Source organism: Macrosteles quadrilineatus, unplaced genomic scaffold, assembly GCF_028750875.1.
Source record: "Macrosteles quadrilineatus isolate MER2022 unplaced genomic scaffold, UCM_ALF_1.0 Scaffold_4__1_contigs__length_99947679, whole genome shotgun sequence".
In the NCBI taxonomy this organism is placed as follows: Eukaryota; Metazoa; Arthropoda; class Insecta; order Hemiptera; family Cicadellidae; genus Macrosteles; species Macrosteles quadrilineatus.
The window spans coordinates 19,686,069-19,929,861 of record NW_026542597.1 but is presented as its reverse complement, the minus strand read 5'-3'; the positions used below and the strand labels follow the sequence as shown (position 1 = coordinate 19,929,861).

The 243,793-nt window shown below is 36.0% G+C and overlaps 9 protein-coding genes across 12 annotated transcripts in view; 4 read left to right on the top strand and 5 right to left on the bottom strand.

The window, feature by feature from the left end:
- Positions 1–335: 335 nt before the first annotated feature.
- LOC128993241 (protein MMS22-like) lies at positions 336–37,582 on the top strand. 2 transcript variants are annotated; one of them, XM_054417010.1, is made up of 22 exons: positions 336–581; positions 862–1,028; positions 2,485–2,728; positions 5,615–5,761; positions 6,740–6,887; positions 7,307–7,531; positions 8,606–8,719; positions 11,887–12,084; positions 13,292–13,521; positions 15,377–15,471; positions 16,668–16,840; positions 18,261–18,522; positions 19,286–19,408; positions 19,997–20,159; positions 22,086–22,194; positions 23,857–24,024; positions 26,700–26,861; positions 31,327–31,468; positions 32,518–32,717; positions 33,219–33,409; positions 35,520–35,711; positions 36,560–37,582. In XM_054417010.1, exons 2-22 carry the CDS (start codon positions 950–952, stop codon positions 36,603–36,605), a joined length of 3,411 nt encoding a protein of 1,136 aa, XP_054272985.1. In that variant the 5' UTR covers positions 336–581; positions 862–949; the 3' UTR covers positions 36,606–37,582. The 2 variants fall into 2 exon arrangements, with proteins under 2 accessions (XP_054272985.1, XP_054272986.1); XM_054417011.1 differs by lacking the exon at positions 336–581 and having other exon boundaries at positions 641–1,028.
- A 4,517-nt stretch (positions 37,583–42,099) lies between these two features.
- Positions 42,100–69,249, bottom strand: LOC128992423 (kelch-like protein 5). Its single transcript, XM_054415991.1, has 14 exons — positions 69,137–69,249; positions 68,134–68,198; positions 65,785–65,942; positions 64,866–65,027; positions 63,949–64,145; positions 62,639–62,755; positions 61,694–61,789; positions 60,083–60,272; positions 58,765–58,992; positions 45,185–45,347; positions 44,518–44,630; positions 44,037–44,136; positions 42,816–42,987; positions 42,100–42,342 (listed from the first exon to the last, which is right to left on the bottom strand). The coding sequence occupies exons 2-14, from the start codon at positions 68,184–68,186 to the stop codon at positions 42,280–42,282; spliced, it is 1,812 nt and encodes a 603-aa protein (XP_054271966.1). The 5' UTR covers positions 68,187–68,198; positions 69,137–69,249; the 3' UTR covers positions 42,100–42,279.
- On the top strand, positions 52,212–54,509 carry LOC128992422 (uncharacterized). Its single transcript, XM_054415990.1, has 2 exons — positions 52,212–52,785; positions 54,403–54,509. The coding sequence occupies exons 1-2, from the start codon at positions 52,312–52,314 to the stop codon at positions 54,406–54,408; spliced, it is 480 nt and encodes a 159-aa protein (XP_054271965.1). The 5' UTR covers positions 52,212–52,311; the 3' UTR covers positions 54,409–54,509.
- A 2,005-nt stretch (positions 69,250–71,254) lies between the features above and the next one.
- LOC128992421 (NAD(P) transhydrogenase, mitochondrial-like) lies at positions 71,255–117,695 on the bottom strand. The gene is made up of 20 exons (XM_054415989.1): positions 117,419–117,695; positions 114,265–114,436; positions 106,897–107,051; positions 105,615–105,755; positions 104,968–105,090; positions 104,307–104,494; positions 103,229–103,384; positions 94,556–94,976; positions 92,031–92,120; positions 90,638–90,774; positions 89,498–89,586; positions 88,797–88,995; positions 88,383–88,549; positions 86,331–86,468; positions 81,565–81,785; positions 80,819–80,970; positions 75,997–76,156; positions 75,049–75,153; positions 74,256–74,467; positions 71,255–73,510 (listed from the first exon to the last, which is right to left on the bottom strand). The coding sequence occupies exons 2-20, from the start codon at positions 114,426–114,428 to the stop codon at positions 73,349–73,351; spliced, it is 3,180 nt and encodes a 1,059-aa protein (XP_054271964.1). The 5' UTR covers positions 114,429–114,436; positions 117,419–117,695; the 3' UTR covers positions 71,255–73,348.
- A 2,289-nt stretch (positions 117,696–119,984) lies between these two features.
- On the top strand, positions 119,985–125,353 carry LOC128991403 (charged multivesicular body protein 5-like). The gene is made up of 2 exons (XM_054414246.1): positions 119,985–120,785; positions 125,107–125,353. The coding sequence occupies exon 1, from the start codon at positions 120,094–120,096 to the stop codon at positions 120,754–120,756; it is 663 nt and encodes a 220-aa protein (XP_054270221.1). The 5' UTR covers positions 119,985–120,093; the 3' UTR covers positions 120,757–120,785; positions 125,107–125,353.
- LOC128992788 (calcineurin-binding protein cabin-1-like) lies at positions 125,339–183,400 on the bottom strand. Its single transcript, XM_054416528.1, has 36 exons — positions 183,216–183,400; positions 181,418–181,531; positions 179,169–179,306; positions 178,745–178,846; positions 177,971–178,185; positions 177,227–177,443; positions 176,452–176,605; positions 175,654–175,804; positions 175,227–175,388; positions 174,189–174,380; positions 173,506–173,652; positions 172,823–172,982; positions 171,431–171,616; positions 170,596–170,703; positions 169,665–169,811; positions 169,260–169,406; positions 168,975–169,137; positions 167,851–168,019; positions 166,834–166,932; positions 163,970–164,138; positions 160,427–160,616; positions 152,387–152,523; positions 151,461–151,574; positions 150,646–150,810; positions 149,411–149,506; positions 148,607–148,729; positions 147,666–147,755; positions 138,645–138,784; positions 137,677–137,734; positions 137,167–137,439; positions 135,799–135,871; positions 133,556–133,755; positions 132,621–132,784; positions 129,405–129,630; positions 127,901–128,026; positions 125,339–127,410 (listed from the first exon to the last, which is right to left on the bottom strand). Exons 1-36 carry the CDS (start codon positions 183,297–183,299, stop codon positions 126,130–126,132), a joined length of 6,480 nt encoding a protein of 2,159 aa, XP_054272503.1. The 5' UTR covers positions 183,300–183,400; the 3' UTR covers positions 125,339–126,129.
- A 4,460-nt stretch (positions 183,401–187,860) lies between these two features.
- On the top strand, positions 187,861–212,101 carry LOC128991882 (facilitated trehalose transporter Tret1-2 homolog). Its single transcript, XM_054415138.1, has 8 exons — positions 187,861–188,006; positions 207,212–207,341; positions 208,060–208,195; positions 208,657–208,836; positions 209,305–209,510; positions 210,210–210,746; positions 211,166–211,428; positions 211,787–212,101. The coding sequence occupies exons 1-8, from the start codon at positions 188,002–188,004 to the stop codon at positions 212,016–212,018; spliced, it is 1,689 nt and encodes a 562-aa protein (XP_054271113.1). The 5' UTR covers positions 187,861–188,001; the 3' UTR covers positions 212,019–212,101.
- A 1,466-nt stretch (positions 212,102–213,567) lies between these two features.
- Positions 213,568–237,263, bottom strand: LOC128991471 (cytochrome P450 4C1-like). 3 transcript variants are annotated; one of them, XM_054414375.1, is made up of 13 exons: positions 236,975–237,263; positions 226,521–226,728; positions 225,500–225,606; positions 224,136–224,226; positions 222,761–222,946; positions 220,821–220,890; positions 219,983–220,109; positions 219,217–219,310; positions 218,865–218,977; positions 218,309–218,377; positions 217,538–217,709; positions 215,763–215,942; positions 213,568–215,090 (listed from the first exon to the last, which is right to left on the bottom strand). In XM_054414375.1, the coding sequence occupies exons 2-13, from the start codon at positions 226,681–226,683 to the stop codon at positions 214,936–214,938; spliced, it is 1,527 nt and encodes a 508-aa protein (XP_054270350.1). In that variant the 5' UTR covers positions 226,684–226,728; positions 236,975–237,263; the 3' UTR covers positions 213,568–214,935. The 3 variants fall into 3 exon arrangements, with proteins under 3 accessions (XP_054270350.1, XP_054270349.1, XP_054270351.1); XM_054414374.1 differs by having other exon boundaries at positions 236,979–237,263; XM_054414376.1 differs by having other exon boundaries at positions 237,212–237,229.
- Positions 237,264–240,937: 3,674 nt separating this feature from the next.
- The window catches only part of LOC128992607 (NADH dehydrogenase [ubiquinone] 1 beta subcomplex subunit 4), a 4,539-nt gene continuing 1,683 nt past the window's right edge, over positions 240,938–243,793 (bottom strand). Inside the window, exons 3-4 of the mRNA XM_054416268.1 lie at positions 242,635–242,778; positions 240,938–241,139 (exon numbers count right to left, since the gene is read on the bottom strand). Coding sequence (XP_054272243.1) covers positions 241,071–241,139; positions 242,635–242,778 — 213 coding nt within the window. The 3' untranslated portion in view covers positions 240,938–241,070. The remainder of the gene's footprint in view (positions 241,140–242,634; positions 242,779–243,793) is intronic.

The following is a 243,793-nucleotide window of genomic DNA, read 5'->3' as shown; positions in this document are numbered from 1 at the left end:
GAACCAGTGCCGTGGTGCGGGACCAATAACCAGTCCTGTTTAAAACGGCACTGCTTTCGGTCCCGGGTCCCACATTTAGACGGGACTGTGAACCAGTGCCGTGGTGCGGGACCAATAACCAGTCCTGCTTAAAACGGCACTGCTTTCGGTCCCGGGTCCCACATTTAGACGGGACTGTGAACCAGTGCCGTGGTGCGGGACCAATAACCAGTGCCATTATAATTAGGTACTACGATAAAAAAGTCAGCCGACCAAAATTAGACAAAAACTTATCTTTGGCGCTCGAAGGACAGACACATACCAGTCCAGCCCTGCTTCAAATCAAAATAAACAAACAGTCGGTGATTCGGGAATTAGTACGATAGTGTTTTGTTAAGTAGTGATTAGTGTTTTATATTGATGGGCTTAGCAGTTTAGTACAAGATTCCGTTTCTTTTGTAGTAATGTTCATTAATGCTTAGCAGAGGCTATTAGTTATGAGGAAAGTTTGCTGTTTGATCACTGCCAGTTTTGGCACTTTTATTTAACAGTGCCGTGGTGCGGGAGCGGGACGAATAACCAGTGCCGAGTGCCGATTTTTGGTAGTTTTTGGTAGTAATTAGTAAATTTAAAACAATAATGTAACTTAGTAGTAGTTGTAGCCGATGTTTACTATAGAACAGTTCTTACATTCTTCTTTGCACGTGATAGGTTAGGCCTAGGCCTTTTTGTCCGTCTTCAGTACCAGTCCTTAATATAAAGGGCCTTAACTAAAATTATTAAGGACTTAAAACGGACAAAAAGGTACGTAACCTATCATATCATTCTTACATCAATCTTGGTGGCAAAAATGTTTGAACTTAACTTACTTTGCTTGTTTAGATACACCTTAGTTCAGGATATCAATAAAACATTACGTCTTAGGCCTATGGTAAACTTGGGAGGAGTAGGTATAATTGGGAATTGAGCCATGTCTGAGGAAACACTATGCAACTTTACACCCCCAAATTCTCCAAATTTAGCTCAAAACAATATGGCTACTAATCAGGGTAAGTGCATTCTAGATCCACACCAAATAAGTATTTAATGCTATTTCTCAGATTAGTTTAAGCAGTTTATCTGTGTCCAAAAAGAAAGTCAAATGTAGACACCATAATTTATTTATTTATTTCATTTTATAATGCTATAAAACAACACTTTTATGCCAGTACAGTTAGGCTACATCGTGGTAGCATTGGGCCCTAAGCATGCACAGTAAGTAGGCCTAGGTAATAATTATTCTAAGTTAAGTTACAAAATAAAGAATTTACTAGTGCCCTTCTTCTATTAGTGTGGCAGTATTGAAACAATAATGCAAGCTAGGTCTATACAATGTAATATCATGAATTGACATGATAGCCTACAATATTTTACTTTCTAAATTGTTAAAACATAACCTAAGAGTTCATCTTTCCTCCAATGAGGATGTAAATGCTTTATTTTTCCGTGAACATGACACATGTAGGCTAGACTTGTAATTCTTATAAGCTTATCAAAAGATGTCTCCTAGAAATAAATGCTTATCTTGCTATTTTAGATTCAACTACAATAAGCAGGCTATTGGGTGAAGCTTCCTCGAAAGCGATGTAGCCTACTAACTTAAAATCTAATCATTTACGGACTAGGGTAGGCCCTACCGGTAGGTAGATATTTAAATTGTTGGACGTTTGGAAGTGAACAGACACATGAATAATTTAGTCTTGGTGCAACAAAATTTCAAACTTCATTTCAAACTACCGAAAAGAGCACATAGGCCTAGTCAATGAGTACTAGTCAATTGCTTTTCCTGGAGAATTTGATGGTAACTTATAGACCTCATACTACAAGAGCGGTAGGGTTTCAATGGCTTACCTCCTAGCTAGGCCTATATTCAGTCTCAGCTTGCTGCCTATCTGATATAAATACATCCAAGCTAGCTAGTTTGAATTTGAGACCAACTTGAACGTAATTGAGCTCCTTACTTCACCCAAGCTACTATTCAAGTGGATTCTCAACAATTTGGATTCTCAACCACTAGTCATATTAACCTATTCAAAAACATTTTGAAGGAAAATTGAAGCTTCCGCCAATCAAGAGTCATGTTTTAATTTTAAGTTTCTGTAAGGAGGGGTTACTCCTTGTTGATTACTGTTGCCTATTGACTGATGTGTTTGTATAGGCCTATGCAGAAAAGTGTTTTGACATAAAAAATGTGCATAGGGGGCTTAGGGAGTTCATATGCCGTACACATTTGTACGACAGGGCAGTCAGTGGATGTTCATAAGTTTTTATCGAGACAGTGTTGGAATTTAAGGAATTTTTACTTGCTGATCGGCATGTTTCAGACTCGGGCTGATTGTAGTCCTTGATAGTCTTATAGAGACACCCCTATTAGTTCAGCAAACTCTCTCGTCACCACGATTTGCATGCAAAATTTCCTTTCATATTTAAGTACATCATGGTAACATTATTTGTATTATGTTTAAGATGAAAGTCCTGCACTGGTGTATGAACAAGCTTTCTCACCAAGATGGTTTGTTTGTCTCGGGGAGGCCAAATTGGAAAAACTCCTACTGACATCGAAGAGTTACATCAAAAATGGTGAAATCCATCTCTTTGAGGAATTCCCAATAAGTAATATGGAATGCAAAACTGCTAACATTTTTAACAACAATTTTAATTTAGGGACGATGTTCTTATATGGCTGTGATGACGTGTTTCGAGCGTTAAGGTGAGTTTTTAGCTAAAATTGGCTTTGTATTTGATAGCCAACAAACAACATTTTTATCAATAACCAATAAATCTTAACTGTAGCAGATTAAAAGAAAACAAAAAGAGGTCTAATTTTTAATACCTACATTTTGGAATTAAAAGCTAAAACAAACACAGAATATAACCAGGCAATCGCAAAGTAGTTTTTAAAAATATGTCTATTTTAAGTGTGACCTAAAAAAACCTGGAAAAGAAGGTTTATCAACCTATTTTTAAAATATCACTGTCCGTTTTAAGGCTGAAACTCAGCTGTATAGTTAATGTTTTCCATTTACAACTAAGGTGGGTAAATGAGGTCGGTGGGCTTGACCTAATGATCGGTTGAAGCAGTGCTAACTTGAACTAGAGAGGTAGATTTGGACTTTTAACGTTATTACATCATCGCTTGTTTCTGGAAATTGCTTGGACCCACTTTTTATCTATTAAATTTGTACAAGACATTTTTGATAACAAACAGTATTGAATCGTGTCAATTAGATCCAAACAAGAACTTTTTTTTCATCAACGTTGCTTTTATTAATCCCTCCAACTGTCTCAACAATTACGAGGCATGTTTTTTAAGTAAGTACCGTTTTTAAACCTCTCCGTTCCAGCGCTGCGATTGGCATTTTGGACATTTGCACTGTATATGTGCATCTATTGGCAAGCCCTAGCCGGAAATTTGACAACAATCGGCCGCGTTTACATCCGGTATCGAGCATTCAAAATGGTGCCGCCAATTAAGACTGCCGCCGACTGTGAAGTGCGCGCTGTAATTAGATTTTTATGTTCTCAAGGTGTGAAAGCCATTGAAATTTGTCAACAGATTAGTGAGGTGTATGGCGAGAACATTTATGAGTGACGGAATGGTACACAAGTGGGTAAGGGCATCTAAAGACGGCCTCCACCAACGTTCATGATGAGCAACGCACTGAGTACTGGGGACAGTGACGCTGCCCAGTGCGTTGCTCATGATCGACGTTGGTGGGGCCGTCTTTAGATCCCCTTACCCACTTGTGTACCATTCCGTCACTCATAAATGTTCTCGCCATACACCTCACTAATCTGTTGACAAATTTCAATGGCTTTCACACCTTTAGAACATAAAAATCTAATTACAGCGCGCACTTCACAGTCGGCGGCAGTCTCAATTGGCGGCACCATTTTGAATGCTCGATACCGGTTGTAAATACGGCCGATTGTTGTCGAATTTCCGGCTAGGGCTTGCCAATAGATGCAGATATACAGCGAAAGTGTCCAAAATGCCAATCGCAGTGCTGCAACGGAGAAATTTAAAAACGGTACTTACTTAAAAAACATGCCTCATAATTAGGTATTAATTGCTGTTGCGATTTAAGCTAGTGTAGTGACTCAGTATTGTTAGAAACCTCATCCCTCCATACACTTTATTCTAATTGACGACATACCATACGCTACTCTCTATTCCTATATGTATGACCAACTTCTGATAAGAACTGTTTTCACATTTCAGTGCAGTGCAATAAAGTAAAAATAAAATATTATCAACTAGCTGTACCCGCGGGCTTTGCCCCGTTTAACTTCATAAGTATTCGCATGGCTCATTCACGTCCTGGTTGAAGTTCGTTCGCTACGCTCACTCACCTTTAGGTTGGAGCTCGTTCGCTGCGCTCACTTGCCTTCAGGTTAGCTCGTCTGCTACGCTAAATCGCCTCCAGGTTGAAGTTCGTTCGCTACGCTCACTCACCTTTTCGTTGGAAATTAGCTGTTGTCATAAATTAAAAAAAAAAATAGTGCTGCACCCTGTTGGTAATCCTTGTAACTTTGATGCTATTGAACATCATAGAACAGAACCAACTTGTTTAATTGAAACAGCTGTTAAGTAGGGATGGACGAGATTGGATTTTTAGTTCCGAGACGAGATTTTTTATTTCTCATAAAATTTCGAGACGAGATCGAGACGGGATTTCCCTTCTCATACACAACGGGAAATGCACATTCGGAATTTTTAACTGATTTTGTAACATTGTTACTCTGGCTGTTTAAATACAAAAATAATGATAATAGGCAAGAATATTTACAATCTTTTATTAAAAAACATCAGCATAACATTTATTTATTAATCACGCCTAACTTATTAAAAATGCCTACGATTAGGAAACATAGTGATATCAGTTAGGATAGAGTTCAACTTATCCTAAAATAAAATAAATCATAAAATAAAATATTAATTTTTATAAAATAGTTACTTGTTTTGACTTTTTTTATAGTAATAAAACATTCCTCACACTGCTAACACTTAACAAAACTTCTTAAATATTATTAAAATAATTAAAGTAATATTTACATTTGAAGAATTAATTAAATAAGAACGCCTTCGCAAAGGAAACGCAACTACAACACGCTCCTGAATTGCGGGTATTGCATTGACTTTCTGCAGGCGTTTTTAATTTTTTTTTTTTTTTTTTTTTTTTTTTAATTCTCGTCTCGGTAAAAATCTCGGCCAAAAAGAAATCTCGTCTCGTGTAACGAGATTTAAAATTTCCCGAAATTTCGAGACTTGACCATCCCTACTGTTAAGATTCATTAATTCCTTTTAAATATGAAAAATCATAAGGTTAACATGGGGAACTACAGAGCCACTGGGGCGGAGCCCGAAAGGATTTTTGAGATAAGAATATGCTTTAATGTTAATCGGGAATGTGAGCTATCATCATGCAACAAACACACACAAACTCACAAACTTTCAGATTTATAATATTAGTAAGAAGATAAATAAACAGTCTTGTAAACTAACCTCACATTTACATCTGACACACTGATAAAATCTTTGTTGGATTTCAAATGTTTCCTCTCGGTTTGTAATGTCATTTATAAATCTTTTCAGGAGTGACATTCTGTATCTACACGAAGCCAGCAAGTTGAAGCAAACAGATTTTCACACGTTGATGGATTTTAATTCAACTAACGACCATCTTAAGGCTCGACAGAATTGTGTCAGATTTTTCATGTGCCTGAGGGAATACCTCAGCAGGTGAGCATTTTTATGCCTTTTTAATATCTTTTGTAGCTTATTGAACTAAGTTACATAAAAAAAACAAAAAACAAATCGCCATTGCTCTTAAAATAAGTTAGCACTCTTAAAACAAGAGTGGGCATTGTAAACATTTGTAAAGTTTAAAACTTCAATTTTTTTTTAGCAGTAGTAATCAAAATTAAACAAGGTGCGGCCAAAAGGCTTAAACATTTTTGCCATACTACTGTTCCTTTCAATATAGGCCTAGACTAGATGTTTTGCAGGGATGTTCTCAATGCAGTACAGAGAGCCTATAACCCACACGGAAGAATTCCACTTAGTCGAACTCCGATCATCCAAATCACCAAGGAGAATTCAACCTGAAAATTTACGTTCATAAGAGTTATTTGCAGTTAGCGGTTAACTTATCCATTAAATATTTTCACGAGAGCCAATTTTGTCCATCACGTAGCATTAATAGTCTGTTGTTGTGACGTATCAAACAGAGTGCAATGAGTGGTCTTCCAAGTTCTTGTTTTTGAAAAAAAATTGAAAAAACCAATTAGGCCTAAGTTGTATTTTTCCATGGGTTCAAAGTCTTAATTAATCCAGGTTGTTGGGGTTTATTGTGTTTTGAAATGACAGTTTAGCAATATGTACTACCTATAAAAAACCTCAGAACTTGACAAGTATAGTATACAAATAGAATAATTCTTTATTGAAATATGCCTAGAGAAAACTAATGCCTTTGATAGAATTACAATTATAAAATTTACTTTAAAAGGTTTTTTATTTATTAAATACATCAATAAGTAACACTTTTTTGTCTTCATGAGAGGCTTGAGGTCAGTTGACACAACTTTTGTGGCAATAAACACAATGTTTTCAGTAGGCCTAATGTTGATACCCAGCACCAATATGACTTGTAGTATAGGAAACAATTATGGGATCAATTTTAACTTGTAAAGATGAATATACAAAACTTTTCTTTTTCAGTCTCTGCAACCCAAAGTACAGTTGGCTTATCTCCAATGCTCTGCCAAACATTGAAAGACAACTGAATGGATTTAGGTTCTTCCTCAAAAGGTTGTCTGACCTGCCCGATTACGTTCTGTGCAACGCTGCGGTTACTAACGGAGACAAGGTTATTATTTTCAGGTTATAGTTTTAGAAATAGTCAATTGTTCACTCAAAGTGTAAATATTATGCTCTCCTTGTAATTTAGTTCTGCATAGAGCTGAGAGTTGAAACTTCAGTAGCTACCAAACAATTTTTCCATACTTAAACATACTAGTATTTAAAACACCAAAGTTTTTGCCATAATTTTTTATCCAAATTAAAAATTTAATTGAGGATGTTGGATAGGCAGTGGATAAAGCTACTTGTGTGAGCGATTGGATTCGAACCATCCGATGTTTGAACCAAACTGAACAAAAGGGGGTTTCTGTATATAGCCTAAAGAAACAAGCATAGGCTCAATGCAATTTAAATAATTTGTCATGCTAGGCCTAGTGCTAAACTACAGTGTCTCTTCATACTAATAAATCAAACCGTTTTCCACAGTGTACGGAAGCTTCGTACCACCTGTACCACGGCTTGTTGGACGTCTTGTGGCTCCAGCTGACCTCTCTGTATCTTGTGGAACGATGTCGAAAAACAGCGGCGGATGATTTGCCATCGTCACAAGAGTCTGATGCGAGCTCCGTCACCCAAAGTGACAGCATTGACCGACATGTGACTGCGATAATTGCTGACTTAGTGCAATTGTCCGTACTTCGCTATGAAAAGGTTAGATTGTTAAGTTACATTATATTGGATCAGAATACAACTGCAAAGAAGGATGGTTTTTAAATTAACTTGCTTGATTCTGATTTTTATCACGTTTGTGTGCGATATATACCTATCACAGTTATGACGATTTCACGGTCAAGCTTTTAAGTTGAAATGATTATTGGCAGAATGAAAAATGTTTCGTTGGTGTATCACCTTTGATTATTTATTCAAGTAGACTAAGCATTATGTCTATGTTAAACCACAAAATGTGACTAATTTTTCATCATAACATAAAACATGGAAAAAAGTGGATTGAAGAGATCTCTTAAATTTACTCCCTAAAAAATTCCTTTGTTATATGACAAAATTATCAGTTTTATGGTTGTGTATCTATTTGCTTTGAAATCCTAACTTATGTTCTTTAGTCATTTTCTTCTTAAAGTATTTTTATTAGCCTGTAGACTCCCTTAGTTAAGCTCTCTGAACTTTGATATAATTAAATCAGTCATTTAGTTTTACATTTAAATATTACTTAAGTTATAGCATCTTTTACATAACATGTCATCATATGTAGCATCAATCATAGCATCATAGCATGTCATGTTTACATAGCATCATGGTATATTTAAATTGTTACGGTACACATTCTGTCAGAGGCTCGTTCAAGTATGTTCTATGTTGAAAAAGATGGCTACAGCTGGTCCATGTAGTTGGAGATGTCCAGAGGACCTCAGACATCAAAAACATGATTGGGCACTTACTTTACTTCAAATCTTTTAACATCATAAAAAAAGAGTCCGAAAGATTTAAAACTGTTTGAAGCTTTTGAATCTTGAAAAAATGTTTAAAGTTTTGATAATAGAGATTTGGTTTTGACACATAATTATACCTAGCATATTCTCAATCACATGCTTTATGGACAGTTGAATTTTTAAGTGTCAAATAATGTCCAGTCCTTTTTTTAAGAATAATATCCGAGTGGGATGGACTTTTAAGGTAAATTAAGTTAGTGTTAACGTAATTAACATTTGGAAATTGGAAGTAATGGTTAAAGGCATAAAACAACATTTGTCGTGTGTTGTGTTACAGACGGATGTTCGAAGTCTGTTGATAAGATCTCCGTTCAACTGTAGCTGTGTCGCAGAATTGTGGGTTCTAGTTACAATATTCGCCAACAAGCTACACACCAGAGGAATGTGCGAGGTAAGTTCGGTGAAACGGTTGACATGTGCTGCAACCTGAGAATAAATCAAGAACAATTAATATTGGGTAAAACACATAGAGACATAGACTTCTGAAGACCCCAAAGTCTCAAGTGTTTAATGCTGCTTTGGCTTTTGGTTGAACTATGCTGTTCGCCGTGGTAGACCGTTGAATCTGATTGATAGCCGAGCAGTTATTGGATATCTCATCAACCAGGAAACAAGAATTGTAGATTGAAGGTTCAAATTCTGTATCATTGAGAATGAGGAATTGCATTTAGTGTAAAGCAAACCCACTTTAACTCTTGGAAATTCTAAGGGGTTAGGTCCTCGGTCAATCAGTGACTGTGAAACTTAATCTCGGTGTTGTCGATGTAGTGAACGATTGTGTTTTCTTTAGCCGGGGGGTTAGCTCGACTCCGTAGCTCAGAGTAGCACCGTTAAATTAGATCAGAGTGTCTTCGTGATAAAAAGACCAGTAGGTACTAGGTAGTAGTTCTGCAAATTGATTTTAAGTAATTTTTTAAAATAATTTATATTAGTCACTTTGCCATCAGATATGTAAAAAAAACACATGGTAACTGGTACCACATGATAGATACATAGCAAACACACCCTCTAGAAGGCCCCCGTATTCCTTCAGCAACCCTTATGAAAAAGTTTATATATGGCCATATAAAATTTTTTTTATCCGGTTATATTTGGTTTTGGACCAAATATAACCAGATATGATCATATATGGAATCCCCCATGTATGGAAATTTTTATATGATTATATATGGAATCCCCCATATATGGAAATTTTTAAATAAAAAATATATAAATAAATAAAAAAATAACAATTCAACATATTTTCACATTAAATAGTATAAACTATGAATTAAAACTATAATAAAAATTTTAAATTCAAAAATTTCAAAACAAAATTCTCATGCATCCGACTGGGATTTGAACCCGGGACTCCAGCGTGAGAGTCCGCCCCGTTAGCCACTACACCACAACCGCTTCATATCAGATTTCTTAACAAAACCCATTAAGAATATGAGAAGCTGTATTTGGTCTCCTAAAACAAGTCTTAGACATTTTATGTCATTTGAAGAATGTTATTATTAATATAGCCAAACTACGTGACATTGATATTTGCGGCTAATTGATATTAAAGGTACAATTAATTAATTATTAATATAATATTCTCCTTATTTAGGCCTACTACACTTACAATTTTAAAATTATACGTCAGTTTTAAGATTATGTTGCGTTATTATAAAATTGTACAATAGATGTATGTACAGGATTTTGTCATCTGGGTTCAAATCTGGATACTTTATTACTTTACTACTAATTACTTTAAGGAGAAATGCCTATATATTATCTGCCCCCCTACTGTACCACATTTCAACTCAATCAGTTCAGTAGTTTGTGCTTACGAGAGCAACAATAAAATACACAAACTCACAAACTTTAACATTTATAATATTATAAGAAGTGTTTGGAAGTCCAGTTACATAATCCAAATGTGGCAACAATTCCTTATAATAATTCCAGTTATTGTCAAAAACTCATTTATAGGCTACATGAGCATAAATGGAAAATTATTATTCCATATATGAGTAATTTGATTCCATACCTGGGCATATATGACCATATATAGACCAAAATTCCATATATGGAGGATATTTATGGCCATATATGGGCAATAATTTTATATATAGAAAACATGTATGGCCATATATGGACAATAATTTCATATATAGAAAACATGTAAGGCCATATACCTATGGCCAATAATTCCATATATAGACTACATATATGACCATATATGGACACCACCATATATGGATACAACCATATCTGGCCATATATGCTTCCATATATGGTCATCAAAAACCATATATGGCTTTATAAAAACATATATGGAATTTTGATATGGCCATATATGGCCAGAAATTACTTTTTTATAGGGGAATGCAGTCAGAAACATAGTCTATTATTTAATTATGTCAATGAAATTGATTCTGTTTATAAAAAAAAATCATACATCAAAACTCCTACACTTTTTTTAGAAATTTTTAAACACACACACATAAATCTTACCAACACATCATCTCACTCTGTTCTACGCCTTTCATTCACATTAAGCTTATATGCATCAAAGTGTTCTGCTGTCATAAAGAATTGAATTGAATTCCTTTGCATGATTAACAAGATAAATAAAGCTCCTTAAATTATGAAAAATGTGCATTTTAGCAAATTTACCATATAGGGAATAAGCTATTACCGTAGGTCTCATGGTAAGACCTAGATCCGAGACCGATTTACTTTTTGTTTTGAAGTCCCCAAAGGTATAAAACCTCTGTTCAAATTCATTAATATGTGTCTGTTAGCACGATAACTCAAGCAAAAATGGTCCGATTTTGGTGAAATTTGGTACAAACGGTACAAATGTGTAAACCTACATTTATTTGAACAAGTTTGCAAACCAGCATGATTGGACTGTGGAAACATGGGTTTATGGGGTAAAAGTGGGTTTTTCCAATTTTTGACTGTAAAACATTAAATTTTACAATTTATTTCCAAACCATTTTGTAGAGCTTAAAAAAGAAATAATTTTTTGTACTGAAGCGTTGTTGTACATGCCTAACGGTTACGGAGATAATTCAAAAACTTTTAAATTTAAAATTCCCATGTTATTCTTATGGAGAATGAATAAACTGCTGCAGTTTGCTTGTTTATAGATATATATTTTAATCAAATTTAGGAATTTTGTTTATTTCATACTAAGCTATAAACATTTCAATAAAAAACACATCACACCTTCCCTGTAGCAGCAAACCTAATTGCTCATTAAAATTAATGTTATTTCAATATGAAATAAATTTGACAGTTAAGGGAATATTTTAGTAGAAATTCAGACAGCTTAATGGAAATTCGCTTAGTCTGCAGGTTTGCAGTGGAGGGGGTATTATAATTACATTGTTGCTAACCTTGCTTGGTAATTAATTCTATAGAAAATTAATCAACATCAATTACTAGGAACATATGCATTCAGAGGAGCGCAAAAATTGTTAATGAGTTATCTGAACTTGTTTTAACTGCAAAAAAGTTATGTTGGGATCATTGTACACTTTTGAAGCCTACGCCTAAAAATAATTAGTTTTGTTTTTTCAGAATTTTTCTACCAGCTTTACCAAAGTGATGGATCAATTTTTGAAATCTGGTGGGAAAAGAGAACCTTGTGGGCAGAATTGTAGAACTTTGGCTCAAGCAGTAACTCACCCATCAACCAGCAACCCCCACGGGTTTGCTTTATGGCTATTTAAGCACATAGGGACAATCCTGTCTGCAAAAGAGGACCTAAAACCATTAGTAAGTTTTTTTTTGTGGTGTTCTGGATATACTTGTTCTGTCAGACTGATTTTAGAGGTGTGCGAGCTTAAGATTTCCGATCAAGCCAAGCTTTTTTCGTATCATGATTTTTTTATAAAATGTTAATTCATCATAAACTTTCTTTTCAAAATGCATTTATGATTTATTTAGATTAAATATATTTTTAAGTACAAATGTTTTTTATCTGTATTTGCAACAAAACCGTTACTTTTTGAACTATCATGAGTTTTAAAGCATGTCTAACGTAGTTATCAGTTTAAAATTAACATTAAATTTAGTGCCCAATAATACATGCATTTATCACTACGTTATCATGACTGTAATCTGTGTTTGGAATAAAATAGTGATCATGCTATGGTGCTTGACCGGGGGCATTCAAAAAATGTTTAGCGATTGCGGGAGACGATCACAATCGCTACACATTTTTTTATGTTTCCCTTGGTCAAGGATGCATTATAATTGTCTTGTGCTTCCTTGGCAAATTCCTGACTATCTCTGGTGGTCACAGAAAAATTCATTATGGTCTTCTACGATGGTGGAAAAAACATAAAAATGTCCCACAGTCATAGAAACATGATGATCCTTCTGATAGCTGCAACCTCCTGTCTATCTCCCCCAGTAACAGAAATATTATCATATGCTCTCCGACTTCTGGTAAAAATCTTTATTATCTCCTGCGTTGGTATTGACATTAGCATCGTCTTTCGTGATGGTGGCAAAGTCATGAAAATCTCCCACGATCTCGGCAACATCCTCAATATCTCCAGCGACCCAGAGACTTTCTTCATCTCAAACAATCAAGGAAACTTTAACATTGTCATCTACTTTAGCAGCAAAAGTGAATTTTTCAATCATTCAATCTTCGCAGAAGGACCACGATAACATTGCGATCATAAAAGCTTGGCTTAAGCGTGGATCGGCTAAAAAATGGAGCCGTTCGCACACCTCTAGTTTTTTTTCGCACAAAAAGAAAATAACTCTGCATTTCATAGTTGCTGAAGAAACTTAAGGATTATATAAGAACTAGTAAGGACTTTTTGAAAAGCTGTGTCTTTTAATGTTAACCGTTGTGACCATAGTTTGGTGTTTTTTTCATCGGCATTGTTTTATCTATTGTATGAGTGTTTTCGTTTTCTCTTCATAATCCATTGTAAATGTTTTATAGTTATACATTATTGTTTTCAAGGCAATGATGAGTAATTACTCTCTGCTAGAGACAATTGTGAGAGGTCTTCTCTCTTCTAATGTTTCTGAAGCCCATCTGAGAGTCTATCTTGTGTTCCTGGAGAAGATTCTCATCAAGTACTTTGATCCGGATCCAAAAACCATTATAATACTGTGGGAGTTTTTTCTGAAAAAGTTGAACTCCACATTCTACGTACCCGGGTCTTCAATTGACACCATCGCAGTGATGAGGTAAGGAAATGTACTTGAGATACTTGATAATTTATGTAAATATAATGATAAATCTTCCAATGAGAAGCAAAACGTCACAAGATATACTTTGTTTATTAATTTAACTGCTTACAGTAAAACCTCAATTAGCCGGGGTAGTTGGGGAAAGAAGACAGATTTTGCCCAATTATGATATTTTTAAAGGGTTCAGTATAACAACTTTTAGCAAATAAAACATTTTCAAAACACTGTACAGCGATAAATCTTTTAAAGAATAAAGCAGGTATAAAGTAAGCTACTGCTAATGATAGGCTACTGTTACATGCTCATGCTGTTTTAGAACAGAGGAATATTCATAATAATAATCAACTAACATTGAAGTCCCGTTATTGAAAACAATCATTAAAAACTACAAAAATATTAGATAACTCACAAACATGTAGAAAACCCAAGTAGTACTTAAAGATACCCAAAACTCGTAAAATGAAGTTAACGATAACAATGGCAAAAAACACCAATATTCTATAACTTTGTTTTTGGGTTTCTCTTCATCCACGCTTTCAACAAGCTGCCATGGATTTTCACCACCCAATAAAGCTAGATAAGTTGGCATGGTTACTAATTACCTAATCACACTTACCAAGCGTTATGTTGGCATGGTTACTAATTACCTAATCACAGTTACCGTTACCAAGCGTTATGTTGGCATCAATGCCTAGCTAATGAAATCTTTTCTGACACAGAATACTGCAGACAGATTTGTAAGAAACAGACGATTATCAGTGCAAGCGTGACGTCACCACAAAGCTATTAGTTGATGTTCCTTTGTTTTGCTGTATTTAAAGTTTTCTCAAAAGCCCCGTTCACACGGGGCGAGTTTACAAGCTACACGCCCGCTTTTTTACACGCAGCTAGTAAAATAGCTCAGTGTGAACGACGTACTCGCTCAAAAGCTGCTTGTAAAAAAGCTCTGGAAAAAGTTGATGCTGCCGCTACTTTACACGCCAACTCGCCAGCTTTTGAGCGAGTAGGCGTGTAAAGTAGCCCAGTGTGAACACAGTTGCTTGTGCTTGTGCGCTCGTTACTCAAAGATGTTGGAGGATTTGGTTCAAGCCAGCGACTGAGCGAGTGGAAAAAGCATCGTGTAAGTCGTTCACACAATGCTTTTTCCACTCGCTCATGCGCACTTGCCGACTCGCCGGCGTCTTTCTACACGTCTGCGAGTTGGCGAGTGGACAAGCTCCGTGTGAACGAATACAAGCACACTCGCCAACTCGCCGGCTTCTTACACGCTGGCGTGTAGCTTGTAAACTCGCCCCGTGTGAACGGGCCTAAACAAACTGTTTAAAAATATATAATGTGGGGACATACTGCCTAGGGCCTATAAATAATAGGTATAATTAAACATACAATGCATTTTAACATCCTAGGCTTAAGAAATACAATTTCTAAAATTGTCTTTAGTATTTTTCTTAGGATAGTGAGGTTATTTATTAATTCTAGAGGTTCTACTAAATACTTCTAACTTCTTGAGGTTTTATTCTTCTAAGTAGGCCTACTTAATTTATTAAAGTAATAATAGCCACAGTATATGGTATCCTCAGTTGAATGCAAAAACTAGACAACTAATACCGGCTTCAAATGCTCATCAATGCTTCAAATGTAATTTAAAGTCAGATGGTGACTCAGTCAGTAGCGTGATGAACTGTGAGATTAAGGCCGAGAGTTTGTTAGGTTCGCACCCGGTTGCTGCCACATAAAATGTATCAGTGCAGTTCACTCTCGTTTTGTACGGAATCACCCCTCGCTTAAGATAAGTTCCACTCACAAGTCTGAAGCCTATATGAATATAAACTAATGTTTTTGTTATTTCTAGTCTAAGTGTCGCAGGCATGGTGAAGCAAGTCAAGGCTCGCTTGTTGTCTGCTAGCAGCTGTGACAATAGCTTCCAGATGTTCTTGAGGATAATAGGTAAGCCTTTTCTGGTGAAGTAAGAATGACAGTACTTGAACCTGAACACTTTATTAGATATTATCTACTTACTGATCTTAGGCTTATGCCTATATGTTGTTGAGCCATCATGCTGCACTCTACAGTTCATCCCCAAAGCAGAACGTTTTTAAAGTTTCTGCTCCGGACTTGGAAAAATCTACAAATTTTCTTCAGGCTTATGCGATCCAAGCTGCATGTAAATGAACCGTGTGTGTGTGGTATTTTTAATGAATATTTGGGAATAATAAAGTTTTCAAATGCTCGTATCGGTTAGAATACGCCTACTGTTATTACATTGAATCGTTTTGTTGGTTCGATTCGAATATTTTATACGGTATTCCTCACGATCAATGCAACAAATATTGACGTCGCAGCTTTCGTTTATGTAATGCATGACGTTTTGTAGAGTTACTGCTTGCAGAACGTTGAGTTTTTCTGTAGAAAATATAGTTGTCAACTTTTCTACAGAAATAGTTTTTGCAAAAAAAAACTATTTTATTTACGTATTAATTTATGTAGCATTTTCTTATACAGAGGCCGTGTGACCCTAACTTTGCCTGTGAAAATAAGTAATAAAAAATATATAAAAACAACCAGCTGGACAGGCTGAGCCTTCTGAAACTCTCGCCGTCTTTCTGCGGCAATGTAGCACTTTCGTCTTGTTGTTCTGCTATGGGCAGTTCATTATCAGCAGTAGCGTTGATGAATTAAAACGGTATGTTGTTCAATGTTTGTCACAATTACATGGAGACACAAAGGCACAAATAACACACAATATTTACTTTGAAATCAAAATTTTGGTCGTACCTGTTAATATTGCACAAGTTCAACATACTGTCAGCGGATTAAACGATTAAAGCAAAGCCCCAAATATTTCTCATATCATCTAGCTAGATAACAGCGATAAGAGCAACCACCAGGTGTATTAGGTGATAAGTAAACATATTTATTTTATTTGTACTTATATCAAGTTTTTGTTTACATGTCCTTAAAAAGTTTACATTGCTTGTCATTTTTACGTAACCTAGAAGGGTTTTTATTCTTACTGTGCATGTGTGTCCACTGAAAACGTAAAATGATTTTAATATAGTTTTGATGAGTGAAAAAAATGATGAATAACTTAAACAATTTGTATTTCCTGGAACTCAAAGGATTAATGTTTTGCTGATTTCCAGGATTGTACTTGCAACGAGTGTCAGCCTTGGGCCAGAGTCATTGGAACCAGATCCGAGGAAGGATTTACTCAAAATTGTCCCCGGTGAAAGTAAACAGTCTGAATGAGACAGGCCTTAACAATCTCGTGGCCCTCTTTCTCACCATGGCAGTGACAGCAGATCTCAGTGATGTGGTATGTTAGTCTGTTGGTCTACAAAGTTAAGACTCGAAAACTGAAGCTGGTAGTTTCCAAAATTCTATATGTCAAGTGTTTATTTGTGTACTTTTAACCAAGTGTGTCAATACCAAATATATATATATAAAATTTTAAAAAATTAAACTACAAATTTGTTTCTGGTTTTTAGATTCCAAACTCGAAAACAAAACTGCCAAAGTAATGAATGACCCATAATGACCACTTAATAAATGTTGCTAATTGATCTAATATTCATGTTTTACGTTAGTGTCGGACATTGATTTACAGTACTTTCCCAACTAACGGAGGTTGTTGGGACCGAACATCTCTGATAACACGGAGGTCGCAGAGTGTTTTAGGTTAGGAGTTACGTTATCACATTGGGAAGTCAAATACAAACTACTTACTGCATACAAAATTATCAAATGGAATTTTATTTTAAACTTTTTTTTAAATAAGGTAGTGTTATTTATTATAAAAAAATATTATACAAACATGCTTAAAACTTCTTCAATTGTCATGAACAATTTTAAACAAAGTATTGTTAGAATTATGCTAAAACAAAACAATAAGGTAGTTTTTGGAGTTTGAAAAGCATAGAATTACTTTTTTTTAGTTTAACCTCAACTATCTATAACTTAACAAATTATTATTATTTCAAGATATTTAGAGTGTATTTATTTTTATGAAAAGTAACAAATTATTTAAAACAAAAACATACTGCATCAAATTAATTATTGTTTTCCTACTGAAAATATTTATGCCTACGGTATAACAACTTTGAGTTAACCAAGGGCTCGGATAACTGGGCTTCAAATAATGAGGAGTAGGCTGTATTTCAATGTTTGTTGTTGATCAAAATTGATGTTTTTAGGTTCAAATGTATTAGTTTTATATATATGTTATGTCGTGCTCACGATCTCATTTTATAAAGTTAATTTCATAATAAACATTCTTATAGCAGTAAAACCTAACTAACTCGACAGTCAACAGCTGACGAACGCAATAAAAGCATTTTTTTCAGAACATTTAGTTTTTGTCGTTGAATTTTTGACATTTCTTTGAAGATTGTTTACTCCATATGAAAAATACTCTTGTAGCCTAACTTAAGTAATTAATTTTTAGGTAAAATTAGTCTGAAATAAAACCCATGAAAAATGTGAATGTTCGGGATAATTCGACTATCCCCAAACTTGACAACATCTGGGTCCACAAATTGTCGAGTTAGTCATGTTTTATTGTAACTGTAATTTGTTGTACTCTTAACCAGACAAGTAAAAAGGTTTTGCATTTAAGTTTTGTGATTCAAGATTAGAGATTCAATTTTGTACATTTCAGTTTGGGTTTTGAGTTTAGACATTTCTGGTTTCAACCATCACTATCTAAAACCGTATTTACAAATAATTTTTCCCCGCAGACCAAGAAGCTGCAGTCACTACTGGTTAGCCTTCCGGAGAGTGAAATGGAGAGCAGCACACGTCGGTTGGTGTGGATGTCGCATCTGTCTGTGGGTGTGTTATTGGCCGAGAGAGGACTAGAGATCACCCCGGCACTGGAGCCTATCACTAAGTGTTTAGGACAGACGACGGAAGTTTGCTTGCATCGCACCTTCATAGACGGGATTAAGGACATCATGGAGTCAACCAACAGCTTGAAAGTCGACTACACTGCGCTAGTGGGTAAGTTGAGCGTAGTTTGATCATGGGTAAAGAAAGGATGAGATAGAGTTGGAAGACTACAATAGAAAATTCTGAAACATTGTTAGAGCATCCTTACAAAACATCAGTTAACTATAACTTCATTAATTAATTACTTGATGACAAATAACATCTACATAAGGTCTAGATTTGAATCATGATCTTCACATTTGAAGGTGAGCAATATAAGCAGCCTAGACGATTGACTTATGATAATTTTTGTAGGTTTCAGTTTCAAAATGACATACACACCAACGTCAATGTTCTTATTCAACTCGTTAACTTATTAAAACTAATTGGCACCCTTGAAGTTTCTTAATCGTATTAATGAGCTAAAAATTCGGTAAAATTGTGTGAATAAATTAAACAACGTCTCTATAAAGACTTCTGATCCAAGCAGTGACAACATAAATACACTGAAGCACTGTTACGGTATAAACCACATTAGGCAAAATGTGGTTACAGAAGTGGTAAGATAATACTTACAACTGGCTCGAACCAGCAACATTTGGCTTACCAGCCAAAAATACTACCTCTGAACCACCTATGTGTATCTAAGGCATAAATATATCTAATATTTACATATTGATCTAAACTATGGCCACCACATAGGCCTTAGAGTAGGCTATTATGGATGAAAAACGGGTAAGTTGTGATGTTAATTAATTCGTGACACGTTTTTACCCCCCCTTAAAATTTGGTACCTCACAAATAAACTGTCGTTTTTTGTTTGTTGTTCTTTTAGGACCCTGGATATCAAAGTATCTCAGTGAGTGCTCATCTAACGACTCATTCCGGCTGCTGGAGACGCTAAGTTTGTTGATATCAAGAGTAAAAAATCAACCGGGGGACAATGCATTGTTCCAACGTAAGTTAAATTACCTGTCTCCTTAAAAATAGGTATTCGGTCCTCAAGAAATCTCAAATTACACTTGATAATCTGGCACCACAATTGAGCCCTCAACTCATATCTGTACGATACTTGGATTTGATTTGCTGTGAGACAGGAGCCTCATGACTGTCCGGTTAAATTCTGTAATCCGTCAAAAATGAGAAAATATTTTATTTTTGGAAAATTTTGATCATGAAATAAAAGCTTTGTTTGGGTCAATCACTCAAAATTGTAGTGGTAAGTATCACAACTTAGTCAGGAATTAGAATCATTTCTTGTATGGCTGAAGTTTTATTTCAACTAGGTACAGGTCCAGGAGACAACATCAGGAACATTTCTGATTCCCTACACTGCTCTGTTTGTCTCTACGGTCTGCTGCGATTCCATCTCGATTCAGCCCTTATCAACGTCACAAAAAGTATATAACTGAAAAACTGTAATTTTCATTTTCAAGATAGAGTGAGGACTCTCAGCTCTGTATATAGTTAACCAAAAATACAATTAAAAATTCAGATGTGAATCATTAGGCTAGCCTAATTTCACATTCGTTAATAATATCCACAGGTAGTCTATGGCAACATCTGAGCTTGTATTTACGGAGGAGAGTTGTAGAGGATAACAGTCCCCAACAGTTGGCAGACCTCTGTCTTCAGCTGTGCCTACCTGAGTGGGAGACAGCTCAGGAGGTGGTGCAACTTATGTTGTACCACAACAACACTCATATCAGGTATAAATTTTATTTTCCATCCCAATTTCAAGAACTTGAATTATTAGATTAGCTTTTTAGTTTTAGCCTTTTTCGATTTCTCAGTGACAATGTTAGATGTTTAAGTTTTGGCTGTGATTGTAAAAGATGTTCACGATTTTGCAATGACTGCAGAAGACAGTCACAATTTTACAACGATTGCAGGAGATAATAAAATAAATTTTATAAAACGAGTTCCTTTCTGATTTCTTGCTTAAGATCCAATTTTCTGAACCATACAGGAAAACTGGTCTGATGATTGTCTTATAAATCCTGAGTTTGGTGGTGTGGGATATTATTTTTGAAGTTAGTAACTTGTGACAGGCCGAAAAACTTTTTTGTGCTAGGTTTAATCTATTTTGTATTTCTAGCTCTTCATCATTATCGCTGGTGAGGATGACTCCCAAATACTTTAGTTGTTATTTTGGTATCTTGGTTGGTCATCATCTTGTTTTCTTCCACACTTCATAAACTTGGATTTCTCTTCATTTCTGTATAGCCCCATTTTTCTTGTATGTTCAATAAGAATTTTTGTTTTTTATTTCTTCTATATTATGTGTAATTAATACTATGTCATCTGCAAAAGCTAGCAAGTTTATGTTTGTTCCTATCTTAATCCCTACTTCTGTCTTTCTTATTTCCTGAAGGACTGTTTCTATGGCTAAATTGAACAGCAATGGAGATATCCCGTCTCCCTGCCTCACACCCGTGTTCACCTCAAAGTCTTCCGATACGTCTCCATTTACTCTAACTTTGCACTTAAAACCTAAAACACTCAATTTTGCTAGTTCTATCAGTTGTCTTAGTATACCTAGATGCTCCATGTTTATCCACAACTTCTTTCTATTTATGGAGTCATAAGCCTTTGAAAATCAATGAAGAGGCAGCAGAATGATTTGTTGAACTCATAATACTTTGCTATTGACTCTTTAAGAATGTAGATTTGATCCGTCGTTGATCTGCCTCTGCTGAATCCTGCTTGATGCTCTCCAACAATATCTGTTGTGTATTCCTCTAGTCTTCTCTGAACTATTTTGGAAAGTATTTTGTAGGTGACATTTAGGAGAGATATGCCTCTGTAGTTATTGCAGTCTTTTTTTCTCCTTTTTTGTGAATTGGTACAACTAGGGCTTCCTTCCATTCCTTGGGTATTGTTTCTTCTCTCCAAACCTTGAGTATTAGTTTGTGGATTCTTTCTGCTAGACAAAAGCCACAGCTGCTTTTAAAATCCCTGCAATTATACCATCCTCTCCTGGGGCTTTATTATTTTTTAAGCTCTTGATTGCTTCTTCTATTTCTTGTATGGGTGGTTCTGGAATCCAGGGGTGTACGGTCTGATAGACTTCTTCCTGTTCTTCCTCTTCCTGCTGCAGATCGCCATTTAGTAGCTCTTTAAAATATTCTCGCCAAACTCTCAGTCCGTCTTCCTTTTGGATTACAACTTGTCCCATTTTATTTTTGATCCCCACAGGTGAAGGTGTGTATCCTTTTTTGAAAAATCTGAATGAACGATAAAATTTTCTTGAGTTGTTTGCTGTTTGATCTTGTTCTGCTTTTTCCATTGTAGTATAACAAGTAATATTATTTTTAATGAACACTTTCCAAACCAATATTTGGCCGACCCGATCTTGGCCCGAAACCCAAAAGCAAAAACTTTTAATCCAATCCGACTTGACCCGAAGTAAAAAAGTCTGATCTGCAGAACCTTGTTTCTGTCTTATGATCTAGGTTACTAACCTCCTCTATCTTCACAGTTCAAACACATACAAATACTTTTAGAAGTGGTTTTTTAATGGCATATGGCAGACATTTCCCACAACTATTAGCTAAATAACCATTTTTAATGTACTAGCTCTGAACTTATAATCACTTGACATATTAATGTTAATAATTTTGATCTTTTTCTAGTCTCGTGAAGAGATTCCTTACAAAACTGGTCCAGAATAATGAAGTCTTGGAATTGTTGAGGGTATTCCAGCAAAACCACCTTCTTGCAAGGGAAACTCTGTTGATCAAGGTGAGAAAATTGTTATGTTAATTATTTTTTTTGTGTGGGTTTAACGAACTTTCAAGTAATATTATACCATCTTTTACTTAACTTTATATCAGTTTTATAAATTTGGCATGTATATTAAATATCATGTCATATGTTTTGACATAGACATCAGATCTTTGTCATGAATAGCCTATAAAAATAATCATATATGTATGAGTGTAAATTTATTTGTAGAAGATACTTAGATCCAACCTATTAGTTGTACTAGTTTTCATTTGTGACGCAAATTTCCTGCCGGCAAAAACTCGTATGGTAACTCAGGAAATTGTTTTTTGACCATACGTCAACAGTATAGGATGAAATAAATAAATTTGCCAAATTGTATCAATATATATCCATAAACAAGTAAACTACAATAATTTTCATTTTCTCCATAAGAATAACATGGAATTTTAAATTACACTATTTTTTAATTTTCTCCGTGACCGTTAGGCATACAACAGCGCTTCAATATACTAAATTATTTCTTTTTTTAAGCTCTATAAAACAGTTTAGAAAGAAATTGCAAAATTTTTTGTTTTTAGGGGCAAAAATGGGAAAAACCCATTTTTACCCCAAGACCCCCCATAAACCCCCGTTCCCATTGTCCGATTATGCTGGATCGCGAACTCATTAGAATAAACGTAGGTTTACACGTTTGTACCAAATTTCATCAAAATCGGATAATTTTTGCTCGAGTTATCGTGCTAATGGACACATATATATATAAATATATATATTATTAAATGAAATAAATAATTAAACATTTAGTACCCTTTAAGTTATCAATTTATTGAATAAACTTACATGTTTCGGCTCTTAGGCCATGATCACAGTTGAACAAATAGTAAATAAATAGAAATGTAAATAATAAATAAGTAAATTATCATATATATATGAATTTGAACGGATGGTGTTTTTGGTCTCTAGAGACCTCAAAATAAAAAATTAAATCGGTCCCGAGTCCAGGTCTTACCATGAGTACTACGGTAATAGATATTCCCTATATGGGAAATTCGCTAAAAAGGCCGAGACTGTATGCATAAGTAAAGTCAGAAGAAGAACAACAGAAGAGACTAAGAAGTAAAACCGAAAAAAAACTTAGTTTTACTTCTTCACCATCCAGGAATTGTCTGTATATGCATCTGTCAACCAGGTTACAATACCTTCTGAAATACCCCCTAACCATTTAGGCTGGTTACACATTTACCTTACCTTACCTTACCTCCTTGGCCACTCAAACCTAAGAAGGTTTTTGGCCTCGCCAACAAGTTGCCTCCACTGCTGTCGATCTGCCGCCATGTCAAGAGATGCCCCCACTCTGCGTAGGTCCTTCTGGACTTGGTCTCTCCATCTCAACTTCGGTCTTCCTAGCTTACACATTTACACATTATAAAAAAAATTTGTAGGCAAAATCTTTCGGGATGTTCTTAGCACGTCCTTTGTCATTTTGCATCATCAAAGCAAATCCTGTCTCAAAAATATAATAATAGCCAACGTAAAAGAATTCCTGTCTGAAAGAAATTTGTCTCTGGGCCCAAAAAATCCAGAGTGTTCAGGTATTGATAAACTCAGCTCATTACATTTATGATGATTCATACACATTTGATGGATTAGTCTCAACCTGTATACGTGTTCCTACAGAGTTGGGTGAGGTGCAGTTTGTTAAGTCAAGACGTCAGTGAGTTGAGCCGAGTGACCGAGCACATCACTAGCTTGCCGTTCGTCTCTGAAATGTGCACAGAACTGCCTGCTGCGACGGACCCAGTCGTTCACTTCATAGTGAACATATCAAACAAATATCAATCACAGGTAAACGTCAAAATACAGTAAAACTCGCTTGACTTAGTTTCCTTAGTAAAACATTCATTAATTCGAATATTATGTCAGTCCTTAGAACTAACATGTAATCAGTAGAGTAGATCTCTAATTCCGAATCCATTGGAGCCGTACAACATTCAAATGGTTAAAAATTCAGATAGTTGGATTTTTACTGAAAATAGGACGAGTTCAGTCAAGCTCTGTGAAGATTTTGTGATTGAAAAATAGTTGCTTTTCCCGCGATCATGGAAAACGGTGATTATGTTTCCATGACCATGGGAGATGATGATGATGTATATACAACCGTGGAAAATATGCAAGATTTTGCACGAGTGCGGTAGAGGTTTTGGATTTAGCCCCGATCATGGCTTCTGCCTTCTTCAATAAAGATTCTCATTAATTTTGGTTTTAAGTTTTTGTAAATTTTTTCTGTAAGCGATTTAGATAATCAGTGATGCAAATAGCTGGAGTTTGGATAATTATTGGAGTCTACTGTATTTAAATAAAGCAGATAATTCGTTCAAATATAAACTACTTCTAATTTGTTCTACTTCTAATTTAAAGTTACATGATGTTGTACATTATACTCGTTAAGTTACGCTAAATAAAAATTTTCTTATTTAGTGAAAGGACATAGTTTTAGTTTATTTACACAATATAGTATCACTTATATTCGTTCACTTATATTGTGCATTGCTACAGCTCAATATCTATTATGTAAATTAGATAAAAAAAGGTACTTGAAAGTCTTGTGTTGCAAGGGTGCAAAAATGTTTAGGTCGCCTTCTCACTAGGTTGCTGCCACTGTCCCCAAGTCACAGACATGTTTGTCCTTCACACATGATGACTGCTACCAAGTGGTTGTGACCTTATCGCTAAACTCCGTTTCGTATCATATGATTCATTTGACAAGATGGAATCGAGTTTCTTGCTTTTTTCCTGGTCTGATACATATCCTGTCTTCTTTGGCTTAACTGATTCAGTAGGCTATCTTCTGCTAATAACAAACTATCACTACTATCCAAACATGTATTGCCCTCTTCATCTATATTGTTAACGAGCAAGAAAATGTAAACCAAACAAAGTTTCTGTTAAGCTCAACAAGATCACTGAATGTATGCATATTATTACGAGAAAGTTTTCTTAGCTGAATTTTGAGGAATTGAAAATCTATGCTATGACAACTGAAAACGTGATTAGTGGACTATAGAATCATATTTTATTGTTTTAAACCAAGAAGCTTAGGTTTTTTGCATTATGATGAAAAGTATCGTTCACTACTCGTCACAAAAGATCTATTCCCGGGCACAATAGTCGTTTCCGCACTCATAAACCACTATCTTGCCCTGAAATAGGTTACTTTCAAGATTAGCAGGGTAATATACTATTTTTGTCAAGAAAAAAGCTCATTTTATCACGAATTAACTTGCTCCTACAAACATGTAATAGGTACTAATAAGTATTTTTTTTCTGTTTAGCAGTGCATGGAATCAAAATAACAATGATAAAGTTGTAAGTTAATGATAATTTTTGTGGTTCAGTAGTTAAAATAGAATCATTATGGAACATTTTTATTGCTATGCTTGTTAGTAAGTAGAATGTATTGGACTTATTGTGTTTTTAAAAAAGAATTTTTTTCCCTTAACAACAAACAGTATTCAATATTATTTATTTTCTTGAACAATTAGTAGAGATACAATTTTTTTAAGCATAGATATTATTCGGTGTGGCTTATAGCATAATAATAAGTAGGTATGTTTGGTTTATATTTAAAAAAAATTTTTACAAAAATTATAAATTTAATTTTATAATTTTTTTAGTCTTTTTTTTATAAATAGAAGGTTTTAAGAACTATTAAGATTTTTTAAGATTTGTCATTCTAAGAGATTAGGCCTACACTTTTAACTGTCATTTGTGCCTTGCACCATTAACAAAACCTACAATGTATTGAAAATATTATTTCATTGTAACAAAACACAAATCAACATACAATACACAGTAACATTATACCATTATACTGCCAATTAAATTCTTGTATGTATATATTCCTATTTCCCTATTATTGAATTTTTTTAATTAAGACGCTCCTAAGGCTGAAATAGTAGGCCTAACATGAATATGATAAGCTTTAAATTTTCCCACCACAGCAAACCTGCAGACTAAGCAAATTTCATTTTGTGTGATTCATGAGCAAGTGAAGACATGTTTATTCACTATTTAGGTAACATTATATTTTATGAGTTCTTAGGTTTGCCGCCTTGGAGAAGGGGAAAAGAGTATTTTTGACCATATCGCTAAAACATAATTTTTTATGAATACCAAACATTAAAGTAAATTAAAATCTGAAAACTGACCTAATAACATGAATAGGTGATCAATAAAACATTTAGTGGTTAATTAATATTTTATTTGTATTCAATAAATCAATATGAAACCGTATTGTACCTACATCGTTGTTGTATCAGTGCTGATTGAATCTCAAAGTCAAAACCAAAACTTTTCTATAGTTGTGAAGGTTTTGAGATTTGATTTTTAAACATCACTACTGTATATGTTCGGTAGCTCATCTGAATCGTCTAGCAATACTTGTAGGTTGAAAGAAATTAGTTTTGCCAACGTTTAACAGATGATTTCTGATGTCACTCACACACTGGTGTTTTCCGCAGGATATTATTGTAAAGTCCAGCATGAGACAGTTTATGTCCCGAGTTCTAATTGGACTAGACCAGTGGATTCAGCCTTACCTCAAGTGTCCTGAGCTTGTCAGCCGCATATACCATGTGGTTGGCCTGATTGTGCAGCTGTTGCCGACATTCATCTATATGAAGGTAAGTTTAGATCAATTAGATTGGATTTATACAATGATAACACATCAGGGTGTGATTTTAAGGTGAAAGTGAGTGGAGAATGAGTTACAGCATTGTTACTAAGGTCAGCTGGTTCTTTGGCTGGACTAATTTTTAAAAGCCCAATGATCAAGGACAGCCGGGTACAGTAACAAATTTAATTATCATGTTTTTTTGGATCAAATTGTGTCTTCTGATTTCGAGAAAAGCACTATATCTGCTAAGTCAGCTAATTATGTGAGGTCACCTTTGCATCTTTTCGATGCTCAACATTCTATACAATTGAATCTCAACAACCTGTTTTATTTTTATTTTTTAAGAGGTTGGTGGCCTCTTAACCTTGCATTTGCTCGTGCAAATAGACTAACTGCCATTGCGTGGAACGTATCCAGCTAAGCAAGGGATGAGCCGGTACAGTACAAAGGTGAACTGTACTGATAAATGTTTATGGCAGTGACCAGGATCGAACCCACGATATCGCTGCCTTGAGCCCGATGCTCTGATTGGGCCACCGACTCACCACTTAATAGGCTGTTTGAAAGTTCAAGCTAATCCCATGACATGAAATAGCTCTTCTCCAATATGGATTGTTTTCATTCTTGGAACTATAGTCCGTCCGTTTGGCCTTGATACCCAGCGGATTAGAAACCTTCTCGGAACTCGACTCACCCTTCAGACCCGCTCGCCAGGCTGGCCGTTGATAACAAGTTTACCTACCTACTGTCACAGTCCTACAGATCTGCAACTTCTTTTATTTTAAGTTAAAACAAACTGTTCTGTGTATATTTGAGTTCTACATGAAATTCCAAAAATAAGGAGTCCAAACACGATGTGGATACTCAAATATCTACAATCTGAAAGTCGGACAAAGCTCGTGACGATACTGAGTAATTGTAATACTTTCAGATTGTAGATAAAAAGTATCCACATCGTGTTTGGGCTCATTATTTTTGAAATTTCATGTAGAACTCAAATTTATAAAGACAGATTTATTTTGAATTAAAACAAAAAAAGTTACAGATCTGTGGGACTGTGACAGTAGGTGAGTCACAGTTTGTCTCCCGCCAGCCTGGCGAGCGGGTCGAGAGGGTGAGTTGAGTTCCGAAAAGGTCCCTAATCCGCTGGGTATCATAGCCAAACGGACGGACTATAACTAACTCTGGAACTCGCTAACCCACGTTAAAACGAATGTAGGTTGGATCATGAACAAAAGTCCAAAAAAGAGATTTTTCACTTTTAAAAAGTTTTATCTTTCTACTTTCAGGGATTGGTAATTTAAATTTTGAATTACTTTTTGCAATTGTTGGCACTGCTTATGTACATGTACCATTGTTTTTTATTTATACTAGCTGTGTACCCGTTCTACGCACGGGGATCTTATAATATTCAGTTGAAACCTTCTTATATAACGAACAGCAGTTGGTTTGCATATTTTAAGATATGCTGGCCAAACTATTATACATAGCTTCATTTTATGTTGTTTTTTGTTGTTCCGGATCGGTATGACAATCAATAAAAGGTTAAATTACCTCTGTGTCTGCCGGTCGATCCTATAACGGTAGGCTTACTTTTATTTTTACTATCTGATCTCGTTTGCATGGCTCAATCACGTCCTGGTTGAAGTTCGTTCGCTACGCTCACTCACCTGTATGTTGGAGCTCGTTCGCTGCGCTCACTTTCCTTCAGGTTAGCTCGTTCGCTACGCTCACTTGCCTTCAGGTTAGCTCGTTCGCTACGCTCACTCGCCTCCAGGTTGCAAATTAGCTGTTGTCATAAATGTAAAAGAAATAATAGTGCTAGTGCTGCACCCTGTTGGTAATCCTTGTAACTTTAATGCTATTGAACATCACAGAACAGAACCAACTTGTTTAATTGAAACAGCTGTTAAGATTCAATAATTTCATTTCTCATAAGGTTAACATGGGCTTCCAGAAATTCCACGTCAAAAATCGACAAAAACTTGATTTTCAAGGGTTTACTGTTAAATATCTAACTGTCTCATATTCGATGAAATACGTCTAAAACCATCTCATATATGTATAGTATTTGGAAAATAAGTTTCAGGCGGGACAGTGCTATAGTTATTGAGGAGTAGTTGTAATAAAGTGCGTATTTTAGCGTTACCAAGAGAATGACAGATAGACAGACAGACAGACAGACAGACAGACAGACAGAAATTGAGATAAGGTTTGATTCGGTTTCTCTGACCTATGAAATGTAAAAATAACCAAAAAGTTCATTATTCTAAGCAATGTACAGACAAAACTCTAATTTTATTTATATAGATGTCCTATTTTCTAATTTTAATTGCACTTTTAGTTCAAAGACTGTTATCCATATCCACATTTTCCATTTTCCCTCCTCCTCCCTCTCCAATAGTAACATTTTCTTTTCTTTCAAACTCCGAAAAATGTTAATTCTACTATTAGGAGAGGTCCCGGGCTGGGGACCGGCGTAGCGGAGTTAAAAATGTGTTGGCCCTGAGAAGGGCCGTTTGGCCAAGAGCTCGTACGTCACTTGGCGGAAGGGGGTCCACAACCCATAGCCCAAATCTACTCAATAAAAGTGGTATGATAATACCGTTTAGCGTAAGACGCTGACAATTTAAATCGAACAAACTTGAGCGTATAGGTTGAGCCCGGTTCGGTCAACTCTCGAAGTCTTGGCTGTGGTGTTTCTTGAGCCTCCTCCGCGTCCTCCACCGAGGGGTCAAGAACGTCACAACAGTCAAGCGCTTCCAGAGCGACCTCATCAGGTAAAGGCAACCCTTCCCTTACGTTTACAGCGAACGGGTTCCTCAACATACTGCCACAAAGTAAGTTACGTGTTTACAGTGCGAAAGTTATTGAGAAACAGAATTTTTGGTTTCCATGGTTAAATATTTATTTTTCTCTGTTGAAATAGTGTTGCTATAACAATGCAATGATAAATAAAATTTGCAAATTAGGTTTAAATAAAATGAATTCATTGGCATCACATGACCTTGTCTCATTCGAGCAATCAAAATATTGACAGGTGTTTTTTTTTAGGATTTAAGTTAGAATATATATAATTTTAAATTAATTCAGTTTTAATGATTAAGCATTATTGCTCAGCCCTAGCTTACTCGTTGTGTTTTGCTAGTTTGTTTTAGGATGTTTGAGTAGTTTGAAAATAGGTTTGTACTTTAAATTGAATATTCTGAGAGTATTCTGGAAAAAATAAATTTTACTAAAAAAAGATTGATCCAACACTTTAGTTTAGGTCATAAAAATATTCACTTCAGTTAACTAAAAAAGAACTGCTGGTTACACTACTAGATCAAGTACCCAGTTTTTTCTCTATACACTTTGGGACTTTGGGATATGAATCCTCTTACTAAAGGAAAGTAAAAAAAGTGTATGTCCGAAAATGCATATTTACCTAGATATCCGCCATATTGTTTTTATACATAACTATTTTTATCTTTGAAGTTTTTCAATCGATGATTATGAAACTTGGTATGCATGTTAAGGTAGAAGAGACCTATTATGGAAAAAAATAAAGTTTGTCCGATTAGAAATTTCAATATGGCGGCCGTTTGAATTTAAATAGCTCAGAAATGGATAATTTTATCAAAAAATGTAAAGAAAATTTTGTAGCATTTTTAACTCCTTATCAAACACGCAAGTAACTGAAATACAGTAGAACGTTTTTAGTTGTAAGATAAGACTATATAAAGTGCACCCTGAATAAGTTATAAAAATTTAAATTGCCTCCATTTCAAAGTTTTTAATCACACCAACTTTTTGGTTAGGTTCCTTCCACAATGCTACAGTACATTCATTATCGGTATTCTATTGCATGCTATTAGATCCAAGCCTAAGCCCCACACTACAATAAATTTGTAACACTCCTTACCATCTATAAAATAGTCGGATCTGAAAACGAACTATACCATATTGAAGTATTACACTGGCACAATAAGCAGCACGCGAGAAATCTCACGGCTAACCTCGCATTTTTTTTTTTTTTTTTTTTAAAAAAGAGGTTGGCGGCCTCTTTTAACCTTGCATTTGCCCGTCCACATAGACTAAGCGCCCGTGCGTGGATCGTTAACAGCAAAGCAAGGAGTGAGCCGGTACAGTACAAAGGTGAACTGTACTGATAAAATGTTATCGGCAGTGACCAGGATCCGAACCCACGACATCGCTGCCTTGGGCCCGAAGTCCGCGACGCTACCGACTGAGCCACCGACTCACTAACATTTGAACAATAGTTTGTAAACAGTGCCGCTGGAAATTGCTAGTGGTGACGAGATTACTCATCATGCGCAGTGAACGAGTTAAAGACTTGATTGTTCCCTTGAATGGAGTTTGTGTATAATACGCATGTGGCTGAATATAAAGTGGTGTGAATGAGACATATTTGACTGTGTTGAGTTTCACAGTATATACTTTAAAGGGATTTAAACTAATGTTTTCTACAGGCCAGACCCAATACTGTATTGAAAGGATTGTTGGACGTCATGCTTCTCCCTCAGTCTGCGTACAAGCACGGATACGATCCTCCACTGAAGGCTACCATCGCCGCAGAGATCCACCTCTACATCAACGGACTAGCAGATCTGTGTAAGTGATGTCAATTAATATGCATGGTATATGTTGCTATTGTAATACAGGCGGAGCCAGCTGGTCTAGTGGTTAGAGCGCGGTACTTCGGTCCTTGAGATCCCGGGTTCAAATCCTGCCAAATCACCAATGGATTTTATCTAAGTGATAATGCTGCAACCCCTAGGTCCTGAAGTACTGTAATGTGAAAATGGAACTTTGATAACAAACCACCCACGATAACAAAGGTCGTTTTCAAATCCCTTTGAATTTATTTTACCCCTAATGGCATGTTATTGCAAACCTCGATGAGAAGTCAACCTTAATAACAAGTCTTATTTAATAGTCCCCATGAGAGTTCTACCATTGCTTCTTACTATATAAGTAAAGTAGTAAGAAGTACAGTGTGTAGTGTGTGAAACTTTGGACTCTGCCATTGCAATGACGTCATGGTACTTGCAGCACTGTTCGGTCTTTCTACCATATATATTGTGGTGGTGCCAAGAGTCCTTATTTGCTAGTTACACCTGACTTAGGGCATGTTACAATACAGTTAACTCCAATTATCCAAACTCCAACTATCCGAATCGCGAATTATCCAAATTGCTTACAGAAAGAAAAAAAAACATAAAACCATAGTAATAAGACTTGTTGTTAAGGAAGGCTAATGCCTTGATTGTGGTAAAATCTAAAAACATCCTTTCGGGGTTTTTACGCGATCATGGCAAAATGTTCACACCTTCTGCGGTTTTGCTGAAATCATCATTGTCTCCCTTAAATACGGAAACATATCAATGTCACTGTAATCACGGCAAAATATAATATATATCCTACTGTCGGCGTAATTGTGATCTCCTGGGGTCATGGAAAATCATATCATCTTCCGTAATCGGGGCAAAAGCTTGAATTTTTGTTGCGCAAAATCTTTGCAGATGCATTCTGCGATGGCAATAGTAACACTCAGCCTATTTCCTGTAAAATACCCCGAATTTCAGTAAAAATCCAATCCCAACTTTTGACTATCTGAATGTGTTACGGTCCCAATTGATTTGAATAACTATATTTTGCAGGTGTGATGCAGGATGGATACATCAACCGCTGTATCCAGGACCTGATCAGGATATATTTACCTCTGGTCACCAGCTACGGCCAGTGCAAATTGGCTGAGTGTGTGCAGAGGTGCGATAATGCTGTGAAGCTAATACTGGACACGGTCTGCCAAGTGTTCATAAAGAGAAAAACATCAAATCCCGAACCTCATTGTTCAGCGGTAAGATGCCTACATCAATCCTCTGTGAATTGTATGTTTCACCAAAGGTTGCATTTTCTTCATGCTACAAAAAGTATAGTAGTTATTTGCAAAAGCTTTTAATTGTGCTGCAGTGTTATACAGGAAGATATTGAACCTTTCCGTACTTGAAAAAATCTACCACTCTTTGTAAATGTCCAAAAATCCAAGGAGGAGTTTTTTTTAACTAAATTTGTCGTCGGTAATAAAAAGAAAACCCACAATGTTTATGTTTGCATTCATTACATTCATGTTGTTTATATTTTTACAAGGTCATTAATTTCACTCTACCACACAACTGATTGAATTCAACATTAAACTTAAAGGAACTTATCAAAACTAAGCTATTCAATTGAGTTTTGCTTCCATAATCGATGGTGGATCTGTAACTTGTTCCTGCAGTAGATTAATAAAACCACATTATTCTCATTGTGTTTTTGCGGGTGAAGGAGTAGTAAATTTAAATTTACATTTAATTTCCAGGCTCTAAAGTTCCTGAGGTCGGTGTTGAATTTGTACACTCTCAACAATAATGTGATGAGGTTGGTGATCAACCATTGTTTTGAACCAATCTGTGACGTCGTCATGTTCTGTGAAGAGTGCCACACAGCCAAAGACCTGGCCAGAGAGGTCATGGTGTTGTGTGTAGAATCACACAGCTTCAGTGAAATCAGGTAACTTTATGAAATAATATGACTGCTGAATTGTTAAAAAAAAGGTTTTCGAAGGAACTCGTGTGCAAACTGCACAGTTTAATAAGGTGCAAAACTTATTTCTGAGTGGAAACGAATCCAGTGCAATAACCATTTACCTTTTCAAGATTGTGTCTGTTTAGAACAGTTACAGTAGTATCAGGTGAATAGAACTACAATAAATTTGTGGATTTTAGAACTACACTATGATTTAGTGATATATTATTTTGTTATTTACCTACCTCAATCAGGTCACAGTTGTCAAAAAAGTAGCATAATTATTTGAAATGACTGTTGACATGATTGTTTGACTTTCTCCCTCCCCCTTCCTCTAATCCATGCATTTTATTTTGTCAACTGTATTCTGTGTCACTTGTTTGGTCTAAATTAATTACTTACTTTACACACTAGGCCTAATATATTATTGATCCCTTCAGCCTAAACTGACATACAACAATTATTTCTTCAATGCAGCTTTTGTTATGTTTATCAAGTTTAATTGTTTACAGGTCAGCCTGCTCTGCCGATTGCAAAAATTAGAGGTGGGTCGATACCGACCGATACTCGATACCAAAATACTCTCGATACCAGCGGTATCGAGGTATCGTCGATACTCGATACTTGCCTGTTTTGGGTTCGATACCGATACTGACACTGAACGAATCGGTGCGGATTTAGTCAGTTCAGAGCAGGCAAATTGCTGTTACGAATCCTAGCTGTTTGCCTACTTTGTAGAGACAACCTTATTGGCTAGTTTTCAACTCCAGGGATGATATTTGGTTTGGTTGATCACCACTGCGAGCGCTAGTGGCCTTGCCACTTTGATAGACACGACCTCATTGGCTAGTTTTCCATCGAGAGACGATGTACGGCCAATCACGTGCTATGTTTTAGCGACATTGAAACGTGGATTGTTGTTGAACGCCGCACCGAGTGCTAGTGTCTTTACTAACTTACTAGATTAGAACCTCTCACCTTCTCATTGGCTGGTTTTGGATCGGAGGACGATGATAAACCAATCACGGTTAGCGTTTTAGAGATGCAGTAGTCCTGTTATATGCACGATCGCGGTGTTGCAGTTACAGTGTATATCGTATGATCCATCCGTATGTTGACTGTTGAGGTTATGTTATTTCACATTGGTTCTAATTGAATTTCTTTTGATTGTAGTTAATGAATGATATAGTTTTTTATTTAATATGAGTAAGCGTAAAAGTGATGTGTGGGCCTTTTTGAATATTATTAGTGAAAGTAGTGATGTGGCAAAATGTAAACTGTGCAAAAAGATAGCCTAGGTCTCGTACGTCTTCTAACCTCAATAAACATCTGAAACTTCACCATCAACGTGAATTTTTCCAGAGGAAATTGAACAAATCAACAGTTGGGGAAGAATATAGGCCTAGGTCAAGATGAAAGTGTAGACAATCCCATGGATGTTACAAATCCAAATCTAAAATTAAATGAGTTTAGCCCACTCTCTATTAACATAACACACTAATATGGATACAAAAATGTGTATGTATAAACAAAGATAGGCCTATTCTGCTTATTTATCGTTGACAATAAATGTGTTCATATTAAATTACAGTAGAACCTCTTTAATCCGAACTAATTGGGACCAGGGGTAGTTCGGACTATTGAATAGTTCGGATTACAGGACATATTGTTGTTTTTACATAACAATAGCTAAAATATGGCTAAAATTGATCAACATTATTTTGGGAAAAGTGAAAAAATGTTTTATAAAGTAAAATACAGTGTTTATTTAATACAGTAGTAAACATGATGAATAAACAGTACTGTAAATTAAATACAGTATACAATAAAGACCTGCTGTACTGTGTGTAGAGTACAGCAATGAGGGGTTCGGATTAGTGGACGTTCGGATTACAGGGGTTCGGATTAAAGAGGTTCTACTGTAATGTTTTATTTGATTCCAGCTGTTATTTTGATAGCTATCGGAAGTATCGGTATCGATAGGTATCGACAATTTTTGGTATCGGCCCATCTCTAGCAAAAATAAAACCTTTTCTGGTCCAAATCAAACCATTTACCAAGAATATCCTTCCTTATGCTTTGTTTTCTTTTACAGTGAGCTCCCAATAGAGAAGCTGCACAATCTTTGCACCACGTATTTGCCGTTTTCCCCGAAGCAGCTGTTCGGTCTCCTCAAGGAGTTGGTGCGATGCAGACCCGAACTCGTTAGAACATTCTTTCCCAAGTTGCTAGAACATGTGAGAATTGTAGAAGAAAAGCGGAGAGTAGCTTACGACCCATCCCTCAGGTTGGTGGACCTGTTAAATTATCTTTTAAATTATATTTGAAAAGGAAGCCATTTGTCTGGTGAACATTTTTTTAAGGACAGAGTTGGTTAACCTTAAAAAATTAGAGTCCAATGGCTAATAATAGATACACAATAAAATTAACTAAAAAAATAACACAGATATTATTGTCCAAGGACTTCTACAGAAAGTAGGTTGAAGCAGGAAAAAGGTAGCCCTACGTCCACTGGTTTGAGAAAATAATATTGGCTACAGAATACAGAAGTAAAAACTTCATTTGCATAGACTACATTTACTTAGTTTTTAGCCAATTTCCCTAAAGGGACACAGTTAGTAATAACACAGTTGTTATTTGTTATATATTATTATATCTGTTAGTCTGGACTGTTTTTTCCATTTTTGACCCTACAAAAACGTAAAATTTCTCAATTTATTTCCAAAACATTTAGTAGAACTAAAAAAAACAAATAATTTAGTATATTGAAGTGTTTTTGTGTAATTATTGGTTTTGGAGAAATTCTAAAAATTTTAAATTATAGTTCTCATGTTAATCTTATGTAGAACAAGTCAACTGATGTAGTTTGCTTGTTTACGGATATGTTTTGATCAAACTTGGGAAATTTATTTTATACTAAGCTATTAATATTTTACTAAAAACACTTTATCACCCTCCCTGTAGCAGAAAACCTAGGCACTCGTTATTCCTACTAATGTTATTTAAATAGATTTAATCAAAAATCAAATGGAAATTCTCTTAGTTGGCAGGTTTGCTGTGGCGGGGGTATTTATGATCTTAGTAGATGTACAGATTTTAAAGCAAATATTTCAATGTGAAAATTATTTGTTTCAGGGTACATGTGGAAGAATTGAAGAATACATTGCAAAACATCCGGTAGGAATAAAACTACCTAGGGTTTACGATTCTGCTCTTTTTACATTCATGATTTGGCCTGTATGACCATCATTGACTGACCAGCATTGAGCATTTCTTAAGTTTGTTCATAAGGTGTGGAAGTGGAAGGTCCTTATAGGATGACTTCTTTTTTGTATAGGATTAGTCTAGTAAAGGTCAAACTAATTAACCTCAAACACACAAAAAACATAATTTTTTATCAACAACAAACATTAAAATGATACTCCCTACATGAGCATGAAAATTAGAACATTTAGCGGTCAATATTTATTTGTGTTAAGTAAATACCGGTGTAAAACTTTATTGTAAGTTCAAGCTGTTCTAGTAATTAGTATTTATTTAAGATACCATTTTTTCAGACAGAATGTAATTTAGTGATTGTTAATGGTGATTTTTTGTCCCATTGCTGCCAGCTTGTGTGTTTAAACATTGTTGTATATAAACAACAATAATGACACCAACAAATTTCAGAGTTTCAAAATCGAAGCTATTGAAATGTTCAATTTGGAATCTCAAAACCGAAACTTTTCCAAAGTTTTGACACATCACTAGTTGTTTGAAAGGTGATGAAGGTCCCTGTATGATGATCTCTTTTGGTATAGGCTTAGTCGGTGTATTGTTACTATGACTATTTTCAGTTCTTGAAATGCATCACTTTAGCTTTTTCATACCATCTTAGTACTGCTAGACATCGTCTCTAGGACTAATTAGTGGTACCTAAAATCTTTCATAAGGCTAAAGCTTTTACTAAAGCTAAAAATCTAAAAAAAATCATTGTTTATGACACAAACTTTGAAACTAGACTTAACAGACAAAAAATGCATGGAAGGAAAAAAATTGTGTTTGTATAATTTGTGTTTGTATATAGGAATGTGGGTCTGTTATTATGTATATTTATTTGTAAAAAAATATTTGTAATTAATAATCTTTTGTTTTCATTATATATATTGATGTTTTCTATTTTGAATGTTTTTATTTGTGTCTTTCCTTTTGGACACCCTATCACTTAGCTAAGACAGTAACATTATTTGTGTTCATGTTAACCCATTGGCTTTGTATCACGAGTGTAGCTCTTAACCATATTTCACGGTAAGGTACTGCTAACCAATAGGTGCTTAAGTAGTTTGTCAATTCTAATCTGCTTGTACTAGTCTCGGCGATAGTTTGACTCATTCCAGCCGCTAAGGTGTTGCACTGACGAGCGTATACGTTTTTGTTAATCACATACTCAATCAACTTGCTTAACAATGTGTGATTTAGTTAGTGGCTTGGGAGGAAGTTTACGCCACCAGTGTTAAATAGGGATGCATAGCACCTGTTTTGCTTCTTTTTACATTAGTATAGAGGACACAGATTTCATATTTTTTTGCCTTAATTTGGGTTAATTATGGTCATATCATGTTGAAATACATGTGTTAGATATAAAAACAAAAGGACATAACCTTAAAAGATAATAGAGGAATAAAAAATATCCCCGAGTAAGAGGGTTAGTGTAAAATAAAGTGAGATGATCTATGTAGCTTTGTTACCAACAAGATTAACTGTTTCTTTAGGCAGGATCCCATTATAAAAAACAGGGTGTCTACTACATTCTGGATAAAAAATTCATGGACAATTCCCGTACATTTAAGGACACTTTGTCGTAACCGTTGTCGCACCGATTACCGAATATATTTTCCTGATTTGTCAAACTGTATTAATATTGTTCTTCACTGTAGTTGTACCAGAAAGAAAAGTAAGTAATAATAGACAAGAGTTAAATTTCAAAATAGAAATTTATTGAAATGAGCAAACATTTACTTTGGGTAAAGCTTTAGTGTAAAAGAGAAACCCAATCATCGTCTACCGCAATAGCGACAAAATCCTAAACATCTCGATCAGTCATGGAAACATTATCATATCATATCGGATCTATGTGGATTAGTTAGGCATGATTCGCCCTAGCACAACGTTAAGTTCTCGACTACTTTTGAAACAAATCTTTAATACATATATTGTACCTCGGTTCTCAATACAAAATCGGTATGGTAAGCGGCTGCCAGTAAGCACAGAGAAAGATTATTGTCTTTTTCATTTGCAAAGTTATTGGGATCAATTACATCTTTTTAGTATATTCAACAGCTCTTTCAAAGAATAAAAATACCCAGACCTAGACCTAATTATTTAGGGGGGGGCTATATCAACTGAGTAACTAAAACAATGAGGTTATAATAGCAGCAAAGTCACCATCATCATTCTAGTTCATAAGATTTAGATTGCTTAAAGCATATAACACAATAAATAAATATGGGAAACAAAAACATTGAAACCTGAACAGCCAACAATATAAGACAAAGATACAGAAAATGCAATGCGTTACAATTAATGCAAACAACAATGCTTGTGGTTTTGTCAATTGACAGTAATATCCATAAAAAAATGTTTTAACTTACAAAAAAATACTGTAGATTAATTACAAGTTTAGTATGAAACCATAAACAGTTTTATGACAGTAGGCAATGGCCAGCGGCAAATTGAATGTTCAAGAAGATAAAAGTACAAGTAAGAAGTGAAATTTAACAGGTTACCTCCCGCTATCTCCGCGTCCCGCCCCCTCCAAATTTCAGAGTGACCCCTATAATCCTCGGTTACTACCTGCGTTAATACTTTCTGTCCTAACCTAACCTAACCTAACCCACGGGTTAAATTTTCATTAAATCATCCACGGGGCTTTAATAAAAAAATATATGGAATAAGATTAAAAATGTATTAATCTCGGTAAAATTATTAACTCACTAACAAAATTCAATCTGCAATGACAGCTACCAACGCAGGCAGTGACGGGATTAAGGGTCACTCAAGAATTCGGAGGTGGCGGGACAGATTTGGGTTCGGAGATGGCGGAACGCGGAGATAGCGGGAGCACACGATTTAACAGCCATTATAATAAAACTATTATTTCCATGATTAAATAGGTTTGGGATCTCATAATTACCCAAGTAATAAATAATGGAAGTTGTAAAGGAATAAAATTTATAAAACTTTTATGACCTAAGCTACTTTCACAATGGTTCTTGGAAGTACTTGAATTGACACTTGATTGTGGTGATAAAATGTTAATGGGGTTGAGCTTCTAATAGTTTTTTATTGCACAATTATCCTAGTAATAAACTTATGAACATTTCAACTAAACAACATCTGATAAACCTTATATGTGCTCCTAACCAACTAGCGATCGATAAAATTACTGCCCATTAAAAATTTAAGGACATAGTCTGGCATTTAAGGACAATTCCCGTACATTTCATGGCCAGTAAAAAATTAAGTACAATTCCCGGTTTTCCCGGATTTCCCGGTTGGTAGACACCCTGAAAAAAGGATTAAAAGCTTATTGTAAACGATGCTGGGTCCAATTTTGGACGGTCAGTTACTGAATTTTAACCGTCTCCATGGTTACCGTACCGATCTTCAGAAGAATCCATTGCTGTTGATTTGTTTTCATCTTTTATTGGTTAACAGATTCAAACAAAATGGGTGCTATAAATAACCAAACACATTCAAAAATTTCTTTTATTACAAATAGTATTTGTGATAAAGCAGTCCTTATCTGAAATCTTATAGAAGAGTATATTACATAAAAAAATCACAATGGAAAATGAGAGATCTTTTAGTCAAGTCCCCCAGGTACATTCAACGCTATATAGAGATGGACATTTTAACTTTTATATATTGGTCGTACTGGATAGCTGAACATACATATCAATGTAAGAACAGAGGAAATAAATTCTGAACATTTGGGCATAAAATTACAAAAGATATTTTTAATTTTATTGCACAAAACTGAGTCATTGTTTGCACTACTGTTGTACAAAAGCTCAGTACTCAAGGGGCACAGCAGTTGCTGCAAAAACTAAGCTATCGTTAACGATATACGTTACATAACACAATCATTGGAATGTTTTACAGGGGATTCTTACCAACATATTTTACAATACCAATTTTGCCATATATATAATATAACCAAATATATTAAAGTTGAAAAGTCTTCATAATATTTCAGGATATTTTTCCTAGCAAGCTTGTACAACAAGTTTAGCGAATTTCCCATATAGGGATTAAGCTATTACCGTAGGTCTCACATTAAGACCTGGACCCGGGACCGATTTACTTTTTTATTTTGATGTCCTCAGAGGCGAAAAACACCATCCATTCACATTCATATATGTGTGTGTGTCCATTAGCATGATAACTTGAGTAAAGCATCATGTTCATCCGATTTTGATGAATTTTTTTACAAACGTGTAGAACTATGTTAATAATGCAAACAAGTTTGCAATCCAGCAAGCATATGATTGGATTATGGGAACTGTTTTTGAGGTTTCAGGCGTAAAACTGATTCTCCTCATTTTTGACCCTCTCCATCAAATTTTGCATTTTCTTTCCTAAGTATCTACTAGAACTAAAAAAAAATTAATAATTTAGTATATTGAAGCGTTGTTGTATGCATAATGGCTACGTGACAAATTTCAAAAAACCGTCAATTTAAAATTTCCATTATAACCTTCCCTGCAGCAGCAAACCTAAGTAGTCATTAAAATACAGCAAAACTTCGATAGTTCAACACTCCTTGTAGTTCGACACGGGCTGAGCTATTTTGTCAAGCTATATTTAATGACTACTACTTTTATTTATTTGACTTTATTCTAAATCTATTTCATTTATCATGAAACAGATTTTTATTCTCGTTGTGAAGCACGGGTACAGCAGCTAGGAAATAACAATTTTATTTCAGGGATTTTTTTGTAGAAATCCAGCCAGGTAAATGGAAATTCGCTGAGTCTGCAGGCTTGCTGTGGCGGGGGTATTTTAAGTCAACTAACTTTAAACTCATTTTAACGTATTATTTAGATAATTGTTTATGCATTTAAAATAGAGAATTGAAAATTACTAAAGACCCTAAACTACATTGAACCACTTTGAGGGAAAAGATTTAATCTATTTCGATAACTACATAATCCACCTACAGTAAATTTTTCATTTATTATTTGATATATGAAAATTTTAACTGTGGAATAACCTACAGACTAAAACGCTACTGAGGCAGTGACGCTTATTTAAAAAAAATATATATAGTCAACAAAATCCTTTTATCTAATCTTTACTACAATGTTTTGAGCAATATCTTGCCGAGATCCCTAAGAATCAATCAATGTTAGACTTAGGAATGTGGTTTAATGCAGTTTCACTTTCTATAGACTACATTGTGACACTATACATGCCTACGTTCTCTTTAACATTAAACTGTCTAAGACCAGTTCTTGCAATAATGAAAGCTTTTGTCGATTTTATCATGTGACTTACTAATTCCATACACTTAAAAGAACTTGAATTTTTCAAAATTTGCGACCCTACTGAAGTACCTTGATAGTGGTACCATAGTTCCTATATATAGCAGTAAACATAATAATTAATAACACAGTATAATAAATGAACATACAAATGATCACATTGGGATGTAATAATAAGTAATATGAACAAAAACTTAAGCCTTGATACATGTCATGGCGAAATTTACGAACTAAATAAAACGAGATGTAAAAACCTATGGCCATAACCATACATACTGAAAAGGAATGTTAATAAACGATGAAAGACAAAGGGTGAAAGAATGAACAGTTTTACGAGGAGTTTTGGACGACGACGACTGAAGCCCCAGCGCGGCCAGTGTTGAGAGGAGCGACCTGCAATCAAATATTCGTAATTAGAAATTCACAAATACTTTTTCCTCCCAAGTCCAAAACTTAGATAAACGATGTTTATATTTCTGACCAACAAACATTTTGTGTTAATGTGAAAAGTTACAAAATTTTTATAACTAACTAAATTACTCTCACTTTAAACAATTATCATCTTGAACAGACATATCCATTGTGTTCGCCTTTTTGTTTATAGTTATTATGTTGTTTTTTCACTATTATAAAGTTGTTTGTACTATTTTTCTTTTGTGCTTTTCCAGCTTTGGTTGAGTTTGTGCAATAATCTTGAGATATTTAAGGTACTTCGTCTCCTGCGAGGTCATATTTCTACACACAACACTTTCTAGAAACACCTATTTTCTACTAGTTATGAATTACCTACCTTCATAATACTTTTAACATTAACTCACAAAAAAAAATTGCTTCAAACAAAAACAACACATTTGCACTAGTATTACCTGTTGCCACTCATTGGTCTGCGAGTCGTAAGCTTCTACCAGTCGCAGGTAGGATTGTCCATCGTAACCTCCGACCGCTAGCAGACGATCTCCCAGACGACACACTCCCAGTGAGTCTCTCCCTACACTCATACTGGCCACCGTGGTCCATGTGTCTGTCTTGGGGTCATACCTGAACAGGGCGATACTACATGTCACCTTGCAAAAACACTCAAAAATATTTCATCAAAGTAAGAATTCCAATAATTATCTAGATAATGATTAGTAATTTTTTTCAGAAACACCTTAATTTAAGGCTTTTGTGGTGGACAGGGTTATCAGACGCGTTCTTGATGGATATATTTTGCTGACCAATTGGTTGAAAAAAACTACAAGAATTTCTGTCAAAAATTTGTTGTTATTTATTACAAAAACATAAATTATAATCAATTCTACGCTCACCATGTGGTATCTAGTGTCCTACTACTTTAGTATATTTTTAAGTAGGATGGGGAGAGGCCGCCTCTGTTTACAAGACCTGTACTTCTTGGTGAACGTGGAATTTAATCTGATATAACTTATTGTTTAAATTCTGCTGCCTCGCAACTGTCCTCACCTTCAATTCCCAAAATCTGCAAAGCTTATTTTTATGGCAAAATCTGCAGGGTGTCCACAAAAAATTTGTCATTAATTTCCATGACTTTCCATGACTATCCATGACCATTTAAAATTGATTTCCATGACTCGCGAACTTTACACGCAAATTATAATATAACACACACACACAAATATAACTGCCTGGACATGTTATTTTGCAGAAAATACTGAAATATGTAATAACAGATAACACTGGAGTACAATAGAGGTACAACAATGAACTAAAACAAACCGAAAACTCATAAAATAATACAACTGTAATAAATTGAATTGTCGAACATTTGTGAAAAATCCTGAAAAATGCTACAACAGTCCGGGTTACAGCTGACTAGAGCATTGAATGGTCCCCTCAAATCCATCCATAATTGGAAATTTCCATGACTTTCCATGACTTCTTGCCTATTTCCCTGACTTTCAATGACCAACATTTTTTCCATGACTTTCCATGACTATCCCTGACTTTCCAGAATGTGGACACCCTGCAAAATCTATCAGTTCATGTGAATACAGATAAACTCTAACTTCAACTATGATTAACCGTTATAGCTTTTAAATAATTATTGATTACCAAAATATATATTTTACCTTTCGACACAGTCAAAGCGAGCGGCAGAAGGGTTTGAGGCAGGAACGTCGTGTCCTCCCAGAGCATACAAGTACCCGTTCATTACCCCCACTCCAACACCTGCGGCAGAAAGTCAAAAGTCAGTTACCAAGTTACGGAGGAATGAACAAGGATAACCAGTAAATAGTGCGTTTTTGAGTAAGATCAGTACTTACTAGACGATCATTTCATCTTTAATTAATGGTTCAATATGGTATTTTTAACTCTAGCATCTGTTAGATAACATCGTTAATTAATTGATGGACTAATGAGAAATGGAATCACAGTCCAGAACCAATCCCATTTATTGATCAAGCCAGAGACCTTCAAATTGAAGGAGTACACTATAACCACTTACAACAACCTCAATAACCTTAGTATTTCACACCTCTACAATGAATTTGGTGGTTTACCTTAGCAAACAAAGTTATTAATGATTCTGAAAACAAATAAATATAGTACCTCCTCGCCGCTTGGCCATTGGAGCACAAGGAGCCCATCTGTTGGTGTGAGGGTCGTAGCACTCTACGGAACGCAGACAGGAGCTGCCATCTCGCCCTCCTACTGCGTACAGCCTGATGGGAAATAAAACACTTGTAGTACACCTAGTAGTATAAATATTACTCCTCATACAAAAATAAGTTTTTCAAATTAAACTCTTGAAAAATTAAAAACAATACAAAACGAACATTTGGTTTAAGAAACAATGACATTAGATAACGGTATTAGATGAAATCAGAAAAGCAATACTAGGGTAGAGGAGCACTATCTACAAAGATAGTAGGTGATGGAAAGAGTAAGGTGGTAAAATATGAGAAATAGAAGAAAGAGGTGAGGGGTGGAAGGGGGGTGGTACAATGAGGGGAGGTGGAAGAATGAGGGGAGGGTAATAGGGGGGTAGAATGAGGTGACCTTGTAGAAGGAGATGAGGGTAAAGGCGGGGGGTAGAATGAGGGGAGGTCGTAGAAAGAGAGGAGCGTAAAGGGGGGGAATGAGGGGAGGTGGTAGAAAGGATGGAAGTTGTAGAAAAAGAAAGAGGGAAGGGCAGTGGTAGAAAGAAGTTATTAGAAAGAGGGGAGGAGGTAGAGGGTGGACGAGGCATATCAGCACATCTGGGAGGTTCACTTACTTGCCGTTGAGCACAGCCACACCCACAGTCGACCGCTGAGTAGACATTGGGGCGACATACGACCACTGTCTAGTGTGAGGGTCCCACCTCTCTACTGTGTTGAGGTAGCTCCAGCCGTCATGACCACCTACAGCATACAGCGGTCCTTCCAGCACTCCCACACCTGTACAACACATCCTTACAGTGAAGATTATACAGATATTGGGGCAACATACGACCACTGTCTAGTGTGGGGGTCCCACCTCTCTACTGTGTTGAGGTAGCTCCAGCCATCATGACCGCCTACAGCATACAGCGGTCCTTCCAGCACTCCTACACCTGTACAACACATCCTTACAGTGAAGATTATACAGATATTGGGGCAACATACGACCACTGTCTAGTGTGGGGGTCCCACCTCTCTACTGTGTTGAGGTAGCTCCAGCCATCATGACCACCTACAGCATACAGCGGTCCTTCCAGCACTCCCACACCTGTACAACACATCCTTACAGTGAAGATTATACAGACATTGGGGCGACATACGACCACTGTCTAGTGTGAGGGTCCCACCTCTCTACTGTGTTGAGGTAGCTCCAGCCGTCATGACCACCTACAGCATACAGCGGTCCTTCCAGCACTCCCACACCTGTACAACACATCCTTACAGTGAAGATTATACAGATATTGGGGCAACATACGACCACTGTCTAGTGTGGGGGTCCCACCTCTCTACTGTGTTGAGGTAGCTCCAGCCGTCATGACCACCTACAGCATACAGCGGTCCTTCCAGCACTCCCACACCTGTACAACACATCCTTACAGTGAAGATTATACAGACATTGGGGCGACATACGACCACTGTCTAGTGTGAGGGTCCCACCTCTCTACTGTGTTGAGGTAGCTCCAGCCATCATGACCACCTACAGCATACAGCGGTCCTTCCAGCACTCCCACACCTGTACAACACATCCTTACAGTGAAGATTATACAGATATTGGGGCAACATACGACCACTGTCTAGTGTGGGGGTCCCACCTCTCTACTGTGTTGAGGTAGCTCCAGCCATCATGACCGCCTACAGCATACAGCGGTCCTTCCAGCACTCCTACACCTGTACAACACATCCTTACAGTGAAGATTATACAGATATTGGGGCAACATACGACCACTGTCTAGTGTGGGGGTCCCACCTCTCTACTGTGTTGAGGTAGCTCCAGCCATCATGACCACCTACAGCATAAAGCGGTTTTTCCAGCACTCCTACACCTGTACAACACATCCTTACAGTGAAGATTATACAGACATTGGGGCAACATACGACCACTGTCTAGTGTGAGGGTCCCACCTCTCTACTGTGTTGAGGTAGCTCCAGCCATCATGACCACCTACAGCATACACCGGTCCTTCCAGCACTCCCACACCTGTACAACACATCTTTACAGTGAAGATTATACAGACATTGGGGCAACATACGCCCACTGTCTAGTGTGAGGGTCCCACCTCTCTACTGTGTTGAGGTAGCTCCAGCCATCATGACCACCTACAGCATACACCGGTCCTTCCAGCACTCCCACACCTGTACAACACATCCTTACAGTGAAGATTATACAGAAATTGGGGCAACATACGCCCACTGTCTAGTATGAGGGTCCCACCTCTCTACTGTGTTGAGGTAGCTCCAGCCGTCATGACCACCTACAGCATACAGCGGTCCTTCCAGCACTCCCACACCTGTACAACAAATCCTTACAGTGAAGATTATACAGACATTGGGGCAACATACGACCACTGTCTAGTGTGAGGGTCCCACCTCTCTACTGTGTTGAGGTAGCTCCAGCCGTCATGACCACCTACAGCATACAGCGGTCCTTCCAGCACTCCCACACCTGTACAACAAATCCTTACAGTGAAGATTATACAGACATTGGGGCAACATACGACCACTGTCTAGTGTGAGGGTCCCACCTCTCTACTGTGTTGAGGTAGCTCCAGCCATCATGACCACCTACAGCATACACCGGTCCTTTCAGCACTCCCACACCTGTACAACAAATCCTTACAGTGAAAATTATACAGACATTGGGGCAACATACGACCACTGTCTAGTGTGAGGGTCCCACCTCTCTACTGTGTTGAGGTAGCTCCAGCCGTCATGACCACCTACAGCATACAGCGGTCCTTCCAGCACTCCCACACCTGTACAACACATCCTTACAGTGAAGATTATACAGACATTGGGGCAACATACGCCCACTGTCTAGTGTGAGGGTCCCACCTCTCTACTGTGTTGAGGTAGCTCCAGCCATCATGACCACCTACAGCATACACCGGTCCTTCCAGCACTCCCACACCTGTACAACACATCCTTACAGTGAAGATTATACAGACATTGGGGCAACATACGCCCACTGTCTAGTGTGAGGGTCCCACCTCTCTACTGTGTTGAGGTAGCTCCAGCCATCATGACCACCTACAGCATACACCGGTCCTTCCAGCACTCCCACACCTGTACAACACATCCTTACAGTGAAGTTTACACAGAAATTGGGGCAACATATGACCACTGTCTAGTGTGAGGGTCCCACCTGTGACGCATAGCGGCACGCTATATTTTATATAGTGTAAGCATTTCGCGAAGCCGGGCTGCATGACCATCTCGTTGCCTGCTGCGACTGCATTAAGGCGCTATCCCCACCTCCCTAGACTCTTGTCTCTTCCTTGCTCTACCAACCGTCAGATGAAAAGGAAGCTGTAATTCGCTGACCGGGACTCTCATGTTACTGATAAGCTATTTACCATCATTATTTAGGACCCAATTAGGAATAATGTCTGGCTAAGTCAGGAAACAATCGGGGAGCCCTTCTGGCTCACCCGACTATTGAAATGAGGTAAATTAACTCTTAGCTTCAGTCAAATGTTCCCAGAATGTAGGTTATTAGTTATCAATCAAATTCTTACATATTTCACATTCAGTATTCAATTTACGTACTATTCCATTCACCTTGCAATATTTCTAAGTAATTATCCATGTTCAGTCCATAGTTTGGAAGGATAGGTCTACAGTTAAATATTTAGTTAAGTTAGTGTAAATCAAAGCTGGCTAGGCAGGTGTTCTGATTTGGGTAAAAATCTCCGTCCCTCTGGTCCCCAGCAATCTTCCTAATTTTATTGGTAGCAGATTCAGCACGCTTAAGTTAAGTTTGGTCCAGACGTAGCAATTCCAACCCTATTAGCATTACCCTGTTATTTCCTCCGATTTCCTGAATTCCCGCCAATATCCCATAACCGCCATATATCGCCCCCGAACCCTCAATAGCAAACAATAGTCTCCCTCCTTCCTTCTCCCCTTACAGCTACATATGGTAGCAGACTTAGGCCTAAATCAGAGTACTTAACCTAGTCAGTTTCTTTTAACAGTTTCAGTTTTAGGAAATTTTTTTTAAGTGTACATTCTGGGGATATTTTTTTTCTGCCAAAAAGTAAGAGCTTTTTCCTGACTTAACCGACACCGGATAGGTAGCCTAAAGCTAAAGTGTATTAGAATTAGTAAATTGGTAGGGTAGTTTAAATTGGGTAGGCTAGGGTGACCATCCAACATTAGTGTGACAAATGGGTAGGACTGTATATGTTTGTTCTGATTTTAAGTTACAGGAGATCTTCCCACCTTTCAGGCCTAGGCAGCAGTCTCCCTAGGGATTAGTGTTGTGAATTTTTTTTTAAATTAAGCCTAGGCAAGAGGCATTAGCTGGTCTGTAATATTTAGTGGGTGTAAGGTCTCAGGTATGGTATTAATTGACCTGCAACCCAATTTTGTCAAATTATAAAACGGCGCTTTGCCAAACACAAGGTGTTTTTTGTTTGCATATTGGCCAGATTACTTTTTAAATAAAAATCTGCACCTTGTGAATCAGTGTAGAGTCAGTGTTGTATGTATATGTCCTATTAAATAAATTAATTGTCCTGCAATAGCCTATTTTTCACCAATTTCTTCTAGTGTTATTTACTGTTGTCATTTGTCATCTGTGCCTTATTTATTCTTGTCTAATGTATTGTGTCTTATGAATTATCTTTGTTACTTGTTTTGTCACACTATTGGTCATCCCTAGAGAATTATAGTTAGTCATTTTATCCAAATTTTCATTAAAACAAATCTGTTAGTGAAAATTCCTAGGCTAGGCCTACTTGGTTTTTTACAGTAGACAGTTTTTTGGTTATTAAAATGCAGTAACGCTTATTAGGCTAGTTTTTTAAGTTCTGTAATAGTAGTTTAAGTTACCAGGAAGCTTATAGTTACCATTGCATTTATGTAAGGTATTTCTAATATTGCAAAAACTAAGTTTTTGTCCGGGCGGACACTCGAATTATGTCGGAATCCTCGCCATTTACAGTAAGCATTGCCAAGTGGAGCAAGCAGCAATATCTGGTTTTCTGGTAGCAATTCAATAATTTTAATTAGTTTGTGTAGGTACTCATAACAATTTTGTTACTCAGTTTAGCTGGAAATTTGTGACTTAGCCTACAACAAATATCTTTTACTTCGAAGCAAATAAATTAGATTTTTAAATGCATTTTGCAATTTCATTGAATATTTTTGTTTTGTGTCTAGTACAACATTTTGGGTAGGCCTACATTTAGGAAGGCTTGTGTCAGTTTATGTAGATTTGTATTTTGTTAAGGAATTTTTCTTAAACAAATTGCCTTGTTAATTCGACGAATCTACACTTCTGTTCGTGGTCGGTTAAGCATGTTTTGGTTTCATAGCATTGCAATAATTTAGTTAAGTGATTTTAAGAAGTTAGTTATGATCCAAGTGGAATCTTCGTTTAATGTTCAGGTAATCGGCGACTCTTATGCCACCCGATTCGATTTTACAATTTTTGTCAAGCCAATCGTCACTCAACTGGAATTTTACGGCCAATCCTAGTCAAGGGTATTTCTGGAGCAAAAATATATCCGAACTCAAGAGTTTTGTTAAGTTAAATAGTACTGCCATACAGCCTCACATACCACTGTTGTTTTTGTTAGGGAACAATTATTTTTTAACAAATGTTGGAATTACAGTTTTTAAGAACTCTTTTTTGTCTTTTCTGAGATTATTGCGTCGGAATTATCCTACGATGGTAGTTGTGTTTACGACGTTACCGCATTATCCAAGGATAAGAAATTCATTACCTGCAGTTAACCGTCTACATCAAACAAACAGTTTTTTGCGTACTTTACGTTCAGAGTTCACCAAAGTAATTGACATCCCCGACGAATTGAATCACATGCAATATTTTCATGCCTATTATGGAAGGTCAATGCGTCGTGACGACATACATTTTAATAACGACGCATTTGCGACATTCACTCCATCTTAGAAAACGCTCTCTCACCAGTTCACACGCCAGAATAATTCATCCCTCGCCTCAAATACTCCAAATCAACCTCTTTAACCCAGATCAGAACACTCTGCTAAATTTATATTAGATTAAGCCTTCTCAATCTGTCGCTGTCCCCGCCAACGCCCGGAGGACTGTGAGTCTCAGGGTATCCTTCCCTAGGATGGGCTGCCCTACACGTCCTCCTCCGTGCGTTTTCGGCCAAATCTTTCACCCCTCCTTTTTCGTCTCCGACACCCTCGCTGAGTTCAGTAAAGAATTTTTTTTTTTTTTTAATATGACTTTCCACCTTTATTTACCTTTTATTTTTATTTTTGTTATTTTTACCCCGTTGGAAAGGGCTAAGTGGCTGGCATGCAGTCATTTGTCTAGAGGCAAACTCTCTTTCTATTCTTTCCTATCCATCCTTATCTTATTTTCATACTTCTTAGCTTACTTAGTCACTAAGGTTGGTCAAGTGAGGTTAGGTCTGAATCTGAATCCTAGGTCTGTCGACACTTCAAAAATTGACAGTGTTAGCGCTGTAATTGAGACTGATGAAACTGTAATACATCTTCCTTCAGAAGACCATTCTACTTTAATTGACCATTCTAACAGTTCAGTGAACCTTGTGACTCCTGCTGTTGGTGATCTGAATATAGGCCTAGACAAACATTTTCCACCATTGCCGACAAAGACAAAGGTCAGTGCTCGGGCTTCTCCTTCTACTGATAACTGGCAGACACATGTATCCCGAAGGAACAGACGCAAGTCCCATAGGCTTGTACCAATTATAGGCACCAAGTCTGTGGATGTAGGTTCTGTCGCTAAAACTAAGGTTAAAGCCGTTGAAAAAAAGACGTGGATCTTCCTATCTCGTATAGCCAATGATGTAACCAAGGAAGATATTGATAATTACATCTCTGATGATAGAATTTCAGGTGAGTCTATTCTTCTAAAGTCGAAGTTTGATAGGCCTTATCGGTCTTTTAAAATAGGTGTCCAACCTGCGGATGCAAATAGACTTTTACAGGCTGACTACTGGCCTAAGGGTTCATTGGTCAAGGAGTTTGAACAAAAATTTGTCCCGAGACTCAAGCCTCAATTCGTACAATCACGCACTTTTTTAGGGAAGATGCAGCCCCGTCAACTCAATCCTAGGTTATGGGCCTGAAATCTTGCCTAGTACGGGAAAATCTGCTAGTAGCCTGCTTGTGTGTGCTATAAATGTGCAATCTATACGTAATAAAATTGCTGAACTTGAAATACTTTGCTGTCAACTGGACATTGATGTGCTTTGTGTGTCTGAACATTGGTTGTTAGAGGCAGAAACTGCATACTACTCTAGAATCAATAGCCTAGACCTTGTATCTTGTTTTTGTCGAAAAACCCCTTGGGGGGGGTGTGTCAATTTATATTAATACTAAATGGAACTACTCTTTGTTAGACTTAAGTGAGTACTGTGAAGAACTGCATGTAGAATTTACAGGTATAATCATCTCTAACTTGAATCTCATTGTTGTCGCCATGTATCACTCGCCTAGTGGTAGTTTTGAACGCTTTTTTTATCTACTTGACATGTGTCTAGTTTATTTAACTTCGCTGGGGTTAGATATTATAATCGGCACTGACCACAATGTGAATATTATACTCAACCATCCAAGTGAGGCCAGTGATTTCAGGAACATTCTCCGCAGCCATGATATATTCTTCAGTGTCAATGAACCAACCCGTGGTCTATCTCCTTTAGACACTGTTCTTACCAATCTTGATAGCTGGAGATACATGGCCCATGTAAGTGTAGATCAGATATCTGACCACAAACATGTTTTTTTTAAACTAGATCTACCTGAAGGTGTATCCAAACATGGTCTGCAGGAACCTGACTACTTAAATAATCCTGTCAAAACTGTAACTTACAGACAATTTAATGAAAGTAACTACTGTTACTTTCAATGTGTATTGACTGATCTGGCAGTAAAGTGGCTCTCTGAAATAGAATCATTTAATGCTGAACAATCCTTTGACTATTTCTTTGATAAGTTCAGAAAAGTTTTTGACTATTGTTTTCCCTTAAGAAATAAAACCTGCAGGACTGTGCCTCCAGCCAAGGCAAATGCTGGGTGCAGTGTAAACAACTGGTACACACCTGAACTCTCTGCCTTTAAGAACTTTATCCTAGGTATCAGTGACTTATGCAAGAGTAACCCACAATTGCTGCCCTACCTCCGTGATCTCAGGAAGCATTATCGTTTGAAGGTAAGGGAGGCGAAGCAATTTGCTACTGCTACTGCCATTGCTACATCTCCAAATGCATGCAAGGCTGCCTGGAACTACATCAATAGGCATAAAACCCCCACTACTGTTCCTGCTAAAGACTTTTGCACTGCTGATGAGTTTAATTCATATTTTCTTGATTCTGTTGATGAATTAATCCTCTCTTGTAAACCTGATCCATCTGTTCCTTATGATTGCCTTAATTCTGTTCCATTTGTTCCCACTAATTTTTCATGGACACCTGTTACTGTTGATAAGCTGCTTAGAGTAGTCAGTAGCTTTAAATCCTCTAAGAGTCAAGATTTTTATAACATGTCTGTTGAGCTTTTAAAAAGATGTATCTATGTAGTTGCGCCAATCATTGTAGATATTGTAAATAAATCTCTGAGAGAAGGAGTCTTTCCTGAGGCTCTGAAGATTAGTAGGACTGTACCTGTGTACAAAAAGGGACCAAAGGACAGCACTGTAAGTTACAGACCAATATCTATCATCCCCATCTTTGGTAAGGTGCTTGAAGCAGTCATGTTAGAGCAGCTGTACAGCTACTTTGAGAGGCATCGCCTTATTGTGCCCGCTCAATTTGGCTTCCAAAAAGGAAAGTCCACCGTTCAGGCTGTGGACTGTCTTGTTCAAGAAATCTTAAATGGTCTAGAGATTAGAAATTCTACTTCTGTTATAATGTGTGACCTATCCCGCGCTTTTGACTGTGTGTCACATAGTCTCCTGTTGTCAAAGCTCGAAAGGTACGGGGTACGAGGCGATGCTCTCTCATTGATTAAATCTTATCTTGAAGGGAGGTCTCAAGTTGTGACTTGGAATGGTAACTCTTCCAGTCCTCTGATGGTGAACAATGGAGTCCCGCAAGGGTCTATTATGGGTCCCTTCCTTTTTGTAATCTCAATCAATGACTTGTATCACAGTGTTGCAGGCAATGTCCTGCTATATGCAGATGATACAAGACAACTCTCTTTTCTAGTCACTCAGATTTTTCTGTATCTAAAGTTGCTGTGCAGGAATTATTAGATGTAGCTTCTATCTGGTTTCGCAACAATAAATTATGCCTGAACCAAGCCAAAACTCAAAACATCACTTTCAGTCTTTCTAGGGAACTGAGGAAAGAAAACACTGTAAAGCTGCTGGGCTTCACCCTTGACCCTCAGCTTGATTGGAACGATCATATTGAAATCCTGTGTGGTAAGCTAAGTCGTGTAATCCATTTGCTCAGACGGTTGAAGGCTGACATGCCATTTGAATTTGTTCGACTTGCGTACTTTGCTTTTTTCCATGCTCATATTCTGTATGGCACTAGGCTCTGGGGTCACTCCCCTGGAGTGCAAAAAGTCCTCAAACTACAGAAGAAAGCTGTCAGGGTCTTGTGTGGAGTCCATCAGCTTGAGCATTGTAAACCTCTGTTTGTTCAGCATGGTATAATGCCTGTACACAATGTATTTATTTACCAATGCCTGTTAGAGATTAAGAACAATGAATCAGCTTTTCCATTGGTTAATAATGTTCATCATTATAGCACTAGGAACAATGAAAATATTTTTAGAGATAGAGTTAGACTAGATTTAACTCTCAACTGCTTTCCTGTTGCAGGAATAAGGTTCTACAATGCCTTACCCATAACTGTAAGACAACTCTTACCGAACAAGTTTGCGACCACACTAAAAGCTTGGATGCTTGCCAATCCATTCTATTCCATAAAAGAGTTTTGGAATGCACAGCTTGTTACTATTGGGTTGAACCCACAGTAGTCCAGTAGAGGTATTACAAAAATATAAATTTATTTATTTTTCTCTGCCTTGCATGGCTTGCAGCATGTAGTTTTCATTTTTTTTTATTTTTAGTTGCATGCATTGCTTTGCATGTTTTGTATTGATTGAGATCCTGCATGTTTTTTTTCAGCTTTTAATTTAATTTTGTTAGTCAAGAATGCTAGAAGAAGCTTGGCATGTGATTTATTATTTATTGTATCGTTGACGTAGCCTATTGTCCTGTATGCACTGAATGGCCTAATAAATCATTTGAATCATTTGATTTGAATTTGTAGAGGTAGTTAGATTTAGGGAGAAATAGTTACCAGTAATTTAAGAAACTCAAGTACCTTTATTTTTGCAAACAAAAAAACCAAATGAACCGGAAACTTCGCCTTTCAAGTTAAATACTTGACTCAAAAAATCTCCAAAATTCCCAAAAAAACCTATCCACACCTTTTTCAAGCGCTTGCCGACGTGCAATTTTCTGCATGCGTAGTTTTCTGCATGCGAATTGTTCTTCTAAAAAAAAAAAGTTTCAACAAGAACAGTTTTACTATCCTTCCAACCCCACCAACACACAGACCCCAAAACGGTATCCGCGAGTTCCACCAGTCTGGTTCTGAGTAGCTCGGCCCCAACGAACCCATGGTTCACCTTTTGAGTCCGAACTAACCTGTCAGTGATCGGACCTCCGCCTTGCGACCAACCCTTCTTCATTTCCACAACGACAGTCACCTTGAACAACAATTTTTTAACGATCATCAGCGATCAAATTCAAATTAAATACTCACTTCCCCCAGCATGACTTATTAGAAACCAGACAACTGCTCAATAAAAAAAAAAATGAACAACCAAAACTCAATTAACAACTCTACAATTTCCCTGCATACCAACTAATTATGAAATATCGTGCACATATGGGACCCTGTTTTTGACCGCAATAGACATTCTGCACCTTCCGTCATCAGCCAGCGATGCTCCCGCTCTCTGCCGTGGTTGGTTCAGGAAGATCCGGTTGTCCGAGGTACCAATTACAACTAGGCTGGTCAGAACTTTCCACATCTGGAAGCAAATCAAGCAACAAAACTTCACAATCAAAAAAAAAAAAAAAAAAAAAAAACCTTTTCACCAACCTTTAACAAAACTGTTCTGTTTTCTTTTCTTTCGTTGTAAGGGGGGTGGTGAGTCGTTCCAGATCCAGCCTAACACCGGTCCTTCCAGCACTCCCACACCTGTACAACACATCCTTACAGTGAAGTTTACACAGACATTGGGGCAACATATGACCACTGTCTAGTATGAGGGTCCCACCTCTCTACTGTGTTGAGGTAGCTCCAGCCGTCATGACCACCTACAGCATACAGCGGTCCTTCCAGCACTCCCACACCTGTACAACACATCCTTACAGTGAAGTTTACACAGAAATTGGGGCAACATACGACCACTGTCTAGTGTGAGGGTCCCATCTCTCTACTGTGTTGAGGTAGCTCCAGCCGTCATGACCGCCTACAGCATACAGCGGTCCTTCCAGCACTCGCACACCTGTACAACACATCCTTACAGTGAAGATTACACAGACATTGGGGCAACATATGACCACTGTCTAGTGTGAGGGTCCCACCTCTCTACTGTGTTGAGGTAGCTCCAGCCGTCATGACCACCTACAGCATACAGCGGTCCTTCCAGCACTCCCACACCTGTACAACACATCCTTACAGTGAAGATTACACAGACATTGGGGCAACATATGACCACTGTCTAGTGTGAGGGTCCCACCTCTCTACTGTGTTGAGGTAGCTCCAGCCGTCATGACCACCTACAGCATACAGCGGTCCTTCCAGCACTCCCACACCTGTACAACACATCCTTACAGTGAAGATTACACAGACATTGGGGCAACATATGACCACTGTCTAGTGTGAGGGTCCCACCTCTCTACTGTGTTGGGGTAGCTCCAGCCGTCATGACCACCTACAGCATACAGCGGTCCTTCCAGCACTCCCACACCTGTACAACACATCCTTACAGTGAAGATTATACAGACATTGGGGCAACATACGACCACTGTCTAGTGTGGGGGTCCCACCTCTCTACTGTGTTGAGGTAGCTCCAGCCGTCATGACCACCTACAGCATACAGCGGTCCTTCCAGCACTCCCACACCTGTACAACAAATCTTTACAGTGAAGTTTACACAGACATTGGGGCAACATACGCCCACTGTCTAGTATGAGGGTCCCACCTCTCTACTGTGTTGAGGTAGCTCCAGCCGTCATGACCACCTACAGCATACAGCGGTCCTTCCAGCACTCCCACACCTGTACAACACATCCTTACAGTGAAGATTATACAGACATTGGGGCAACATATGACCACTGTCTAGTGTGAGGGTCCCACCTCTCTACTGTGTTGAGGTAGCTCCAGCCGTCATGACCACCTACAGCATACAGCGGTCCTTCCAGCACTCCCACACCTGTACAACACATCCTTACAGTGAAGTTTACACAGACATTGGGGCAACATACGCCCACTGTCTAGTATGAGGGTCCCACCTCTCTACTGTGTTGAGGTAGCTCCAGCCGTCATGACCACCTACAGCATACAGCGGTCCTTCCAGCACTCCCACACCTGTACAACAAATCTTTACAGTGAAGTTTACACAGACATTGGGGCAACATACGACCACTGTCTAGTGTGAGGGTCCCACCTCTCTACTGTGTTGAGGTAGCTCCAGCCGTCATGACCACCTACAGCATACAGCGGGTTTTCCAGCACTCCTACACCTGTACAACACATCCTTACAGTGAAGATTACACAGACATTGGGGCAACATATGACCACTGTCTAGTGTGAGGGTCCCACCTCTCTACTGTGTTGAGGTAGCTCCAGCCGTCATGACCACCTACAGCATACAGCGGTCCTTCCAGCACTCCCACACCTGTACAACACATCCTTACAGTGAAGATTACACAGACATTGGGGCAACATATGACCACTGTCTAGTGTGAGGGTCCCACCTCTCTACTGTGTTGAGGTAGCTCCAGCCGTCATGACCACCTACAGCATACAGCGGTCCTTCCAGCACTCCCACACCTGTACAACACATCCTTACAGTGAAGATTACACAGACATTGGGGCAACATATGACCACTGTCTAGTGTGAGGGTCCCACCTCTCTACTGTGTTGAGGTAGCTCCAGCCGTCATGACCACCTACAGCATACAGCGGTCCTTCCAGCACTCCCACACCTGTACAACACATCCTTACAGTGAAGATTATACAGACATTGGGGCAACATACGACCACTGTCTAGTGTGGGGGTCCCACCTCTCTACTGTGTTGAGGTAGCTCCAGCCGTCATGACCACCTACAGCATACAGCGGTCCTTCCAGCACTCCCACACCTGTACAACAAATCTTTACAGTGAAGTTTACACAGACATTGGGGCAACATACGCCCACTGTCTAGTATGAGGGTCCCACCTCTCTACTGTGTTGAGGTAGCTCCAGCCGTCATGACCACCTACAGCATACAGCGGTCCTTCCAGCACTCCCACACCTGTACAACACATCCTTACAGTTAAGTTTACACAGACATTGGGGCGACAGACAACTACTTCTGTGTAGGGTCTGCAGGGCTCTGTTACTTTCGGGGCAACAATCAGCATGATGGATCCGTTCAGGTTGAAAAAAAAACGTTTGGGTCAAGCCAGGTCTAGTAATTTATGTTAGATGTGTCTGTGCTTTTTGTGATCGCAGAAAGTAACTTCAAAGTTGGCAATCGAAAATTGATGATTTTGCCACAGTTGCAGGTGATGTTACCTGACATTTGCGAATGAACTCTGAAGATTTTCTAGATAGTACTATGACTTTGAAAGATGTTCTCAATTTCGTTGTGACCACAGAAAACGTGAATGACTTTGCCGTGACCGCATAAAAATATTTACAACCAGGCTGAGACCTCAGATTTTTTCGGTTTTATCATGACCGTGGAAGACCTTTATGATTTTGCCATGACACATTTTAAGATTTTCCATTACCTGTTTTGGCAAACAGAGATGTCATTGCTGAATTCCTTCATTAAAATAAGATTTGTAATATTACGCACATGCTTGTAAGTTTTTAAAACACATCCACCCACTCTTAACATTTGATGGTATTAAGGTGCCCATACGAGAGTGTGAGTACTTTGTGCAGTCTTACCCAGTCCGTGGCGGTGAGTGGACATAGGAGGCAGGTTGCTCCAGGTTTTCGTCTTGATGTCAAAACACTCTACAGAGTTGAGTGTCTTCAGTCCGTCGCGACCACCCACTATGTAGAGTTTACCCTCGACTACGGCCACGCCGAACTGCAATCTCCGTCCTGACATGTGGGCTACATGGCTCCACTTGTCGGCTCTCAGGTCGTACTGCTCTATACTGGTGGCTCCAGCTGGACAAGGTTAAACAGGATCAACTTTCAATTCAAGGCAAAATAATTCTATATGTGAACACATGGTGCAAGTGCGACTTTAAATATTTACCTTATTGAGAAAGTCTTACGGGTTTGTACAATATAGGATTTCTATTTTTGATAGCTCAAAAGCTTCATATTATATACATACATGTGAGTATGTCCTCTAAGAGGTTTCAACAGGGCGTCCTAAACTCTCAACCAACCTTTTTAAAGTATTTTTTCTGAACCAAAGGCTAACTATAATATAATATTTTTCCTTTGTCCAAAACTCAATAACTACCTGTTTAGCTGCTATTTTGTTTTTGTTTTTACAAATTTATTTTTTATTTGGTAACGGGTTTTTTGTAAGTAGGCCTACTAGTGAATTGGAATTTGATACATAGAGATTAACAATGCAAAGACCTATTTTGAGGGAAAATAAAACTTTTTCATCCTGTTTGGTTTCAAAATGGTGACCATTTACAACTTTACATAAACATAACATAAAAACATAACATAACATAAAAACTACATCGGTAAACAAAAGTACGGTATTCTTGTTTGTAAGTTTCATTTAGACAATTTCATTCTAGGCTAATTCTAACGATACCAAATTTAAGAAAATCGGTTCATAAATAAGGGAGGAATCTAATTTTTTTAATTCTGTGTACATCAATAATTGTGCTCAATGGACAACTATCAATTAATTAAAACAGGATTGTTTTATCTTTCTAGTAGTAATGTTACCCAATGACCACAAATATTGTTTGATACACAGTCATAAAAATGGGTATTCTTCCTTACTTACGAACCGATTTTCTTAAATTTTTTATTGTTAGAAAATTGTGTACATAAAACATCGTAACCGTTTTCCAATGCAGTTTTCATATTATTTAAGTTAAATGGCCGCTGTTTTGAAACTAAAGATGATAAATAATATTTTTTCTACACCCCATGATGGATCATATGTCAATTGACATTTTAGTTTCCCATATAGCTCCATCTACCCTCCTTATTGGGAATACAACAGAAATTTGTCCATTGCTCACATATGTATGGTTAACATATATTTATTAAAACCTCTTACATTTATTAGCATCCATGCCTCCAACAGCAAACAGCACGCCGACAGTAGACTTGCGAGGTCGTGTCCTCGCCGACTGAAGGTTCGGCCGCCGTTCTGGCAGCAAGTGATACTTCATGGCCTCCATGATCAACTCTTGACATGCTCGGTCCTCACGAAACAACAACTCCGTCTCAATGTGGTCAGCGATGAACTGGACAATCACAACGGGTAACCATTACAAAAGATACCGATGCGTTAAAAGGTCATACACATTTCATGACTAAATTGGATTTGATTACCGTACTACGATTCTGACTAAGGCAAAGATGTCTGGAGTAGTGATGTGTCAAAACCGAATCTCAAATCTCAAAACCATCAAAACTGAGGAAAAGTTTCGGTTTCGAGATTCGATCACCAAGTTTCGAGATTCAAAAGTTTCAAAATTGAAGATTTTGGCAGTTTTATTTTTTGAACTGATGACATTTTTTTGTGCCATTCTTATTGTTTTCAATGGCTGTTTCCAAACAAGCTGGTAGAAACAGAGCAAACATCACCATTAACAGTAATGAAACAAGTACATTTTATTCTGAACTTCAAAAGGTATCTTAAATAGTATAACTGGTACAATTCAGTTTCACATCAATATTTACTAAACACAAAGAAATATTGACCGCTAAATGTTCTAATTAATCTAATATTCGTGTTTATGTTGGTGTTAGATAGTAAAATTTTTTTGTTGGTTGTTTATGAAAAATTTGTTGTTTTGGGTTTTAAGATTGTCAGTCACATTCACATAATTATGTTATGTCATGGTCAGAAGTCGATCTCTTTCAGTTTTGATTGCATACTTAACATTTTATGATTATGTGTATTTTTTTGTAACCTTGATCTTTGAAACCAGCTAAGTAAAAAAGTTTTGCGTTAAAGTTTTGAGATTCGAGATTCGGGATTCGATTTTTTAAAGTTTCGGTTTTGGTTTTGAGATTCGAAATTTCTGGTTTTGACCATCACTAGTCTGGAGGATGATTGGTAAATGAATGAGATGACATCTTTGTTACTGACTAAGATCAGCTGATTCTTTTGTCAGGACCATTTATTAAAAGCACAATGATCAAGGACAGTTGGGTTCAGTGATTTGATTTATCGAAAAGTACTAACCTAACTCCTGATAGAATCAGTACTCTTTTGATCAGAAGGCAAGCACTATTATCACCCAGCTAGATTTCATTGTGGTTTTGTGTCCTGATCTTAGGGCTTGTGTATGTGTTTTGGTAATTTTTTTTGTAAAACCTCCTCTTTAGGGACGTATTTTCTAAACATGATGCAACCATTCAAAATCTTTGTTCAACATTAACAAAATATTGTAGGCTAGCTAGTTTTACAATAGAATACTATACGTTACATTAAACCAAGGCCACACTAAAAAAACAGGCCGTAATGCTCGTCAAGCATGACGTCACGATAGAAGACGGCTATGACGTATAAGTATTTATTTATTTATTTTCCAATGAAAGATTAAAACAAGCAGCTGATCACAAACGGCAAAATTACGTCATTGCCATCTTCTATCGTGACGTCATGCTTGATGAGCATTACAGCCTGTTTTTTTAGTGTGGCCTTGATTAAACTCACCGAAGGAGTCAATAGAGGAAGTTTGACGAGGCTCAGTAGTTTGCTGATCCCTTTCTTGCGAGCCGTAACATCATGGTTCAGCCAAGACATTAGGGCCTGAAACATTGGTAAGTATTGTATTAAGCTTACAATAACCTTTCTTGTACAGTTGATCATGTCAACATCATGATTACAATAATGGCACCATCTGTGATATAATCTCCTGATTGCGGGACATGTCTATAGTCGATTTTCTAAGGTGGCAGAAACCAAGACCGTCCCACCAAGATTGCAGCCAACCATGATAATTTCCTGTAATCGAGCAAACATCCGTGATGATTACTTAAAATTGCGGATAAACCAGTGAACACTACCTGTTACCATTTTAACATTTGTTATCATCTCTAAGGGCCATAGTAATGACTGAGGATTATTCGCAAATGGTGTAACGTCTTGTACGATTTACTGTATCCGTAGCAACGTCTGTCATAATTTCGGCGACTTTTGCGAGCACCGCAACATTGGGATCATTTTTGGATATCACCTTTTAACCCAACGACGAATAAAGAGAATAAACGGCAATTGTTGGTGAATTTTACTGGCTATTATTTAAAAAAGATTCCCATTCCCATGAAAAAAAAACAATTCAAAATTTTTTAACAGTCATCAAAATAAAGTAGCCTACAATTTCCAGTTCCAAGTTGGCTGGACACCCTATCAGACCTAATGGTCTGCTGCACTGGTCAATCAAAAGCCCAAGAGTAGTAGTTATAAACAACTACCAGGTTGCGGCTCATGTCAAAGTATAGCTTTCAGCCATTTTTTTTAGGTATCCTCACATAGGTGTAAGGGCAGTTACCTAGTTTATATTACTCAGCCATTGGAATCAATCAGCTGTATTTCAAATTTAGAAATTCCTGTAGAAATTACAAAATTATTCTATTAAGTTCCAAATAGGTTTCTTACATGAAATATCATTTCTTCAGATGGAACATTTAGGTCATCGGAGGCCAGCAGTTTACTGACTTCTTCGGCTGGCAACAAAAGGAACTCTTGGTTACGAATCACCTCCATAAAGTGTTCCTGTAAAAAACCAATGATTAAGTCACCTTTCATTGCACATATCTCTAAATAAAGTCTAAAAAGTATAGGTACCTTACAAGATAAAAGATTTAAAAATAGCCTACTTGTAGATGTTTTATTACTGGTAACAGTGAGTTTTCGTGTGTGAAGCCCATAGAGTCGAGTTTTCAATCACCTGTTACTTACCAAAGTGACCAAGCAGATGTTGGAAACAGACATGACAGTGACGCTCCATTAACAGTGAAGTAAGAAACAAACAAACAGTACCATGGCACTAAACTGTAATTGGCAGCAATTTCAACCAAGGAAGAGGTTCAAGCAAGAAGAGAGAAGTATTCAGAATACAAATCCTATCAATAAGTGACAGTGAACTAATCTAATTAGATATACAATACATTTTGAATTTTTTATGTCAGGATGGAATCTTTTCCATAACTCAAAGACAATCGTTAAATCCTTGTTCCTACCCATGTTTCATCCTTGACTATAGATACAGCTGGGCATTCCATTTCCCATGTTAAATTTGTAGCCAGTTTAAGAATGAAAACTATCGTAGTTGCAAAGAGCCACTGACATGCCCCCCAATGTAAATTACTGTTCTATCGGTTATGTCTACTTATAACCAAGTCAAACTGATACAACAACATATTGTAAGCTATAGAATCTATTATGTCACATCAACTGTCTCAGTATCAAAAACAAGAGTAGAAAATGAAAATTTTTCACTGTAGCACACTTTGTGAGCTGCACTCATTCACATAAGGTAATTTTTTTATAAAAAGTAAACTACAGCTTATCCATATTGATTAAATTTCTACTTCAGTATTTAAAAGTTAAGGATTACATCTTCCAGATTTGTTGTGCTTATCCACAGAAGAGTAAGGTACAGAGGAAACACCCTTATGGAACCAAAGTGCATTTTTGGCTTTAGTTGTGCCGAGCAAGGAAGAGCCCGAGCGGGGAGCATTGTGCAGATATTCATATTGCACAGGGAACGCACCGTGAGCCTTGTAGTACATGAGGGCGAGGGGGCAATGTTGGACTTTGCTCTAGACACTAGCACAAGAGAGAAAAACTAGACAAAAACAGAGACAAACCAAAACAAAAGAGAGTTTATTGAACTTTAGTGCTAGACACTTAAGTGTACCATTGAATGTTTCCTCTGTTTCTCTGTGGCTTATCTAATCACTCACAGTTGTATAGTTGTGCGCCGCGTCTCTAAGAGACACGCAGCCCTGGGTGTCAGCGAACAGACAGATGCCGATACAGTTGGACGGATGAAGCTGCTTCTTGAGGAATGCGCAGCAAGCCTCGACCACCTCACTGAGCTGCAGAAGACAAGCAGTTCCTAGCAGAGTCTCTACCGTCTCCTCACGTAGCTCTATCCTACCTGAAAACGGAAACAAATTCACAGCTTAGATTAGATTGCGAAGAAACTTTATTTCAATTTATTACAGCGTTCAAGCTTATTTCACAGGGCTCTAAGGCTTTTCAAAGCAATAAAATGCCACCAATAATATAGAATATTACAGTGGAACCTTAAAATAACGAATCCCAAAGGGCCAAGTCAACAAATTTTTAGAGCAAGTATTTTATTTCATTGAGGTTCGTTACAAGGTTAGCGGAGGTAAAATATTTTTGAAGGTTCACAGACCATCTAAGCTACATTTGACCTCGTTAAGACATTGATAAATCGTAAAAACAGGTACTGCATTTAAAATGATGTAATATAATAACAAAGATCAAAACATTGATGGCAGAGACAAACAAAGTAGGCCTATAGAAAGTTTAAAAAAACATTAGGTAGGTAAAACTAGAAAAAACTGTAAAATCACAAGTCATAAGAATTAAATAGCCTACTTAACAACAAAATAGTCAAAGCTTTGTTTATATAAAAACTCACTAAACCAAGGATGATTTTTTTATTATTAACAATTTTTTACATTTGGATTGTGAAAACAGTTTTTTTTAGTGAAATGTTTATCGATCATTTGCAGGGTTCTAGAATAGTCGTATTACGGCTAATACAATACAGTTGTATTGCACATTCAATACATTTCTTATTTACTCTTTTAACTAAAAATATCATTCCATTAACGTTAGGACCAACCTGTATAACAGAAGTGTACCAAGTCCCAGAGTGCCTCCCCATCAACATCCTGCAGTACGATCTCGCTCTGACAAGACTCGCGCAGGTTGCTGGTGAACATTGCGGAGAAATACTCCGACCCGGCGCTCAGCACTAGCCGGTGAGCAGGGATCTGGCGGCTGCCTGGTTAAATCATCATCACAAATCGGTTGGGCAACATGGCAAAACTTTTGTAGCAAATTCCATTGTTACAAAATATATTAAACCAAAACTCTTTAAATTTTCAAGGTACCTATCAATATATGACTACTATGATTTTAATAACCATTTAGCACATTTTTCAATAATGTTATAGCATTGAAAAATTATTGAATTTACCAAAATCTCAAGCAGGTCTATAGGTTTATTACTTTTGATCTTGGTTTTCAGCATCATGACAGTCCAGCATGTTTTATGTTCTAACGACTTGGTAACTACATTAGATAGGCCTATATATAGGCCTATTCAATTTTAAAGATCCTAAGTATTAATCTTGTTGATACTATAGATAGTTAATGGGTTGATTGGTTTGTTATTGTATCTAGGTTCAATCTATGGTTAAGTGAACTTTGAGGTTTTGATACACATTTTCACAAGAAAAATACCAGATAGGCTATAATTTTTTATTTTGTATGAAAGTTTTTTTACGCTAATTGGCATTTTTTTTTTAATTTTTAAGGGAACGATCCAATCTATGGTCTTATACTACACAACATTGACCTTTTGTTAGATGGGATTTTCAATTATTGGCCCATTGACAAATGGCATCTGGGTCCAGGAACAATCAAACAAATCAAACCAGCGACTTTCAGATTTGAAGGCGAGCACTAACCAATTGGTTACCACAACAATTCACATTGATTGATATTGTAATATCTACAGATTAAAAGTTAAAGATTACCTGCGATTAATGTAACATCTGTCAGCTGATTCTTTAACAGGTAAGTTTCCATTCTGCCAAGACTTTTTTCAGCATGTTGGCCAGACCGGAAGCATTCATCGTGGGATGCAATGCTGGACAAACTGTGCTCTGAATAGCTGGCGCTGGGTTGTTCTGGCCTAGACATCACCATTGTGTTAGTATTTCAGTTAATCTGACTATTATTGATATTCTAGGTGTTAACAAATCTGAAAAAAACTCTTCTATCAATACTGTCATGGAACTTTAGAGAGGTAAGCCTAAGTTACTTAAAACTATTGTGGAATGTATTGACTGATGTTTTTGGTTTGAGTTTTAATTTGGACGTACAGTTTCTTAACTGGGCTACGCTAATATCGATTGAAACAATCGATTCGATTAGTAAACCTTCATTCGATTTTTTCTTGTCAGCAAGTTTGGTTAGTTAGGTTAGGTTATGACAGTTTCATTTTACAATTAAAATAGTTAAAAATAGCGATTATTGATCAATATTTTCTATCGATAGTTTCAACCGATGTTAGCGTAGCCCAGTTAAGAGACTGTACCCTTTAATTTTTCAAGAATAACATAGCATTGATGTAATAAAACTAACCAAATAACTGACAAGTCATCTTAATTTTGCAAAACACAAGAAGCAAATTTGCCTAGGTTCAAGTTAGGGGTATTTTTTATTTTTTTAAGGAAGAGGGGTGGCACTATTTGAAATGTGAAAAAACTTTGGGTTAGGTTCGTATATTGCTTTACTTACACAATGTTACCGCACAAAAGTAATGACCAGCGTCACCTGAATTTCCGACATAAAATAGGCCAATGCTGCGGGGTTCCGGCTGCTACAGGTCGTGGCAACACAGGATTAGATTACAGTTGATAAGATAACACCGGACAACTGAACCCGACTTTCAATATACACGCTGCAGATAGTTTTCATTCATCTAAGTTAATGACTCTTTCAAAACCAGGTACTCACTTTAACCCTCCGAGTGTTATGTGTCGTAAAAGCGACTCATAACACATCCACTGTAGTGTTATGTGTCGCTTTTGCGACTCACAAACGGCGACGGCTCTGGGACTGACTGAATCAGATTGAACTGGATCGAGTTAGGTATAGTTTTTTTTCAGCAGATTCAGAGCTTTCTCCTGATGTCTGTTTCTATACGCTTTTCATTTTAGTTCCGAAAATATTGTAGCAGACAGCTGACGTGCGCAAACAGCTTGGTTAACCTCGCACCGATGACTGATGTGTTTTATTACATTTATCATTGTTTTAGTGTTAAAAATCAAAAGTAGTATATACGTGGAGCATTATAAGAAGATTTAAGTGATTTTGAAGGGCTGGTTGATGATCCTGAAGAAGTAGGTAGTGATATTGATGTAAATTATCAGCCAGATTCCTACCTATGGTTAGGCTATGCATTCTTAGCTAAACGCTATGTACCGAAATCTGTTTTTTGCCCATAACTTATTTATTTGCAAACCTACATCCTTATATTATTATATTTTTGGAATCCTCATAAAATTGTGAACAAAGTGGCTATTTTAAAATATTTGTACTGTAGACCTATAAACTATAACAATTTATTGAGCGCAAACATAATTTTTTTCATTTATTTTATAATTTTTGAGAAATGTTAACCCCACAAAAATTGTTGAACATTTTTTTGTAATGTTTTATATGTTACATTGAAGCCCATAATTTTCCAAACAAAATGATATATAAAACAGTATACTTTACATTGTTTTTAAGTTTCTAAGATACATTTTAATAAAACCCTGCGGTTGCGAAATAAATGGGCGAACATTAAGACCAAAACTAGAGACACTTGGAGGGTTAAATAGCTTAGTGTGGCCCGGCCAACTTATTGTTCAACTTTGTAGAAGGAAATTGATGCTTTGCTAAGTTCTACCCTGTATGAAAACTAACAACATCATAGAGTTTATTTTGAACCATTAACTTAAAAAGTTAAAGAAATTTTCCAATCCAACCAAGATTGACTTAACCTAGGATAATTAACTTATACCCAGTTAACTTAGATTTGTTAGGCTAAGTTACTCTTGTAGAATTACCTGAGGACAATAAGTTATTTTTAATGTATGCTTTTCTCCGGTATACTTACGTAGGCTATAGTTTTAAATTTGTTCTTAAAAAAAACAATTAGCCTAACTTAGTAATCATGTAAAACCTGTCGGAAATCCCAAACCCAACAAACTTTGTTTCAGATTTTACCCATTTTTAATGTTGAGGAATTTAAGTTAAGTTACTTCCAGTTTCCAAAGTTTATGACAGCAACTTGTTGAAACAAATAGGCCTAGGCCTAAATATTTTATACCTACTTGATATTATCGTCAAAGATTGACTCTCTCTTCTCTCGCTGAGGACTTGACATGATGCAACCAACCTTGAACCAATAAACAAATATTTTAAGTTTTTGTATTAAGTCAAGTACCGTAACTTAGCATAAATTAAAACTTAATCATATTAGAGTATAGGAAAATAGGCTGCAAACTATTTCCTACTTAAGACTGAGCAAAAGTAGCCTATATGTTTGAATTATATTTAAACGTTAACTTAAATGCCTGCTTAAAAATATTTGTTTTAACTTCCTTAATCCCGTAAGATACCGTATCTTAAAGGCTTACAATATAATACTGCAAGTAAATTTGCGGCTTGAAAAAACTTTTACATTTTTATTTCAAATTACCTATGCTACAGTTAATTTGTTTTACATGGTAAGGCTCTTTAAAAAACATTATTTTGCTACAGGAGAGTCAGACCTTGGCTAGCCTACAACTTATTTAGTACTTCAATCAAGTTCCAATCCCCTACTTTAAAACATATCATGTTCTCTATAAAGACCTTACTGATACAATGGCTTTTATGACAAAAATATATGCAAGTAATTAGTTAAGGATATATTTTTCTAAGCATCTCTGTCACAACCACAATATAACAAATTACCTTCTTCAATTAGGGACACTGATTCATTCCCTAAATTCAAAAAGAAGTTAAAAAACTATTCTTTTGGAGAAGGCCTTCTTCTCATTGGAGGAATATATGGAAGCTATGTAGATGTTTAAGGCTCAGCATATGAAATTTATTTTAGTATAATAGAGACTATAAAATATTGTAACAATGACGAATCACCTGTCTGAATATGATGTTATGTGATTATTGGAAAATAAATAAATAAATAAATGCAAAGACAATTCGCCTTTGTACTGTGTGTTGTGTATCCTTTGTTTGAACCTAGGTGGTAGCGACTATTGGACTTCACTTATAAGACTAAATTTCCCCAAAAAACAATGAATATTTGGGCTCCAGTGGAACATTACTTACCTTAAAGTTCACAAATCTAGTTAAGATAAGTCTATGTCAAATAAACCAAACCACTCAACTCAATTGTTTACTTTATTAGTTTGTTTGATCCATCATCAGTTATTTGTTTTTGTTTCCAGGTTATGTTGTTATGTATTTTCATCCTTCTTCCTGTTCCTGGTTTTACAGCTGATTACCAAAGGCTTACAGAATAGCAAACTTAATTCAACTACTCAAATCGATCATTGATTATAGAGGCTTAAGATTATCACAAAGTACTATAGTTAATACCAGTTTTTTTGTTAAAGGTTTGTTTAGCTTATAGGATAACTGTATATTAGCATAGATAAAACATACTCCCTTAGTAGATTTCCCATCCTTATGGAACAGCTGAAGCCAATTTTATTGTTAGTTCTGTACGGTTTTCTGTAGAGGTCGTGTTTTGTTTACAATTTGTTTCCCGTTATTACAGCCATTTAAAACCTCGTTTAACCAAATAATACGGTCTAATCATAAACAATAACTTGTCCCTTAGTTATATAACCAAACAGTAAAGCACAAATCAAGAAATTAACCCTAAAATAATAGAAACAAAGTTTCGTCGACACTAGCGCCTTTGTGTCACGTACATGAACTAGACACGAAAAACGTGCTTCAAAATTTACAATGGGATGAGAAGTCTACTTGTGTTGGTTAGTCTATGATATTAGCATATACAAAAAGAATTAAATATAGACCGTCAGCTGTGCTGCGGTTATTATAGGTTCAGGCGCACACTGCTGGGAGCGCCATGTAGTTACGGCCAACGCGCCACGTAACTACAACTACACAGCGCTCCCAGCGGTGTGCGCCAGATCGTATGGTAACCATTGCATGGCTGACAGTCTATATTTAATTATTTAACTATGATATTAGCCCTAAACAACGTTTTTAAGTGCGTTTTAGGTAAGTTCTGGAAACTGAACTATAACCGTTTTGTTTGTGTTGAGGAATGTCTGACAGTTGCACGAGTTAACTTTCACACTTGGAGCAAGTAAAAAATTCGAAAAATATTCTAAGTCTAACTAATTGCATGTTGTGAAATTACATTAATGTTTTATGTTGTCAATTAATGTTGTCAATACTGAATATGTTATTTGATATGAGATTTGATTGTTTTATTTCATGGTTTTATTTTGTTGAGGGAAGTTGTACAGAGACCATTGGGGTGACAATCTGGCAGTGGCAGATACACAGTGACTCTCTTAAAGGCTTTGTTTTCTGAAATGTCTTTCTTGTTTCTTACAGCAAATAAAAATTTAAGAGGGAGTTAGGGCTTTTGTCAGGGGTACTTACAAATTTCAAGAAGGGTAAGTAAACTAAATCCAAAACTATAGCTGTGTCTGCAGAAAAAAAATGACTATCATTAGGTTGCACACCTCTTTAAAAAGATGTCAACCAAGTCATCAAGGTGGAAGCATTGACAATTAATTGTAAAAGTTAGATAAAACTGATTTCATTCACAGTAAACATTGCTGTGTTGAAGCAAACACTGAAAATGCATTATATGAGTATGTGTGTATCCTATGTATGAACATATAACAATCAATTTTAGTCAGTTTTTGATTGAATTTGGCATGAATGTGTAGGGCTGGATAAACTTTAATAAGTTTGTGAACCTGCAAGATCAGTAATGAGAACAGGGTATTAATAAATTTTAAACTATTTCAAACTTTTATTCCATTTTTAGTCTTACAACATGAAATAGATATTGTTATTATAACATTTGTTTAGAGCTAAAAAACAAATGATTTTGTAAAAATTGAAGATTTGTTGAAGAAGACCCTCAATAACAAGTGACCCTTGATAACAAGTGTCATTTTCCAATATCCTTGATTTTATATTACCCTTAAATGCATGTTATTGCAAACGCAAACCTCTATAACGAGTCAAACTTTATAACAAAACAAGATTTGATCATCCCCACAGGGTCTTCTTATCAAGGCTCTACAGTATTTTATTAGGGATATGTTATGTTATGATAATCAGTCAATCTAATGATTCAAGTGTGTTAATAATAAAAATGTAATTGTAATGCAAAGCTGTATGATATATTTGAACCAAAACAGGATACTGTTATGGACAACATCAAAGCCAATGTTTTTACAGACACAAAAATTTATTTCACAAAAATACACATTTACAATAACGATAAACAGTACGCTAAAAAGACACTATAAGGGTATATTTTTATATGGACCACAGTTAAAACACATAAATGTACATAATGTTGACACATTTGATTACCGGTACCTACAAAAAGAACTGAAGAATAATTATAACTACTAAATAATAAATATGCATCTTAAAGGAATGTCTAAAAAATTACAAAACTAATCTAATTAAAAGAGACATTTAAAAATTGTTAGTTGCCCTTTAATATAGGTATTTAAAAATAAAATATAGAATGCATAAAATATTTAAAAAAATAAACTGATTCAAATAAAATCTTTGAAATCTGTTAAGAAAATACATAGTAATTATTTCAATAACATAAGTATACACTCTAAACAAATTAACTAAAATAAGTAACCAATCTATTTACCACAGTATTAAGTATAAATTTGAGGTAAAAATCAATATTAACATAAGAGGAAAGAAACAACGTATAAAATAAATGCCAAACATGATAAAGTAAAAACATTTTAAAACTGAAAATAAAATATAGACGGACTAGTCTATTTTGACTTGGGCGGAAAAAAAGGGTTTAAAGACAGGCAGTCAGATACACTAGACCACCTAAGTTCAAAGCATAGTGGGGATAAATTTTCCCAAAGAATAATTTAAGAATGTATGCACAAATTACTTTGTTCACAAATAGGTGTAAAAATAAAAATCTTAAATAACGTAACAAAAAAAAGAAAACCCCAAGGTTGGCATTAAAAATTAATTATATCAAGTATGGATTTACAAATCTTCTAACTCTTAAATTACAGTTGACACTTTTTCATTCATAAAATAAGGACACAACAAAATATACACATCAACTCTTTTAACACTAAAAATAACATTCCAAAATAAACGTTTAATTGTGCATACACAGTACAAAAGTTATGGGAATAGTTATAAAATTTACAATAAGTGAAATAAAATGAAAAATTTCATTGTATCTCCTATTTATTGAGTTAAGTTTAAGAGGAATTAAAAGTTGTATCGTTGTGATTAATTTACTCTGTTTCCTCTACAAGAAAGCATAGTAAGTTCCTTCTTTGGCTTTTCTTTAAATTTTGTAGAAAATATTTTCTTTGTAAGCTTCTCACAAAATTAGCAAGTCAGTCTTCCAAGTAAGTCATATTAGGTGTAATAATCACAGCTCAAGTTAAATATGGCACACAAGTTGTATAAAAAGGTATAATAATTAGTAAACACATTTCCTTGCCTCAAAATTGTCTTGATTGAAGGCTAAAGACATGTGCACTTCAAATTACCGATAAAAAATAAGGCACTTTAATTGCTTGGAAAAACGATTTCCAGTTGGTGATTTTTTTATGAATACAACAAAAAATCTTCAACAAATACAACTACAAGTTCTCTAACCCCATAAAAAGGGATTAATGGGTAATGTTTGTACAATTAATTCAGCAGTTCTCTTTAAATATTAGTTCAGCTGGGACAGAAACAGTCCTTCATTAAATATAAACATTATCTGATTTAGAAATTAATTTATTTAGAACGGTAAAATAAAACTAACTACTAAAAGCTAAAACTAGCCATCGTGACAAACGAACATGGTGATGTATAAATGTATTTACATGACAAAAGCACCCAAAAATTTTGGGTATAGTAAACGGGATATAGTATAAATGCACCGAATTCACTAAATTCTCGACAATCCAATCTGGACATTTCTGATTAGTAAAATCACTAAAAAATTACCAGTTAGATTTTAATTGATTAAAATTATACAAGTAAAAGACTAGTAAAGTACTAAGATTTTGAGACTAAGTTCAGACTTTTTTTCACAGGTATACAGAAAAACTTCTTCCTTTTGAATATATCAACATTCAAAGTGAGAAAAGCATCAGTATCACAATATTTAAAATTACCCTTACTGGATAACGCCACTCGCTTATAATATTTGCCTTGCATTGAAATTAATTAATTATATTTAAAAGTTAAAATTAATTTCTGGCTTGATCTTCCACCAACTACTGGTGGAAAACCAATTCATTAGGAACCCATAAAATTTAGTAACTACGCAGCAGGGGCTTCACCATACGCAGCCTTAACTTTATTCAGCAGCTGGTCGCATGTCTTCTTAGCATCTCCGAGCAACATCGCAGAGTTGGGCTTGTAGAAGATGGGATTGTCTACGGCAGCATAACCAACTCCGAGCGAACGTTTCATAACAACAACCTGTGCAGATTACGCAAAATAAATGTAAATCAGGACGATAACACATTAAAATTGAGTCTCAGTCAGAAAATAATCTCAAAATATCTTAAATATTTAAATATATATTATTAATTAAAATTTAGAAATTCTAGAGGAAAATTATTAAGAAAAAAAATTATGATAAGTAAAATTGTCATCACTTGGTTAAAATTAAATGATTTATTTCACTCAATATTAACAATGTTTCAAACAATATGTTACTATTGAAACACATTACTTTAACCGTATACAAGCAGTAAAACAAATTTGTGAACAGGAAATTTGGAATAGTCACCAATACCCTACTCTATTGCTTAGGGTCCAATCTTTACCAGCATACTACTGTTCTCTTTGAAGGCCATCGTATCCTATCATAAGGCCATGATCACTGGAGATGATCGCTTTGGTAGTGCTGCGATCACAGTAATTTTTTTAATCCTGGGAGACGTTCATGGTATCATTGTAATCTGGGGAAATAATCATTGCAAGATACTACCACAGTCAAACCACTATCTTTGACAATCTCACTGTTTTTGCTTAAACAATATGGTAATTTACAGTCATAAAAATACATTGTTTTGTAACGTAGTCACTGCATTCCAGCTGACTCGAACAGGGTCCAGATCCAATTGGTTGGGATAAGCACCTGGTGTACCTACACTAACACAATGTTGACCTCAATCAGACACTAATGTGTACAGCTATAACCAAAGCTCTGCAGCTTTACCTGTTCAGCATTCCACACCCTGAGTACAGGCATGCCAGCGATGATGGAGTTAGGGTCGTCCTCAGCAGCGGAGTTTACCGTGTCATTAGCTCCGATGACCAACACAAGGTCCGTCTCCTTGAAGTCATCATTGATCTCTTCCATCTCCAGCACATCATCGTACGGGACTCCCGCCTCGGCCAGCAGCACATTCAGCTGTCCTGGCATACGACCTGTGGAATGCAAAACGTAGGATCTCTACAACCTGTCTTACATTTGTGTTAATTATTTTTCAAGTGAAAAAAACATTTGATGTTATGTAGAAACATGTATTTACACACATCGGTTAACTTCAAAAATTAAGTCGACTGCAACCAATCTACAGTAGACTCCCTCTTATCCGGACACCTTTTAACCGGACATCGGTTTATCCGCACTAGATCGGCAGTAAGTTGGCGATACTGAAACGACTGTTCTCGTGGGAAAGTTTTGAGACCAGTGATTACGTGTCTAAATACAATGCTCTCCTAATCTTAAGTCAAATACTGTATAGAGTATGCATTAAAACGGTCCGTTTTAACGAGATTTTGGGGACGTCGGTTTAACCGGAAAAACCGTTATCCGGACTGGCCTTGGTCCCGAGGAGTACGGATAAGAGGGAGTCTACTGTATTTGTTGAATCTTTGAATATATTTTTAATATCGAGTAAGGCTGAAATACTAAAACATTCTTCCAACAGTTCCAACTATTGAATTTTCGAATATTTGCACACCCTGAGGTGTTTTACGTAAAAATACTATAATTAAACACTAACCTGCCACCGGATGGATGCCAAATCTCACATTCTTGCCTTTCTTCTTCAGCAGCGACACCATCTCGGCCAGCGGGTACTGAGCCTTAGCCACACACAGACCGTAACCTGTAAATGTAATATAACTGATCAGCTGATTACAATGTTAAAATACAAAATCAAACTATGGTTGCATTGCAACAGAAATATATCCATCAAGACTGATCTTGGGTTTACAATTAGATGATAATATGCAGTATGTATCTGCTCTGCACTTCTCTAATCTGAAAAACAAAATCTCGCAAACGTACCATCATTAATTTGCTACCAACTTCCATTGTCATATTTTTTTAAACAGAGAGTAGCAATTTTTTATAACAGCTGATATAAAAAAAGTAGTCCAAATTGTTTTGCAATTTAGAGCAAGGGAAAACATCAGCTAATTTTCCCTTGATCTCAATCAGTTCTCTATATTCCACTACGTGTGCTAGTGTTTGTTTACAATTTATTTCTACTAGAACCTGGTATCCGAGCTTTGCTCAGGGGAAATCATTAGTATACTCAGAGAGTATTTATGGTATGTCATTCATCCAATTATTCTTTTTCAGTCTCCTGTCTGTTAAAATAGTAATATCATTACTATCATGGTAATAAGAAATATTATTTCTGGCTACTTGCTAGAGATAAGTCTGGATTATTGACAACCGAATTATCAACCTACTACTGTATTTAGTCAGTAAGTTGTTGTATATTTCCATTGAAAATAACAAAACATACAACATAAATTTATATATTGACACTTTCACTTATAAAAATTTAAAAGGTTTTTCTTATGGAAAGCAAATTAAGCTTCTTGGTAAATCACGTAAAATATCATTACTGTTTGAAATCATAAGTAACAAGATTATTCCTGATATTATGCAGTTAAAAATTCAAATCATATATGAGATTCTGTCTTCTCATGTTCCGCACCTGGTGTGATGATGATGTTCTTGGCGTTCTGAATCATCTCGGTCACATTGTCGACTGATACTTCAGTGTGTGTGCCGGTGATCTCCATGGGTTTGCCTCCACCTGTAGACGACGTACCATAACCTCCCAAGATGACGTTGGGCAGAGATCGGTTCATTGCCTGATAACAGAGTTAACTCAGTAACTAAAAGTTGAGGTTTGACATTGTGCGTCAGCAATTGTATGTATATATTTTTTTGTTCTAGGACACTAGGCACTAGCCTGGGATCATTTTTCACATTACTTCAGACTAGACCTAGGGATTGCGGCATTAGGTAAAATCCATTGGTGATTTGGTGGGATTTGAACCCAGGACCTCAGGGACCAAAGATCAACGCTCTACCACCAGATCAGCTTCCTCCCAATTGTCAGCAATTGTATTGGACTGTAGCTGTACTAATCACACAAAACCTATGATTTTTTTCGGTACTTTCCTGTTAAAGGGAACATTCATTATTATCGATGATTTTTTCTCGATGTATCGATATTTAATGTTTCGATATATCGGTCTGGGTTCCTAGAATGGCCGGGTCGCGTTCCGGAGAGGCTCACGGGAGCCATCCTAAACGTAATGATGGTCAGTAGATCCATGACGTCATGAGTATGTTTTATCTATGGTCATACTTAATTATGAAATTACGAAAAACGATAAAATTAATTATAATTTAAATTATAAAATTTAACTGTCAAAATCTAACCAAACTTGCTGATAATGAATAAATCGAATGAAGGTTTATCAATCTAAATAATTGTTCTGTTCATAAAAGCTTACTAATAATATACTAATATTTATAAATGTGAAAGTTGGTGTGTTTGTTGATTTGTTTGAAATTCAATCACGCATAAACTACTGGATGGATTGGGCTAAAATTTGGCATGATGATAGCTCAAATTCTAAAATACCTACTTTGTATGGTCGCCATTTCATTGAAAAGTATTAAAAGTATTAAAGTATTCCCGATTAACATAGGCATACTCTTATCCCAAAAATTATTTCGGACTCCGCCCCAGTAGCTCTGTAGTTCCCCATATTAACCTTATGCGTATTCATGTTTAAAGGGAATTAAATAATTTATTCAGTTGTTTCAACTAAAAAGTTGGTTCTATGATATGCTATTAATATTAGATCCGATGGATATTAATGGAGATACTGCCGGAAAAGCGTTGGAAAATCAGGTTAGCGCAACAATGACCAAAATTAGGTTGGGTTAGGTTAGGTTACATTAGGTTGGGTTAGGTTAGGTTACATTAGGTTGGGTTAGGTTGGGTTAGGTTAGGTTAGGTTAGGTTAGGTTAGTTTAGGTTAGGTTAGGTTACATTAGGTTTGGTTAGGTTGGGTTAGGTTAGGTTAGGTTAGGTTAGATTAGGTTAGGTTTAGTTATGTTAGTTTCAGTTAGATTAAGTGGGGTTAGGTGTGGCTAGGTTGAGTTAGATTAGTTAGGTTTAGTTATGTGATATAAGGTTAGGCTATGATAGATTATGCTAGGTTGGATTGGGCTAGGTTATCAATGAAATGGTTATTTATAGTACCTAACCTAACATAACTTAACCTAACCTAACCCAACCTAATCTAATCTAACCTAACCTAACCTAACCTAACCTAACCTAACCCAACCTAATGTAATGTAACCTAACCTAACCTAACCCAACCTAATGTAACCTAACTAGGGATGGTCAAGTCTCGAAATTTCGGGAAATTTTCGGGAAATTTTAAATCTCGTTACACGAGACGAGATTTCTTTTTGGCCGAGATTTTTATCGAGACGAGAATAAAAAAATAAAAATTAAAAACGCCTGCAGAAAGTCAATGCAATACCCGCAATACAGGAGCGTGTTGTAGTTGCGTTTCCTTTGCGAAGGCATTCTTATTTAATTAATTCTTTAAATGTAAATATTACTTTAATTATTTTAATAATATTACTTTAATAACATTTGAGAAGTTTTGTTAAGTGTAAGCAGTGTGAGGAATGTTTTATTACTGTACTATAAAAAGTCAAAACAAGTAACTATTTTATAAAAATTAATATTGCTTTTATTTTATGATTTTTATTTTATTTTAGGATAAGTTGAACTCTATCCTAACTGATATCACTATGTTTTCTAATCGTAGGCATTTTTAATAAGTTAGGCGTGATTAATAAAAAAAATGTTATGCTGATGTTTTTTAATAAAAGATTGTAAATATTCTTGCCTATTATCATTATTTTTGTATTTAAACAGTCATCTAACAATGTTACAAAATCAGGTAAAAATTTTGAACGTGCATTTCCCGTTGTGTATGAGAAGGGAAATCCCGTCTCGATCTCGTCTCGAAATTTTATGAGAAATAAAAAATCTCGTCTCGTCTCGTCTCGAACTAAAAATCCAATCTCGTCCATCCCTAAACCTAACCTAACCTAATCTCACCTAACCTAATCTAACCTATCCTAACCTAGCCTAACCTAACCCAACCTAACCCAATCTAATGTAACCTAACCTAACCCAACCTAATGTAACCTAGAACCCAACCTAATGTAACCTAACCTAACCCAACCTAACCTAGTTTTCGTCATCTTGGCACTAACTCGATTTTCCGATGCTTTTCCGGCCGTATCTCCATTAAAATCCATCGGATCTTGAAAATCATTGCACATCCGAAGTAGATCCGTATCAATTCTTGTTCCTTGGTGTGCGATGTGCTCCGCGCCTTATATGTTTTAATAAAAAAACATAGGTACGTTAATGAACCAAACTTTATATTAAAAAAACACATATAACAAACAATAACAGGAAACAAAATAAGGATGAAAAAACTAATACAAATCTAAGACAAGGGCATAAATGCCGAAATGTCTGATAGTATAGTGTCAAAACTATCTAGATTTTCTGATTTTACATACTCCCGCCACATGTACTCAGCAAGATAAGAATCCAAATGGTGGCGTGATGTGCCTCGTTGTCGCTTGTTTCTACATTTTGCTGACCCCCACATACGTTCCACACGTTGTGTATTGGCTCCAGTATCTGGATCAACAAAATTGTACCTGTGGTTAACTTTAAAGTGGGTAAACCCAGACTGTTCAAGTTCCTCGGTTTTATACCCTTTCCAACAATCAGACATAATAAAAGAACCTACTTCTACATGATCTTTGATTGCGTCCATTAAGGTTTTCGCTTTCCTATCTGGCACCTTTACTAAAAAACGTCCATTAGTCTCGCGACAAAGCCCACCAAACACCCACTGTTCCGGTAACACTCTTCCAGCATTGTTCTTTCTTCTTGTAAATAAACTTTCGTCTATTTCAACTGTCAAACCATCCCCACCAATTTTTCCAACATTTTTCTTTTCCACAGCATCTACGCATACTTCCCTTATGCAATTGTTCCACTCTACTACGGTGTTCTTGTTCATTTCTAATTGCCTTGCACAAAAGTCTACTGATGTTAGTTCTTCACACCAACAATATATAAATCTAACTGCAGTAGTAAACGGTAATCTGCTTCCCTCAAACCAACTTCCAATTTGTAGACCTACCTTGTTTTTGCATACGTTGCATTTCCAGAATGGTTTTTCTTCATAGTAATAATATATCATATCATGACCATTAGTGCATTGACGTTCACTATGTAATAAACCTCTACATTTTAAAAATTCAATTGCTCTATTTTCGTTTGATGGTAAATCCCAAAGCAACATTTTGTTACCGTACTGAAATTATTAAATTGTTTGTTTATTTATTAAATTGTTTGTTTATATACTGAACAGCTGATATGTTTAAATTCGTAATAAACAATATATCGGACCGAAATATTAAATATCGATATATCGAAAAAAAATCATCGATAATAATGAATGTTCCCCTTAACAGGAAAGTACCTTTTTTTCTTATCCTTATATATAATACGTGAAGGTGATTTCTACGAAACACTACTCCTCCATTAATAATGGACGGATTTTAACAAACGATGTATCAAAATTAAGTATTTTTTGTATAGACACCAATTCACCCTTCACCAATTCCTGTAATAAAAGTCCTCGGGCTTTGCCCCACAGGCCATCAAAATCCCAATGTATTTCTTATGAAGAAAGGATTTTGTTTACTTAAACAGACGAATAATTTGTATTAATTACAGCTGTTCACAGTAAACACATGACACACACAAGTGTTCGTTTTCAGTTTCGATAACTGGAGTGGAGTGATTGATGACATTATCTTTGAGTCGACTCTTTTAAGTCATCAGAAATTATTACTGTTGTTCGTCTTGAAATAACGCCTGTAATACTTTCTAATTGCTCGAATTCGAGCAACAGGTGCACTAGTTTATTTAAATATTTGTGTAGTATCATTATTTTGAAATGAAGACTCAGTGATTACTTTATTTACCTTTAGAAAGACTTACGTATGGTAAAGCTTAGCGATAAAAAAATCATGTAGGTTGCTGATTATGGGACCAAATATAGGTTGTTTAATTATAAAATACCACCCATTTTCAATCCCAGAAAAGATGTTGATCTCAAATTGGATACAGTTTTGCAATATGGATACTTTACATAAATGTACTTGGAAACTTAAAGGAACCAGGAATCATATGAAGGAAGGAATCAGGTGAGTAGAACAAATTAACTCTGTACATAAAATATCCCTGTACTAAGAGTCATACAATACTTGATATGACTAAGAAAATGAAAGCTAATTTTAGTTGTCGCCACATTATTTGAAGCTCTACATCAAGGATCTTCCGATTTGTACAGCAGTATGTGCTACAATTATAGTAAAGTTCTACAGAAAGCCGTTGGTCTTACCTTGCACATGATGTATGATAGAATGGCACCAGAGGAGCCGATAAGAGCTCCGACGATGGTCATCACGTTGTTGTTAAGCATGAAGCCTTCCGCACACAACGCCCAGCCACTGTAGCTGTTGAGCACGGTAATTACCACCGGCATGTCAGCACCTGACAAACACACACACAACCTAGTAATCTCCTTCATCTCCATGTTAAAAATCCCGCCTACAATGTCCCCAATGTTGTAGAAGGTGCCCAAGATGGTCATATGTTGTTAGGCAAAAAAAAAAAAAAAAATTCTACTTCTCTTATAAAATACTCTTCCCCTTTACAGATCCTGAAATGCAGACAATATTCTTATACACTGGTATCCAAACATTTTAGATTATAATTTTTTATAAATCATGAAAAAATGTAAACAGTCTATTAAAATAATGATTGTTTCCATTTACAAAATCTTAAAACTTTTTTTTTAGTTTGTTTTGGCTAGTTATCTCTAATATTAATTCTGTTCTTGGTTAATTCCCTCATTTTAGGATCACCAGGTATATTTAGGATATTTTTAGGAATTTATGCGATAGCAGACTTTAACAAAATATTAGAACAAAGTCCATTAGAAATAAAGTTTTATGTTTTTTTTATTGGACTCTATCGCATTCAGGTAAGCCTGTTATCCAACCAAAAATCCTTAAAACCTATGCCCTTATATTAGATCCTTAATCTCAGATTAGACGTATATTGTTACACTTTACACTGCAGTACCTCCGATGGCAGCTGTGAGGGTGAGACCCATGGTGGCGGACAGTCCGGACGCAGCGCCCAGCGTCGCTAGCCCAGCAGTCAACGAGGGGTCGTAGAAGAAGTAGCCCATGGCGGCCATGTTGCCCAACAGGAGGGAGGCGTTGATAGCGTGACGTCCGGGTAGCAACAGAGGGTTGGAGCTGAGAACACCTTGCAACTTTCCGTAAGCCACCAACGAGCCACTGGTAATGCACAATTAGGTTATTCACAATATAACAAGACATGACTTTTCTCTGTGAATTTTTAATCCAGTTTGATTCGTACACATTTCCAATAGTAATCTAGAATCTAGTAGGTCCTTTTCAATCAATCAATCAATTTATTTATTGAACTATAATGAATACATGCATATTATACAATAGGTGCAAAAACCATACAAGGCTTGTCTGCACCAACATATTATGAAAAACATTTTTAGTTAATTAATATATAAAGTTTAGTTCAATCAGCAATCAACACAGTTCTATGAGTGTCCTAACGTGTTCCATTGAGAGTTACATGCATAAATATATTACCAAAAACCACTGATATTTAAATCCAAATATCATGAAAATAACAATAAATAAATAACAATAAATAAATAGTATTACTAAGAAACAATGAGAAACAGCACAATAGACTATAACAAATAAATAACAATATCTTATAAAATTTATAAATCTAACAAAACAGAAACAAATATAGCCAACACCTGAAACAAGCATATAAATAGATAATAATTTAAACATTCAGATAACATTCACTGACAGAAAGACCAGTATCTATATTAAACCACTCCACATTCTTTCTTTCAGACTAGTTTTAAAAGCTCGATAAGTGGTCAAATTAAAAAAGTAATTTGGCAAGTTGTTGAACATTTTTGGTACAAGGACTTCTAGAGACCTGCAACCATATTTATTTTTAAATCTGGGAACATTGTAATAGTTTCTTCTCACCCTGTAATTATGATTATTTACCTGTTTTAGCTCGTTTTGAAATAAATAATCTGTATAAATTAAGATCATGAAGAGTTTACTTACAGGCAAAGTATCGGTGTATCGAAAAATTTCCAATGGTGGCAGTTGACTTGCATTTAAAGGTACAATACTCCTGATTGTTTGTTCCTGAATATTTTCTATTTTTTTTAGATGGGTCATTGAGGCATTACCCCAAGCCCGTAAACCATAACGTATCACAGATTCACACAAGGACCTGTATATTAACAATAAGACATCGTATGGCAAGACACATTTTAAATGAAACAGCTTAAAAGTACATGATCTTATCTTTTTGCAAACATAATCTATTTGTATGTCCCACTTAAATTTGTGATCAACATGTACACCTAAATATTTAAAATTATTAACATTTTCCAAAGTTTTACAACTACAATTATCAACTAATGAGTAAGTGTTGCAATGTAAACAGTCAAAACTGTGGTATTTAATATTTACTTTGGAACACTGAAAAGCAGGTGAATGAATATGAATAACCTTTGACTTGCTACCGTTAATTATAAGGCCATTATCATGACACCATTCTAACAAGTTATTTACTGCACTCTGCATATCTGCTTCAGCCTCTTTAATGTCTTTCTTAGCAACCACAATAGCAGTATCATCTGCATACATGTATGTATTAGCCTTTTTAATATATTTGGGAAGGGTATTTGTATATATAATGTATAATATAGGTCCAAGAATACTTCCTTGAGGCACACCTGACTTAAGTTCTACTTCTTCACTTGTAATGTCTTCTATTTTAACTATCAATTTTCTACGTGTCAGATAATCTGAAAACCAATTAAGAAATCTACCTCTTATTCCTATACTCCTTAACGATCCTATTATCTTTTCAAATTGCAGCGTGTCAAAGGCTTTTGTAAAATCTACAAATGTAACCAATATTTGATTTCCTTTATCTATCTCTTTATTTACGTTATTAGCAAATGCTTGCAGTAATAACTCTGTGCTTTTGTTTTTCTGAAACCCATATTGACACTTATCTATAATGTTATTCTCTGTCAGATATCTGTTCAGGTTTAGGGATATGTATCGTTCCATTATTTTATCTATTGCACATAATATTGATATAGGGCGGTAATTTTGATATAAATTGTGGCATCCTGATTTATAAATTGGTCTTACAATAGCTGTTTTAAGTCTGGTGGGAATTCTACCCTCTGAAAGTGAATTATTTATAATATTGACTATAATTTCTGAGACATCGGCACTACATTTTTTTAAGTCATCAACTCTAATTCCATCAATACCTGGACTTTTTTTCTTTAATTTCATTTCTATGTCTTGCTTTTTAGCTTTTGGGATATATAGAGAGGTGTTTTGTATTATTTCCTCAGTTTGTTCAACATCAATTAATTTAACATGGCATTTATGAACAATACTATTTATTTCAGTTGTAAAAGTGTTTGAAAAATTATCACATATCTGTTTTAAAGTACTTCCTTTATTTACCATATATTTTTGTACCATCTCATCAATGCTCTGCTTTTTCTTCCTTCCCAAAACTATATTAATCTCTTCCCATGTCTTTTTTATATCTTTTTTATTTTCCTCAAAAATCTCGCCATAATATTTTACCTTTGCTCTAAATATATCTTTATTTATAAGATTCCTTAGATTTCTATATTCATTTATTAAGGTTGTATTCTCTGGATGTTTCTTAATCCACTTAAATAATTTATCTCGTCTCTTAATCTTATTAACTATATCCCAGTTCATCCAGGCTTTTCTTGGCTTTTTTTATGTTCTGTACGTGTGATTTTAGCCTTTTCATAAATAGAATTAAACCTATTGTACAATTGTTGATAACTGTCATTTGAGGAAAGACCTGAATTTTTTAGTGTTGTCCAATCTATTTTTTTATGCCCAGATTGATCAATTTTTTATCTAGTTGTATTTTATTAGAAATAATATTATTCAGGTTTAAGTTTCCCTCTCCTACTTGAAGATTCAACAGGCAAGGGTAGTGATCAGATATCTTTATCTTGACCACAGCTGACTTTGGCCTGCTGTTGTTTCCTCTAATGTAGATATGGTCGATAAGAGATCTAACCAGTTTTCCTTGTCTTACTTCCTCCCTAGTATACTGGTCAATACATGATTTTAAACCATTGGCTGCCATTAGGTTTTTATATTCATTCACATTGTTACAAAGTTTATCTTTTAAGTTAATATTAAAATCTCCAAGTGAAATAACATTTTTACTTTTAATATCTATTAATACTTCTTTTAATTCATTTATGAAAACTTTCTCATTAGTTTTAGGTGGTTTATAAACAGCTAACATGCAAATAGACATATCTATCCTCCTAAAATAAATTTCAAATAACATATGCTCGAAACTTGTCTTTTGTACATATGGCATTTTTTTAATGGTGTGTTCTTTTTTTATGAAAGCACAAATGCCTCCACCCTTACTGTGTTATCTTAAATTATACACAACATCAAAATTATCCAAATTGAAAAGATCAGTGAGGCTTTGTTTTATATTAACTTCTGTAAAAACAATTACATCCAGGTACTTAATGTAGTTATTAAATAGTAATACAAATTCATTCCAGTGCTTTTTTAAAGATGCTATATTTAAATGTAAAAAAGTAGCACCATTTTCAAACTTACTGTTTCTACTAAGAGATGTCAGTTCTAATATATCCTGACAACAGATAGATTTAATTTCTTCTTCCTCTACAATACAATCTACCATGGAAAAAATTTAATAAAAATATATCTACTAGGACTTACATTTTTAAAACACTACTTTATCTTCTCTAAGTCTGCTTCATTTTCAATATGGATAACACTGCTGTCGTCTTCCTTTCTCACTCGAACCATCCCGTTTTTGAACCAGGTGTACTTATAATTCAGTCCTTTTGCCTTCTTCTTCGCCTTTTTTAGTAGGTTACGGTAGAAAAAGGAGAGATTTTCACTTATGTAGATTCTTCCCCCATTCTCCCCGGTGACCTCCGCATTAGTGACAACAGTCTTCTTCGCTGCCAACACTTTATTCCGCACTTTCCTACTGACAAATTGTGCTATAATTGTTGCTGGTCGGTCCTCGGTTTTAGTTTTAGGTAGGCGATGGGCAATTTCGATATCTTCCTCCCTCAAATTCACACCTACTTTTTCAGCAATCTTCATCACCAGAAATTCGACATTTTCATTTTGTACTTCCATTACCTCATTAAATTCCAAATTTTTATTTCTACCATATTGTTCAAGTTGGTTCACTCGCATCGAAAGTTCCACAATCTGCTTGTCCTTTTCAACAATAGTTTCTCTCAATTGTTTCAATTCATTTTCCAGCTTTGGCAAACACTTTAATGCTGCATTGAATTCATCATATTGATTTGATAAAAATTCTTGACTAGCCTTAATATCATTAGTAATTTGACGAAGAATTTGACGACCAGAAAGCCTGGTATAAATCGATAGCCAATATAACATTTTTATGAATATTTTTCATCTTGTAAATATTTACAGTATAAGTTTAATAAAGTGAAATTGGAAGAGGTATAATTTCATAATGCATGTCATTTGAATTTGAATATCACTGTAATTAAATTAAAAATATTGAAGGTATATTTATTTGGCCAGGAAACTTTCCTATTTATTCATATAACGTTAGGGATTGCCTTACAAGAATTTAAAGGTATTTCAAAAACGTAAATCTACAATAGAGTTATACCCTCTAATGTAACAAATTTGACTCGCTATTATAAAATTTACCTGAAAGTAACTCCTCCAATGACAGTTCCGAGGAAGAGAGAAGTTTTGATGACATTTGTGGCTGGATTTGTGGCGAAATTGGGGAAATCGTGCATGTATGTTGCCAAACATGTCAATACAGCTGCCAAACCAACAAGGCTGCAAAATTACGAGAGGATTGTTAAAATTATAGATACACTTACTTGTAAGCCATTAAATATTGTGATTCAGCTTTACAGATACATTTATCCACAGCAGATCAATATCACTCCATAGATTTGATGAAAATGAACTAAAATATTAATTATTTAAAGAATCATCTTAAATATTAATTCCATTAAAACTTTTAAAATAACCGGATATTTTTGGAGTATAGATTTCGACAAAGCAGTCTAATATAAATTATACATCAAATCAACAAAACAAATGTCAATAAATATCTTTTGTTTTGAGTATACCTTATTGTTATTCTTATAATTATTGCATATAGTTGCTGTTCTATCAAAACAAACTTTATTTGATAACCTTACCCATGTTCAGCCTGAACTAATTTTTAGCATTTTTACTCCACAATTACTTTAACTTTTCTTCTCACTAAGTTTGCGTAGTTTCTTCTATATTTCAGTGTACTCGGGGGAATAATTCCTTTTACTTACAATGTATTGTAATATTGTTTTTATTTTTATGGAATAAATAATTTTGACTTGACTTGACTCCATTTTTTAGTGAAAAAATTGAATAAGGAAGATCTACCCTGACCCAGGTTAAGCTGGGGTAGTCTACCAGACCACCAGGTGGAAAAGAACAATGGCTGCCAAACTTATGGGTAAATCCCAATAGCAGCACCCTATTGAATACACCACTTAAAGTGGTAATGGATACTAGGGAACCCGTGCGGCTCAATGAGCCGCCTAGTATGAAACATAACGCCGAGGAAAACCTTATGCTTAAATTCTAGTAACTTTAGTTACATCTTAGAGTTATTTGAAAACTGTTAGAAACTAATTTTAAATATCTCTAATGGCGTCACCAAGGTTCACCTACATCATTTCTGCTCTCGATTTTAACTGATAACTTCTAATGAATGCTAAACGATCTGCCTCAATTCGAGTTAATATGTTGCAACAAAGTTTTTCCAGCATTGAGAATTATTGAAGAACACTGTTACCGTACTGATAACCTTTCTTAAGTAATTAAAGTTGGGCCATTTTATTCCTTTGATTTGAGACATCCCCCGATCAAACGAATTTTCTCCGTAGAGTAACCTGAAAAGTGGGGTGATGTCAACCATTTCATGTGCTCCGTTTTTTACCCACAAACTCGGGGTTACCAACTGGACAGCCATAACCTGCTTTGAATAGGCTAAAGCAGCAACACCATTGAAAGTTGGTTAACGTAATTTTAACAAAATGTTTTGAAATATCTCGATCTGTCAGTGTCTGAAGTAAACATTTCTTGCATGCATTCATTTGATCTGACATTTAGGCAAGTTTACTTTCCCACCGTGACAACACTATGAGCTTTGTATATTTTTTCACTTCCAAAGTAAGTTGCATAGCAGAACTGGCAGTGAATGTGTATCTGGATTGGTATCTCTTAGACCAGGTCTCTCTTTTTCTACTCTCCTCATACGCACAAAATATCTTATTATTAATTGTGTCCTACTACCTTGTTCAATATTTCTTCTTTGAACTTGAGGCATTTTCTGTTCTTCCAACAAAACTGATTTGAACTGTTTAACTTGGTCTTAACCTACTAAATATTACAAACATCAATATTTACTCCCAAAAAGCTACAGCTTCTTATAAACAGCTGTTTTTTGGTTTTAAATTTGTTCTATGTATTTCTTATGGGGAAAACCCGACCTTTGAGTGGGCCTCACGCTCTTAAGGGCAGGAATTTTAGAATTCTAAAACCTTATTGCAAAACTACATATTAAGACGAATCTTTTGACACCTCAAACGTTGAAATTGGTCCACAAATAAGGGAGGAGTTGCGTTAACAAAAAACGGCTTCACGTATTATATATATAGATAATGCGGAAACATAAACAATTCAATATCAACAACTGACCTGTGGAAAGCAGCTACAAGCTGAGGCAGGTCGGTGATTTCTATCTTCTTAGCAATCACAGTTCCCAAAGCTCCTCCAATAGCCATGCAGCCGGCCATCTGAGCTAACACCTCGTTGTTTGGTGCCATGTAGCCTAGTGTGGAGGCGATGCCACCACTGACTCCAATCTGTCAACACAGGCCAACACACTTCAACTCATAAGTGGAATATGTCTGGTTACGATGAAAAAATTCCAGAAAAAAATCCAACTGATCTTTAAAGACAAATCTTTAAGAGTACATTAAATCTATGGTTATTAGTCTTACTCTATGGAATTAATTGCAATATAATAGCTCTATTGGTGTAGCACAACGTGAATCACACATCATTTATGTTTGGACAGAGCCTTGCCCTTTTACACAACATATAACTGACCATGCCCAGGTTGTTTCCGAGACGAGAGGTTTGTTGTGAGCTGAGTCCTGCTAGCGCTCCGACACAACACAAGGATGACGCTAGTGACGCCATCTGGTGAATCTCCGGGTAACCTTGCATCACACCGTAGCCGTAACTGCCCAGGAAGGCGGCCGCTGGGATGCCGTACAGGTAGTTGTGTTCTGGAGGATCAGTAGGCCTACACACGAGAGAAAAACCTTGTTGAGGGATGGTTGAGTACGGTTAGGTTAGTTGAGTTACATAAGATTAGGTCATATAATTTGAAAAGTAATGTAATGTAACTTGACTAAAAATTAATAAATTAGTAAAAGAAACAGTTGGATGCTTCCTTCGCTGGGTTGTAGATGACAATGCTAATGTTCCATGATGGTAGAAGAAGATGATGATGAGGTGACGGGAAATTTGCAATATTTTTCGAGATTGATTATTTTCCCTAAAGCGTGGGAGACGTTAAAGATTTTGACAGGACAGCAGAAGAATATGATGATGTTTTCCTTAACGCGGAAAATATTCAGGATTTTCCTGCCATTACGGGAGGTGAATATGATGTTTCCTTGACTGAGGGATTTTGCCGTGATCACAGAAGACTATGATGATGATTCCGTGTCTTACGGAGATCAACAGGATTTTGCTTAAATTAAATTGCGACTAAAAAAAGACATCTAGTGTTAAACTCATACCTCTTAAACATGTCCAACATCCTCTTGGTGACCAGGAACCCTCCGTAGACGTTAATGAAGGAAATGAAGGCAGCTGACGCGGCCAATGCCTTGAAAACAATTTAAAAATAAAAACTGAGGTACAAATTGTAGTATTAAATGAGATTAGAATATTAGGATCGGCAATGTTACAGATCAGAAGAATTGTTTAAATAACAAAATAAAATTTTTTCATGGATAGGATCTAGAATCATATACTGTAGATTAATATCTTATCCCCCTTGCCCTCTTATCCGGACATCGAGTTAACCGGACTACAATCGGCGGAAATGACATCTCTTTAACTGGACCTTTTTTATCAGCACATCGGTTTAACCGGACTAGATCGGCAGGAAGTGGGCGGTACTGAAAAGACTGTTCTCGAGGGAAAGATTTGATACCAATGAGCACGTGTCTAAATATGTAATAATCATTATTGGCTTATACAGTATGGATCTAAGCAGTCCGTTTTAACGAGTTTTTGGGGACGTAGGTTTAACCGGAAAACCCGTTATCCGAATTGGCCTCGGTCCCGGGGAGCCTGGATAAGAGGGAGTCTACTGTATTTAACACTGTTTCCGCCTTCAAGTAGATTACTCTCTCCAGGATGATTTGACTTCTCTACAGTCAACGTCACCCAAACAAGTGAATAAACAAAAAATAGCACTGTGCGGAAGTCAATTCACCCTAAAGAGGACACTCTACACCAAAGCGTAAGCATTGGTGAAATGGGTTTCATCAAAATTAGATTTTTATCAATTTTGTAGAATCTAATTAATTTAAATTATACCTCTCCTAATAGTGTAATCAATTATGCAGGCTTGGCAAGATTATTTATTTTCTTTATGATTTCTATAAGGCAGTTTGTGTAAAAAAAAAATGGTTTAGGTACATTTTTTTAAACTATTGGCAATACATCTACGATTTTTCTAAAGAAGTCTAAACTCTGGTCTTGGTAATATCTAACGCTATCATTTTGTGGGATAACATTAATTGATAGACCTATGACAAATGTTTGTATATTTGTATATTTGAAGTACCTATAGATAACAATGTGTTCAAAGCAGTCTAATTATTTTAGCAACTGAAATACTTAGAATGAAAAATTGTCACATAAGTTACCTGTACAGTGTTGGTGGGGTAGTAACCTCCCCCCATGAGTAGCAGACCTCCCACGGCTGTGATGCCAGAGATGGCGTTGGTGACTGACATGAGCGGAGAGTGTAGCGCTGGGGTCACGCCCCATACAGTGTGGTACCCTGATTACAAACACAGGGTGAGTACAAAATCGACTAAGATAACATGCTTGCTTTATTAAGTCCAGCTGTTTTTTAAGTCGGGGTCTTTTAATAAATGATCAATGATATCTGGGTTCTGGTTGAACCACTGAGCTAAAATTATAACTGGAGGTAGCACTGCCATGGCAGAAGTCTGTCAAAAGCGTGTCGCTGATTTTGTTAGGTTGGTATAGCAGCGAGTTTTTTCATCCAATGACATGGCTTCTATAACTAGGTTTGTATAACAGTGAGTTTTTTCATCCAATAACATGGCTTCTTTATAACTCACACCTCACGCAAACATGGCGGCTGGCGACACGCATCTTTGTCATTCAGTGCTACCTCCAGTTAGAATTATAGCTCAGTGGGTTGAACCATCAAAATGCTACTATTTTCCACAGGATATAACAGTTAACATAAAGTTAACCACAAGTTTAGGCAGAGATCCTCAAGAAAATCTAATAGTAAATGTCACTACACTTTTGACTTTTGAGGTTAAGTTTTTTTATGTGCGGGTGAAAAAAATTTACCTTTTTACTTACAAAATTTAACAGGTTTAGGTCAAATTTTCTTTGGATGGATATAGAAATGTACTTTCATGGTTGGCAAATCTCTAAACTCTAAAGACTTAGGGCCTACTTTGAGGACGTTATACTAACTAGACTTGCCTTGCTAGTTTTATCTCTTAATTGTTTTACTTTTAATTATTACATTTTTATGTGCAAATTATGGTGATATTAAAATATATCATGAATGAATAATCATACATAGGATAAAATAAAAATTGAACAGAGTATTATTTAGATATGATGCAAAAATAGGGTACGTTTATGTGAACCATTCAAACATAAAATCATGCAAACCAGAACCGCATATAGCGTTAACTAAGTGTACTCACTTCCAATTTATATAGATAGATAAAAACCAATTAGGAAAGCATATTTTAACTTACAAATTAGACAAACAGTACAAGGTAAAAATCTAAAATCTAAAATACTTTCAACCTCTAATACGATTTTAGATGTCATTACGTAACATTAATAAAAAATATAAATCTTCATCTGTCGTAACTAAATATTCAGCTAATTGAAATTAATAAACCAATATCACATAACCGATTACAAGCAAGTACATTACGTTCTTTGAAACAAAAATGTTGTTTGGACATAAATGTTTCTAGATAAACTACGGAGCATAAAAATTTACATAAATTGTGACACTTTTAACATTTAACTTACCAGCGATAGTAGAGAGAGCGAAAGTAGCAGCCATCTGTGAAAAAGCAGGATTTGGAGCAATAGTTCCGAGTGCTAACAGCCCACCCAGGCCTGCAACCAAAGAGTAACATTGATACACTAATATGTTGACCAGGAACAGAAAGTCAATGTAAATCCAATTTGTGACTAATCAATCGCCCTCCATTTTGCCACTTAACTGGGTAGATTTTATTGGTGATTATTCAAAATATAAAATTTCCCAGCCTCATAAACTTATAATTTATAGATTATTTCTAGCTGTCGAAAAAATTTTGTCTAGATTTCCAAGTCATCTTAAAACCATGTATAATCTTTGACTAAATTACTGTGATGGGAAATACCTTTCCCGTATAAAAGTTTTGGTCAGTTTCAGAATAAAATAGTTGGGGTTATAAAGAGTAGGCCTATTCTGGAAAATACTGTTTCCATTTTTATAAGTAAAAAATTTTTAACATCGAACTGAAATAGTAATTATTTTACTAGTATAAAATATATTCAAAATAACTCGCATAGTATATGGAAAGCATTTTTAGGCTTATTGTTAGCCTAGTGGTTAGTGTCTCGGACTTCTGAGCGCGAGGGACAGGTTCAATTCCCAGCACATTCACTGAACATTTATTTCTCTCGTTGACCTCTAGTAAAATGCCAATGGCGTTGAAAAAAAAGTTAAACAGAATGTAGAACTTCAACAGTAGCAAAATCTATAACAGTCTCGTTAAACTTTGTCCTGTTTTTATTTATTTACCATCAATGCATCCACCATTTATAAAGGAATTTACAAACAAAGAATAGATAGCAATACTCAAGTGATACCTAAGTTGGATTGAGCAGTTAAACAGCTTTATAGCAGTAAATAAGTAAAGCATGTCAATACTTAATCCTAACACAGTATATTTTTTTTGAGAAAATAACTTTTGAAAAAATTCCAATTTTTCATACAACAAATACTTCAGAATCCAAAGTCAAATATGCATGTACTTCTTTGAAGGATTTCCTTCAATACTGTTTTCCAAATCATCTGTTCAGAAAAATAAAACCAATTAATTTAAACCATAAAATAACATAACATCAAAATCAAAACTTACTCAACAGCTCACTAAAAATAATCCTAGTATTCCTAGTACATATATACAAAAATAAATAATTTGCTAATTTGACCAGTGGAAGTACAGAATTAACAACATAGAGTACAAGACAACAAATATAGTGTCCACAGTTATGTATATAAAAAAGTTAATAGGTTTGTTGTCTGGAGTGCTAAATGGCAAAGCGGTATGTAACTCTTACAAGTTAACAGATACTGAAAAAGATTTGATTCCAGACAAGCAAGGAAAAAAAGACACTCTCCAAGGGAATAAAGACTCCCTACAAGGGAATAAAGACTCCCTCCCTCCATTCTTAGTCTTTGTTGCACTAATGGGACCAAAGTGAGAACTAAATTGTGATACCAATTTTCCGATGATTTTCAGTTTATAACAGTTATAAAATGTAAATTTTTGATAAATAACCACTTCAAATACGCAATTCTCTCTAAAATATTTTCAAGTGTGTAATTAATCTTTTAAAATAAATTCAAACTATGTTTTTTCCTCCCTAAATTATGACACAAGTGCAGATTTACAAAGCCTTGTCAAGTTTTAAATAACAAGTTGTACATACAATTAACTTTAATGAGTGTTTTTTATATGTTTAACCTATGCACATCCTTTCTATGGTGTTGCATCCCTCTGCTTGCTGTTATAAATGCAAGAGAATTTGAATTTAAAAAAGTTTCAATCACTAAAACAGGACTCCGTACAAAAATATGGATCAAATGTTTGAATTATACGGGCCTTGTGACCAACCAAAGACTCTATAGCCTATGGTGGACCTAGGGTTGAATCCATGTCCTGAGAGGTATTCAGGGGAGGGTTGTTCACCACTCCTTTATTACTGCCCCTCGACTAAGTTCTCACTGAAGGGGGACTAGGGAGCACAATTTTTCCTTAATTAAAAGTATGTGGTATCGTGGTTACTCTTAAAAGTTCTGCTAATTTCATGCTAAATTGCTCGCAAATCAGTCAACGTTTTATTTACGTCAACACATTTATTCACGTTTATATATTCGATTGTTACGGATAAAAATATTTAAACATTGACTAATTTGTTTTGGTATCAAATTAATATGAATTTAAAAACAAAAAAAGGTTGCGTTGTTTTATTTCTATTTATAATATAAACATACTCACTCCCACATGATGATAGACCGTACATACTGAGGAGTGTGAAGACTGGGAGTGAACAAGTTTAAGAAACTTGTCGTTATTGGGCTCTCTAGTCCCCTTAAGTGCGAGCTCAGCTGGAAGTGATAAAAGACCGGCAGATGCACCAGTGAACAATAACTGGCTTAAGAGACGGACCAAACCCTTGGTTAACCATAACTATAAATTTTTTATCAAGGGTTATTTTTGTCCCTTATAGGACCCTTGGTACACTTTGATCAAACAGTTTTACCAACATAAAATTACCTCCAGTGTACATCATTGCATCCTTGAAGGTGTTTTTGAAGTGGTCCTCTGGTACGAGAGCAGCTTCCTTCGCTTTGTCAACCTTAGGCGGAGGTGGGGCCGGGGCGACAACAACCACAGGCTTCTTGGGCGGCCAAACCAACTGGCCCTTCTCCAACACCAGGCTGCCTCTCACCACGTCGTCTTCCGTGTTGATGTAGAAGTGGTCGTTTGAACCAATAGAGAGTAGGAACTTGGAGATGTTGTTGGCGTACAGGGTGGAGCTCTGCGTAGGCAGTCTACTGGCCAAGTCTGTCAGACCCACATGAGTGACATCATTGTAGATGTACACCTCCCCAGGTCTGGTAGTAGCTACGTTACCACCAGTCTCTGCTGCCAGGTCCACTATCACACTGCCAGGCTTCATACTGTCCACATGTTCCTACACATTCGAAGAATTAGACTACCAGCCAGGTTTAAGCTTAAAAACCAATAGCCGTGATCTATTTTATAGCATAGTTTTATAGCATTACCAACAAAACGGAAATCATAATTCCTGCCAGATTTACAATTCTTAACTTATCCTAACATTTTATTTATTGAGAGGAGCCTATGGCTTTATTCCACAGTACAGTAGATAGTCGATTATCTGAAACCCTATCATTGGTTAACCGAGAGAAAGAAAGAATGCAAAATATCTAAATTAAATCAAGGCCCAATTACTATTTAAATGGACAACGTGGAACCATTACTAATTGAAATCACAGGTGTTCCGCGATGGCGAGAAACAATCAGTATTTTTATTGAGACCTCAAGATATGCTAGTAAGTGTTGCTACAACCGTGGGAGACATTCAACAACTTTTTTTTTTAATACATGTAAATACGTAAAATATGTATGTTTTAATTAAAAATTTTGTATCATGTAATAAATTTTTTACCTCAATGACCAATCATCCAAAAAGTCAGTAGTTATCCAAACAACCAATTATTTACATTAATAGAATCTTCACTGTATATCAAATTCGTTTTCAAACTCTGATCATAATTATGCATATAAATTTTGCTAGTTTTCAAACACAAATTTCTAGACAATCAGGCCCAGGCTGTCATCATTTACGAGGACAGACACATAGACTGGTGCATCATGAAGATAACCAAGTCACAGATCAATACCCAGGTAATTCAGATGACACGCAAAAATACTCATCACTTTGTCTAGATCCATTGAAATAAATGTATTTAGTTTTCTAGCAAACTGGAAGGATTGCTTACTAACATTGGAAAATAATTGGCCAAAGAATGATTTTGTTTGCATAGAAGAAAAATTTAGTCATATTTTAATTACTCAGGTAAATTTCTTGTTAAAAAATATTTATGGTTTTTGTATTCAAACTCGGATTGAAAATATGTATTAACAAATTTATTTGATTTATGGTGTCAACTAAACCAGGTTTCAAACATTGATTCATCAAAGGTAGTGCAGACGGTTATTGTCTTTTAATTCAGTAGATTTCGCTCCGATTTGCACTGGATTTACGTCACTGCAAACTCCTGAGGTCTGTCTCTATATCCTCACTTGTTTGTATATCTCCAGATGTTTTTAGAAAAAGTCTATGTTTTGGCTGCTGTGTTATGTGATGTTGTTTATTAATTGTTAGTAGTAAAGCTGCTAAAATTATACTATATTTTCTCTATTGAAAATTTATTTTTTTCTTATTAGACAACTTATTTGATGTACAAAATAACAAACAATGGTTTTGTACGTGTCTGCAGTTGTTCTGAAGCTCATCTGCAAAGACAGTTACACACTAGTCGTGATTTTGCGACTGTTCTTCTGTCGTATTTATGACTTGAGGCAACCCTAAAAATTATCTACATCCTAAAAGTGCATATATTATTTCTCTATAATATTTATGAAATATTGCATTTAGTTACATTGATTTATAAAAAGAGGAACATCTTAATCTTACTTTTATTTTATAATTTTTATTTTTCAGTACTGGAAATGAAACCAAAATATTTATGCTAAATTATGACGTGTTGTATTTAGTTGGAAAACAAATTATAACAAGGTACATTTTAAGTGTAATTGTTAAAATTTTTAATAATCAATGCTGAAATTTTTTTAAATCAATGGTCACCATACAAAAAATTTCTGATGGTTAAAATAAATAAATAGTTTAAATACAAATTTTTAACAATTTTCTCTTGTTTTAAAATTTAAATTTCTAGACAATCAGGCCCCAGGTTGTCATCATTTACGAGGACAAACACAAAGACAGGTACATCATAAAGATAACCAAGTCACAGATGAATACCCAAGTAATTCAGATGACACGCAAAAATACTCATCACTTTGTCAGATCAATTGAAATAAATGTTATTATTCTTTGTTTGAAGGTTACTCATCACCAAATAATACACAATTACTAAAAAAGTGGTATATTTCGGCGGTTGTCAGAGGCTGAGGACGGGTTTTGATAAATACCCGAAATATACCACTTTTTTAATTGTGTACTATTATTAAGTTATGAGTAGGGATGGTCAAGTCTCGAAATTTCGGAAAATTTTTGGGAAATTTTAAATCTCGTTACACGAGACGAGATTTCTTTTTGGCCGAGATTTTTATCAAGACGAGAATAAAAAAAAAATTCAAAACGCCTGCAGAAAGTCAATGCAGTACCCGCAATACAGGAGCGTGTTGTAGTTGCGTTTCCTTTGCGAAGGGGTTCTTATTTAATTAATTCTTTAAATGTAAATATTACTTTAATTATTTTAATAATATTACTGTAATAACATTTGAGAAGTTTTGTTAAGTGTAAGCAGTGTGAGGAATGTTTTATTACTATAAAAAGTCAAAACAAGTAACTATTTTATAAAAATTAATATTGCTTTTATTTTATGATTTATTTTATTTTAGGATAAGTTTAACTCTATCCTAACTGATATCACTATGTTTCCTAATCGTAGGCATTTTTAATAAGTTAGGCGTGATTAATAAAAAAATGTTATGCTGATGTTTTTTAATTAAAGATTGTAAATATTCTTGCCTATTATCATTATTTTTGTATTTAAACAGTCATCTAACAATGTTACAAAATCAGGTAAAAATTTTGAACGTGCATTTCCCGTTGTGTATGAGAAGGGAAATCCCGTCTCGATCTCGTCTCGAAATTTTATGAGAAATAAAAAGTCTCGTCTCGAACTAAAAATCCAATCTCGTCCATCCCTAGTTATGAGTAACTGTCAAACAAAGATAAATAATGATAATTCCATCATAATTAAAATATACCGGAATGAATTGAATAAATTAATTTAATTTTCTAGTAACTGGAAGAATAGCTTATTATTGGAAAATAATAGGCCAAAGAATGATTTTGCTTGTATATATAGAAGAAAAATCTAGTCATAAAAATATGTAGCTTATTGATCTATTTATTTGAATCATGATGTCCAAACTTAAGTTTTGTACTTAAAAAAAATAACTAATATAAAAATATATAAATTAATTTCTCTTGTTTTTTTTATTTAAATTTCTAAACAATCAGGCCCCAGGTTATCATAATTTACTTGGACAGATATTTAAGACAGGTCCATCACGAAGATAACCAAGTCTCAGATCAATCAATGCCCAAGTAGTAGGTGTGCAGAATCCCTTTATAAATTTAAATAGGCTCAAAGATAAGCACAAAAAATGAGTTTGAAAATTGGAAAAAATTAACATGGATTTTATGCGTTGCCATGCTGGTGACGAAATAACAACGAAATATAAACAGAAAATCAAAACAAATGGAAGAAACTCCAATCACATGTTTTATTTACAGTGTGGGGTGAAAATAGAGAAGTGAGTACATTACATATTTTTGGTCGAGTTTCAACCACTGGACGACCTCTCGTATTAAATTAATATGGATTTGTATTCAAACTCAAATTTAAAAGATGTATTAACATGTTTATTTGAATGATGTCCAAGCTTAATTATTGTACTTTAACCTTTCCGGTGTTAAACGTCGATTAACAACCTGCTCAAGTGTCAAGCGTTGATGCAACAACGGTAGTGCAGACAGTTTACTTATTGTCATTCAGTAGATTTTGCTCCGATTTAGACTGGATTCACATCACTGTAAATTCCTGAGCTCTGCCTCGCCTAGACCAAATTATTGATGCCCATCATACAAAACAGTCTTCCTATCAGCGAACTTCGCTTGGAATCATCAGCATCTGTTCGCAATGGATCGACACTGGACAAAAGAACTTCACCTAAGCCGACCCACAAAGCCCAACCTCCACTAGTAACCTTGCCAGTCCACAAGTCACTCCTGGTGATCTTCAGTTTAGTGAAAAGCGTCCGGGAAGTGTTAAAAAGCACAGTAGTGACGCAATAGAGTGTAAATATTCAAGTTCCACCATGTCAAATCTCTTTAAATAATAATAGTTTTTTATGGACTCTAATTTGTCATCAAAAACGAGAGGGATGAATTTTAAAGATAAAAGTATGTCATGTTTTAAAAATTATTCAGAGTTTCCAAGAGAATCTAATCCAATCAATACCAAGAGAATCTAATCCAATCAATACATTAACAACATAAAGATAAATTGATGGAAATTTATCTTGGGATGGAGAAATAATTAATACAACACATCATAATTCACCATATATATATATTGGTTTCATTTAAATTTGATTTTTAAAAAGTACTTTGAAAAATAAAAAGTACAAAATAAAAATAAGATAAATATATGTCCCTCTTATTATCAATTAATATAACTAAATGCAACATCAAAATAGTCATTATTTCTAAATATTATAGGGAAAATATATGCACCTTTATTATGGTGAACAATAAACATAGTTTATAAAGTATATAGCCATAAGTCATGAATATGATACAAAAAACTATGACAGTGTTTTACTGCCTTTGCAGATGAGTTTCTAAACATTACTGCAAAATGCATATCTATATTTTAATAGGCAAGCATGTTTCTTTAAAACTTTTTCTCAGCTTGTGTCCATTGCAGGGAAAATCTACGCATACGCAATTTCTAAATTTAAAAAACTCAAAAATAAACACAAAAAATTAACTTAAAATATAAAAAAATTAACATAGGTCTTATGGGTTGCCATGCTGGTGACGAAATACAAACAGATAATCAAAACAGAAGAACAAGAAACTCCAATCACATATTTTATTTACAGCGTGGGGTGAAAATAGAGAAGTCCGTACATTACGTATTTTGGTTGAGTTTTTGACCACTGGACAAAAAGTATTGTACAGGGTGTCTAGTTTATTTCCATTATAAAATTCAAGACTAATTCCAGACTTTTCAAGACTAATTCCAGATTTTTCAAGACTAGTTTTCTCAACAATTAGTGCGTGTTGATACTAAAATGTATCGATTCTCGATTCTTGATACCGATACCAATTTGTATAGCTTAACCAAATTTTCTGAATAATACTACACCAACCTCTGTCTTTGTCATAAAGTAGTATTATGATAATGTGGTGTTTTCAAGTAAAGAAATAATGCAGCAATAAAAAATTCTAACTAGCAAATTTGTTTTTTTTTATCATGAAATCTTCCACGTTTAGAAATCATCTACGTTTAGACATCATCATTGACTGCAGCGGTTACAGAAACGTGATCGTCGTCGTCCGCGATCACGGCAAAATCATGAACATTTCCCGCGGCCTTGTAGACATCAATGACATTATCGTCGTCTCCCGCTGTCTCAGAAACATCATCGTCATCGTCCGCGATCGCGGCAAAATCATGAACATTTCCCGCGGCCGTGTAGACATCATCGTCGTCTCCCGCGGTGACGGAAACGTCATCGTCGTCTCCCGCGGTCACAGAAACGTCATCGTCATCTCCCGCGGTCACGGAAACGTCATCGTCATCTCCCGCGGTCACGGAAACGTCGTCGTCGTCGTCGTCCGCGATCGCGACAAACTCATGAACATTTCCCGCGGCCGAGCAGATATCATCGTCGTCTCCCGCGGTCACGGAATCGTCATCTTCGTCTCCCGCGGTCACGGAAACGTCATCGTTATCTCCCGCGGTCACGGAAACGTCATCGTCATCTCCCGCGATCGCGACAAAATCTTGAACATTTCTCGCGGCCGAGCAGATATCATCGTCGTCTCTCGCGGTCACGGAAACATCATCGTCATCTCCCGCGGTCACGGAAACGTCATCGTCGTCGTCCGCGATCGCGGCAAAATCATGAACATTTCCCGCGGCCGTGTAGACATCATCGTCGTCTCCCGCGGTCACGGAAACGTCATCGTTATCTCCCGCGGTCACGGAAACGGCATCGTCGTCGTCCGCGATCGTGACAAAATCAGAACATTTCCCGCGGCCGAGCAAATATCATCGTCGTCTCCCGCGGTCACGGAAACGTCATCGTTGTCGTCCGCGATCGCGGGAAAATCATGAACATTTCCCGCGGCTGTTTAGACATCACCGTCATCTCCCGCGGTCACGGAAATGTTATCGTCATCGTCCGCGATCACTGCAAAATCATGAACATTTCCCGCGGCCGTGTAGACATCATCGTCGTCTCCCGCGGTCACGGAAACGTCATCGTCATCTCCCGCGGTCACGGAAACGTCATCGTCGTCGTCCGCGATCGTGACAAAATCATGAACATTTCCCGCGGCCGAGCAGATATCATCGTCGTCTCCCGCGGTCACGGAAACGTCATCGTCGTCTCCCGCGCTCACGGAAACGTCATCGTCGTCGTCCGCTAACGTGACAAAATCATGAACATTTCCCGCGGCCGAGCAGATATCATCGTCGTCTCCCGCGGTCACGGAAACGTCATCGTAGTCTCCCGCTGTCACGGAAACGTCATCGTAGTCTCCCGCTGTCACGAAACGTCATCGTCATCTCCCGCTGTCACGGAAACGTCATCGTCGTCTCCCGCTGTCACGGAAACGTCATCGTAGTCTCCCGCTGTCACGAAACGTCATCGTCGTCTCCCGCTGTCACGGAAACGTCATCGTCGTCTCCCGCTGTCACGGAAACGTCATCGTCGTCTCCCGCTAAACGTCATCGTCGTCTCCCGCGGTCACGGAAACGTCATCGTAGTCTCCCGCTGTCATGAAACGTCATCGTCGTCTCTCGTGGTTTCAGAAACGTCATCGTCGTCGTCCACTATCGCGGCAAAATCGCAAGACGACGATCGCGGCAAAATCATGAAAATTCCCGACTTTGAAATCAAATTTAAGACTAAATCCCGACTTTCAAGACCATTTTGAAATTCAATACTATTTCCCGACTTTCCCGATTTTCCCGACTACTAGACACCCTGATTGTAGTAAATTGTAAAAAGTAAATTGTTTTAGTACATACAAAAACAACAATTTACTCATTTCTAGACTATCAGGCCCCAGATTGTCATCATTTACGAGGACAGACACATAGACAGGTGCATCATAAAGATAACCAAGTCACAGATCAATACCCAGGTAATTCAGATGACACGCAAAAATACTCATCACTTTGTCAGATCAATTGAAATAAATGTTATTATTCTTTGTTTGAAGGTTACTCATCACCAAATAATACACAATTACTAAAAAAGTGGTATATTTAGGCGGTTGTCAGAGGCTGAGGACGGGTTTTGATAAATACCCGAAATATACCACTTTTTCAATTGTGTACTATTATTTATATGAGTAACTGTCAAACAAAGATAAATAATGATAATTCCATCACGACTAAAACATACCGGAATGAATTAAATAAATGAATTTAATTTTCTAGTAACTGGAAGAATAGCTTATTATTGGAAAATAATTGGCCAAAGAATGATTTTGCTTGTATATATAGAAAACAAATCTAGTCATAAAAATATGTAGCTTATTGATCTATTTATTTGAATCATGATGTCCAAACTTAAGTTTTGTACTTAAAAAAAATAACTAATATAAAAATATATAAATAAATTTCTCTCCTTTTTTTAATTTAAATTTCTAAACAATCAGGCCCCAGATTATCATCATTTACTTGGGCAGATATTCAAGACAGGTCCATCACGAAGATAACCAAGTCTCAGATCAATCAATACCCAGGTAATTCAGATGACACGCAAAAATACTCATCACTTTGTCTAGATCAATTGAATAACATGAGATAAATGTATTTAATTTTCTAGTAACTGGAAGAATAGCTTATTAACATTGGAAAATAATTAGCCAAAGAATGATTTATATAGAAGAAAAATCTAGTCATATTAAAAATACTCGTATGTATTGATCTATTTATTTGAATCATAATGTCTAAACTCAAGTTTTGTAATTAAAAACAAATAATTAATTTTAAAATACATAAATTAGTTTGTTTTTAAATTTAAATTTCTAAACAATCAAGCCCCAAGTTATCATAATTTACTTGGGCAGATATTTAGACAGATTCATCACAAAGAAGAACCCAAATGTCTGATCAACACCCAAGAGATACAGATGACACGCAAAAGTAATCATCACTTTGTCTAGATAACGGATCTAAAACTGATCATACTTCATTGGGTAAAAAATTTCTAGTTATTTACATTGTTGAATGAGAGTGGACAGTTACGGAAATAGGGTGCAAAACTAATCATTTATAGCTACCACACATTCAGCGCTGAGTGTTTTAACGAAATTAAAACAAATCTTGCGCTAACAAGTCTTGTTGATCCACTTACTTTGAGTATGAGTATTGGAGCTTTTCTGCCAGGAATGAGTGCAGTGGTAATGATGATGTCTACGTCCTTGGCTTGTTTAGCGAACAGAGCCATCTCCGCAGCGATGAACTCCTTGGACATCTCCTTACTGTAGCCGCCAGCTGTTGTGCCTTCCTCCTAACAAAACAATGCACAAGTTCTTTGTTAGTAATGGTAAGTTTACGTTGTTTCAACAATTGATTGTTTCCCGCTATTGTGGTTCTTGTCAACTTGTTAGTGTACTAATCTTGTCGTGTTCTGCGTTCATTTTCACCTGAAGTCAGGATTATATTGCAGATTCGGATAGGTAGTGAAACTTGTGTTTATTGAGTGCACATGTTCATGGTAATCCAAATGTTAAGTGTTAAGGGTTCCACTGTTAAATACTTTAAAAAAACAAGTTTCAGTGTTGTAGCATCATTACCTAGACTAAGACCTCCAATGAATATTTCATTCGTTGCACCCACCACTTGACATTTAAATTATTTTGATATTTAATTATTTTGAAATACTCTGAAAACTCGTTTTAGTCCTTGTTGTGGCTGGGAAGCCAAATATTTAGTGATTTATTGTGGTTGTGGCATATTCACGACAATCACATAGATGACATTGTTCAAATCAAAATCTCCTTTATTCATAAATGTACAAGTACAATGAATATAGTCAGTGAGTCACTTATTGTCTATTCCTATTCTATTGTTGAGTATTCTCAATCCGGCTTCCGCGACAGTACAGTAAAATAAAAGACAGGACAGTTGAAGTCCACGAGAACATGACTTCTTATGTTGTAATTTATATATATAAAATGTGCATGTAGGTGTGTTTGTGTACAGAAATCTCTCCAAGCGACTGTCGGCATCTACATGATTATGACTCAACCAACGGTTATAGTAACAAATCATTTTGGACTAGGAAAAAATTTAAGGTAAATAGACCGATAAATAATTCGTCAAGTTTTTATACAACATTTTTCTGTAAGAGATTCCAATACTAGCTTCCTTGTTGCTACAAAGAATTTGAAAAAAATTATGAAACAAAGCAAAACAAATAATAATTTTACCTTGATATCTACTTCGAGGAACTCAGCACCCAAACTTTCGACCTGTTCTTTGACAGCAGAACGAGTGTCAAAAGCCCTCACGATGGCACCCATGTTGCGAGCCTGGCCAATAGCAGCCAACCCTGCCACACCTCCGCCTATCACCAATACCTTGGCGGGGGGAACCTTGCCTGCCGCTGTGATCTGACCTATACACATTAAATGATAGTAACAAGACCAGGGTTTGACCCGTTTCCTCACAAAACACTTAAAAAATGCCAATATAAAAATAGAATATGAGAACTAATGAAAAAAGGTTAGTAGTATGCCTAATGGACACTAAATGTAAAGAAATGTTCTTTATCTTTCAATACAGGCAAGTTTTCCTTAGAATATTGTGTAACCTTAGATCGTTTTTTTTTTTTTTGCGGCCATACATAGGTAGCTATTTTAAGCCAAGTATGAATGGAGATGAGTGTAGGATAAGTGGTGCGATCTTTTAGTCTTGTTAGTGACTAAGGCCGACATGTTCCTTAGACAGGACTGTTAATTGGCCCATACAGCCAATTGCAACTGAGGGAGTTTATAGTGGAATCCGAACTACATTTTTGCCTTTTAATTTACGAACTGGTCTAATTATTAGGATAGTACTGCGTTTGTACAAATGTCTTTTTTTACCAACCTGCAAAAAACCGAGTGAAGTGGTTGGCGGCTTCTACGACGGCTCTGTAGCCTGAAATGTTCGCCATGGAACTGAGAGCATCAAACACCTGAGCTCTGGAGATACGAGGAATGCAGTCCATTGCTGCAAAAAAACCAACACAACACTGAGTACAGTTGTTACAAACATAGCTGGATTACAAACCTGTGGTTTAAAACCTGGTTAAAAACATCTGCTGTGCACTGCTTGTACTGAAATGTAAAAAAAACTCTAATGCACATAGAAGTTTCAATTTGTTACTAATGTTATCTCATCATCCATTGGACACTCAAAATAATATATTATGTTAGTCCACAAAATGGGTGTTTCCCGGACGTGTGTGGTTGTTTACAACTACGCTAAACACATTTTGGACGAGTGACTAACGATATTTTTAACCATACTACTAGATTCGTTTGACAACCAAAGTCCATAAAACAGAGTAGTGTAACAAAATTTTTTCGTCTATTGTTGAATCTGTCAGTAACATGGATTGCAACCAAAACTGACATAATAAATCTAAACTTTATGACACTATTTATGTATATATTCTGTTTGTTGAAAGATTTAATGCTTGTTAACAAATTTTTAGTCACGAAATATGTTGTACTCATTAAACGTTTAATTACCAAAAGCGTTGATTTTCTTCTTGCCCAACAAATCAACTAGGGCCTGGTTCTGTCCGGGGTACAGAAATGAGATGAGCGTGCTGTCTGGCTGAAACAATTCTACTTCTGACTCCTTGGGTGGTCGCACTTTCAATACCAAATCTGCAACAGACACAATTGTATATAGTCTATCTGCAAAATCAAAAATGCTGACAAAGTTATAGGTTGAATTCAAAACTCCAAATCATATTTTTATGATTAGTAGGCATTTTGTTGGAACAACAAACACACACCAAATGTGCAAAAACGTATAGCATCGTCGTACAAAATGTGAGTTTCTAACCTAATTTATCTTTATCCGAGAAGTGTATTGTAAAAAAGTCTAATAGGCTACTTATCTGATTTTATTTTTCTTATTTCCCCCCTTTACGCCCCAAGATGGATGGCTCTAGACCAGAAGCAATTACACATTACTTAAGACTAGGCCTAGAGGGTCCCTATCACTTAGATTAAATCCATTGGTGAATTTGAACCTGTGACTTCAGGGATCAAAATCCTGCGCTTAACCGAATCCATCATCGTGACAAACGGAGAAAAGAGGATTGATACTTTTCTACTTCATAAAACAAGAGAAAAATTAAACAAAAGGTCAACAAACTTTGAACTTATTCATCTCATTGCAACCCATTGTTTCACTAGGAATGTCAGAGCTGAGCATTGTTGTGAAACTATTTGGATTTACAAATGGAACTCGAGCAATGTTTTTTACAAATTGTTTTTAATAATAGAAAATATTGAGTCAACAAATTTATCTGACTAACAAGGTTTCTTTGTTCAATGTAGGCTTGAATTTATTTCACTTTGAACATGAATTTACTTATAAACATCTGAAATCTAAATTTTAAGCCCCACCTTTATATCCTAGGGTGTAGGCTATTAGCCCGGAACTGTTTTATACATTACTTTAGGCTAGGCCTTTAAGGTCGCTGCATTATCACTTACATGAAACCATTAGTGATTGCTACAAGGTCCCAGGTTCAAATCCTAAAAATCACTAATGGATTTTTAATAAGTGATAAGTTAATGCCGACCCCTCTAGGCCTATCCTAAAGTCATGTGAAACCGGTTTGGGATAGAGAAAAAAAATTAAAGTGGTACATAAAAATATTTTTAAATTGATGATTGGCTGGATTTGAACTTGGTACCTCCGATATTAAAATCCCATTCCGAAGGCCAGCTCGTTCCCTGAAAATCTTAATTGAAGAGAAAATTTGTTACAGCTGAGTTTTAAAATATTACTTACCGGAGCTAAAAGCAGCTTTGTTGTCAACAATCTTAGCACCGGAACCCATGTAGGCCACGTCGGGAAACTTGGCCTCTTTGCCTGCCCCAGCCTCCACCTTTACTGTGAAACCCTTCTTGGCCAGGGTGGCCACCACGGCTGGGGTGATTGCAACTCTGCCAACATTACAACATGATGATCATCAACACTTACACAATATTAACAGTACCGGTACTGCACTGTAAGTTATAGTTGAAAACAATAGATGTTCTAGAGCAAGTGTTACTCTGTAACAAATAACCTAGATAACATGAATGGTAGCTGAATTTAGCTTGATTAACACAAACCTCAAAGAAAATAGCACCTCGATAACAAGACTTAGGTGTGTTGCAACCTAGTGGTTAGCATCTCAGACTTTGGTGTGGAAGGGTTGGTTCGATTTCCAGCATATCCACATAACATATAATGCGGTTGAACTACTTTCCCACAGCATTTCTATTACCTTCTTTTAAAAAAAGCCAACGGCGTAAATACTATAACGTTTCACTAATTCCCTTGAGACACTTCTTATCAAGGTTTGACTGTATTACAGCTTCAGATATTGTATTTTTATTAGGGGAAGACTAGGGCGGTGGATATAAGAGACAAAGAGGGAAGTGGGGAGAGAGGGGTAAGGAGGCAGATGTTGGAGGAAGAAAAACTAAGAAGATATAGATAAGATGGAGAGAGGCCTAGTCAATGCCCAAGCCCCAAAATAACTGGAATAGAAGAGGGTGTGTAAGTAGATTTTGAGCTATTGGTGTAGGCCTATAGGAATTAATTACACTTTCTGTCTATATTCAATATTCATTTGAATAAGCAGTGCCAGCCTATAATCAATTGCATTTCGGCTCAATAAGCTTGTTGAGCTACACTGAAACTCTGTATTTGGAAGCCTGGCCCTCTAGAACTACAATAGACTTTTTTATGTGATTGAATTAGATTGATTATAATTAAGTACAACATTAAAAAAAATTGTTTCTACCATATACTCTATGTTTTTTGGGGTCCCTCTAACAATTTTAGATCAAACACATTTGAGTATTCTGTTCTTTCAATCTATTATTTAACCCTCCGAGTGTTTTGTGTAGATTTTTCGACTCACAAACACTGTTTACGGCGAAGGCTCTATGACTGACAAAATCGGATTGAACTGGATCGAGTTAGGTATCGTTTTATTTGGCAGATTCTAAGCTTTCTCTCGAGGTCTGTCTCTAAGCGCTTTTTTTTCTCGAGCCGATCATAATTGTAGCAGACAGCTGACGTGCGCATTTGTAAACAGCTTGGTTAACCTCGCACCGATGACTGATGTGTTTTATTACGTTTATCATTGTTTTAGTGTTAAAAATCAAAAGCAGTGATATACGTGGTGCATTATAAGAAGATTTAAGTGATTTTGAAGGTCTGGTTGATGATCCTGAAGAAGTAGGTAGTGATATTGATGTAAATTATCAGCCAGATTCCTAGCTATGGTTAGGCTATGCATTCTTAGCTAAACGCAATGTACTGAAATCTGTTTTTTGCCCATAACTTATTTATTTGCAAATCTACTTCCTTATATTATTATATATTTGTAATCCTCATAAAATTTAGAACAAAGTGGCTATTTTCAATTATTTATAGGCCTATAATTTATACAATTTCATTGAGCGCAAACTTTATTTATTTTATTTTTTTCAAAATATTTTTTTTACCAAAAAAATTTTTTTGAAACAAATGTTTCTTATGTATGTATAATATTGAAGCCCATGATTTTCCAAACAAAATGGTGTATAGAACAGTATAATTAACATTGATTTTAAGCTTCTCAGATCCGTTTTAATAAAACCTTGCAAATGCGCAAAAAATAGGCAAACATTAAGGCCAAAACTAGGGACACTCGGGGGGTAAAAAAAAAAAACAATTTTTCCTATGCTGTAGTTAGTATCTGTGCACACTGGCCTACACTAATTTTACCCACAATCTTGCTTTGTTTGTGTTAATTCTAAAAGATAAGACGACCCTGAGCCAAAGCAAGATTTCGTGTGAAAACTAAGACTTAAAGTAGTATTTCGCCTCATTGCTTTAGTAAAAATTGGTATAATTAAAAAATTCACAAATTGAAAAAATTTAAATAAATACTGTTTATCTAATTGCTTATTAAATTGTCTATAGGTATTTTTTTCCTTGAAAGCTCTTTGATAATTAGATAAGAAGTGCTGATGAATTAGTATTGTATCAACTGCAATGTAACATCAAACCTAAATCTTAAAAGATTATCTTCCATTTGAAATAAAGATACCAAAATATCCTTAGTCAGTTTTTTCTTCTATCATGTCTGAATTTGGACCATTGATAATTATTTACGTACTAGAGATAACCTTTATATTCAATGTCAAGTTGAAACGAGTTGTACTTAAAATATGAAAAATCAAATTTTGCAAATAGCCTAGATTAAAATAATTTTTAAAATGGTTATCAAAATCTGTTTTTTATAATAAAAAAATAAATAAAAAAATATGAGACACAAGAAGTCAAACCTGTAGTACTTGCTTAAGTTGGCCTTTGATTCAAACTTAAAAATTTGAGTGATTATTTCTTATTGAAATCAAGAAACTGTATGTTTTGTTAAATGACTTGACCAATGCATGTAATATGTTATTTTGGTTAAATAAATGACTTATTGACTTATTAAGAGAATTTATTCCATAAAAAAAAAAAAAAAAAACGCTAAAAAAAATTATGAGCATTCTCGACTCATATAATTCAAGTTTGGGTCAGCCAAATACATCTTGCTGTGTTGATTGTGTGTGACCAGTTATAGACTAAAAAAATTAAGATGGATCTAGTTACAAAAATATTAGGCTTCTGTCAAGTACTGTTTTCTTTCTCGTTAAAAATACAATAATCTTTTACACCTATTGAATATGGCATTGATATCAAAATATAACAAGATCAACAACTCAACATAGCTTTTTTTTTTTTATTTTTAAAAAAGAGGTTGGCGGCCTCTTTTAACCTTGCATTTGCCCGTCCACATAGACTACAGATCTGTGCGTGGAACGTATCCAGCAAAGCAAGGGGTGAGCCGGTACAGTACAAAGGTGAACCGTACTGATAAAAGTTTGTGGCAGTGACCAGGATCCGAACCCACGACACTGCTGCCTTGGGCCCAAAGTCCGTGACGCTACCAACTGAGCCACCGACTCACATGATAATTTGATATAAAATAAATAATATTAAAAAAACTCCACCAACAAACTTATAAAGGTTTTAAACTCGAATCAAAAAGAATTTTGGAATAAAAATATAACATTACCTATCTAAAATAAGTCTTAATACATCCTATCTGGTTTTCGAGTTTTTAAGGTTACGTGATTCTTGGTATGTTGATTTCTTGACTGTTTTTTTAAAATTGATATGTTGTAGGGAAACAGTAAGTTTTTAGCCCTCTTCATGTTATACTGGAGTTACTCTCCAAGCCAATAGTTTATATATTTTTTTTATATTTTTCGCTGTGGGATCAGTCAAGCCTTGCTTTCTAATATGTATTTGTGTTGTGTCAAAATCTTGAACTCCTTTAAAATTATTATAATTATTTTGAACCACTCCATTATCATCCAATAATCCCTATTCTGTGTCAATGTTGTTAAGAGTGTCAAGTTCAAAGTCAGGATTGGTGTCAATATATCCTCACTATTGTTGTACAATGTAGTGATAGGTAGCCATTTCTACAGTCGTCACGACAAATTACCACTTTACTTACCAGGCAATATATTGAATGATTGAATTTCTGATTAACTGATAAAAAGATTATTAGGCTAGGAATTATTAGGCTAAATAAATTGACAGGAAAGCAGACTTACCTTTAAATAAGTCCATAACTTAGAGACAAATAAAATATATAACACAAAAGTAGAGATTTTTGTGGTGACTGACCACTTATTCAAACACATTTCTCCAGTGGTTGAAGAAAATTTATACATTTTGTTATATATTTTATGTGCCTCTATGGACTTATTTAAAGGTAAGCCTGCTTTCCTGTCAATTTCCCGAATTTCTGATTAATTCATTGTCTGTATTAAAACCAGTAAAACCCTAGTAAAAATACTATAAAATAAAGTTCCACTAAAAATATCGCTAGTCTGTTAGACTGCAATAGAAACTACATCAACAATCACGACAACTACCACCTAAAACAGACAAAACTGGCGCTACTGAAATTTGGCTGAATGGGAGGGGGGGGGGTATTCAGGGCTGCCAACAGTGCCAACATAAACCTACATTTACAATCACAAAAGTTTTGCACAGTGTATTAGATGACGGAAAGAATTAAGGTTCAAAACCAATAATTCTACATGTTTAAGCGATTCCTTTTTGAAGAGTCTCATTTAGGCTAAAATTGACAAGGCTAATTACTGTAAATTAATCCTAATCTTTATTAAATTATAATTTGTAAGAACAAATATAAATTATCATAATGCACAAAGTACCAAGTTCATTGTTCTAATTGGGGTTTTAATTATATTGTTCTAATTAACCATTGAAGGTCACTTTTAATTCTCAATCTAAGGGATATTGTTAACCAAACACTATTTCACCACATTATGCTAATGAAATTTTCAGATAACATTCTTCAAAAAAGTTTAGCAGATTTGAGTTATTTAATTAACTTAAAAAACTAATTGACACTAAACAACCTATCACTAGGTTTGTACTTAACGAAGAACTAGAAATTACGAAACACAGCTAATTTCTAATATTAATTAGCTGATTACCATTAATTAGTTAAGGAGGTTTAAATTATTCCCTTATTAAAATTTGATTGAGAAACTTATCCTGTGTTTAGTAACGTTGATTCAAATATAAACTGTAGAACTAGGACATGTTCTAAAATTTGCATGCTTAAAGAAAAACGTGATGTTTGTTGGGCCAAAACCAAATTGTATGGTTTTAAACAGGTGTACATCATTTAAGATAATTTATTACAGAGTAACATGAACAAATTACATTTTCTGTACACTTTGGGAATAATTTTTACGCTATTGAATTATTATTTTTAAATTAATTAAGTTTATAACTTTATTTTATGTAATGCATTTGAGCCCTGAAAAGTAGTATAATAATAATAGTATAATATTATAAAAACATTTATCAGATAATACACACTATTTCAAAATACTTTATGAATACAATATGTGTAAATATAAGTTATTCATTTACGTATAGCCTACTTAGTTGTAAAAAAAATAGGTTAAAATATGCACCAAGGTGGTGTCTCTATCTAAAAAAATGTAGCCTATTGATAATTGATAAAATATAAATAATGTGGTTCTTTTAATCAACTGGAAAAACAGTTACAAACCCAACAGTGCTTCCAAACACAACTAACTATTCCAATTAAAACCGGTGAGTGAGGGAATGAAATAATTATAAATAAAAATGCTTTTTAAAAATGCCACATTTTTAAATGCACTAAAAAGTATAGAATCTTCTATACTTATAAAAGGCAAAGCCCTCACTGACTCACTCACTCACTCACTCATCACTAATTCTCCCACTTCCCATTTACCTAGGAGGCTGGAATTCGGTACACCGATTCTTTGGGCATTAAATACGAAAACTAAGTAGTTTTTATTCTGATCGGGCTTTCGGGCTCCGCCCCAGTGGCTCTGGAGTTTCCCATGTTAACCTTATGAGTACTCATATTTAAATGGAATTAAAGAGTCTAAACAGCTGGTTCAACTAAAAAAGTTGATTCTCTGATGTTCAATAGCATTAAAGAGTTAATAGGTTTACCAACAGGGTGCAGCACTATTATTTTTTTACATTCATGACAACAGCTTGCAACCAAAAGGTGAGTGAGCGTAGTGAAATAACTTCAACCTGGAGGCGAGTTAGCGTAGCGAACGAGCTAACCTGAAGGCAAGTGAGCGCAGCGACCTAAAGGTGAGTAAGCGTAGCAAACGAACTTCAATCAGGACGTGATTGAGCCATGCGAATGAGCTCATCTTGAAAATTAACGAGCATTGACATAAAACCACATTAGGAAAGGAAGACGACTTGACCAATTGAGCAGATTTTTTTCATGAATAGAGCCAATATAACCAAAGGCTTAGTGGAGATACTCATTTTTAATTTATTATTAATACTTACGAAGTTAAACGGGGCAAAGCCCGTGGGTACAGCTAGTAATTTATAAATATGTGAAGGGATTAAATACTTGTAAGATTTAAAACAAAAACGTGGGACATATGCTAATTTACAATTATCTTCACCTATTGAACTATTATTATCGATTGCATGCGCCCCACGTTTTTCGTTTTAAATCTTACAAGTATTTATTCCCTCCACATATTTATAAATTATTTTCTACTTTTTAGTGTTTAAAAACGTGGCATTTTTAAAAAGCATTTTATTTATAATTATTTTCTACTTTTTAGTCTTTAATGTGTGGGCCTAAATACCACAAAATACTAGAAAAATACTGGTATGGATCATAAACATAAACAAATGACGTTTTTGGCCCGAAAATAAACATTATTTAACATTGCTTAAATTGAACTGCCAAAACAATGTTTAATGCTACCGGTATTAGTACCGTAGCATATATGATTCGGGGCAACAACGTCATTTGTTTATTTTTATGATCCATACCGGTATTTTTCTAGTATTCGTGGTAAATACCTTAAATCTATTTTATATGGCCTTATTTTACAAAACCTAGATTTTACATAACCAAACCCTTATTATCTGTAATCAGATGTTTTATCTTTACTTTGAAATGCTTGTTTTATATTTATAATCTCTCAAGAGCACAACCTGTACCTCTTAACCTCTGCTCTTCGAACTGTTAAATTTAAGTATTTACAGCAGACTTCAATTGATATATTTACATGGAAAATTCGGAAGCCCATAGGGCGTAGCCTGAGGGAAATATGAAAATTAAATGATATAATATTGCATTGTCATACATTTGTGAGCTATGTTTCAAGTCTCTAACTCATCGGGAAGTTAGTTTAAAATTGATTGCAAAATTTGTACCAGACATGAACGTGAGCTAATAAAAACGTTTTAATAAGTGAATTTAACAAAATATAAACTTTAAGCTATAACTAAATTACTGGACAAATTCCATAACAAACTTTATAACAAATATAAAGTTATACCTACAAGTTATAACTTGTAACTTTTGGAACAAACATGCAGTTAAAACCTATTTATCCCAGACAATATAGGAAAATTATTAACAATTTGGTTTACCAACAATATTTGAAATTTTAAGTTACAATGCTCATCATCACAAAATGGTTCAAAGATTTTTAGCTGTCTTTAGGCACTATCATATTAACAAATTGTTTAGCAACTGACCTCTTCTCATTCTGCCAGATCTCTTTGGGCACTCCTATGGACAGTTCCTTGTAAGGACGTCCCTGCACTGGTGCTGCCTCCTTGCGACTAACGTGTGAGACTGACAACCTCCGTCTCAGCTGGCGCAACACCCCACACTGACTGAGAAGCGCACTTCGCGCCATCTTTCCCCCTAAAATATTGACATTAATTTTGTGACAAATCAAATCTTTAAAGGGAAAGAGTGTAAATAAATTAGCCTTATTTAAAAACTCATACATTGGAATGCAATTTTTTATAAATAGGCCTAGCACAACTATAAAAAAATAAATTAATAATAAATTTTAAAATATTCTATAATTAGGGCTAAGCAATAACAAGATTGAGTTGAAATATTTATTGCTGCTTCACTGATAAGTTATAATAGGTTACCTGTATTTTTGTTTATCCTTTTGAGCAATGCCTGTATTATTTTAATATTTTGTTTTGTGCATGTGTATGTATTATATTTGTCTTTTATAAGTGTTAATATTTTAGGTACCGGTACCGGTAATCATGCCATTGAAATCATTCTTCTATTTGTATAAAATCAATAAAGATGTTTTGAATTGAATTTAAAACTACCTATACCATCTGACTGTAATATTCTTTGTCAACTCAGCTCTGCTTCCTGCTGTGTTCAAGTTCCTCGTTTGGAGTTACTAACTTGTCGCTAGCAATAGTGTTACCTATATGCAATTGTGACCATAATATAACCATTTGTATTTCCATAGGGATTAGTCCACAAGAGGATTTGAGTGGTGAGCCTGAAGAATTCTGCATCCTAATTCAAAACAAATACTATCGTTTAAGCCTTATCTTCTCTTATCAATCATCTTACGACAAGATAACATGATAGCTGCTCTTATAATCTGATAAGATGGGATATAAGTACTTCACCCAAATCACTGTTGTAAACAAAATCATAACTTTGTAATAGGCCTAATTCTTAATTTAGTATAACTTAATTTTAAAAAAAGGATAGACTCTTAGTTGCATACCAGTAACTAAAATATAATTAATTGTTAGTAGGTAATAAGATAATAGTAATTCATTAGATAGGCTAATACAGAAGTAAGCATTGTAACTTACATAGGCCTACCTAATTAATAAAAAATTATAAGTTAGAGAAACTTAAGTAAAATAACTTGACAGTCTTTTTAAAAGGTGATAACTTAGGCCTAATGCTATAAAATATGCCTTAGGTCTGTTTTATGCATCGCGACAGACGCTACATGTGTTGCGGCTGACCGATCGGTCACGTGACAGCGACACTTTTTTGTTGCGTAAACCCACATCCGGTGGTGGGGGAATTAAAGAACTCAGTCAATTCTCAATCCAATGTTGTGTGTTGTGGTTGTGATGTAGGAGTGATAATTAAGTTGTTAATATACGACTCTGTAGTGTTGTACACGTTGAAGAAAAAAACCCGTTTATTTATCCCTCCCAGTGTTACTTGACGAAAATTCGACAAGCAGCACACTTTGTGTAGTGTTACTTGTCGATTTTTCGACACGCAGACATCGTTTACGGCGAAGGCTCTATGACTGACTGAATCGGATTGAACTGGATCGAGTTAGGTATCGTTCTTTCCGTAATATTCTAAGCTTTCTCCAGAGGTCTGTCTCTAAGCGCTATTCATTTTAGTTCCGAAAATATTGTAGCAGACAGCTGACGTGCGTATATTTGTAAACAGCTAGGTTCCCCCGGACCGATGACTGATGTGTTTTATTACGTTTATCATTGTTTTAGTGTTAAAAATCAAAAGTAGTGATATACGTGGTGCATTATAAGAAGATTTAAGTGGTTTTGAAGTGCTGGTTGATGATCCTGAAGAAGTAGGTAGTGATATTGATGTAAATTATCAGCCAGATTCCTAGCTATGGTTAGGCTATGCATTCTTAGCTAAACGCTATGTACTGAAATCAGTTTTTTGCCCATAACTTATTTATTTGCAAATATACTTCCTTATATTATTATATATTTGTAATCCTCATAAAATTTAGAACAAAGTGGCTATTTTCAAATATTTATAGGCCTATAATTTATACAATTTCATTGAGCGCGAACTTTTTTTTTTTTTTAAATTTTCGAAATTATATTTTTTTTACCTAAATTTTTTTTTTTTTTTTTAAATGTTCCTTATGTTTTATATATAATATTGAAGCCCATGATTTTCCAAACAAAATGGTATATAGAACATTAGAATTAACATTGTGTTAAGCTTCTCAGATCCGTTTTAATAAAACCTTGCAAATGCGCCAAAAATAGGTGGACATTAAGGCCTAAACTATGGACACTTGGAGGGTTAAACAACACATAACATTTACAGCTTGAATTAGTAGGTACTGCCTTGTGTTTCTTGTTAATGTCATTACATAAGAAAAATGGTGTAATTTATATAAAAAATAAAGGGTAAAAAACCTTTTTATATATTAATTAGTAACATTAATCAATTTATGTGAAGTGTAAATGTATGGATAATATACCTCGTGGAGTATAAAAATACTACTGTCGCAGTGCAAAAACGTACCCATTTGATCCAATAGAACTTGAATCGCACGGGCTAGAATTTGAAGCTGCGATTCTAAAACCTGTCGCAGGTAAGTAAGTATTTAGAGATCGCCGATTCACTCACGCGACAGTTTGTCGCTGTCGCGGTGCATAAATGCTCCCATATTTAACTCAATAAAACTTGAGTCGCGCCACTACTTGCGACTGCCAATGTGCATAAAACCGGCCTTAGGGCCTGTAGACCTATACGGTACAAACTTAACCTAACATAGTCATAGACCCTCTGGCCTTCCATTACAATTTAAAAAAATAATAAGAGATCGTAATGAATCTGTCAACATATTGCAAATAACCAAATGGTCTGTGAAAATGAATTACTTACAAAGTTATATAAGAGTATACTACTAAACTAACATGGTACACACTTTAAAATCCCATAGGTAACCAAAAATAGAGCGGTATTTTAAATAATAAACTGAACTCTTTTCTGCAAATATTCACGTAAAAATAATAATTATAATTTTTAAAAACATTAGGAATTAGTCGAGAAGGTAGACCCCGTCCAATCTAAAATTAAAATAAATTAAATCAAAATAAATAAACAATGTAAATTAAAACTAACCTAACAAGAAGACAGAGCAGCCGAAAGCCGCCGCCAATCTACTCAGTCCACAGACTCACAGAGGAATAGTGTGTTTCTTCAACTTGGATTTGCGCTTGGCGGCACGACAGCTTGCTTACCTACCCACGATTTATTGTGAACTGAAACCTGTGAAACTGATGTTAAGTACAGTAATCATGACAACTTTTGATTGGAAATCTATAGGCCAATTTGATAGACGAAGACGACGCAGCCAACAATTCGGGGTTTATTTATGTGTCGCGGACTCGCGGCGCGGGCAGCCGCTTGGTTTGGTTTTGGTTTCGATTGCGACTGCGAAGTGCGAACTGCGAGTACTGCGACTGGACTGACTGAGACTGAGTAGTGAGTACTTAGAGTACTGCGAGCGAGTCGCGAAGCCGAAGCGAGATCAAATCGAGATGCGATGCGTATACACGGCCGCCTTTTAACTCCAGGGGCCCATTTCATAATAAAGTACAAACCAATATTAATAGTAAATCAGCTGATCGCCCAATGCAAATCTAATGGAAATTACAAGTTACAAGTTGTAACTTGTAACTTGTAGTTTATTATGAAATGGGCCCCAGGCCGCGGCCTTCGAACTGGCAACGTTGCAAGTGGTGTTGTAACAGCTGTTTTTGTTTGGAAGCAGCTAATAGTATTTGTACATATACGAAAGATTGGTTACTGGACTATGACATTATTTACTCCGCTTAAAAATGTACAGATATAGATATTAATTCATATTGTTTCGGTTTTCAATTCTGTATGTTTTATTTTCAATATTTTAATAAATTTATGTTCATAAATTTTAATTTTAATCAATAAAGTGCGAATTAATGAGCTGATGTCACCTGTCTGCCATGTTATCTTATGGGACGTCTGTCACTGAACAACACCACTTGCGACGTTGCCAATTCTACCAGGCCGCGGCCTGTGGTTAAAGGCGGCCGTGTGCGTATAGCGTTACATAGCATATAAGTTATATGCTATATATTTGAGGAACGTATTTGGAATATCGCGATACGACACTAAGCACGGTACAATGTTTTAATACACTGTTTTTAATAGTATGATACCATATCAAATAATACAATTACAATACTTTAAAGGATTGCGGAGTTAAAGGCGGCCGTGATTGCATTATCAATCTGTTTTGAGTATGAGTACACCTACACAACATACGTCCAACTACTCACGGCCGCCTTTGTAGTTAAAGGCGATAAACTACTCCAGTTAACTACTTACACAGAAAGCTACAAATGTCGTAATCTGCTGCTAGATTTGGAACTTTCTTCATTTCCAGTACATGAAAAGAGTACTATATTTTGAATGGCATTTATCTAGAGTAGACCCATATTTTTAAAGTGGGAGAAAAATTACCTAATTTAAAACACCAGCTTAGCTCCCGCTATCTCACCAGGATTCAGGATTAGTAATAGCGATAAACCGGAGCTAGTACAATATCCTTGATTATACAGGGTGTTTTTTTTTAAACTTGCATCTTTATTTATGTAAAAACCGCAATAGATAGAAATATGCAGTTGGCGGGAATCATCTATTGACGTAGGGGGCACAATTTTTTTAATTCAACGTTACATTTACATTCCCCCCCCTTTCCCCCTGCCCCTAACTTAATTTTTTTAAATAGCAAGGTACCCCTTGTGACATATCAAATAAAAGAGCATGAAAAAAGAAAACGTTTGATGAAAAAAATTGAAAATCGGTTCATAAATTTGTGAGATATTCCCCCCCTCCCCCCCGGAACTTAATTTTTTTTTAAGCAAGATACCCCTTGTGCCATATCAAATGAAAGAGCATGAAAAAAGAAAATTTTTGGTCAAAAAAAATTAAAATCGGCTAATGAATTTGTGAGATAATCCCCCCCCTTTTCCCCCTACCCATAACTTGTTTTTTAATAGCAAGGTACCCGCCCTTGTGACATTTCAAATGAAAAATAAATTTCACCAAAAATTTTCTTTTTTCATGCTCTTTCATTTGATATGTCACAAGGGGTACTTTGCTATTTAAAAATATCAAGTTCCGGGGAAGGGGAGGGGGAAATATATCGTAAATTTATGAACCGATTTTTAATTTGTTTTTCATCAAACATTTTCTTTTTTCATGCTCTTTCATTTGATATGTCACAAGGGGTACCTTGCTATTTAAAAAAAATAAGTTGGGAGCAGGGGCGGAAAGGGGGGGGATGTGAATGTAACGTTGAATTCAAAACAATTGGGCCCCCTACGCCAATAGATGATTCCCGCAAACCGCATATTTCTATCTATTGCGGTTTTTACATAAATAAAGATGCAAGTTTAAAAAAAAAAAACACCCTGTATATCACCTCTTGTGGAGTCAATGTCTATCGTTTTGATTTCGAGAAAGACGATTACGTCTTAATGCTATAATAAACAAAGGTGGTACAGTATTGTGAACTTGAACATTACTCTATGTTTTCTGAGATTCTGTCTGCTTTAGTAATGTCAAATTACGCTTACTCCCAGGTTATGTTCATGTTATTGTTTCTTTTCATTCTGTCTCTGTCAATATCTGACTGTATGTTCACTGTTTAGTTGCATAAATCATTTAAATCATAGGTCAGCTTTTAAATAAAACAAGAAAAACGCCCATTTTACGTTGAGTTATTGTCGGTGCAGCAACATTTTGCGAAAATGAATCGAATATTTGGAAGAGGAAAGCCCAAAGAACCTCCCCCAAATCTCAATGATGTTATACAAGGAGTTGACAGTCGAGCTGAAAGTATAGAAGGTAAGATAGCAAAATTAGATGCAGAACTGAAAAAGTACAAGGATCAAATGGCAAAAATGAGAGAAGGGCCTGCTAAAAACAATGTCAAACAAAAAGCTATCCGGGTTCTTAAACAAAAGAAACAGTATGAATCACAGCTTGACAACCTAAGGCAACAGTCATTTAATATGGAACAAGCCAATTATGCTACACAATCTTTAAAGGATACTCAAGCAACTGTCGTCGCAATGAAAGCTGGTGTGAAATCAATGCAGAAAGAGTTCAAGAAAATAAACATTGATCAAATTGAAGATCTACAAGATGAAATGGCAGACATGCTAGACATGCATGAAGAAGTTCAGGAGGCTTTGGGTCGATCATATGGGATGCCGGAAATAGATGATGATGAACTTCAAGCCGAGTTAGATGCCCTAGGGGACGAAATTGCCCTGGATGATGACACAAGCTATTTGGATGAAGTAAAATCACCTGCTGCTCCCAACAAAGAACCTGGAGCCGATAGTATTAAAAACAAAGATGGTGTGCCAGTCGATGAATTCGGTCTACCCCAAATACCAGCATCATAAAATCGCCGAGCTGCTAATTTACCTCCAAGGTACCTGTACTTACCTAGACCTCTAAAGCTACCTAAGATTATATTTTTAAAGATGCTCTAAGTAGTTGACTTTATAAAATGGAAGTTTTCTTTTCTTTTCTTGATTACTTTAAACATGCGAACTAGGATTCCTTTGATGTTCCTCAGATAAATTTAGTTCTCTATAGCCTATTTAACCAATAAGGTAAACTTACCTCAGAACTTAACATTTAAGAAAAATCCAGGGAATTATAGCCGAGCTACTGCATTCCTGTTTGTTGAATTATTGAGTATTAGAAACAAGTATCGAGATAAAATTACCAACATAACCACAGAAAACATACTACTATAACCCAGAATGCCAACCGCATGGTAAAAAGCATTAAGTGTTTTGAGAGAGCTTTGCCTGTCAATTCGTAGGCAGCGCCACCAGCGTTGCCATGCACTCAGCATATTAACGCTGGTGGCGCTGCCTATGAATTGACAGGCAAAGCTCTCTCAAAACACTAATGCTTTTTACCATGCGGTTGGCATTCTGGGTTATAGTAGGCCTAGTATGTTTTCTGTGACATAACTTACAATCCTAGGTTCAGTAATAGTAAGGTCTAGTAAAGTTTAGGGTGTGTTGCTAGCCTAGTGGTTAGTATCTCAGACTTCTGTGTGGGAGGTACGGGTTCAATTCCTGCCATATCGATAAAGACTTAAATGGATTTGGACCACTTTTCTTTAAAATGGTTAGAATTACTTCATAAAATTCTACTAACGTAAACACAAGAACAAAAAAAATTGAAAGGAAAAAAGGTCCAAATGTTAACTAATTTCTTGATCAGCATTGTACGTGTTATTAAATTTACAGAAAGTAAATAAAATAATTACTTATAACACAACATATATTTACCTTACTGTTACTCACAAGAAGGTAAATATACAAAAAAGATGGTAAGTGGTGATCGATTTCCAAGCGTAAATATATGTTTTAAGTGTTTTAAGACGTTTCTTTTATTTACTTTCCAAAAATGTTAACCTAAACTTCTAGTTTATATGTATAATGTTTACAATTAATTGGTGTGGTAAAAAATACGAAATTACAAATTAACCTAATAAAATAGTATTATTTAAATTCCTCCAATAACAAAAAAGGCTGACTTCAACCACCTTGAAAGAAACAGTACAGTAAATGTATCCATTTAAATAATACATATTGTAAGATCAAAATTATACATTTTAATAAAAACAAACTTTACATATTTACTGGAAATCAAATACATTAACGGAAGAATAATTAATGCACTTAACTGTACAAAGTTCTATCATGTCTGAGGGTCCTATGAATAATTAGAGGTTTTATGAGGGCCTCAGAAACGAAGAACCAACTGTTGAAGTCCACCATTGTTTGGTCAGTTTGTTGATCACATCATGATGAATCTGATCCACCACGTCTTCAGAGACCTCTGACGGTTTCCACTTTACGATCGTTTTCAAACACTCCACATGGTTGAGTCTAGTTAGGAGACAGATGTTCTTTACAATCACCTCTTGCATCCACATTGGCGTAGATTCATCAAGCAAGATATCTTCCAGGAGACTGAGGGTATTTCTCAATTCAGTTTGAACCTTAGGGCAACAAATGTCTTGTGGTCTTAACACTGAACAGAGTATGGATGGCATTAACTGCTTCAACGTCAGTGCACTCTTCTCCTCCCTTCCACCAGCTCCTGACCTTGTCCAACAGCTCCTTACAAGGCCTGCTCAGGAACCATTCAGGTGGCTGGCGCTTGATCATAAACACAGCAGCTTCGTACACACCATGTTGTTCAAGACGTTCCATGCACAAATCAAACAGGTTTTCTAGGTCGACAGTGTAATTCTTATATCCGCACTGAGCCCTCGTAAAACTTTGTAGTTATTTAATATGATTTTTGACATTCGTCGTGACAAGTCAACTGCCGGATGATGTAAAGCGTCAAAGGATCATCAGAATAACACTTAATGGGTTTCTCCAACAACACAGAAGGCCATATATTGCATGAGCTACAACTAGAGAGCGTTGGGTGAAAAAGTAGAACATGTCGTACATCAACTGTCGCACCCTCGCTAAGAAACTGTAGTGTCGAGCAAGTAAAGTGTAGATCAAACCAACGGTCCGCCAAAATATTTGTTTGGATTGTTTGAATTCCATCATATTACCTAATAATGTTGTTTCGATTAAGTGAAGTCCCACTTCCAAAAATTTTCTCTTCTCTTCAGCACTTTTTTCATTGGTAAATTTATCAATGATCATGCACAAGAGAAGGTGAAGGGCTTGAATTCTTGGGTGTACAGAAGGACCTCTTTTATTTGGTAAGGGGACATTGTACACAAGTTTTTGCATCCAAGCCGCAGTTGGATTCTCTTCAGTATGCTCCCATGAAAATTTATGTAACAACACCAACACAGCTTTTAATATCACCCGGAGACTGAAGCACTCTAGTTCCTTGGCGATTTTAACTACCTATGTCATTCATGTTCCTTAACTCTGTGGTAAACAAAGGTTGAATTATATCTGTTGCTTTTTCAGTTTTTTTAGGTTGAACATAAATTTGAACAGGTATATTTCTTTCTTCTGTTTGATTTCTTTCCTTGTAAATAGACCATTCATGGTAAATTTTTTTTACCACCGTTCGTAAAACAGTTCCTATTATTCTTATTTTACTTCCTTTTGGAACTATTTCGTCCAATGTCATATGAGATGTGTAATTACTTGAACCTTTTTTGTTATATACTTTATCATCTTTCTGTGTAACTGTTTTAAATTTTGTAGCTTTTTGATTATTTTCAATCACATCTTTGTTTTCTGTGTAGAAGTTTCTCAAACAAACTGTAGAATTTGAGTTTTGGTTTTCTGCTGCTTGACTTTTAAAGGAAACTTCGGCACCACTTTTTATTGAAGTCAAGCTAGTGTTTGGTTTTACCCAATACCCAGCCTCATGAACTGTACTTGTTTTAGCACATTCTGTTGTCGTACTTCCTCTTTTTGAATCATTCGTCCATTTTGATCCACGAACACCTTCAAATGCTTTCTCCTTTTTAAATTCAACATTTTTTCCTTGTGGAATTATCTCCCCATCAAGTGAGTGGCTAGAACACTCTGTATCTAATGACAGACTCCACAAATTTTCATCCACATCCATCAAAAGGCAATCTTCATCAGACTCTTCATCAATTTCAGCATCTAGCAGCAAATCAGGATTCCTTAACATTTGTGAGTCAAAACTTTGGATTTCTTTTACTTCTGTAATGTGAGGTTCTTTAGTCGATCTTACATCACTTGGGCTCTTTGTACTTGCTGGCAATGATTTGTTAAAAACTTGCACAGGACAAGGGTTTAGGTTTACCCTTTGTAATAGTTCTGGAGTAGGTAAGGAATTACAGTTATCATTGTTCTTCAAGATTTGGACTTCTTTTGTTATGACATGCCTATGAACCACAGACTTTTCATCACCTAAATCAGTCTACTTATTATCGATCAACCGAATGATAAGATCAACAAATTGTTGGTAAGGTAATATTTGATTGAACTTATTTTTGGGAAATTTCTGGCATTAGTAATGGCAGTAAAAATACTCATGGTTTTCAATTATGTTTCCATTTCGGCCTTCAGTCCTTACTCTTCAGGTCAAAATGCCTCAGTGGTTAGCGTCTCGCACTACGTTGAGGAAGGGACAGGTTCAATTCCCGACACAAAACTTTATTCTCACGTTGACCTCTTGTAAGATGCCACTTTACTTACGCAAGGGGAAAAATAGGTATATTATGTACCCAGTAAAAAATATTGAAATAGATGGTCAGTGAAAGTGCTATAATTATAATAGACCTCTCAATCATTTTGCTTGTGTTTTTACTAATATTCACAACCTATATAACAAAAAATCAAGGGTTGATGAACATAGAATTGAGTAAGCAAAGTGCCAGTTAAAAGCTAGTAAATAACTAGTTATTATTACTTTAGTTACATAGAGGATTATATGATCGATGGTGTAATATTAATATCATTATGTTATATTTTACCTACGATAAAAGTGTACAATTTCATGATATTGTTATCAATTATTTAGTTACATTCATGAACATAATATCTCATCACGCCACTATTATCATAGGAAGGTGCTTTTTAAAAGTTGATTTTAACAACCTTTCAACTATAGACGTAGGCCTATTTGTTTTTTCCTTACTATTCCAAGTGGTATGATCTCCAAACAAATTATATTTTTGATTAAAGCACCAATTAATAATCTGTTTTGAGAGTTTTAGAGTTTAAGTTTTCAGAGATAGTAATTACTAATACATATTACATTTTTCACAGGACACATTGGCAAGCTTTCCTTCACATGACCAAAATTCAGCAATCTCACACTGATGGTGGTAGTGTGTTATGCGTAATAAGCTTTTGTTATTTGATACACAACAAAAGAAGATGATATGTGCAATTTAAGCTAGTTTAATATTTTGTATGCTCACTGTATCAAATTAGATAAATTAATCTGTTATACATGGTAATATATTTGTATATAATCTTATGATTTGTAATAAAAAATAGATTGTTAAGTATCTAGGTGCATGTTTTTATTTCCAACCTTTATCTGGCTGATGAATCCTGTGTTGTAAATTTTATTGTTTACCTTGAATGATAAATATAAACATTGTGGTAAGTTTCCACCAGTAAAGTATACAGAACAATAACTAATAAACTTTCTAAACCAAGGTAGTTATAAACAAGTGCATAACTTTAAAATGTCCACAAGGTAAACATATTTTATTATTACAATTTATATCACAGAAACAAATAATGGCAGTTTATCACTAAAATAAATTAAAAACATAAAGATTCTGAACACAATAATTAAGAGTTAGGCCTAATCATTTATAATAGGTATTTGAAATTATGTTTTACAATGTAAGGCAATTAATGGAGATTTATCATGTTAGTGAATGTACTCATAAAGCACATCCACCGATCACAACCTGTGCAAGCTGGTTGAATTCTGGAACAGTGGATGGGGAATGCTCTTAAAATTATCTCGCCTATGGAACAAAAATTTGCTATCGAGTCTTAAAAACTCTCTCTCTAACCCAAATATTCTAAATTTGTGTATGGATGGAGTAAAGTTGTGCGATTGTCTTGTCAGAATAGAATCAAAATTCAGTTAAGCCTTCTATCGATCTTCACAAAAAATACTCAAATCATTGTCCCTTCTGCTCTATTTCACAACCTTGGCCTTAAACTGTTAAAAACTTCAGTCTTTTTAAGCAGAAGCAAACATTATGTTTTAGTCCTGCTAAATATTTATTATAGTTTTGATTCAGTCATCCACAGACTTTCCTCACATCAGTCAAGTATGATGACATCATTCCCGTCCTTCTTTTTACTAGCAGGTTTAGAAAGTGTTATTGAGAAGTCTGCTTTAGGGATAGGTTTAGCTTGCTGCACAGGTTTAGGTTGGGATTTTGCAGGAACTATTGTCACTCCACTGCCCATTCTCAGGGTGGCCGTAGGTGAATTTCTTCCTGCAGGACTTAATTGAGGCTTCTTGTTGTCAATGTAAGAAACACTTACAGAACTTCCGGGCTTTGACACTTTTGCGTCTTGTGATTTTAATACAGTGACAGTTACTTCCTTAGAAGTGGACGGGCTGAGAGCAGATTTCGTCCTAGAACTACCAACCGGAGATATGCTCAAGCCAGATCCTAAAGTAATATCCTTCGGAATTTTAATTTCTGGTGGCTTGGCAGGTGTTATAGACACTCCCCTAGAACTCAAAGCTGCAGCAGGCAAGGTTTTGGAGAACTGATTCACTCTGTCTGCGACGGAGGTTGGGTTAGCAACAGGTCTGGTAGAAGTGCTTGAAGGAACTTGAGTCTTGGACATTTTAGCAGATAACAGCTTATGCTGCAAGCTGACAAGTGGTTCAGCCATTTTCTGTTGGAACGGAGACTGTTTGGCAGGAGTCTGTTTATGCACTTGAGGTCTAGGTGTGTATCTATTCTGCATTCCTTGATAGTTTGCAGCAGCACCAGCATTACTTGCCACAGGGCTTTGATGTTTCACAGCTTGTTTTGACATGGCCGATTGATTCTGCGGTAAAACACTCTGGGACGAGAAAACAGAAACTTTGGATGGTGCAAGGAGTGTGTCGGCGGCAGACAACGGTTTGTTTGCAGTGCTCACTTTCTGCTGGCCAGAACCAGATGGGTTCATCTTCAAGTTGGTCAGCAAAGTCTGAGCCTGTTGTTGCTGCATCAACATCTGCTGATACATCATCATCTGCTGGGTCAGCATTTGCTGATTGAGTAGAGCCTGGTTACTGGAGTTGAGACTAGCCTTGGCCTGATTCATCATCTGCATTTGCTTCAGCAGTGCTTGACTGGTAGTTGCTGGCGTCTGGTTTGTCTTACCCTGGTTCATTGCGTTTAACTGCATGGTAACAATGTTACGGTAGAACTGCTCCAGTTCTCCCGGGGTGCCGCGTGGTTTGAAACTGCCAGGATTCTTGTGTCGCAAACTGCTGTTGGAGGGGCGACCTCTTCCCCTCCTCACTGGGGCCAAAGGCATTGGAGGAGGCTTTTGCTGTTGTGGTACTGGTGGATTGAGAGGCGCAGGACTTGAAGCCTAAAACCAAGAGATAGATTTGAGTTAAATTCGACACGGTGTAATTTAATTTTACAATCTATATTTACTTAAGTTTATTTGACAAATTATTCACCATAAAAATTCAATAGTTAAAGAAATCAACGCCTAAACATCAAAATATAGGGAGAGCTCTAGGGAACGATCCCACTATATGTTATGAACAAAACAAAAGTAAAGAACTGAGTTAAAAAAAGGTTTGTTGCTACACCAATAAAATGAAAAATGATCCCATCAAACATCTCAACCATAAAAAAATCCAAATCTTAGTTGGTAACAATTGAACCATTTTTTTGTTTTAATTTTAAAGTATAAACCTGGCCCATAACATTGACAGTGGCACGACACTCGCTTTTTAGTCTGTTTGCAACAAAAGATTTTAATTAGGTGATAAAATAACTTTATAAAATGGAACAGCTTCAAGTGAAGACTACCTGTAGGTGATAAACGGAATGCTCAAAACATAACTAACCTGACTAGCATCAGGTGATGAGAACGCAGCCTGAGGAGTGGATGGAGTGTTAGAGGCTGCCTTCTGTAGCGTCACTTCTCTCTCGCAGAACTTGACAGCAGTGTCCAACACACTAACGCTGCCCTCCTGGTCAAACATGGATTTTGTTTGTAAAAAACATATCTTATAAATAATAATATTACTATAAAACTGATCGATAAATATAGAGTGAAGGGTGAAAATCGGTTTTTTCTGTAACAATCATCTTGATTTCTCAATTAAGAAAGTTGACCACTACCTACCCAAATTTACTATTAGGTCTTTCTTTTACATTTAATGTAAGATCATGAATTATTTCAATCCGGGGGGACGGAGGGAAGACAATGGCGGAAATTTGGCTTAGACAACGCTTAGGATTTAAGCAGTAGCATGATGATCACATGCGGTCGAAGGACTTAAGTTGGCTGCAGAGACTCTTCATAAGTATTCTTACTTTAAATTAGAGTTGATTTCCTACTGCTGGAATGTAAAATGTTAATAAATAATAATTTTCACCTTCTGGCACTCCTATTTGCTGCTAAGTTGTGAGACATATTGTCATCCACTATAATAGCTTTGTCATAAATATCAACATAAAACAGTCACAGTCATGACAAAACACACAAAACAAAGACATTTAATTTAGATTGCCCTTGCTGTGGCCACATCGCAAGTACACACATGATTAATTCTGGGCGATGACGACAGGAAGGAGCAATATCTGTGGTGTACTTTGTCTTGTGATGTCAATACTCTTTTCCAGGCGCATGGCAGTTTCAAACAATGAGTGTTTACTTTGTCGTCCAGTAAATTACCTAATTCACACTGTACTTCCTTATAAAACTCACAAAATTATCTCATACTAGAGGTAGTCCAGTGATCAAAAACTCAGCTAAAAATATGTAATGTACAGACTTCTCTATTTTCACCCCACACTGTAAATAAAACATGTGATTGTATTTTCTTCTATTTGTTTTTATTTTCTGTTAATATTTTGTCACCAGCATGGCAACCCATAGGACCCATTATAATTTTTTTTAATTTTAAATTAATTTTTTGTGCTTATTTTTTAGTCTATTTTAATTTATAAAGGGAGTCTGCATATCTACAGAAAATATCTTTTCAACAGTATGCGTAGAATTTCCCTGCGATGCACATGAGCTGAGAAAAAAGGTTTTTAAGAAACATGCTTGCCTATTAATTATCTCATATGTAACCATCTAGTAAAAATTAAATATCTTTGTTTTGTGTCTAAATCATGTTTAGTGACTGTTTCAAGTTGATATTTATTACAAAGTGAAAGTCGATGCCTGAAGATGTCAGAGGGTTGACAAAATGTGTCGCAACATAGTGAATAGAAACGCTAGAGGGTAAAAATGGATATTCATTGCTCTAAACAATCAAATAACAGAAAGGTTGGTTAACAACTTCTAACCCAAAGGGTAGGTAGAAATGGTTTGGGAGCCATTGTCAGCTTGAACCCTACCTCTTTCTTGTATTGAGCGTAGGCGTCGGTGAGAAGTGTAGCGAACTGACCCTTGTTGGCCTCCCACTGCTTGACACATCGCTTGTATATTTTGAATACGTCAATAACAGCTGCTTTCTCCTCCTCTACTGTCTTGGCGTCTGACATTTTCTTACGCAGAGCTTGAAGACACAACAAAAGCGCCTCATTGGACAGCTCTTCCCTCTCTGGATCTCGGAGGTACTTTCTGTAAAACATTAGTTTTATAAATAACTAGCTGTTGTACCCGTGCTTTGCAGCGGGAAGAGAACACGAAATAGAAATATTTTGATCTTTACATCTGTTGATAAAATTGTTAAACATAAGCCTTTTAAAAACAAAATTTTACCTTTATGCCCTTAATAGGATAGCTGTTGTCATAAATGTAAAAAAATAATTGTACTGCACCCTGTTGGTAAACCTTGTAACTTTTTAATGCTATTCAATATCATAGAACCAACTTGTGTAGTTGAAACAGCTGACATAATTCTTTTATTCCTTTTAAATACGATTACTCATAAGGTTAACATGGGAAACTCCAGAGCCACTGGGGCGGAGCCCAAAAGGACTTTTAAGATAAGAATGCGTCTATATGTTAATCGGGAATGTGAGCTATCATCATACCAAATTTCAGCCCAATCCGACCAGTATTTTTCGCGTTTACTTGTCACAAACATACATCCATCCATCCAAACTTTCTCATTGTTGAGATAAAAAATAATTTACTCAGTCCTGTGTAACAGCTGTATAATGTAATTCTGATTATTATAATGTTTGTTTTGTTTAAGTTGTTATGAAAACAAACTACTCTAAGTCTATTAAATGGTTCTCTAACAGTTCTTACATTTCTTTTATCCTACTAGCAAAATCAGTGTATTACAACAGGTTATGGTGGCCCAGACTCGCTAATAACTGTGTTTATTTATTGGATTTGTTAGTAGGATGTATGTGAAAGAAACTGTGATTGATTGTTATTTGTCTTTTTGAAAAATCTTGTTCAGTTGTCTTCAAGTGTTTTGTCTACCATGGAAATTTCTAAAGTTTATGTAGTTGATAAACTGGAGGGTCAATCCAATTGGATAGATTGGAAATTTCAAGTAGTCATACAGTTTCGAGCTCATGGTATAATGGAAGCTGTTATCCTGAGCTTGTATACCCAAAGCTTGTATACCCTGAGAAACCAGGTGAAGATGAAGATGCTTCAAAGATGGACAAATATCAGAAACAGGTTGCTGTACTTGAAAAGAAAGAATTTTCGGCACAGAATATCATTGTTTCATCTGTTAGCAGTCAAGTAAGACAGCTTATAAATATGTGTTCAACTGCACAGGAAATGTGGGGGAAACTTTTGAGTATTTTTGAACAGAGAACTGAACAGAGACAAGACCGTCTGTTTAATGAACTCTTTGGAATTAAGGAAAAGGACTCACATGACAGTGTAGCGAAACACATAGCAAAGCTGGAAAAACTTTGGGTTGAGCTACAGGACGAAACTTGGAAAGAAGATAAAGTTAAGCTTCCTGATTCATTATTCCTAAATAGGGTGTTGAATGCGTTGCCCTGTGAATATAGTGAATTCATTAACGCTTGGGAGTCTGTACCGAAGGATCAGAGGACACTGTCATTACTGAGAGAGAGACTGTGTACGGTTGAAATGAGAATGAAGGAGCGAGAAGTTGGAGGTGTAAAGGAGTCTAATGCTGCATTTTACACTGGTTCAAAACATAAAACTTTCTCACAACCTAACTCTAACCGTGTGAAATCAACATCAAGCATAATTACCGTCAGTGATGTTGGAGCTGAAAATAAGAAAAAGAAATGGAGACCTAAATGCTTTTCATGTAACCAGCTTGGTCACATGAAGAGGGATTGTCCTAGTGTCAAACAGTCACTAAAACCTGGAAGTGCTTTTGTTGAATATTGTGGTCGCTCACAAGAATGCATCGAAGCATGTAATTGGATTGCAGATTCTGGAGCTACGCAGCACATGACAATGAACAGATCATGGTTTGTGACGTACGAGGCATTTTCAACAGTTAAGCATGTTGGAGTTGGAAATGGTCAAACCATGGAAGCACTCGGCAAAGGAAACATAATTGTAGAGATGATTGTGGGAGGAAAATGCCAGATAAATCATTTGGAAGATGTTTGGTATGTTCCTGAAGTAGGCAAGAACTTATTTTCTATTTCCTCTACGTTGGACAAAGGTATAATTTCTACTTTCTGCAAGGACAAATGTAATTTTTTCAAGAATGGTGTTTTGGTTGCTCAATCACATTGAAAGAATGGATTTTTCATTATGAATATGAAAGTTATTCCTATTAAAGATGCTGAAGCTCAAATTGCTTTGAGAGATGATTTACAACTGTGGCATGAGAGATTAGGGCATCAAAATAAGCGTTATGTTTTGACAAACCTGAAGAAAAATGGTATTGAATTCTCAAATTCAGGTACTAAGTCTGAGATATGTGACGCTTGTATTGTTGGCAAAATGCATCGGTTGAGTTTTGGTACTCGCAAAGAACTTGTTAACCAACCTGGTGATTGCATAAATGCTGATGTTTGTGGCCCAATGCCTGTGTTATCATTTGGTGGCAATCGATATTTTGTTGACTTCAAGGAGCCTGTGGAACAAAACAAAAAGTTTCCTACAACTGAAACCAACTCTTCAGTAACTGCAAGATTACCTGACAAAGAAGAACAGAGGTATAGTTTCAGAGACAAATCAAAATTGAAGCCTCTTGTGAAACCTGCTGATTGTGCCCTTCTGACATGTGTTGCAGAACCTACTAAGTGCAAGGAAGCGGTGACATGCAAGGATTCTCATCATTGGGTCAAGGAGATGGATGAGGAAATAAAGGTGCTTAGTCCAGTGTTCTGGTGTAGTAAACGTCAGAAATGTGTAGCTTTGTCAACTACAGAATTTGAGTTGATTGCTGCAAATTTGGCTGTAGGGGAAGCAGTGTGGCTCAAGAGAATACTTCAAGATGTAAGGATACATTTACATTAATTGTTAACTAGTGTGTTTTAATCTTTCTACTGACGTGCACCCCCTGAAGGTTAAGCCAGTGTTTATAATAGTTCACAAAAGGCATTACTCGAGGAACAAATTGTGCCAAGGCGGTTCCTGTACACCCTATAAATATTTATCCATGTATATTCTGTATAAGAGAGCTGTGCTACACGAATGTGACATACTTATCTGACTCCGGTGTGTCCCTCAGCCTAAGCGCAAGGTCAAACAGCATCTTGTGGTCTCGGCCATGTCTCAACACTTCTACAAGGAGCAGCACACAGCGACTCATGTGAGAGGCAAAACTGCCCGGACGGTCAATCTCGTTGGATGGAATACGCCACACGCCCTGAACATAAGTCGGCCTTAGTCAATAACAAGACTACAAGATCATCCTACACTCATCTCCATTCAAACTTGGCTTTAAATACCTACTTTGTATGGTCACCATTTCATTGAAAAGTATAAAAGTATTAAAGTCTTAACATAAAAAACCAATTGTGTTTTGTTCAAGGAAAGGCTCTAGGCCAGGATTTTGAATTGTAGAAAAAGGAGGATAGCAGCTAGCTTACCTTGAAAGTGTAGGTAGGCCATAGAACAAGTAGAAAAACACTGTGCACACAATATTTCGTCCCCTAAGGGACTTTGTCAAGTGTAGAGAAAGAGTTTATAAATTACAAATGGCTGCTGTCATGGCTGTTAACTATGTATGTAACCTATCTTCTCAATAAAGCTGAAAGCTTGATTTTGACCTTTGGGTGCAAAATTTAGAGATGAGTTGATTTAACAATGGTAATTGTGACCAAATAATGAAAAAAAGCACAGCTAGGTAGAAAAGCAGTATTATTAGCCTTAGTGTAATAATAAATTACAAGATATTGCGTGTTTATCATAATGACTATACTATAATCAGTGATCACATCACAACTGTGACCGTCTCCAGTTATCCCAGCAAAATGTCATAAAAAAGTCATCATCATATCCCACTATCGCAGCAAAATCATTGCATAGCAAGCAGCAACCAATTAACCAAAATTAACATTTTCTTTCAGTTTTTATTTTTTTCCCTAAAATCCCACCACTAAAATACCTAACCCTATTGTGGAAGTATTAGACTCACATTGAAGAAGTTGGAATGCCTACGGCTGGCGAACAGTCCACCCTCACTAAGCAGCAGCTGCCTCGCCTTGTCTACGTTTCTCCGCAGCTTCGACCGGAAGTAGAAGTGGGCGAGGCGATACAGAGACTTGTAGTGTTCAGGGAACCGCCGCACACATTCCTCCAATGCTTCCAGACAAGCCGTTGTCAGCAGCGCTTGCTCTGGGGAAACCGATTCATATTGATCAAGTTTTCATTATATTTTTAAATACAAACATAATCAATACTACTGCTACAGCGAGCCTGCAGACTAAGCAAATTTCCACTGGCCTGATTTGATTTTCACTAAAATACTTCCTAAATAATGTCAGCTTTATTTCCTTTTTAAATAAAATTATCAAAACAAGGTTCAATTAAAATATGTCAGCTTTATTTCCTTTTTAAATAAAATTATCAAAACAAGGTTCAATTAGTAATCAGGTTTGCTGAAGCAGATTACTTTCTATAAATGTATTTTTAATCAAATGTTTTAGTCAAAGTATCAAATAAAAATAAATGTTTGAAATACAGCCATAAAGAAACAAACACTTCATTAGTTTACTTATATTCTCTATAAGGTTAACATGGGAATTTTTAATTTACAGATTTCTTAACTTTTCTCTGTAACCGTTTAGCATGTAACAATGCTTTGCAACACTAGCATTTGTTTTTATAACTCAACAAAACCGTTTAGAGAAAGATTGCAAAGATTTTTATTTCGATGGACAAAAATGGGAAAACCCCATTTTCACCACATAAAACCTCGTTCCCATAGTCCGATCATGCTGGTTTGCAAACTTGTTCGAATGAACACAGATTTACACATTTGTCATTTATACCGAACATCATCATTATCGGATCATTTTCAACCAAGCTATTGTGCTAATGGCCACATATACAAATACAAACGGCTCTGGGGACCTCAAAATTAAAAAGTAAATTGGTCCCAGGGCTAGATATTACCAGGAGACCTACAGTAATAGCTTATTCACTATATGGTAAATTTGTAAAATGAGGTGAAAAAGGGCTGCTGAAAAAGTGGTTCAAGTAAATGTGGTCACTAAAACAACATCCATGATACTAACAGTTATCTTCCATACATGGACTTTAAAAACATGTTGTATGAAAAAAAAATCAAAAACAATAAAACTCATGTCATGCATAATGGTTCTATATACAGGGTTGGGCAAATGTGTGGATACCCCTAGTTAACTTTTTAACGCATTAAAATAGGAAAACCTAACTCGACAAATATTTACAACATAAGAAATTGCACTTTTTCATCAAAGTTACAACTTTGCCCCAGCCCCCAAAATGGGGTATTTTGGGGGCAGCCCCAAATTTTCAAATGTAAACACCTATCATGTGACCCCTCATTTTAAAGGGTTTATTAAGAGAAATTGAATGGCGCAAACCAGAGGTCAATATCGCACGCCTAATCAAAATGGCAGCCATTTTAATTTAACATGAGCAATCATGATAAAGTCTGGACACCCCCAGTTAACTTTATAACGTGTGGCAGTGGGAAAACCAAACTTGGCACATGTTTACAACATAAAAAAATGCACTTTTTCATTTAAGTTAGAACTTGTACCTGGCCCCCAAAATGGGGTATTTTGGGGGCAGCCCCAAATTTTTAAAAGTAAACACCTATCATGTGACCCCTCATTTTAAATGGTTTCTCAAGACAAATTAAATGGTGCAAACTAGAGGTCAATATCGCACCCCTAATCAAAATGGCAGTCATTTTGGAATATCGCCTATTAATTTTTTAACAGTTTATAGCAGGAAAACTGAACTCAGCATACCTTTATGAAAAAAGAGAATTCACCTTTTGGTCAGTATTAAAATATTTAATTTTTAAAGTTAACTGGGGGTGTCTAGACTTTATCATGATTGCTCATCTTAAATAATTAAAATGGCTGCCATTTTGATTAGGCGTGGGATATTGACCTCTGGTTTGCGCCATTCAATTTCCCTTGATAAACCCTTTAAAATGATGGGTCACATGATAGGTGTTTACATTTGAAATTTGGGGCTGCCCCCAAAATACCCCATTTTGGGGGCTGGGGCAAAGTTGTAACTTTGATGAAAAAGTGCAATTTCTTATGTTGTAAATATGTGCCGAGTTTGGTTTTCCTATTGCAACACGTTTAAAAGTTAACTAGGGGTATCCACACATTTGCCCAACCCTGTATAACATGACACAAAGGCTGTTGCACCTACCTTCCTTCCAGTTGGTTTCTTTTGTTTCATCTTCTGAACTTTTTCCTTCTTTTTTATCGTCACCACTTTTCCCCTAAAAAGTGAAGAAATCTTCAATTAGAATAAGTTTCCATGATAATTTTGGGTACTTTCCTGTTAAAGGGAACATTCATTATTATCGATGATTTTTTTCGATATATCGATATTTTTGTTTCCGATCAGATCTATTACAAATTGACAACAACAACTAACTGATCTTGTTTAGGCTAAAATAGTCTATATGGATTAAGAAATGAAACTGGTCTAAGCTAACCTAACATAACCAACCAAACTTGCTGTACCATTTAAAACTTCCGTTTGGGTTTGATAATAGAAAAGGCAAGTTAAACACGGCATTTTTAAATGTTACAGCAAGTTTGGTTAGTTATGTTAGGTTATTTTTTTAGAACCGTTTTAGGTACATTCCTCTTAAAGGGAACATTCATTTTTATCGATGATTTTTTTTCGATATATCGATATTAACAAATTGAAACATATCAGCTGACAACTACGATAAATATTGTTCAGTATATGAAACTGTTCTAAAAAAATAACCTAACATAACTAACCAAACTTGCTGTAACATTTAAAAATTCCGTGTTTAACTTGCCTTTTCTATTACCAAACCCAAACGGAAGTTTTAAATGGTACAGCAAGTTTGGTTGGTTATGTTAGGTTAGCTTAGAACAGTTTCATTTCTTAATCCATATAGACTATTTTAGCCTAAACAAACAAGATCAGTTAGTTGTTGTTGTCAATTTGTAATAAATATGATCGGAAAACAAAAATATCGATACATCGAAAAAAATCATCGATAATAATGAATGTTCCCTTTAACAGGAAAGTACCCAGTTTTATATACTGAACAATATTCATCGTAGTTGTCAGCTGATATGTTTCAATTTGTTAATATCGATATATCGAAACAAATCATCGATAATAATGAATGTTCCCTTTAACAGGAAAGTACCTAATTTTGTTATATAAGTTACCTTAAAAGTATATATATATATAGTTGTATAAAATCTTTTTTTAAACAAAACAATTGAACACGTCAAATGTAGGTCTTTCTTTGGGTTTTAAAAGAGTAAGTCTACAGGACGACATTTTGGATGCGTAGCAGCTATCCATCTTAGGGGCAAACTACAATTCAGCTACTATTCAGTTGAATTGTAGTTTGCCCCAAAGATAAATAGCTGCTACGCATCCGAAACGTCGGCCCTAGTCTTACTCTTCACTCGAAGACCTACATTTGACAATCTGCCGTGACCGTGGCAGCCTATCATCTAGGATTGATGATGTGATTTTTTTAAATAATCAACAGGTTAAGACCAGCTTCCACTCAGCTACCTCACTAGAAGATTCCTCACTGTCTGAGCTTGAGCTAGAGGAGTTGCTACTGGAGCTTTCGCTGTCTGACTCGCTATCAGACGAGCTCTCCGTTGAGCTTCTCTTCTTGTGTTTCTTGCTGTCCGAGTCTTCTCGCTTCACCCGCTTAGCTGGCAGTGTTATCTCACCTTCTGCCGCTCTTTTGCCAACCACAGCCTCCTTGATATCTACCTCAGCTTCCACCATTTCTAGCACAGAGTCCATAAGGCGTTTCACAGCTGCCATTCTTGTCTCCTGCAATTTCAATCACAATCCAATCAAAAATCGTTCAAGAGGGTAATCAATTAACTAACATATGTTAGATTTCCATAATAACAGAGACAATGGTTTTTAATTAAGAAAATGTTGTAGAAAGACATGTGCAAACTAAAGATGGAAAAATCATGACAGTTTTAGGATTGTAATGCTTTGTTTGATAACAAAGCATTAATTGTTGCAGCCAACCAACTACATATTGTAAACTAGACTTACTTCAGAATCAATATAGATGGTGCTTTTAACTGTTCCAGCTCCTTCGCTTTCTTCACTCCTAAAAAATAGTTTTATTTACTATATAAGAAGAATTTTAAACTAAATTCCATACCATCTAGGCCTACATCTAATACACTCCACCTTTTTCAACTTAGAAAAGGGATTTAATAGAAGTATTTCTTATACTGTGTATGGAACTCAAAGGATTTAAATATCCCAATAATAATGTAAGTTTAATGAGAAATATTTACCCAAATTGTGTGTTTTTTTTTCAATATCCGCCCAAAAATACTAATCCAGAATCTGGTCTCAAAACAACTAGCCAACCAATTGTTTAGTTGATTTTATAGTATTAATTTGTCTGTTGTAAGTTGTTGACATACATTTTTTTTATTTTTCTCTTACCGCTCCATGTTTTATACTAATTTACTATGAAGCTATGAACTGCATGCATTGTATACACAATGCGCCTGTTTCTTGTTCCCTCTAGTGTTTGCTTGGTTTTAAAACAATTATTAGCAAATTTCCCTATAGGGAAGTAGCTATTTTATTTCAAGATGAATGTTATATATGTCATACACTGCACATGTTTTAAAGTTGATCTTGTCTTGCCTGTAAACTGTTAGGCTACCATTCGATTTTATAGACTTTCATCCAATACATGTATTGTACATATGAAATGAAATGAAATGAATGAAATGAAATGAAATGAAATGAAAAATTCTTTATTTTACCAGGCAAAGTTAGGGCCACATGGCCCTCTCTTACACTTAACCTGACAAACTTAAATATCAATAAATAAAAAATACAATGACATTTCTTAATCTAACATAAAAATACATATTTAACACATCAAGTACAAGTTAAACAAAAGATCAATTTATTTAACTAATTAACAAATTAAAAAAAATAGTACATAGCGCTTATGATGAATAAAAAATTCTTGATTCTAGTTCCAACGTACTCACCGACTGATTTTCCGAGCGAATGGACTTGCCGCAACTTTATCCAGAGTTTCTCTAAACAGTTTTCTCAATGTAGGATCGAGTGGTTTGTCCTCAGATTGTTCAAGAGATTTAAGAATAACAGCATGAATTCTGTAGTACACCTGGATACAAATATAATAAGAAAATATGAAAAAAGGAATAAACAATTTTTTTTTAGTTCAGAGTAAGAAAAAGAATATTTTACAATACTAAGTCCTATTCTGTAACTAACAAACGGTCCTATTCCGTTTTTTGTATTCATCGTAAAAAAAAATAAAAGGGATAGCATATTATCAGAGTAAGACTAGTAAACTTTTATTTTTACAAAAGATAATTATTATAACTGACCAGTGACCGTATCTTACCATTATTAATGTCTCAAAAGCTAATTTGTGGACAACATTGAGTATGTAATAATACCCCCGACGCAGCAAACCTGCAGATCAAGATATTTTCCATTTGCCAGATAGGATTTTTTTGAAGTTCTTTAAAATTGTCAGATGTATTCCCTATTTAAAGTAACATTAAAATTACTGGTTCTGAGTACTGGTACTGAGGTTTGCTGCTACAGGGAATGGAAAAGTATTTTTTTACATTACATAATAGTTTAATGTAACAAAAATAAACTTGCCAAGTTTGGTCACAATGAAGAATGCAGTGAGGAGCAAAACAATGTATTGTTTAGATTTTTTTAAATGTTTACAATAAAATAAAATAAATTGCTATATTGTATGATTGTATGAAGATAAACCCATACTAGCAATCAATAGCAATGAATCCATTTTCTGTCAGTATGGTGGATACTGTAAATATTTCACTAACCAATTGGAGATAGAAACTGTGACATTTTTTTGAGATTTTCAAGAGATTTGGGCAAAAAATATGCAAACAAATTACACAAATCCTCTTACATTTGAATGAACCTGGTACAATAACTTATTAAAATAGATTTTTCTTACAGTCACCCGTAAAAGTTGGCTTCCTTGTACAGTAGAGTCCCGTTAGTATGAAATGGTTTGGACCGGACCCATTTCGGATTACCGAATATTTCGGATTAAACTTCTTTTTTTTTTTAGTGATTCCAACCAAATAACACAAAACAGCGTGGATCTATTATGCACGTAATCCGTGTACGCTTGGAAATAGGTTAGCAACACTTAAGGATAATAATACTATGAGCAGCTGATTGACTATTATAACTACGATTTAACCTGTTATTTCGTGTTTATAGTTTATGTTCTCTTTTCGGTATTTCTGAACTTTCTTGACTTCTCTTTCAAACATTTTTAAAACATTCCTACGATCTTAATAAACAAGAAAATACCTTTAAAGCGTTTCTTTAGGCGCGGAAACCACTGCAAATTACAAAAATACAGTCTAACCTCAATATAACGAACCTCGATATTACGAATTCCTTGATATAACGATTTTTTTTTAATCCCCTAGAACTTTCCATATAAAACAATGTAAATTTTACCTCTACATAACGAACAAACCGTATCATAAACCTTGATTTAACGAATTTTTGACGATCCCGGCTGATGTTATTCACCTCTATATAACGAATTTATCAATATCAGAACCTCTATATAGCGAACGCAACCTCTACTTAACGAATTGATTGCGTCATCCCTCGTTATAACGAACGGAAACAAACGCAATTCGTGTCTAGACATGAACGCTCGGTCACAGCGTCTAGCTTCCTGTCCTGTTTTATTCCAGTTCATTGCGTCTGTCAGTGCAGTGGATTGTGCAGTGCGTGAAATCAGAGATTACTAGGTGAAACCCGTCGAAATCGACGGTTAATTTCAAGGCTTACGCTATTCTTCTAACTGCGATAAATTGAGTGAAATAATACAAATTTTGAGCATTTAGCATGATTTAATGAGTAATAAGTTTAAAATAATAATGACTATTGCGTTATTTACAAAATATGGTTGACCATTCAATGAATAAAATATTGACTGAACTGAATTGGCTGATACGTAAATAGTGAAGTTTACACGCATTGTTGTAATCAAAGGATGATGTGATCTAGTTTAAAAGTAACATGTCCTTTCTATAGTGACAGTCTCTGCTTAAATGGTAATTAGTATTTTTGCCATTTTTTACAGTCAAAGTGTATTGTTATTTTCAATAATCTCACCAACCCAGTGGGCCGCGGTCCGTAATATAGGCCACTGCAAATAATTTGTCAAGATAGGTACCATTTTGGGCAAGGTTTCTGTGTTAGGATGTTATTAGACACGATAAGAGCATAATGAACTTCTTCTGCAGATGAATAATCTGTTGGTTAAGAAAAATATAAGCCGAATTTTAAATGTCACAATCCGAGTTTGAGCATTTTGTAACTATCTGGATAAGTTAAATAGGTAGTATTTTTTTAGGCTGCTGTTCGGTGCACTTTGAGAATATATTTTTATTTTTAGAGATAAATTAAATGGTTTTTGTTTGAATACATATCTACATTATGTTTTCTTTAAGCTGAATGAATACATCAAAGTAACCTCCCTTAAAAGTCTGCAGTATATTGCAGTTTTCCGGCTTGATGACTTTCTAAATCATCCACATATTTCTACATAAATATTGTAAAATGTTTTATCCAGTTGCTGTAAACTACTATTAGTTTAACAAAATATGGACACGGCTCAAATGGGTGCCCTTCATCACTTGTATTATTTTGTATTGTATTACACAATCAAAGATTTTTCCAATGATGAAAACATGTATGACAATAATCTCAGATGATCTGTCTAGAATAATGATAAAATATAGGGAAAATGTGTGAAAAAGTACACCAACCCGTAAAATAGATAAGATAGTTCAATAAGAAATAATTGTAAGAGTTACTGTGATAAAAGGATTTTCAACTGATTTCGTAATGGAACGTTATATTGCAAAACATGACATGATACGGAAGAAAATCAATTTTAAAATCAGAAAATAACATTGCAAATACTTCTTTTGGACAATTCAGTAACTCCTGGATAAATGATGTGTGTTGTTTGAAATACAATTTTAAAATTAACAGCTGTTTCATTAAAAAATATTATCCACATGGCCAAAATGTAAACAAATCTGTGGAGGAATCTTTAAAGGCTTCTGGGGCAGAGCCCTGATCGAATTTACTTCGTTTTTCTTTTGATAACTCATCTACAGGCCAAGACCTTTCTTTGGACACCTCTACCAAGTTTCTAAGCCCAGCCGTTCTCTCAAATTAGTGGAGACAAAGTTTCCAATTAAATATTAAGATTCCCCCATGTTAATCTTATGGGAGAAAACCCAACTTTGATGGAAGATACTGCCCAAACTAATAAAGATATCAAAAAACGAAAAAGACTTTGCAAAACTACAGATCAGGGCCATTTTTTTGACACTTTAATCATCAAAATCGGTCCAAAAATGTGGGAGGAGTTCTGTTCACAAAAATCGGCTTAGCGTATTATATATATAGATGAGTGAAAACAATAAAAAGAAACGGTGCGCGTTAAGCGTGGATACTAAGCGTAAAATTATTAAGTGCGTTGAAGAGAACCCAACAAAGAAAAATTCGGAAATTGCGAAAGAGTTTGGCATACCACCTAGCACCTTGGCTACAATTTTAAAAAGAAAGGACAAGTTCGACAACGATGATCTGTGTTCGGCAATCAAAAGGTTAAAGTCGTGTGAGCTAAAGGATGTAGAGGAGTGTGTTCTCAAATGGCTGAAGCAGTGTCGGGACAAAAATATTGCTGTACGCGGTCCAATCCTTCAAGAAAAAGCCCAGCAGTTTGCTTCTGAACTGGGGCATGAACAATTCCGAGCTAGCAACGGATGGTTGCAAAATTTCAAAAAACGAAATGAAATTATTTTTAGAAAAATTTGCGGCTAAAGTCGACGATAGTGTTTGTTCCGAGTGGAAAGATAAACTTATTGCGCTAACGGAAGGCTACGAACCGGAAAACATTTATAATGCGGACGAGACGGGACTGTTTTTTAAGTATTTGCCGGACAAAACCTTGTCATTTAAGGGCGATAAATGCCACGGCGGGAAAAACAGCAAGGATAGCCTAACTGTAATGTTGTGCGCAAACTGCACAGGAACTGACAAATTAAAGCCTCTTGTAATCGGGAAGTCAAAAAACCCACGATGTTTTAAAAATCTGACTGATCTTCCTACGGACTACATGGCAAACCAAAGGCTTGGATGAACTGTGAGGCATTTACTAAATGGCTCCAAAGTGTAAACAAAGAAATGAAAAAGAAAAAGAAGAAAATTCTTATGTTTGTGGATAACTGCACGGCTCATGGAGACATTCCTAAACTCAGTAACATAAAGATCGAGTTTCTGCCTCCAAACACAACATCGAAGCTGCAACCACTTGACCAGGGGATTATTCAAAGCTTTAAAGTCAATTACCGAAAAGAGGTTGTTCAACAGTTTCTGAGAGACATGGAAAGCCGAATTCCAACTAACATTAACATCTTGGACGCCATGTGGATGAAAACAAAAGCATGGAGCAAGGTCACGGAGACCACAATTTCCAACTGCTTCAGGAAGAGTGGATTCGCCGTTCCGACCTCGGAAGACAATACCACACAGCCTTTCACTCAAGCCGTCGATGCTCCTGAGAGTTGGGAACAAATCCAAGAAGTGCTCAACCTACAGGAGGACGCTGCAGGGTTCGAAGACTTCGTTACATTTGATGACGACCTGGCCGTGTGTGGAGAACTAACTGACGCCGAAATCATCTCCTCTGTGACGTCAGATGAGAATGCGGATGTGGCGGATGTGGAGGAAGATAACGACGAAGATGAACAAACTGAGTTGCCTGACCCAACTTCAAAAGAAGCTCATCAAGCTCTAAGCTTGCTAAAACGTTTTTTTCTTAAAAAGAGTGGTTTGTCTGACGGTGTTGTGAAATCTATCACCAACCTGGACTGCGCCTTGGACACGTTGAGCATCACTGCACGTAAGCAAACAACGATAACAGACTTCTTCTTTAATCTTTAATAATCAGAGTGGAAGTAGCCAAGTAAGTGAAGTAACTGACAATGCCAACTAAATCCTTAATTCTGATGTAGAATGACGAGAATAGGTTAGGCTTATTGAAAAACAGTACTGTACAAGTGTTATTTTTCTTTTAAATTACATTACTGTACTCACATTTTCTGTTGTTCTTTATATGGTTTATGTTCTGTTCTGTGTGTACAGTATTTTTTGTAGCAAGTCTATTACTGTTTTCTTATTTCTGTTAAATTTAAAACATTTCTATTTTATTAAAAGGTTTTTTAGATTGATAATGATAGTTATCAAAATACACATACACTCAACTCCCAATTCTCCGGGATAGTGTTAAGTCAAGGCTTACCGGAAACTTTAAATCGTGGTTTATTCTGCAAAATATTAATTGAACAAAAAGGGTTCCAATTTTATAGGAATCACGATTATGAACAACGCACGTACTGTATTTAAACACAATGAAACACGCAAATTATAAAAAAAATGTAGGCTAGTCTTTAAGATAAAACAAAATTCAGTTCACTATTGACAAAACAAACACTAATATAATTTATTTTCTTTGCAAATAATCTGTAGGCCCAAACAGTTTTCTGTTTTTTTTTTTATTGAGAAACGTCTCTATCTGTAGTTTTGTTTTATGTTTCAAAACACAATTTTGTTTGCAATTGTAGCAGTTCATTGCAAACGTATCGGGACGGGCAAGGAGGGGAGAGGTCAATGACCTTGAGTAGGCCCGGCTCAAGCCGAGTGATTTATGGTTTGTTTACCTACTAAGGCATCCTCCCTAGAAAAAACTCTGCTGTTTCAACCCCGTTTCAACAACACTGACGTGTACGGAAACAATGGAAACATTCACTTGAATTATAAAAGCCGTATGCGTTTAGCTTAATTTTCGTCGAAAATGTCCCAGTTATGCTACAACACGTATCATCCGTTTATGGTTAGAATTCGGGAGGTGAGTGTATTAAAATGTATTCACCGTATAGCCTGTATTATAGAACCAGACTTTTCGTTTTGAAATGGTGCTGTACTTCTGTAGTGTACTGTACTTGACTATCTGTAGTACAATTATGATTTTATGAATACTGTACAGTCCATATAAAAAAAAATAAATCAACGTTTGTATAAAAGAATGGGAGTTTTATTTAATCTGCAACTTTAAAAATACAATAACTGTAGTAGCATATGGTACTGTAAATGTGTTTAAACGACGTCACACATCGACCAACATTTACCGATGTTGATAGCAAACCTTGACATAGCGAATGTTTTACAAACCTAACCTCTATATAACGAACCTCGTTTTAACAAAATCCTTGATAAAACGAATATTTAGTTCGGTCCCTTGAGATTTGTTATACCGAGGTTGGACTGTATACGGAACTATTTTCTCAAGTCGCGGAGCACATTGCTTGCCGAGGAAAAAATAGCGGAGTGATACGGACCGGGGACTATTTTCTCTAGGGCACCTATTTGAGTTGCCAGCTGAACCTAAAAACGTGTTGTATAGTGTATGAAAGACTAACTATTTATATGCTTTATAGTGACTGTAGGAAAAATATAATGTGTAACATGAGTGCAAAAGGCCTTTGCTGCACTCAAGATCATTCCTCTTCCTAAACCATCCTAAACCATTCCTAAAACATTCCTCTTCGTAAACATTGCTCTTCTGTGCAGCAAAGTGCCACTTTCCTCACTAGTTACACAAATAACTATTGGTTTCTTGTTTGTACTACATTTAATTGAAATCATGATTTTTGGGAGTGTTAGTGCCTACATACACCTTACATAGACAAACAGACATATAATAAATCGTAATGAGTGTTATTGGGTAAATACAGTGGTTCCAGCTTAGATCTCGCTACGAGGACCAAGCTTATAGCCCTCTCTGTTTTGTTATTAAGAGGTAAGAAAAAATCCATAGCAACAGTTAGTTAAAAGTATGAAGTTAGTTATATACAGGTAAAAATTCAACTATGATTCAAATTAAATTGTCATGGAAACAATTTAAAGCAGTTGAAATTTAAAATTGAACACAAGAAGATGTACTGTACGTGAGTCTAGATTATAATATTTTTAAAGGTTATACAAACTTAGGGATTAGTTAAGTTGTAGCATTTAAGCACTTTGTAAACAATTATGTAAAAAAATGTTTACTGACAAGGTCCACTAAGGGAGAATATGACAGTACTTCCCTGTGCTTGGCTTTAATTGCTTGGATTACTCAAGCACTCAAGGTCATTAATGGTTTTGGTAACCTAAATGTGGCAAGTGGGTGAGAGTCCATTGGACTCTGTCACTCAAAACTGTTGTTGTACAGGTAGATGTCGCTGAACCATCAAGATACGAAGAGACTATCAGAGCCAATCTTCACTTCTTCTATCCAACAACAATTTAGGCCCTCCTTTAAAGTTTCAATAGAAAATCTAAACTTACTAAATTATTCAACTTGTTAAATCCAATTAAAAAAGAAAATTTTAAACTTAACTTAATTAGGATTTTTTTAACATTATTTACACAGCTTTGCGCTTTGAAATACTAAACCGTGAAATATTACAGAAAATAGTTTTAAGTGGTCCTTTGTAATTTATTTTATGATGTGTAGGTTTTTTTAAACTAAAAAACAAATTGTTATTGGTTTGATTTATTATCAACATTTTTGATACACAGATAAAAAACACGATTTGCAATTCCGTGAGATGAATGATTATTTCAAGTGGCAGAGTACTCCTCAGTCACCCCATAATTTGGCCCAAATTCCAAATTTGTCAGGGTACCTTAGGAGGCTTTTAGAGGTAAAACCACTAAAGATCGGGTAGGCAATGTATCAAGGACTGTGTCCTTTCTTTGGATTCCGCTTCAAAATCTGTGGTAGCCAGGTGCTGTTGATCAGTGGGGTGTTTGTTGTTGCATTGACTAGTGCCAGAATATCCTCGCTGGAGTGGCGCCCGGCTTGAGGAAGGCCCAATGTCGGCAAACATTCTCTGATAACACTGAATTTCGGAGTCTGAATGACTCAGTCCCTCAGATGGTAGAGGTTTCTGTATACAGGGGGCCACTGAGCGCTGCAGTGGTGGGTGTGTAGGTCGTCTTGGGTTCTGCCCAGATTGTCTGCACATCGCTTCTACTGTTTGATCCCTCTAGGGTGCGGATATAAAAACCTATGAAATACTCCCTCAAACTCCCTGATACAGTAGGAATGATAGGCTCCCAAAGTTTAGAGTAGATCTGCGAGAACTTCTCTTCTAGTGCCGACTCTGACTCTAGGGTCGTGAATATCATACAGGGATTTCCCCATCAACTTTGAAGACTAGAAGAAGAAATGAAATACTGAACATCTGACCTGTTCCATTAACTGCGACTCTACAGTTGGATCAAGATAAGCATACCGTAGATGGATTTCCCTCAACAATTCAAACAAAAGAGAAACAAAGGAATATCAGAAGAAAAAGAAGACACTACAAAAAAATTCATGCGACATTATTATGTTGCGTCAATAGTGAAAACAAAATCCACAGCAAAGGCAAGTTTGAACAATCAAGGCAATGTACTTTGAAAATCACTGGATTGAAAATGAAGACAGACTACGTAGAACACCCAAATCTGAAGAAGACAATGAACCCTTGGATCTAAACAAAAGGTAATTTTCTCAATAAACAAATATTAGATAAGTTGTTTGAATAGAAGACAGCTTAGTCAATAAACTTTTTTTTAATAGTCTGAAAATATCAATCTCTCACCCACTGCCGAGCATAAAATACCTTTCCAATAAATAGGTTTAGTTTACCAATACCAATTTAATTTATTTATTTTGTAACAAATTATTTATTGAACAATGTTTAGATTTAAATGTCATAAGTTGATTACATTAAATGACCTCAAGCTGTATTACATTAGTAACAATGTAGCCTGCATAGATTACGAGCTAGCTATAATTATTTTTAATTTTTCAAATAGGCCTAAATAAAAAAAAATCAAGCAATGGTAAGAGTATATATTACCTCCAAGGCTTCAACAGCATAGAACTGTGGACTGTTGTAGGTGACGAGTGTGGGATAGGTGGCGTTGTTCAGGTGAAGGAACTCCAAAGACTAAAACAGAAATATTACAAATAAGAGTACCTATATTATGTATCATGGTCCAGAACCCATTACACTTGCACCAACAGCTATCATTTCACAAACTAGCATAGATTTACAGGATGTACTCAACCAAGAAAACCTTAAAACGTTGATGAGCCGTAAATGTTGTAAACTGTGACAAAAAATGTGTATTTCGCAGCTGGTGACATCATGAACGTTCATTAATGTCTTTAGATCCCCGTCTTAAAAATTATTAAAACCCTGTCAAACACAAAGATTTCTTAAATTCCTACTTTAAATATTCAATCACATTCTAAATGATTCAAGTAGGCCTAGTTATTTATCAATAAAACAACACACTTACTGCTGTATTGTTATTGTATAGTTCCCAGTCAGTAGCTTAAGATTTAGTAACCATGGTCTAGTGTGCATTTATCACAACGTTATCATGACTATAATCCAGAATCACAGCAATCGCCATTACTTCCCACGGTTGCAAAAACACCGTCATCGTCTTTTTTGCTAGCAGAAAAATCTTAAACATCTCCCACAATCGCAGGGACATCATGGCAAAATTGTGGGTTTGAATCGTAGTCACTAAAACAATATTGTCTTCAGTGATTTCTGCAAAATCATGGAAATTTCCTGTGGTCATGGAGTAATTTCTTCTGCAATGACAGCAAAACACAGTCACGAGGCTTTATCATCTTCCGCCACAATTGGCTTCAAGTTTTACATCAAAATGAGTCTACTTGACGTATCTATATTATATTCAATACTGTAACTTACAAGTTTTAAAATTTATAGTCAGAAAACAATTGAATGCTTCACAATAGCATAAACTGTTAATCAATTCTCACCTTGGTGTAGTGAGAGAGATAATTACTGGCCGGCTCTTGTTTCTTTTCCGCTATCTTTCCAAGCATGTAGTGGTGAAGCCATCGTTCGTCTTGCATTTCTTGGCCATCTTCAGTGTACCACAGCTGTTAAAATATAGAGTAAGCTTAGAAAATGCATGTCACATTGCGATCTGTTAAAGTATATTACACTACAAAGGAAGGAAGTAGGTGTTATCATTTACAAGTATTTGCTGTGGGAAGCTTACCGAGCACAGGATAATGTGAGTACCGATAACACTTCTTGATAGAGTTGTGTACAATACTTTTTATCCACTACCAACATCAAGTATACAGAGTAAGTAAAACAGAACACTATTTCAATACCTACAATATTTCAAAACGATACTTTAACAGAATCTTCAAAATAAAAAAAATCTTCATATTATTATTATTTTTTTTTATTATTTATTCATATATATTTTTTTTAACCTATCCAACATTTGTAAGTATAATGTGTCTGTCCAAACCTGTCTAATACTAATCATCATTGCGAACCTAATTATGAAAATCATATCATGCCTTTATGAAAAATGCCTTGAATGAATCTTTTGTAATTTTTCTGATCTCAAGCTGATTTTACCGATACCTTTCTGTAACAATATTTGGTCTACAAAGGGACCAGAAACCATATGATTACTGCCTAGTGTGGAAAAAGTATACAGTTTCACAACTTTAGTTTATACCTTTCTTACTGGAACGTTATGTTATTGTGTGATAAAAATAAACAAAATTAATTAATTATTTGTCTTATTATGTATAAATGACCTTGTTGGCAGCAGTGAAGCAACGCAGTGAGGTTTGGATCATGTTCTCCTTCTGCGTTTCAAGCAGGTCAAACATCTCCAAGCTCAGGTTTTGTTCCTAGAGGAAAGAAAAATGATAACACAATGGAAAACTGAGTACGGTTGTATTCTTAGTCTTCAGCTTTGTTCTACCATAGATAAAACATACTCCCTTAGTAGATTTCTCATCCTTATGGAACAGCTGAAGACAATTTTATTGTTAGTTCTGTACGGTTTATGTAGAGGTCGTGTTTTGTTTACAATTTGTTTCCCGTTATTACAGCCATTTAAAACCTCGTTTAACCAAATAATACGATCTAATCATAAACAATAACTTGTCCCCTAGTTATATAACCAAACAGTAAAGCACAAATCAAGAAATTAACCCTAAAATAATAGAAACAAAGTTTCGTCGACACTAGCGCCCAGTGTCACCGTACATGAACTAGACACAAAAAACGTGCTTCAAAATTTACAATGGGATGAGAAGTCTACTTGTGTTGGTTAGTCTATGGTTCTACTATCTCATTTTGGAATCTTTATATAATGTTTTCTTGCTTATAGAAATTTGTTCAGAAAGACCCACAGAAAGTCAAAGACATTCTTTGATAGGAACGAACAGCAAAGTTTTTACTGAAATACAGTTCTTGACTACCAAACAATGAATAAAAAAGTTTAATTCTGTCCAATATGGATGCTATTTACTACTTTTTTGCAGACTCCTCCAGGGCTACAGGGCTACACTCCTGATGAGATTAACATTAATAAACACTTAAAAAAAAATTGTAATGTGGTTAAAATATTACATAATGGTTAGAAGATTATTTAGGATGTCAAACACCCTGTCAAGGCCACACTAAAAAAAAACAGGCCGTAATGCTCGTCAAGCATGACGTCACGATAGAAGACAGCAATGACGTGATGTTTGCCGTTTGTGATCAGCTGCTTGTCTTAATCTTTCCTTGGAAAATAAATAAATAAATAAATACCTACCTCATTGCCGTCTTCTATCGTGACGTCATGCTTTACGAACATTACCTGTTTTTTAGTGTGGCATTGACCCTGTACTCTACAGGTATCAAACAATTCAAATGGAAATGTACAGTGGAAAAACTGTAATTCTAAAAAAAGTGGCAACTTTAGATTTAAAATAAGAATTAATTATTGAAATACATGTTTTTAAATTTCCTCCAATACAATATTGCTACGACATCTTACCTGTTTAAGCAGTCGAGAGCAGAAGGAATGGACCATATAGGAGAAAGCCCCATACTCGATCCACAATGTTGGCAGGCCTGAGTCTATGTCTAATGATGTCTGGTAGCATCGGCAAGACATCAACGCTTTCTTCAAGAAGTCTTCTTCACACTTTAATGCATCGCACTACAACAACAATGATTTCAGTGATCAACAATACAACAGGTGTCTCAAAATGTATGTTTGTGTCCAATAAATTAATTTAAAACCTAAAAAGTTCACTTGTATTTTAAAGATTTTTATTCGGATTGGTAAACTTGCCTGAATAAGAAAAAAAACTGTACACTATACACAAGAACTAGAATAATATAATGTTATCCTTGGAACTGCAAAACTGATCACTATGTCAGCTATGGTTACAAGTCTTGTAAAACCAATATTAGTTTAATTCAAGAAAGACTTTTTCAAGAGGTTGAAATTTGCTATAAGCGATTCATTGCTTTGCCCTAAGATTAATTTTAAATTTTAGAATAGATTGGCTTAAAGATGCAAATGAGGCTGCTTCAAGTAGGGGGCTATGAGCATTAGACTGCCGAACTTCCTGGAGATTCACAAAAGTTTTAGATATGTTCCAGCCAAATAAAAAAATACTTTGCAAGTAGAAAAAAATAACATGAATAATAGTGAAGCAGCTTTTAGTGTCAACTAAGTTAACAAAAGTTGGTATAAGTTCAGGACAACTAGAACCTAAAACTATCAGGACACCCCTACTTTTAATGCCTTCTCTCTGTTTATAACCCTGCAAAGAAAATGAATTTCCTATATTTACAACTCACAGAGTTCAGTTTGGTCTCCAGTATACTGCCACGAGCCAAGGCCAGACAAGCCCAGGAGTCTACTCTCTCAGAGTTGTTGCACACATCCAACAAGTAGTACTTCAGTGCCTTTCCCTGAAAACATATTTATTAGGATCAACAATATGATTAACCTATATTAGCTTAGTCACAAAATAATGTAAGTCATATTACGTTTTCATATTTGATTAGTGAAAAGTTATGGGTTAATTTGAAAATCGCGATTACGTGAACTACAGTAGAACCTCCATCAACTAAAACACTTTTAACCAAAATACTGATTAAATCAAATGGCGTGAGAAAATTAATACCCCAAAATGTGTCTTGGACAAAGGAACAGAACGAGAAGTGACCAATGAAGGGTGGCAGAGGGTTCGGGATTGCTATTCAAAGAGAACTACAAACAACAGATTTAGAACATCTGACTGCTAGACAGAAACTGACTCCAGCTAACGTGTTGATGAAGCGATGGAAAGGTATTGCAACTAGAAAACATTTAAATATGAATAAATTGATGCACATGTACAGGTATATTTATTAGGCATTTGTTATAATTAAAAGTGTTGTAACATTAAAATGTGCTTCAGTTCAGGTTATTATCTTATCATCAACTTTAAATGCTGAAAAAAACAGCCTCCCTTTTCTAGCCAAAAAGTTTGTTATCCAAAATATTCTCCCACCTTTTATTTAACTGTAAGAGAGGTTCTACTGTATGTTGATATTAACTCCATTGTATTTTTACAGCATCTCCGTTGTTGTTACTAAAAATTTGTTTAATAACAAAATTGATTTTCCTTCATATTTTAACCATGTTCCCACTGTTAGGTCTATATGTTTCATCTGAATTGGTAATAATTCACTCAATATTATATTTCTTGAAAAATTCTCTACTATATGATTGAACTTACCCAAACTTTATTCTTGAAGTAATGATCAGCTATGAGATAGTAGATGTCAGCCATTTCTGCAGGGAGTGGGTTGTCATTTTGTGGAATTATGTCCGCACTTCTATCAATATACTTGGACATCTGTTCCACAAGACGAGCTGTCAACAAAGAGTAGTAAATATACAAGAATATCAATCATTATATTTAATTTTTTTTGTAAAAAAAACTAACAGATAGTTTAAATTGGAAAAAAATCATTCAGTATTTTAGGAATCGTTCATATTTTTTGGAGATGTTAATTACCAGTTCCTTAAACTACAAAATCATTTATAGAATACATTGCCAAGGAAAAGAATTGTATTTAAGCCTGAAAAAAATCCATGTAACTCCAAAAGCTCAGGAACTACTTAGTTGGATGGTTGGACTGGCCTAGACATACGTTAGTGTAGTTTGATTACTCTTGAGTGTTGTGTCTGATATATTAGTCACGAAAGCTAAAATGGTTAAACCTAGTATTATTTGTCTTCCATGCAAACTGCATGTGTTCCTTATTCTAAAACTACACGAAAGGGCCGAAAGAACCTAGATTGTAACGAGTTATTTGCCCTAGGGGGGTATATTTTTGCTATTTGGCCGCGCACCGATTGTTGAGGTGAGCGAGCGGCGGCAGCGAGGCTAGCGAGCGCCCTTTGACCCGGCTTATCAGTGCCGATAAGCCTGGGATATCCTAGATCTTCAGGACAGTATAGGTAGGACATTCTAGTCGTGGATCCCGGGCAGTGAAGAGCGAGCGTTTGTCGAGTGCGACGTGGAGTGTTTTGGTGACATCGGTGTCGTGTGAGATTGGTGCTCAAGGAGTGAGTGTCGGCATTCAAGTTGGGTAGTGAGACAGTGACCCACTTGTGGTGAGTGGACGACGTTTTATTATATTTTGGTTTAAGAGAGTTAGAGAGTTAGAGTTGTAACCGTGCTGGTCAAAGCCTGACGGTAGTTAGGATTTATTTACAGGTGTCAGGAATAAAAAGTGTATTCCTGACGGTTCTGGGCAGGTGCCAGAGCGCAAATAATATAATTTAATTGACTGTAGTAGATATTATTTTGCGTTGTACCTAGAGTTAGTTATATTACTAATAACTCTGAGGCCCGACAAACCTAGGCTGCACGATTTAGCGTGCGTAGTTGGAAGCACGAGGCCAGTAGGCTAGTAGCTAGTTTTATTAGCCTATTAACAGAAGCCCGGCTAAGCAATATAACGTTGATATAGTAGCAGTAGTGGTAGTAGCAGTAGGGTTGGTATTGATTAATCATTTAATTATTTTAATTTAATGGTAGTCCAACACGTTATCTTGGTAGCTTGGATAGCGGAGTACCGGCTATCAGATAATATATTTATCTAGTGTTTGGAACGTAGTTAATATTTATTCATCTGCTACTAAGTTGCTCAATAATTTTAATAGTGCAATTGCCATTTAGTTTTGCTTGTTTAGCTTGGTATTTATTGAGACCAGCTACTAGCGGTGTAGTCACTCTACCTATAGTGTACTTGTATATTATTATGTGGTACGATTATTGAGTGAACTGTTTGATTCTTAGCTTGGGCATTAGAGTTGTGTATTGGATTATAGTGGCCTAGTAGACCCCGCCTGGTGATAACACGCGTTGTGGTTTTTATTGGCAAGTCGTCGTGTAACTCACCGTGTTTTAGGCACTCTGGGCTTAACTATTGGATAGTTAGGACGAAGCCCGAGTTGCGTAGTCAGCAACGACCCCCTAGGAGTGTGGAGAATCGGCGTAGGCCTGGTGGTGATTATTGCACGTTTGTTGTGGTGACTTGTTTTTGACTTGTTCACAGTGCCCGTGTATGAGCCAGTCCTATACCGGTAAGACCCGGCTTTTGGCCTAGTGGTTTCCCTGACCTTATCGCAGACCCTGGAACTTTACCCAGCCATTGTAGGCTGAGCTATCCCCGGCAAACGGTTGCGACGACTGCACTTTTAATACATTATTTTTCCAGTGCAGAACATCTCGTCGCAAGATGGCGCCTGCGAACAGGGACTGAGGTAGGCAGTGGTGCTGAGTTGCTGACGTATTAACGGCGCCCGAACGAAATAATTTTATTTGTGCAGATTTGCTGCGGACTTGTGCAGATTTGCTGCGGACCTGAGCTGTTGAGCAGAGTTTTAGGCAGACCTGCTGTGATTTTATAGTCGGTTGGGTAGGCCTAGCCTGTTTTCTGTTACAGCGTGGTGTGTTGTTAACCCTAATTTATTTAGTGGTTGTATACATAGATATTAGTTAGTAATTTTAATTTTGCTAATTAATTGAGCCTTATCATTGAATATTATTTGAGTGAGAACCCTTATTGTGTATTTGTGGTTTGACTTTCACACCCATAATTGGTTTGATTTATTATTTTGCTAATTAATTGAATTTTATCATTGAATATCATTTGAGTGAGAACCCTTATTGTGTATTTGTGGTTTGACTTTCACACATATAACTGGTTTGATTTATTATAAGGGTGTTAAATAGATTTTAATTGGTTTCGCTCTTATTTTTGCGGATTAGTCGTGGTATTTGGATTTTAAATATGGTTGTGACTACGAGTACGACGTCTGTGCTAGGCGGTACGCCTATCACGTCTGCTATTGTTACAACTAGTTCTGGGGTTAGCTCCGAACTGTCGGTGATGACGACGTCGTCATTGTGGCCTGCGTCTTCGCCTGTTTGGCCGACTATTTCATCGGTCGTGGGTACGACGGTGACAACTTCGTTGACCTATTCCGCGCCAGCGACTATGTCCTTGGGGTCGCAGCCTCGGGACAGTCGCGTGGGTTGGATCTATGACCTCTCGAAAGGTGAGCTCATGAGAACGATGGACCAGTATGGTTTGGTGACCACTGGTACTTCTGCGGAATTACGGCAGCGATTCTCGTCGTTTTGGAAGCAGCGGAATGCCCGTCGGTACAGCGATGATAGGCTGTGTACGGCTGGGGCTGCTGCACCGACATATGTACCGCCGGCTACTACAACTGTGGAGCTTCCTGACCCCCCGAGAACCGTACCTCAGGTACTGGGTAATGCGGAATCGAATCAAGCAGAGATAGTGGGACTTAGCAGGGAGTTAGAGGTGGTTAAAGAGATCCTTGGGTTGTCTTTGGAGACTGATACCCGGACTCTTAGAGAACATCTGGCATTGGTGGTGCGACAGGCGAGAGGCTCGCCGAGTAATGAGGTCGGCTATGGGTTCGGAAGACCCGCCAACCCTGCGTCCCCTGTTGTGGCTGCTCCAATGCCTACCTTTGGGTTACCTAGTAGACCCGAGGGATGGCAGCGGCCCAATGATAGTTCTGAGAGACCAGCCCGGCCTTCTAGCTTGGAGCTGCCTCGAGGCTCGGATATGCTCTCAAATGAGACCAGCAGGGTGGAGCCAAAGGATTGCTCCAAAGTATGCAACACGGTACGGAAGTGGGGTTTGAGGTTTGATGGCCGACGAGACCCTGTGTCGTTCCTGGAGCGCCTTGAAGAGCTGATGGTCTCCTACTCTATATCATCAGAGGACCTGCTCAGAGCGCTGCCGGAGCTGTTGCAAGGCTCAGCGCTTCTATGGTACAGGAATTGCAAGGAGCTCCTGTATTCATTCGACGCTTTTCGGCATCAATTTGAGATCCAGTTCCTTCCACCTGGTTATCAGAGGAATTTGGATGAGGAGATCCGAAAAAGGACACAGGGTGAAGGCGAGCACTTCCGGGACTACGTTGTTGCCATAAGTACCTTGCTTAGGCGTAGCGGTACGTTGTCAGAGCATGGTAGATTGGACTTGATCTACAACAACATGCGACCTGAGTACAAACTCATGGTGCGACGGCGGGACTTCCGCAATCTGGCCGAGATGGTTGAGTTAGCCGAAGACTACGAGGCCTATCTGCGAGAGAAGGCGGCCTTTAGACCTCCTCCTTCTCCGAACGTAGCGCTGGTTTTGGAAACCGCCTACACACCCAAAAAGAAGGTGGAGAAGCGCGCCGAAACTGCCGCCGTCGAGAAGCGGAGTTTCGAGAGACCATCTCCGGAAGCTGAGTCGCTTGGGCGGGTGGCTTCGAAGTTGAATCGGGTCCATGGTCAACGGCCCGTGACAGCAGCTAGAGCGCCTGAGGGTCCAAAGGGGACGGTGAAATGTTTTAGGTGCCAGGAGATTGGTCACTTTGCCCGAGAATGTGGTAAACCAAGGACCGTCTCCTGTTATGGGTGTGGCAAACCTGGTTTGACGGTGAGTCAGTGTGGATGTCGGGCGGGAAACGGCAGGCCAGCTCAGACATCAGGAGGTCAACTGGGCGAGGCCACCCAAAACGATCGACCTCAGAAGAGTGGTCCGAGTGGCTCGGAAAACTAAACAGCCTGGTTGGTGGAGTAGACGAGAACCGGCTGATTTCGGAGACAAGGCCCTTTGTTGAAGTTGTGCTGATGGGCAGCGTTTTTAAGGCGTTATTGGACACTGGGTCCGTAGTTAACCTGGTTGGGCGCGAAGTCGCCGATCATCTTCAATGTCAGGGGGTAGAACCTTTTAAGAAACCCTCTCCTCTAAGGATGGCAGATGGGTCGCGGTCTAGGGCCGAATATTCGTTTCGGCTAGCAGGAGAAGCTGCGGGAAGACGGTGGATGGGAGATGCCTTGTACGTCCCCACTCTCACCACAGACATGATTCTGGGTATGGATGTCATCCGAGACCTCGGATTGGTGACATGTGGGACAGAGGTAGTAAGAATGGGCGTGGGTGATGACTGTTCTGGCCAAGGTGGCCGCATGGACAGTGTCAAAATTGGTGACGAAGACCCCGAAGGCCCTTGCAATGGAAATCCCCGTCTGGTTCCTGATGCCCAAATCATTCAGCTACATGTTGGCTGGTAGTGGCGAGTAGAAGAGTTTTTCTTTGTTTTAAAGTTTGAGACCTGTGGTGTAGGGTTCACCATTGGGTTAGGGGTTCGAGTATTTTGTTTTGGCCGGAGTTCAAAGATTTTTTTTTTCTTTTTGGCCGTTTTCTTTTTTTTCATCCCGATGTAAGGGGGGGATGTAACGAGTTATTTGCCCTAGGGGGGTATATTTTTGCTATTTGGCCGCGCACCGATTGTTGAGGTGAGCGAGCGGCGGCAGCGAGGCTAGCGAGCGCCCTTTGACCCGGCTTATCAGTGCCGATAAGCCTGGGATATCCTAGATCTTCAGGACAGTATAGGTAGGACATTCTAGTCGTGGATCCCGGGCAGTGAAGAGCGAGCGTTTGTCGAGTGCGACGTGGAGTGTTTTGGTGACATCGGTGTCGTGTGAGATTGGTGCTCAAGGAGTGAGTGTCGGCATTCAAGTTGGGTAGTGAGACAGTGACCCACTTGTGGTGAGTGGACGACGTTTTATTATATTTTGGTTTAAGAGAGTTAGAGAGTTAGAGTTGTAACCGTGCTGGTCAAAGCCTGACGGTAGTTAGGATTTATTTACAGGTGTCAGGAATAAAAAGTGTATTCCTGACGGTTCTGGGCAGGTGCCAGAGCGCAAATAATATAATTTAATTGACTGTAGTAGATATTATTTTGCGTTGTACCTAGAGTTAGTTATATTACTAATAACTCTGAGGCCCGACAAACCTAGGCTGCACGATTTAGCGTGCGTAGTTGGAAGCACGAGGCCAGTAGGCTAGTAGCTAGTTTTATTAGCCTATTAACAGAAGCCCGGCTAAGCAATATAACGTTGATATAGTAGCAGTAGTGGTAGTAGCAGTAGGGTTGGTATTGATTAATCATTTAATTATTTTAATTTAATGGTAGTCCAACACGTTATCTTGGTAGCTTGGATAGCGGAGTACCGGCTATCAGATAATATATTTATCTAGTGTTTGGAACGTAGTTAATATTTATTCATCTGCTACTAAGTTGCTCAATAATTTTAATAGTGCAATTGCCATTTAGTTTTGCTTGTTTAGCTTGGTATTTATTGAGACCAGCTACTAGCGGTGTAGTCACTCTACCTATAGTGTACTTGTATATTATTATGTGGTACGATTATTGAGTGAACTGTTTGATTCTTAGCTTGGGCATTAGAGTTGTGTATTGGATTATAGTGGCCTAGTAGACCCCGCCTGGTGATAACACGCGTTGTGGTTTTTATTGGCAAGTCGTCGTGTAACTCACCGTGTTTTAGGCACTCTGGGCTTAACTATTGGATAGTTAGGACGAAGCCCGAGTTGCGTAGTCAGCAACGACCCCCTAGGAGTGTGGAGAATCGGCGTAGGCCTGGTGGTGATTATTGCACGTTTGTTGTGGTGACTTGTTTTTGACTTGTTCACAGTGCCCGTGTATGAGCCAGTCCTATACCGGTAAGACCCGGCTTTTGGCCTAGTGGTTTCCCTGACCTTATCGCAGACCCTGGAACTTTACCCAGCCATTGTAGGCTGAGCTATCCCCGGCAAACGGTTGCGACTGCACTTTTAATATTTATTTTCCCAGTGCAGAAAATTTCGTCGCAAGATGTTCTTTCAAAAAGGTAGGTGTTCCTATTATTGTCTTAAATAAAGGATAAAAGATAAAAAAGGATAACTGTACTGCTCACAGTATATCAAAACATTACTTGTGGACTTTTTAATGACCTCTGGTGCATTTTGAATTTTCAGCTCTACAATAACAACAGATCTGCTGATTTACCATACAAGTCAGATGGGAATGTGCTTCATCAGTCAAAATGTCATAGCTTTGCTTGAATATAGCCTATTTTCCTGGAGATTCTTAACCACTGAGCGCACAATGTCTGCACAGTCCATGACTTCATGACATTTAACAAACGAAATGGGAAGATCAATCAAACATGTGAACAATTGACATTTGTCCTTCTCCTAAAACCCAAGTCTGAATCCTATTTAGGACTAGTCAAAAAACGTGCGCCTCGTTTTTGCCTCACCCTGTTGTATATGCAACACTTTATTCAAGTTGAGGAAAATTATTCTACAGTACAACCCCAGTAATCCGTGATGTGGATGTTTCCTTTACTGAAGGAGGTATTCAGGAGTTTGCCATGACCACAGATAACAACGATAAAGTTTCCGTTGTTTGAATCGTTTCAAATTAAACATCCTTTCATTGAATATTAAACATCTCCCGAACTCATGGGGATATCATCAATGATAATGATGTCCCCGTGAGTTCAGGAGATGTTTAATATTTTGCCCCAACAACAAAAGAAGATTCACAAGACCGTAAGTTATGTTCAGGATGGGGCTGATTATCAGAAGACGATGATTTTTACTGCATCTTTCACGTTATGCATACCTCATCATAGGAGTACAGCATATAACAGGGCCTTTGTTGTAACTACCTGCCATCTTTGGAACAACTTACCTTTATCCATCAAAATGCTTGATAGTCGTCCTCGGTTCGTGGTGGCACAGAAAAAAATTTACTTTGAGCGTATGGCCTCAGCTGGTGCGTCCTAGGACTGTTTTGGCGTTAGCGTAATTGCTGACGAGTGTGTGAGACTTTTTTTGTTAGGTAGACATTTTGTTTTCTTTTTATCAAAAAAGTATTGTTTTTGTGTAAATAATGAGTTAAATTTTATATTATATTTTATATTTATAATTATGTATGCAGGTTAAGTGTAAGAAAGGGCCATGTGGCCCTAACTTTGTCTGTTGAAATAAAGGATTTTCATTTAATTTAATTTCATTTCATTTTTTTGTAACTGTGGGATTTGTCTAGGTTTTTTCCACAATCCTGGAAGACAATGATAATGATCCTGTGACCATGGAAGACGTTCAGTATTTTGCCACTATCAAGGAGGATGACAATAAATGTTTCCACGGTCGCAGAAAACAATTATGATTTTTCCGTAATCGTGGAGATTAAATATGATTTTTGCAGAGATTGCAGGAGACGATGATGGGACTAACTGGGGATAACTGAAGTCGTCTTAGCAGAATTCTACTGTACCAATCCCCTAAATTTCTTAATAACATTATAATTAGGTCCAAGCTATTTATGACTCCTAGTTAGACTAAACATCTCGATCACACCACTACAGTACACTCACCAGGGTTCATCTCAGAAGGTACCAGCTCTATGATACGTCTCAACAGAGTCTCTGTGTCCGCACTGATGGAGCATTTGCTGGATGAGTCGTACGTTGGCAGCTCCTTGGGTCTCAACAGACTCAACACCTGGTGAGATCTGGTCCACGTCAGCTCCACACCGTTCACATGGTGCTCGTGGACATATCTCGGCTGCAAAACATTATCTAATGAGTAACACTGATAGAATACATTCTATATTTGCAAAAGAGTACATAATAATTTGTACAAATGCGGTTTATTGTGCAAAAATGTTCTAGGTCCTTTTGAGTAACAAAAAGTAGAAAAAAATGGAATAAGCTTAAGGCCTACCTTTTTGTCGGCCAACTGTTGGCCATCTGTCTGGCTAGAGTCGGGTGGACAATCGAAAAGTCGTCAAGACTGTTTGGTCGTTGACTATGGGTGCGCACACGACACGACTTTTTAGTCGTCTTTCGAGTGTCAAAAGGATGTATATGACAGAAACCGCTGTCATGTGTGCGTTACTGACAAGATTTTGTGCAAGAAAACTTAAGAGAAAATACTGGGTGCATCTAATTTATAGTCTGAGATCCTTGAAAGGCCAGATTTACCTCTATACTCGGATTTGAGGAAATATCAAAACTTTTAAGAAATAAGCTGTAGCCGTTGGTCTCATGGTGAGACCTGGTCCCGGGACCGATTTACCTTTTCGTTTTGTTGTCCCCAGAGGCCAAAAACACTATCCGTTCAAATTCACACACACACACACACGTATATATATATATATGTCCGTTAGCAAGATAGCTCGAAAAAAATCCAATTTTGATGAAATTTGGTACAAACGTGTAAATCTACATGTATTTTATTCGAATGAGTTCGCAAACCAGCATGACTATGGGAACGGGGGTTTATGGGGGGTTTTATCGGATAAAAATGGGGGTTTCCCATTTTTTTACGATAAAAACAAAAGATTCCGCAATTTCTTTAGAAAACATTTTGCAGAGCTTGAAAAAGAAATAATTTAGCATGCTAATTGGTATCATAATGGTTACAGAGAAATTCCAAAATATTTAAAGTTAAAATTTTCATGTCATTTATATGTAGAACAAGTAAACTGTTGTAGTTTGCATGTTTATGGATGTATTTTGATAAAATTGGCAAATCTATTTATTTTATACTCAGCTATTAATGTTTTACTAAAACACACCCTGAATATCCTCCCAGTAGCAGCAAACCTAGGTACTCGTTTATCCTAATTTTATTGAAATAGATTAAATAAAAAATTAAATCAGGCAAATGGGAATTCACTTAATCTGCAGGTTTGCTACAGCAGGGGTATTTTTTATTATAACAAAATACTCTTTCAAAGTCTTTTTATAAAGAGGGGACCATGCCTCAACTTCATCGAGAAGTTTATCAACTTTCTCGTCCCTCAAAACACTTGCACTGGTGGTTGTCGAAGCCATAATAATAACAATAACACACAAATAATAATACTTATCATAATAACAATAATAATACACATGATAACAAAGCACTCGACTGCCAGACAGACAGACTTTTTAGTCGTCAGTGTGCGCGTTCAAACTTATCTCCGTGCCTTTATCAATAAGACACGACAGTTGAGTCAGGGAGCAGTCGGCGGGAAAATCGGTCAGCACCAAACTGCCCCGACAGTCTGCAGACAGTCTGCCGACTGTCTTGCTGCGGTCGGCCCGTGTGCGCGCTCAGATTTACCACTATGGGGCCGACTTTGACTCCCGACTACGACTAAATAGTCGGCCGACAAAAAGTCACTCGTGTGCGGTAGGCCTAAGGCTATAGTTGAGGTCTAACAAACTAATTGACCCCACATGGAAAGACTGGAAAGGCGTTTTGAGCCTAAAGAAGGGGGATATCAAATTACTAGTAGGGATGCTAATCGGGCACGGACCTATTAGGAAACATCTCTGAACCATAGGGAGGTCACAGACATACCAATGCAGGCTCTGCAAAAACGAGATGGAAACCTCTGAACACTTATGGCTGGATTGTCCAGCGTTGGCCCAAAAAAGGTTGACATCTCTAGGAAGGCTGCAATTGGAACCTACAGAGATGAGGAAACTGGGTGTCACAGCTCCTGGGCTATGTCAGAAGCATAGGGTTGTCAGAATGATCTGAGGGGTCGAAGTAGCTAGGGGTAGACAAATACCCCAATGCCCCCAGGGAAAAAAGACTATAGTATCTGTACTGCCTAATGACCATGTGTAGTTAGTGTAACGACATCTGTTTTGTACTAAATTGAAATATGCTACATCGAGGTCCAAAAACGTCAAGCTTCCTTATGGCTCAAAGTTGCCTTAGTTTATTGATATTTTTTTAGGGTGGTTGGGGGAGGGGTAGTTTTTTGTCTAGTTACTTCGGCTTTTTGACCTTTTTGTAGGGATGGTCAAGTCTCGAAATTTCGGGAAATTTTCGGGAAATTTTAAATCTCGTTACACGAGACAAGATTTTTTTTTGGCCGAGATTTTTATCGAGACGAGAATTAAAAAAAAAAAAAAAAAAAAAAAAAAAAAAAACGCCTGCAGAAAGTCAATGCAATACCCGCAATACAGGAGCGTGTTGTAGTTGCGTTTCCTTTGTGAAGGCGTTCTTATTTAATTAATTCTTCAAATGTAAATATTACTTTAATTATTTTAATAACATTTCAGAAGTTTTGTTAAGTGTTAGCAGTGTGAGGAATGTTTTATTACTATAAAAAAGTCAAAACAAGTAACTATTTTATAAAAATTAATATTTTATTTTATGATTTATTTTATTTTAGGATAAGGTCTAGTCTTCAGTTCTATCCTAACTGATATCACTATGTTTCCTCATCGTAGGCATTTTTAATAATTTAGGCGTGATTAATAAAAAAAATGTTATGCTGATGTTTTTTAATAAAAGATTGTAAATATTCTTGCCTATTATCATTATTTTTCTATTTAAACAGTCATCTAACAATGTTACAAAATCAGGTAAAAATTCCGAACGTGCATTTCCCGTTGTGTATGAGAAGGGAAATCCCATCTCGATCTCGTCTCGAAATTTTATGAGAAATAAAAAATCTCGTCTCGTCTCGTCTCGAACTCAAAATCCAATCTCGTCCATCCCTACCTTTTTGTAGCACTCCACTGCCCAGTCTGACAGTCATAGACCTTTGGCATGTCTAGGAGCTGTGAGACGTGCAATTATTTCATTTCTTCAGGTTCCAGTTGTGGTTCTTCCAGAGATTTCAACCTTTTTAGGGCCAAAGCCCAGTCCAGCCATAAGTGTTCAGAGGTTTCCACCTGTTTTAGAGGTTTTCCTTAGATAGATAGTGACATAAAAGATGCTATCGTTCAAAATTATCTCGTCCTGCCAGTTTGACTTGATTAAATGTTGCCACATTCGACAAAAAATAGTAATTCACATTAATACTGTGTTGGTGGCTCAAGTGAACTACGTCAATTTAGATTGAAAAACTGGTGACTTTAACGAGAATGTAAGTCTATTTCTATGAGTAGTCTAAGCTGAGACTAACTGACCTTATTGCGTTTGATAGGATGTCCGTAGAGGCAGTAGAATATTTGCTCCAGTTGCTGAGACAACACCGTAAACTCCTCAGACTCAGGGTTGTAGAGGTCCATTAGTGTCTGCAGCTGGTACAACGTCTGGTACAGAATCACCGCTTCCTCTTGACAGCACCAGCAACGGCTGAACAAAGTTCCTGGTTACAATGTTGAGTAGAAAGACACAAAATATTATCACTTGACCTCAGAGGTGTGCAGAGTGGCTCAATTTTTTAGCCACTTGAGTGTAGCCTAAATGCTTGATTAATCAAGCCCCAAGTCAGGAATTCAAGCTCAAGCCTCTCTTTACTACAACGATCACCATACGTCTGCGAGGATTGCGTGATCAAAATATTTTTTACACTATTGCCAGAGACAATATTGTACGCAATAGGATGTCCGTGAGGGATGTGCAGGATTTTGCCGCAACTGTTAAGAGCTTAAGCAATTATTCATGTGAAATTTTATTTTACACGGCTTTCTTTTTGCTTGGAAACTATCAGTATTTTTTCCTGGAAATGCTATGCTAATGCATTTTGTAAGACGATTTCAAATTAAAAAAAAAATAATTTCAATATGTTAAAATATTTATTGATGTTATTCATTGTTTTAGAATTTATCTTTTCTTCGGCTTAATGGAATATCTCAAACTCGAACACCTAGAGCTGTTAAATGTCAAAGCTGAAGATGTTAAATTTGGAATTTGTCACATTTTTTTTGTCCAAGGAGTTAAGGTACGAGCCCGTGATTGTTTACTTCAGGCTAGACCTAGGGGGTTGCGGCATTATCACTTAGATCAAATCCATTGGTGATATGGCGGGATTTGTACCCGGGACCTCAGGGAACGAAGTCCTGCGCTCTACCAGGATGTAGTTTGAAACTAAGACCAGCTTGCTCCTCCTCATCATAACTGTATAGGCAGTATCTATCTATATATATAATACGTGAAGCCGTATTTTGTTAACGCAACTCCTCCCTTATTTGTAGACCAATTTCAACGTTTAAGGTGTCAAAAGATTCGTCTTAATATTTAGTTTTGCAATAAGGTTTTAGAACTTTAAAATTTTTATTCTTAAGGGCGTGAGACCCTCTCAAAGGTCGGGTTTTCCCCATAAGAAATACATTGAACAATTTTAAAAACAAAAAACAGCTGTTTATGAAAAGAAACGCATTAGCTTTTTGGGAGTAAATATTAATGTTTTAATATTCAGTAGGTTAAGACCAAGTTAAACAGTTAATCAGTTTTGTTGGAAGAACGGAAAATGCCTCAAGTTGAAAGACAAAATATTGTAAACGGGAAGAGGAAACAATTAATAATAAGGTATCTTATGTGTATGAGGAGAGTAGAGAAAGAGAGGTCTGATCTAACAGATACACATCCATATACACATGCACTTGGTGAGATGAATTATATTTGCCAGTTTTGCTATGCAACTTACTTTGGAAGTGAAAAAATATACGATGCCCATACGAAGCCGTGTTGTCACGGTTGTAAAATAAACTTGCCTAATGTCATATCAAATTAATGTATGCAAGAGATTTTACTTAGGCTATGACACTGGCGGATCGATATATTTCAAAACATTTATTAGAAACCATAATAATGCCTTGAGTTGATAAGTTCAATTAGTAAGATTATATTAAATCTTGGCGGACTTTATGTTTTCATTGTAACTTTTGTATTACTCGCTCTACTTTAATTGAGGAAAAACACAAATGGATTGTTTACTTCTAGGTTATGTTGCCTGTTCCTCGAAAAAAAAACGTATAAAAAGTTTTTTGACTGAATTTTAGTTGCAATATTAGACATAAGTGAAGGAATAAGTGTTTATGTATTCAACGATCGAGTAGTTAGTCAAGTTTATTTTTATGATTAAGGAGAGGCAAATAATATACGCTGTTCAAAAAGAGAAAATGAAAATTCCTATCCAAATCTTATAGATACAAAATTTATCCAACCTATTTCGACAAATGAATCCATACATTCAAAATTTTGGGACAGGTATTAAGAGAAACCTCACTGAACAACGTGAGGACGTTCTGATGCGAGGCATATACTGTGACTAACACACAACACGTTAAAATACGTTAACAAACTATCAATGGTGTTGCTGCTTTAGGCTATTCAAAGGCTTTCCAGTTGATAACCCAGAGTTTGTGGGTAAACAATGGAGCACATTAAATGGTTGATATCACTCCACTTTTCAGGATTCTCTACGGAGAAAAATTGTTTCATTAGGGGGATGTCTAGGCAACAGTTTTCTTCAATTCTCAATGTTGGAAAATCTTTGTTGCAACATGTTAGCTCGAATTGAAGCAGATCGTTTAGCATTCATTAGAAGCTATCAGTTAAAACTGAGAGCAGAAATAATGCAGGTGAATCTTGACGACGCAAATAGAGATATTTAAAATTAGTTTCTAACAAGTGTTTAAACAACTCCTAAGATGTAGGCCTAACTAGAATTACTCGAATTTAAGCATGGCGTTTTCCTCAGCGTTATGTTTCATGCCTCACGGGTTCTCTAGTAACCTCTAATATCCGGAGTAATATAGAGAGGTCGAAAGAGACAACAAATAACTGAAAACCACAGTTAAACCAACATGGTAAAAAATTTACAAAATAATCCATAATAGAAACAAATATTCATGTAACCCATTGGATGTATACTTCAACCAAATACAATAATGTGGAATTAATAATATTTTATAACCTTACCGAATTATTATTTATATTTTGTTTGTTTTAAATGCTAAACATGTATCAGAATCCAGCACTCATAGACATCAATTAGTAACACCATACAAAATGAGACTAGTTTTAACAAAGTAGTGTTCTTTACCGGCCGAGGTACTCGTGTGCAGTAAACAGAAGTCTGAGGGAACACGGAAGTCGCTCCTCCGCTTTATCTGACGGCCTCACCTCATTAAGGTCTTCACTGCTGAAAAAAAATTGCGATAACATTTTGTTAACAAATATTAACTCTGAGTTGGTTGGCACAAAAATAATTGTTGTAAAATTCTTCTAACAAGACAAATGACAATGACAAATAATGTGATAAGTAAATTATAGTTAGACAAATCTTGATTAAAAGGAAAGCATTTTGTATAGAAAAACTACTTTTCATTTTACATGGGAAATTATTCTTTGATCCTCGTATTTTAACCATAGTAACAATCATATGGTCTTCAAAATTATTAGCGTATTAAATTAGCGTGTTTTCAAAATTATGGATACCAGATAATTGTTATTAGATTTCTACAATACACAGTAAGCAGATAGTTTCTATACTCTTTGAAGATGTTGCTGTTTTCAGAAGTGGACCGATAAAGTCAACTGGAATACGGTAAATTTACCAAACAATCTTTCACAACATTTATCAAAAAGGCGTATTGACTATCTCTTCAGTATGCTCTCAACGAAGATAAAAAATTATCTAGGCTGGTTGATAGGTTTCACCAGGCACAATTGCAATTTACATAATTAAATATTGGAAAGTTAAGAAATGTTACCTTTTATAAACTGTTGACAATTCTTTTAAAATGGTACTAAATTGAACCGCGTTGTGTGGTACGTATGGGTTGTGTTTGACTTATTCTAAATATTTGTTGCCGGTAGTGTGGTGAAAAGGATCGCACGTAACTCAGCTGAGAAGGTGTTTACGTTACTTGCTCTCTGGAAGTCTCGCACAGAACTAGTATGCCATCGCCATACTCACACAATTTTCGGCCTTGTAATGAAATATATTACAAACTATTCCAAATTTGTCATTTCTGTATACATTCTTGCAAATTTTAATCTACTTAAACATTGCTATCTTCAAAACCATGCTATAAGAATGTGATTTGTACAAACTTACTGACAAATGATCTCATAAAGCAACATCCATGGAGAGATCAAGTCAAACTGTGTTTCTACGAGTTGTCCGAACTGTGTATCTACCAGTTGTCCAGACTCTATTTGACGACAGATCACATGGATGAGAGATTGGACCAGACGAGGCAGACGATTCTCACCCAGGGTGTCCACTGTAAGACTTTAACTTATAACCAAACACGCTAAAGCACAGGTTTGTAAGCTAGCTTTAGAAAGTTAGTAACAATTTTTTAGATTTCAAGAAATTATAAAAGTAGAAAGGCTATTTTAAATGCTATAAAATATAAAATAAAACTTTATTGAACAGATTAAAGTACCCCTGTGTTATGACTTTCTAATTCAGAAGTAAGAGGTCATTTTTAAATTGGTACATAAAATGTTGTTTTGGTGAAAATGTAAAAAATAAACAATACAACCCAAACAAGTAGTAAATGTGTGGTAAGATATTTCATTGTGTATTTGACAGAATGACTGTTAAGTTTACATTGACTTAATGACACTTCAGACTCTTTGTCTGGTAAATCTTGATCTTGTCCTTTAAAATCAAAACCAATCGATAAAGGAAGTATTGCAACTCTTGCAAACGAACCATTAGAACGATAAGGAAGAAGGAATGGATACACAACTACCCAAGAAAAGTTTTCCAGCCAATTAACAGCACACAAAAATTCACAAAGCAATTGATTTAATATATCCCCAATATAAGGGGGCTCTTCAGCAGAAAGTAGTTGAATGTAATGAATGTCCATTCTACTACTACGGGGGAGCCAGCTGGTCTAGTGGTTAGAGCATGGGACTTCGGTCCAAGAAATCCCGGGTTCAAATCCCGCCAAATCACTAACGAATTTTATCTTTGTGATAATGCCCCAACCCCTAGGTCTAGCCTGAAGTAATGTGAAAAACAATCCTGGACTCGTGCCTAGCGTCCTAAGACAAAAAATCTACATTTTGAAGAAGCTTGTTTCTAGAGACAAATATCAAATTGATTGTGCTTAAAATTTTTTGTGTGCTGTTGACTGGAACTATTTTCTTAGGCAAGTGTGTATGTTCCTTTTTTCTTATCGGGTTTCTAAGCTCCTTCCTCCTAATAAACCTGTGATTACTCACAGACTTGTGGCCCCTTGTGGTTGATACAAGTGAGGATACACAGCAATGTGTTGTTGATGATGGTGAGCCACTTGGTACGCAACTCAGCATTGTCTTCAGCCACAGCAGCCAGTAGTTGTGTCACACTCTCATTGACAAACATCTCACTCCACTTCATACACTCCTACAAAAAACAAACAGTTACTACAGTTGATGGTGAGCCACTTGGTACGCAACTCAGCATTGTCTTCAGCCACAGCAGCCAGTAGTTGTGTCACACTCTCATTGACAAACATCTCACTCCACTTCATACACTCCTTCAACAAACAAACAGTTACTACAGTTGATGATGGTGAGCCCGTTGGTACGCAACTCAGCATTGTCTTCAGCCACAGCAGCCAGTAGTTGTGTCACACTCTCATTGACAAACATCTCACTCCACTTCATACACTCCTTCAACAAACAAACAGTTACTACAGTTGATGGTGAGCCACTTGGTACGCAACTCAGCATTGTCTTCAGCCACAGCAGCCAGTAGTTGTGTCACACTCTCATTGACAAACATCTCACTCCACTTCATACACTCCTTCAACAAACAAACAGTTACTACAGTTGATGATGGTGAGCCACTTGGTACACAACTCAGCATTGTCCTCAGCCACAGCAGCTAGTAGTTGTGTCACAATCTCATTGACAAACATCTCACTCCACTTCATACACTCCTTCAACAAACAAACAGTTACTACAGTTGATGATGGTGAGCCACTTGGTACGCAACTCAGCATTGTCTTCAGCCACAGCAGCCAGTAGTTGTGTCACACTCTCATTGACAAACATCTCACTCCACTTCATACACTCCTTCAACAAACAAACAGTTACTACAGTTGATGGTTAGCCAGTTGGTCTGGCGGTAGAGTGCGGGACTTTAGTGCCCGAGGTATTGGGTTTAAATCCCGCCAATCACCAATGGATTTTGTCTTTATGATAATGCCGCAACCCACAAGGACTAGCCTGAAGTAATGTGTAGAACTGTTCTGAGCTAGCACTTAGCGTCCTTGGATGTGAAGGCGGGACAAAAAAAATTACAGTTGGGTATGGTACGACATGAACCAAATTTAATAGCGGTAAGTGGTTAAATACCTTTTCGTGCTGAAGCAATCCTTGTAGTCCTGTCTAGACTATCGATTTTAATTCAACTCTCAAAAGGAGTCTTTATCCTGCCAAAAGTGGTCGATTTTCGATAATTTACAACACATAAGTATTTTATAGAACAATGAATAAACATACAAACACGAATTTGAACAAAAGCTATTAGCCAAGTATTAAAAAGTATTAAAAGTTTGTGAGGAGGAGGAGCCATATACAGGTTGGCAAACTTGTCTAGGGCTTGTTATCACTGCACATTCCTGGAACCCACCCCTTCTTACAACTCTGGGGTGAGTTACTGTTTTGTAAAACACATTTCAACTAGTTTTCTGAAGTAAGCACCGTTCCTCGGTTGCCAATTTTCATGCTATATTCTAACTTTCAAAGTCTATAACTCCACAACTTAATTGACACGATCCATAACTGTCTATTTGTACACAATTAATGTCTGAACCTATATTTTTCCGTGGATTGCTAATCGTATTCTAATCCATACCTCCACTCTGTCCATCCTCCACAGGGTGTAGAGCAACAGGCTGTACTGTGCGTCTCTGTCCAGCGCAGGCTGGAATAGATTGGCACTGAATCTGCTGGGCTGAAGAACCTAAACATAATATAACAATTCAAATATAACAGTATCTGCAAACTGACACATTAGCTTGTCAACAACCTTTAATGGGAAAGCAGTGAATGTAACTGGCATTCTATGAGTTTTTAAGGGAAAATTCCCATTTAAAAATTAAGAAACACCTGAGGATAGACGCTATGGATTTACTTTTTTTTTCAAAATCGGACTCCAAGTGTGGTATGTGGTGTTGTACACATCCACACAGACATCATTTCAGATCACATTTTGGATGGTTCAGAAGGACCTGAGATTCCCTTCAAAACTAAAACTCAAAAATTGGGGACGAAAACAATACTTTCTTCATATACTATAGAAGGAGAAAGTAAACACACATATTGGGTCACTACCTAGGAACCTACCATTTAAAAACCTTTCATTATTCAATAATTCTATTAACAAGAAAATGTATGCTATGATGAAAGTATTTGAAACATGGAAATTGGAAATGGAAATGTGTAATTTCCATTCAGCTATCGTGTATAACTTAAAAATACAAACAATTTTGAATATTCAACCATTGTTATACAATTAAAGGTTACGGGGAAAATAACAAAAGACTGTACATTTAAAATTTACTTTTGTTAAAATCTTATCAGAAAAATATAAATTTGCAGGCCTGCAGGTTTGCTGCATTCAGAGACATTATATCGTAATTTATTCTATCAGCCAAGACTACAGAAAGCCTAATTATCTGATCTCTTACCTCAGTCAAGATAGCGACAATCTGTTCGCAATCGTCCTGCTGGTACAAATCCACCAGTTCATCTATCATCTGCTTCCTGTTGAGGGTGGTCAGCATGGTTTCTACAGTGCTGCGGTTGATTATAAAATGGTTGGTGACATTAACGAGCCGAAGATCTATCTCATCAAGTTTCTCATGAGATTTTATCTGGAAAATGAAAATAAAATAATATAACGTAATAATATCTGAAGACTTTGAGATAAAGACTGGGGTGAGACAGGGAGGCGGATTTTCTCCATTACTGTTCAATCTAGCTGTGGAAATAGTTCTTCAAAAAGTCAGAAGAACAGAGATGGGGATTAAGATAGGAATGAACATAAACATTCTAGCATTTGCAAATGGCATAGTATTAATTGCACAAAGTATCGAACAACTTAAAAATTTAACAAAAATTCTTATCAACCATACAAAAAAGATGAGATTGCACATCAATGAGAACAAAACCAAGTTTATGAGATGGAGATTGACGAGTTTAAATTTCAAAAAGTTACTAATTTTCAAATCTTGGGAGTTATTCTTACAAGTGATAATAATGAAGACATCGAAATGCAAAATAGATTAAACTTAGCAAAAAAAGTTTTTCAGCTTGCCACAAATTATTGAGCTCAAATATACTATCCCACATCAACAAACTCAGAATATATAAGACCAGTTTTCCTGTATGGATCAGAAAATTGGATTTTAAGTAAAAAAAAAACACAGAAGAGAAAATTAACAAAATATTGAGAACAGTGTACGAGGGCCGACTTTTGAAGATGGACAATGGAGACTAAAGCATAATTGGGAATTGAGAGAATTATTTAAAGCTTCAGATATTGTCGCTGAGGTACTGAGTAGAAGGATGAGATAGGCAGTCATCTTAAGAAAAGAAGACAACTCGTTACTACAGAAAGTATTAGAGAACAACCCAAAAGGAAGAAGAACCTTTGGTAGACCGAAACTGAGATGGTGGGACAAAGTTGAAAAGGACATTAGAAAACTGGGAAGAAGGAAGGAGAACACAAGATGCAAAGAGGTGTGGAGGCAGTGTGTTAGGGAGGCCAAGTACCATTTGGGGTAACAGTGGCCACAGCAGTAATTAAGTAAGATAACGTAATAAACAGTAACTTCCATCCTTTATACAAAACAATTCCCAGTACCCGTATGTGTTTGTTATAAAGAAGGTTTATATTTGGAGTTTAAAAATTAGGCTTTACATAGCTTGAAAGTTGCAATTGTCGTTGCGGTTGTTTAAGCATCACAATGTCATCAGGAATCCAGATCTCGGCTGAAGCAGCCTTGTCAAAGTTCAAACATTTCAGAATCCCCTAATTTACACAATCTATGATGATTATTTAGTCAGAGTTTACATACCAAGCTGAGTTTGTGGATGGCGGTGTGGACGTCGTCTGCGTAGAGTGCCATAAGGGCGTGCATCCAGAAGCTGCGTGCCGCAAACTCTGAATCACAGCCGAGCAGGACCAGGTCATGGAGGTCTCCTAATAACAGGGACGGCAACTCCCCACCCATGCAACTGCGGAAAAAAAATTTGGAAAAGTTAGAAGTTTGTAAAGGGATGTGACATAATAATCGTTTTTGTAATACAGAAAGGATGGTTGGGACTAAAATTTGACACCTGAAAAAGATTTTGTCCCTCTCAACTTTCAAGATTGATGCCGTTTGCAAATGCTAATATAATAAAATTAACCATACAAAGTAGTAGACGACAGATACAGATAAGACTACTCCACTGCTGTTAAATTCAATAAAGCCCCGTACGTCTATTTTAGTTAAAAGGATTTAAAAGAAATAATAAGTTCCCACAAAGCTATATAGTAAACGTCTGCAAATTCAGCATCTGATTTTTGGAACTTACAAAATCTTGGCATCAAATCATGTTTTAGCAGACCTCAGAAGCAATAGGCAGAAAATCCTAGAAAATTCTTGCATAAAATCCCACTCAAGGCTCTACTTCCCAACCTCATTGCATAGTATTGATTATTCAAGATCACAAAATTACTTGAAAATTGTGTTCAAAAACCTTTCATCACTTTTACCTTCCAGAAAGCGGGGAAGGTTTCCCACGGGATTTTCCGTGTGCCAGCCATTGATCCAGCAACAACTCTCCGTACAGTATACAAGCCGCTCCCTCCGCCTCTGTTTTTAGGAGGGATGGAAACCCAACTTCTGGAGGATTGTGATACCTGGAGCATAAAGTTGTGTTAAGAGCATTTAAAAAAAAATATTCCATATCAAAAATGGAGCTTGTTTAGTTTAGCTTGTTAACCGGAGAAAATTAGAGTCTAGAGTTTCATAAGCACACAATAAAAGGTCCACGTAAAATAATACTAATATTTTGTGCTCTTCGGTCTACTCAATAAAAGAAGTCCCATATTAGGACAAAATATCAATGTTATGTCATATTACCTCTTCTGAGCATTTTTAAACACTTGAAAAATCACTCTCTTAGGTACCGGTAAGCTAATTGAACTTCAAACCTTAAAAAAAACTTCCCTAGACACTAGGCTTTCCTTATAATATAAATAAATTTTTAAATATAATATTATGGCAATTGGAAACAAGAAATATGGTATATACAATATATTTTAGTTCAGATACAATACAAAATGTATTAAACATTTATTCAGTTAATCGAGGTAGGGTATCCTGTGTTTCAAAATTATGACAGTCGATAAGCTTATTAATTTTGTATGTAACAGAATAAACACATTTTACTTACAAAAAGTTCTTGTACAGCTGAATGTACAGATCAGGGAGTTTCGTAGGCCAATGAAGATTCCACTTGCCAGCTAGAGCAATCACAAACTGCTCCACCAAAGTCACAATATCCATTCCTGTGAACTTCTCCAGGAAATTGTTTACTTCTTCTACTTCTTTGTCGGTTTTGAAATACTCTTCTTCTTTTATTACCCTGGATGATGATTTTTTTTAGTTTAAACCAACAGCTTTTGGATAAAGTTAGATTGTTGAACAAAGTTAAAACAACAATAATAGTGATTTTCACTTGTTGCAGCTCAGCTTAGTTTTGCAATAGAACGTATTCTTACTTTAAAATTATTACAGACCGCAAACTACTGAAAATACAGGTTAAGTCTTGTAAAACATTTTCACTTAAGTTTATTCATCCTATTGAGCAAACCTGACAATGATTTGTTCAGTAGAAAATGACTAGGTATTGGTGATTATCGAAGAGGTTGAAGCCCCCCCACTTTTTTTATGTGATAATATATATAAATGTAATATTTATTCTTCAGGCAACCCAATAACATGAGGGTATTATTTTCTCCCCTAATTAAATGTTAAATTTCCCTTCACTATAAAAACAAATTGTTAAGTCGATTTGAACCAAAACTAAACATTCATCGAGCTAACAAAGGAAAATAACACATATCAACTAGCAAAACATCTATCAATTTTTTTGTTTTTGCTTGGATAGGAATTTTTAAAAGACTATTTATTCTAAAAAACTAAAATTCCCCATGTCAAATGGATACCTTTTGTTTGTTTGCAAAATTCCCAGTAACCGTCTCTACTTGAATTCCCTGAAGCATCATAAACACACTCAGGATTATTGAGGGAGGGTCTTCTGAACAGTGACTTCATTTAGTTTCAAATCTCATACCAATTTGTAGTGAAAGTTATCAGACAAACTACTTAAATATCTGATCTTTGGTATAAAATATATAGGCCTACAGGTTATATTAAAGATGACTCATTTAAAAGTGGAGTCTATTTACAGTTCCTGCTATCAACTTACTTGTTCTTTTCTTCCTCACTAAGACAATTGGTAAGTTCCAATTCTCTACTCTCTCCAGAGAAATCTTTGTTCTCAAAGAGGCGAAACATATCCATAGTGTCTAGCGAGTCTTCATTCCACCTGACTACTTCATCGTCTTTCTTACCATCTTCAGATTTAAATCTGAAAATAATTTCTCAAGATTATCAGGTAAAAAAAAAATTGCAATGTGATTAAGGCCTAATCTTTTTTCTAAGAGTGATTTCAGACGAAGAAAGAAAACTGAAAAACATGTAAAATTACAATTACCAGAAGAAATAAAGACGTACAACAAGAAAAGCAAATTTTCACATTAAAATGACTCAAAATGGTCCAATGTGTGCTATAAAATAAAAACAAATGAATACAAATGTAAAAGGCTTATTCTTATTGACTTTACACAGCCTACCTCAGTTTGTTGGGCAGAAGACATGTTAGTGTACGAGCCAGGGTAGGTTCCTCTTTGCGTGTAGTGTTCCGGACCCGCGTAGATCGTCTCTTACCAGACATAAGTTGTTCAATGGCAGTTGGAGAACTACGTCTACGTTTTCCTCTCACTCCTGCAAATATAAGGTTTAGAGAGTAAGATGGTAAAGTTTGGTAGGATCGCCGTTTAATTTAAAAAATATACTAACTCGGTAAGTCAATTATAGCACAGTCAAGAAATAGAAGCACTGTTAACATGACATGTTTGGGCCCTAGTACCAAATGATGGTACCAAAGATCACTGTCTCATCTGTTTTTATACTGGTGCTTGGGTTATGTTCGATTCCATTTCAGATCTTTAGAGATTGGCAAAGTCAATGGAACTTTTAAGAAGATAAATTATAAATAAAATAAGTAGAAAGCCGATTTCAAAATATGATTTTACAATATAGAGTCTGCCAATACCAACCCATGATTTTACTAAATATATATTACAGTGTCATCAGCATAGGGCTCAAGGCATTTATCAAAATTAAAACAGCCCTAAGGCTCTCCAACCCGGACATTTTGTGTAGAGGAAGAACAACAGCAGCCAATATGTACTTTAACCTATTTTCTAAGTATGACTGAAACATGACAAGTTTTTTCCCCCCTTACCTTAAGCTAATCTAATAGGATAGGATGAGAAACTTAATCAAACGCATTAGTCAGATCATAACAATAAATTGATAGAAAACTATTCTCCTCAAAACACAGTTAACCAGCTGAATCTGACACCTACCCATTGGCTCTGCTTCTTCTCCCTCATTGACTGCCTCTGTGATAATGTTGTCCACCTCTTCATCTGCTGACAGCTGATCAGTGTCCATCCCTACCTCCATGTCCACGTCACTGAACTGCCTCTCGCTCAACAGTCCCACTGGTCGGTACATGTCCTGTAAGAGTTATATTTAACAAAAGATTAATATAATTTATCGCAGAAGAGTAGAATGTAAGAATCAGACCTCTCCAGGGTATGGATTGTATCTTAGAGCAGCATCTTAGATGGTAGTGATTGATTTAGATTGTGCACTCTAATCATCAGACCCAATAGGCAAGGGTCTCATGATGATTGGAGTGTTCAATCTAAATCGATCACCACTTACCATCTTTTATATGTATTTAGCGTCTTGTGAAGCAACAGTGTGTAAATATATTATTACAAGTGTTATTGACGTACTTTTTGTACTTTCAGGTAATTTAATAACCACCTACGATGCTGATCACAAAGTTATTTATATTAAAGGAGACATCCTGTCTATGTAGACAGGATGAACGCATTTAGTAGAGAGAACCTCATTCAAACCTCATGTAGAATATGTTGCTATCAAGTTCCATTTTTTATTTCCCATTGTGATAGTTGATCGAAACATTGTTAAAAAGTAGCTGTCAGTTTGGTAAGTTCAAAAGGTTGGTGTATGAAAAACTGTAATTTGCAGCAGCACTTTAGTCGCTTAAAATACCTCACTTCTTATTCTAACTACAACTTAAACATGGGAACAGAACGTCTACATTACCAGTTCAGGAGCCTCCTCCACAATCTGCGTGTGAGCCGCAGACAGCAGTAGTGCCAACTGCATCCACGACGTCGGCCGGCAAGGTAACGTGAAGCTTGGAGTGGCTCGTGTCTCTTTCTTGACTGGAAGCTGCCCTTCCCTCAACTTTAGCACTTCCGAGAAGTACTTCTCAGCCTCTGTTGGATCCACATCTGACACTTCTGCTGGATCAAGAGGGCTGTGGCAGGATGTATGCTCATGAATTAGACCTATTCTTACTTAAGAATTAATATCCTTGAAATACACTAGTTGATAAACACATAATCAAATTTGTGTTCTGAGTTTAGTAAAATAATCTAATTTTGCAAAAGAGGAATGCTGCAAAGGGTTTGTAAAAATACTATTATAAAGTATCAAATGATTTAACTAAACACTAGCATACATCACAAAAATGGTTCCGTACCTACCTACCTGTTTTTGTGCACGTGTGAAAACCTTCATGATTTAATACGAGAAAATTTGATTCTACAACATGAAGTAAATATGAATATTTGAGCAATATAAAAAATTTGATATTTGATTGAAGAAATAGTTTTATTGACTATTTGACAACCTCTTTGGAGTAATTCTATGTCCATTTCTTCGCCTGAGGATGACTCCTTTGATGGGTTGAAAGCGGTCGCCTTTCATCTGTGACATGATCACATTGACAGATTAAGGTATTTTAACCTCTAGTATTAAGCAATTTGCTAATTATATACTTACTAGTCTGGATACGGGTTGAAGGTAACATAATACTCTCTCATGGAAGGATGGTCCTTGAATATCCGATCTTTGAGGGCAAGTCCCTTTCTGTACTTAGGGTTGTACTCGAGCGCTCGAGCTATGTAATACAAACAGTTGAGTAGACCACCCTGCGCATATGTGGCGGAAATAATGTTGTCTAAACTTGGGAAATGGCGGGGACTGATCTCCAATGCCTGTAAAAAAAAAGGTTTACTCAGTCAAATCAAAAGAGTACTTCAAGATTTTTAAACATGCACCTGATAAGAAGACGTGTTAAAATAGTGAAACCTTTTAACCCTTTGTGGTCAATGGTGAGTATAGGTCGCCGGGTGCCATTTTCTCGACTGCTCAAATAGCAAACTATACTAGCAGAAAACTGGAAAAAAATTCAACCTCAGAGGGTTAAGTTTTTATTTATAGCACTATAAATGGTTTAAGGTTTTATATTCTAGTTAGTGGTTGAACAAATGAAAGAGATCTATTAATTGACACCTGAAGTTTATGGGAATAAAAGTTTCTAAAAATGTAACAATCAAGCGATTTGACACATTTTTTAGTATTTCAAAAATAAAACAACAATAGATGAGAAATTAATAAAAATATTTTTCTCATTCTTTTAAATACTAAATTTGGTACTTATAACAAATGCTAAAAAAACTAGTAGAAATCTTGCTAGTCTTTGTAAAACTGTTAGAATAATAGGCATAAATGGATAAGCTACGTAAAACTTAATAAATCACTTATACCACAAACCTTTTCGAAAGCGGAGATTGCCACATTCAAATCAACCAGCTTCATGCCGACCAGTCCTATTCTGTACCACAGGTTGAGATCAGTGTCATCTAACTCCAAGGCCTGCAATCAAATGTTTTATGTTCCATTAATTTTAACTATTTGTTATCGCTGTAAGTTATGTACCTAAACAAGTTTGGGCAATGTCTTTTCTCAATCTTTTAAAACCATACTGCTTGATGTTTTAATATTTTTTTTATTTTGTCAACTGAGCAACAGATGCAACTAGACAACATGAGAAGTGCACAAGACCTTGGCTAGCACATCAAAACTAACTTGGGTATCAATAATACTGAACATAATGTTCAAACTTTAATAAATTGAATTTATAAGACAACAACATACATACATAATCTTTCAGACTAAAATCGATTAAACTGCATACCTTTTCATAAAGCAGAAGTCCATCTTCAAGCTTATTCTTGGCTATGAGAACATGACCAAGATTTTGGTAACAGCAATACTTCAGATGTTCTAAAGATGGTTTTATTCTTCCATTTATGAAAGTAACACGACCACTCACCTGTAATTGGATAAAAGAAACTTTTGTCTGTAAATAGAATAGCAAATAAATCTAATCAAAATGTCTTACATTGTTGTAGAAGGCCATACCATACATTGTATAAATAAATAATTTTGATTAAAATACATAGGCCTAAGTAAATAACAGAACAAGATGCAGGACCATTACAAAGGATTTTAAAGAATATGCAAAACTTAACTAAAACCACAAGATTTGCAATCACGATTGCAGAGATTCGTTACTCTGTGATGATATCAAAACTAGAGAGTTTCAGTCAGTTCACAGTTACAGTGATATTAACATCACTCCATTAGTTAATATGAGTTTTAACTTCATTAATCACACAGGCAGTACCGGATTTACTACTAGGCGGAGGCCGAGGGTCGCAAGCAGAAAGGGGTCGTTAAGTGTCAAAACAAACACAATTATTTTAGAAGAAAATTTGAATTTTTACTTTCTAAAATTAATAATTTGCCATGATCTCGATTGAAGATGATGATGTCCTTGTGATTGCTGGAGATATTTACGATTTCACTGTGATCACAGGAAGTTCCACCTAAAGGACAGAGGCCGCTTGGGTTAGTTAGGGCAAGTAGGCCTACCCTAAAACCGGTCCTGTACACATGGACATGTAGGCCTACAGGACATATAGGCCAGAGATTATAGAGAAAATTTTATTATTTTTCAAATGAATTATAATAAAACCAATCACAAACTACATTTAAAATAGTACAATCCCCGATGAAACTACAACTACTTGCACATTGGGGTGTTACGTACTTCAAAAAACAAAAATAAGCCATAGATGAACTCCTTTCTCACACTGGAAACAATATAGGCCTACTGCAAAGGGTGAAATAGATAAATACCCCCGCCGCAGCAAACCTGCCGTCTAAGCGAATTTTCATTTGGCCGAATTGATTTTCAATTGATCTATTTAAATAACATTAGGTTTAACGAGTACCTAGGTTTGCTGCTACAAGGAAACTAATAAAGTAGTGTGTTTTTAGTAAAATATTGATAGCTTACTATAAAATAAATAAATTTGCCAAGTTTGATCAAAATATATCCATAAACAAGCAAACTACAACATTTTAAAATATTCTCCATAAGAATAACATGGGAATTTTAAATTTACCATTTTTTTAGTTTTCTCCGTAACCAATAACCGTACAAAAACACTTTGATATACTGAATTGTTTGTTTTTTTAAGCTCTTTAAGAAGGTTTAGAGAAAAATTGGGAAATTTGGTGTTTTGAGGGTAAAAAGTGAGAAAAACCAATTTTTACCCCATAAAACCCCCCATAAAACCCTGTTCCCATGGTCCGATCATGCTGGATCGCGAACTCATTCAAGTTTATCCCGCCTTACACCTTCAAACCAAATTTCATCAAAATCGGATAAAAATTACTCAAGTTATCGTGTTCACGGACACATATATATATATATAAATCTATATATATATATCTATATATATATATATACATTTTGTTATTGTATACATCAATGAGGGCTACTTTAAATGTTACTAGGGTACTGTGGTATTTTGATTTGCTTAGTAATATATATACATATATAAAAATTTGAACGAATGGTGTTTTTGGCCTCTGGGGACATTAAAATGAAAAAGTAAATCGGTCCCGGGCCTAAGTCTTACCATGAGACCTACGGTAATAGCTACTTCCCTATAGGGAAATTCGCTAAAACTTAAATCTAGGAACGTAGGACTTGGCTGTAGGGTGAGATATATGGTACAGTATTGCCTACTGCCAAAACAGCTTGTAACTTAATTTACATCAAACTCTTAACCCGGCGGTAATTTCTGTAAAGCGAGCAATGGAGGGTATATTTGAGTAAGTATCTTTTGTCTGTTTGTACACAAAAATAATAATGGAATCCAACTGTAGACAGCTCCGAGAAAAATGTTAGAACAGTCAAACGCAACGTGTTCGTGTGTCTAAAAATAACGAATAAGAGCTTTATCATACTGAACTGACATGGATGAGAACTATTGCTCAATTTTTTGAGAGCTATTGGATGAGCCAACTATCATATTTTGTAGGCACATCAGTGGCCAGATCTACATAAGCTACTTAAAAGGTAATACTTACATTTGACAAAACTTCTGATTCTAGTAGTTCTTGATATATTTCTTCGGCTTTGGACCACTGTTCATTTGCTTGGCTTTGAAGTGCTTCCATATACCGTGCAGTAGCCTTCTCTTCCTAAAACATTGACACACCTTTTAAAATATGTTTGAAGAACTTATATGGTTTAGCTTAACTTAGTGGCTTATGTTTAGAGACACAAAGTAACAGTTAATTAAATTGATATTAAACATGCCTTTGGATAGCTGTAAAATAAAGCTAATCTACAGGTGAGCCTAAGTATCAACTTTTATTAACAAATTACAGTACCTAATCTAAGTATTTTGGTTTGGAAATCGATGACCGAACACAGTCCTTGCATGCTCATAGATTTGTGGGCCAGCAGAAATTAACGATGTCTTGCTAATCCAAAAAAGAGCAATAAGAATCCTAAATGATGAGTATGATGCCCCTTACAGACCTCTCTTGGTAAACGAGGGAATCACTCAATCATAATAGCAACCCCCTTTTAGTCCAATAGGTAAATATTTGTAAGTCTTACAATGATGCAAGTCACTTGAGGCAGTGTGACAAGTATTAACTTAGGATAATTTGAAAATATTTGAGCCTCAAGGGTTTAGTTTAAAATATCGCACTATGTTTAGATTACCTGTTTGCTGTCAAAACGATAACTTGGTGGTAGAATTCTGACGACTAGGCCTACAGCTGCTTCATGCTTTTTTTTAAGTAGTACATCTTCAGATCTAGAATAACTTGCTAATCCCTCATGTGGAAATCGTCAACAAATATAAATAAATAAACGGGAAATAAATACTTAGGCCTACAAATAGAACATGTACCTAGGCCTACATGAAAACATTTAAATAAGTTATCCGGTCAACCAGACACTGATTCACGAGACACGCCGCCGGTGGAAGGTACATCGAGACTGACTTTAAATTTAAAAAGCATGAAACAGCTGTAGTCGTCATACTACCAGCAAGTGATTGTTTTGACAGCAAACAGGTAATCTTAACATATATTAGTTCATTCAGACAATCCAGAAGTCATTCCATCATAGCCAGTGGAACGTAAGTCGCGACTGACTTAAAATTTAAAAAGCATAAAACAGCTGTAAATTTAGTCGTCATAACTTACTACCTCCAAGTGATCATTTTGACAGCAAACAGGTAGGCCTACATAATCTAAACATGTATTAGTTCATTCAGACAATCCAGAGGCCATTCCATCATAAAATAAAAAGATTGGCAGAACTTTGAGGCTCCATCCTAACTTAACTTAGGGTGTACGTTAAATCTGGATGGTTATAGGTTTAGGCCTAGACAATTTTTTCATTATAGTTGGGCTGTCAATGATTGGATTTGATTCTATAAAAATTATAGACATGTTAGGTTACCTATGTAAATTATCATTTGCAATCTTTGGGTTGAGACAGGTTAGGTTATGTTTAAACTTATTTTATCTTCTGTAGGCCTACATTAATTAAGTTAGTTACTTATGGTCATCAAAAGTAGATTGATGTGATTGAAAATAATGATGGTGGTTATGTATAAACATTTGTTGTGATAGGTTGGCTAGGACTATATCAAAAAGTTATGCCCAAGATCGAAAAGAGGACTGGGCCTAGGCTTACTAACATCAAATTAACTTTGTAGGCTATGCTATTTTATTCTGCCATTGTCAAACGTACAAACTCTATATTTATTTCTAATTTATTACTTTTTGAAAATCATACACTTAAGTAATGACAGATTTAGGTTTAATTCAATAAATTGTAATTTTATATTAAGGATTTCCTTACCAAAGCTTCCTTGGTGAGAGCTTCATTCTGATATTCGATTTCTTCCGATGAATCTAGATTCAACGCTTTAAATCTGGAAGTCATTTCAAATAATTACGTATTTACACTAGTAGCCTACTTCTTTTTGACATAAACTACTTCAAATTTACTAATGACAAAGCCCTATGCCTGCCTACATAACTTTGTTTGTGATTGTGATTGTGGAGTGGAGAGTTGAGAGTGATCGGCTGATCGCTCACCGCCACTGAGCTATAATTCTAACTGGAGGTAGCACTGAATGTCAAAGATGCGTGTCGCCAGCCGCCATGTTTGCGTGAGTCTGGTGTCATAAGAAGCCATATTATTGCTATAACTATTATTATACTTGGCTTAAAATACCTACTTTGTATGGTCGCCATTTCAAAGAAAATTATTAAAGTATTAAAAGTATTCAAGTATGACAAAAATACTCACTGCTATACCAACCTAGTTATAAGAAGCCATGTCATTGCTATGATAAGAAAACTTACTGCTATACCAACCTAACAAAATCAGCGACACGCTTTTGACAGACTTCTGCCATGGCAGTGCTACCTCCAGTTATAATTTTAGCTCAGTGCTCACCGCTCACCGGCGCACCGCCTGTAATCGTAAACAAACCAACAAACCCAAACAGCCAAACATCGAAACATCAAACACAGAAGGCATTTCTTCTTCTTCTTCTTTTTTTTCTTTTTCTTCTTCTTCTTCCATTCTAGTTTGCTTTACTGAAGCTGGCTTGGTTCAGCTAACCATGTAGCCACACTATTTCATCAATAGAATTTTCCCGGGTTTTTTAAAATATTATGATGCATGATGCTAGTTAGAAAATTTTAAATTTGAATGTCTTGTTTAATTATTTAAAGTTCAAGTTTCATAGCTACATAGGTGAGTTTACGTGAGTGGAGTAAAGATTCCGAGGGTAAAATTATGAAGAGACAATATTCCAGGCCATGGTGGAATGGCCTGGAATCATGATGGAAGGAAATACAATTCCGGGCCATATCTACAGTTTTCCGTAATGTTAGGTTGAGTAACGGCAGGGGGTTGGACTCCAACTTTTATTGCTGAAAAATATTATCCCACTTTAGTATTTTCCATTAACACGGGGGTTGGAATTCCGACCACGAACAAACATGGCTACAACCACGAACGTGTTCGTTAGTGGTAACTACGACGTTAAAGTAACCAAAGAGTCGGTAGTGGTAGATGGGTTTTGTCATAGACTAACCAACAGTATGTTTTATCTATGGTTTTGTCTTCCGGAGAGTTAGCATTCCGCCACCTAGTTTTCAGATCGTCCAATTGGTATAGGTGTGCATTTAGGCATTCTTCCTCTTGTTCAGACTCGCAATTTTATTTTATTTCATTCAAATTTATCTAAATTATAGTATAAATATGGATCAGATGAATATAAGTTCCCAAACACATAATTTATCACTTACTTTGTGTTTAATATCTCCGAAATTACCTGTTTTTGTCCAATTCGGCAATAAGCATTTGTTTGATGTGAGATCAATATTGTTTCAAAAGTGATAAATGATGTGGTTGGGAACTTACTCATTTACTCAATATTTACACTATAAAAACAGTGCGTTTAAATAACTTTGTAGTTATATACTGTACGTATACAATGGACGACTGCAACAATTAGGGTCGAAATTAGGCCAGAAAGCTGCGGACGTGCATTGTTCAAATTTCCGGCAGCAAAATAGCATCCTGTCGCGATTCTGAGGATGATTGTGCTCTGTTCCATGATTACTGTTAATTACGTATAGCTAATAGCTAATACTAATAGCTATTACTTTTTGTTGGTTAGTCTATGTTTTTACTTAATAGAAGATTTTTACAGAACTTCAATTTAGAACATTTTATTAAACTGGTATTAGTTTAAGTGAAGTTTAAATGTTAAATATTTTATGTGTGGATTTAATTTTGAAAATGCACCTATTCTAAATGTTATTACATGTATGGAATGTTTTGTGCAAATAAAGTATGTCTATGTCTATGTCAAGAGACTAGGAACCCGCATAGTAAGAAACACAACGTTGAGGAAATCTTGCTGATTGAATTCAAGATTGCATTAAGATTATTACTTGTCTGAAAGCTTAATTGAGCCTAAATATATCGAATTGCGTCGTGAAGGTTCGCGTACATTTCTGTTCTCAGTGTTAGGTGTTATTCCAATTCCGTGATGAACTTGACCGTTAAATACTCAGAAGAAGGTTGATCTCTTGTGTTTGGTCAAATATTGCCACTAACACTTTACCGTAGCATAATTGTTGTAGCTTCTTGTTTTTTACTTGAAATTTCTTGGCTGTTAGTGAATTCTTTCGATTGTTTGTGGAACTGGCAACGTAACCTTGCCGTCAAGATAGCAAGAAGTATACAATCCATTTGCTTTTTTCTCAACCGGTGTAGAGTGAGTAACAAAAACTACACACATTGTTCAATTTACCTAGTGCTATAATTATCTGTGTTTATATTAAATTCACCTATTAAATTATTTTCATTATTACTGTATTATAGGTTCTTCCAGTTCTTCCAACAAAACTGTTTGCATTGGTCAATACAATAAACTCCGCGAATATTTACTCCCAAAAAATCTGCTGAGTTTCTTTCTATATTTTCTGTTTTTGTTTTTAATTTGTTCTGTGTAATTCTTTGAAGAGAAAATCGACATTGGAGAGTGATTCGTGCCCTTGAGGGTAAGCATTTTTAAATTTAAAAATCTTATTGAAAAACTACAGACTGTGTCAAATCTTTTGACAATTCAAACGATGAAATTGGTCCAAAAATAAGGGAGGAGTACTGAGTAGTGTTCACAAAAAACGGCTTCACGTATAATATATATATACAGGGTGACCGTTAAGTCTTAGGACGACTTTATAACTTTTAAACGACAAACGATATCACAACCACATTTGGTATACCGTTACTGGAAATTGTAAGCTACTTTTCTGTGTACAAGGTGGTCGGATATCACCTTTGGGGGACGGCCCGTCGGGGGTCAGAAGAAAATCTTTAATGACAGCCTATGTTGAAATGTACATAATTTTTAAGGTCTACTTCAACTGAAAACAATGCCGCAAACCGCACTGCAAAAGGTTGATCCTGCGCAAAATGGCAGATGTTCAAAGATTTTCAAAATTAGTCAATTTCTTTAAATTAAAACATTTTTTTTTAATCTTTAAACAACTGTCATATTTTAACGGATGGTCCTTTTGAAGTACGGTTGCGGCATTGTATTCTACTAATAAATACCTTTAATTTGATGTGCATATCAACCTATGCTTCCATTCAAGATTTACTTCCGACTCCTTGTGGGCCGTCGCCCTGAAGAGTTATTTGGATCACTGAATGTGAAGTTATGGGGATCATTTTAAAGGGAATTTTAAGCAAAGAAGAATGCCGCAAACCGTACTTCAAAAGGACCATCCGTTAAAAAATGACAGTTGTTTAAAGATTTAAAAAAGTGTTTTAATTTAAAGAAATTGGCTAATTTTGAAAATCTTTGAACATCTGCCATTTTGCGCAGGATCAACCTTTTGAAGTGTGGTTTGCGGCATTGTTTTCAGTTGAAGTAGACCTTTAAAATTATGTACAACTCAACATAGGCTGTCATTAAAGATTTTCTTCTGACCCCCGACGGGCCGTCCCCCAAAGGTGATATCCGACCACCATGTACACAGAAAAGTAGCTTACAATTTCCAGTAACGGTATACCAAATGTGGTTGTGATATCGTTTGTCGTTTAAAAGTTATTAAGTCGTCCTAAGACTTAACGGTCACCCTGTATATAGAGGAACTGGATAGTACCCGTGAAAAGTAAATATTAGGAGTAAGTTGTAAACACCTTTTCACCACACTATGATGTTATTAGCTGTTTTACATACGTTAATTAGAGGCTGGAAGTTACGTTTTGCTGGCCATGCCAGCTGTAATCGTAATTTGGGGACCGAGCAGGTTTTTACATAACTAGGGCCGTAAAATCAACTGCCCGCTTAAATTTGCGTTGACTATCAGTAAGCATTAATTATTATTGTGAATAGTTGTAGTGTGGTGAAAAATAGTGTTCGTACTACGGATCAAAAATGGTTTTACAACTCTCGAACGTTTTAAAAACTATCTCGAGCCGGCAAAACCTCGTTTTCGGCCCAAGGTAGGAAATATACTATTAAAATCTAGCCTTTGAACGGTTGGACAAGTATATTTTGATTTTGTATTTTTTGACATACAGTAGGTTATTTATTGTTAACTTTGAATGAATAAAATTATTTGAAAAAGTAAAATTTTAAACACTGAAACGCTCTCCAGAAACATGCCTTGGAATTGCCATCAGCTGATTCATAAAGGTAAATCTCTGGATGGTTATAATCCGTGGTTAAAACCTATCTTTATCACTCTAGAAACACGTGTAGTAGCACAGAGATTAAAGAGTAGACGCAATTGTAAATGTTTACTCTATCTACAGATGGTGACATTACTACTGTACTCCAGTAAGTTATCTTAGTTAATATTGTGTAGTAACATCTCGTGTACCAGATTTGCACGTGACCTGCTCGGTTGCTCCCCTCCCTTCGGCAACCTGCATCAACATTTTCTCCTGTCACTCGCACCGCGACCGAACTCTGTCAGTTCGTAGTCGCATAGTCGTAGTCGGTGTATTGGTGGGCTACAAACTGGAGGTTGTGTTATTGTGTCATGGCTAACTTTACAGCTTAAGTTAGTGTTCGTTTCATCCTCTGGAAGTTAATTTATCATCTAATATGCCGTAAGTAATAGAGTATTTAATTTTAAATAATGTTTCACTAGTAACTAATATTTTCCTGAGAATGCATTGTTTATGTATAGCTTATTTTGAATCTTATAAGATACACTTGTTTATAAATACGATTGTGTATAAATGGAAAAAAGTTGTCTTTTATTTGCAGATTTTTAATGAACATGATTTTCAAAACAAAACAAGTCAACTATAATAGACTCGTACACTTTTTCAATTAGAGTAGTTTAAGTTTGTTACCCGCCAATGATCAAATCGTATTTTACCAGCATAATTGAAGTATTAAATCAATTTGCACATATACAGTACTTATGGTAACTTTCTTTTTAACAATCCAAAAATACAAAATTACACTCCAATATAAGTTTTATTTAACCTTGCATACCTCCTTTATTTGACCTGAAAGATGTCGGGTTTTCTACGCTGTTTAAGCTATGATATATATTATGTTAAGCTAATTGCTGAATTAGTTTGGTCTATGTTTATACTTGGCAATCGGTTTAATATGTTTAGCAATTATGCTAACTTAGCATAGCTGTATAATATAACATGTTGGCTGAATGACCACGCGAAAGAGAAAAAAAATACGCTAAACAGAGAGTGAAGCGATATTTTGAGTTGCCAACTCTTTCCTTCTCGGAAAATTAATAAAGGAAAATTGTCAATCGTGGAAAACCCCTATAAAAACAAACAAACCAGCAAAACAAATCTACCGTTTAAATAGACAGCTTTAAAACGCCAATCTGAATCTGCCATCAATCCGTATGTCAATGTCGATATCGTTATATTTCGTTATGAAATAGCCATTACAACAATGTCAACTCTGATTTACTTTGATAACGGAATTGTGTTCAGTTTTGTTTTGTTTCTATAACGGGAATACCCTAGTTACAAATGCGTTATGAGAAGCGTATGTAATTAATATATATATTTATTATTCCAAAATCATGCTTGGAATATAAAAAAGATTGTTTAAATAACCCGGCGGTAAAAATGAGGCTTGCAACGAAAAATGAATGTAAATGTTGGAAAAAGGGTTGGCTTAGCTAAACTCTTTATGAAAATCAGTTATGGGCTTAAGGATCAACAAAAATTCGATTGGAAAAATACTCTTAGACAATTTACTTAGGTATTAAGATATTTATTTTAACGACGCCAACACAAATCAAGGAGCGTTTGGTTTAAGACGAGAAGAGTGAACATGTGTTGAATAGATTAAATTACAGCTGTGTTGTTGACTATGATCAGCTGATTATTTTAGTCAGTATAATCAAACATACTCCCTTAGTAGATTAGTCATCCTAATGGAACAGCTGAAGCCAATTTTATTGTTAGTTCTGTACGTCCAGCAAAATTTTTATTTCAGCTGCAGTTATTTTAATAAGAACAAAATGAGAGCATTCTATTGGCTGAGGGAACACCATTAGCCCAATGAAACGGGGTGAAGCTATCGGCCTCGGTGGTCTAGTGGATAGCGTGCCGGGTTTCGAAACTTATGGTACCAGGTTCGAAACCCATTGGGGGCACTAACTTTTTGTCTAAGATTTTTGCATTATCAGCAAGTTTGGTTAGTTTTGTTAGGTTATAACAGTTAAATTTTATAATTAAAACCTTATAAAATTGAATTTGAGCTATTTATAGTTTTATTTTATGAACAGAACTTTTTTTCGAGTAAACCTTCATTAAATTTTTTCATTATCAGCAAGTTTGGTTAGTTTGGTTAGGTTATCACAGTTTAATTTTATAATTAAAAAATATAAAATTTAATTTGAGGCATTTATAGTTTTATTTTATGAACAGAATTATTTTTTCTATTAGTAAACCTTCATTCAATTTTGTCATTATCAGCAAGTTTGGTTAGTTAGGTTAGGTTATGACAGTTTAATTAAAAAATTAACTATATATTTTTTTTTAGTTTCAAGCCTAAAATAATATTTTTTTTTATTTATAATTTTTAAACTCTCATTTTGTCCGTATTAAAAAACTGCAGCTGAAATAAAAATCGTGCGTACGTCCAACTATAGAGGTTATGTTTTGTTTACAATTTGTTTCTTGTTATTGCAGTCATTTAAAACTTCGTTTAACCTAATAAAACGATATACTCATAAACAATAACTGGTCTCCTAGTTATATAACCAAATAGTAAAGCACAAATCATGAAAATAACACTAAAATAATAGAAACAAAATGTTGTCTACACTAGCGATCAGTGTGGACGTACATGAACTAAACGCAAAAAACAAGCTTCAAAATTTACAATGGGATGAGGTGTCTCCTATGGTATAATTTATTGAAATCCCAATGACCAAAGACAGCTGGGCTCACTTTCGAACTGTACTAACAACTGTATTAACAAGATTTTAACTCAGTCTGAGTCTCAGAATCGAACACTGTTAGACAACCACTTATCTTGAACTCGTAATTTTGATCAGTAAACACGGCTGTCTTATCTTTAAGGGAAACTATGAGAATTCTTGTGTTCTAGACATTATCTCGGCAAATCACTGTAAACACGAATGAACTGAAGTAGCTTATCGATGATTCACCACATTATTCTTACCATAACATCAAGTCTGACACCCGTGGCGAGTGACGACATTGTTAAATACATGATACATGATTACCTAATCGTAACACATACCGATGTATAATCAGCAAATTGTTACTGTGCATTCGTTAGTTTTAAAACAACAGGTCTGCTGATGTAGTTTAGAAAATTAAATTTGTAAAAAATAGTGTTTATTTTATACATGGGTGTAAAAAGTGGATGGATAACGTTAGTGCTTAGTCGTGATTAAGGCTAATTATGTAGTGTTTTTAAAAGGTACCTAATTTTTCAAACATAACCAATATACTGTAAATTCCACTACTCAAAGTCTTTTGAATGGAAATAGCCTTAGAATAAAACTAACTACTTCAGAATCCTATAAATGTTTCTAAATAAAAAATAATCTAAGCCACTTCTTGCGTAAAACTAGTATTTTGCTCAAATTACAATGTTAACGATGGGCCATAGATAAACCTTTGACTATTAATACAACAATTTGTCTTAGTTGATGTGAGCCACCTACAGATTGCGCTGATCTAAATAACTGATTTTTGCCGATTACATGATGGTTTTTACCAAGTCAAACTGATGGAATGACTTATTATGAGCTAGAGCAACTGTTGTGACCCAGCAACTATGTCAGTAACAAAAAATAAGGTACAAAATAGAGTTTTAGACACTAGCGAAATCTGTGACTGGCTCACACAACTACATTCTAATAAAAAATTAGAATGTAAAAAATGGCTTTTTTTTAGTAAAAAATTGGCGACATCCAATTGATCTAATAGTTGGATTGGCTGATCCATATAGATGGGATGTCTTCTTCTGTATCCAATAGTCAATGATAAAACATACTTATGTTTTATCTATGGTTTTACATACACAAACTATTATTACAACAGTCAAATAGTCTTCAGTGCCGTAGTACATACATTATTAAATTTGAATAGGAACTTAAACACAAGAACTGTATCATTAATGCAACTTATGGATATTTTAGTGCCTATCTAAAAGTTAATTGTAAAAATTTAGAGATTGCAAACGAATGCAGGTGAACGAATTGAATATGTAGGCCTGCCTGTTCTTTTTATCAGCAAAACATATTATACACATTTGAACATGGTGTTTCCCCTTTTTGTTAGAAAATAATGTGGAACGCAGTTCTCAGGCTTTGTCAGACTAGCCATTCAGCTGATTACAACAATTAAATAATTAAGAAACCACCAGCCGGGCGTAATCTTCGTTGCACCGCGATCGGCAAGTTGTTTGTACCCTATCCGCCATCACACACACAAACCTGCATGCAACAACAACATACAACCAGAGTCGTGAACAAGAAAACAACACTTGTCATGCATATTTTTGTCTCAAACATTCGCGCATCCATTAGAATACCGACGAATCAGTCATGTAGAGAATCAGGCTTGTAGAATTGTTTCTTTCAATTGCATGATTTTCATGGTTTTAGTATTACCTATTATCATGAGCACCAATTATTAAATTAACATACCATTCATGTAGTACGAATTACCAACAATATATTTAATCAGCTGTTTTAACTCGTTCCAACGAAATGTTATGTGGTTGGCTGTTGGTTGAGGTCGGGTCAGCAAACTGGTTTTCTTCCAGTCAACAGGTTCATCATACGCAACTTCTAAATGAGAGTTTGCATTGGCGAATACAAACATTGATGTTATGAATTAGATGCAGTTTGATATACTTTAAAACATATGAATAAAAGTATGATTTCATTTAATATTTATGAAATAAAACAATTAGCAGCTATTTGTTAATGACAAAGCATGGTCGATTATTAAGACATTAAGGTTATTTTTAATTATTGTACCTAAGTAGTGATCAATATGCTAGTTTCATTACATAAAATTGTACTTACTACGACATCTTTTTGTGTAATCCATCTCAGCTCGAACGAGGTATGTTTGAACAATGGCATAATTAATGCTGTAGTTGAACATGTGGTTTTATGGAATTAGCTCCAAACTATTGTTTCATTTATGGCGTAATAACATTTAACAATCTATTTTACAGCCCCAACCAACATTACATAAGAGTACGGCATTCCATATATTGCTATACAAAAACTGTCAAACACTTCAAAGTATTATTATTAGTTACCTCATTGTAAACATTCTAATTATCCTAACAAGTTTATAAGTTAACAACAAGCATAATTATTAAACATAATTATCCATTATCAAGATGTGAAAACCACCTAGGTGCGTATTTTAACACAAAAATATCAGTGGAGAATGAGTGTAGAATCTGTAATAGCTTTGTTACCGACTAAGAACAGCTGTTTGGTTAGTAAGGAGTCTATGGTAAGGATCATGTATTGAAAGCCCAATGATCAGGAACAGCTGTTTCCAGTATCGAGCCATGAAAAAGTCACACTTTTTTCTCAGGATCGAACCGGTGACCTTGTGATTTCTAGGCGAGCACTATATACTGAGCTACCCAACTAGGACCACTATTAAGCTGTTATTGCAGAAACAAACAATAAAATAATAAGTCTCAATTGCAATAAATTATAAGTTACGTCATTCTATACTGAATTAACTTTGTATCTGCATGTAAGCTTTTCTGGAACAAATTTTCTTCCTTTATAACCCCTCAGAAGGAACTATTTACGCGATTGTACACATAAACCAACATTAAACCAAAGGCAATGTATATATAGATGCACCGCTTTACGAGTATACCGTACTCATTACGTAATAGGTCATGTAACAATCATGTCTGTAAAGGTAGAGTTACTTCAAGTCAAGGCCAACCGGTCAGTGATTGTGATATAGAAACGCACTGATATAGCAAAATCCCACTGATATTGCAGTAACACTGATCTTGCAGCCAGTGGACATCGCAGGAAGCTGAGACAACAGCATTGTCTGCAGCTAAATTAATGCCATAATGCTACTAATGCCTTTCAATGCCGCAGCCTTACCGGAGCCAGGAAGAGGAACATACTAGATGCTGCATTGTTAAGGATTCCAGGAAATCAGAGGTTATGTCATAGGTTATACGTGGGTGTCACGTCGATAGTGTATATGACGAGGAGGTGCATATAATACGTGTAAGAAAGTAAATATAATTTGCAAACACGTTATGCAATTTAATTTTTAAGATTTGGCAAGTGATTGCATCTTTGTTCAGAAGCGTGTTGAGTCGTGACCAATTGTTGTAAATATGGTTGAGATTGAAGTTTGCTAAGTTTGTTTGTTATCGAGCTGGAAAGTAGTATGCACTATAATAGATTGAATTCATCTTCAAATTTTATTGATTTTTAGCGAATTTCCCTATAGGGAAGTTGCTATTGACGTAGGTGGCACGGTAAGGCCGGGAGCCGGGACCGATTAACTTTTTAATCTCAATATCCCTAGAGGCCAAAAACACGATTCGTTCAATTTTTTTTATATATATATACGTCCGTTTTTGTCAGATTTTGATGAAATTTTGTTTGAAGGTGTAAGGCAGGATAAACTTGAACGAGTTCGCGAACCAGCATGATCGCAACAGGGTTTTACGGGGGGTTGTTGTTTATGGGGGTAAAAATAGTTTTTTTTTCTTTTTTGTCCCTCAAAACACAAACTTTCCCAATTCCTCTCTAGACCTATTTAAAAAGTTTAAAAAATAGGCCTAATTTAGTATAAAAAAGTGTTTTTGTACGGTTATTGGTTATGGAGAAATCCAAAAATTTTAAGTTTAAAATTCCCATGTTATACTTACGAAGAATATTGTAAAATGTTGTAGTTTGCTTATTTATGAAAGTCTTTTGATCAAACTTGGCAAATTTATTAATTGTATACTGAGCTATTAATATTTTACTAAAAAGCCCACTTTAGTAGTTTTCCTGTAGCAGCAAACCTAGGTACTCGTTAAAACTAATGTTATTTAAATAGATTCAATTTAAAATCTCTTCAGGCAAATGGAAATTCGCTTAGTCTGCATGTTTGCTGCGGCGGGGGTATTTATATTAAGGTGTGATGAACATAAGTTTTATAATGCAATTTTTATTGACTGCCACAGCAAATGGACTCCACTACTCTATGCGCCACACCCCTCGTGTTCATTATTTGCTTGGTTGTTGTTTCAATAAGATTTTTTTAAATTCTGCTCTCTCTACAGAAGTTTAAAAGCATTTAATTGAAATGTGTCAAGTATTAAACTTGTCATTATAGTCAAACGAAAACTGTTGGCTAAACCACATTGACTGAAGGACTAAATAGTTTTACCGTTTCAAGATACTGTAAGTATAATTTCCTAGCCATTAAAATTGTATTAGGAAGTAGTTTGTTGAGCTAGGCTCTCCATTGTCTCAAGTCCTTGGATGGGACAGATCACCGACGTAGTTTCGCTAAAATGGTGGGAACTTCAACAGAAAGCAACTTCTTTAACTCCATGACGTGGTCAGCCATGGGAAACTTTATTGTTTACGTTTTTATCTCGATCCTCGCTACTCTGTGTGCGGTAATTTGGTAGTAAATTATGTTTCTGTTCCTGATTGTTACAAATCGTATGAAACAAAGGCCAACAAGGCCATTATCAAAATATGTACGGTATGCCTGCAATGCAAGGATTTATTTAACAATTTTATATTAAACTTTAGCTTAGAAGTCAATATTTTCAAGATAATCTTACGATAGAACTGAAACAGTTAGTCACTCAGTAGAGAAACAATAATAAACTGTATATATTAAATGGATTTAGTAGATATTACAAGTCGTATCTTGAGGGCGAACACTAATTATTGTACGTTAATAATAAATACTATTATGCTTTGTCTATTACATTCAGTAAATGATTCTCATAATAATAATTTATGAATAAAACTCTAAGTAAAACATTAACTACTCTACAGCTAACGCAAACTCCTTCTTAGCAATTAATAAGAATTTGAATGTAAAAAATACTATTGGATCTCTTACGAACCGTAGGGTGGTAATCGGGAAACAGGAAACAGTCCATTCATATTACTACTTACCAACCCACTTTCAAGGAAGCGAGTTAATTTATCATGTGCATTGATTCATTTTTAAGTCCATTCAAATCTCTTTACAGTTTTAAAAGATTCAAATGGCTTCAATGAGACGAATCAGCTGATAACTCGCGTTTTAATTGAACAGCTGACTTTACATTGCCATATGTTTTCTACGTCACCGCATTGGTTATTGGCTATTCTAAAAATGCATAGCATAATCTGACAATTAATTGATTTCATACACATTTCAGCTTTTCATTTTTGGATAGAATATTTGCAAAAATGTACAATTTGTCACCTGACATATGATTTGATGAAACTACTTAGCTACAATTGGAGGTAGCATTGGCACGGCAACTCTGCTAGCAAATCTAGATGCTGTGAAATGTTGTTATGTAACAAGGAGAGTCGGTTCATTACCTCATGGCTTTATGTGTGTACAAAATACCACATTTCCCTAGCTCAAATTTACTACAAGTATAGTATACTATAGTGTATATAGTATAGTCAATTATGAAACACATTTAAAATCGCAAATAACCACTTCATACTAACCTTATTTTCGTTTTCCTTTCAATCTTTGCGTCCTATCATGGGTTTTAATTAAAATTTTATTTCCAGACGTTCTGTGTTTCAATAGCTCAGTAAATTTTAGTATTCAACGTTTTCTTACTAATTTTAGTTCGAGCTTCCCAAAACTAACACGTCTACGATTCAAGAGATGAATTATTTGTTATTTAAATTAATTTAATTTAAATCGGAGTTATTTCAAATTGTCTCATATATGGTATAAAAACCATTCATGGAATCGTATACATTAAAAGTAAGAATATAAGGGGGGGGTTAATTTAATAATCACTTTTGTATTGGGGTTGGGGATGGTAAACGGTATGTAAAGACGAGGCGAAGTAAACCAGGATCTCTAAGTACCGCAGTGCTTCATGACTACACTAATGTCAAGGTTGCTTTCACAAAAGGCTGACGTTATGCAAGAGTGGCCCACCATGAATCTCAGTGTGCAGCCAGTTTTGTATACAATAAAAACGTAAACAAAGTATAGAATTACGTTATGAACTACGCTAGGAAAATCATATATCATGATCGTACCGGAACAATCTATATAAATAAAATTAGAGTTTTGTCTGTACATTGCTCAGAATCATAAACCTTTAGGTTATTTTTACGTTTTATACATTAAAGAAGCCGAAACAAGTCTCATCTAAATTTCTGTCTGTCTGTCTGTCTGTCTGTCTGTCTGTCTGTCTGTCTGTCTGTCTGCAACACTCAAGATGGCATTTTACGCAATCTTCTCCAGGAAAATGAGAGTACCTATCAAGATCCAAGTCATTTTAATGTATTTACTGGATTGGTGAGAGTGTCTTTAGCGATTAAAATATGGTCTCACTACTTCGTAAATAAAATTACGGACGTTCAAAAATGCAGTTTTGTGCGATTTTTTTAAAGTTTTCGTCCAATTTTTATCACATAATCATCTATGAAATAACGAACAGCTGTTCGGATCAAGATTATTTTTTCTAGCTGTCACTGATATGTTTACAAATGTTGTTTACAAATACCGCAACCATTTTCGATCACGTTTTGAAAGCGAATGTCAACGAAGTGAGATCAAAAACGTTTTTCTTACATAACGGATTTAATTAATCGCAAGTTCAATAATATAGTGTAATAGTGTAACCGTAAATGAAATTAATTAACTAGGTATCATCCAGGTCAGGAACCAGAAATTCTTTAGTGTATGAAATTGTTCTTGAGTTTTGATAACAAGAAAGAAGACCTTGAATCAGTGTTGTATACGGGTGGGAAACTTAAATTTAATAATGATCGTCGCCAATAGCTTAGAAACAAGATTTCCACTCAGTGACGGCGCTTCAATGGCGGTTGTGTAAAGTGTAAAGTAAAAAAATCACAACTGCTGTAGGTGATTGTAACAGAGGTTTACGGATAATGCTAAACTCGGTTTCCAATGTGTAACTTTCTGTTCTTAACATTGACTATACTGTATATATAGTCAATAGTTTCTACTCACCGTGTGATGCAATCGTTGGACCATACAGCCAATAGGCAAATAGCCTATCTCTTTGGTACGTACACCTAGCCAATTATTCATAACAACCTTTTTGACGACGATCGACGATCCTTGATACCGGTACTTTTTCCTAGGATACACGGCCTACCTACTTAAGAAATAAAATTACAAACGTCCAAAAACCCAACGTTGTGTGATTTTTATCACATTCCCTTCTAATGTTAATGGATAGCCTATACCAATCATTGTTTAGAGAATACGTAATCTATTAAATAACAAAACAGTTGTTTGTATAAGGTTGTTTTTTTTTTCAAACTGACACCGATAAGTTTACATTAAAAGTTATTTATAAATAAAGCAATTTATGGTAAATAACTTTGACTGCCAATAACCTTTTACGAGAAAATCCAAAACCAAGAGATCAATATCCTCGGGACTTGATTAACGAATACAGTTGATCGGATGTACTATAGTTCTTAACTGTAAACGTTGGTTTTTGGTACTGATTTCCCTTAGAACCGTTGGTAGCAGCAAGAATAACATTTACGTACTACAACATCATTGTAATTTACAAATTAGTTAACGTTGATGTTGCACCTTATTTATTACAGGCGTATTTAATTTAACTGTATAAGTTTTGCTTTTCTTTCTGGATTCCAAAATGTTAGTTTATGCTAAGAAAACGATAGGCTAACGCATTTTAGTACAACTCAGTAAACCATCATGAATTGTTTAAACGCTTTACGTTGTTTATGCATCAATAGTTCGTGGCCTATTTTGGTAATTTTTATTATAAATTACCAATCTAAATCGTCTATAGTACTTCATTTCAAATAGTCATCCGTCATTTCGACAGCATTACGGGTCATCTTCGGTCCAAGCAAATATAAATTGTTATGATAAAATTTGATGCCATTAACAAAGATTTCAAATACTAATTTTATATGTACCTACTTTGTTATACTTAAAGCGTAGCAAATTCTCTAATTAAGTTCTGGATTTGTGTGTGTATGTCTGTTGGTAACGCATTAATGTCCTTTATTTCTCAGTGTTTCACGGAAAGGACAAGAGCACCTTGATAATGAAAAATGTCAACCCGAATAAAGTGTTAAATTGTGAAGTTAATGTAGTACCTTATATACTTTTAACCATTGTGGAAAGTAACTTTCAGGCCTACCTTAGGGCTATGCCTCATAGATCTATAAAGATTTTTTTAGTTTAATCATTGGATTTAACATATGGACCAACATGATCCGGGTGACATTTAATTTCGAAGCATTTGTTTTGGCTTGTGCTTGAAACTGTCAGATACTGTATTTGCGAAGGTTTATCTATAACGAGAGGTCGTCCAGTGGTCGAAACTCGACCAAAAATATGTAATGTACAGACTTCTCTATTTTCTCCCCACACTGTAAATAAAACATGTGATTGGGATTTCTTCCATTTGTTTTGATTTTCTGTTTACATTTGGTTGTTATTTCGTCACCATCATGGCAACCCAGTTGTTCCATGTAAATTTTTTGAGGTTTTCAAATTCGTTTTTTGTGCTTATTTTTTAGCCTACTTTAATTTATAAAGGGATTCTGCACATCTACAGGCAAATATCTTTCTAACAGTATGCATAGATTTCCCCTGCGATGCACACGAGCTGAGAAAAAGGGTTTTAAAGAAACATGCTTGCCTATTAATATATAGATAGATTGTTCTGCCAGCATATCTGAAAATATTAAAATCAACTGCTGTTCTTAATATAAGAAGGTTTCAACTGGCTACGATAAGATCCCCGTGCGTAGAACGGGTACACAGCTAGTCTTAAATGTAGAAGTCTAACAACAATAACAATGTGTTACGTAATACGATTTTCAAATCAGCTGGAAGTCGTTGACTAAGTCAGTAATTTCTTGGTGGACATCTTTTTGAAATAACTCAAACGCTTTTGGCGTATAATATCTAAACCTCATTGACGTGTACGTCCTCATGAAAAACAATAATTAATGCTGAAAATCGTAATTTACGTAAAGCCATACATATTCCCTTGTTAATATGTATCGTAATGGAACTGCTAAAGACAATTAATTCAATGGATTTTGCCGATGGCAGCTTGGGTGTGTTGATTTTGATTTTACTTCCCCTACCTATTTATTGTTATTTTACCCTTAATTTATTGAAATATAATTGTCAACTAACCTCTGGTATGTTGGATTTCGATTTGGAGTAACGTATATACAGTACTGTAAAATTCAATCCTCATAAAATTCAATACTCATACAGAGGTAATAAGGTTGTAGGGGAGGTCATTGTACAGCTTAGGCCCAAGTCATGCATACAACTCATTGGACTTAACGTGATCAAATAAACAACATGATCTTAACGTTGGTTGTGAACATGATCAAATAAAAAACTTAAAGTTGTAATTAAAAAATCGGACGGGGATCATGATTTGTTTGTGCAATACAAACTATCATCTCCTACACAGCATATTTCGATGGATTCAACCACACCATAACCCCTTTTAAATTCTTTGTAACAAAATTTATTTTTCCCTAAATTGAAACTGAATGCATAAACACCAGTCAGTTATGTTGAGAATACAAAATCGGAATTGCTTCTCTAGAAGTATTTTCAACCCGTGCGTGCCCTCCTACACTTGCGATATTTTCTGCCACCTCAGATGACGAGTTAGCTTTATCCTAATTACTTTCGAGTTCATTGCTAACTAAGCATAATTCATTTGTATTAAAATATGCACAAATTCTCCCAATATAATACGAATTCAATGTATTTAATTTTTTTTTATATTGAGATTTCCTCTGGAAACTGTTCTCACCCCTAAGCCATTTAGTTAATCGAATGTCCATGTTAATACTGTGCCCTTTCATAATGTATACAGTGAGGAACATTACAGTGTGCTATACACTGTAAGTAAAAACATTGCAATTGTGGTGGATTTTAAGCATATCCGTAGTGCTATTGAAGGTATTATTGTGGTTTAACAGTAGAACTTCAGTAGTACCACACTCTATAAGTTAATTAAACTATCAAGAAATTACAGCTACAGCTGTTACAGTTAGTCTACTTCGGTATGAAAAATCAGTGTTGCGACCTCAACATAAATAAGTCATAGCCTCCTCTAATACAAGGCCGCGGTGGACAAAATTGGCAACACCGCAGTCCCGCCCTACCGAAACAGCTGTTGCACTTCATAATGGAGCTTCTGCGCAACGTTTATGTTTACACTTTTGTTACTACTGGTCATGGCACTAGACCGGCCGTGCGAGGTTGCCACACACCAACGTCGCGGCCTTGAATTGGAGTAAACTGTGTAATTATGTTTAATTTACAATAATATATTTTCTATTCGAAGTTTAAACATTTTGCTGATGCGTAGTGAGATCAGCTGATGTGGCAGGTCAGTGCCCCGGCTGAGGCTGAGTACCGGCTCAATTCGGGCCACAGCCACATCAATCAGCTTTCCACGCTAACTACTGACATTAGTACAAGGATCTGCAGGACTTTGTCTGCAATGCTCGCCCTATTTACTTGACAGGTTGTGAAAGTATTTCACTAAAATTAAATACTTGAGCGTGTTGAGTGATAATGTAGCAAAAATTACAGTTCTAGTAGGTTAAAGTCTTTTTGCTACCCAAACAGGAAAGGAGGAATTAGTTACCCAACACGAAACTGGTAAAACACCTCTTTCCCAGTTGTGTAACATGGAATGAATCACTTGTTTACAGTACTTTTTCTGGCTTAAAAAAATAAATCTTTTCGTTGAAGCGATAATGAAACTTTCCAACCGGTCAGTCCTCTACAGAGAGGCCATAAACACCACAACTACACAACTCACAATTACAGTAATTTGTGAGTTTTTTCCCGAGATTCAACATTCAAAGATATTTTAGTATACGGATTATCATTTCCAGGTTTCATTTTCATTTTCCATTGTTCAGTAAAATTGGGAATCGATTTACAATTAAGACAACCCTTCGAACAGTACCTACTCATGTTACTTACGCTAAAGGAGGTTATTGAATTTACACCAGCATTATCATCTGGTAGCTTATTCGTGTTGTTTGTTTGGTTATAAATTCACAAAAGAGACGATATTACAGCAGTCAAAGTTGTTCAACTTTTGTCACAGTGTTCGTCAAACTGTAAGGGTAATTTCCGTTGTGTGACATGAGAAGGAAAACAGCTCTCATATATTTGTCACGTATACAGTCAAACATATTTCCTTATGACATTTGGTTGTTTACTCAAACTCCAAAACAATCGGGCGATGACTCTGAAGCAGAAAGGATTAGTTTATAATTTATTTTTCCTTGTTTTGAAGTTTATTGTTGGTGACAGTAAGTTTATATTGTTGCAAAGGAGCTTGAAATCCAGAATCTAGAATTCAACCCCGTCTTCAGAAGGACCTAAACATTACCTATAAAAAGATTAGTAAACAAATCGGTAAACAACGCTTTCGAATCATAACCATAGATAAAACATACTCCCAGTCTATGACATAATCCCTCCAACAACAAACCTGCTGACTAAGCGAATTTCCATTTTTGTCTAATAATTAGTGTAGTGAAATATTTCCACCTGTCAGTTTTTTTTTAACCTTTGGTTTAACGAGTACTTTGGTTTGCTGCTACAGGGAATAAAACATTTTTTCGGTAACATGTTAAAGTTACCATTAGTATGCCATTTATTCTAAAAATAACTATGACGTAATTGCTGATCAATTAAATTAAACGAAGACGAGAGAAAGGTTTGTCATCGTTAAGAGATCACAATCATTCTTCATTGCGGAAGAATTTACTCCCTTTCTAGAATACAATCTTTCAAGCATCTAGAAGACTCCGCATTTAATAGTCAATTACGAATGTAATAAAGACCGTCACTTGTAGCACTTTCTCCCTCAATGTTGCAGTTAATAGTTTGCGTCAAAACAATTAACCTTGCTACCAACCGTAAAATCTATCTTACGTTGATTACATATTGTGTTACCAACATTTCAAATGCAATCTTTTCTTCTTGTGATTTTCCCAATAGCAGATTTACTTTTAGCATATTAAACAGACAGTATGCCTATCTGGTGGTTATAGAAGTAAGAGCATTGCCTTGCAATTTAGTAGGCATCGTCATACACGTATTATATACTTAAAGCTAGAATCTGTCATCAGTCACACGTACAATATATATAAACTCTAGTAAAATTTGGTTTAAAATATCTCAAACTATATCAAAGGGCAATCCAGAAACGAGTTTGGAAGACATCTAACGATTTTTAAGAAAATACTGTACAAGCAAGTCATAATAATCATCAGACAATGAAGTGTTCAGCGTTGGCGGATATCAACTTCTTACTGGAATTTCTATTGTTTTGCACCATTATAAGGGTAATTTGGGTAATAGTAATCTAATGACTCTTTTTCGGTGATTAGGAGGAAATCATAATGTCTGCAAAAAGTTACAACGAGCTATAATAATCTCTGAGTAATTTTGAACAGGATCCACATTGCAGTTTAACTTCGCTGTACCTCCAAATAAGAAAACCAAATGTGATTTTCTACGACTTGTTATTGTCTTGTTGTCAAATTAAGTTCTCATTTGACATTAGCATATTTCAAAAATAATCTCGTTATAAAAAATCCTTAGGTACATGGACAAAATTTGCCAAACACAAAACACAACCAAACTTGTATGGACTTAGAAGTATAGAACGGTTTGAAATATTTTCAAAATTCTGTTTCTTATGATCTTCTAAAGAAAAAAAATGTTTTTATTTGTGTGGGAAACATATTTTTAAATATTTGTTATCGGCAAAATGACTGGCAAATACTGGCAACTTAAAATAAATAAGGTGTTTAAAATGTTGCATAACGAACATTCGATATTTTTTATTGACTAAACATCAAAGAATAATTTTATTTTGGTATAGGCATCTCCAGGAGTGTGATGTCAAAAGACACTCAAGGTCCTTCCCAGTTTCTTGCTCATCCTAAACCTTGGCACATTTGTGTCCTCAAGGTCTGGTGTACCACCTAGCATAGGGCCTTTCATGCATCACAGACTACTATAGAACCTGTCAAATAAATTGTGGTCATGAGTTTTCACTGAAGGTGAAGGAGCTCCATTCGTAAGAATATCCACAACTATTTGCAGCGTGTTTTATAATTTTTTTTTTTTTTTTTGTAAATTAATAAACATTTTTATCACAATACTATTCTGTAATATATCAACAATAGTCCCACTGATAACATAAACTCCACCATTAACAAAATGAAAAAATAAAGTATTCTCTCGTTTTCATAAAAATTGTTGTAGATTCCACTCGTACTATTAAATAGGGCATGAGCTAAATTAATTCAACTAAACGTTAAAAATTAAATGCTACAAATCTGCTTCAGACACATAACGAATAATTTGAATTTTATTTATCAACAACTTCATTATTGAATGTACAAACTTACCACGTCTTTATAAATAAAAATATTTAGTTTTTTAATCAAGTTTTAATGGCTTGACTGGACAAACTGTTTACTTTTCAGTATGTGTGTATGTTGCACATTAGTCCTTACTGGTTGTTTTGCTTTTTCATAAGAAACGAGAGCACAGTAGAGTTGTAGATGCAACTTTTTTCAAATTTCTCTACAATGTTAAAAAGTTTTTTTAGGCTACCAAAAAAAACCTGCTAACGGCATTTGGTTACCTTTGAATGCCCAGAAAATGGACAGAACCCTAAACGATTGAAAAATTGGGAAAAGACAAAAATTGTTCCAGGATAGAACAGTAGGTATCTCAAATTGACTGAAAAGATACTTTGGTAATGCATAAATATATAAATTAAATAAATAATCACAGACGTAGATCTGATTTTATAAATATGCAGAAAATAATTTGCCACAGTCATCATCACTGTTCAATAAATCGAGTTAGTCTCTTTCTCTTATTTTATCACACAACTTTAAGTTAAGCTACATAGAGTAGACTACTGGTACTTGAATGAACCTGAAATTTTTAGGAGGGAGAAGTATATATTGTAATCTCACTTTTAACTTAATCTCTTTTAACTACCTACTGGTAATAAAGTGCTACTTGCTAATTATATCTCCTCACTAACTAACTGTTATCAGTTTAACCACAGAAAACATACTACTATACCCAGAATGCTAACCGCATGGTAAAAAGCATTAAGTGTTTTGAGAGAGCTTTGCCTGTCAATTCGTAGGCAGCGCCACCAGCGTTGCTATGTTGAGTGCATGGCAACGCTGGTGGCGCTGCCTACGAATTGACAGGCAAAGCTCTCTCAAAACACTTAATGCTTTTTACCATGCGGTTGGCATTCTGGGTTATAGTAGTATGTTTTCTGTGGTTTAACTATAGTACAAGCATGAACCTGGTAGGTTGTTATCTCTTCTGTGTAGTACCATAGATTAAATGAGTAGACTTGTCTACTCCTTTAATCTATGTTAGTACTGTATAGTTAAACTTTGTCAGTGGCTGATAAAATACTATCTGACAACTTAACATGTAAGTTGATTTCATTGTTGTAAGATGAGTATAGGTTGAAAATAAAAGATTTCTGAGAACATTTTTAAAATGAAAATCAACTTATCAAGTATCGACATATTCTTAGGTATATTCTTTCTTTCCTAGCGTAATTATTATTTTTAAAGCAATATAGACCCCCCTATATTTATATTTACAAAATGTTAATCAGTGAATTTTTACTTTTTCTACCTATTCATAGTTGTAGTAGTCTATTGGAGAAAGTATTGTTTTAGTCAAAGTTTTTGAGTTTGAGTTTTGAGTGACGGATCCCCCTGAACCCAAAACAAGTTATTTTCAAAGTGATGTCTGTGTGTCTGGATGTGTACGTCCGATTTTGATGACATTCGGTATGAAGGTACTAATTCATGGTATCTCCAGGTATTTATTTCATTTTTGAAATTTGATTTTCAATATTAATCCTTCCATAAAATAACAAAACACAGATTTGTACAAAAACTGCTCGGACAATTTTGATTAAATAGCCTACTATTAGGGTCCTTTTCACTCTAAACAAAATGATAAAACACATAAAAATTACAATTCAAAAGTTGCAACTTTCGGGATTTTACCTATAAAATATCATAGTTACTCCCACCGTTTCCCTAATTATAAGGGTTGTTGACAAGCTAATGAGAGAAAGTATGTGTCAGATTGCTTATACTGTTTATTAAAATTAATTTTGACATCAGAGTAATTTATTGTGTAAGGAAATTGTTACTCATGAGTCATGACTAACATAATCATTTCCATTACGCAATCAATGACTAGAGCAGTTCATAAGTCATTAAACAACACTTATGTTGGGATACAAAGCAGAAAGCACAGACCTACAGTCAGAATTTCTAACTGCTTTTACTGGTCTCAAATGCTGTACTTAAATTGCTGTATCAATCAATCAAATAATTTCTCAATATTTTCTGTAGGCCTACAAAATATTTTCTCAAGAACTGTTATGTTTAGTTGTTCAAAATAAGTTGGTTCCAGCTACACAGCTCAGGTGTACCACAACACAAAAATACACAGAAACCTTCTGTTTATAAACACCATAGTTTGTTTACGAAAAGTTGTGAAATTGCAGCTATAATCTTTGGTTGTTTTCATTAGTAAATTTGCAAAAGGAGATAAACCTAAATACTGCTTTATCTTTGTGAAACAAAGAAAACATCCATAAAATAATCGTAAAAGTAAGTCATTGTATGACCAAACACAAGTGAATACCCAGAGTTCACTAAAAATTAACAATGCTCTACAAAATTTAGAATCTACTTTGATAAATTTATAAAACACACCAAACTTATGACAACGGTCTTCTTAGTTCATATTTTGGATAACAAGGCTATTTTGAACTTTTATCATATTTTACAACAGCAATTAATAAAGTAATACACGGTGAATTCACGATATTATATTTTTTAAATATCACACCCAGGACGCTAGGCTGTAGCCTGGAACCGTTTTACACATTACTTCAGGCTAGTTCTAGAGGGTCGCGGCACTATCACATGGATAAAATCCATGATTGGTAATTGGCGGGATTTGAACCCGGGACCTCGGGCCCCAAACTCCCGCTCTACCACTAGACCTGCTCGCTACCATTGACTATCAATGTCGCTACCATTGACTATACACCTATAGTCAATGTCGCTACCCACCCCACTGCCCTGGCAGCTGAGTAGTTTTAAAAACTCTCCGCATAAAAGATCATGTCCAAACCCAGCTGCTATTATTATCAGAATTATTTTTCCTACTATGGTTGAGCTAAACAGACACTTTTGTTTGTTTGGAGAAGGCAAACGTTTGTTTGATTAAGAAAAATTAAGGTTTAGATTATGGTATAATATTTGAATATTCAAAACATAAAGTAGTTTTATGTGATTATTTGCATTGTGATGAAATGTAATTTTTCACAAAAGTTCTGTTTCGGGGCTCTATACATGCAGTTGTTTTCCGCTTGGCTTCAATTTGCTCTTGCACTACATACAATATTGCCACAAAACGTGTCACTTTCAGGATTAGTAGTGAAATATACTGTTTTGTCTAAAAAAAAATATATTTTGCAGGTCTGGGAGGGAAAAGAGGTCCTCCGCAGCTGAAAATTTTGTGAAGGAGAAGAAGGAACAAGAGGTGAAGGACCTCAAAGAGAAGGGAGAAGTGCAGCATGTGAGCACGTTCAGACAGGCACTGCCACAGGTAGGTTATCAACATTGTTGACGAAATATAAAGTATACTAAAGAGAAATATCATACAAATAAATCTACTACGCCAAGGAGTGTCATAGGTATTCATAATGGCTTATAGTTATTTGTTGGTCCCAGGACATTTTCTTTATTTCTTGTTCTTTGTTGTAAAAGTTCCTTAATGTTTACAATTTTTTATTATTCAACAGTTTGTCCATTCCAAATAAATGTACTGTATACCTATCTACTTACAGCCCATATTTAATCAGAGGTACTTCTGTGTGTCTGTATCATCCTAGATATCATAACAAATCATCATCCTGATTGACTATAGCAACTATTGTTCTATCATCATTCAATTGAAAATACAAAGAAAGACTGTTGTAGTATAGTGATTTTATTACAAAGGCAAACAATCTTATTGAGCTGTGGAAAGCAAATACATAAAAAAACTTATGCTGTCCTGCAATCTCTTATGTTATTTTTGTTGTTTTAGTTAATATCAATCATTGGTTCATATGGATTTTGTTTACTTTTATGTTTGTTAAAATTATATACAATCCTACTAAGATTAAATAAAATCATTTTGAATTTATAATTTTACAAACCAAACCTATTTAAAGATAAAATCTAAAAGCACACATCTCTGAACCATCGATTGCTCATTAGAAAAATGTGTAAGTGTGTTTTTATATAAAATACATAGCACTCATTTAATATTGTTTTAACAGGTTTTGGCAAGTACCGCAAAGAATCTGATTCTGCTAGACCTCGGCATGACAGTAGCATTCCCAACGATTGTGATTCCTGTGTTACTCAACGCCAAAACTGGTCTATCTTTCACAACTTCTCAAGCTTCATGGTTCGGTAAGATATCTTGCATTTAAGAAGATAAAGAATATAGACAACAATTGCTTGAATTTGTTCAACGTTCAATATCTTTATTTATTAAGAAGTAGACTATATATTTGAATTATGTACTAACTACCAACGTAAAATCATTTACATCCAAACAATTCAAATGGTGAGTTTATTCATGCTTTTATACTTTTTACTCATTGTATATGAGCTTTCAATGCAGATAATTCTGAATTATATGGTAGTAAAATTGACAACGAATTAAGATGATGCTTGCAAAACATGATAATAAGGGGGCGTTCAATCAATAAGGTAAGACCAAGTGGAAGGTATAGATTCCTTCCCCTAAGTCCACCTAAATTTTGTGAAGACAGTAGACTGTGCTACTGTTAGAGCTATAAATATCACAGACTATACGATGCAAAATCTCTTAACTGCAGTTTTCTATGTTACATCCAAGCGTGTTGCAGGTAGCATAGGCTTCATTTGCCAGCCCCTAGGTAGTGTTCTGTCTGGCATAGTTCTGGAGCCTCTAGGACGCAAATACTCCATGCTACTGGTCAACGTTCCTCACATCATCGGATGGTACCTCTTCTACAGTGCAAGCTCTCTCTTTACCATGTTCACTGCCATCATCATCATGGGTTTGGGTAAGAAAACTGTTCAAAAAATATCAGTAATATCAATGATAAATATCAAGTTCGTTGTAAGCTGTACAGTACATCTCATACAACAATCTGGTGGTTTTTAAACATACGAGTACTTTACAGTACATGTTCAAGCTCAAATTTCATTTCTAAAATTTTTTTGTTCTTTTGAATGAAACCGTGAAAACATCTGATCATAGCACTTTGATTGTTGAACACATGGAACTAAACTTGTTTTACCAGTGAGATACAGTAAAACAAAATAATTTAAAACAAAAATCAACACGAAGCTATGGTCAACAAATTATTAACAAATATTTGGTCATGAAAAATTACTAAGTACTTCATTTTAGTATACCGTTTATCAGTCATTCCATCTTTTAAACAATTAAGTATTCATACCTAATAATGCACACTATTTATCCGTGATGAATGTAATCAAGTGACAGTGACACATAAATGATGGTTTAGGTGTGGGATTCATGGAGGCTCCGATCATTACGTATGTAGGAGAGATCTCCGAGCCCAGGTTCAGAGGAATGCTAACATCCTACGCTGGTATCTTTGTGTCTCTCGGGTTCGTAGTGATCTACGCAATGGGCAACTTCACAGACTGGCATCATGTTGCGGCTATCAGCTGTACCATTCCTGTCATCACCATTATTGCCATTTCTCAGGTAATTTTAAGGTACAATTTTGCTTTCCAATGTTCAGAGGTTATTTACTGATTAATAAAAACTAGAAACCTTCCAGAGGTACTGCAACAAAAGGTGGTAATTTTTTGAAAATATATGTAAGTTACGTAGCTTTCTGTCACGCATTATTTTTCTTAAGGCGATTCAGATAATCCAAGTCTATATCCTATTATAAAAAATATCCTATTTTTAATAGGTTCCATTTGTATGCATTCTTAGTACTGTACAAATCCTTTTTGACAAAATTAAAGGTTTTCATAAACCTATTTTTCATCATTAAATTCTGTAGACTCAATACAACCCAGTTTTATGAACATAAATAAATATAGATATCCTAAACAAACACTAAGCAAAATTCCATTTGTCCATTTCAGTTTTCATTGAAATATTATTCCCTGTATGGGAAATTGGCTAAAATGTTATTTCAAAATTTAATTGTACATCAAAACAGTTTTTAAATCAATAAGGGCATTTGTGTTTTTTTTTTCACTTATCAAATACAAAATTAAAAAAAACTTTACTAGATTTTTAATTTAAGATATAAATTTGCTCAAGGGATTTTGAAAACAATTTTTAAGAAAGCATTTAATTTTTTTATTCAAATTTGAGCAGAAAATCTTGGTCATCTAAATCTCTGTAAGATTTTATACTGTACCTCATTAATCATAAGTTGACGTTCAGGTGCCAGAGACGCCGCTGTGGCTGCTGTCTCGAGGCAGGCTGGAGGAAGCTGAGAAAGCTTTGTGTTGGCTTCGAGGCTGGGTGGAACCGAGGAACATTCGTGCGGAGCTGCTGGAAATGATCCGCTACAGCGAGGCGTCCCAGCTACGGAAGTCCGGGACTCTTGAGAAGGCTGCGTACACCAACGATGTCAGCATAGACGATGAGGGCAAAACTGTGACTTTGACATCCAATGGAGTAGCTCTCAAAAACGAAAAGTCCGGTAAAAGTGAGTTCGTAACCGTTGACTTGACTCAACCAGACTCAAAGAGTAACAACAATGCTGAAAACTGTGTGAAGTTTGCGAGTGTCGGGGAACACGAGACAGACTGGAAAGTGAGAATGAAAGACCTTGTGAGACCTGAGATGTTGAGGCCGCTGGGACTCGTCATCGGTTTCTTCTTCTTCTTGAACGCATCTGGCATTGCAGCGATGAGACCCTACTTTGTGAAAGTTTTTGAAAAACTGAAGTTTCCAATAACACCACTTCATGCTACAGTAAGTGTTAGGCAACCTTAACTGGAAGAAAACATTACATTTTGAATGCATTTTCAAAACTATTAACATAATTAAATGTGTTAAACATTGTACTAAATATACTAAATTGTGTTGTAGACAACAATTCCCATACATTTATGACATAAATTGTTTTGTCTCTTTAAAATTCACATTTAAAACCTTGTAAAGAAATTTGGTCAGCCTTCTTGGATCTTTGAAAGCAAAGTCCATTAACAAATCAATCGCCAGGGGGTTTAAAGCCTTAAATGAAATAAACTTTTTAGTTACCTACCATTTGTAACTCTGCTAGATATTAAGCGTGTAATTATTGTTATTTGTTCCCTCATTTATCGTTTAATACATTTTGAGGTAAAATACTCAAATATTTGACTAAACTGTACATACTATTTCTCTTTCAGGTGCTATTTTCTGTGATCCAGTTCACAGCCAACATCCTGTGCATGGTGAGTGTGCGGTGGACAGGCAAACGCCCAATGGCGCTGATATCCCTGACGGCCTGCGCCATTGCTACCACCACAACAGCTCTGTATACCTTCTTCACAGATCCAGCCGACAGATCTGGATGGTTGCCGTTCATCATGTTGCTCATACTCCAGTTCTTCACTGGCTACGGAGTCGCACCAGTACCTTGGATGCTCGTCAGTGAAGTGTTTCCTTTTAGGTAAATATCCAAATTTTCTATTTTGAGTATTCGTGAATTAAGCTAGAATTATTCCTTATAGCTAATCAATGTGGAAGAGATGATTGTCAATTGTGACTTGGTTGTTGACCTAGTTCATTCTTCAGTCACAATGGAAAAGCCTTAGGTAGGACAGCTGGTCGGAGTACTAAACTATACCCATTACCCCGTTAGACAAATTACTGACTATTGTGATGAACTAGCTACAGGTCCAAAAGAAAGACAAGTTGGCTATCCAACAACTCTAAAAAGCCTACAAATCTGAGAATCGCTTGATAGTAAGAACATTTAAATGTACTTATTTCTTGTTGTTAGTAAGACGAACTCTTATGTTTCACAGAGGGCGTAGTCTGGCCAGTGGCGTAGCAGCAGCAGCCTCGTATATTCTAGGCTTTGTCGCCACCAAGACGTTCCTCAGCCTGGAGGCTAGCCTCACGCTAGGAGGAGTGTTCCTCACTTACGGCCTCCTCACCTTCCTTGGTGCGGCGTTCCTCTACTACTCCATGGTAGAGACCGAGGGCAGGTCCCTGGAGCAGATAGAGCAAGACTACAAGAAGAAAATCAACTCATGACAACGTAAATACTCAGTGATATTAGTTTGCCTAGTGTAAGATATTTTTGTACAGCTATTTATTTTTATAAGAATTATTTTTGATTGTGATTTGTTATTCCCCCTATATTCTCTGCTGTTTTCTCTTTTATTTTATTTATTACTAAGGGAACATATCCGGCACTGAATGTCGGAATTGGATATGTTTCTTATAGAAAAAAAAGTATCAGTTACCTTATTATGGCATGTGGCGGCAGATTTGATAGTTTAAACAAATTTTTAAACACAGCGAAGCATGCGTGTCTGGTCAGCTACAAAGCTAGAAATTGTGTCATTCTGTTCACAAATGATGCCAGTAAGTGGCGAGGAGCCTCGTGAACACACACACTCACACGTGAACTACGGGTTTATACTAATTACATAATAAGGTCATAAGAACAAAGTATTATAGAATTTAGAAATTTTTTTCTTTTAAAGACAGACTTGCTCAATATTCATTGTGACCATCGTGTATGGGTAGTACAAATAATTTTGTATACTGAAGCTATTTTACATTTGAAGGTTATGGAGAATAATAAAAAAAAAACTACATTTAGTTGGAGGCAAAAATGTGTCATTTTCTTATACCATTTATTACATTTTATAATAGGGTTTAATTATCCTGCCTATACTGGTTGCAGCAAGGCTGAAAAACACAAAGAATAACCAGAAATAACTTTGAAAATACGTTTAGACGTTAAATTAAAAAAGTTGCTATATTTTCAAACCTATTCAAGGTCTTTGGTTCTTCTTCTATTGAAACCACCGACTTTATCTATTTTGTCCCCATCATCACAAATAACCAACAAAAGGCGGCTGTAAAAAATAAGATGACGCAATATTTGTCCACGCATCCACAGGTCTTTTTTCGCAGCGTAACGTGAGGGTTAGTAGAGAATTATACATTTATGAGGAGTTGACAAGTTTTTCTCCATAGGATTCCTTGTTTTCCAGGAGAGTAGACACCATGCAAACTGTATGGTATAACCATTAATAACCATTAATATGGTTGTATTGCTAATACAACCAGAAAATACTGTACAGTGAACTGCAGGATAGATGTCTATTTACTACGTTCAGACGTTTGTGGTAAAACTGCTACGAATCAATGCTTTTGAGTTTAAAGTTTTTTGTGGTTTTACTGGAATAAATCTTAGGACCTACTTTTGACAACTGTAATTCTTAAAATATTTATAAATTCTTTTTAAATTCCTCACCTATAAAAAATTTCTGGACAATTTTAATTTGTTCCTGTCATAAGCATAATTCAGTTTGTCAAGTTTACTTATCTGGCTCCCACAAACTCTATTCATGACTTTGGTCGATCAAGACAGATTAAATCAAGTTTAGGATTATATGATTTGCAGCAGGAACCCTAAAGTCCAAAAGCTAAAGAATAGTGATGATTTTAAAACGCTAGTTTACAAAATAATAAGAATGTGTAAATACAGGGAAAATATAAAAACAATTAAGTTTAAATTTTTTTATATAAAATAGTGACATATAGAACGCTATATAAAAATACATGTGGTAACTATTTTGTAATTATATTAGTAAAAGCTCACAATGTTTTTTTCTCTTTGAAATACCACATCAAAGTAAACTATTTTGAAAAAGAAAACATTCACTTCATGCATACAAATCAAAATGGAAATATGTCACAAATATATGATATAAAATTTATATTAAAAATAAAATAACCACTAATGTTAAAGCATTAAGAGTATAAAATGTTTGTATACAAAGCTATAAAAATATATCACAAATTTTCTCTCAAATGTATAAATCCATAAAATTATCCTTTTTAATATAACATTCAGAATATTTTTATGTTTTTAGACATAAATTTAAAAATTGACAAACTACATGACTTTTACATTTAAGATAAAATATACAAAGCAGTTATCTAGCTGTGTTGTAGGTTGTTAAAACAGTTGTTGTGTGTAAAGGTGCCAATTTTCATAGCTAATTTTAATGCAGTAAAATTTTATTACAATGCAGGCGAGTATGATTCATGCTGCTGCTTAAGAGCTATTTCCAAACTACTTGGCATAAATAGTTTTTATTCTTATGCAACAGCTTGAATTCTCACCTTAAACTTATTCATTTGTGTGTGAATTATTGCACTAACTGGTAAACCATATATCCACGCTCAGTTTATAGTTTTGATATTGAAATAGTGGAATGTAGGAAAATAAATGCAGAAATAATTAATTTCATACTTAAGTCGTTCCAGTACAAAAGTAAGGACTTGAAATAATTAGTACAGAAATAATATCAAAGGAAACTCCTGATCTACTCGCTTTTCAAATCACAGAACGTGGTTGATTGATTTGAGCTCCAAAACCTAACTGACTCAAGTTCTATACTATGTTAAGGTTGAAGTGTCAGTTGGGTACAATAGTCAACAAAGAGTAACCGTTAATACGTTAAGCCTGAGTGTTCAGTGTATCTTAGGTATATTGATGGAAGTATAAATGGCAAGCCTTTGACTGAACAAGGGTTGTCTGAAAATTAAGGTATTCAACAAGCTCCTGACGTAGCCGAATAAACTAGTTCAAATCTCATACAAATTTTGTGCTCCTTACTTTATCCACTAATCACCTTCAGTGTTTATATTTTTGTCATCTAAGTCATCAAGCATTGTTCATCACCAGTAGACGGATGTGAATGGTGTAAAATTTTTGGATGTAGAAATGTGCGCAAGGGGTGGAAGGGGTTCGAAGGTGGTGTTAAACATTTGTGTGATGTTTCCTAAGCCGACTGTTGTCGTTCATCAGTGTTTGAAGCAGTACCTAGTTAGGAGAATTTTGCATGCAAATCGTGGTGTGACTTAATAAGAGAGACATCTCTAGGCTGGAGGCCTTAATTTACAGACAACCCTCGTCGTTAGAACCATACTACAGACGACGCTCCAGCTGAACGTTGATGCCATTCTCAGATCTGAGGATCAGCTGAGAAGCCAACAGAGGCTCAGGGGTCATGGCCTTGACCTTGTACGTCCTCAGCAGTCTGGACAGTAATGCCTTCATCTCTAGCATTGCAAACTTCTGACCTACACAGATAAATCGGGTTGCGTTAGAAAGTTTTTTTTTAATATTTATTATGATACCTTGATTAGTTTATACAATATTGTACATTATCTCTCGCAAAAAAAGTAATTTGAGGTCACAGCAAAACTGAGAATCTTTTGCAGTGAGGACGAAATCGTTAACATCTTCTGCGATCACGGTAATATAAACATCTTCCAACCAAGGCCAGGGCAAAATCATTCAAATCATGAAAATCTTCTGCAGTTACAGCGAAATCAAGAATTCCATGTCTACACAGTGAAATCATGAACATCTTACGCAGTCACAGTCAAAACCACCAGCATCTTTCATGGTGACGGCTTTTGGGCCAAAGCCGGACAGTCCAGCCGTAAGTGTTCAGACTACACCTCATTTTCACGGAACCTGCATTGGTCTATCTGTGACCTTCCAATGGTTCTAAGGTGTTTCCTAATAGGTTTGTGCCCGGTTAGCAACCCTGTCTCCCTTTTTTTAGACTCAGCAAGCCTTTTCAGTCTTTCATTGAAGGGTCTATAAGTGTGTTAGAAGTCCTTAGTCCTGGGTTGGTCACCCACGCCTCTGCCTTCCGGAGACCTTTACCTTTACCCAGTCTCGGACTTTGGCTAAACCTTTAAATCACAAAATACAAAATTCGAAAGATTCAAAAATTAACTTACCAATGCAGTTGCGAGGACCAGCGCTGAAGGGTGTATGAGCAAAAGCAAACCTGTTGACCATCTTCTCAGGGGAAAAGTTGTCTGGATTGAACTTCTCTGGTTCAGGGAAAACTTTTGGATCTCTGTGAAGTTTGAAGAGCACCAGACTAAGTGACGTACCGGCAGGGAGAAGGTGACCAGCTGTTGGGCAAGAAAAGCATACTCAGTTCGCACTTTAACAATCTACTTGGAATATGTTGCCAACGAAATGGTTCATACACGTGTATCTCCGCTAAAATATTAAAATACTGATATCAGATTTATTAAAGAATTTAAGGGTGTAGCATAGAGCACAAGGGCCTAGATTTTTTAGGATTTTTTGAGAGGATAGCAGGCTTACCTGAATGGGAAAGAGTCCAAACTGGCACAGGAACACCAAACTTTACACTATATACACAAAACATTAGAATATTTCACTGTCACTGACAGCATTTTCAACTAAGGAAGAGAGAGTTTTCTAGATGTCCAAAATGGTGGCCAGTGAGTTGTTGAGTCAGTTTTGCCAATAGTATGAATTCAAAAAACTCAGTTTCAGTTTATCTTATATGCACTATACATATATGAATAAATATGTAAGCCTGCTAGTTGGGTTGGATGTTGAAGTGGAGTGGGTTAGATGAAAGGTAGGATGGGAACTGTGTGTGGGAAAACTGACTCAACAACTCACTGGCCACCATTTTTGACATCTAGAAAACTCTCTCTTCCTTAGTTGAAAATGCTGTCAGTGACAGTGAAATATTCTAAATGTTTTGTGTATATAGTGTAAAGTGTTGTGTTCCTGTGCCAGTTTGGACTCTTTCCCATTCAGGTAAGCCTGCTATCCTCTCAAAAAATGCTTATTAAAGAATTTGTTTGTTATTACTATTATTAAAAACTAGGGGACCATAGCAGCAATTGCTGCCCTTCCCCTCCGTTTTAATTTGGCCTTAACCATTGCCTATGCTGTGCACCATTCCTTAATAGGTACTCTCCTTCGTAGTCGTGGTCTTCCCCTAACACGATACATTTCAAGACTGCATTAGCATTCTAACCTAAAAACTTAAGACTAAAACCAATAAACAAATAAATATGCAATGCTTAGATCAGCTGGTATATATAAAACAGCTTATAGAAACACTGTAACAGTTATCCATTCGAAAATGACTGTATCTTTGACGGCCTGTGGAGCAAAGCAGGGGTCATTTTTGACACTTCTGATATTATTCCCACCGCCCTTGGACCGTAAGCTTTCAAATGAATCCTCAACAGCCATGCTACCTTTTTCCTAGCTCGAGATATTTTGTGGGGACCAATTCGCTTGCGGAATGAAATATATAAATCTAATGGTGTTCTGTATGTTTTTTACTCAAACAAATTTTTACAAAATTGTGGAGCTAATCAGTACTAAATCAAGGATCCGTTTCAGACTACTCACGCTCCGATACTGACCAATTTGCTTTGCCAATTTGGCTGTTAAAGTTCTGAGGTGAGGCAGCATAAACAAAGCAGAACTGTCAAATGCACTAAAACACAATTCCACACAGCTGGTGTTAAAATTAAATAGAGATGTGATATTCTGAAAAACCATGTTGCTAAATTAAAAGATCGACTCATCTCGACCTGACTAGAGCATCGCCGGAAAGCCCAAACCAAGCCCCTGGGCCAACTGTTGGCCCAAACTGATCCGAAACTTTTGATTTGGGAATGTGTGACACAAATAATGTATGTGGTAGCCTACAGAGATTAACAGATCTTACATGGAAGTGTGAAGTCTTCGTAAAGGTATCGGCCGATGTAGGGGACAGCTGGGTAGAGTCGGAGGGTCTCTTTGATCACTTGCTCCGTATACTTGAGAGCCAACAGTTCCTGATACGTGGGGTCTCTATCAGAGTCTCCCAGCACAGTCCTCACCTCCTCCACAACTTTATCCTGCAAACACAAAAATATTCACTTCTCAAATGTCAAGCTTGTTATGTTTACTAAATAAGTTAGAATATGTCATCTTTGTATTTGTAAACTGGGTCTTCACAGTTGGAAGGTAAAATAAATAAACCAATGCAAGCCAATAATAGTATTACATGAACAGTACCACGTATTAACTGGTATGGACTGGTACGGTGTACGGGTATTCCAGGATTACTAGGAGGTCACAAATTGTCGATATTTATAGGCATGCACTGTGGATGCGATACTCCCTGGTGTGGATTAACGTCCGCACTAGTGAGTACTACAACTATCCACAGTACTATCCTGATAATTAGACCAATTCGTTAATACCAAGGCAAAAATGTGGTTCGGATTCCACTATAAACTATAGGTCCCTTAGTTTCGTTAGCTGTATGGGCTATTAATTAACAGCTGTATCTAAGGAATATTTCGGCCTTAGTCACTAACAAGACAACAAGATCACGCCATTCATCTGCATTCATACTTGGCATCTACCTTTGTATGGTCCCCATTTCAAAGAAAAGTATTAAAGTAACTACTCTCAAAGTGTTTAGCTTAAAACAATAACAAAAGAGTCTCACCTGGATTTCAGGATTAGAGGCCAGAGAATAAATTGCAAAACTAATTGTAGATGAAGTTGTGTCATGACCCTGCAACAGCAGACAAATTATCAGACAACAATGAAAACTCTTAGCTAATAATACACAGACATCTCAATACTGACACGACAATAATTACTTAAACGTCCTAAACAATCGCATAATTGTTTATAACTGCTAATGTGATATGTAGGCTGAGCATAAGATGTATCCCACTACATTGCCATTATCTGTTCGGCGAATACGTTTATGTTCCCTCACACTGTAATTAGCTACAATGACGAGACTAATCGCATATGTTTAGGGGGCCCGCAAGAATAGTGGGAGAAATAAAAAACATGGCTGGTTTCAGATTTATACTAGCTTTTTTGATAACAACTAGACCGTATTAAATACCCTAATTTATAGAAAATACTTACATAATCAACAATTAGTCAATAGATTTTATATTCTAAGTCTGTAATGTAATGTAAAAAATCTTAACTAAAAACAAACTTTGACTCATATTATTCCAAAACTGATCAAACCATTTACATACCGCAAACATAAAAGTGTTGACTTCATCACGAATATCTTTATCGTTGAGGTGAATTGAAGAATCCTTGGCATACTTCAATATCAGATCAAGAAAAACAAGTCTTTTCTTTGTACCTGGAAAAAACTGTAGATTACAATATCATACAAAAACCATTCCCACAAACAAGATAAAACAATAGCCTAATTCCATTAATAACAATTCAAAAAAGAAATGCAAATATTTGTGTTGTGTAAATACTTCAACTTTTTCACCAGTTTACTTTGAGTTTAATGTTGTTGCTTTGAGTTGTGGTTTACAGTGGAGGTATTCTTTGACGTTGTCTATAGCGATGTAATATTGGCAAATATCTTACCATAATACTCTTCATCGACATCCTTTTCTTTACTGATAGAACTTCCCTGATTCTTTTCTTCCTCTTCAAAAGCTTTCTTTTTCTGACTAATCACCTGGAAATGAAAGGCAAAAAAAATGTAATTTCATTATGATGTATACTTAAAAAGGTTTCAAAGGAACTAGACAATACCCAGATCAAGTTCTTGATCTACACCCTCAAGACTAACATAGAAGAAGAGGCAGTAAAAATGTTAGATTTTGGATCTACTCTTGGTTAATCAGGATTAGTTATATTACAACAGTAGACTCCCTCTTATCCGCTCACCTTTAAACCGGGCATCGGTTTAACCGGACTAGATTGGCAGGATGTGGGCGGTACTGAAACGACTGTTCTCGTGGGAAGAGACATGTGATCACGTGTCTAAATACAATGGACTTCTAAATTTAAGTCAAATACAGTATACAGTATGCATTTAAACGTTCCGTTTTAACAAGTTTTTGGGGACGTCGGTTTAACTGGAAAACCCGTTATCCGGACTGGCCCCAGTCCGGAGGAGTCTACTGTAGTGTGGAAAATAGGGACTTACCATACAGGTACGGTAAACCCATTTTGAATGAGTGGCATAAGATATTTTGGCCATTACAACCCAAACTAACCACACAATAAAACAATTGCCAAAATATGTTACATTTTCCCAATGTTAAGTAAGGAATCACTACCATAGTGGTACTCATGAGAAATTATGATATATCACAGTCTTGGAACAGTAAGAATCAAAACATACCTGGTCAACGTAATTGTTTATGTAGTCGAGGTGTTGGTTGTATTTTCTGCCAAGAGGGGACAGATTGAACACAACGTCTGGAAACAGCCAAGGTTTGAAGGCACGGACTAAAATTGCATCAGAAACACTGAAAAACAATGTTTTCGGCTCAAGTAATGTGCATGTGAATTGTAAACAATCATTAAAATAAAAATTAAAAGTAAAATGCAACTTTCACAACTGCTATAAAGGATGACTGCCTCCAATAAATCCAGAGATGTTAAAATCCAAAAGAGTCATTCGGTATTTTAACTTAATTTCCACTAGGTTCTAGTGTGATACAATATTTTACATTCCTAATGTAAGGTAGGACTATAAATTTTCTTTGTTTTCATGGATTTCTCTAGATACACATCACTGTTTTTAAATACCAACAGGATACTTAGGCCTATTCACTAGGATTATCCATATAGTTTTTTTTACTGAGCCTAAAGCAACTCTACAACTTACAAGACTGGATTATTTTGCTTTAAACATTTCCAGATTTAAGGTCTTGGAATTAGCTGGTGACTCATACTTCTTGAATCTATTTTTACAAACTTTAAAATTTTGAAATAAATAAGAAAAAGTTAATTGACCTCGGCTAACGCTGAAGCTCCAAGGACAACAATCTGTTCCACCCTATTGTGATGGTATGAACAATCTTTTTCTTAACTTTTGGCTACGCAAATGAATCATTCAAGGAAGTTTTTACACTAATAAAACTATTATTTATGACTTTAGGAGGCTCGACTGTTTCTTAATTATTCGAAAAAGACCAATAACAGGAACAAATTTTACAGTTTTCTATATAACTCACACTTTTAATGATTTGGTAAATTCAGATTCCTCATTCAACTGAGCATCAATGCTTGTGGCCATCGCCGTCTCTGTAATGATGTTTAGTGGTGAAAAATAAAATCTATATAAATCAACTATGCTCATATTTGTTAGTGAATAAATAAAGTGAAAAAATAAGAAGGAAAAGTAATTTAAAGGTTAGTTGAACACAATGCACAAGAAAATATTACAACTGATAGATTCCCTAACCAATTGACACCAAAATAATTTTATTTTATTTCTCTTTAATTTTTTGTTATTATGTACTTTTATGCCTCTTATTATTTTGTATTTTAACACAATAGCCTATATCCATTTTTACCTAAATAGCCTAAAAGCCAAAAAAGAAACATCTGTTTTTTCCTCCTCAATACTGACTAAAAATACCCCCGCCGCAGCAAACCTGCAGACTAAGCGAATTTCCATTTCCCTGAATGGATTTACACTAAAATGTCTCCTTAAAATTATCACATTTATTCCCTATTTAAATAGAATCAGTTTAAAACATACTTAGGTTTGCTGCAACAGGGAGGGTAAAAGTGTTTTTTATGTAAAATGTTAATAGTTAGTAAGAAATAAAAACATTTTCCAAATTTGGGCAAAATATGTTTATAAACAAGCAAACTACAACAGTTTACTTATTCTCCATAAGAATAACATGGGAATTTTAAATTTACAATTTTTTGGAATTTTCTCTGTAACCATTAGGCGCATTATAACGCTTCAATATACTAAATTATTTGTTTTTTTAAGCTCTACAAAATAGTTTCGAAAGAAATTGCAAAATTTTATGTTTTTTGGGTCAAAAATGGGAAAAACCCATTTTTACCCCATAACAGCCCCCATAAACCCCCGTTCCCATGGTCCGATCATGCTGGTTCGCGAACTCGTTCGAATAAACGTAGGTTTACACGTTTGTACCAAATTTCATCAAAATCGGATCATTTTTGCTCGAGTTATCGCGCTAACGGACACATATATATATATATATATATATATTACTAAGCAAATCAAAATACCACAGTACCCTAAAAACATTTTATTTTAAGTACATAAAATGTTTTTAGGGTACTGTGGTATTTTGATTTGCTTAGTAACATTTAAAGTAGCCCTCATTGATGTATACAATAACAAAATAAATATATATATATGAATTTGAACGGATGGTGTTTTTGACCTCTAGGGACCTCGAAACGAAAAAAAAAATCGGTCCCGGGTCCAGGTCTTACCGTGAGTACTACGGTAATAGCTTATTCCCTATATGGGAAATTCGCTAACAGGTGTTGTGTGCAATTCTTACTAAACTATAATGCTCTCAACTTCCCAAACCGGACACCGTTTATTTAAGGAGGGGCCTTCCACTCCAGCTAAGCTACACATTAGTAAGCTCGATACGGATTGCACTAAGGGATTCGGGCTTGCGCATGTAGAAAGACCTCAACGCTACACTCGTCAATGGATACTTATGAGTGCCCTTGCCTAACCATGCCACTGTCGGCCCACTATAAGTACACGACACTAGAGCTCATAGGTTAGATGCGACATTGATGTTAGCACTATGACTATCTAACGACGAAATGTGATACAAGCAACACTCAAGTGTCATCATCAATGGGTTAACAAGGAACTGTACAATTAGCATAAAAATGTAAAATACAAATTTAATGATATTTTCAAAAAAGATTAGTTTAAATCTACCATAAACCGACACCTACATCTAATGTAGCCTATCACTGTGACTGTAGTTTAGTGCTGCTGCAAAAAAAAACCTAAGCTTATCTGGAATCTATGTTCTAAGGGTTGTAAACCAAAAAGTATGAGTGAAATGTTTAAGTTAAAGATAACAACATCCAAAATCAACCGGCTAACAATTTTAAATAAACCAATACCAGAGAGATTTTAAATAAATAATAAACTTACCACAAATTACATCCAATGTACACTTATCCACGTAGTGTGATACATCAAACTTTTCTTTTCCTAGTTCTCTCTTCAACAAGTCTGTCATGATTCTTGCGTTTTTGTTGAAAGTGTCAATATACGTCTCTAATATCTTGAAATGAAAAGCCGGAGTCAACAGTTTTCTGTGCGTCTTCCATATATCAGCTGGAAAACAATTTAAGTGAGAAGATGTCCAGATTGTGCATAGGATTGGAATAAGTTGAGATAGTTGAAAACACCAAACTTATTCAAGGGTTTAATACTAAAAAATGGCCATAGTAGTTATATAGCAATACAGGTTAAAATACAAATACAGTGAGTCCCTTACAACCTTGGATCCACACTAACTTAAACACGATAAGAGGTCAGATAAGTACTCTAGAAGACAAAGGAAGAAAAAGAGTAGAAAATCAATAAATTGAAATGAAATTCCAGTATTTTATACCTCATTTGTTGCACCCAGACTTAAGAGGGACAGATTATCAAGTGTGTCGGACTTTAATATGCCAGATTATTGAGAGTCAATGAATTAACACGATATAAATAAAACAAAGATTATGAATTGATTAAACACTATATAAAATACTCCTGTAGCAGCAAACCTGGGGACTAAGTGAATTTCCATTTGCCTGATAGGATTTTACTTAAATCTTTCCTTAAATAGGCCTATGCCAGATTCATTGTGTATTTAAACATTATGTATACCTACTTATGAATACTTATGTTTGCTGTTACTCTACTAGGGTGATTATAAGGTGAATTTTTTTAGGAAATACCTATAATTTAGGATGAAATAAGTAAATTTACCGAATTTGATCACAATAATTATATCCATAAAGAAGCAAACTACAACAGTGTTATCTTATTCTCTATAGTAGCCTATGACTATGAGAATAACATGGGAATTTTAAATTTACATTTTTATGGAATTTTCTCCATAGCCACAGTTTAATATAGGCCTACTAAATTATTTGTTTTCTTTAGCTCTACGAAACGGTTTAGGGATGAATTGCAAAAGTTTTGGTTTTGAGGTTCAAAAATGGCCAATGGGGAAAACCTCATAAAACCCCGTTCCCATAGTCCAATCATGCTGGTCCACGAATTCATTAAAACGTTTGTAGGTTTACACCATCATAACAAATTGCATCAAAATGGGATGATTTTTACTCGAGTTATTGTACTAAAAGACACATGTATAAACATATATATACAAATTTGATTGAATAGTGTTTTGGCCTCTAGGGACAACAAAAGAAAAAGAAATGGTCCCAGGATTGCCGGTATTAGGTAGAGACCTGCGATAATAGCTTATTCCCTATGATAGGAAACTCGCTAAAAGAAAGTCAAGTCTTACCTGGGGAAGAGACAAGACCATTTCCCAACCACTTCTCCAAAAAAGCATAAATCTGAGGTTTATTCAAATGTACATTACTACTCAAAACTGCCTGCAACATGAAAGCAATCACAAAGTTGTAGAGCAAGTACAATTTTTCCTACAACATGCATTGTAGTATGACTAGCTTACAATCGAATTCAATCACACAAAATTACATGCAGCATAATTTTTCATCATTTAGGCCTAAGCCGTCATCACTGATCAAACTAAACACATCCTCCACCTGTAAATTTTTAAAATTTCTGTTTGTGTGTCTTTCAATATTCTCTTAACTTGATGATTTCAAAATCAAGAATGCAATGATGTTCACCTGAAGAAGATTTCATGTTAATAAATCAAAAATGTTTTATTAAACCTCATAAAACTATTCCGTTAATATTCATTTTATTTGAAATTAGGCCCCAAATATATTTTGAGCAGCTGTGACAATAGCTTTCTGATGGTGTGCTAATATATTTGTCAGCACTGTTGTAGTTAATATTCTGAGCCGATAAACTCGAAACAATAATTATTTTACAAACTCATTAGAATCCTGGACGTTCTCATTGTAGGCTATCTAAACTAATTTAAGGTTTGACTAATCTTGGGTGAGAAAACTATCACTTATTCAAGAAAAACTACGTTAATATGATTTGTTGGCTTCCAAAACCAAATTTTTTCCCAAATTTAATGACGAGACGACCAGGACACACTTATTGTATGACGTAATTATTTTAGTCAAACTTGCTTTATTTTTAAAGGACAAAATATAATTTTCAATCAAATAGGCTATAAATGTTTAAAAAAATAAAATGAAAGCTCAATAGAGCAATGGGGGAATTGCGGTACCATCTTCAAATTGAATGCTTCGAATTTTTCGTCTAGTTCCCCGTAGCCTAAGCAAAACTGCTCGAATGATGGAAAGCTGGCTTTGGATCCTCAACCATCCGATAATTACTTGTCAATGCAACGCCTTAGCCAACTGAGGTACAGTGCCACCGTCAGTGGACGAGTGAAACTAAAAGCACACGTTGACACTAGCACTTGCAAGATAAATTTGATTTAACTATTGAGCGCCAGTGGGTTAGTAGTTCAACTGCCTCGCTGCAAAATGTGCTGGTGAGTTACACTCAAGACAATGGGTTAACACATTGATGATGACTTACAAGTGTAGTTCGTCAGTTGTCCCAGCATTTCACAACGAGATAGACGTACTGCTAGCTCACTGGCACACCCATTGGTATTATTGTTACCGTAATATTATTCTTACAACAACAAAAATAAGGGTGAATGAAGACAAAAATCTACTGTGAAACCTTAGAGTATTTGAAAGTGATTATTACCTCAATATCCTTAGCGTCAGAGAGAATCACGTAAGCTTCTGGTCCCATCCATACTTTGACAACAGGGCCGTAGTCGTCAATCATATTTTGTAAATTCTTCAATAATTCTAAAAAAAAGTAAATGTTCAATGTAAATGAAGGGAAGAATGTTTTTAAGCAAGTACAGTTATTACAACTTTTTCCCATGTTTAACATTACTACAGAGATTTTACTATACTAAAAAACAAAAAGTGTATTTAGGGAGTCATATTTAGCAATGTCGGATTTAGAACTTTCAGCCCCGGGCTCAATTAATCCGAGCAACTCCCGCCCCTTAAGAGGAACTTTCCCATGACTGCAGCGGAATCATGATCTCCTGCGGTCACGGAGGCATCAATCTACCGAGAAACCGTGAACATCTTTCGCATCATCCCCACATGTGATTGCTGAAAAATCATAAACGTCTCCTGCGACCATGGGACATGGTCATCGTCACCTGCAATCATGGCAAATTATTGATTTTAGAAGATAAAAATTTAGATTTGGTTCTAAAAATTTGTTTTAGTCCCCCTTTTGCTTGCAGGCCGGCCTAGTGGTAAATCCCGCATTGCATAGGTCTATCAGACTAAAAAATATTCCTGCTTATTTATGAACTTTAGGTACCTAATATTTAAAAACAATATTAAGACATTGTACTATGTTGTCATTGTAGTCATGTTGTAGTGTATGTTGTCATACCAAGTCAATGATAATAATAACATTTGAAGAGTTAAACTTTAATTAATCTTAATTTTATAAATACGGGTATTTATGCATTTTGGGTACCACAAGTTTTAAATACTCGGGTTTTTACATCCCTACTCTTCTAACACAATCAGATATAACTTACAGAAATACCGTACATGAAAATAATTTTAAACACTTTGAGAAGTTCAATATTTTTAAGTTTGGATTTTTAATAAGTAAAATCAATTCTTTTGTTGAGAAATATTATGTCAAAACAATATCTGTTTTCTTATTATATAGGGTACTTGTTTCTTACCAACACTGGTTTGTCCAAATTCCAAAGCCGCCCCCAGAAAGGGTAATTCACTGGGTCCTGGTAAAGGTGATAATATTTTCCGTATTCTTCTTGTGCGATTGTACTCATAGATGTACAACAAGATAAATAGACTGAACACTCCAACCAATATTGCTATCAACATATTGGTTTAGTGTATTTTCAAAGCAGACTATCTGGTTATTTAACTCTGAAAACAACATAAGGAGCATTTAGAAATAAATCAATTCACCTTTTAGTGAATTTACCATACAGGGAATTTTAGCCATTTGGGAATTAAAGCTTTTACTAAAGGTCATATCAAGACACCTGGGACCGATTTACTTTTTCGTTATGATATAAGTTTAGCCTACCCAGAGGCCAATCGTACACTGTCCGTTTTTTTGTTGAGTAAAAATGATTAGATTTCGATTAAATACTGTACAATACCTACTCACGCTTACAGTTTCGAACAAGTTTTCAAACAGAAAAATTGAAAATTTAACGTTGACAGGTTTGAAGATGTCAATCGTTTTTCATTACCCTCAAAAAATTAAAAACTCTTGTAAAGGAGCTTATTTTGTTCTATCGTAGGGATTGTAATCAGAGCAACAACCAGACTAAAAATTACCTCTTTGGTAGAGACCCTTTTGTGTAAACCAGGTAGCCTAATATTTAGATAACTTACTAACAAAAATCCTCAAAATCAAACAAGAATCATAATAAGTTAACGTTAGTTTAGTTGCTATTTCTTAGTATTTTTATTTATTTATTTATTTTTTTTTTTAAGATGTTGGCGGCCTTTTTAAATCTTGCATTTGCCCATCCACTCCAGATAGACTAAAGATCTGTGCAAGGAACGTATCCAGCAAAGCAAGGGTGAGCCGTGAGCCGACCCCTCGCACCATCCCCAGACGAACAACCATTGGAAACGTGCCCCCCATAGTGACAGTGCGAGTGGCCGCCCCACATCCCTAACAAAAGTGAAAGGCCGTGGGTGAATATCAAAACAAAACAAAAGTTGTCAACAAAGCCTATATTAATCTCAAAATTCAACAAATAACAATCATCAACAATGTCAGCCATCCAAAGAATTCATTTAAAAATCTTTCAAAAAATTTACCCTTCTGAATAACAAAAACTGGTACCAGTAACAAATTAGGCCTAACAATGAAATAATTAAAGATGGTAACTGTAAATATACTTTAAACTTTGAAAAAATTAACAATTAAATAAATAACAATACTATAAAAATAAATAACGAAGAATCAATCATTTTGCGGGCCCCCCTTCAAATATAAAGTTTTTTAAAATGTTCGTAATTTCAAAGTATAACTTGCGTATTGCGTGGCACAACTATTATCCTTGCTGGTGGCAGGCGGTGGTGGTGGGTGACGGTGAGTAGCTTAATGGTCCCCGGAGAAGCTGGGCCGTAGGCAGCCCAAGGAGGCAGAAGATGGAGTGTCCCTCCGGGCGACCCTCTCCGAGGACAGCGGCTGGTGAAGCCTCACATCCGGGACCTCATCTGACGTCTGGCAAAACACTTAAACCATGACTAGAGTCTACGAAGAACGGATGAACAAAATTAACAGTGACATTGAAAGATTAACACTGATATTCATCGAAGATACCCAAGTCTTTACAAATTGACAATCGCCGGCCTTCTGGTGAAAATGTGACAGAAGGCGGACATTGACTCTGGGTTGCAGGATTGCTGCCCGACCCAAACCGACTGAGTTCCGGCGCAAAGCCAGTACTCGTACTATAAAAAAAACTGAGGCGTGACATTGGTGGGACGCTTGGTGGGCATGTCACGGCTCAACCTCCCCCCCCAAAGGAGGACTTCCTCTCCAAAAAAAAAGAAAACAACCTCTCCCAATTCTAGAAGATCTCAACACCACAGATCAACTCAAGTGTCTGAAGTGGGGAACGCCAAAAGTCTTTCAACTGGAGGGACTACTCACCCCCAGGGTTTGCACTGGCCAGTGCTGGAAAATTTACTAGGGAAAAATCTTCAGCAGCGCACAAGGGACAGAAGAGGTGATCAAGCTCTCTGGCCCAGTGCACTTCCCACTCAGACACAAGAGTAACGAAAGATGACCTACGGAATTGTTCCCCGGAAAGGCTTCAGATGAGAAATGTGAGCCCTCCGGAAAACTTCTCCAGTCTGCGGATTTCCAAGCCGCACGGAGACAGGAGTCAAGAACTTCAAGATGCGGTGGGGACCTGACCACCGATGAGACAACTTAGCGGCTCTCTTGTCCACGGCCGAACTGACCGGATGAGCCTTACAGAAAACCAAATCCCCCACCTGGAAAGGATTGTCCAACCGACCTCGATTGTGCTTCCTCCGTACCAATTCCCTAGCTCTGATCAAGTTCCTCCTAGCCGCCTGCCAAGTAGCCTTGACATTGGCAGCACCAGGGGGTGGCAGAAGGTCGCCAATTTTCCACACATTTGCCAAGGGATTATTGGGTGGATAGCCCAACAACAGCTCGAAAGGGACCGCCTTGTGACTCTCATGGTGTGCAGTATTGAAAGCAAATTGAATCCAAGGAAGTTCCTGATCCCAGGTGGTCTGCTTGTCAGCATGAAAAGCTATGAGAGCGGATCGAAGATTTCTGTTGAACCTCTCAGCATGGGAAGGCTGTGGATAGTAAGGAGAAGTGGTCACATGGCGGATACCGTGCCCAAAGCACATTCTTTTGAAGAGGTGAGAAACGAACTGAGTTCCGTTGTCGGAAACAATGGTGGCGGGTATCCCAAAGTGTTGGAACAAATGGGTACGAAGTGCCTGCACGGTGAGCTGTGCAGTGGCGTTCCTCAAAGGAAAAAGCCAACAAAACTTGGAGAAGGCATCCACACAAACAAGCAAGAATTTGTTTCCTGACTTGCTACGTGGGAGAGGCCCTACATAGTCTATGAAAACCTTCTCCAAAGGTCTCTCCGCCACCTCAGATGACAACAACCCATACTTGGTATTCTGAGCAGGCTTGCTTAGCGAGCATGTTTGACAAGAACGCACTCGTGCCGCAATGTCCCTGTCCATACCCTTCCAGATGAACATGTCCCTAACCTTCGCAATGGTCTTGTGAATCCCTAAGTGCCCACCCACAGGGGAAGAGTGAAAGTACGCAAAGACCATGGGTACAAGAAGACTAGGCAGCACAACCTTGGGTTTACCTCGCTGTCGGTCTCGACAACAAAGAGCACCCTGGGACAGAAAATATGGGGGGTGGGCTCCCCCATTTTGAAGCTCACCAATGATCTTAGCCAGCTCGGGATCTTTTAACTGATGTGGGATGAACTCAGAAAAGGCAAGGGGAAACTCCAGGAGCACGGCACACCCAGTGTGCTCCTCCTGATCAGAAGGTTGGTCGTCAGGTGAGTGATACATCCTTGATAAAGTGTCAGCAATCACATTCTGCGTGCCTCGAACATGTTGCACTTGGAATTTAAGGGAAGATATCTGGACAACCCAACGACCAATTTTCCCAAGCTGGCGAGGATGTGCAAGGAGCCACGAGAGCGCTTGGTTGTCGGTTTCCAGCAAAAACTCTTTGTGTTCCAAAAAACGTCTGAACTTATTCACTCCAAACACGACAGCCAAACACTCTAACTCATACACAGAAGAGCTTTTCTTTTCGCATGGGTTCAAAGTGCGTGAGGCATACGCAATTGGCTGCCTAACACCATCTACCTCTTGAGACAACACAGCCGCAATTGCGACGGAGGAAGCATCGGTTTGCAAAACAAACTTTTGACTGAAATCTGGCATCGCCAAGACCGGAGGTTGCATGATAGCTTCTTTCAGAAGATCAAAAGACATCTGTTGTGCTTCACCCCAAACAAACTTGGCGCCCTTCTTCCGAAGCTCATTGAGCGGAGCCGCCAACTCAGCCACATTGGGGATGAAGCGCCGGTAGAAACCCACCATGCCGATGAAACGGGCAATGCCTTTGACATCTCTGGGAGGAGGAAACTCCCTGATAGCCTGGGTTCTAGCCGGATCGATACAGACACCTCGAGATGATACTAGATGACCTAGGAAAGAAATCTCAGCCTGAGCAAAACTAACTTTCTCGGGATTTACGGTAAGGCCAGCCCTAAGCAACCTATTCATGACTTCCTCAAGCTGAACCAGATGGTCTTCAAAGCTCTCACTGTACACCAAAAGATCGTCAAGATAGTTGAACACAAATTTGAACTTGACGTCATGGAAGATGGAGTCCAGAAGTCTGGTGAGGGTCTGGGCCCCCACAGCTAGGCCCATGGGAACACGTGTGAACTGGTACAAGTTCCACGGAACGCAGAAGGCAGTGAGAGGTCGAGATTCAGGTTTCAAGGGAATCTGATGGTAAGCCTGGTTCAAATCAAAGACGGAAAAATACTTGGCCTTACCGAACCAATCGAACGCAGAGTGCAAATCAGGGAGAGGGACAGAGTCAATTTCAATCTGAGCATTCAACTTGCGATAATCTAGAACCATTCGAGACTTGCCATTTGGCTTTGGAACTAGAAAAGCTGGACTTGCGTAACTTGAGCGAGAAGGCTCAATTACCCCATTTTCAAGAAGCTCATTGATGATTCCACGGAGTGTTTCCATCTTGGGTGGAGCAAGCTTGTAAGGATGGGAACGAACTGGACGGGTGTCAGTCAAACGGATTTCGTACTCCAAAAGATTGGTGACTCCAAGCTTTGGCGTCAGCACCTCAGGAAAACGAGAACACAAGGTTCTGATAGCTTCAGCCTCACCAGGAGTCAGATGCCCTAATAGATCAACCTTTGGTTTGCTGGGTGTCTCAGGCTCGACCACAGCTGCACCATCCACAATTTCATCCGCAAAAGGAATGAGCACCCGTCTTGCGAAACGAAAGAAGCACTGGCCTCTGCCTAAATCCAAAATCAGGCCACAATGCTTGATGAAATCCGCTCCCAAAATGACAGGAATGCAAAGGTCCTTGGCTACCCAAAAACTCCACACCCAAGAAAAATGTTCAATCTTGAATTTCAAACGGGCTTCTTAGATGATGGGAAGTGGGGATTTCGATGCAGTCCAGCAGATGTGGGTACTTCGCTCAACTTGCTTGATTAGCCCAGAAGATTTTAGATTTTCAAACAGGGAAAGGGAAATGAGACAACGGGCTGACCCAGAATCCACAAGGGCCTTCTGCACCGTCTTACCTAAGAAGATGTTGAGTCGTGGGCAAGTTGAGCGCGCCGCTTTCACTCCCATGCATGCAGGCTCCCTCATTCCCCGCGACAGAGGCTCCCCAAAACCAGCACTCCCAGAAGGGGCAGTACTCACAGAAACCAAATTCTTACTGACCTTCTCCAAAACAGCTTCCTCACAGGGCGGCTTAGGCAAACTTTCCCCTTGTGAGCAACTCAGGTTTTTGGACAAAGTCCCAAGATTAACCCTCTGACGACACTCTCGTCTCATGTGACCTGTTTGACCACAGCCAAAGCAAACAATACGACGCCTCTGTCTCTGCGGTTTTTCAGGACCTTGACCCACGGAAGCTACAACGGGATGGAGAACAGTCTGGGGAAGATGCCCCGGAACATGCTCCCTCTGAAAATCAGCGTCTTGAACGCTCCGTGACAGGATGACCAACCCATCCAGGTCTGCAAAGGAAGAAGGTTTCGGAGCAAAAATCAGTCTGGACCGCTCCTCAGGCTTCAACCCCTGCAAGACAATGTCCACCAGTTGGGATTCAGGGATGTCCAGCCGTAGGACACGCCACACGCCACAAATGTCACCCACATACTGACTGAGAGTTTCATCAAACTTTTGAGGACGAAACACCCTCTCAACTTTCAATCTCTCCATGACCCTGAAGGGGACAAAGAGCTCAAGCAATTCACTGTGAAAAATTTCAAAATTTACTCCCCGTTTCAAACAATCTAATAATTTGTCACCAAGAGGTCTCAGGCAGAGTGGAACCAGTAGTTCCAACACCACTGAGTCCTCCATGCCTGGGAACTCCTTCAGGTGCAACACCTTTCCCAAAAACTCTAACAAAGGTTCCACCTCTAAACCATCAACCGGGCGAATGTCGCTCAAAACCCCAGCAATGGGATTGGGCAGTGGAGCAAACAAACCCATTTTGCTCTCAGTCAGTCGACCTACCTACAAAACACACAAAAAATTGTTTTTTTTTTTTTTTTACAACGAACAATTCACAAACTTAACTAACTAAAGGCTCTGGACTGAAATGCCTACAGTCAGATGAGGTCCCAAACAGAAGAACCTGCCCATACACACCGCCTTAGCCACCAAATAAAAAAAAACACGGACTTACACTCACCACATACACACATACATACATACACTAAACGACAACACCTAACATTTGTGTGATGAGGTAAACACACACACACAGTTTCAATTTTGGGATTGGCCATGCTTTAGACACTCTTGCTCCCAAAGGATGCAAGTCATTAACCAGATTCCACCCGGTGACTCGGCCAAGGGCGAGCTCCTAATAAAAACTACAACAGTGTGCTTACCCCACCACGACAACATTTCTTCAAAAAATTCCTAAGACTGCTAGACCAGCATCACCCAAAATCAAATCCAACCACGGCCCTTCGTGGAAAGAGCACAAAAAACCACGCTCTGCTACCATCTGAGCCGACCCCTCGCACCATCCCCAGACGAACAACCATTGGAAACGTGCCCCCCATAGTGACAGTGCGAGTGGCCGCCCCACATCCCTAACAAAAGTGAAAGGCCGTGGGTGAATATCAAAACAAAACAAAAGTTGTCAACAAAGCCTATATTAATCTCAAAATTCAACAAATAACAATCATCAACAATGTCAGCCATCCAAAGAATTCATTTAAAAATCTTTCAAAAAATTTACCCTTCTGAATAACAAAAACTGGTACCAGTAACAAATTAGGCCTAACAATGAAATAATTAAAGATGGTAACTGTAAATATACTTTAAACTTTGAAAAAATTAACAATTAAATAAATAACAATACTATAAAAATAAATAACGAAGAATCGATCATTTTGCGGGCCCCCCTTCAAATATAAAGTTTTTTAAAATGTTCGTAATTTCAAAGTATAACTTGCGTATTGCGTGGCACAACTATTATCCTTGCTGGTGGCAGGCGGTGGTGGTGGGTGACGGTGAGTAGCTTAATGGTCCCCGGAGAAGCTGGGCCGTAGGCAGCCCAAGGAGGCAGAAGATGGAGTGTTAGGCGCCTTAAAATAAGAAAATAAATAGCAAAACCTAGAAATAATTAGAACACAGATGAAACCATTGTTGTTCGATAGTGAAAAGTATTGTGAATAACATATCAAAAGTCTCCAAAAATATCTTTGGTGGAACACCACCATTTTTCCAAAATGGCGGCCAAATCCAGTAGTTCTTTGCTTTTTATTGAAATTCTGACTTTCCAGTCAATATTGGTGAAAAGTCGTCAATACATTTAATGTTCCTCCTGAAATTACCTTTAAAATGATAACAAATACATGTACCTACAACAAAAAATAAACCCCGTAGAAATAATAAAATATTTCAAATAAAAATATTTGTTATAAATTAATGTAATAGTACAAGCAAACTAAAAATAACGTACACAGGGATCGTATATAAAAATTTGCAAGTAAAGATGTTATGGTTTTATTTTTATTGTTGTGGTGTGCAGAGTGACATACCAAAAGTTGCAAAAAATCAGTCCACGGGAAACCCCTAAATTAAGGAAAAAATGGCGGCTTTTCCCAATATTGGACAAATTTTGCAACAAAAGATACCACATGTTTTTTTGCACATTTTTCGAGATATTGACTTGGAACCACGACCGATATTTATTGGATAGTCCGTACTTAATTTCAATAGGGGACGCTTTTTGGGCCGCCATCTTGGATCAGCCATATTGGGTCTGCCATATTGGATATAAATATTTTTTAATGTAATTATAGTGTTGTGACACATCATTATGAACTAGATTTCCACGCTGATTTCAATGCTGAAATCAGTTTTTTAAATAGCGTTTTACGATTTTAAGATATATAAAAACGAAAACTCTCTCCCATACATTTCTTATGGACGTTTCGTACTTTGACAATTTAAAAACACATTGAAAACTACCACAGTCTAAGGTTGTACTATCAGGTTCAAGTATGGCGTGGAAATAGTTCCAACAGATAGGGAGTGGTGTTTGACTGATGGTACATATGACTAACTTAATTATAAATAACTGTACTTATAAATAACTGTAACTGTGTAACTTGGAAATTATATTTAGATAAATATAGGATATGACCTTTAAAAAATTTCAATAAAACGTTTTATGGTTTTATTTTGTAGTGTTGTGCAGAGTGAAAACGGGAAAAACTCGTCATAGCTATTCGTTCAAGTATTGACTTTTATTTTAGCTATGGATTCCTTATTGGGAGTTATTTAGAATTGGGGATGAATGTCTTTAACTAAAGACAAATTTCAAAATAACAATAATTCATTCAATAGTTCATTGAAGGTAGGCCTACATGATTCGTTTTAAATTTGTCATGTGTCATTTAATAATCAATAAAATTAAAGCCAAACATTTACTGAGTACTTTGATACCAGAATGAACTTGTTAACATATTAACAATCCGAGATATAAATCTTTTAACAAAAACTGATAAAAAAAGTTTAATTTAATTTTGTGTTGGGGTTTGTACCTCGTCTATAACTAGTCTGTTTTAACTATAAATAAAACAAAATGAAAGCTAACTAAAATGAAAGATCTTTTATCACTGAATATTTTAAGGCTAGAACAAACTGCAAGCAATAATAATACCTGGAGAAAAATAATCCAAACACATTTTCAAAGTAACTTACGATACGTCCATAACTGATGTATAGGGGAGAGTTTTCGTTTTAATATATCTTAGGCAACGAAAAAACTTATTTAAAAACGGATTTCAGCATTGAAATCAGCGTGGAAATCTAGTTCATAATGATGTGTCACAACACTATAATTACATTAAAAAATATTTATATCCAATGTGGCAGATCCAATATGGCTGATCCAAGATGGCGGCCCAAAAAGCATTTCCTGTTGAAATTAAGTACGGACCATCCAATAAATATCGGTCGTGGTTCCAAGTCAATATCTCGAAAAATGTGCAAAAAAACATGTGGTATATTTGTTGCAAAATTTGTCCAACATTGGGAAAAGCCGCCATTTTTTCCTTAATTTAGGGGCTTCCCGTGGACTGATTTTTGCAACTTTTGGTATGTCACTCTGCACACCACAACAATAAAAATAAAACCATAACATATTTACTTGCAAATTTTTATACGATCCCTGTGTACGTTATTTTTAGTTTGCTTGTACTATTACATTAATTTATAACAAATATTTTTATTTGAAATATTTTATTATTTCTACGGGGTTTATTTTTTGTTGTAGGTACATGTATTTGGTATCATTTTAAAGGTAATTTCAGGAGGAACATTAAATGTATTGACGACTTTTCACCAATATTGACTGGAAAGTCAGAATTTCAATAAAAAGCAAAAAACTACTGGATTTGGCCGCCATTTTGGAAAAATGGGGGTGTTCCACCAAAGATATTTTTGGAGACTTTTGATATGTTATTCACAATACTTTTCACTATCGAACAACAATGGTTTCATCTGTGTTCTAATTATTTCTAGGTCAAACCACATATTCAGGGGCCTATGTCCCTCCGGGCGACCCTCTCCGAGGACAGCGGCTGGTGAAGCCTCACATCCGGGACCTCATCTGACGTCTGGCAAAACACTTAAACCATGACTAGAGTCTACGAAGAACGGATGAACAAAATTAACAGTGACATTGAAAGATTAACACTGATATTCATCGAAGATACCCAAGTCTTTACAAATTGACAATCGCCGGCCTTCTGGTGAAAATGTGACAGAAGGCGGACATTGACTCTGGGTTGCAGGATTGCTGCCCGACCCAAACCGACTGAGTTCCGGCGCAAAGCCAGTACTCGTACTATAAAAAAAACTGAGGCGTGACATTGGTGGGACGCTTGGTGGGCATGTCACGGCTCAGCCGGTACAGTACAAAAGTGAACTGTACCTACTGATAAAATGTTTGCGGCAGTGACCAGGATCCGAAACAACGACATAGCTGCCTTGATGTGTGATTAAGTTTTGTTGAAACACGTTTAAATATATTACCAACCTAGTTATAAAACTAAGTTAAGTTAATTAGGCCAACCAATTTGTTTTAATTTTAAATTACAGAATAGAAAGTTCATGCTAGGCCTAGTAATGTAGGCTAGGCTAAATCATTAATTTAGCATGTAGGCTATTGAGCTAGGTTCACATTTAGTCGAAGTTATTTTAACACTAAATTTGTAGGCTACTGGCAAGCTTTAAAATTAATGTATTCTTAAGAAACTACTGTACTTTGGATAATAATTTATGTGCTTTAATGGCTATCATTTAATGAACTTACTTACAAACATGAATTTGGTACTCAATGAACCTATAAATAATCACTGATAGGCCTATATCACACTCTTGGCAACTGCAACTGGCCAAAAATACAAGGATTGTTAGTCAGTCAAGGAAAACAACTACTGACAGAATTACGGAATCCAGAATCTCATTTGAATTTAGATTAGACGAGTTTGTTTTGGTTGGTTAGTATTAAACAGGATAAGATAACAAAAACAAAACAACACGAACACACCACAATCTTCTCTCGAGTCTCTGGCTGGTCTGTTGCTGAATGAATGCTGTTCAGCTTTCAGCTAATCAGCTGTTCCTGCTCTTCCTCATCCTCTTCCTCCTACTATATTCCTAATCTCCTATATTCTATGCTTTGCTATTCTGATTCTGTTTCTGTTATTCTGTTTTGTTTTTGTTCTGCTGATCAGCTGATCTGATGTGATCTCTTCTTCGTGGTGTTCCAGTCCAGTGAACTGAAACCACTCTGAAACCCTACTGGACTGAGGCACGGCCGCCTTTTTTGGTGGCCCGGTGGCCGTGACTGAGGTTGATGCGAGGCTGTTTTAGGACATTGTCCTCTTGACCAACAAAGTTGGATTGATTGCGTCTTATTTACATTAAAAAACAATTAAAACACTAAACATACATATATATATACAACTAAGCAACAATGGCGGGTATGGCGGTATTTTTTACAAAAACTGCTAGGATATTCTGGACGCACAATTTTTATTTATGATGTGGTTGTTTAATATGGACAAAATGAGAGCATTCTTTTGCTGAGGAAAGACCATTACCGCAACGATAACGGAAGGGTAGTCAATGGTGTTTGTGGTGTAAAGGATAGAGCGATAGAGCAGCATCGGGGCTATAGAATACGGAGCAGCATTAGACTGATCGAATTTGAATGGGTAGGCCTACTTCACCCGGTGAAGTAGTTCACCACCGAATGAGTTTTTGAAACTTTACTTCACTGAGTGAGAGTGAAAGTTGTTTACTATTTACCTAACCCGCCATGTTAAACTTCCCTATCCCAAGCGTGATGTATTCAACTTCCTTACTTCTCGAGTGATGTAAAGTATCAAAAACTAACTCGGTGATGTAATGAAACCCATTTAAATAACATTGAGTGATTAACTTAAAAAATATACCTCTATGGAGCCAACGACGTTCAACGCTAGAAATCAGCTGTGCTCTTGAATTTTATTGTTATGTTTTGAAGAATTTTCCTAACCTAGCTTTTGTTTGTAAATGAACGTTACTGTTAGTTAGAAGATGAGTGAAATGGATAATGATTAATATTGTTCGTAACCTCCTGTATATTGTCGGGTCAGGTAAAATCTTGTACGTTACACGTTACGCAAGAGCGTGTTTACATCACTTAGGTAAATTATGCAACTCGCATCCGCTCGTTGCACAACCTTCACCTGCGTGATGTAAAAACGCTCTTACTACACTTGTAAGGTAAATAGCTATTTTAACTATGTCCGATACTGGGTGTGCCAAAAACTGAGGGTTACTAGTTCGAATCTCGGAATTTTCGAATATAAACATGTATAGTTATACTATACAAGATTTTAAAGGTATTTAATAGACAAAAATTTTGGTGAAAACATAAATTAATCATCCAAAAAATTCCGAAATGGCGGCAGTTTTTTGTTGTTGTTGAGAAAATTGATATGTTTTGAATACTCTGTATTTCCTATACCAATGCATTTAGCTCTTCTCCGGTTGAATTTTCTTACTCGTTATGAAATTAGCTATGCTGTGGTAAGCTACAACATACGGGTTTTTAAAATATAAAAATTCCAAAATTGATTTTTAAGTTTGCAAATGCCCATGGTTTAAGTTGTAAAAAAGCAACATATGTCAAGTGGCACATCTTTTTATAGGTTTTCTAAACAGCTTTGTAATTTACACTTACCTCGTTTCTCAGTTGGTTGTTTTGTAAATAATAAAAACCCTAATTTCCCTATATCAAATGCATGTTATTTGGGTTTAACACTAATGGCTCCATTTCATTAGTCCCCATTTCATCTTGGATAATTTCAAACATCAAAGTGATTATAATGTAAATATCTATAGTTCGGCCGCTTAGAAAACGACCTGTGCGCTAATGCTAAACCAATGCTGGAGGAGGTCGTTTTCTACACGGCCGACCTATAGTAGACTGTGAGATTATAAATACTAGAGATCGTCCCGTGATCGAAAACTTAACCAAAAATATCTAATGTTCAGACTTCTCTTACTTTCGAGTTCACCACTGCTGTAAATAGAACATATTGTGATTGGAATGTCTTCCATTTGTTTTGATTTTCTGTTTATATTTCGTTGTTATTTCTTCACCAGCATGACAACCCATAAGGCCCATGTTAATTTTCAAAATTTTAAATTCACTTTTTACACTTACTTCTGAATCTATTTATAATAGCTTATTCCCTATATGAGAAATTCGCTAAAAGGTTTTAAAGAAACATGCTTGCCTAGATTGTTTGTTGTACACAAACACTGTGTCTTGTATTGTTTACTTTACAGTACAGTATAAGTAAAATATATTAAATAGGGTAGGAAGATGTATTTTTTATTATAATACTAAATATTATGATTTAAATTATTTTATAGTTGTGAACTGCTGTCCAAATTCCTACTTAAGGCTGCACTCTACCCGTCTGACGCGCAAATGCAAGGGTTTCAGTTCTTACTGTTTGTAGGCCCAATTGTGAACCGATTTAAAAGATCTTGGTGTCATATTTTTCGTTAAATATTATTGAAGATTTTCTGCTTTTTAAAATTTTGATAATTTAAAAAAATGTTGGGCTAAAAGGTTGGTAAAAATTTTAAAATACACGTTTTTTATAATAAGTTTTAGGCATACAAATAATTTTTAGAGAAAAAATAACAAATGGGGAAGTGCAATAGATTCTTAAAAACAAGAATCTGCAGTTAGTTTATTAAAAAGTTTAAGGATAACGATGTGATCCCCCAGATTTGAAAGCGCTCTTCATGGGGCTGTTCAATGCAATGGTATAGGGACATCGGCGTTAAGCAACTTCATATTGAGAAATCCGAGCTGAGGTAGAGCGCAACCTTAAGCAACTTATTTTGTAAAATACCACTGCAAAATAATAAGAACAATTACACATAAAGTATTCAAGTATTTAACCAAAATATTCAAAAAATAGTTATTTGTGTAACTAGTGGGCAAAGTGGCACTTTGCTGCACACGAGAGCAATGTTTACAAATGTTTCAATGTAACATGTTTCGGAATGATCTCGAGTGCAGCAAAGGCCTTTTGCACTCGTGTTACACATTATATTTTTCCTACAGTCACTAAAAAGCATATAAATAATTACCGGTAGTCTTTCAAACACTATACAACACGTTTTTAGGTTCAACTGGCAACACAAATAGGTGCCCTAGAGAAAGTAGTACCCGGTCCGTATCACTACGCTATTTTTTCCTTCCTCGGCAAGAGATGTGCTCCGCGACTTGAGAAAATAGTTCCGTATGTTTTTGTAATATGAAGTGGTTTCCGCGCCTAAAAAATGCTTTAAAGGTATTTTCTTGTTTATTAAGATCGTAGGAATGTTTTAAAAACGTTTAAAAGAAAAGTCCAGAAAGTTCAGAAATACCGAAACTATAAACACGAAATGACAGGTTAAATCGTAGTTATAGTAGTCAATCAGCTGCTCATAGTATAATTATCTTAAAGTGTTGCCAACCTATTTCCAAGCATACACGGATTACGTGCATAATAGAACCACGCTGATTTGTGTTGTTTCGTTGGAATCCTGATGTGCGCCAAAGTATAAACTGTACGACAAAGTATAAATATGCAGCAATTAGCAGCTTCCTGTATTATAAACAGTACAAGGAAGCCAACTTTGTCGGGTGACTGTAGGAAAAATAATTTGATTGGTTTAATGAATCAAACTGGATAATGTATGGGATTAAAAAGCGACAAAATAATAATAATTAATTATATTTTACACAGTAGTTTACAATCATGAACAAAATTATACACTTTGTGGGGTACTACAAGAGATATTCTATGTATTAAACTATGTTCAAGCACAACAAAGCTCTTATTCCTTTCCACTTAAATAAACTTGTGGTATCGGTCTCTGTATGCAATCAAGCCCGAGCGGTATTTCTGTTCTCTCGCATCCTAAAACCAAAAGAACCCAATAATATCCATTGTTAAAATGTAAAATAATATACATAACAGAAAAAAAACACATTCAATGGATCTTCTCTATAATTTATATTCCTACTTCTGTACAACTTTTAAGTCAACGAGAGTGAAAACTATGATTAATAATGATGAAAGATTGTTAACAAATTCTAGATATTTTTGGGACAAATAAATCAATTGGAGAACATAAGCTGCACATTTTACGGGGTTTTTTCAGTAAGGGCTGTTTTTGCTTATGGCTCTGTAATTTGTCTGTATGCTGCAACGAAGTGGCTCACCCATTACTGGCTTCATTGGTGTCATTTGCTGATCTGTCGCTGACGTGTACGCTTTGCTGGTTATTTTTGATTTTTTTTTGCTTCGTATTATAGTATCTCCTACTTCAAGCGAGACCCTTATCGGCTGCAGTTCTGCAGTTTAATTTTAATTTCTAAATTCATCGCCAGATGGCTAATGTTTATGTCCCTAGTGCAAGTAGGGGTTAGAGAGTTAAAAATGTCAATTTCGGAAGGAGTTATGTTTTTGGAGGGTACCCAGACTTCTCACAGAATTCCACAAGGAAATAGGTTTTCACGCTCATTTTTTCACTTCCTAACCCATTTCCGCATTTTGTTTCTTGTAGTTAAATCGTATTACTGACCTTATCTCGCATGCGGTGGGGGTGTCCATAATAACAAAATTTGTTTAAACACACTGCGAAGTGTACACATCGCTACAGAGTTGTAAGTGGTGCCATTCTATTCACTAATGATGTCAGTAAGCAGCAACATATGAACTACGGAGGAGCTATACATGAAAACGGCGCTTACTTAAAAACTACCCTCGTAGTTGTAGGCTTTGATTACATGTAATGAGATTATCGAGAGTAGGTTATCTGAAAATGATGATCACTCGGCTACTAAGAAAAAAGGCTAAATCCAAACAATATTATTTAGGCTAATTAACACAATTCAATACAAGTAGGATGCAAGTTTAGGGGATAATAGAAACGGGATAAATGATCACAAGTATCTGTTAGCCGCTGGACTTAATTTTCTCCCATAAGATAGCTGATATTTATTTATTTTCAAAAAATTCCAACTAGCCACTTGGTTTTCCTTAAAAATAAAGCATAAAATTGCATTTTCACAAGAATATCTAGACAACTAGACAATGGAAAAGATTAATTATCAATATATCAAATGAAGCAAATCTCGATACACGTTCATCACTCACTAAGAAAAAAGGAGTAGGTAACTTAGTTAAAAACACACAACATTTTATACTCAATATGCCCCTGCTTTATAATACTACTCTCCTCACTTAACTGGAACCCTTTTCTACAGTGATTTAGACGTGAATCCTTTTTCCTTGACACATTCCTTAACAAGTTTTTACTTCAAAAACAAATAATTGTAACAAAACAAGTTAGATAGTTGCTTACAGAGTGTATGTCTGCTTACAAACACTACTTCATCTAGATACATACCCTGTCTGTCTTCACCTTGTACATGCACAACGCAAGTGGCAGAACTATAAACAACACCCCTCCAAGGGCATTTTTTGGGGTTGGTTTGAAGAAGTTGTAGCCTGTTGCTTCCATAGCCATCCATCTTTGAATACCAGTATCAAACTAAAACAAAAGAATGATTTTAGAGAGAATACTTTGATTAGTGAAATTATAAAAGCCGTCTCTTCAGGGGCCGCCTCTCTTTTTCAGTGGACTGCAGTCATTTGATTAGGTTAAAAATTAAAATGGTTTAGGGTTAGTTTATGATAATGACAAACAAGATAACATTAACAAAATTCACTTTTTCCTGAACGCATAAAAAAAGAAGGGACATAATAATATATTGATGTATTTGTAATTTGTCTGTTTGACATAATTATAGATAGCCTACAACATCACAAATTTAGTTTTTGTTAATATATTACCTTGTTTGTCATTATCATAATCTGAATAAACCTAAACAGGTAGGTAAAACCCATAATAAACTGATTAATGGCACGTTAAAGGAGTTAACATGAAAAACGTGTGAGTTATTGGTGTGCGGAGGCTTAGGCTAATGTTAAAGATAAAACCCTTCAAATGTGTTGGAGGAAGATTTATGACGAACTAGACGAAGAAGAAATCGAAAGTTTTGAAAATTTGACAAAGATGGTTCATAGGATTCCTGGATGTGAAGAAATGAATGCAAGTGACGTGGACGAATGGGTTGTCGCCGATGATCCTGATAAACTAACCGATCAAGATATTGTAGAGGCAGTTTTGCAGCCAGCTGACAACACAACGGTAAACAAAGCAGACAACGTGGATTTGATTTGATGACGTAATCAGCAAAGTGACACATAATGACAGATTTAATGCATTAGAGGTAAGTCAAACATTACTGTATGACCCAGACACAGAAATTGTACTAGAGATTTGTTTTTAAACAAGTTAAATTACAACCACTTTTATTATTATAGGTTGCTCTAAAATTTGTGGAGCAATGTAGCGAGTCGATGCCTACGGACGTCCTTCTGATTAAAAGGTGGTGGGATATTGCAGCGCAAAATTGCTGTAGGACTCACCCAAAACAAAGAAAAATAACTGATTTCTGTAGGCTACCTAATGTCAAGTAACTTTGGTTGTTTGGATTTAACTA

What these genes read in the sequence shown, in the direction of transcription:
- LOC128993241 (XM_054417010.1), top strand. Translation starts at nt 950, where the DNA reads ATGTCTGAGGAAACACTATGCAACTTTACACCCCCAAATTCTCCAAAT. An exon ending in GATGTTCTTGAGGATAATAG is followed by an intron (nt 15,472 to 16,667) that starts GTAAGCCTTTTC and finishes GCTGATTTCCAG; the next exon opens with GATTGTACTTGCAACGAGTG. An exon ending in CAAACAAATATCAATCACAG is followed by an intron (nt 24,025 to 26,699) that starts GTAAACGTCAAA and finishes TGTTTTCCGCAG; the next exon opens with GATATTATTGTAAAGTCCAG.
- LOC128992422 (XM_054415990.1), top strand. Translation starts at nt 52,312, where the DNA reads ATGGCCCATGTAAGTGTAGATCAGATATCTGACCACAAACATGTTTTT.
- LOC128992423 (XM_054415991.1), bottom strand. Translation starts at nt 68,186, where the DNA reads ATGTCAAGTCCTCAGCGAGAGAAGAGAGAGTCAATCTTTGACGATAAT. An exon ending in AGGCATGGATGCTAATAAAT is followed by an intron (nt 58,993 to 60,082) that starts GTAAGAGGTTTT and finishes AACCTTGTCCAG; the next exon opens with CTGGAGCCACCAGTATAGAG. An exon ending in GTGGCTGTGCTCAACGGCAA is followed by an intron (nt 44,631 to 45,184) that starts GTAAGTGAACCT and finishes ATTTCCCATCAG; the next exon opens with GCTGTACGCAGTAGGAGGGC.
- LOC128992421 (XM_054415989.1), bottom strand. Translation starts at nt 114,428, where the DNA reads ATGGCGCGAAGTGCGCTTCTCAGTCAGTGTGGGGTGTTGCGCCAGCTG. An exon ending in TATCATACATCATGTGCAAG is followed by an intron (nt 76,157 to 80,818) that starts GTAAGACCAACG and finishes CTCTGTTATCAG; the next exon opens with GCAATGAACCGATCTCTGCC. An exon ending in TGGCATCCATCCGGTGGCAG is followed by an intron (nt 74,468 to 75,048) that starts GTTAGTGTTTAA and finishes TGCATTCCACAG; the next exon opens with GTCGTATGCCAGGACAGCTG.
- LOC128991403 (XM_054414246.1), top strand. Translation starts at nt 120,094, where the DNA reads ATGAATCGAATATTTGGAAGAGGAAAGCCCAAAGAACCTCCCCCAAAT.
- LOC128992788 (XM_054416528.1), bottom strand. Translation starts at nt 183,299, where the DNA reads ATGACTTCCAGATTTAAAGCGTTGAATCTAGATTCATCGGAAGAAATC. An exon ending in AATCAGAAGTTTTGTCAAAT is followed by an intron (nt 179,307 to 181,417) that starts GTAAGTATTACC and finishes ATCCAATTACAG; the next exon opens with GTGAGTGGTCGTGTTACTTT. An exon ending in ACCTTCTGAGATGAACCCTG is followed by an intron (nt 152,524 to 160,426) that starts GTGAGTGTACTG and finishes CTTTGTTGACAG; the next exon opens with CTCGTCTTGTGGAACAGATG.
- LOC128991882 (XM_054415138.1), top strand. An exon ending in TCAGACAGGCACTGCCACAG is followed by an intron (nt 207,342 to 208,059) that starts GTAGGTTATCAA and finishes TTGTTTTAACAG; the next exon opens with GTTTTGGCAAGTACCGCAAA. An exon ending in CCATTATTGCCATTTCTCAG is followed by an intron (nt 209,511 to 210,209) that starts GTAATTTTAAGG and finishes GTTGACGTTCAG; the next exon opens with GTGCCAGAGACGCCGCTGTG.
- LOC128991471 (XM_054414375.1), bottom strand. Translation starts at nt 226,683, where the DNA reads ATGTTGATAGCAATATTGGTTGGAGTGTTCAGTCTATTTATCTTGTTG. An exon ending in CCTCTAATCCTGAAATCCAG is followed by an intron (nt 217,710 to 218,308) that starts GTGAGACTCTTT and finishes TTGTGTTTGCAG; the next exon opens with GATAAAGTTGTGGAGGAGGT. An exon ending in TGGTCCTCGCAACTGCATTG is followed by an intron (nt 215,091 to 215,762) that starts GTAAGTTAATTT and finishes TTATCTGTGTAG; the next exon opens with GTCAGAAGTTTGCAATGCTA.